The sequence below is a fragment of the Rhinatrema bivittatum genome, chromosome 15 (genome assembly GCF_901001135.1).
Source record: "Rhinatrema bivittatum chromosome 15, aRhiBiv1.1, whole genome shotgun sequence".
Taxonomy (NCBI): Eukaryota; Metazoa; Chordata; class Amphibia; order Gymnophiona; family Rhinatrematidae; genus Rhinatrema; species Rhinatrema bivittatum.
This window is the reverse complement of record NC_042629.1, coordinates 43868705-44105083: the sequence shown is the minus strand read 5'-3', so window position 1 is coordinate 44105083 and position 236379 is coordinate 43868705. Positions and strand designations below refer to the sequence as shown.

Sequence of the window (236379 nt, the reverse complement as noted above, 5' to 3'; positions counted from 1 at the left end):
CAGTAAAATGGGTTGCGCGGGCCTAACGCTTCACGGACGCTTCTTAGACGCAGCTTGCATTTGCAAGCTATTTAAATACAGTATTGAGCGGTAGGTGAGCCGGACTGTGCATGCGGCAACCGCGGGTGCGCCCGGCACTAACGCAGCTCTTCCTACCGCTCCTTACTGTATCGGCCTGTTATTTTGTTATATCTGCCTACGGCAGTGATGGCTAACCTATGACACACGTGTCAGAGGTGACACGCCGAGACATTTTGCTGACACGCGCAGCGTTTTGTGGACTATTGGGAATTTTTTTTTTTTAATCGGCTGCGCAGAGCCTTTTTTTTTAATTGGCTGCGCCGACCCTTTAAAACTAGTTTTTTTATTATCCCCCCCAATGCCCCCGGGCGCAGCGACAGGCAGATCAGCAAGGCCAAGAAAAAGATCGCGTTTAAACGCGCTGATGCTCCTCCTCCTTCCTGCCTGTGCGTCCCCGGAAGTAAACGTTGCCGGAGTCGCGTGGGCAGGAAGGAGGAGAAGCATCAGCGCGTGCAGAAGTGGAGCAGCACTTGCGTTTATGGGCCGCCGCGAATCTCAAGTCGCAACGGCCCGAGAAGAAGAAGAGGCCCGGTAGCAGGGCCACCGCAGAGCCCATCCTGCGGCGACCCGCGAAGAGGAGGCCCAGAGGTGAGAGAGAGGCTGAGGGTCTGTAGAGGGTGTGTGTGTGTGTGTGTGTGTGTGTGCGTGTATGAGATGAGTTGAGAGATTGTGTGTGAGAGTGAGGACCTGAATGTTTGCAGAGACAGCATGTGCTTGAACAAGACAGCATGTGGGAGTGAGAGCCTGTGCTTGAGCAAGACAACATGTGGGAGTGAGAGAGAGCCTGTGTGTGTAAGATTCAGACAGCATGTGCCAGTGAGAGACTGTGTGTATGAATGATTGTATGAGACAGCATGTGACAGTGAGAGCCTGTGTGTGTGTGTGTGTGTGTGTGTGTGTGTGTGTGTGTGAGAGAGAAATGCATGTGAGAATGAGAACCTGTGTGTTTGAGGGAAGAAGATGGAGAGAAAAGAAACAGAAAAAAAGACAATATAAAAGGAATTGGCAAAAAAAAATAAGAAAGGGAAGGTGGGAAAAAAAGCCTGTGACCAACCAATTAGAAAACGAAGATCAGACAGCAAAGGTAAAAAACAAAATAAATTACTTTTTAGTGATTGGCACATGTAATCTTTGGGAATGTGCAAGAATAGCACTTTCTCTATGCGGATCTCACAATGTACGAGATCAGCATGGAGAAAGTGGAAGCCCACGGGGCCTGCACAGAGAAGGCAGCAGAATGGGCTTCAGTGTCAGTATCAGCAATCGGCACCTCCCCAATAGCCATGCGGCAGCAGTGACAGTGGCAGCAGAGGAATGAGAGAGGCTCTGAGGTTGCTGGCAAAAGAGAGGGGAATCTGCCTTTAGTGTGTGCATGTGAATGAATGGGACTCTGCATGGGGGTGTATGTGTGTGAATGCATAGGTGCCTGCCTGGGGGTGTGTGAGAATGAATTGGTGCCTGCCTGGAGGATGGAGCGGGAGTGGTGTGAGCCTGCCTGGGTGTGTGTGTTTGTGTGTATGTGAGGGAGCCAGTGAGTGTGAGAGCATGAGTGTGTATGAGAAAATCCAGGGGAGTAAGAGTTGGGGGGGGGGGGGGGAGTGTTTTAATTGAAGATTTAGCCAATGAAATTCAGCAACAAAAAAGTCACTAAGCAGGTAAGGTAAAAAATTATTTGTTTTTGCTTTATTAATAAATACAGAACATATATTAAAATTATAACTTTTTGTTATTAATATTAGAGCCACAAATATCACAAAATTATGGATTTTTCTAGAAGTGACACACCACCCGAGTTATGCTCGGGTTTTTTTTATGAATTTTGACACACTGAGCGCAAAAGGTTGGCCATCACTGGCCTACGGCCTTCTTTAGACATAACCCGACTCAAAGCGGTTCACAAAACCCGAAAATAATACAATAAATAGCAATATATCATGAACATAATACATCAGAAATACAATAAATATCAGTCAGAGGTTTTCAGGTGAAGCTTTTCTGATATTTACACAGCTTTTGAATTCTATACTGGTCTTCCTCCCATTAAACTGGATGGGTACTAGGTACATGAAGAGCGCCCATATCCCACATGCATAAACACATCTGCCCTGAGGCCAGTGATACTGAAGAAACCACGCCAGCGGTGGTTTAAACTCCCCACAAAGAGTTCGTCAGCTCACCCACCCAACTTCCGGATTCCACTCCCTTGTTCCCGAAACGGAACATGCTGAAAACAACGTCACACAAACCGGAAATAACATCACAGAATAGCGATTGACGAGTTAAAGTGCCGGGCTTGACGCCTGAGAACTGGAAGTGGCTCGTTGGTCTAGGGGTATGATTCTCGCTTCGGGTGCGAGAGGTCCCGGGTTCAAATCCCGGACGAGCCCTCTTTTTATTTTTAGATCTATTTTTTTTAATGTCAAAACCTAAAATTGCAAGCTATAAACCGCATATATACATAGTTTGCTATGCAGAGAATGTGAAACTTTTCTTTTCAGTCAGCAAAAATACGTATATATACGAAAAATAATGTAAATACATTGATAATAAAACATGTAATTAAAAAAAAATAAAAGCAGCAACGTGCAAGACGTTTATACGAGCTTCATGTTTTACGCGGTCTTTTACAGTATGTATAATTAATTTTTCAGTTTTAGAAAATTGCATCCAATCCACCACTGATGCTCTTTTTGAGATACTACGTCGGTTATGGAAAAGAGCAGAGGTTGATTTAACTACCGCCACGGATTAATTGCCATGCAGCTGAATAAAAGGATGCGCAATTTGCAAAAACTAAAAATACAGTGATTCAAACCATGCATATAGTGGTATTGCTTTGATATTACATGTATTTCCTAATAATGATTCCTGAAATATTTGAAACGGCTGGATGGTTACGATACTGGAAGAGAAAAAATATATTCTTAAATAAAAAAATACGGGCTCGTCCGGGATTTGAACCCGGGACCTCTCGCACCCTAAGCGAGAATCATACCCCTAGACCAACGAGCCGCGATATACTTACTTTTCCAACAGCCTCAGAAGAAATCACCATCATCATGCCCAGGTATGTTGAACAAAAATTTATACTGCGACAGGCCAGCCACAGTCTTTCCCTTCCTTCCCGGTCAACTTGTCTACATCTTGGTTTCAACCAAATTCTGAAGAAGAGACGTTGACAGCAAACCAAAACGTTATTTTTGTCCGAATGTATTCCGTATCCCCCTCCTACATTTTCTATTTTCGACCCGCCCATGTCCTGCAGCCTTATTTGAGGGAGGGCGGGCAAAATGTTTGCCTGCTGCTAAATGATTGACAGTCACTATCTACCAACGGCCAAACATTTCCGCCTGCCGATATCCAACCAGACTACCTTCGCAGGGGCGCTTGGATGGGGTGGAATCCGTCTAGGCAACGAGGGCGCGGAGAAAAGTCAGGGGCGGGAAAAGTGTCGCTTAGAAACGGTGGTCGAGACTCATGATGAATTAGTTTCTTCCCACCCCTCTCGCCTTACGTTGGCCAATGAGATGCAAGCAAGGGGGAAAGCAGGGGGGAGAGAGGAGAGGCCGAGCTGAGCTGATGCGTACGTGAGGGGCCGTGCTTGGTGGCGGCGGCGGTGGCGGTGGCGGTAGCGGAGGATTACGATGCGGGGAGTCGGCTGGCCGAGGTCCTGGGCCGTGTCCTGCCTGCTGGTGCTGGGTTTCGGTAAGAGTAAAGCTGCTCCCTGACCGCATTAGCCAGAGGGGGCGGGGGCTGCGTCCTGGGTGGTGCCCGGGGGAAGAGGTTACCTCAATCGCGGGCCTTGGCCACCGCCGCCCGCTCTCCGGGGTAGGAGCGAGGGCCGCCGCGCCCAGTCTTACCGGGGCGGAGGGTGGGACATGGCATAAACTGTAGTACTGGAGGATGAAAAAAAACTTTAGCAGGCAAACAGCAGATAAAGACGGACAGTTTTTGGCCCAGCTAAAAGGGCAAACCGTGGAGCAGGGCGAGGTGGAGCTGCAGCAGCAGCTGGAGTAGCCTGATCTCCGCCCGGGGCTGTGTGGTGAAACCGTCTTGGCACTGGGTTGAGAGAGTTCTTTCCAAATCTCTTTATCTAATCCCAGCTGGTTAGGTTTTCAAGACAGCCCCAGCGAATATACTTGAGAGATTTCTTTTTGCGCGTGTTGGAAGCAGGGCTTGCAGATACATCATTGATAGTAATTCAGGCCAGGTTTGGGATCCACAGTCTAGGAAAAAGGTTTTGGTGAAAATAGAGTTTTCAAGTGTCCAAACAACTTTCTTTGTGGTTAGCTTAATGCCCCACTTTTCTATTGACTTTAGTGTTTGTGAAAGTTGCTGGATTGACAGTACTAGAAAGCAACATCCCCCTTCTATCCACAGAGCAGGAATAGTATAGGCAGCAGGGTAAGCATCACTGTATTCTGTCCTGACAGTGTGTCCTGATCCGGAAGATTGCTTAAATAGAAATGCACCATTGGAGAAACGAGAGGCTGCCACCACCACTGTCTCATTACCATTGTTGGATAGTTTACCATATTCCTCTTTTTTTGTATGGACAGGCCAGATATTCTAAAAGGCTTTTCTCATTGTGTCTCTAAGGTAAACAATTTAGTACGTCTAGTCCTATATTATACTTTTGGTAAATTCCCTGAAGTGACTCAACACTTGTTTAAACCAGAAACACATAATAGGTTAGGGGAAAAGCAGACCCTTATGAGGTTATTTCTTTTGTGAACAGTGAATTTCTCTTTCCAAGTAGGATAAATTCTTCCCTTTCTCTCTCTCTCCCTTTGGAAATAGTCTGTATTTGCTTGTGTTTACCTTTTAATAGCATATAGAAGAAGGAGCGGAGATATTGAATGTCTAACTTATTTATTTAGTTGTTTAAAATTCTTCTTTCTGCTGCCTCCATACAAAGTTTGGTGTGGATTACAAAATTATTAAAAAATATATACAAATAAAACAACATGAAAACATTAATAAATTTATTTATTTAAAGAGTCTTCTATACCGATGTTAGTCGAAACATCACTCTGTTTACATGGACCAAAAGCAACGGAAATTACAAGTAACAGGGGAAGGGTAGGGGGTACAAAAAACCAATAGGAGAGCAGAGAAGCATAGGAACAATTAACAAGTGAACTATAATGTTATAAGAACAAGTTCATAGTCAAATTCAGGTCATGATTAACATATAATTAAAAAAACAAACCTGCAAGTTTAACTTCTGGGCTAAGCATGACTTCTCTGATACAGCTCCATGTTTTATTCTCTCTACCTGATCCAGTTTTTCTATTTATACCAATGGAAATGCTTTTGATGCAAACATCCTTCCCTTTAAGGAGAGAGACTCATGGGCTGGAGATCTGAAAGAAGGAGGATGTTTTCCTTTTACATTAAAAACATGCAATTTCAGAACAATGGTACCTACATCTGGTGTGTCAGAAATCCTCCTGACTTCTCCACATATACTGGAGAAATCAAAGTGAGACCAGACCCACTAAAAGAATTCTGATGAGTCTGTTTGAATCCCGTTTAGTGATAATGCAAACAGTTTTTAGTCTCCTTTGAAATATGCTTCTTACCTATCAGTAAAATGGAGCTCTTGCATGGAACATCTACATCTGTGACTTTTTGTTTAACATTTGATCTAAGAAAGCATTCCAGAAATTTTTTAGCTTTCGGCATAACAAAACATGCACCATTAAGTCCTGCTCGATGCCACATTTAGTGCATTGATCTGACTGCAATAGACTCATTCTTTTGACTTGAACTATGACGGCTATGCTTGATTATAAGGCTAGAAAGTTTGGGAGACAAAATAATGCTCTTATCATGGAATAAACTTTGACAGAGTAGAACACGCAAAGCAATATTAGAACCTTTAAGAAAGCAGTGACAGAGATTAGAAGATATTTGCTAGAGGATGAGAGAGTTTTTTCAAACACAGAGCATATCAACTGAAGTTAACCGTCAAGAAATTCAATTTGATTTTTATATTTTCCTTTTTATAGAGAGCTAAGAAGTTATTCATCAATGAGACTTCAAAGTTCCTTACTTGTAGGTATGCATTCAAATACTGCTTTGGAATATCACATTTTTCTCTAAACAGAAAAACGTTATCAAAATCTAATGTTTCCACAATCACATTAATTTCTTTTTGCTTCCACAAGGAAAGGACAGTTTCCTATACTTGTCAAAGGTGTCTCCCCCCCCCCCCCCCCCACTTGGAGGCAAAAGAGAGGAGGCATCAAGCCTCTAGCCCCACCATATGCTATGATAACCAGCTTACATGAATGGTGTTTCTAATATGGATGAGGATTTTATGCTGTGGTGGATGGCATGCACATTTTTAAGAAATATGGTTTCACTATTTTTCTTTAAACATTCCAGAGCACTACATTTATATTCCCTGAACAACCATTCCCATCTAGATTTGAAGCTGGCATGCAACATTATATTCAGAGATAGGTTAAAGCCAAATCGCCCACTTTTTTCCCATTGATAGCAGGGCTGAATTAGCCATGCTGTCATGGGACCTGTCCTTCAGGGCCCAGGAGGCAGAGCTTCAGAAGTAGAATACAGAGCTTTGCTCTGTGCGGCTGCGCCTGCTTTCCCGCACAGCAGTAGAGATTCTCCTCAGTCTCTTCTTTCCGCGCGGGGGATCGCACGCGGGGCTTCGTGGTTCTCCTCAGCCAAAAGAGAATGACTCCTCCCACACCTTCCAGGTTCAAGAAATGTACCTGCGAAAAGATTATGTCCATCACCGAGGCCGACGTCAGTAGCGTCTAAGAAGATGCCCTCACTGCCCTGATCAAAAATTGCGCCGGAATTGACTCCGCTAGTGTCGACATTGCATGCATCGGGAGCGACGCATCCTTCATCGGGAGCATCGGGACCGAAGCACTCCCAAAGTGAAGCATCGAGATTGGTGCATAAAGTGTCGGGAGTGACGCAATTGACGCCGGCAACTGCGCATAAGGCGTCGAGAGAAGCACACAGAGCACCAGCCAGGCCATCTGGACCGCTCCCGATGCAACCGGGTCAAAATTGCTGCATCGGGATCGCAGCCTATGATACCATCGACTCATCCACGTCCCCGAGCACGGAAGGCTGCTTCCAGGAGTAGTCATTCTTCCAGGGACCTCCTACCATCGGGTGAGGAATGAGGTCAGACCACATCCCATTCCTCTTCATGGTGGTCCTGCTCATTGGTCAGGATCTGCTCTAATGCATCGTCCAGGCATGGCATGGCATGACTGACGAATTCCCACAGGGACCACACCGGAAAAGAAGGAAAGCTGAGTCTCCTCATGGGTTACACCCTCCACCGCCTCAACCAGCCAGACTCGGCACCAAACCAAAAATGCTGTCTCAGACAAAAGAGAAATTTATGCAGCTTTTGCTAGCCCCCTCTGACTTTCGGAGTCATGCAAGCGTCGTTTGACATGCTGACTTCACCAGCGGGCAGTGAAGCACCACATTCGTCCCCATTGTCCTCCCAGGTGGAGGCGCCGACGCCACCGGTAAAAGAACGAACACCACCTCCAGCGGTGCTGGCACCCGTTCACCAGGAACCGGGGTATGCTACGGATCCGAACTCCCCTCCAACATCACCGTCCTCTTCCACGGGATTCATCTGATCCCACGGAACCATACTCTTCTCCGGAGGATCTATCCTATCCAAAGTTCCTGGAAAAAGTTGGATTGCTGCTGAATCTAGAAATACAGAAGCTGCATGATCTTCGGGCGGACACCTTAGATTTACTCAAGATCTTTGACGTACCGGCGGAACAGACATCCTTGCCATCGCATAAGATCTTAAATTCAGTCCCTTGACAAGTCGTGGGAAACACCATTTTCCATTCCAGCCGTGTCAAGAAAAACGGACTTAAAGTTTAGAATGAAGAATGATCCTTGCTATTCGGTCCAGCAACTTCCACACTCCTCACTGGTGGTGGAATCGGCGATGTAGAGGGCCAAAAGATCCAAACTGCATGCCTCGGTCCCACCAGGTAAGGATCAAAAGCTCCTTGATGAGTTTGCCCGCAAGTCTTTTCAGGGAGCAATGTTGTCTGCACACATTCAACAACATCAGTTTTACATTGTCCAGTCTCCCTTGTAAGGGGGATAATCTCCTTGGGGATAAATTCCAAGAGACAGTAGCAAACTTAAAGGAGCAGGCAGTAGCAGTCCAGTCCCTGACTCAGCCATCCAGATTTTCATCACAAAGAAAATACTACACTCCAGGGCGTAGACAGACCTATCCGACTAGGCCGATGCGACAGTACTCGTCCTATCGACCTCAACCTTATCTTCCACCGCAGCGGGCTCAACAACAACCACAAAATCAAGCATAGCAGCATAGGGGCTGCCCATGAGGGCAATGCCCACAGAATCAACAAGCTACGTCTTCCGCCAAGCCACAGTCCTCTTTTTAAGAGAGACTGCCACCATTAACCCATTTATATCTGCCGGGCAGAATCACGACTCGGTTAGTCGAATGGAAGAAGATAACATCAGACCAGTGGGTTCTGGAAGTAGTGGAAAGGGGATACCAACTACAGTTTGTGACAAAACTTTAACTCCCTCATCCTGTCTGCAAAGTACAACATTCACATCAATCACTGTAGCGTATGGAGGCAAAGAAGACACTTGAGGCAGCTCTCATGGCAGGCAGGTCAAAAGGGCTTGAGCACAGTGTAGCACTCTCTTTTATTGTACATTCATACAAAGGCAGATGATGTGTCATTACATGATTGGCTACTTTCCCATAGCAACAGACGAGTCCTTACACTATTGGTTTTGGCTCAGGGGGTGTGCACGGATCATATCATTGGCTGCTGAAATCTATACCTCCTGACTTTGTCCTGCCTCTGACTAGGGAACACCCAGCCCTACTTTCAGGCTAACAGGATTAATTATAAGCCAGAGAAATACATGAAGTCAGGTATCCTTTCCTAGGCAGAGAGGCTTAAGCACAAGTGATGCTTTTATTCAGGCAAATGTCAGGGAGAAGGGAAGTTAGTGTTTAAACCTGATGAAATGGCTTGCTGGCAAGCGCGTATTTCCCACAATCACTACTACGGGAAGAGATACTATCCCTTCAGAAACAACGAGCAATCCATCTGATTCTACCTTATGCTCGACACAAGGGTTTTTTTAAATTTTATTTTTATAAGTTTAACAATTATTCAAGAATGCCTTCTTGTTTGAAAAAAGAGACATCCAACTTCTTTAACAGAAATATTAGATCATTAATAAGGAAAATTATACATTTTGAACTCAAATCAAAGTCCACAATTACCAGATTTCAAGACACACAATCTAAGGAAAAATAAACAAATTGTGCTTTACAATTTAGAATTAAATGGGGAAAAGGAAGCTAAAAGATGGTTCTGGATACTTAATTACTCATTAGCGGACTTTATATTCATTCTATGGGAGAAGAGGTTCTTGAAAATATATTTTTCCCCACCAAAAAAACAGTTGATTAGGTTGATAAAAAACATATGACATCCCTTGATATTTTATAAGACACTTACAGGGATATTTTAACAGGAACATAGCCCCAATTTCCAATACTCTAGGTCTCAACAAAAGGAACTGTTTCCTTCTTTTTTGAGTGACTTTTGATAAATCAGGAAATACATTCACTTTGAGACCTAGAAATTTTTCTGTTCTATGTCTGAAAAACATTTTTAATGTCCACTCTTTATCTGACTCAAGCAAAAATGTTACCACCAATGTAGCTGGGGTAACCTGGTCTTTATAAGATGTTTCCAATATTTCAGTCATATTCATTTGTAATGGATCAACACTAAATATTTTATTAGTTTCTTTATCATTAACGGGATTCTTATCTTTAATAGGTGGTATATAATATATCCTCGTTGTTACAGGTATAGCCTGATCAGAAATCTTTAATATTTCTATCATATATTTCTTCCACATCTCCTTTGGGGATATGATTTGACTCTTGGGGAAATTAATAAACCGAAAGTTCCTACCCCTTAATACATTCTCCATATTTTCTAATCTAGAATTCAAAATATTTTCTTTCATTAGGGCATTTTGGAGCCAGACGGTATTTCCCAATTCTACATTAATTTTAGAAATACTCTCTTTCTCTATTATTTCTCTTTCAACCTTCTCAATACATGTTACCATTTTCCCCACATATAAGTGAACTGGAGCCATCTGGTTATAAATATTCAAATTCAATGCCTGTATAGCGTCCCAAATTGATTCAAGAGAAATATTTGTTGGTTTCAACAATTCTAGTTTTATAAGCTGAGGAAGCACTTCTTTCTCCCCATTATTCCTCTCCAATGGAATATCATTTCCACCTCCAGCACCTGATGATAAAGTAGGGAGACAAACATAGGCCTGCGATGTTTCACCCCCTTGAGCACCCAGGATATGGGAATCTCCCAATTCCAGGTGGTCTAACAATGGGGTTTCAGGCCTTGTCTCAGCAGGGTTGCTTTGGGGGGCTCCGCTCTACCGGGGATAGGGTGGTATATAACTCTGGAGAGGAGTCAGTTAAATCTTTCTCCCGTCCCACTCTCAGCGAGCCTTCACCCGGTTTTTCAGTATCACGGTGTATATGTGCGTCCATTGGGCCAATAACGCTTTGTGATCCCGACAGGGCCTCTTTCTCTTTGGCCCTCCGTTTCCTAACTGAATGAGGCATTTAAAGATTTATGCCACCAGGCACTACTTACATATCACCGATAGCTTCTTAAAGTCTTGGATCTGACGCTCGGGTATCACCCGGGCAGGTGGTAATACGCAAGAGAGGATTTAAAGTCCCCAAACTTCTCTTTCTTTAATTCAAAATTTTAGCGTTTCAACTCAAAAGCCGCGTGCCGGCATTGGCTGCGCGCCGCAGATGGGCGGGCTTTATAGTTCCTCAGTCGAGCCGAGATGACGTCAGGAAACAAAGTTCAGATGTGCACTTTACTGACCGTCGGGGCCTGAAAAGAACCCCCGGACAGATCGCTGGAATGGAGCTCAGCTTCAGGTAATTCCTCTCCCCTTTCCCACCGACACAAGGGTTTTTATTCACCCTACTTCCTCATTCCAAAAAAGACAGGAGGTCACCGGCCAATTTTAGATCTGCGGGAGCTCAAAAAACACGTAACCAAAGAAAAATTCAAGATGGTATCCTTAAAGAATATTCTATCACTTCTACAACCCAACGACTGGATGTGTTCCATCGATCTGAAGGATGCTTACACGCACATATCAGTCATCCCCTCTTCGTGGCGATGCCTCTCCTTCCAATTTCAGAACCAACATTATCAATACAAGGTCCTCCCATTTGTTCTCTCGGCGGCCCCCAGAGTTTTCACAAAATGCATGGCAGTAGTGGTGACGCATCTACGGAAGCTAGGCATCTGCATTTTTCCCTATCTGGACGACTGGCTGTTAGTGGCATCGCATCCTGAAACGCTCCACCACCATCTACACCAGACACTTCAGTGCTTGGATCGTCTGGGGATATTGGTCAATTTTCAGAAATCTATTCTCGAGCCAACGCAGATTCTTCAATTCATTGGCGCCCGCTTGGATACCATCAGGACACGAGCATTTCTTCCTCGAGACAGGAGAGTGGAGATGTGTCGGATATTACGATCTCTCCGCCTAACACCACGTCCGGCGCGCCAAGTTCTCACAGCACTGGGACACATGGCAGCAGCCATCTATACAGTTCCCAACACAAGATTACACATGCACCGCTTGCAATGGGGACTGAAAAGGCAGTGGAAACAACATTCGCAACCTCTCGCGAAGCAAATAGCCCTCACTGCAGAAATGATAAAAGATTTGGACTGGTGGTTGAAACCCAGAACACTAACAAAAGGAGCATTGTTTACCCCACCTCGACACAATGCAGTCCTGACCACCGATGCCTCCCACAAAGGATGGGGAGCGCATTTGGATCAATTGCAGACTCAAGGGTTATAGACCCCACAAGAACAGCTCCTACACATCAACTTGCTGGAACTCCCAAGCAATCAAGAATGCAATTGGCACATTCCTCCCTCATCTACAGGGACGACGGATCATGGTATATACCGACAATCAAGTAGTCATGTTTTATATAAACAAACAAGGCGGGTCCGGTTCCTGGATACTGTGCAAGGAGAGAGTTCAGATTCTAGACCAAGCACATCGGCACTGTATACAGGTACAGGCCACATACCTACCAGGTGTGGTGAACACTCGGGCGGACAGGCTCAGTCGGATTTTCTACCCTCACAAATGGGAATTGAATCACCAGGTGGCATTAACCATCTTTCAGAAATGGGTAACACCCTCAATAGATCTGTTCGCTACAGAACACAACACAAAAGTACCTCGCTTCTACTCTGTTTGGAGCAGCAATCGCAGAGTAGCGCAAGAAGCTTTCCTGATTCCTTGGACAGAACCTTTCATGTATGCCTTTCCTCCAATTCCACTTATCACGAAGACTATACAAAAGTGCATATGGGACGCGGCACAGCTGACTTTAGTGGCACCAGCTTGGCCCAGACAACCGTGGTACACTTACCTTCTCGATCTGTCCATCGACGAATCATTCACACTACCACCTCAAGTGTTAGAAGGACGCTCTTGCATCCGATGCAAGCATCCCTCCACTTGACGGCATGGCGGTTGAACGGCTCCTTTTGATTGAGTAGGGTATATCCATAGCGGCTCAGGACATATTGTTACACTCTAGAAAAACCGTCCACAACCCGTAACTACAGTTTCAAGTGGAAATGTTATCCCAAGTGGTGTCTAACTCATGATTTCCAACCCATAGATTGTTCACCGGAGACACTCTTGGACTATCTCCACACCCTATACACAGCTGGTTTCGCCACCTCTTCAATTAGAGTACATCTCAGTGCTATAGCAGCATACCATAGACCGCATGGAAGTCAACCCATTTCGATGCATCCAGTAGTATCCAAATTTTTCAGAGGTCTCATACGTTTGTGACCTCCAGTCACCAAACCACCGATATCCTGGGACCTCAATATTGTCCTGGAACAACTTATGCTACCTCCATTCAAGCCAATTGAATCCACGCACATAAAATATCTCACGTGGAAAGTGGTTTACCTGGTCGCGGTAACGTCAACGCGAAGAGTCAGTGAACTTCAAGCACTGGTGCATTACAGTCCCTATTTGCAATTCCACCATAACAAGGTGATCCTGCAAACTCATCCCTCCTTTTTGCCAAAGGTGGTTTCACAATTCCATTTAAATCAAACCATAGAGTTACCTATCCTTTTACCTAAACCGCATCGTAATGATAGAGAGAAACTTCTACATGCATTGGCTTATTACAAATCTAGAACACATTCTGCTTCCAGAGCATCACATTTGTTTCTCATTTAATCCAAATGCTCCAGTGCTCCCGGTAGCAAAACAAACTATTTCTAGTTGGATTGCTCAATGTATCCAGTTTTGTTACCACAAGCGAAAGGTAGTTCTAACCTGTAATCCGAACGCACATCAAGTACGAGCGATGGCGGCCTTGGTGGCGCACCTCTGTGGAATCCAGCCTATTGACATTTGTAAAGCAGCAACATGGTCATCTTTACACATTTTCACCTCTCACTATTGTGTAGATCAACAGATGGCAGCAGATGCGGCTGTGGGCAAAGCCGTACTACACTCTGTCGTTCATTAATCCTACTCTGCACTATCCACCACTAAGATCACGCTATAAAAAAAAAGAGAGAGTTACCTGGGATACAAGGACTCAGTAAATACCCTTTCAATTGGTGAAGAACATGGTGTGTACTGTGCTATTTAGCGTGATAGGGAGCTTGGGACTCCCATGACAGCATGGCTAATTCAATCTGCTATCTACAGAAACACTGTTTACGGTAAGCAAACTTGCTTTTACCTGAGTCAATTTTGTGAATCTAATCCTAGATTTCTTGGAGCACCAGGTACATTTTAAAAATACAGATTTTGATATCATTTGATTTTTGTCTGTTTAACCAATGAATAGGGCAACATTTTTAAGGGATACATAATTTTGGAAGAAAAATAATTTTAAATAAAGCACATGTGCAATGTAGAGAATGATATCCTCTGCCATTCTTCCATTCTTTCTCTATCTTTTGTAAAATAGTGATGTATCAGATCTTGTGAACATGAATTCTAAACATGGCCTCAATTACACCTAGGATATACAGGATTGATGAGTTAAAGGGGCACTTAGAGAAGATAATGTTTAATGAAGAGGATGTTGGGGCGGTACCCGTACTGGAGAAGGTTTTCATGGGTAATGATTCAGATGGACTGAACCAAATCACTGTGAACCTAGAAGATGTGGTAGACCTGATTGACAAACTGAAGAGTAGTAAATCACCTGGACCGGATGGTATAGACCCCAGAGTTCTGAAGGAACTAAAAAATGAAATTTCAGACCTATTAGTAAAAATTTGTAACCTATCATTAAAATCATCCATTGTACCTGAAGACTGGAGGATAGCAAATGTAACCCCAATATTTAAAAAGGGCTCCAGCGGTGATCTGGGAAACTACAAACCGGTTAGCCTGACTTCAGTGCCAGGAAAAATAGTGGAAAGTGTTCTAAACATCAAAATCACAGAACATATAGAAAGACATGGTTTAATGGAACAAAGTCAGCATGGCTTTACCCAAGGCCAGTCTTGCCTCACAAATCTGCTTCACTTTTTTGAAGGAGTTAATAAACAGGTGGATAAAGGTGAACCGGTAGATGTAGTATACTTAGATTTTCAGAAGGCATTTGACAAAGTTCCTCATGAGAGGCTTCTAGGAAAAGTAAAAAGTCATGGGATAGGTGGCGATGTCCTTTCGTGGATTGCAAACTGGGTAAAAGACAGGAAACAGAGAAGGATAAAATGGACAATTTTCTGAGTGGAAGGGAGGGGGCAGCGGAGTGCCTCAGGGGTCTGTATTGGGACCCTTACTTTTCAAATCATTTATAAATGATCTGGAAAGAAATACGAGTGAGATAATCAAATTTGCAGATACAAAATTGTTCAGAGTGGTTAAATCACAAGCAGATTGTGATAAATTGCAGGAAGACTTTGTGAGACTGGAAAATTGGGCATCAAGATGGCAGATGAAGTTTAATGTGGATAAGTGCAAGGTGATGCATATAGGGTAAAATAACCCATGCTATAGTTACACAATGCTAGGTTCCATATTAAGTGCTACAACCCAAGAAAGAGATCTAGGCGTCATAGTGGATAACACATTGAAATCGTCAGTTCAGTGTGCTGCGGCAGTCAAAAAAGCAAATAGAATGTTTGGAATTATTAGAAAGGGAATGGTGAATAAAATGGAAAATGTCATAATGCCTCTGTATCGCTCCATGGTGAGACTGCACCTTGAATACTGTGTACAATTCTGGTCGCCGCATCTCAAAAAAGATATAATTGCGATGGAGAAGGTACAGAGAAGGGCAACCAAAATAAGGGGAATGGAACAGCTCCCTTATGAGGAAAGACTAAAGAGGTTAGGACTTTTCAGCTTGGAGAAGAGACGGCTGAGGGGGGATATGATAGAGGTGTTTATAATCAAGAGAGGTCTAGATGTGAATCGGTTATTTACGCTTTTGGATAATAGAAAGACTAGGGGGCACTCCATGAAGTTAGCATGGGGCACATTTAAAACTAACTGGAGAAAGTTCTTTTTTACTCAATGCACAATTAAACTCTGGAATTTGTTGCCAGAGGATGTGGTTAGTGCAGTTAGTATAGCTGTGTTTAAAAAAGGATTGGCTAAGTTCTTGGAGGAGAAGTCCATTACCTGCTATTAATTAAGTTGACTTAGAAAATAGCCACTGCTATTACTAGCAACGGTAACATGGAATAGACTTAGTTTTTGGGTACTTGCCAGGTTCTTGTGGCCTGAATTGGCCACTGTTGGAAACAGGCTGCTGGGCTTGATGGACCCTTGGTCTGACCCAGTATGGCATGTTGTTCTTATACAGGGATACAAAAATGCCAGTCTTACAGGCCTCTCACCTTGATTAACCAAAACATTAAGATTTGGCAAGAAGAATTTAAAATGTGATACTAGTTCTAGTTAAGGAAGATCAGGCTGAATGTGTCAGACATGTTGCATTTATGCTAATTAACAAAGATCTGCACATTTTGTAATTAGCATAAATGTAGGAAAAGCCTTTGATAAGGTTAAAAGGAATATATTCTGGGTGCTGGAGGAACTTAGCATGAAAGGAGACACTAAATGGATTAAAATTACTGTATCACTACCCAGTGGCAATGATTTTAGTTAATGGAATCTTCCGAAAAGAGGCATAATAGAGGAGTAGCCTAGTAGTTAGAGCAGTGGCTTCTCCTTGTGATCTTGGGCAAGTCACATCACCCTCCATTGTCTTAAGTACAAATTTAGGTTGTAAGTCCACTGGGGACAGGGAAATACTTACTGTACCTGAATGTAATCCACCTTGAAGTGCTTAAAAGGTAGAATATAAGAATAAATATTTAAAATAAAAATAAAGGCAGGGTTATCCACTTACCTGGTATTCCTATAAACAGTGGAAGCACTAGCTATTAAGATCTCTCAGTAAATAGAGATTCTGGTGGAATCTTCAGAATTCATTGTGTCTTTTTGCAGATGATATGTTTGCAAACCCAGTAGGTCTAGCCAATATCGAGGAATCAATTTGCTTGGAGAACATGTAGATTAGCAAATTAAATTTTAAAAAAAAAATCTGATAATTTGCTGATTCGAACACATGGGCAGATTTCCCACTGAAATGGGCTAATAAGCATATGATGTATATTGGGTCAGTATTCCACCAAATGTTTAATCTATTGACACAGTACAGCAAAGGAAAAAGAAAATGGCATAAGTGGTAAGAGTCAGTCAAAGTTGTTGCAGCTAGAGGTGTAGTCTTGCATTTAAATCCGTGCTGGTTCCTGAGCTCAGAATTGCTTTAAAAAAACAAAACCAAAGGAGACCAATGTATGAACCATCCTGATTCTGCCAGACTGATGATTCACTGGAGGAGAGAGATGGTTCTTATAGTGAAGGGCAAAAATATAAGTACCACATCTTCTGGGCAGAACTTACTACAAGCACAGTTTGACTCATATCTCTTACTCTTAACTGGTACCATGAGATGGATCTCCTGATGCATCCTTTATGATGGAGAATGGCTGAAGATGATTTCTGCTTTTCTGGGTTGTGCTCTGTTGCAGAGAGCACAGTCTGAATTCTTCATACTCTACCATGATGGAAAAGGGCAAGGCTAACACTAGGGAACAGTGTTAGCCCAGAATATGGGACTGAGATGTATCCTAAAGGTGCTGGTTCCATCTGCCTCGAGTGAGAAGGTGATTCTTGAATCTTAGCCTACAGGAATAGGACATCTTGAGGAAGGTTCTTGGTTGGCTACTTGGTAGCCTTAGGCTTGGCCTCTTGGCTTGACTGAATAAAACATTTGGCTGGACCTTGCTTTTACATAGGAACTGCCTTCTTTCCAGGGAAATTCTCTCCCAGCTCTCTCTTTCCTATTATATTTGCAGTTATCCCCATAAACCCTTTGTTCGGTAGCTGGCTATCTTTCAGGCAATGGGGGCTGTCCATCTCTACCTGAAACAGGCTGTGATTAGCCCCAAAGACTATCAGTCCTTTTTGTTGTGCTAAAGAGTTTCTGCATGAGGCTTTTAGATCTTGTGGGTGTCCTTGGAAGTTGCTGGTATAAAATCCTCCCAAAGGAAATCGACTTCCTTTCTGATGTTTGCCTATGTGCACTGCAAGCACAAATATAGGAACCAGCTGATTTGTTTTTTCCTATAGTCTGACTAGGCTTCACTAATCTTGGTTATTCTTGCACTATAACTGACACCAATGGGCACATCAGGAGGGTCAGGTCCTTTCTAGTTGATTGGGGGCCAATGTAGTAAGCCATGCTGACCCTAGCATGGCTTTTTACTCCCATTCTAGCATGTTTTGTGGCGCCTACCTCGTCCTGGTATGCAATAGGTTTTAAGGCTGAAAAAACCTGTGATAAAACAGGAGTAGAAAGCTGTGTCGAGGTTGGCATGCCTCCATGCATTAACTGCAGGGTAAAAAAACATTAGCAAGGAAGCAAGCTAGTGGGGAAGCTCCCTCCTACGTCTCCTTACTATGGGGAAAGTTTAGCTTAGAAACATTAAGTAGTCTAGAAATATTTTAAATAACTGCTGCCTCTGACCAGGAGTTTAAGTTCCCACGGTAAAAGGAAGCTACTGAACCCCACTTGGGTTGGGTTGGCGAGTTCTCCCTAAGCAGGCCAAACTCCCTTTAGGTAAATTAGTGGGGCAAATAGCCCATGGGAGGGGGGGGATTTGCCTTCTTGGCTCAGCCCCACCCAATCTCCCCTCGCTCCTACTGGAGCCACCGAATTTGACCTCCCACCCATCCGCCTAAATAAAAAATTAGCTAGCAGAGCAGAACTCAATCCTTCTACCTTCAGAGGCCCAATTGGGTTGGGCTAGGCCAGTGCGCCTTCCCTCCAACTGGCACCACCAAGCAACAGAATCCCCTTCCACTCACCTAAAAAAAAAAGTGGCTGGGCTGGAAGGGGAACCCCCAAGCCCACTCCCCATCTATTTGCCAGCCTTCACAAAACAATAAGGTAGCCTTGAGCTCTCCAAATCCTGGCCCCCGCCAGGTTACCCCAGCCAAAGAAGGCTCTACCTTTTTTTAGGGCTGTTCCCTTATTGGCAGTTGATTTGTCCCTTCACTGTCACCTGTCAGTGAAAGGACCCAATCCCCTTTCAGAAGGCTGTCCTTTCAGAATTCTGAAGGGGGGATTGGTCCTTTCACTAACAACTGACAGTGGCTCGACCAATTGGCTCTCCGAGAAGGTTGCAACCCTGCTGGAGAGGGTAGGGTACTTTTCTGTCTGGGGTTCCCTGGGTGAGGGAGGGATATGGAGGGCTCAGGGCTATTGTATATTTTAAGGCTGGTAGATAGATTGGTGGGAACGGAAGGGGGTGCTTCTGCTCTGGCCTGGCTAATGTTTTTGAAGGATTCTGCTGCTTGGTGGCTCCAATTGGAGGGAGGGAGTTTGGCCTGCTGAAGGAGGAAGGACCAGTTTGGAGTGGCCCGATCAGTCCCTTTGGAGTTCTCTGTCAACTCATTTTTTTTTTAGGTGGTTGGTTGGAAGGTCAAGGATATGGTTGTTCCATTTGAAGCTTTTGTCTTTTTTTTTAGGATAGATTTTGATTTAATAACAATCAAAATGGCCGGTGAGTTAAGCAGCACACAACTTTTTTTTTTTTTTTTTAACTCCTGGCCTGTTTTCAAGTCGGCAGCTTCCTGCAACCCATTGGGACCCCTGCTTTTAATATGAACGTTAAATAAAATCTGTGCTAAAATTTAACTCTGATTTTAGTGCGGGCTATGAGATCTCATTATCACCATGGGAGATGAGAAGGGCAAGGAAGGGCGAAGACCAGCCCCCCTAGCTGGGAGATATCCTATGACAGGGATAACTGAGTAGACTGGGAGAGCCCAACTGGTCCTTATCAACTGTATTATTACTATGCTACTAGGACTCTTCTAGCTAAACATGTAGCAATGGGAAAATAATTGAGTTGTCCCTATGTTACCAGTCACACTAAATCTATGGGAGAAACAGAGGCATCTTGCATCTGTCTTGAGTCTTTGGTCTGACCATTGCAGACCACCTCCTCTTATTGGCCAAAGTGAGCACAGAAGTGCTGAAAGTATTGCCTGAATGAGTAGCAGATGCTGATTTGTCTGCATCACGGCTACAGCTTTCACCAAGTTTCCTGCAAGTTACAAATATTGGAGGGGGAAGCTTCATAGCTAAACAATAACCCATGCCATTAACGGTTCACGTTCTAGGTACCCTGAATAAACTACAGCCTGACCATTAGCCTTGGCTGACCCTCTGGGCTGAAGTGGTCTGGTACACTGCTCATTTAAAGCTTTGCCTTTGATTTGCTCCTTTTGTTGGAGAGTTTTGAGGAAAATCAGCACATGGCCAGAACTTCTATCCTCTGTCCAAAGCAAAAAAAGAGCAGAGGCACTCAGAAGTATTTTTAATTCATCCATTTCAGTCTCGACTTCTATCTCGCTCTCCTATAGTCTCTGAAAAGACCTTGGACTCATGAGATATATTTCTAGATCTCAAGGATTTTCAATATTTGGATGTTTGACAAGCCTACCCAGCTTTGGTTCTAAGAAGTCATATCTATCTCCTCTGCTGGTAGGCTATTCCCAGGCATATACCATCTTCTTAGTAAAGAATCAGTAAGCTTGAAAGTACTGTCTCCTTTTTTTTTTTTTTTTTCTGACTTATTTAGAGGAGGGTACCCTGTTTTAATTCTTTCGTGTTAAAACATTTTCCCCACATTGTCCAAAGTCTTTGAATCATATGGAGAGATATCATTGTACCTTTTTTTTGTTGTTGTTGTTGTTTTTATAAACAAACACCTAGAAGTTGTACTTAGTCAAAATTGTTTACTGGGCTGAAATAAAAAGGACCCACCAACTTTAAAACTTGAATTTTCAGCTGGATGTCTAAAATAGACTTCATGATTCTTTATGTAAAGAAGTTCTAAAGGTGGCATTCCTTTGAGTGGCAGAGCAGAACTCCGAGCCGGGTCAGGCTGAGCCTCCTTCAGCAGGCCAAAAATGCAGAAGCTTCAGGAGAACAGACTTACAGAGGAGCTAGCTGGAATTCCATTCAAATTACTATGAAGCACTGCAGAATTGATAAATGAGCATTGAAGGGTAATGCCTTTGGAAGAAGGTATTTAAGCAGAACCAAAATAGCAGCGAGTTGAATTTCTGCAGGGTAAAACTGTACAGCATAGGGATAGCGCAAACAGTCCAAGATCCAGTCTGGATCAGTTAAATCTAGTTGTATCAGTCTTCTACGTACCTGACATATTTTTTTTAATGTGATATTCAAACTAACTTCAATAATACAGTTCTATTTGTACGAACAGTTAGGTGGATATGAGCACTCGTTGAGCTGTCCAGGTCCAGTGGCTCAGCTTATCATGGCTGCTAGCATTTCAAGTTGCTGGAGTGCTGTGGTGTTCCCAGCAATCCCATTCTGAACCAATTCAGATTCTCGGGGACGGGACCACAACCAGGGTCATCTGTATTCTGAGCATGAATTTCTGCCAAAGCACTTTTTTGCCTGGATGCCCAAGAAGTGGGAGAAGAAAATAAAACCGAAGAGATGGACGAGCAGATGGTGGCAAAGCAGCAGCTTCGGGTATTATTCACCAGCATCAGTAGCCGGATCTCCTCCATCCCTGTGGCTCAACTGCTTTCATTTCTCTCACAAGTCCCGCAGATCACCTGTCTTAGCTATTCTCCCTTTGTTTGGCCTTGGTATTTCTCCTCTTTTGTTAATGCCATTGCCGGCTGCTTGCATTTAAATCCAAGCCAAGTGGGGAGGCTAGGAAGGGGACATATTTGTTTTTTGTATGGGTTTGGCAGGGAGTGTCAGTCTGTTCCTGAACCCTGGGGGGTGGGTCAGGCTGTAGTATGGATTTATATTGCTGGGAGGGAGTGTTTTGATGCCGTTGTACTTTGTATATGTGTAATGCATCATGTGGGCTTGACTCAGAGAGAGATACAAGTAAACCTCAACTATTAATTTGCATACTAATCTGCACCATCCTTTACCATTTTAACTCCTGTAAACCAGATCTGAGTTGGTAGAATGGACACAAAATTAGAATTGTAACTGAGGAAGGCAAAACTAAAGGCTTCTGTTAGTGTTTTTCAGTTTGGAGGGGCTGTTACAACAGTAACAGATGGCTCGCACTCAGGGTTAGCGTAGATAACATTGGCAGTCTCTGCTTGTGTGAGAATTAATAGAAAAAGAACTGATGCAGTAAGACACAATTCTTTTTGTCCCTTAGCCTGATGGTCTGTGAAATCTATAGAAAGGTCAAAGTTTACTTGAAAAATCTCATCATATGAGATTGCAGTTCTGCAAGCCAAGCCTCCACTGATGGAGGGGCTCGCTGGTTATGCCTTTTGGTTTGCTAATTGCTAACCCCCCCTCCCCCCCCCCCCACAAAATTTAATTTTTTTTTGTTCTTTAATTCTTTGTGTGTTTCTAGTAAGCACAGCTCTGCAGATTCTTTAATTTATATTTCCAGGATATTTAACCTGTATCTAATCACAGTTTGTTTTCAGGAATGCATTATTTGGAACACATTTCTCATATCCTGTGCTGAAAAGTTACTGTTGCATAATGTTGTGCAAACATGTTGTTCATTTGCCCATGTTATGAATTCTGTGGTTTTTATGATTTATGCGGTACAAAGTGTTGTAATAAAGTGCTGAATATATTTTTTTAATGTCTCAATTTGTTCAGTGTTGATTTTCCACTTCTGTTGAAGACCTTGCTGCACTAGAGATTGTTTTGATATAGTTCCTTTTTTATTTTCATTGAATTCATTATGCATACTTTTTCCAAATTAGTTTAGCTGTTTGCATATCTTTTCAGTTGTACATAATATCCCTTATTTGAAGTACTGAGAAAATAAATATTTTGGAATTTTCTCCTGATCCAATTTCTTGTACTACTTTTTTTTTTAATCTATTTTTCACCCTTTGTACTAATTGCTTTTGGTTCTTTCCATGCCAACAGTTTCTTAGCTTTTGGTGCTTTTTTTGGGTTGTTATGGTGGAAAAGTCATAGGGCAGTTGACAACCTCCTAGCTATAGCATATCTTTATCTGTGACCATCTTGAATCACTGGATTACTTTGGTTTGTTTTATTAGGATCCACTTTAGGAGGTTAATTCCTACCAATTTCCATTCTATATTTTTGTTGCAATTATTTCTTTAGCAAATCAATTCCTTGCCTATCGTAGATGACTGAACAAAGTTTAAGTATCTATCTATCTAAAACATTTATACATTTCTGCATGCTGTACAAACAAAACACTGCAAAGCATCATACAATCAAAACTAGTCAGACAATAAAAGAACACACCCAACCCCTGTACTAGCAAAATGTACATGTCACTGTTAAGTGTTGATGCCCAGATGTTAAGACCTGCTTGCAACAGACAGTGCATGCACAACTATAATACAGTCAGATCTCAAGCTGGTGGTAACTTTAACCCTGCTGCTCAAAGGTCTGGTGGAACCAAAAAGCCGCCTTTCTGATGTTTTTTGAAGTTTGGCAAACAGACCTCCGTCCCTACATAATACTACATGTGTGGTCATACCAGATCAATTTCTTTGATTGGATGACCAGAGTTGCATCTTGGGAAAATATTACATGTAGTATTCTTGGATTTCAGTAAAGGCTTTGACAGGGTTCCACATATGCAATTTATAAATAATCTGGAATGCCCTTGGTAGGGGCTCTAAAGTGACTGGATTAAAAACTGATTGAGTGGGAGGTGATAGTGGTAGTGAATGAGGAAAGGAGCATTACTAGGGGTGTGCTGCAGGGATCAGTCCTTAGAAGGGTTCTTTTTGGTACTTTTGTAAGCGATATGCAGAAGGACTATTGGGGAAAAGTTTGCCTTTTTGTGGATGATAACCAAAATCTGTGCCAGGGAGGTGTGGAAAATATGAGGGAGGGATCTAGCGAAGCTTGAAGTGTTCTAGTGTCTGACAGATAAGATTTAATGCTAAAAAATGCAGTCGTGCATTTGGGCTGCAAAAACCCAAGGGAGCAGTGAAATTCTTCTATGGGGTGAAATTCTTCTATGCACAAAATGAGAGCAGGATACCAGGGGTGATCATATCTCATCTCAACGGATAAGGTGATGGTAAAAGCCAGAAAGATGCTTGTCTGCATAAGGGGAGGAATGGTCAGCAGCAGAAAGGAAGTGATATTGCCCCTTATAAAATCTCATGAGATCTCTTTTGGAATATTGTGTACAATTCTGGAGACTGCACCTTCAAAAGGATTTAAACAGGATGGTCCAGAAGGTGACTATTAAAATGGTCAGTGGTATTTATTAAAGCTTATTGGGACAGGCTTAAAGATCTAAACTTGTGAGAGAAGAGAGAGCAATGCACAGGAGGCGGGTTTCTCAACAGAGAGAAGAAAAAAGGACCATGGAATGGAGGTAAAGGGGGGATAGACTGAGGAGAAATCTTAGGAAGCATTTCTTTATAGAAAGGGTGGTGCATACATGGGACAGCTTCCCAGTGAAGGTGGTGGAGACAAGGACAGGATCTGAATTCAAGAAAGCATGAGACAAGCACAGGGTATCTCTGGTGGAGTGGTAGGAATTGTAGAGCTGACCAGTTGTGTGGGTGGGCAGTCTAGATAGGCTGTTATCTTTTTATGCTGTCATGTTTAAAAGTAATTCTGTTCACTGGAGTGGAATGCCTTCTGATTATGAAGTGATGCCTGGAATGCTCTTCCAGAGGAGGTGGTGAAGACTAAATAAGTGAGAGACTTCAAAGGGGCATGGGATATAAACACTATGGATCCCTAAAGGTTAGAGGATGGAAATAAAGGAAAAGAGTGCATGGGGAGGTCACTTGCTGGTGTGGCGGGTTACTGCCCTTAACCAATAAGCCTGATGCAACTCCAACATTGCTCTCTGCTTAATCGGCAAGAGGGAATGGGAAATTGGACTCAGACAGCTACCAACAAGGGCCCTGACTTTGACGATTTGGGAAACTAAATATGGGGTTGACCTGTATGATGCGGCAGATGCTTACATAAGCTTGCTGGGCAGACTAGATGGACTGATTGGTCCTTTTCTGCCGTCATTGTCTGTTTCTATGATCTCATTCTGAAACTGATGCTACATATAATTAAATATTCTTCTCAGATTTGTAGCTGATTAAAGACTTGATTCTTCACTCTGGCTTTTTCTTAAATGTGAAGAGAGTAGGACAAGCTTTAGTTTTCTGTAGATATGTTTGAAGAATTTTGCAATATTTAATTAGCTTAAGTGAATACATTAACTGTGTTTGGATCTTCTCTATTGAATATCAGACTTTTGGTATCTCTACAGTCTGGTTTACTTTAGTAAAAAAACAAACAAAAAAACCCCCTCCAGTCCTCGAGTGCTGCAAGCCAGTCAGGTTTTCATTGTGGATCTCCTGAACATGCATAAGATAAATAGTAAAAGTTCGTGCAAATGCATCTCGTGAATATTCAGTTTTCAATATCTTGAAAATCTAACCGGCATGTGGCACTTGAGGACTGGAGTTGCTTACTCCTGGTTCTATGATGTTAGTGACAGCTTAGTAGATTGCAGTACAGACTGGACTATGTATGTATTGGTTTTGTGTGTTTGTTTATTGTACCATGCATGGAACAGTAATTTGATCAGGTGGAAAACAAACCTTAACTTTTAATGGTGTAAATCCTGATCGATTCTGAGAGCATAGTGAAGCTGATGCTTTTACTGGATGCGTGCTCAAGTTCATTCATGTCTGTCAACATCAAGTAGACCTGTACTCCGCATGTAATATCATGCATGACACAAGCTTATTACTTGTATTCCAAGGTGGTATTTTTCTCTGGGCACTGCCATGACCTGTTTAATGAACAGGTTTGCAGCAATCATAATGTATTTTTGCGTGTTCTCCTGTGTGTTTTTTTTTTGGGGGGTTTTTTTTTGCCTATTCATGATATTTCAGTTGTTAAAGAATGCAAGACATTGCTGCTGCACTAATTCTGCTAAGCATGTTTGGAGACAAGCATTTCCTAATTATTTGAAACTTCCCTTGGGGGGCGGGAGAGGGGCAGATCATTTTGTTGTCAAATCTGATGCTAAACAAGGTATGTATGCATAGGTATACTGATTGGAGCCAAATGGCTGAAATCCATTCTGACTCTGTGGTGGTAATGAGCCAAAAAAAAAAAAAATGCTCTGCACTTCATCTAGATGCCCAAGTTGTTGTGTCTCTCTCTTTTTTGTTTTTTGTTTTTTTCAGCTGAAATTTTTCCTAAACTGAGGCCTGCAATTCATTCAGCTAGTTCTGGCCTCCTAAGATAGGTGCCTACTGCTGAAAAATCAAAGTAGGCTCCTAACTTATTTTCATGTCCCAATTGTGCACCCTTCCCCCGTCAATAACTGCTCAATTTAGATACCTAATGAAAATAGTTTCCTAAATTTACATGCTCAACCTTGGTCAGTTTTCTCAAAGGTACTGATTTAGGATTCTAAGCTCTTTGGAAATTGACCCCATAGGCACTCAGGGCCCCACATCAATCACCGAGATATTTTTGGCAGGATATTGTAGTACGATAGTTTGCCTTTTGCAGCCACAGCACCTGATCTTCTCTGGTCTCCCATCCATGTACTAGTCAGGCCTGACCCTGCTTTAGCTTTCCAGCTCTAAACAGTTTGGCATTCCCAGTGCACTGTTACTAGGGCTTGACTCATGTTGGACTTTATTTGCTGAAAATTAGATTGCTCAGTTCTGGCTTCTCTGGTAATCTGCTGCCAGTACGTAACATCATGTCTGGGCTAAATATCAAACATCTAATTCTTTAAAAAGAAAAAAAAAAATTATAAAATGTAAGTATTGTTGATGAAGCATTTCATCTATAAATGAAAGTGGACAAATCATAAATTCACTATTTTTTTTTTCTTTAGAAAAGAACAAACCAAAAGAATCGCAGAAAATCTTTATATAACAACTTTGCAGCAAAGTCTATAAACTGAATATTCAGATGTTCCCAGCAGGGATCTGGCTGCAGATGAATAAATTAGAGAAATCAGTAAGCCTCTACCAACCCTCTTCATCTAACAGTAGACAGATGGTTAGTACTCCGCATCTTGAGTTCAGGGGTTGAAAGCAGGCCCGAGGATAACCTCCTCTTTCTGGCAGCTCATTTAGGGGATCATCGTCTTCATAGCAGTGAGGTGACTTGCAACACAAAGAAGCAGATTTCTTCATTTTTTTTAAAGTAGTTTTTTATGAAATGTAAACTGTTAAGAATTGTCCAAAAGTCTGACTGTATATCTGAAGTCCCGTGGTCAGACAGGATGTTTTCCCAACCCTCTCCTAGAGGCACAACTACCCAGTCAGGTTTAATGAATATGCATGAGAGTTGAATACACTGGGGCTCAATATATGCAAATCTGTTTCATGCATATTCGTTGTGGCAATCCTGAAAACCTGACTAGATAGGTGTGCCTCCAGGAAAGGGTTGGGAAACGCTCTTGTAATCAGATCCCCAGCTTTTCTAGTTCTCTCTACCCTGAAGCATGTGGGTAGGCAGTTTCAGGACATGTAGACTCCTTTCTTTTCTTCCTTCTAAGCTCACATTGTGTCTTTTGTCTTCGCAGTGTGTGCAGTGAAGGCAATTGAGGTATACACACCGCAGGAGCTCCTGGTGGAGAACGGGACACAAGCAAGGCTGCCCTGTACTTTCAAGTCAACACAGGTGGTGAGCAGTTCTACAGCGGTCAGCTGGATCTTCAAACCTGAGGCTGGAGGGCGCCCTGTCTCGGTAAGAAGGCCTGCATTCATTTTTTCCTCAGGAAGGTCTATATGATGTCAGATTACATTTACATGATTAATATGACATCAGGTTAGGGGTTTTTTTCCATTAAATAGCTGGAGGTTAATACCTAACTAGTTATGCCAGTGTAACTAGCTATTGGGTTTTCAGAATATCCACAATGAGTATGTGTAGGTTTCTAGTGTGTGCAAATTTCTCATGCAGATTTATTGGAAATTCAAATAGTGAGTCAAATAGAACAGATTTGGGAAGCCCCAACATGGGTTTTGTATAGTTTATTTCTATATTGTGAATCTTCTTGTAGTCTATTTGTGACGTTATCTTGGATACAAATGAAAAAAGTGCTAAGAAAAGTCTGTGTAGCCCTTGCTCCATTTGGTTGTTTGGAGAGCTAAGGAGCCATCATGTGTTCTCTAGGCAACTTGGTAGAGATGGAAAAATTAGAGGGAAGGGGATTCTTCCCCCCCCCCCACCCCCAATAAGGCTCAAAGTGAGAAAAATTAGAAAGTTCCCCCAAGCTTTTACATTTTTACTTCCAGGCAGTTTCCTGACATGGAAGGGAAAATTCTCAAGACCCCTTAGGCTTGGCTGACTTGGGTACCTCCTAGTATAACTCACATAGCCACACAAATGAGGCATGATCCACAGATGTGTTTACTGGGGTACTTGGTAAAGGCGGATGTCATGGCAGATAGCACCACTTGCTTCTAGTGCAATCTAGACAGAAACAAAATCCAAACATGCAGTCCAACTTCTAACAGTCAGAGAATCTGCAGTCTGTTTTCTCCCCTCCTGTATTGGTACCTGCGCAAGGCTGCCAGTTCTCTTCACCAGCAGGAACTTTACTTCTGGCTGACCAGGGGAATCTTCTTTTTCATTGCTGAGCTCTCGAGACCACTCTCTAATATAGGAACTCTTGAAATGGTTTCTCACATCTGGCAGTCTTCCAGACTGAAAATCCACTGCTGATGGGGGGGTGTGGAACTTATTCGCATCTCACGAAATCTCCACTTGGGTTCTCACTTGCTTCATATCCTCCTCAGGCCCCAAACTCTCTCCCTCTTTAAAGGCCTGGGAGCTCCAGTCTTGAGCCCCCAGCCACTTTTCCTAGAAGGAGAGCCCTTTGGGCTCATCTATCTAGAAATCTCTCTCTGATAAACCACGACCCCCTTCAGCACTAGTGTTTGTGGAGATACCAAGGCAATTTAGTAAGGGAGAAGACGCTCCTTTAAGCCCCTGACATGTGCATACAGGAATGGAAATGAATAGTACGAACTGTAAATTCAAAGGCTAGAGGACTCCGTGCTGAGACCTTGTACATATGAAAGAAGCAGAAGAAATTAACAAACTGAGCTATCCTACTGCCTCCTATCTGATGGGAGAAAGGGGGTTGCATTGGCTTTCATAGAGCTAGAGAGGTTGGGATTTAGTCAAAACGTTTTTTTTTGTTTCTGCACTCTAATACACAAGCAAGCAAGCAAGCATGGTCTTGCTTCTGAAAGGTTATTTCTTCCCCTCCCTTTTTTTTTTTTTTTTTCCCTTTTCCAGTCTCTCTACTTTTTAAAGAGTTGTGATAACGTGTGCCAGTAACTGAGAACTGTTCCCAGCTTGGTACAGCATTCCTGTACTTGGGTTCTTGAATACAGTTGTTGACTTTGAAACTTTTGGAATAGTAAACTTAATCTGTACATGGAAAGATGACAGCGTAGAGATGGTATTCGAGCCTGGTTATGTCAGGGAACAGTAGTTGGGGATTAGAATATGGACAATCTGTAGTAAATTCCCTTAGGGAGTAATTTTGTAACTTGCATTAAAAAAAAAAACCCCTAAAAGGTTGGTAAATAGGCAGATTAGGCCACTTTGAAAATGATCCCACAAAATCTATGCGCACAAGTTACACCTGCTAAAACGTCTGCACAACATTTTCGTGTGAACTTGGTGCATGCGCTTTTTAAAATTGAAAGGGGTGTGCCTAAACCCCTCTCCAGCTGCAGACCCAAGAATGCCTCCACTCCATAAGGGGGCACCTATATGTTTACCCGCAGGTCAGGCGGACAATTTTGTAAATGGCAGTGGGGTACCCATCAAAGTTCCTTTTGAAAGTCACCCTGAGAAGCAAGCGTGTGTTAGTGATAGTTACAATATTCTACAATCTAAAATATTTAGAAAAGTCCCCCTCCTTAATTGCTCTGGCAGCTGTGAATCTAAGATGCCCGGATGTCTGTGTATGTGTGTGTTAAAATTATTTCTATATTCCTGGTAAAAACACCTGCAGTACCAACCGGTGATTTTGGTATTAGAAATCCATAAGAAGCATTGCTAAGACTGCACCTAGAGCACAGCTTCACTTCTAAAGCTAGGGAGTGCGGTACCAACTTTTTGTTCCTCTCATCGCAGTACAATGTAAACAGCAAGTCCAGAAGGAGAAGGGAAGTTGATGCCATATTAAGGAAAACAAAAATCACCTCATCTGACTGAAAACATGAGCTATATAATTTTCCTTATCCCTCACCTCACTTTCCCCTTCCCAGTTAAAAGAAAAAAAATATAAAAATACCCCTTTGCCTCATAATCACAGCAGGTCTGAAATTTGGTGTCACAGTAGCACAGCCAATGCCAACGCTTATTCTGCTGCATTGCTGCAGTATGCTGATAAAGCATTGGGCACTTGGTTTTCAATACTGGTTTAACATAAGGCTTGTGGTACCCATCAAGGTACTGGTTTAACATAAGGCTTGCCATAATGGGGTCAGACCAAAGGGTCCATCAAGCCCAGTATCCTGTTTCCAACAGTGGCCAAGCCAGGTTATAAGTACCTGGCAGGATCCTATGGGGTAGATAGATTCTATGCTGCTTATCCCAGGGGTTTCTGCAGCTCCACCTTAACGGTTTATGGACTTTTCCTCCAGGAGCTTGCCCATATCTTTTAAATGCAGCTACACTATGCTTTCCTCACATCCTCTGGCAACGAATTTAGAACTTAATTATGCATTGAGTAAAAAAAAAATATTTTCTCGTATTAGTTTTAAGTGTATTACATAGTAACTTCATTGTGTGTCCCCTGGTCTAACAGGGGAATCGTTCCATCCCCTTTATCATTTTGGTCACCCTTCTCTGTACCTTTTTTGTAATTCTGCTATATCTTTTTTGAGATGTGGTGACCAGAACTGGACACACTACCTCAAGAAGAGGTTGCACCATGGAGCAATACAGAGGCATTGTGATATTCTCTGTTTTATTCTTTCCTAATAATTCCTAGCATTCTATTTGCTTTCTTGGCTGTTGTTGTACACTGAGATACACAGATCCTTTTCCTGAATGGTGACTCCTAATATGCAACCTTGCATTGTGTGGCTGTAATTTGGGTTACTCTTCCCTAAGTGCATCACTTTGCGCTTGTCCACATTTAAATTTAATTTGTCATTTGCATGTTTAGTCTTCCAGTTTTGCAAGGTCGTCTTGCAATTTCTCACAATCCTCTTGTGATTTAACAACTTTTTGAATAATTTGTTGTCATTGGCAAATTTAGTCACCTCACTTGTTCCCATTTCCAGGTCATTTATAAATATTTTAAAAAGCAGTGGTCCCAGAACAGTTCCCTGAGGCACTCCACTATTCACCTTTCTCCATTGGGAAAATTTACCATTTAGCCCTACTCTTTTTTCTATCTTCTAACCAGTTGGCAGTCCACAATAGGACACTGCCCCCATCCCATGACTTTCTAATTTCCTAAGAAGTCTCTCATGAGGAACTTTGTCAAATGCTTTCTAGAAATCCAGATAAACGATATCAGCTGGCTCACCTTTATCTACATGTTTGCTACTTTTTTTGAGGGCATAACAATTTTGTGAGGCAAGGCTTCCCTTGGCTAAATCCATGTTGGCTTTGTCCCATTAAACTATGCCTATCTATATATTTCTGATTAATATTTCCAGGTGGATCTCAGCAAGAGGAGCATGGGGAAGAAAATCTGGTGAAGCTGAAAGAAGCAGGGACAGGTAGTCAGGAGAGTAAAGGCATGAGTGGAAGAAAGGATAGCTAAGATGATAAAGCAAGGTGATGACTTTTTTTCAGGTATGATGGTGAAAGGAGTAAGGGCACAGGTGGGATTGCAAGACTGAGAAGAGAAAAGGACTGTGCGGAAGGTGATAGGAAATGTGTGAAGGGGCTAGAAGAGAGAGTGTTTGCTTTTTGTAGAGGACATGAAAATCTGCAACAGAAAAATATTTCTTTACAGAAAGGGTGGTGGGTGCATGGAATTGCCTCTCAGTGAAGGTGGTAGAGGCAAAAACAGTACAGCACTGAAGAAGGCCTGGGATTAGCACAAAGGATCCCTAGTTGCAAAGAAGTGAGATCAGCTGGGGTCTATGGCATTGCACCAGGAATCAAACTAGGGAGACTAGATGATCTATAAGGTCCTTATCTGCCATTATTTTCTTTACCTAAACCCAGCCTTAGGGCTGGATTTTCAAAAGGCCCGGCAATGTGCATAAAGCCCCGGGACGCGCGTAAGCCCCAGGGCTTTACTAAAGGGGAGGGGCCAGAGGTCTCTGACCACAGCGGCCATTGCCGCCGTGTCGGAGGATCGCATGCCGGCAGGCTAGTTTAAGTTCTGCATGCCTTTTATACTGGTTAGGCAGAGGTGCACTATGAAGAGAAGAGATTATGCCTCCACTGGATGATACCGTTTCTCTACTCTGTTTTCCTTTTGGGCAAACTCCCTAAAGTAGCTGAACACTCACTTCAGTTAGGCTAGCAGGTTTTCCCAAGCCTGTCCTGTGGACTTCACCGCCAGTTGTATTTTCAGGATATCTACAAGGAATATGAATGAGGTACATTTGCATATAGTGTAGATGCAGTATATGCAAATATATCTATGCATATTCTGTATGGTTATCCTGAAAACCCGACTGGCTTTGTGGTCCTCAGAAAGGTTCGGGATGTCATGGATTAGGGGAAAAGGTGACTCTGAAAAGTTACTTGCAAATTTTTCATGCAGAGAAAAATGTCTACCTGCTTTCTTTGATCCATGCTAAACATTTTACAGCACGTGGAAGACCGAGGAAATCTTGAAGGTTCTAGCAGCCAGACTGGACGTGACCTCTGTAGTGCAGTTCAACTTGTTGTTCTCTTTCTCTGCCTTATCTAGTTCTTCTATTATGCTGGTGGGAAAAATTTCAATGTGTACGTCCCGCCCTTTAATGACAGAGTCTCCTGGGCTGGAGACCTCAACAAAAAGGATGCTTCCATCTACATCAAAAACATGCAGTTCCAGGAAAACGGTACCTACGTCTGTGATGTCAAGAACCCACCGGACATTGATGCTACGGTTACCGGAGAGATCCAGCTCAGAGTTGTAGAGAGAGGTGGCTCTTTTACTTTTTTTTTATGTGCTTTTGGAGATGGGAATGTTTTGTTCTTAAAGGAACACTTAAAGCTTCTAGAAGTCATACTAGGTTTCAGTTATTCCCTCTGTGCTATATTTAGGGACTTTTATTCTCTTTTTTTTAAATTTTTATTTTTACTGGGAGTTTCAATATAACAAAATAGCCAGAAAAAAAGTCCAAAAAGGGAGTAAAAATATAATTTCAAAACCAAAAACTCGTGTTATAATGCCAAGATTTTTTTATCAAACATAAAACGTAAAAATTACACCATGATACCTTCGACCTCACACCAATGTCAAAAAATATTTGTAATTATTATGGGACCCTCATGGGAACGGGCTAGTCACATTGCCACAAAATAGTTACAAGCCCTCTTGTTTAATATTGGTCATATTATGGTGAACACCCTTCTACTGTCCCAATTTTTATTTCTCTTTTTTGTGCTATGCAATTTAAAAAAAAAAAAAAGTCTATAATTTTTTTTTGGACTCCCGTGCTGAATCTATATATGTGCCCTAAAGTCGCTGGAATTGTCCATTGACACACAACCACACTGGTAACAGTCAACTGCATTAGAATGAATCTAGAGTCACTTATCTTAATTCCAGTACACGGCTCATTATCCCAGGACAAGCAGGATGCTAGTCCTCACATATGGGTGACGTCACTGACGGAACCCTATTGCGGGAAAACTTTCTATCAAAGTTTCTAGAAACTTTTGACTGGCCCTGTGAGGCCACTGAGCATGCCATGATATTCTCTGCCACAGGGGTCTCTCTTCAGTCTTCGTGTTTCCACGCTGCTGTGAGCATCGCGGAGCAAGGAGCGTTGTGAGTTTTCTCACAGAGTTTGCTGACTGAAAAGTCACTTATTTTCTCATTCTTTTTCTCCCATAAGGAATCGCTCTGATTTCCACCGGCTGGTGAGTAATCATAGTCTCATTTTTACTCCCTGAGTAAAAACTTTTTTCTCATAATTTTTTCCCTCATTTCATCGAAGGCCGTCGATAGAAAATGGCTATCGGATTTAAAAAATGTCCTGTCTATAATCGGACAATGTCCATTACAGACCCAAACCTCGAGTGTGTCCTTTGTTTGGGGGATAAACATGTCTCAACCTGCTCAAAATGTGCAGAGATGACTCCCAAAGGAAGAAAACTTCGCCAAGAGAAGATGGAACATCTTTTTCACTTGAGGCTTCTTCCTTTATTTTATTTTTATTTATTTAAGAGTTTTTTTTATACAGAGGTATAGCTAGTAGCCTTCACTCCGGTTTACAAGTACAACAACCTATTACAATTAACAGTAAAAACTGGAAAAATAGAGAAACTAACTTATTACAGGCAACTTCAACGTTTATAACAGTGTATTCCTTCTTCCTCAACATCAACAAAACCGTCTTCGGCCAGAGTTTCAAAAAGAATAATAATGAAAAACCGTCATCCGGAGGGGTCCGGGGATCATCCATCACCATTGACATGGCATCGGCATCGACAAGATCAGTAATCGAGCACTGGCCGAAACACTGTCACAGACATCGGCATACATCGACTCCAGCGGCGCTTCTCTCCCCGGAGGAACCGACCACTAAGCGGCTTAAACTACAGGAAATATTGCTACCCTCGACGCCGGGGCCTTCACCTTCTGAAGAAATAATAGTCGAACCTCCACAGGGCTCTGTGGAAGGGGTATCGACACCACAACCGCGTTCATCTGCTCTGCCTGCATCAGCTGTTCCGCAGGAATTGTCGGATTTTATCCGGCAAGCGGTGCTCCAGGACCTTAAGGAACAGATACCTACTTCGGCGCCTTTGCCGGTTCCCGAACCGATGCCGGTGATTACACTGATGCCGATGACTGACTCAAACGATGCCGGTACCTATATAGATGCCGACGATTCCATCGATGCCGGTGCCTACACCGATACCAGCCAAGGTGCCACCAGCACGGCCATCGATGACACCGACGCCATCTTCGATTCAGGCCCTGAGACCATCGATGCCAAGCTTACCTAAAGACCCAGGACATCCAGAACTGGCACACTATCAGCTTTTAATGAAAAGATTTGATGAGGTAGTCGGTGCTTTTCCTCCCATGCCTCGCAAAGAACAGCCGGAAGACATACCCTTCGATGACCAGCAACCAGATCCTTCAGGGCTTCCTTGTCCACCTAGACCTTCTCCACAATCTCCACCTAGAGAAGATCTATGTGATACTTGGGACGATGGTCAAACAGACACCTCATCTGAAGATTTCATGTTAGATCCTTCACCTCCAGACCCAAGAAAGAAATCCTCCGTTGGAGATTTATCTTTCACCAATTTCATCCAGGAAATGGCTGACACCATACCTTTCACCTTTGTGACAGAACAAGATTCAAGACAACAGACATTGGAGGTTCTCCAATTTGTAGACCCTCCAAAGCAAGTAGTAGCCATACTGGTCCATGATGTCCTTCTGGACCTACAACATCGGCTTTGGGAGCATCCATGCTCAGTGCCTGCTGTAAATAAAAGGATGGACACAATATATTTGGTGCAGTCTGCTCCTGGCTACCAAAAGTCACAGCTTCCACACCAATCAGTGATAGTGGAATCTGCACAAAAGAAATCACAGAGGATAAGACCACATTCCTCAACTCCCCCGGGAAAAGATCACAGATTCTTGGATTCCCTGGGAAGGAAGGTCTATCAAGGAGCCATTTTAAATTCTAAAATATCTTCTTACCAATTACATATGACTCAATACCAAAGAAATCTGTGGAAACAGATGCAGGAGTTTATACCATCCTTACCACAACAACATCAAGAAGCAGCAGAGGCAATTACCCACAAAGGGCTGGAAGTGGGCAAGCACAAGTCTGTGCTGCCTATGATGGCTTTGAAACAGCATCCAGAGTGGCTGCATCAGGTATAAGTGCAAGACGTTGGGCTTGGCTTAAAGCCTCGGACCTCAGGCCTGAAGTCCAGAAAAATTGGTTGACCTCCCATGTCTTGGTGATAACCTTTTTGGTTCCAAAGTACAAGATGCGGTTGCTCAATTGAAAGAGCATACAGAGGCCTTAAGACAACTTTCATTAATTTCACAGGATCCGGCTACACAGTCATCTCGTAGGCCTCAAAGGAAAGAGCCTAGAAGACCCTTCTACTGACACAGACTGTATTACCCTCCAACATCTAGGAGCAGATCTTCTGGGCCGCAACAAAGACCTCAGCTCAGACAGCCTAGGGCAGCTAGGCCTCAACCTCCGCCACAGAAGGGACCGGCTGCTGGCTTTTGAGATTTTTCCCAGAGACCGAAACCATCTCTCCAATCCTCATCCACAGCTTCCGGTAGGAGGTTTGAGTATCCTACTTTTACAACCATTGGGTGCAAATAACAGACCAATGGGTACTTGCAATAATATCTCGAGGTTACCAACTCAATTTCCTCTCAATACCAAAAGATTCTTCTCGGAGACCTTTTTCTCTAAGCGAAAATCACATAATTCAACTGCAAGTAGAATTATCCACCCTTCTGAGAACCAGAGCAGTAGAGCTCGTGCCCCAGACTCAGCAGGGCAGAGGATTCTATTCCCGTTATTTCCTCATTCCAAAGAAAATCTGAGGCCTACGTCCCATCCTAGACCTCAGAAATCTCAACAAATTTCTGAAGAAAGAAAAGTTCAGGATGGTCTCTCTAGGTACCATGCTTCCACTTCTTCAAACAGTAGATTGGCTTTGTTCTCTGGATCTTCAAGATGCTTACGCTCACATTCCAATATTCCCCCCTCATCGCAAGTACCTGCGCTTCATGATGGGTCATCAGGATTTCCAATACAGAGTGCTTCCATTCAGACTCTCCTCCGCTCCCAGAGTATTCACCAAATGTCTAGCAGTAATAGCAGCACACTTGCACAAGGAAAGTGTCTATGTCTTTCCATATTTAGACATCTGGCTCATCAGAAGTCAATCTCAACAAGGAGCTCTGGCTTCTCTCAGTCGAACAATTACTCTACTTCACTCCATGGGTTTTCTAATCTGTTATCAAAAGTCCCATCTCATTCCATCTCATCTGCTTCAATTCATAGGAGCAGAATTGAACACTATCCTCTCAAAGGTCTTTCTACCCGAGGATCGAGCAGAGACACTTGCCCTTCTGGCACACTCAATTCACTCGAAGAAACAAGCAACAGCTCATCAGTTTCTAACCTTACTAGGCCACATGGCCTCCACAGTGCATGTTACTCCTATGGCACAGTTAGCCATGAGGGTAACCCAATGGACTTTAAGATCCCAATGGATCCAAGCCATTCAACCACTCTCCTCTCCAAGTAACCCACCAGCTACGTTCATCTCTACTTTGGTGGGCGAACATGGACAATTTGCGCAAGGGCCTACCCTTCCAACAACCAGTCCCACAGATAACTTTAACTACGGATGCATCCACCTTGGGTTGGGGAGCTCACATAAACAATCTCCAAACCAAGGGTACTTGGACAAAACTCAAAGCAATATTTCAAATCAATTTCCTGGAACTTCGAGCTATACGTTATGCTCTGCATGCGTTCAAGGACTGCCTTTCACACAAAACTGTTCTGATCCAAACGGACAACACAGTAGCCATGTGGTACATCAACAAACAGGGAGGTACGGGCTCGTATCTCCTTTGTCAAGAAGCTGCACAGATTTGGGACTGGGCCCTAACACATTCCATGTTTCTCCGGGCCACTTATCTAGCGGGCATCCACAACGTAGTTGCAGATCCCCTAAGTTGTCAGTTCCAACCACACGAGTGGTCCCTGGATCCCTCAGTAGCGACCAGGATATTCAAACGTTGGGGACAACCAACAATGGACCTCTTTGCATCACAACTGAATCACAAAGTGAACAGATTCTGTTCTCTACACAAACAGAAAAACCAGCCAGCCAAGGACGCCTTTGCTCACCCTTGGAACTCAGGCCTTCTATACATGTATCCTCCGATACCACTCATAACCAAAACTCTAGTGAAGCTACAACAGGACAAAGGGTCCATGATCCTCATAGACCCATATTGGCTTCGACAAGTATGGTTTCCCACACTTCTAGACCTCTCGATCAGAGAACCAATTCGCCTGGGTGTAGCTCCCAATCTCATAACTCAGGATCAGGGTCGGTTGCGCCATCCCAACCTTCAATCCCTATCCCTGACAGCATGGATGTTGAAAGCTTGATTTTACAACCACTCAATCTTTCAACAAATGTATCTCAAGTGCTTATAGCTTCACGTAAACCTTCAACACGAATTATTCTTTGAAATGGAAAAGGTTTACTTTGTGGTGCACGCAAAAGAACATAGACCCTTTCTCCTGCCCCACACCTCTACTAGACTATTTATGCCATCTTTCAGATTCTGGTCTCCAGACTTCATCTGTAAGAGTACATTTAAGTGCAATCTCAGCTTACCATAACAAGATGGGAGATGCACCAATATCCATACAACGTCTTGTCAGTAAGTTTGAGAGGTTTATCTCAACTTAAACCACCAATTTGGCCACCAGTCACAGAATGGGTCCTGAATCTGGTCTTAAGACTCATGCGTTCTCCTTTCGAACCCATGAATCCCTGTGATGATAAATTTCTCGCATGGAAAACTATCTTCCTCATAGCCATTACATCGGCTAGAAGGGTTAGTGAGTTACAAGCACTTGTCACATACTCACCCTATACAAAATTCCTACATGACAGAGTGGTTCTCCGAACACATCCAAAATTCCTCCCCAAGGTAGTTACGGAATTCCTCTTAAACCAATCCATAGTTTTACCCACATTCTTTCCAAGGCCTCATTCTCATCAAGGAGAACGGGCCTTACATACCTTAGACTGTAAGCGTGTGCTAGCATTTTACTTAGACCGTGCTGCAGTCCACAGGAAATCACTCAACTCTTTGTATCTTATGATCCAAACAAACCGGGCAAAGCAGTGGGTAAACATACTCTATCCAATTGGCTAGCAGATTGCATACAGTTTTGCTATGAAAAATCAGGCCTTCCTCTCCAAGGGCGAGTAAAGGCACATTCAGTAAGAGCAATGTCAACCTCAGTAGCACACTATCGTTCTGTGCCAATTCTTGATATATGTAAAGCAGCAACATGGAGTTCGCTTCACACCTTTGCAGCTCATTACTGTTTGGACAAAGAAGGATGGACAATCTGTTTTAAAGAAATTGTTTCCAGTTTAATCCCAACTCCTTCTACATCTAATCTGTTGTGATCTATGGCTGCCTCATTTTCAACAACAATACTTCACTGTTGCTTCACTACAAAATGACTCGGCCTCTAGCTTGCTAATCACCCATATATGAGGACTAGCATCCTGCTTGTCCTGGGATAAAACAAAATTGCTTACCTTGTAATAGGTGTTATCCCAGGACAGCAGGATGTAGTCCTCACAAAACCCACCCGCCACCCCGCGGAGTTAGGTCCGTTACGTTTTCTTATTTTATTTTTGGCTAACGCTGATTGCTACATACGAGACTGAAGAGAGACCCCTGTGGCAGAGAATATCATGGCATGCTGGGCATGCTCAGTGTCCTCACAGGGCCAGTCAAAAGTTTCTAGAAACTTTGACAGAACGTTTTCCCGCAATAGGGCTCAGTCAGTGACGTCTCCCATATGTGAGGACTACATCCTGCTGTCCTGGGATAACACTTATTATAAGGTAAGCAATTTTGCTTTATGGTCCTTCATGTCTCTGCCCCCAACACGAGCCATGTTTTGGAAAAACCACCTGCTTCAGGGATGAATCCTCTGATGGCCCCAAAGAGCACAATTGCACATAATGGCATGGACAAAGACAGCATTTCAAACAACTAGTTGGCAGTGTGGGCATGTCAAAAGCATTGACATTCCCAGGAAAAAAATGAAGTCATAACTGAAAACAAAGGTCCCTAGCTGTATTTAAAAAAAAAAGTTCCATATAATAAAATCTTGAAATAATATAACATGGTTCCCTACTTCTACAGGTAAACACTGAACACTTATCCAAGCTAACTCGGATTAAGCTTTTAATGTTTCTTAGAAACAGGACAGATCAGACCTAGAATCCAATTACTCAGTACTGTATAGTCAAGACACAAAAGGCTGTTGTCTTTGAGAGAGTATAGTATTTTCAACTTATTGTTAAATTTAAATAATTGTCAAGTGAACAATGCTTGCAGCTATTAAGTGACTCTTAGATCCATTTATTCCAAGCTTGGCTCTGAAAATGTCTAGAATGTATTAAAGATGTTGCATTTTTACAGCAACATCCCATTAAAAGGTCAAAGCTAAAGATAATGGTAGTTATTAGGAAAATTAATCAAATAGTTTAATCTGTTTGTGAAAATCATAATATATTAAGGGTCTCTGTTTCCTTAAACTGCCTTTAGTATAACTGTTTAATCCAGGGCTTCCCAAACTTTTAGCCAATGGGCCCTCATTTTTCCACTTAAATTCACAGAGGGGGACCAAACCAAATTACTGGGGGTGTGGTTCACCTGCAACAATCACTCCACTCTCACAATCCCCCCCACCTCTCTTAACCTTCATTCTCTCTCACCTTCCACCACTCCAGCTCAACCCCTCTAATATCCCTCAGCTCCTCTCACCACCTTAGCCCATCCTCTCTCACCCGTTCCAGCCTTTTTCACAGCCTCCCAGCTGAACCTCTTACCTCCAAGCCATTTGTCTTTTTTTTCTCTTTCTCTCTCATTCTCTATCCCATTCCTTCTTCGCTCTTATTCCCCCCCCCCCCTCCCCAGTTGATACCCTTTCACCCCTGGGTCCTCTCTTGCATCCCTCAGTATCTTCTGTCGTTGCCCCCTCTCACTTTTCTGATCCAACCCTTCTTGCATCTGATCCCTCCCTCTAAACAGCTTCTTCTCCAGACATCCCTTTGGCCAGGGTCAGCAGCAATATTTTCCTTTGGGCCCTGGGCCGAAGTGGATGACAGACAATGGCAAGAGAGAACAGACTGATGACAGGGGCAACATTTTTCTCTTGGATGAGGAGAGAGAAGCAGTGGCAGTCTTCACTGGCCTTTGCACACTCAGCCCATCTCTTCTTTTCTTGGCTGGGCCAAAGCCTGATCTGCAAGTGGCAGCAGAATTAGTAATGAAAGTCCGTACAGATTCTGAGCCCCAGTGCAAGCTTACAGGATCTGCAGCGGCCCCAATCCATTCTCACGCAGGGCTTCCTGTTACTACGTAATCACATGCACTAGCGGGATTACTGCAGGACCTTTGGGTGCCTGCTGGCTTCCATTACTACCGCTGCTGGTAGTGTCTGAAGAGTGCTGTCCTTTGAGGCACTTGAGACCCCAACTGGAGGTTTAAGAAGCCCTGGTTTAATCCATGTGACCATCATTAGGAATATCCATAGCAATCTCAAGAAGCCAGAAGTCCTTTGTAAATGGTGGTTTTCTGCATGGTTTTTAGCCTAGTTTCAGATAGTGAAAATGCTTTCTAAAATATGTCTGTTCCTGGACTCCCCCTCCAATTAACTTTTTGATTTGAATAAATTTGTGCCAAGTGAGCTTTGGTTAACAATTTCATATAGGGAAAAGGGCCAGTTCAGTTGAAATCTTATAGAGGTCAGAGCACATTGACGTCAAGTATTCTGAAAGCTGCTTTGCCATTGCCTACTTTTCTCTATAGGGAGTGAAACGGTCTCTAATGATGCAAGTATTACACACACATTCACATAATAAATAGTGTCATAACCATGTGCAAAATTCTGAACCAAAGAAGAAAATATGAAATGCTCACGTATCTCCTTATTTACACTATAATTTGGGCTTTAGTTCTTTGGTGTTTGCAAATTGTAAACTTGGGTGTTTATTTTCCAGGTAATTTGAGGGTATAAAAAAAAAAAATCCATGACTATCGATTTTTCCGTAGAGCAGGTACTATTGTGGGGTATTCTTTCCCAGTCAAGGTAAATACATATATTTGTGCAGCTGAAATGGCGTCAGTGTGAAACAGGCCCAAAGTCAGAGTGGAGAATCCATGGCAGTAAAGGGGAGGGATCCATACCAAGCGTGGTTTTCCAGTAAAAATCTATCATTTATTTTCTATCGGGGTGTTCTATCTGAGGCTATTGGCTAAAACCCAAAAAAGACACAAGCCATAATTTTATAATTAAGCAACCAGAATCCAAAATATTTAATTGTCTGTTTGTCCTTTCATGTTATTCTGTTGCCAAGACATCCCAACTATTTCTTTAACCAGAAAATTTATATTTATTCCACTTTTCAGCACTTCAAAGTGGAGTACGGTACATCCAGGTACTGTAGATATTTCCCTATCCCCAGAGGGCTTATAAGGTGGGGATAGTTATTGAGGTTATTATAGGAGGGGTTATGGTGGCTGTGGAACATCTTACTCCAAACATTTATAATGAGGCATTATACAGTTTGTCCCGTTAGGCTGAGGAGAGGTATTAGTTGTTGTGCATTCATGGGTAGACGACATCCACATTTTGGACAGGCTAGAAAAGTACTTTTGAATGGAGTCTTATGTTTTGGTCAGCATGCTGTCTGCATGTTAGAAATGTTTATTCAGATAAATGAAATAATTCTGTTTTGCACCTCTAACTTGTCCTTCAGGAAACTTACCTCCTTCTAAAGTGGGGATGGTAGCAGGAATCGTAATCGGAACAATTTTGGTGGTTCTACTAATTATTGCTGCTGTTGTATATGTCATCTACAAAAAGAAACCTCTTGACTCTGGGTAAGAAACCTCTTGACTGTCTTTTTCTAGCCCGGTCTTTTCTACCTTTTTGTCCTGTCTTGTTCCTCTGCCTTAACCCTCTCCTCTCTTCCTTGTTTTTATCTCTCCTTCCCCATTTAACTGCCTTCCTGGCTTTTTTTTTCCCTATCTTCATTAGTTTAAAGGAAGAGAGCCATTAAAAGTCCAAGTAGGCAAAGCTATTCTTGGCTATCATCTCATTTCTCAGCTCTTCAATGTGTCTTTCTATTTCAAATACTCTGCCCACTTTAGTGAGGGTAAATGGAAATTGTGTGCCCCTGGACCAAGGTTTCTCAGCAACGGTTCTTATAGATTACAGTACAGTACAACTTTGCCCATCTTTCCAAATAAAAGTTCAAGGGGAGAATCTAACATGGCCCATGAACAGTTCTGGTTTTCAGCAATACCAAAATATGCAAATTAACCTGATTTTTGGCTGAAATGTATCGCCTCTCATGTAGATTCATTTTGCTTATCCTATCGGCCAAATCTATTTGAGGCCATGGGGGGCTGCAGTTGAGAATCTGTGCCTTGCACATATGCTGACATGCCTTGGGATTTCTTTGGTAGACTTTGGTGTTTTCTGCAGGGTTTTGGGGCCCAAGTGGAGCTGCCTTATTTTTCTTATTTCCTAAGAGGATACAGGCACAGAGTGAGCAGATCGTCTGCCTTGTGGACAATCATTCTGGGGCCCCACACTTCTGTAACCTTAACGGTGAAGCCTTTTCTACCAATGTCCCTTAAAAGCCAAAATATCTTTGCGCAGACCTATATTGCATTATAATCCAAAGGAGATGACCCTGCACCTTGTCAGCCAAGAAGAATGACCATTTAGCAGCTTTTGCTTTATTTCATTAAATTTATAGCACTAAGCTTTTACATCAGAAGACCAGCTTAATATGTAGAAAACCACTGCCTCATTTACTAACTGCTTTCCCCATAGATACAGAAGGGGAGAAAAGCCTTGATAATCAGGCCCAAAATAACTAAAGTATTAAAATGTGTGTGTGCTCCCAGGCCACTCCAAACATGCTTTAGATATATAACATAATAAAGATGGCAGATGAAGACCAAATGGTCTGCCAGCCAACAAGCTGCTCATGGTAGTCACTGCCACTTCATACAGGTTAGCCCCATGCTCCCCTTTTTTCATTTCTAACATCTAATTTTTAGCAATCTGCAGTATCTGTCCCATGCCATTTTTTAAGTAATTTACCAATTTCATTGCAACAGCATAAAACAAGCAAATAATGATCAGAATTCCTCTTCTCTGAACACAGTACCACTAATAAAAAGGAAAACCAAGCAGACATCATCTCTCCCTTCTCTCTTAGCTCGTTCTTCCTCTGTCCTCTTTAATGCCTTTGAGCTTTATCCAGGTCTTCCTGGGCCCAAGTACCTTTCTATCCTGAAGAAAATGATCAAATCTGTGTGCTGTGTGGAAGGAGAGTGCGGGTGTTGTGACTAAACTGGAACTTTTCCCCCCACTCAGCTGAAGAGCTAGTGTGAAGGTGGAGCTCTTTTAATCCAGGATGGTAAGAGGATGTGCACCAAACGCTGCATTTTAAGGAGGATTCGGTTAGAGTGTTGCTCCCATTTTTTGCATGTGTCCCCTTCACTAACTGCTAAAGAAATCAGATGTTGCAGACTGTTTTCCATGAGAGTATCGCTGGTTGAACAGCACTCATACAATCATAGTACTTGGTTTGCAAACACCTATATCCTGCCTGTCCGTACAATATAACATGTGCACTGCATGTTCTGCTCATTAATCACCTTACTGAAGCAACTTTTCATTCGTTTATTAAACAAAATTACTGTTCCAGCCACATAGCTAATTGGCTAGTGTTTCTGGTTTTGTGACTATCTAAATCCTGCTTTTTGAGGTGATTAAGAAGAAAACCAGTGATTTTAGATACATGCAGATGGATAGATACAGATATTTATCTCTGATTTATATTGTATATAATGTGGTTATGGTGAAAATAATCTTTTTGTGACCAATTCAAAATTCCAGAAATGATTAACCATTGCTAAACTCATTTTGTGGGTTTGAGATGCCTTGCAGGTGTTGCGAGGGACTTAACACAGACAATTGATGCATGCAGCATGTTTAACAGGTTTAAGTTGGTGGCGGTGATGAGATCTTTTAATCCTGACTCCTGGGGCATCGCATCTGGATTGCTTTTGAAATGTGATCAGCTGTTTGTAGGGATGTGAGCTGCCTCTCTCCCTCTTCTTGCAAACATGATGAAATAGATGGTGGATTGAATTTGGTGTAGGTTTATGCATACTCTGTGCTGCACGCTCCATGGGAACCCAGGAGGTTGGTTGTTTCTATTAATGTGTCTGCAATTTTTGCACAACTTGCTTGCTTAAATCTGTACTAACTGGCAGCCCTGCGCTAACCTAACATCAACATATCTAAAGTGTGGATAAATGTTATGTAAGTCTAAATAGGGATTGGTAGCAAAAACAAAGGAACATTGGTTCTTACCTGCTAATTTTTGTTACTGTAGTACCACAGATCAGTCCAAACTCCTGGGTTTTTCCTCCCTGCCAGCAGATGGAGACAGACACTGTATGTAGCAGTGTGCCACCTGCAGTCCTTCAGTATTGATCTGTACCCAAGCCAAGATGAAGGCAACAGCCATAAATTTATAAACAAACTCCCTCCCCTCCAATGAGCAGAAAGAAGGTGAAGTTGCCCAAAAAGACAATGGAAAACTTGTTTCCCAAATTTTAACATAAACTGTCAGCATTGAAAACCTCCAACAACTCCACACTATGTACAAAGCAACAGTACAAGTGGTTGACTCTTCCACCCAGTAAATGGGCGGGTCTCTGGACTGATCTGTGGTACTACAGGAATGAAAATTAGCAGGTAAGAACCAATCTTCCTTTCCTTGTATGTACCCAGATCAGTCCAGATTCCTGGGATGTACCTAAGCTCCCCTTAACTTGGGTGGGACCTGGAGAGTTCCACTCATAGACACTCTCACCAAAGCACATGGAAGCCAGAGCTCCAACATCCAAATGATAATGCCTCGCTAAAGTGTGCAATGACTTCCCATTAGCCGCCCAGCAAATTTCATGCGGAGCCATCTGTTGCTACTTGGTCCAGGAAGTCACCTGAGAACACGAGTGCACCCCTAAATCCCTGGCAATGGGCGCCCTTTAGAAATGTAAGTCGACTTGATTGCTTCCTTCAGTCACCACACAATTGTAGCTTTAGATGCCTTACTTCCCTTCTTTGGATCACTCCACAGTATAAAGAGGCGATCCGATTTACAAAAATCACAAGTGACCTTTAGATACCTCAATGATGCATGCCTCCTATCTAAGAGCCTAAGCTCCCCCACATGAGGCATTGAGGAATCCAAATCCAGAAAAGCTGGAAGCTCCACTGTCTAAGATGGAAAGCCGAGACTACCTCAGGCAGAAAAGAAGGTACCATGCATAAAGATACCCCTGAATCGGACATCTGTAGGAAGGAATCATGGCATGTCAGTGCCTGGAGCTTCAAAATCCTCCTGGCTGAATAAATAGCCACCAAAAAAAACCAAAACACTTTTAAGAGTCAAGTCCTTAACTGTAGCTCTCTTTAGTGGAGTCTCGCACAATTCTCTAAGGACTAGATTCAAATTCCAAGCTGGACAAATGTTGTGTACCTGAGGACACAAGTTCTTAGCTCCCCAAAGGAACCGTATAACATCTGTATATGCATACAGGGAGTACACTTTCACCTTTCCCCAGAGACAACCCAGTGTCGCTACCTGGACTCTCAGAGTTAGGTTCTGGTCAAGGGACTGGACTTTTTCTGCAGAAAAGCCAAAATATATGATGACACAGCCTGAAAAGGCTGAGGCTGCACTCTGTCAACAGCAGACCAGAACTCAAAAGATCCTCCAGATTCACACGTCAAGGAATGTAGCCTGTAATAAGGTGGAATTAACTGCTTTGAAATATCCCCTTCATCTGTCGTCTCCTCTTAGAAATGAAGCCACGAGACAGAAGTGAGCAACCTGATCCCGTAAATATTGGGCCCTGGTAGAAAAGAGTTGACCGATGTCCAAACCTCAGGGGCCCATCTATGGCCATGTTGATCAGATCTGGGAAGCATGGTTCATGTGGCCACTCTGGAGCTACCAAGATCACGTTACCTGGATGTTTCTCTATCCGCCGTGATCCTTTGTCCACCAGAGGCCATGGAGGGAAGACGAGAATCCCTTGAGCCCAAGGCAGCATCAGAGCTCCAATTCCTTCCGTACTGTGTTCTGTTCATTGGCTGTAAATCTATGATGCCTTGATGTTCTCTTTGATTGGGATACCTCCATCTTCCATGAATGAGACACTTTACTGCCTCAGACACCTTACATTCCCCAGAGTCTAACTTTTTCTCCAACTGAGAAAATCCACCTGAACGTTATTTGCTCCAGCAGTGAGAGACGCTGCTCAAAGTGCTGTTCTGCCCAGAGAATCAACTCCTGGGCCTCTCAAGCCACTGCCTGATTCTTGGTTCCGTCTTGAGGGTTGATATAGGAACCGTACTGGATGGCTGCATAACCTTGGCAGACAGGCAAGCAACGTGAAAATGCACCCGCTCTTGTCTCTAACCAATTGATAGACCACGAGGCCTTCTGTTTCGACCACTTTCCCTATGCCAATTGATCTTGCCATGCTGCCCTCCATATGGAAAGGCTTGCATCAGTGGTGACTATTACCTAGTTCGGAACCTCCAATTCCGCACCATACTCAAGATTGGTGCAAGTAAGCCACCATGAGAGACTATCCCTGGCTTCCCCCTCTAACAGAAGAGGAAGATGAAACTCTTCCAATAATGGATTCCAGTGGAAGAGAAGAGCCCCCTAAAGAGGCCGCATATGTGCAAAGGTCCAATGCATTAATTCCAATATCTATGCCATAGAACCCATGACCTCTAAATAGTCCCAGACCCAGGGACTGAAAGCTCTAGCAGAAGCCTAATCTGACTCTGCAGTTTCAGCAGCCTCTCTCCGCCAGTGTGTTGAACCGAGCTCCCAGATACTCCAGCATTTGAAAGAGGGCTAAATGGCTCATTGCTTTAATCACCACCCATCCTAGAGACTTCAAGCGCATCGGTACCTTTTGTATTGATTGTTGACAAAGGTCCTCTGATTTCACACAAATGAGCCAGTCATCCAGATACAGATGCACCTTTTGCAATGCGGCCGCTCCCACTACCATCACCTTTGTGAAGGTAGGTGGAGCCGTCGCCAGCTGAAGAGAGAGGCTCAAAACCAAAAATGTTCCCTTAGGTCCATGAACCTCAGGAATCTCTGGTGCTCCGGCCCGATAGTTATGTGCAGATACGCCTCTGCCAAGGTGAGAGATGCCAAGACCTCTCCCTTGTGTATTGCCACTGTGACAGACCTCAGAGTTTCCATGGGGAACCTTGACAGTCGCATTTACCTTCTTTAAATTCAATATCTCTTGGATACAGGGGGGAAAGAAACAGGACACTTAACTTAAAATTGACTCTGGCCACACTAAGCATGTTCAGGGTTTGAGCCAACAAACTCAGCAAGACATCCCTATGAAAAAAGAAGAAATCTGAGCAGATTCCAAATCAGCTCTCAATCATATGCAAGTTCTCTCTCTTCTAGAGGTGAGAGCCAATTCCCCATCAGAATCCTTCAATGTCTCATGATCCACATCCCCTTGAACATTTACCAAGGGACAACCTCCTTGTGACATTTGCCCACTGTGACTGACAAATGGGGAGGCCTGAGTGCATGATCCCTACATAATAGGTTGCTTCTCCTTCGCTGGGCACTCCTACAGAAAGGTCTGCAGGCCCTGGAAAACATTCCACCCAGGAGTGGAGGATGGATCTATAGTGGAGCCCATAGGCCCAAACCAACCTCTCTCAGGGAAGCTTCTGCCCTCGGGAACAAGGGAGGAGGAGAAAGGTCCATTGCCTCTCCTCCCTTTCCACTCCCCTCCAGAAACATCATAGGCCGAGAGGATGTCCCAACATGGGCAAAGCTGTAATAGTCAAATTGCTTTGAGCATTTAAACAGTACTAACACAAACTGAGAGTGAGGACTGAATTGCTATCAGACAGCAAGCCTGATAGCTTGGACTTATTCATCCCTGGCACCTAGCTCTCCTGAACTTCAGCTCTAGGTGAGCCTGCTGGGCAAATATGCCCACCCCATAGGATGCGTGCAAATATGTGCTCAAGACTAGGTTGCGCCTATATGCTCGTACAAATATATGCACTCGTAAAGGCCGTGGTCGTATGTGCACAAGTACCTGTGCAAATGCTCGCTCAAGTCCCAGGCCGTGGTCTTAAATGCATAGGTCCCTGCGCATGCAGCTGCCATACGGTGAGAATGTGTGCATACACTTACACCCTCATGGAAAAAAAAACCACGCTGCCATGGCCTCTCACACATCTAAGCAAAGCCTGACTGCACCTTCAGCTCGTTTAGGCCCAGATTCATTCAGCATCCAACACCAAAATTCATCGAAGGCCTGAAGAGCTTCTCAACAACTCAGGCCTCTTTGACTGAGAATCCATGGAGACTGGGGCTGAAAGCCAGAATCTCCCGTTGCTTGTTCCGTTAAACAAGCTTTGCGCATAAGCAAATTAAAATCTGCAGAAGGCTTACCGAAACCAGAATCCTCCTCTGTGCAAGTGCCTCTCTGCACCTCCGTGGGACAGGGAACAGCTGGTGATAGAGGGGATTCCCCTGCCACTCCTGCTTGACACTGCTAGGGAATCGAAAATGGCCGCTCTTTCCGCACTGACAGGGAAAGTCTCAGCGCTAGACCCAGACACCCACAAGGCTTGTTCTACCAGTGCAGTCATGATTGGCGCAGACACACCCCCCCCCCCCCCCCCCCGAACGCCATGCTGTTTTTGCTGCATGTACACGCTGTTCCTCCCCGCACATGCGGCACCACCAGCACCTCAATGGCAAGCAGGGGAACGGTTCCTTAGCACCATGGAGCCAACACCCACTCTCCTCCGCAGACAGAGAAGCTGCTGAAAAACCCCATCGCTGAGCTCCCCAAGCTGCTAAGGTAGCTCCCCCACCCCGGGAACCCCGTTGCTGCACAGATTCCTCTAACTCCTTGTTTGTTTTTTTACTCTCTGAGAACAAATAAAGATACATAGAAACCAATTCTTTCCTTTGGTGCAAAGGTTCCAGTTCCAGGAGCACAGGCCACATGGCAGATTAGAAAAGAGCCAGACCACTGGCTATATCAGTCTCCTTTCTCCAAACTTTGGCGACCCAGCCCAGGACAAACAGATAATTCCCTGCTCCACAGGGCTTGCAATGCAGAACTGCCAGCAGGGTCCATTGCTGTCTTGTGAGGGATGAGGAATCTGGACCACCAGATGTACATCCCACGGACCTCCGGATCGAGCTATCAGAAGCGGCACCAACCCTCTGCTTGTCTGCCTCAAATCGGGGGGATGGCCCCACCAGGATCTCACAACCCCCTGTGAGGATCAGGAAATTCTATCTTAATCTTCCATTTTTTTTTTTTCCTTTATCTCCGGACTGCAGGTTGTACACCCTCTACCATCTGCTGGAGACAGAGAAATACTGAGGGACTACAGGTACAGTGTCAGTGAAACTTTCTCTGTCTCCATCTACTGGCAGGGAGGTAAAACCCAGGAGTCTGGATTGATCTGGCGGTACGTACAGGGAAGGAGAATATTAAAGGGTGATGTGGAATGGAAGGGATATTTTTTTTCCGGGTGCATTCTTTGCAGAAAGTTCCTTGATTTTTTCCATTACTGATTATACAGCAGTTTACTGAAGCAGGAAACTGGACCTAGAAACCAAAGAACTATTTTTCTTCCTGTAGCAGCGTAGCCTGCACTTAATTCCTGTTATGGAATGGAAGATGGAAGTCTGGCAGCTAATGTTTTCTCACAGGACAAGCAGGATGGTTGTCCTCACAAAATGGGTGACATCGAGGATGGAGCCCACCACGGAAAACTTCTGTCAAAGTTTAAACAGAACTTTGACTGGCCCCTACTGGGCATGCCCAGCAAGGCACTGACCCTGCAGCCAGCAGGGGTCCTCCCTTCAGTCTTCTTTTTTCCACGCAGCAGTTGCCACGCGGTGAAAGGAGCTCCCTTACCACGTTCCTGACAGGAATTCGGTACTTTTCTTTCCGAAGAAAATTTGCCCCTCAGGGGTCTCCCTTCGACAAATTTTTTGTCACCTTCGCGGAAACCGGTAAGTTTTTTTGCCTTTTTCCTCGACTACCGTCGAATTTGGCCCTCGAGGCCTGTTGGCACTTACCGAGCCCGCGACTAAATTTGGCCTTAAGCCATGGCAACGGGGTTCCGTCGATGTCCGGATTGTACCCAGACTATGTCAATCACAGACCCCCCATAGGGTTTGTGTTTTGTGTTTGGGTAGTGAGCATGATGTCCTGACTTGCACAAATGTGCCCTAATGACACCTAAGGGTCGCAAGGCCAGGATGGAGAAGATGGGGCTCCTCTTCCATGCACCCACCCCAACGCCATCGATAGCATCGACGTCATCGGAACCGGCACCGTCGAAATTGCACCACCATCGTCAACCCTCCGGTGACCGTCCACCATCGATGACTTCTCGGCCGTCGACTCCTGTCCCCTCCCCGGATGGGCGAGGAGACCGGAAGGACAAGCATCGCCATCGACGGCACAAGTCTCGGCCTGTCGAGGATCCACAGTCATCGACCTCTGAACAGGCCGAACCACCGACTAAGAGGCCTCGATCAGACTTGGCACCGTCCACGTCTCGTTCGCAGGCATCGAGGAAACCCTCACCCTCTCGGGGTGTGGGAGCCGTGATCCCACCGGTTACGGTGGTCCCTCCGGCTCTGCCTCAGCCTCCTTCTCCCGTCGAGCCGGGTATTGTTACCCCTGGTCTCCGGGCTGAACTGGACCGGCTGGTCCAGGAGGCCATCGAGAAAGCGATGCAAAGATTCCAACCTCCATTGGCACCGTCTCTGGCACCGATTCCGGCACCACCGGCATCGACCCCGGCACCGACTCCGGCACCGAGGAAGGAACCGACCACCGAACCTTTGGTGGAAGCGCTGGCACCGCTACTACAACGTATGGAGGCACTTGTACATGCCCTTCCATCGATGATTCCAGTAGCACCGACAGCGCCATCGTCTCCGACTGGATTTCATCGGCGGGAGAAAACACCGTTCCTGATTCCCCCTTCCGGGGGTGGTCCCATCGGTGCCTTCTCGTATATCTCCACCGATTTATCCTTTGGCTCCATCGGTTCCAAGACAGGCACAGACTCCATCGGCAGCACCGAAATCCTCGATGCCGTTCCCAGTACCGATTGTACCACCGGTTCCTCCAAGGTTTCCTTCGATGCCTTCGGATCCTCAACCAGGTCCATCGGGGCTTCAGCCCCCAAGTGATCCCTATGATACCTGGGGTGATGATACATCTTCTGACACAGATTTACCATCACCGCCTTCTCCTACAGAGAGTAGAAAAAGATCTCCTCCAGAGGATCTCTCCTTTATTAATTTTGTAAAGGAGATGTCCGAAATTGTACCTTTTCAGCTGCAATCTGAGACCGATGACAGACACCAGATGATGGAACTGCTTCAATTTTTGGATGCTCCAAAAATCATCGCTTCCATCCCCATTCACCAGGTGTTTCTCGATCTCTTAAAGAAAAACTGGGAATCTCCTTCATCTGTATCACCAGTTAACAAGAAGGCTGACTCCACATATCTCGTCCAGTCAGCACCAGGCTTTCAAAAGCCTCAACTGGATCATCGCTCTGTTGTGGTTGAGTCCGCACAAAGAAAGGCCAAGCGTCTAAAGCCACACTCCTCCACTCCGCCGGTCAAGGACAATAAATTCCTGGACAGTGTGGGACGGAAAGTGTACCATGGAGCTATGCTGATTTCTCGCATAGCCTCATATCAACTCTACATGACGCAATATAACAGAGCCATCCTTAAACAGATGCAAGATTTTGCTGACACATTACCTGACCAATACCAGCCACAGCTTCAGACCCTTCTTAACAAAGGGTTTGAAGCAGGGAAGCACGAGATCAGAACGGCTTATGACATCTTTGATGCCTCCACAAAGGTTTCAGCTACTGCCATTTCGGCCAGACGTTGGGCTTGGTTAAAATCATCCAACCTTCGCCCAGAGGTCCAGGATCGTTTAGCGGATTTACCCTGCTTAGGGGACAATTTGTTTGGAGAACAAATTCAGCAAATTGTAGCTGAATTAAAAGATCACCACGAGACGTTAAAACAACTTTCTTCTGTTCTGTCTGAGGTTTTCTCCAAACAACCACTTAAGAAGGACTCTAAGAAGTTGTTCTTTCAGCCACGCCGTTACTACCCTCCATCGGCCAGGCCTCGTCCAGCTCGATCCTCTACTAGGCCTCAGCCGCGTCAGCCTAGGAAACAAAGGCCTACTGTAGCCCCTCCTCCTGGGCCTGCGGCTGGCCTTTGACTCCCCTGTAGGGAACACATGCCAAACCCCTCTTCCAGACATTCCTGTAGGAGGTCGACTGTACCATTTTCTACAACCTTGGTTGCAGATCACCTCAGATCAGTGGGTGCTAACAATTATCACACAGGGTTACCACCTCAACTTCATAACTCTTCCGGCAGACTCCCCGCCTCTTCAAGCGTGGAGTCTATCCACCCATTTGGCTCAATTACAACAGGAAGTATCTCTTCTTCTGCAATCAAATGCTATAGAACCCGTTCCTCCCTCTCAACGAGGCAAGGGATTCTATTCCAGATACTTCCTAATACCAAAGAAATCAGGGGGACTACGTCCCATTTTGGACCTTCGAGCCCTCAACAAATACCTTCAAAAAGAGAAGTTCAAAATGGTAACCCTAGGCGCGCTGCTCCCTCTGCTACAAAGAGGGGATTGGCTGTGCTCTCTCGACCTCAAGGACGCTTATACCCACATTGCGATCACACAATCCCATCGCAAATATCTGCGGTTTCTAGTAGGCCACGACCATTATCAATACCGTGTCCTACCTTTCGGTCTGGCTTCTGCCCCACGAGTCTTTACCAAATGTCTCGTAGTGGTAGCAGCATTCCTAAGGAAGAAAGGTGTCCACGTCTACCCCTACCTGGACGATTGGCTAATCAGGGCCTCCACCCAACAGATAGCTCAATCCTCCCTAAAATTGACAATTCAAACACTCCTTTCCTTAGGGTTTCTTGTCAATTACGACAAATCTTGCTTAGTCCCATCTCAAACCTTATCCTTCATTGGGGCAGACTTGGACACCTTACAGGCAAAGGCTTACCTTCCTCTTCAGAGGGTCCACACCCTAATATCCCTGGCTCGCCAGCTCCAGTCTCAGAACACTGCCACGGCTCGCCAGTTCCTCATTCTCCTAGGACACATGGCATCCTCGGTTCAAGTCACTCCCATGACCCGACTAGCCATGAGAGTAACACAATGGACTCTACGACACCAATGGATTCAAGCTTTTCAGCCTCTGTCCTCCATAGTCACAGTCACACAAGCGCTGCGCCTATCCTTAACCTGGTGGACGACTCAGGTCAATCTCCTTCAGGGCTTACCTTTTCTTCCACCGGATCCGCAAGTAATCCTAACCACCGACGCTTCTCACATCGGTTGGGGAGCCCATGTGGACGACTTTCAAACCCAAGGGTTATGGTCCAAAGAGGAAGCCGAACACCAGATCAATTTCCTGGAACTTCGAGCAATCCGCTATGCGCTCCGAACTTTCAAAGATCATCTATTTCATCAGATAATCTTAATCCAGACGGACAACCAAGTGGCCATGTGGTACATAAACAAGCAGGGAGGCACAGGCTCCTTCCTTCTGTGTCAGGAAGCTGCGCAGATCTGGGCGGAAGCCCTCTCCCACTCCATGTACCTCAGGGCCACTTACCTGCCGGGAGTAGACAATGTATTGGCAGACCAGCTGAGCCGTGTCTTCCAACCACACGAGTGGTCACTCGATCCTCTAGTAGCGACCTCTCTGTTTCACAAGTGGGGTTCTCCCCGCATAGACCTCTTTGCGTCCCCTCAGAACCACAAAGTGGACGATTACTGCTCTCTCATTCGGAGCCAGCACTCTCGGCCGAGAGATGCATTCTCCCTCAAGTGGACAACCGGTCTGCTCTATGCATTCCCTCCACTCCCTCTTGTGTCAAAGACTCTCGTGAAGCTACGCCAGGACGGAGGAACCATGATCCTGATAGCACCTTACTGGCCACGCCAAGTATGGTTTCCAATACTCCAGGATCTCTCCATCCGCAGGCACGTTCCTCTGGGAAAGGACCCGCATCTGCTCACTCAAAACGACGGATGCCTCCTCCATCCCAACCTCCAAGCCTTGTCCCTGACGGCATGGATGTTGAAAGGTTAATCCTTCAACCATTTGACCTTTCAGATTCCGTTTCTCGGGTCCTGATAGCTTCACGAAAGCCTTCCACAAGAAAGTCTTACTCATACAAATGGAAAAGGTACACATCATGGTGCACTTCTCAGTCCCTTGATCCCCTTTCCTGTCCAATCTCCAAATTCTTGGACTATTTATGGCATCTCTCTGAATCAGGTCTTAAAACCTCTTCTATCAGAATGCATGTCAGTGCGGTAGCCGCCTTCCATAAGGGTATTGGGGGTAATCCTATTTCAGTACATCCCCTAGTAACACGCTTTCTTAAGGGCTTACTCCATCTAAAGCCACCCTTGCATCCTCCGGCCCCATCCTGGGACCTTAACCTGGTTCTTGGTCGTCTAATGAAACCTCCTTTCGAACCTCTGCACTCCTGTGACTTGAAATATCTCACTTGGAAAGTGTTATTCCTTTTGGCTGTTACTTCAGCTCGCAGGGTTAGTGAATTGCAGGCCCTAGTTACCTATCCGCCTTACACTAAGCTCCTGCAGGACCGGGCGGTACTCCGCACTCACCCTAAATTTTTACCTAAGGTAGTTTCGGAGTTTCATATCAATCAATCTATCGTACTACCTATCTTTTTTCCCAGGCCCCACTCCAACTCTGGAGAGCAGACCCTGCATACCCTAGACTGTAAACAGGCTCTAGCTTTTTACCTAGACCGTACAGTTTCCCATAGGAAGAGCACTCAATTATTCGTCTCTTTCCATCCTAATAAGTTGGGACAACCTGTGGGTAAGCAGGCTCTTTCCTCCTGGTTGGTGGACTGCATTTCTTTTTGCTATGAGCAAGCTGGCATTCCTTTTCAAGACCGTGTTAAAGCACACTCTGTGAGGGCCATGGCGACGTCAGTGGCACACCTTCGATCGGTGCCGCTTCCTGACATCTGCAAAGCTGCAACCTGGAGTTCTCTCCATACCTTTGCAGCCCACTATTGTTTGGACAAGGCTGGAAGACAGGACTCCATCTTCGGCCAGTCTGTCTTGCGTAACCTTTTTCCAACCTGATGTACCAACACCCTTCCACCTACCCGGTAGGGTGCGGATGCCCTTTCCCAAATTTCTCCTCAGTTGTTGTGCCTGCTGCACACCGTTGGGTACATTTGGTGCAAGTCGGGACATCCTCAGCTCGGTACTCACCCATTTGTGAGGACAACCATCCTGCTTGTCCTGTGAGAAAGCAAATGTTGCTTACCTGATGTAACAGGTGTTCTCACAGGACAGCAGGATGTTAGTCCTCACGAAACCCGCCCGCCTCCCCGCGGTGTTGGGTTCGTTTTATTTTTCCTTTCTAGGCACTGCCTGTAGCTTGATAATCAGACTGAAGGGAGACCCCTGCTGGCTGCAGGGTCAGTGCCTTGCTGGGCATGCCCAGTAGGGGCCAGTCAAAGTTCTGTTTAAACTTTGACAGAAGTTTTCCGTGGTGGGCTCCATCCTCGATGTCACCCATTTGTGAGGACTAACATCCTGCTGTCCTGTGAGAACACCTGTTACATCAGGTAAGCAACATTTGCTATATGGAATTCCAATGCTAAACTCTTCGTGTGGACTTTAAAAGTATCCCTTCTCTATGCAGGAGGGCCTAGCTCCATAGGGTCTCTGACATCCCATCTCCCAACATTTCTGCCCCTGTGTGGCCTGCATCTCATCCAGTAGCGATCTAGATTGCATTATGTATGTCTGCCACCGAACACACTCATGAAGTTTTATTTTATTTCCATTTGTGTGCATGGAATGAAGTTGAAGTGGTGGCTGTCCAATCTGAACAGCCAGCCAGGCTTTTATAAGCATGCAGGATGATTGTATTGGGGCCAGGTTCCCCTTTTAAATGAGCATCTGATGCTGCATCTATTCTTGAGTCCTGTGGACTTTCTGTATTAGATGGCTGTCTACTGCTGAAAGATTGGAAGGAGAAAAGGCAGACTTAGGGAGGGGTTATCTTGAATTGCCGGCTTAAGGGTTATCCATGCCAAACCAAGTGAGGAAGCTCACCTCACCACTGTCCTGAGGATTAGTGTTTCCAGTACTTTCATTATGGTATCCTTTACCAACACAAACTTAATTTCCAAAATAACTATCTTGAAGGCCAGTATAGAATAGCTTTTCAAATAAAGGGTTGACTGGTTTCAGAGATCTGGTCTTATTTAACTTGGGAAAGAAAGGTTGACTAGTTGGTGAACCCAACCTTTAAGGTCCTTGACCTTTAGGGACCAGGTTGCAGAATTCTAGAAAGAATACATTTGCAAAGAAATGGTTATTTCATTGTTTTGCTCGTTCAGATTGCTTGTGTTGCGATAGGCACAGCAGCACGTTATTGAATGGTTTTGCTGTGCGTCATGCTTTCAATGTTCTTGTAATGAAATCCACTCATTGCCACTGTGAAATGGTTGCAAACTGTCTCTGTAAAATTACTTGCAAAGTACCTTGTGCTGGTTCCTGGCAGGGGAGCCTCTGTTGCTCTCTCAGTGAGTTGTGTGTGTGTGTGTGTGTATGTGTGTTGTGTATTTCATTATTGTGTTTTGTTTTGTTTTTTAATTTTTTGCTTTACTTCCATGGTCATATTTCACATCTACTTTTATTTGCATCTTTTGGAAAAAAAAAATGTCCTGTACGCCCTTCTTCTCTGACCAAACTGGCAGTTGCAGCACTGCTGAAAGCTTGATGTCGCCAGTTAAGCAGGCTCCAAGGAAACTGCCCTCTGATGCTGTGGGTTTGGTAAACAGTGTGCCCGCTGGATCTCGTCAGGTAATCCTCGCTGTAACAGTGTGCTTCATTTAGGACAGGGATGTAATGGAGGGAATAGAGGGTTAATGAGAAGGAATGCAAAATGCATCCTGTGAACTGAGTTGTTTGGTGCCAGATTTACCTGTTAAGGTGCGGCGCGAGATTGGGGAGGGGGGGTCCCCCTTTTAAGGATGTGGGAGGGGCAGATGCAGAAGATATGCCAGGTGGAAAAGGTCACCACCTCCTCGTGATGGAACTTTCCTGAGTGGTAGTGGCCCATCATGCCCGTCCGCTTAAAAGAACAGTGGTGGACCAGCAGTGATTCTGTTTTACAGTCCTAATACTGCTGTCTCATAAACCCCATGCCCCCTACGGGGTTAGCACGAGGAGGAGGAAGCAGTACCCCTTCTAGCCCAGCACTCCTACTCCTGCCTAGTGGCAAATCTGGGCCTGGCTATGTCTGTTTCATGGTTAATGTATCCCATTCCTCAAAAAGGTAGGAAACTATACCTTGCAGAACACTTCTGTTTCTGGACACCTATTCCATGGGAGATTACTATTTAGATTATAAAGCTTTATATAGCAGGCAAAACAATACAATTATTATAGTGGATCTTGAAGGTGAATTTGTTTTGGCATTTCTATTATATTCACATACCATATGCAGCAATGTGTGCCACAGCACAAACTAATAAGCCAGGGCAGAGGTGAAGAGGAAGCTGTGTCCCTAAAGTCGTCGTCCCCGACCAGTGTTTGTTTCATTGTGTTCTGCTCAGCACTTCCTCTACCCTTCAGTGACACCAGCCCCTGCTCTGCCAAACACAGACGCCTCTGAGTTATCTCACGTGTTTTTCTTGTGGTGAGACTGAGAAGAGAGGAGTTCTGGGTGTGATCAAAATGTGCCCATACTTGAGCATTCATTCAAGATGATGGGGCTACAGATGAAGACAAGAACTGTCCTAGATTAGGACAAGCAGTACCTCCCTCATATGGCTGGCAAATTGGGTGGTCCTATTTGGCTTTTTTATGCTGTTCTCTACTACGTTACTATGTACCATTTGTAATTCTGCTGTTCTGGGCTTGGGCTATATCTTGATGATGATGATGGCCTTTTTTTTTTGGGTGACAGTGGGGCAGCAGGGACAAATGCCATTGTGAGATTCTTTGTTTGTGAGCCTTTCGGAGTATCGTAGACACCTCGTTCTTCTATGTGGTGAAGTGTTGGCTCTGCTTTGCTGGATGTTTAGTGTTTGAGGGGAACACTGCTATTCTGTGATTGTCTGGTAATTATCCTTAGGATAGCAGAGGCTTCTGTGTTTGGCAGAGCAGGGGCTGGTGTCACTGAAGGGTAGAGGAAGTGCTGAGCAGAACACAATGAAATAAACACTGGTCGGGGGGGATGACTTTAGGGACACAGCTTCCTCTTCACCTCTGCCCTGGCTTATTAGTTTGTGCTGTGGCACACGTTGCTGCATATGGTATGTGAATATAATAGAAATGCCAAAACAAATTTACCTTAAAGATCCACTATAATAATTGTATTGTTTTGCATGCTATATAAGAAAACTGTGGGATGACTCTCATATCACATGAGATGCTGACTGCACTCAGTGGTGGAGCGGCTGGAATCTTGTAATTAAATGCATCTAATTATTATAATCATAGGTCATCCATATTTTTTAAACTTTTTTTTTTTTTTTTTTAGAAATTTTGCAAGTAAAAACTTATCTCAAAAAGAACAGAGAGCATTCAACTCTTCAATGCTGGCCTGACACTGTACCAGTGTTTTGTAATTCAGAATTCACTCAGAGCACACATCAGCGTCTCTGTATTGCATTTCATAGTACAGTATGTGAAAGACATCCCAGAATTTCCTGTAATTATTTGGCCCCTAGAGGGTGGAGCCCAGAGGGTTGGGGCAGAACAGATATCCTAAAGGGCTGCCAACATGCTCTGGTATTCCAAAACACACATCCAGAACATAAGAAATTGCCATGCTGGGTCATACTAAGGGTCCATCAAGCCCAGCATCCTATTTCCAACAGTGCCCAATCCCAGGCTACAAGTACCCGGCAAGTACCCAAAAACTAGTATATCTCATGCTACTGATGCCAGTAATAGCAGTGGCTATTTTCTAAGTCAACTTGATCAATAGTAGGTAATGGACTTCTCCTCCAAGAACTTATCCAATCCTTTTTTAAACACAGCTATACTAACTGCACTAACCACATCCTCTGGCAACAAATTCCAGAGCTTTATTGTGTGTTGAGTTAAAAAGAATTTTCTGTGATTAGTCTTAAATGTGCTACTTGCTAACTTCATGGAATGTCCCCTAGTCCTTCTATTATTCGAAAGTGTAAATAACCGATTCACATCTACTTGTTCAAGACCTCTCATGATCTTAAAGACCTCTATCATATCCCCCCTCAGCCGTCTCTTCTCCAAGCTGAACAGCCCTAACCTCTTCAGCCTTTCCTCATAGGGGAACATAAGAAAATGCCATACTGGGTCAGACCAAGGGTCCATCAAGCCCAGCATCCTGTTTCCAACAGTGGCCAATCCAGGCCATAAGAACCTGGCATGTTCCATCCCCTTTATCATTTTGGTTGCCCTTCTCTGTACCTTCTCTATCGCAACTATATCTTTTTTGAGATGTGGCGACCAGAATTGTACACAGTATTCAAGGTGTGGTCTCACCATGGAGTGATATAGAGGCATTATGACATTTTTCCATTTTATTAACCATTCCCTTCCTAATAATTCCTAACATTCTGTTTGCTTTTTTGACTGCTGCAGCACACTGTGCTGACGATTTTAAAGTATTATCCACTATGATGCCTAGATCTTTTTCCTGGGTGGTAGCTCTTAATATAGAACCTAACATCGTGTAACTACAGCAAGGGTTATTTTTCCCTTTATGCAACACCTTGCACTTGTCCACATTAAATTTCATCTGCCATTTGGATGCCCAATCTTCCAGTCTTGCAAGAGCCTCCTGTAATGTATCACAGTCCGCTTATGATTTAACTATTCTGAATAATTTTGTATCATCCACAAATTTGATAACCTCACTCGTACTCCTTTCCAGATCATTTTATATATATATATATATATATATTAAAAAAAGCACTGGTCTAAGTACAGATCCCTGAGGCACTCCACTGTTTACCCTTTTCCACTGAGAAAATTGACCATTAATCCAACTCTGTTTCCTGTTTTTTAACCAGTTTGTAATCCATGAAAGGACATCGCCTCCTATCCCATGACATTTTAGTTTTCGTAGAAGCCTCTCATGAGGGACTTTGTCAAATGCCTTCTGAAAATCCAAATACACTATATCTACTGGTTCACCTTTATCCACATGTTTATTAACCCCTTTAAAAAAATGAAGCAGATTTGTTAGGCAAGACTTCCCTTGGGTAAATCAGTGTTGACTGTGTTCCATTAAATCATGTCTTTCTATATGCTCTACGATTTTGATCTTGAGAATAGTTTCCACTATTTTTCCCGGCACTGAAGTTAGGCTCACTGGTCTATAGTTACCCGGATTGCCCCTGGAGCCTTTTTTTAAATATTGGGGTTAATGGGCCAGTTCCCAAATGAGAGGGAGCACCCGTCCACTTTCTAGGCCTAAAAATTCCAAGATAGCAAGACTTATGCTTTCTAGATCCCAGCCATTTGTGGATTCTCGGGGCTGATATTCATCCTCACAGGAGACAGAAGGCAGAAGTTTCAAGCCTGAATGAATGGAGCTTACTGAGGGAAAACAAGTTTTGGTTTTTTTTGTTTGTTTTTTATTTAATAAAATCAGTATGTACTTAAAAATCCCATATCTGATTCCTAACACTAAAATGCAGAATAACACCAAGCATTTTTTCCTTTCTGTAGGAAGCACTGTGTTGACTCTTCAAAATTAAAATTTGTTAATATCAACAAAATAATTGGATAGCAACTATCTGGCTTTTACATAAGGCTAAAGATTCAAGCCTGGGTCATTCCTTAAGGATTCTGTAAAGCTCTCTGTAGCATACCTTATGTTCTGGTTTCAGCAGCTCCTCGGAGGAAGATATAAGCTCCTGAGTATTCTAGGGAGCAAAATTGTTCAGAAAACTGAGATATGGTGCAAGTCCCAATAAAATGTAGATAGTTGGGTGCAGATCTTAGCCTGGTAAATCTCCCTGGTATGCAATGGGCAGGACCTCCTGCTTTGTAACCAGCTGACCTCTGACAGGTGTTTGTGCTGCCCCATCTGTGGAGTGTTGGTTGATCTGCTCCCTGGCACTTTGTAAAAATATTTTAAAATAGTGCAGCCTCTTTCTCCATGCTGCTTCATCACATACCTGTGCATGCTGGTCCTTTGCTTTACTGTCTTTTAAAAAAAATTTTTTTTTTTTTTTTAAAGAGTTTGCCTTTGCAGCAGCATAAAAGTTAACATAATTATATTCCTACCCCACAGAGGGCAAATGACTTGCTCAGTTGTGCAGTGAGTAGTGGATAAGGTGAACTGAACTAGGGTTTTAGGTGTGCAGCTTTCTATCTGATCACTCTAATACCTAGGTAATTTGCTACTAATTTAGATCCATATAGCGACTTTTATCCAAATGGAATCAGACTTTAAATTTCTAGCTATTTAGATACGGGTGCTCCCACCTCTTGGGGGTAAGGCTTTGAAAATACATCTTTCTAGCCCCTAAACTGCAAAGTGGTGTCCAGAGAAGAGAACAAACAGGCTGTGTACACAGAAGGCTCTGCCTTGGCTTTTCTCCAGTGTGAGCTCTTGAGATTCTGGTGATGGCTTTTTTTTTTTTTTTGTGTGTACATATTGAAGGTCGCACACATTTTACTTATGCATTACCTTTCTTTTTCAGAGTCTTGTTTTATAATGCATGTAGTATGCAAACTGGTGCTTTGTCTGCCTTTCTCTGATGGTTGTAGTCGGAGGTTTTTATCTATTGGGGTAATCTCATACAGAGTGTCCGTATCTGTTTTGCCAAGTACGGACCCAAAAAGCAAAGCGGTAGCCGATCCAGTGAGCTGTATAGCAGTGACGACAATAGGAATCGGTTGAAAACAAGCCCTTTATTAAAATGCCCGACTCTGGCCGAGTTTCGCTCCCTTGCACAGAGCTGCCTCAGGGGCAATTTATTTTACCAGGACTTGATTTGATCAATGCAGGAAATATCATATAAAATGTGCCTTCGGTGCTGATATGTTCTCACTCAAATAGACTTGCTCTAATTTGAATTGACGAGCCGTAACTAAGCTAGCCCTTGACTAGCTTAGTTACGGCTCGTCAATTCAAATTTGTTATATCCAGAACGTTTGACTTCAAAGCAGCTATTATGCAGCAATACTATGCTGATTAGAGCAAGTCTATTTGAGTGAGAACATATCAGCACCGAAGGCACATTTTATATGATATTTCCTGCATTGATCAAATCAAGTCCTGGTAAAATAAATTGCCCCTGAGGCAGCTCTGTGCAAGGGAGCGAAACTCGGCCAGAGTCGGGCATTTTAATAAAGGGCTTGTTTTCAACCGATTCCTATTGTCGTCTCTGTTTTGCCAAGGACCATGGTAGCATAGTACCAGAGCTATTACAAATGCTAATTCTGGCCTCTTATTGCTTTTGACCTCAGGGCCCAATAATATATGCACAGTTAGATCATTCTGGAGGAAAACAGAGCAACCAGATCAACAAGTCAGAATCGGTCGTCTATGCTGACCTCCGAAAGAGCTAAGGAGCCCACATCTTGCCAATAACCAGAAACCAAAAATGAGAAGAAAAAAACCACCAAAACTGGAAGCAGGTGCCATGAATGTCATCCAGAACTCATATGTGGCCTTGAAGCCTTGGACCAATGCATATGAATATGGAGAGAGATTTCTATTATTACACTGTCTTGTCTGTAAATATTCTATTTAATCTTACCACAACTAAAGACAAATGGTGCATGTTTAAAAGGTGGTAAGAATGCCATTTCCTACCAGCTCTTATGGTTTTTTTTTTTAACACTTCACTTGGTGGAGATTGGGTTGGAGAGAGAACAGTTGCCTTTTTTTTTTTTCTTTACATCCATTCTCTTGTATTTGAAAATTAAACTGGAATTGATTTGTATAATGTGTGGGCAGGGAGATGGTTATACAGATGAGAATCTGAAAGACTTGGAGCTTCTCACATGCTGGCATTAATTGGATATGAGTTTCAGAAGGGGTGGGGCATGTCCTCCTTTACACTAGGGTACCATGAATTTTTTTTCCCTCCCCACCCAGGAGGAGGTGGATGAGAGGCCTCAAGTTTATGGGAGTGCATGCTGAATTAAACCAGACAAGGACCTTGGGAAGATTTAGAAATTGTAAGGCTGCCTTCCTTGACCAAGTCCCTTATCTGAGCAATAGGCGTTAACATCTCAGTGTGACTTAAGGAAACAAACAATCTTATTGTTACACCCCCCCCCCCCATTTTTTTTTTTTTGTTCCCTAGCTCAATTGTGATTGACCTCTTTTGGCATGGTGGTGCCATGGTCCTTTATTTGCAAATACCCAGCTGTTAACTTGTCTTCAGTGTAGCCACACTATATTGTAACAGCAGCCCTCGGCGAGTGGCTCCCTCCCAAATCCAGTGTGCGCACACATAGCCCAAGTCAGGCCCCTAGATGTCATCGCCATGTAATAGCTAAGAATCTGACCTTGAGACTGTGGCTTATTTATTGGGAAATATTGACCTGATCACCAATCTCCACCTGGAGCTGACTGGGCAGAGCCTGTGCTGGGAATGAGCCAGCAGTGGATAAATAGTGGGTGTACACTGGTGAGACAGGTATGTGGCTCCAGGCTTTTCCCATGACAACATCATCCAGTACAGCAGGGGTGCAGGAAAACATCCCAGACAAGTCCATGTCTGGTGCCTGCTGAGAGAGGGTGTGACACCGGACTGGAAAAAGTAGAAGTGATGGTGGCCTTGAACTGGCCAGGAAAAAGTGGGATGGGGCAGAACAAAAGCAAAAAAAGCTATTGAAATATTTGTATTGCAAAAGTACTTTCAGAGGCTGATTTACAAGTTATTAATGGTTTCTTCTCTGCAAACAGTTCATATGTGGTCACACATGTGAACTGCACTCTATGCTGAATTGTCAGGCACTTTGGAAAAGTAAGACTTTCACTACTCACACGCAGTAGTTCCTGCACTGCAGTGGTCCCACGGTTTCCATTTAAGAGATTTTCTTTTCAGCCCTTTTCGGACTTTCTGCCCTCTCTTCTCCTCCTAATCTTCTTTGCTGTGGCCACTACCCACCAGCTGCCTCACCACTGCTTTTTATCTCTTCAGATCTGCTTTCTGAAGAGGAAAATGTCTTCATTTTTGCCTTGTTGATTTAATTTAATAGGCCAGCTGCTTTAAGTTCTGTCCCAATACACATGGAAGCTGTAGCAAACCTTGTGATGGACAAATATCCAGGACCAAGCCCCATGCCCTCTGTTGTGCCATCTTGTGAGATGTCACTGGGAGCAGCTCTGGTCTTCAAACTGAGCCTTCCTTGATGGTCAGCCAGTCAAGCTCCTTGAAGTGCGTATTAAAGGCTTGACCCAAGGACTGCACAGACTGCTGGTGGCAAGGCTGTGCTGAAAAGGCCCTCATCCTTGGTCAGTGGTTAGGCCCAGGAATAAACCCCCACTTCAGCCCAGATCAGGGCTCTAAGCACTCCTGCAAGGAGCTAAGTCAATGGGCATTGAGTATCAAAGGGGAGGCTTCAAAGCATTGATGTCTCTTCAGCACTCTGCCGAAAGAGCAGGGAACTGCAGGTGGTTCCATCTGGTCCAAAGCAGCCTCCCAAGCACAAACACCACACCTGAGGCCTTCGCTGACCTTCTGCAAGCCTTGGGGAGCATCCAATCCCCTTTGAGGCCAACACAGGAGGTGTTAGCATTCTTTTAAGAGAAGTTGAGCAGGAGAATCCCTGAACTGTTTCTGCAACACTTCAGGTCTGTTGAAGTCCTAGGGTTGAGCACCTCAATTTGCTTTAGTTCATTGGGTATTTGTAAGAAAATCAGTTTAAGCAGCCCTTTACTTAATAAACTGATTTTATTACAAAAGGTCAAAACAGTCTACAATAAAACAATATGAAGTTAAAAAGCAGCAATAAACATACAGTTAAAGCAAAGACCAATAAAATAAAAACAGTATAAACAAAGGAGAACTTAGTTTGTATGCTGCTAACAGACAAAAATAAAAACAGCTCCGTTCTCTAAAAACCTAGTCATTAAATCCCTGCGTACATAACCAGGCTTCAACCAATTTCCTAAATTTGAAATTCTTCTCCAATTTAAATCTAAGGGAAGAGCATTGCAGACAGTTAGGGGCTGCTGCTGAAAGGAAGGCATGCTGGTGCTCTTTAATCGTGTGTCAAGGTGAAAGCAGTGGTATCGCTCAACTGTGTGCACCAAAAATGAATTCAAATGGGTCCAGTGCAAGAAGAAACCCCTCCCAAAGCCCCAGGAGCTGTGTTTGAGGCTGCATATCATTTATTCAGAAGGTTGTATAAGCTACCCTGCCCCTTCTGTACCAGCCTCCAGATCTTAGCAAACTGCCAGTTCCAAATCAGCAACTTTGCTTAATGGGAAAAGGAAACAGTTCATTTTGTTTGTCTGAAAACTACAACTATCTTATACTGCCAGCTAATGGATGTGATGGTTTATTGTAAGAAAATGAGTTAACAGCATCCTTGGGGAGAGTGTGACGTCCTGGGCACTGATGCAGCAGCCCCTGGCTACTGAGAGTGGAAGCAGAGTTGCCACAGCCCCATTCTCTTCTTCCTGCTTGCTGGAGCAGTCTAACCTTTTTTCCTTTCTTTTCAAATGAATTTAAGTAAATCCACACTAAATGAATTCAGCCTTACAGGTTTTAATTTTTCATAAATAAAACATTTGGACTACATAATAGCTCCTGGCAAGTTAAAATATTGGGGATCCAGCTCAGCAAGCTGGGTTCACTGGGAGGATGGAGACTCTGCCGCCTGTTTCCTACCGCTGGTCTGAGCAGGCCTCTTCTCAAGGGGTATCAAGTCTGGCACTGTGCTAGGGCTGGAAATGAAAGGCATCTCAAATGACAAGCCAGGTAGAATTCATAAAAATGACATTTCATAGATGTAAAATGCATTTCTGCTGTCCCCTGTCTTAATATGTACCATTTAAATGTCACAGGCATGTAGGAATGCTCACCGCTGGTATTGGGGCCTGGAAGTTTGGGCTTCTCTGATCACAAATTTAGTTTTAATCTGAGTGCCCATATGGTGCTGTAAATTGGATAATGAAAAAAACTAAAACTGGAAGTAGATTTAAATGTTTTGAAGTCCAATTTCAACAGCCTGGTGAGCAGCAAAGTTACCCACACCTTTAGTCGGATATTTGGCGGTTACTTATTTGGATAAAATTATCTGGATAACAAACATTTGGAAAACCCAAACTTACTTGACTAAGGTTAGCCTGACAGCCCCATGGGGATGCCTCAAACGCTGCCTCAAGTTAGCCAAATTACTTTTGTGGAGGCAAGTTTGCCCACATACAAACTTACCCCATTCAATAGGGGGATTATTTTAACCCCACAGACTTGTCCACCTGACTTGTAAAGTTAGCCAGATGAAAGTTTTAACCTCCTCAAAAACAAAGCTGAGAGCATGAGGCAATAGTCTGCACAATCTCCTACCTCCACTTGATGCAGTGGGACTTTCAATAGATTTTAGCAGGTTGGGCTAGCGCAGCTCCTTCTGCTCTGGTCTTAGTCCTTAGTTTGGCGCCAGCTCTCAGGAGGAAGAGTGGCTTTAGTGCTCCTGGAGCACTGTAACAAGCATGGCACCCTCACACAACACAAGAGTGAGGTTTAAAGCCTTCCAATGTGGAATATTTGGACTCACTTCTATATCTATTTTTTTTTTTTACCTTCTTATTGGTTCATTAGTCTTAAATTTTTTTTATTAAATTAAATCCAGTCTGGTTTAGAGGGCTGTTCTTATGACTTGCTCTGTAATGATTCCCCCATGTCCTTATGAGCTGCTCCTGATATACTTCATTTTGGCACTTGAATCTTCTTTGTAAGAAGGGGGGGGGGGGGGGGGGTTTACACATCTATAGGAGAGGCTGGAAAATCCAAGCTCACCTTGCAGACTTTGTACATAAAGAGGTTCCAACTAATTATCTATGCACATGCAAACCAGAAAACTGTCTTAACTGTTCCTGTGGCCCAGAGTGCACAAAAAGCTAGTGCTGGAGTGCATATGAAATATGTATTAAAGCCCCATAAATTTCAAAATGGGAAAAAAAATGCACAAAAATATGAGCAAGAGTGAAGCAATTTTCAAATATCCTGCATAACTTCGTCATCAATCCTCACAGAACGCGTGCACGCGGAGGTTAACTCTGAAAATCATCCCACTCCATCTAGCCTGCTTACGTTACGTGCTGTTCGGTGCATGCACAGATGGTCAAATTTTACAAAGCGTGTATCTTACGTCTAAACCCTTCCCCACCTCTCCTCAATAAAAGCATGTCCTACCCACACACAACCTCACCTGCACATTGGGCAGGCAAGACCAATTCTGCACATAAAATACTTTTTATGGCTGGAGGTCTCTTAAAAGAAAGTGAGGGATTGCTGACCTCTATCAAGCCATCTGCTACACAAACAAACTGCCAGTTCTAAAAGGATAGCATCTGTGAGAGCTGCTGGGAGTTGGGACCAGAGAAGACGACGTTGTACCCAGCGGAAGGTAATACCCGTACTTGATGATGATAAACTGTATAAACATTCCAGAGGCATTCGTTCTAGAAACCCTAAAATTCTGCTGCTGCTGCTTTGTGAATAATGCTATACTACATAGCGTCTCTAGAATTACTGCGGAGAGATGGGAGGGGGGGGGGGGAAGACCCCACCCTAAAATGAGCATGTGCTGTGTTCATCTTATTTGGGGAGGCAAGAAGAGAGAGGGGCTTGAGGAATTGGGTGCATTACAGTTTATAATGAGGGAAAGAGCAGGATCTGTTTTCTTTTGTATTTCAGCCATTTTTGTGCTCTTGCTTGAGCCACTCACATGCTGGAAAGTACAGATGGATTGTCTTTATTTCTGAATGACTTTGTAGTATTTTTATTGCAATCTTGTGAATATTTTAATACATTTTGATTTTTATTTTCCTTCACGTGTCTATTTTTATTGCACAAATCATGGATCACTTAGAGGGTACCTTTCAAAGGGACTTTTCCAAATAAAACTGCTTTACCTGCAATGGCCCCTTTTTTTTAAATTGCCCAGTTAATCTGTGTGTAAAATTACACACATATACTGTTTCAATACAGAATTCAACAACAAGATGCTAATTTCAAAAACATTTCAGGAATCCCAACTTCATGGCACTTTAAAGTAATGGTTGTGTGTAGGTGGGTGTGTATTGATTTGAAATGGGTCTTGGATGACATGGAGTCTTAAATTAAACTGCTTAGGCTTGGGGTGGGTTCTCTCTATTGATTGATGCACAAGGATGTACCTGTCTTGGACCAGAGGAGTTTAAATTTGGTGACATGAGAGCTTGCAGTGCAACTAAGTTTAGCCCTTTAAAAAAATAAATACATTTTTTTTTTTAATTTTCTTTATTCATTTTCATCTACATTTAAGTAATAACTCTTACTTTCAGAAAAAATCAGAGATACATAAGTATATGTCTTAATACCTAATTCTCAAAAACAATTTGTCAACAATAGTAATCATTAAGGAAATACTCCAAATATTTTAACATAAGCCTTTAAATTAATCATTTATTGATACCCCCCCACAATAAAGGTAATAGAAGTATAGGGGGATCGAAACATCGGGAGTTAAACAATGAAACTTAATATAAGAAACAGGCTTTACGTATCCGACCCTTATTTTAACTATGTACCTTCAGAGATTAGATTGTAACTAAGGCTTGGGTAGTTATGTTCCTAGCATTCATAAAAGACTAATTGCTCTGGTATGAAAAAAATGAAGGATTCATCATGCACTCTAAGCATTTGCATAGATATCTCAATGAAAAATTATAACCAAGAGATATTACTTGAGGCTTCAAAACTAGAAATTCATGCCGTCTTTCCTGTGTAGCACGGGTAAAGTCAGGATATATCCTGACTTGCTGAGATATTTTTGAAATCTCGCTACATTATCTGACTCAAATCAGCCTCATTGAAAAAAAGTTGCTAGCAAGGTTCCTAGTTCATAAACTTCTTCCACAGAGCTTTCTAAAAACTGAGTTAAATTCTCAAGAACCTCTGGCTGATTTTGAGCATTTCTCACATTAGATACTAAAGGCAAAAATATCAACTTATTCACAACAGGAGCTTTTTGATCTTCCAACTTAAGAATTTGTCTTTTTTTCAAGTTATGAGCGAATCTTATCCTAAGACTTTGGGGAAATTTAACAAGCGTAAGTTTAATCTCCTGTTATAATTTTCTAGATGTTCTAACCTCTTATTGGTGTAATTATAGTCCTTTAAGTTTTGTTGCACAGTCAGAATTTTTAGACCTTAATTTCAATTTTTCCAATTTTTGTTCCTTAAATTCAGAGGATTGCTTCTCCACCTTTTCTTCCAGTACTTCAATTTTGTTCTTTAAACGCTTCAGTTCAGTCCCTTGTGGCACTGGCCTAAACAGACCATTAAGTCCCATAACACTTCAAGCGTTACAACCTCAGGTCGAGGTGGAATATGAAAGGACTTCACCCATATCTTCCAAATGGGCTGAATCTCCTTCCACCGTTGCTGTCCCGGGCGTTCTCGCCACTCCAGCCGGCATTCCAGATTCACCCTCCGGCGTCGAGGTCAAGAAGCAAGCCCCAGCTCAGACGCTGGTCAGATCGTCCGACTGCGGAATCGTGGTTCCTTGACCAGGCAAAACCTCTCTCGAGCCCCCACCATCCGGAGTCGCACAACCGACGTGATCCATCGGCGCCCCGGGAAAGGGAGAGGAACCAGACAATCTCGGGACCTGAGGAGGTTGAAGGTAAGGAGGGTTTAAGGTTAACTCGCCTGGTGGCTCCCTCGAGTTTAACCACAGCGGGGATTTCGCCCTCTATGTCCAAAGTCAGAGTAGATTGGTAGGATGTAATCAGTCTCTGCGAAGAGGGCATAGCAGCTTCGGTAGGGTAGGAGCGCACTTTACCCTTTCTTTTTGCAGGCATCTTAAAGGAAATCAGTAAGTGCAGAGAGAGCGGTCCTCCGATCTAACTTACGCCACCACCATCTTGTCCCCCAAATAAATTTCAATCCAAAACAAAAACCATCTGCAACTAATCAAGCCTTCTTCCTCACATGGGTATCTCAGAACTGGTTAGCCAAAAATTCAGCTAGCAGTGTTTTAACAGTGCCCACGTACTGGCGGCAGCTGTCCACCTTACTTGGACCGGTGCTTTTTAATATATTTATAAAAGATCTGGAAAGGGGTATAGTGAGTGAGGTGATCAGATTTGCAGATGACACAAAATTTATGCAGAGGAGTTAAAGCTCAAACGGGTTGTGATAAATTGCAGGAGGACCTTGCGAGCCTGGAAGATTGGGTTGCCAAATTGCAGATGAAATTTAATGTGGACAAGTGCAACATGCATATAAGGAAAAATAACCTTTGCTGTATTTACACAATGTTAGGTTCTATCTTAGGAGTTACCACCCAGGAATGAAATCTAGGTGTCATAGTGCATCTTGAATACTATGTGCAGTTCTGGTCGCCACATCTCAAAAAGGATAGTTGCACTGGAGAAAGCGCAGAGAAGGGTGACCAAAATAAGTGGCATGGAATGGCTACCCAATGAGGTAAGGCTAAGGAAGTTAGGGCTGTTCACTTTAGAGAAGAGACAACTGGGGGGGGGGATATGATAGAGATCTACAAAATCATGAAAGGAACAAGTTAATGTAAATTGGTTATTTACTCTCAGATAGTAGGACTAGGGGGCACTCCATGAAGTTAACAAGTAGCTCATTTAAAACAATCACATTTTTCACTCAGTGCATAGTTAAGCTCTGAAATTCACTGCAGAGGATGTGGTTATAGCATTAGCGTAACTGGGTTAAAAAAGGTTTGGATAAGTTTCTAAAGGAGAAATCCATAAACTGCTATTAATAAGCAATAGTAGCTTGAGATTTATTTAATGTTTGGGTACTTGCCAGGTCCTTGTGACTTGGATTGGCCACTGTCGGAAACAGGATACGGGGCTTGTTGGACCCTTGGTCTGACCCAGTATGGCATATCATGTTCTTAGCTCAGAAGGGGAAGTCAAATGCACAGTCTAGGCAGGAACCAGATGACAGTGATTCCTGCCCGAAAATCAGACACCTTCCAGTCACAAAAACAGTGTTTAAAAGGAAAGTGTGGTTATGGATTTAGGAATTTGAGCTACTAAAGTATAATTGCACCAATGTGATTTTGATACAGCTTTACAGAACCACCTCAATAACTCAACAAGATAGCTCACACACTTAGCATGTTAATAGAATTTAAAAAAATATTTTATTTTGGATTTAGCTCATTTCTTTTCAGTAGTAGGTCAAGGCAAGCTCCATGCAGGTACCATAGTATTTTTTTCCCTGCCCCAGATGACTTACAAGATAATGTTCCATTTACTAAGCATTTTTCTCATGGAGATAGAATGGAGAAAAGCCTTAGTAAATCAGGCCCTAAGTTTGTACCTGAGGCAGTGGAGGGTGAAGTGACTTGGGCAAGACCAAACTGCCCTATGCTGAAAAATAAATAAATAAATTAGTGTGCTATGTTCTCACTTCTGCAAAAAGGAAAAACAATTGCTTTTACACAAAACATAACTGAGAAAAATCAGTTACATATTTCATATTTAGAAAAAAGTAACTGGCAATGTTATATAACATCCAAACTGACAAAATTGCATGTTTTTATTCTTAAGCTCCTAACCCTCTCCCTAAAATAGAAAAGTAAACCCTATACCCCTCACTACAGAGAAAATGACAGCAAAACAGATTACCAAAGCTAGTAGCATCTTCACTCCTGCTCCCATCTTCATTTGAACTGAAGAATATGTATACACCCCTGCAAGTAGAGGAATCTTAAGCTCATGTGCCCCATGGCTGCAGGATCAGCAACTACAAAATTTAGGAAGAGAAGAGAAGTAGTGGTTAGGGACTCTCTTCTGACAGGCACAAAGGCAATGAGTAGACCAGATAGATATATAGATAAATAAATATTTAATGTTTGATTCTATATTTCACCTTTTTGTGAATGGTTAGCTACTTCCAAGTGAAAGACATTCAGGTTCTGTAGGTATTTTCCTGGCCCCAGCTAGCTTACAATTTTAAGTGTGTACCTGAGGCAATGAAGGTGATGTGACTTGCCCAAGCTCACATGGGTGTGAGTGGGCTTTGATCCCTGGTTCTACCTGTTGCTCTAACCATTAGGTTTTACATGTTTGCCTAGGTGGTGTGCTGTCTGCCAGGTGCCAAAATCTGAGACATCATGGAAAGATTGCCAAGAATCTTCAAGCCTACTATTAGGCGATGCTACTAATCTGTTACCACAACTGTTATTGGTAGGTCTCTCCTAGATCGTTTCAAAAGTGCCTTCATGGTTCTGGGAGAGGTTTGCAGGTGCTTTTCTCCTCCATTCTCCAGGTGGAGGATAAAGGCTGAGCCAGAGAAGCTCACATTTTGGAGGTGAATGAATGGTTGCATAGATAGTGTTTGGGTTTCCTGGACTACATGATGGCATTCCCAGGACTGCTGTGTGGCTATAGTGTCCATCTATCAAAGAAAGGGGGTCAACCTGCAATCATAATTCTTAATATGAGCCATGTAACTACAGCATGGGTTACTTTTACCTATGTGCATCATTTGGCCCTTGTCTTCATTATGTTTCATCTGGTAGTTGGTGGTCCAGTCTCGCAAGATCTTCCTAAAATTTATCATAAGCTGCTTGTGCTTTAACAACTCTGCATACCAGAACAGTTACACTCTCTTTGGAGTAGTTAGAATCCCTCTGAGTTTTAAGAACATAACATAAATTGCCATACTGGGTCAGACCAAAGGTCCATCAAGCCCAGCATCCTGTTTCCAACAGTGGCCAAACCAGGCTACAGCTACCTGGCAAGAACCCAAACACTAAGTAGATCCCATGCTACTGATGCCAGTAATAGCAGTGGCTATTCAATAATCAGCTTGATTAATAGCAGTTAATGGATTTCTCTCCAAGAACGTATCCAAACCTTTTTTAAACCCAGCTACACTAACTGCACTAACCACATCCTCTGGCAACAAATTCCAGAACTTAGTTGTGCAATTAAGTGAAAAAGAATTTTCTCTGATTAGTTTTAAATGTGCTACTTGCTAACTCCATTGTTATCCAAAAGTAAATAACCGATTCACATTTACCCATTCCAGACCTCTAATTGTAAAGAACTCTATCATCCTCCCCCAGCCATCTCTTCTCCAAGCTCAACAGCCCTAACCTCTTCAGCCTTTCCTCATAGGGGAGCTGTTCTATCCCCTTTATCATTTTCGTCACCCTTCTCTGTACCTTCTCCATCACAACTATATCTTTTTGAGATGTGGCAACCAGACTTGTACACTGTATTCAAGGTGTGGGCTCACCATAGAGCGATAGAGAGGCATTATGACATTTTCTGTTTTATTCACTATTCCTTTCCTAAGAATTCCTAACAGTTGTTTGCTTTTTTGACTGCTGCAGCACATTGAGCCGATGATTTCAATGTATTACCCACTGATGCCTAGATCTTTCTCTTGGGTGGTAGCTCTTATGGAACTTATCACAGGGTTGATTTCCCTATATGCATCACCTTGCACTTGTCCACATTAAATTCATCTGCCATTTGGATGCCCAATCTTCCAGCCTTGCAAGCTCCTCCTGCAATTTCATAATCCCTTGTGATTTAACTATTCTGAGTAATTTTGTATCATCTGTAAATTTGATTACCTCACTTGTCTTATTCCTTTCCAGAGAGGCACCGGTCCAATTACAGATCCCTGAGCCACTCCAGCATTTATACTTTTCCCCTGAGAAAATTGACCATCTAATCCTACTCTGTTTCCTTTCTTTTAACCGGTTTGTAATCCATGAATTTCCTATCCCATGACTTTTTAGTTCTTTTAAAAGCCTCTCATGAAAATCCAAATACCCTACTACATCTACCAGAACCCTTTATCCATGTTTATTAATCTCTTCCAAAAAAAACCCCCCACCATCCATGGCTTTAACTTAGTGTAGGTACAGCCAGCTGCTAGTCAGTCCTACAAGTCCAGCAGCTGCGAGGTCATTTCAGCTGCATACTTTATCAAAGATGCCCATCTGGCAACCACAAGAGAAAGAGTCTTTTCAATTGCCTCACCTAAACTTTGGAACACCCTACCTAAATTCCTGAGAACCCAACATGACCTAAAAACACTAATGTTCCGCAAATTCCTCACCGACTTTCAGACGTCTAATCATCCCAACTCTCAAATGAACTCTCAATTGTAAACCTCTTAATTCACTCTCTTCTGTCTGAATCTGCATACTCTCCCCATCTAACCTAATAATGCTCTCTGGACTTGATATGCTTATTTCTGACAAGCCGTTAAGCCCGTAACGGGCTACATTAAAATTTTTTTTCAGTCCATTTTCGAACACAGCACCTTTCTACACATTTTCTCCCTCACTCCCCCTTCCCCACGTTCAATCACCCCCTTCCCTCCACTCAGTCTTACTCACCCTCTGTCTCCCACTGCCTCCTACCCCTCACTCTCACCTCCCTCCCCTTCCCTCAGTCACTCCAACCTCTCTCCCCTTCCTTCAGTCACTCCCCACCCTCTCTCAATCCCATCTCCTCTCCCTCAGCCCTCCTCCACGCCCGTTGTGCCCTCCTTTTCGGCTCCACAACTGCGGAACCCTTCCCGGACGAGAGGCCCGCGGGCGCTGCCACCTGCACCCGCAGGCGCGCGCTCCCCGCCACTCTGTCACACCACCCCCTACCTCCCTCCCACCCCACACTCAAACCATCTTCCTCCCCACCCTCCCACACCACTCTCTCCGCTCACTCAGTCCCCACTCACTCCCTCCCTCCCTCCCTCCCCTTCCCTCACTCACTCCTCGTCTTCGCCGCTGCCGCTTGACGCCACCGTTTCCTCGTCGCACCATACCCGCCGCCATGTTTGATAATTCAGCTGACGCTCGGCTTGAGACCGACGTGCTTGCACACACATGCGCAGTAGAGCTGCTCTCTACTGCGCATTTCGGCACCTTGGTCAAGCTTCGTGTATTAGGTTGAACAAGCCGGTAAGCCCGTTAAAACGGGCTACATTAACATTGTTTTGTTTGGATCATTTCCTTCCCCCTCATGCTCCCTCCCACCTCCCCCACTCTCTCCCCTCAGATCAACTCCCTCTCGTCTCTCCCCCCCTCAGTCACTCCCCCCTCCCCTCAGTCACTCCTCCCCTGAGTCACTCCTCTCTCCCTCCCTCCCTGAGTCACTCCTCTCTCCCCCCTCCTCCCCTCAGTCACTCCTCTCTCCCCCCTCCTCCCCTCAGTCACTCCTCTCTCCCTCCTTCCCTCCCCCCGGGGAGCGGCAGGAGTGGTGGCCAGAAGACCGGGAGCGGCGGCATGTGCGTGAGGGAGGGACAGACTTCCTTCCATCCGTCCCTCCCCTGTGCGCATGCCGCCGCTGCTCCTACAGCGCCATTTTTATTTTTAAGAAGCACACTGTGACCGACGTGCTCTCATGCGCGGTAGAGCTGCTCTCTACTGCGCATTTACGGCACGTCGGTCAAGCTTCGTTTATTAGGTTGATATTGTTCAAATAGCAGTTGAGCAACAGTAAAAACTAAGAATGTTTAACGTTCATATTGCTTTTCTGTTACACAACTGATAAGAAAAATGTATACTTTTGTAAACCGTTATGATGGCTCAACCGACTAACGATATGTAAAACTCAACAAATAAAATAAATACTTTACGACAGTTACTGCTAGACGGTTTGGACACCGACCAGTTTCTGAAGAACTGGCGGGGTTCCCCTTCTTGCCCGCATCTCTTCCTGAGAGGCCGTGCGGAAGGAGCGCTCTTGCGGATCCCTGTCCCTACGGAGTGCAACTTTAGCCTCGGGAGAAGCACTCGCGTAAACCGGTGCACGATGCATGCAAGGAAGGGCTTACGGACATGAAGGGCTTCCCTGCCCCTGGCCACAGAGGCAGCTCCTCGGTGCCCCCAGTCCACAACAGTAGCCGCTGCTGCAGCCGTCAGCGGCCGGGGCGTGGGCGTGGTTTGTTTAAATAGATCTTTCGGCTCTTCTGGACGTAAGGCGGCGGTCTCCTCCTCTGCGCCTGCGCCTTGAAGCGCTCGCTCTTTGCGGTCGGCGGCGGAGGGGGGCGTGTCTTGCTTTGGTCCGCCCCTCCCAGTGACCGCTGAGTGTCCGCGCACTGGGTCGCCATGGAGCCCGGCGGGGCCGCTGTGGTGCTGCTCTCCGCGGCGGTGGCCGCCGCCTTGCTGGTCCTCTACCTGGGTTTCGTGCACCGTGTCACCGGTCGCCCCACCGCTGCCTGCTGGAGGAAGAAGACGGAGCGGGAGCGGGCAGCCGAGCGCCGCGTCAGAGAGGTGGTGAGTGTTTCTCACTGCTTTCATCTCGAGGTGGGCGGGAAGCGAGGCCTCGGAATCTCCGCCCAGGCACAACTGATGGGCGTGCTCCTGTGGGGCGGGCCCGTTTGTGGGGGGGCCCAATAGTTTCCTCCTACTTACTCTGGTTCTTGCGGCAGAAATAGAAGCACTACGAGGCTTCACTCGCCGTAGCATGGGGGATTGTCCTCCTTTATCTCCCCCCCTTCTCCTCTCAGTCCAGTTCCTGCAGATACAACCCTGAGGTTGGGTGCCAGGACTTTCTCAGTCATGGGCCCTAAAATCTGTTTTAACCACGATGATCTCCATTATGTAATGCCAGGGTCTCTCTTATTTATTTATTTAATATATATTTCTATACCGGACTTCACGAATAGAAATTCACATCAGGCCGGTTTACATGGAACTTATTTTATTTATTATTTTTAATTTTTATATACCGGAATTCCTGTATACAATACAAATCAGTCCGGTTTACAGTAAACGAAGAAATTGCCCCAGTCTGGGAGGTCAGACCTGGGTTGATTACATCGAACATTGAAAAATAACAATGAAAAATAAAAATAACAATTAACAATTAAACATTAAACATTGAATGTTTTCGTGACCTAAATTAAATTAAAATAATTAAAAAGTTAAATATTGCATATATATATATGTTGAATATTGAATATTGTTAACTTGGGGGAAAAACAAGTGTAACCAAGAACAAGAAGGCTGAATCAAGCAAAGTTACATAAAACAGGGGCATTGAACTTGGGGGCTAGAGTAGCCAGGAAGAAAGGTAGGGCGGAAATAAGCAACAAATAAATAATAAATAACTGGTTATGAGATTGGTGATTATCTCATTCCTTAGGCTGAGTTGGAAGTGGCATTTTGACTAGGGGAAGGCTTGGAGGAAAAGCCACGTCTTCAGTTGTCTTCGAAAGGTATGAAGGCAAGGTTCCAGTCTTAGGTCGGTCTGAAGTCTGTTCCAGAGGACCGGGCCTGCTGTGGAAAAGGAACGTTCTTTGGTGGTTTTTAGACGGGTGTTATTTTGAAGGTGGGACTTGAAGGGTCCCTTTATAAGCTTCTCTGATGGGTCTTTCGGACGATGGTGTTTGAGAGAGGGTTCTGAAGGTCTAGTGTGAGCTGTTGGTGAATAGATTTGTGGATTATCGTGAGAGCTTTATATAGAATTCTATATTTTATTGGCAGCCAATGCAGGTTTCGAAGGATGGGGGTAATGTGAGCACGGCGGCTGGTGTTTGGTTAGGATTCTCGCTGCTGCATTCTGGAGCATTTGTATAGGTTTTGTGGCTGAAATGGGGAGCCCCAGGAGTAAGGCATTGCCAGTAGTCTGTTTTGAAAATAACGTTGCTTGAAGGATGGTTCTGAAGTCCTGAAAGTGGAAAAGGGGTTTGATTCTTTTTAAAACTTGAAGCTTATAGAAACAGTCCTTGGTGATATTATTAATTGATTTCTTTAGATTTAGATGATTGTCTAGTATAATTCCTAAATCTCTGGTTTGAGAGATATGTGGGTCCAGAGCTGTAATGTCGGTGTTGGTCGAGTGTTCAGGGGAGATAAGAAGGATTTCCGTCTTGGATGCGTTTAGAACCAGGTTAAGGCTAGAGAGGAGGCTTTTTATGGACTTCAGGCAATTTTCCCAGTAGTCGAGCGTTTTTGGCAGAGAATAGCATTCCTAGCCCTGCCGGCATTTCTGGTACCTGAAGACCAGAAGCAGGAACTTTAACACCCCCCCCCCCCCCCCCGTGCAGTACTGTCTGGATTGATCAATGCTAAGGTCAGACCGAGGTGGCTGGTTCCGTTGGCAAGTACAAAGAAACAACGGCATAAAAAGACCAATGGTCCATCTATTCTGCCCAGTAAGCTTCCCATGGCAGTATCTGCTGCCCTGTGCAGGTTACCCCAACGTATCAGTCAGTTTTACTTGAGTTGCTTTGCTTATGGACTTGGCAATAGAAGTTCTGTGTTTTTTCCTTAATGTCCTTTCCAGAAAAGCACCTGTCCAATTACAGATCCCTGAGTTCCACCCCGTGCTACAAATGGTCCCGGCCAAGCCACCATGAAAGACTGACCTGGTGGACTCTGTAAACAGCGGTAGTGGAAGATGGAACTGCTCTGCCATTGGATCTCTCTGGGATAGCAACGCTTTCTGTAGAGGTCTCATATGAGCAAACGCCCATGGGACCAGCTCCAAGGTCGAGGCCATGGAACCGAGGACCTGCAAGTAATCCCCAGGCACTCTGGCCTCCAACTTGAGCCTGTAGCTTAGCAATTCGCTCCTTCTTGAGAAAGAAAGACCTTTCTCACTTGGGTATCGAAATGCGTGTCCAAAAATTCCAGAACCTGTGAAGGAGAAAGTTGACTCTTGGACAAATTCACTATCCAGCCCAACAAGCTCAGGCGATGCAGCACTACATCCACTGCCTGCCTGCAAAGATCTTCTGACTTTGTCCGGATAAGCCAGCCATCCAGATATGGGTAGACCAGCAATCCCTGCTTTCTGCCGCTAAAACCATCATCACCTTGGTGAAGGTCCTCAGGGCTCTTGCTAGACGGAATGGGAGGGCGCAAAACTGAAAATGCCTCCCCAGGATCATAAACTGGATGTACGTCTGATGATCTGGATGAATCCCTATGTGCAGATATGCCTTCATTAGATCCAAGGAAGTCAAAAACTCACCACTTCGTAATGCTGCTATGACGGACTGCGAAGTCTCCATTCGGATACGGGAAACCCTGAGAGCCTCGTTCACCTTCTTTAAATCCAGAATTGGTCAAAAGGTTCCTTCCTTCTTTGGCACCACAAAATAAATGGAATAATGTCCTGTCCCCTGCTCGTCCTGAGGAATGGGGACAATGGCTCCCAGCAGTCGCTGTATGGTTTACTGCACGATTAGCTTCTTCTCCGCCAAGGCACAAGGAGATCTCATAAACAGATGCAGGCTTGGCCCCGCCACTACCCTGGCTGGGGCAGTCTCGGCTCACTCTGTGCCCACAAATGGCAGGTTCCAGGACTGTGACCTCCCAAAGGTCTGCCTTTGGCTACCACTCGGAGCTCTGCTCTGGCAGAAACTCTTTTTGCCCCCGAAAACGAGAACGGACAGGGAGAAATCCTTTGGATCCTTTAGGCTTGTCCCCGGAAGCTTGTGCACCTTATCTCCCAGATGCTTTATCAATTGCGCCAAGTCTTCTCCAAACTAAAGTTTGCCCTTAAAAGGCAATGCTCCTAGTTGAGCTTTTGATGAGACATCTGCTGACCAGTTTCGCAACCACAGAAGCCTACTAGCTGAGACCGAAGACGACATAGTCCTAGAAGAGGTGCATATGAGGTCATACAAAGCATCCACCCCATAAGCGACTGCAGCCTCCAACCACTCTACCTGTTTAGACTCCTGGAGTGACAGATTCCTGTTACCATGTAACTGTTGCACCCTTCTTAAACTGGCCTGGACCATAAAGCTGCTGCAGACAGCTGCCCGGATGCCAAGAGTAGACACCTCAAAAATCTTCTTAAGATGCACCTCAAGCTTCCTGTCCTGCAAATCCTTCAGGGCCGCTGTGCCAGCTACCGGAATGGTAGGCCTCTTCATAACCATTGAGACTGAGGCATCCACCTTTGGCGTCTGCAAGAGCTCCAGAGTGTCTTCGGGCAAAGGATAAACCTTATCCATGCCTTTGTTAACCTTAAGGCCAGTCTCTGGAGTATCCCACTACCTGACCACCAGCTTAACAGACATGTGAAAAAGAAAAGTCTTGGCTGGACCCCTCAAGCCGGTCATGACCGGATCCACCACCTCCAAGTCAGGCTGCTCTTGCGGAACGGATATGCCTAATTCTGCCAAGCCCGGTGGTATCAGGGGCCCGAGCTCCTCCCTTTGAAACAGGCGGACCACCTTGAGATTGTCTCCTTCCACCGCCTAGATCTTTCCCGCATCATCGTCTGGATCCTGCGGAAAGTGAGAAGGGTCAGCATCGGGAGAACCATCCCTGGTTGGCAGGCCCCGATCAGTCTCCTCTGAGGAACCCTCCTCAGTGGCCCCAGGACCAAGGACCCTCCGAACCCTAGTGGCCCCTGAGGCCCCCAACAATCTGGGCTTCTTTCTGGGGGGGGGGGGGGTTTCTATCGTCCTCCACCTAGAACTAAGACCGTTCCTGGCCTGATGAGCCAAAACAGCAACACAAATTCTGGCTAAAAAGGAGAAGAACCTTTCAAATCTTGCTCCATAGGATCCTGATCCTCTTTCAATTGGCTCCCATAGGCCCCTGTTCCTCCTCCATGGAGAAAGCAGCTTGAGACAGAACAGGCGGGAGATTCCCTCCCTCTGCTGCATTCTGTGCCTTAGCTGAAAAAGATTCCAAAATGGCCACTGTTCCGCACTGAGTAGCAATGGATCAACGGCCTCTCGCATGGCAGCTCCAGGCCCGCCGGACCCCCACTGCGAAGATGCTGCTGCAGACTCCCCCGCCCCCCCCCCTGAAGTGCCCTCCCCATTGGAGAGGCATCGGTGACAGCGGCCGGCATGAGAGAGGTGCGTGGCACTCTCTCTACACGCAGCACATCTGTCGGCACCCAGAATGGCTCAAAGCGGCTGCAAACATGCGGCACACGCAGGAACAGGAGCATACTTGGGAGACGCACCCGGAGATCATACCTCCCCGGAACCCTTCTGCCACCGTCGGGGAATGGCCACGATAACATCACAGTAAAACAAAAACAGCCTGCTTCAGCTAACCAAAAGAAAGAAAGCTTCTTTGCACTTGTTTAAAAATAAAAAAAACTTTACAAACCAGAAACAAAAAGCAAGGCTATCTGAAAAGCTTATGTGAAGGATGGCAGAGGCTTCTCTTCAGGCTCCTGAGGGTGAGGGAACTGGACCTCCAGTTGTTACCCCTGGCGTGGATCAGTGTGTATCAGCGAGCATTTAAGGGTCCCCAACCCCTGCTCGTACTCCTCCAAAACTAGGAGGGATAGTCCTGGGAGCGAATTACTCCAAAACCTTTTTTCCTTTCTTTGTTTCTTTTTTTTTTTTACTAGGTACAGAACTGCAGGTTTTGCACCTCCTCCATCTGCTGGAGACAGAGAAATACTGAGGTGCTGCAGGTGGCACACCAGGTTAAGAAGCAATGTCTGCAAACCTTTCTCTGTTTCCATTTCCTGGAAGGGAGGCAAAACCCAGGAGTCTGGACTGATCCAGGTATGTACAGGAAATGTTTTTTTTTGGCGGAGGTTAGCTGTGGAGGAAGGAGGGTATAGTTTCAGGGTCAGGCCTGGTGAATGCATAACTAGGTCATCCTGGGACTGCCTTTAGAAACAATGTCTTTCCCATTATGGTCTTAAGCCTCCTTCCTTTTGGTGCTTCTCTGCCAAGTTGCAAGTTCACCCCTTAGTGCCCATGGCTGTGATTTTTGGTGCTAATGAGATGTCTCTAAATAATTTAAGTATCTGGTGTAGACACCTACAGTTACTGAATGTAATCTGCGTTGAAGTGTCTGAAAAGTGGAATATAAAAACTAAAATAAAACATATTATGCTTTATAGACATTTGGCTTAGAAGACCCAAGACTACTGTCCTATTTGCGGTATATAAAAAACTTTTAAATAAATAAAGACAGTAAAATTAAGAGGGAATCTATCTGCAGCAAACTTGGGCAAGATGATAACACTTAAAAGCAATACCCATCAACTTAATTTAAAGGAGGCACTTACAAATTTCACATTCAGTGGCGAGCTGTAACTTATTAAAACTAAAAGCCTCCCTCCACCTGTAGTAGTCTGGTCTATAGCTTTTCTCTTGCAGAATTTCACACTAGTTCAGGGCTTCCCAGAATGGGAATTGAGACCCCCAAATGGGGTCATAAAACCTTTAGGTGGAGTTACAAGTGTCTCAAAGGACAGAAGCTCTTTAGGCACCAGAATCAGCATGGGGCCTCTGAGCCAGCACACACTCACTGGCCCTGCTCTTGCATGAGTTTCTGTGATAACAGGAAGCCCTGCCTGAGGAGAGATCAGGACCACTGCAAGGTTTGTGAGCTTGCACTGGCTCACAGGCCATATGCTGACTTTCACTCCTAATGCTGCTGCCACTTGCAGATCACAGTTGGGTTTGGGACCAGCCATGAGGGGAAGGATGGGCTGAGTATGCACAGAGATTTTGCCACTGCTCCTTGCTCTTCACCCTCTACCGAATCTACGTAAGATAAAAATATTGCCTCTGTCAGCAGCCTGCCCTCTCTTCTTACCAGTTGTCACCCACTTTTGGCCCAGGGATAAAAGGAAAATGTTGCTGCTGACCCTGACCAGGGGGGTGTTTAGGGGTGGGGCTGTTTGAAGGGAGGGATCAGATACAGGAGGGGATTGAGGGTTGGATCAGCTGGAGAGGGATTAGCTGTAGAGAGTGAGGGGGTATGTAAGAGATGAGCCAGGGGATCAATCGAAAGGGATATGAGAGAAGGGTTGGAGGGGATGAGGAGAGGTGGGAAGATGAGAGAGAGGAGATGGGTGAGAGGGAGGGCATGATAGAGGATCAACTTGGGGCTATAGAAGTGAGCGGGAAGTGTTGACAGAGGATCGATTGAGGGTTATAAAAATGGCTGAGAGGTGATCAGCTAGGATGATATGAAAAGGTTGGATGAGGTAAGAGACGAGATGAGAAAGTGAGAAAAGTTGGGGATGTAAAAGGAGCTCAGTTAGGGGGAAGAAATTGTCCTCTGGACGGGTATAAGATTGATAAGGTGGAGAGGACTGCAACCCTGCTAATTTTGTTTTCATCATCCTTTGGGAGTCATGTGATTTTTTTTTTTTTTCAAGTTCTAAAGTGGAGTCATATTGGCTAAAAGTTTGGGAAGCCCTGCTGTAGATGCTATAGGAGAACAGCAATGTTCAGCAAATGTGGAGGTGTTGCTTTCTTGTGAAAGTTAAGCCTCTCTGTACCTTGTTGTCCAGTGTAGTCTGAGTGACTAACAATGATACTTCAGTTCCCGCCAGAACCGTATTTGTTTTACAAGCGGTGCGTTCTTCTTCCAGATGTGCCTTTGCCTCCTCCTAGGATGTGCCCATGTTCTTCTGAGCAGTCTGTTGTGGGCAGTTGCACAGTCTTGTGGCATCATAGTCTATGTGTGGGAGTTATTTGGCCTCCATGCTGACTCTGGACTGGACAAACATTGTGCCTTTTTCTTTACAGTGGAGTCCGAGGCTCTCTGGATATTCCCTGCAGATTTTCTCTCACCTGGCTAACACTGTAAGTACAAAGACCTCTTTCATTATTTCCTGATTGCTCTTTAAACAGGATTCCCTTTGCCTTGGATGATAGGAGAGCCACAGCTGTAGCAGCTGTTCAAGAATAATGCAATTTCATTTTCTTTATTGTGAATCATGGATAACTTCATATGTAATAAATTGGTCTCTTTTCCCTGCATTGCTTTCTGCTGCTGGGGGGCTTTGAGCTCCTGGCAGTCAGTTGCTTACCCCTCCTCCTTGCTCTCTAGTGACATGGCTGAGAGAAATGGGGGTAATAAGGGCTGCAAGCTCCCCCTGATATCCTGCCTTTTTATTTTACTGTAGTGGCTGGGTCACTTCCCTACAATCTGTTTTCTACAGTGAATCCTGCTGGGAAGGGGATAGGCTGCATGGCATGATTTCTGATTACATTTTGTTCTTTTCCAGGTGTTTGGACAGTTTTGTTTAATGCCACTATTAATTAGGTAGGTTTTCTACTACAAATAATTTGCAGAACGCTGCCTTTTCCAGTTCTTAATGGTCTGTGGCTCCCAGGATCTGTGGCTAGCCTCAAAGGCTGAGAGGTGACTGCAGTTCCCTGTACGTACCAGGATCAGTCCAGACGGTGGGTTATGTCCCCCGTCCAGCAGATGGAGTCAGAACAAAACTCGAGGAGGGGGAGGTCCTATATAACCTCACCACTTTTACCTCAGTATCTTCTGACTCCAGCAGATGTGAGCAGGGGACTGATTGTCCCCAGCGCCTGAGATTAGGCTTTCTAGGCTCATTCTGAGGGATAAAAAAAAAAAATAATAAAAGTGTAGAAGGAAGAAGCTACCTGCCTTAAGGGAGCGGGGTCTTGCTGACAGGTCTGCTTCTCAGCTTGTCTCGTTTCTTCCTTCCCTCTCGCTTCCTCTCTCTCTCGGTTTTCTGCCGGTTTTGGGGTAAGTGTTTTTTTGTTTTTCCTCTACAGCTTGTTTTAGTTCCAGCTGGATTCGGACCGCGCCAGATCCCTGGGGTGCATGCTAGTGGGGCTAGCCACTCCCCCTCTTGCTCCTCTTCGCTCCCGACCAGCGGCCCCGTGACGTTCCATTCCCCGGGGCCGCCAGCCGCTGGGAGGTCTGTTTTCCCTGGCGGCTCCTTCCGATCGGGGGAGGGGGGGGGGTTGATCCGCGAGGGCCGGCCTTATCGGACGCGAGGCTTTGAGCCGAGTCAGCCTGCTGCATACCTTCTCTCCCCCCTCCCCCCCCCCCCCCCCCCCCCCCCCCCCCCCCCCCCGGCGACTGGCGATGCCGAGAGCTGCGCCCTGCTCTGCCTGCGGTTGGCAGGGGAGCCGGCTCTCGCGAGAGGGACTCTGCACTAGCTGTCTGCCGGCCGACGATGGCAGCTCGCTCCAGGGGGATGGTGCAGACGCCCACGGGGAGGACCATGTGGCACGAAAAAGGCAGGCCCCGTTCCCGCTGAGCGCGGGAACGGCGGCCATCTTGCTTTCGGAAGATGAGGCCGGCGTTTCAGAGGAGGAATCTGGGGACCCAATCTCGGCGGCGCCTCCATCTTTAGGGCCGCTCATGGAGCAGGAGGCAAGCCCTCATGGGGGGGGACGGGACTCCGTGTGGCACCACCTCGGGGCTGCCCTCGTTTTCGCCCAAGTTTATGGTGTTGATGCATCGGGCCTTCCTGCAGAGCAGGAACCTCTCACCGGATTTGCCTATGGGACCCCTTCCCCCCCAAGCTGACGCGCACGGGACCCTCCCTCGGGGAGCTGCAGCCGCAGGGCAATGCCCAGCCATCCACGCTGATGCCGTGCCCCCCACAGGGACCTCCCTGGGGCTTCAGGTGGTCCCCTTGCCCCTCAGGGGGGAGACTCTTCCCCGGATCTGGCCGGGGATGATCCCACCCTGGCATCCCAGGTGGAGGGTGACGATCCGAGGGTTCTTCGCATTTTTCAGGCGGCCAAGTTGGATGACCTTATCCCCTACATACTACAGGAGATGGACATCGATCCCCCTCCAGAGCCCATCGAATCGGATCCCAGGGTGAAGAAGGGGTACCCGCTCTTGGCAGGCCTCAAACCTTTGTCCAAAGCTTTTCCGACACATCCCACCTTTTTGCAGTTAATCTCCCGGGAGTGGGATACGCCAGAGGCCACGCTCCGGGTCGGTAGGGCTATGGAGAAGCTATATCCTGCACAAAAAGAGAATTTTACTCCAAAAAGATACACCACTTCTCATTCGATTCAAGAGCACTCTTCTCTTATGTCTCAGCCCTCACTAATCCTCCTGGACCAAGCATCCCAGATGACCAAGCTCTAAAAAAAGCCAGTGAACTTGCCAATTTTTTCGACAACAAAATCACAGCCCTCGTAGCCCCCCTCAAAGGGCCAACGCCACACGCTAGCCGCACAAGCAACCACAGCCAGCAATCAGATACAACAACCGCTTCTCAACCCAACACTCACACAGCAGTGCTTGAATCTCTCGAACCCACTTCCACCTTAGAAATAGCAAATATCCTTAAGAAGATAAAACCGTCCTCTCACCCCTTAGACCATATACCATCAAACCTGCTGAGTTCAATCCATGACACCATTGCCAAGCCAGTGGCTGATATCATTAACTGCTCCCTCGCCCAAGGCCAAGTTCCTGAACAACTCAAGTTAGCGCTTCTCAAACCTCTACTCAAAAAACCCAACCTTCCCACTACAGATCTGGCTAACTACAGACCTATAGCGAACCTCCCTATGCTAGCTAAAATTATGGAGAAAATCGTCAACAGACAACTTTCTGAATTCCTTGACGACAACAATATCCTCACCAACAACCAATATGGATTCCGAAAGAAAAAGAGCACCGAATCCTTATTAGCCACACTAACAGACACCATTATCTTCAATCTCGAAAAAGGCCAACCTTGTCTTCTCGTGCTTCTGGATCTTTCCTCAGCTTTCGACACCGTGAACCACCCTAGCCTACTACAACAACTAACAGTCATCGGCATCACTGGAACAGCTCTCAACTGGTTTAAGTCCTTCCTAGAGAACAGAACATACAAAGTTAAGATAAACAACAAGGAATCTCACCCCATCCAAGTCAAGATGGGGGTACCACAAGGATCATCACTCTCACCCACCCTTTTCAACATTTACCTGCTCCCTCTCTGTCATCTACTTACTAACCTCAAGCTCACCCATTTCTTATACGCGGATGACATTCAAATTCTCATCCCTATCACGGAGACCATACATAAAACCATATCCTACTGGAAAAAATGCCTCTCATCCATCAACGATCTGCTAACCAGCCTCAACCTAGTGCTAAACACCAAAAAAACGGAAATTCTCATCATAGCACCAGATCAATCTGCCCCGCCAACATCCAACAACTCTCCAGACGCCTCAGGATATTCCACCACACCTCAAGTCAGAGATCTGGGTGTACTACTTGACAACAAACTCAGCCTCAATAAATTCATAAATAACACCACAAAAGAATGCTTCTTTAAATTACAAGTGCTAAAGAAACTAAAGCCCCTTCTACTATATAGGGATTTCCGCACAGTACTCCAGGCCATCATTCTAACTAAATTAGACTACTGTAATTCACTCCTGCAGGGCCTTCCAGCATACACTACCAAGCCACTCCAGATGGTTCTGAATGCCACTGCAAGGATCCTTACCAATGCCAAAAAAAGGGACCATATCACCCCAATCCTACAGCATCTCCACTGGCTCCCCATCAAATATAGGATCCAGTTCAAGACCTGCATGATGGTTCACAAGGCACTACATAACATCTCCCCCCTCAACCTAACTTTCCAGCTTCAACTACACTCTTCTAACAAACCAACCAGAAGGGCATACCAGAACAGAATGATCACCCAACCTGCAAAATCTACCCTGAGGAAATGCGCTCTATCCACAGCGGGCCCGTCACTCTGGAACTCACTACCACCGGACCTCCGCCTAGAACCGTGCCATACTACGTTCAAGGTGAAACTCAAGACTTGGCTCTTCCTTCAAGCTTTCCCAGAGAGCTAAAGCAGGAAGAACAAACATCCAGCCTTGTCTTACCACAATAATGTAATGCTCACATTGAGTCAGTTTTGTTCCAAGTTGTTATCTAAGTTGATCTTAGTTGTTTCTTAATATAATATATTATACTGTATTATAGTTCTTCTGTTCATTATATTATATTTGATATGTAAACCATGTTCCATGTAAACCGCCTACCCGGCGATAGTTATCTCTGTTAAATGTGAACCGGAGTGATATGTATTGTATACAGGAACTTCCGGTATATAAAAACCAATAAATAAATAAATAAATAAAAATAAATATCCCCTCCCGGAGGACTTCCTCGAGCTGCTCAAGGTCCCGGCCATGAATTCCGCCGTTTCGGCAGTCACAAAGAGTACCACGATCCCGGTTACGGGCGGCACGGCGCTAAGGGACCTTCAGGGCAGAAAGCTGGAGGTATATCTTAAGAGAGTTTTCGAGGTCTCAGCGCTGGGGATGCGAGCGGCCATCTGTAGTTCCTTAGCGCAGAGAGCGGGCCTTCGTTGGGTACAGCAGCTCCTCACCTCCCAGAGCCTGCCGGCTGCGGAGGCTCAGCAGGCGGATAGATTGGAGGCCGTGGTGGCCTATGGGGCGGACGCCCTATATGACCTTCTCCGAGTTTTGTCATGCTCTATGGTGGCAGCGGTTTCGGCCCGTCGTCTCTTGTGGCTCCGAAATTGGTCGGCGGATGCCTCATCTAAGGCTCGCCTGGGGTCGCTGCCTTTTAAGGGCAAGTTCCTCTTCGGAGAAGACCTGGACCAAATCATCAAGTCCCTCAACGAGAATGTGGTCCATAAACTCCCGGAGAATAGGCCTAGGTCCTTCGGTCCCTCCGCAAGGAGCAGGTACCGGAACCAGCGTCGGATGCGCACTGCAAGGCAGCAGCAGCCTCCCTGGGCTCCATCGTCTCGCTCGCATAACTGGAACCGGTCCTTTCGAGGGCGCAGGCCCGGCAAGGAGAGCCGGGGTCCGGGTTCCTCCTCGAAGACGACTCAATGACGCCAGGCAGGCCCACGATCCGACCCCACGGATAGGGGGCCGGATTGCTCTATTCTACGAAGAGTGGCTCCGTATCACGACTGATCAGTGGGTCCTGGATATTCTAAGACACGGCTACGTATTGGATTTTGCCCGAGTGCCCAGGGACAGGTTCCTGTTTTCTCCTTGAGGCTCCCCTCTCAAAAGAAGGGCTGTCTGCCAGACACTCGAGCGCCTTCTGGCGCTGGGGGCGATAATGCCGGTTCCCGCCTCCGAACTGGGCCGAGGACATTACTCCATCTATTTCGTGGTGCCGAAGAAGGAGGGCACTTTCCAGCCCATCCTGGATCTCAAGACTATAAACAAGTCCCTCTGGGTCCTGCGTTTTCGCATGGAGACCCTCCGCTCTGTGCTGGCTGCGGTCCACCCAGGGGAATTCCTCGCTTCGTTGGACCTCACGGAAGCGTACCTTCATATTCCGATTCATCAGGATTGCCAGCGTTACCTTCGCTTCAAGATCCTGGGGCAGCATTTTCAGTTCGAGCCCTTTCCCTTCGGTTTGGCGACAGCCCCACGTGTGTTTACAAAGATCATGTGGTGGTGGCAGCGGAACTTCGCAGGGAAGGGATCCTGGTCCACCCGTACCTGGACGACTGGCTCATTCGGGCGAAATCCCTGGACCAGGGTTTCCAGGCGGTGGGACGTGTAGTGCAACGCTTTGTGGTCCCTGGGGTGGATAATCAACTTCGGCAAGAGCAACCTTACACCATCCCAATCGCTGGATTTTCTGGGCGCGCACTTCGACACAAAGGCGGGCAAGGTGTTCCTTCGGCCGGAGCGAGCCCAGGCGCTGTGGGGGCAGATTCTTCGCTTCGCATCGCTCCCGGGCCCTACGGCGTGGGATTACCTGCAAGTTCTGGGAACCATGGCTTCCACGAGCGACTTGGTCCCGTGGGCTTTTGCGCACCTCCGTCCCCTCCAGAGGGCCCTGCTGTCCCGGTGGAAACCAGTCTCTCGGGACTTCCAGGCAGTGCTCCCGATCCCAGCACCGGCTTGCCTCAGACTCAGCTGGTGGTTGAATCCTCACCACTTGGCACAGGGAGTTTCGCTGGAGGTTCCGGAGTGGATAGTTGTCACCACGGACGGCAGGCTGGGGGGCGGTCTGTGGATCCAGCTCCATACAAGGCCATTGGACGGCGGTTCAAGCACAGTGGCCCATCAACCGCTTGGAGACCAGAGCGGTTCGTTTAGCCCTGAAGGGTTTCCTTCATCTGGTTCATCATCGAGCGGTCAGGATACTCTCAGACAGCGCAACCACTGTGTCCTACATCAATCGCCAGGGCGGTACGAGGAGCTGACACGTCGCATGGGAAGCGGACAAGCTGATGCAGTGGGCAGAGATCCGTTTGCTCCGCCTGGCGGCTTCTCACATTGCAGGCGGGGACAACGTACAGGCGGACTTCCTCAGCCGTCAGCGCCTCGACCCGGGCGAGTGGGAGCTCTCGAAGAAGCCATGAGTCTGATCGTGAATCATTGGGGGACACCTCACATGGATCTCATGGCCACGGCGGAAAATGCAAAGGCGCATCGCTTCTTCAGCCGAAGAAGGGAGCACGGCGCGGAAGGGGTCGATGCTCTGGTTCTTCCGTGGCCCAGTCAGGTCCTCTTGTACGTTTTCCCTCCGTGGCCCCTAGTGGGAAAGGTGGTTCGGAAGATAGAGTCTCATCAGGGTCCGGTAATTCTGGTGGCGCCGGAGTGGCCCCAGGCGTCTGTGGTTCGGGGACCTTCTCAACCTGGTGGTGGAGGGCCCGGTACCTCTCGGGCATCTTCCACGTCTCCTCCGACAAGGTCCCATATTTTTCGAGGAGGCAGGTCGCTTCTGTCTTGCAGCTTGGCTTTTGAGAGGTGTAAGTTGAGACGTCGAGGTTACCCAGAGCCGGTGATTTTGACCCTCTTGCGGGCTCGCAAGACGTCCACCTCCATTACGTATGTGAGGGTTTGGAAAGTTTTCGAGAATTGGTGCGATTCTCGGTCCATTCAACCGTCACGCGCCTCGGTGAGGGGGTACGGCACTTGAAGCCACCGTCTAGACCACCTTGTCCTTCTTGGAGTCTCAACCTGGTCCTCTGAGCCTTCAGTGGCCCGCCTTTTGAGCCTCTCCAAGCGGCCACCCTCAAAGATCTCACCTTCAAGACTATTTTTCTGGTAGCGATCAGCTCGGCGCGCCGCATCTCTGAGCTTCAAGCGTTGTCCTGCCGGGGAGCCATACTTACGCTTCACGGAGGAGGGGGTTTCCTTACGTACGGTGCCCTCCTTCTTACCTAAGGTAGTCTCGTCTTTTCATCTCAACCAGTCGATCGAGCTACCTTCATTTTCCTCTTCGGACTCCAGAGATCTTCACAAGCTCGATGTCCGGCGCTGTCTGATGCAATATTCGGCAATCACCAATGACTTTCGGCTCTCGGATCATCTGTTCGTACTTTGGTCGGGTCCTAGGAAGGGTCGCATGGCCTCCAAGGCTACCATCGCACGTTGGCTGAAAGGGGCGATCGTTTCGGCTTATATTGGAGCTGGTCGTCTTCCACCGTTGGGAGTCAAGGCGCACTCCCTTCGTTCGCAATCTACATCCTGGGCGGGAGAGTACGCCTGTTTCTTTGCAGGAAATCTGCAGGGCGGCTACATGGAAGTCGCTCCACACGTTCTCGAAGCACTACCGCCTGGATGTTCGGGCGCCAATTTTTGGTTCCTTCGGGGATAGTGTCATTCGAGCAGGGCTGTCTTCGGCCCACCCATAGTAGGGAAGCTTTGGTACATCCCACCGTCTGGACTGATCCTGGTACGTACAGGGAAAAAGAAAATTATTCCTTACCTGCTAATTTTCGTTCCTGTAGTACCATGGATCAGTCCAGATGACCCTCCCTGTTCGCCGGTGGGGGGTTGTTCTGGGGTTCGCCTCTGCTCGACTGTACTTTCTGATACGCCTATGATCTCCCTCGGGATTCAGGGGCTGTCCTGTGTTTCCCAGTTCTGTTTTGCAAGTCCCCTAGGGGGGGTTTTGTTTTGGGACACTTATATAGTGTGTCCTTCTTTTGCATTGAGAATGATTGGATACTTGATCCCTCCGCCTCTTCTCCCCTTGGCTTTGCTAGGCTAGTTACTGAGGTCTGAGGTAAGGGTGGTGAGGTTATATAGGACCTCCCCCTCCTCGAGTTTTATTCTGACTCCATCTGCTGGACGGGGGACATAACCCACCGTCTGGACTGATCCATGGTACTACAGGAACGAAAATTAGCAGGTAAGGAATAATTTTCTTTTTTGAAGCAACTTGCTGTGAGGAAAATGGTAACATTCTGTCCAGTTTTTATGACAGAGCAGGATGCGGCTCCTTTATTAGCTACTTTTCTGGGGTTGTATTTTGGCTGGCATCAGGGTTTATCTCCATGCGTATGCTAGTTCAGTATCAACCAGCCCCAGCTGGTCTCAGGAGTCTGAGTGAGCTTGAGCAGTTCAGAGCACTTGTCACAGAGTTATGAGGTTGGCATCTCCCACTTTTCTTTTTTTGTTTGCTAATAAAAAGAGATGACTTTGTTTCTCCCCAGGTAGTTTTGCAGCCGAGGTTAGAACCTGTACTTCAAGTTCTATGCATGAATACAGGAAATGCTATGCAGGGGCAGGGCCAGACCAAGATCCATCGAGCCCAACATCTTGTCTCTGACTGTGGCCAGTCTGGGTTGCAAATATCTGACAGATCCCATAAAATAATCTATTTCCTGTTAATCAATCCCAGGGATAGCAATAGTGTTCTTTAGTCGACTAGGCTGGATGCAGTGCTTAGAGTACTGAATGGAGAAACCAGGCAGATCCTCTGTGAGACTCCGGGCAAGCCACTGTTTTCTCTCTGCCTCCACTTACCCAGCAGTAGCCCTTCTGAAACTGGCATGCAGTTCAGGCACCAGTAGATTGATCAGTAAGAGTATGGACCATGTGCACAGTCTTGCACACCTATAGTGGTTTGTGCAAATAGGCACTGATGGTGGGGCACAGATCTTCTAGAACTCAATCATATACTTTTAGTACAGTGTTTCCCAACCCTTTCCTGGAGCATACTTAACCAGTCAGGTTTTCAGGATATCTGTAATGAATATGCATGAGATAGATGTGCATACACTGGGTCTCCAATGCATGCCCATCTTTCTCCTGCATATTCATTGTGGCAATCCTGAAAACCCGACTGGTTAGGTGTGCTCCTGGTGAGGGATGGGAAACCCTGCTTTAGTGCAAAGAAAAATCAGTAATATGTATAAACAATCCAGCCTCCTGAGATAGGTGTTCTGTTTCAAGGGAAAATGCGATAAAGGTGCATTTAACTACTTCCAAAATCACATTCCACAAAACCAGTGACTGAATGTATTAGTAAGAAATGAGGCTTCCAAATGTACCAGCCTGGGAATGCTTTAAAAAAAACCCCTAGATATCTTTTTAATCTTCATACAAAATGTTCCTGAATTTCAGTTCCTAACAGCCAGTTAACGGAGCTCTCATTTACCACTCAGAGTTAATTTAATTGGTTAATCGTTAACAATCCTCCTGTTACTCCTCTGAAGGCGTGATATAGCATCCATCACTCAAAACACAGCTGCAGTGCACTTTAGCTTTAATAACTATAATGCAACCATCTCCGGGATGGAGAGTATGGCATCTGTCTACAAGTCCAACAAAAAAAGACAGTAAATATTTCCAAGAACACCAACAAAGAGAATAAAATCAGTAAGCAAGTTTAGGCACATGCCTAAATGACTTATAATCTACACGGCCTTTTCCTCAGCTAGTTCTTTTTTTCTTCGATTCTTAAATTCCTTTTGATCTATTTCATTTTGTTTCTAGTCGATAAATGTATGTTAGTTCTAAAATGTAGAAACTTATGTTCTGAATTCATATTTGAATGCTTCTTATGTACTTAAACGTAAGTGCTGGTCATTTGCAGGTACTGTTTCCTCTATAATGAACGTTTTTTTTTTCTTGAGGACATGCATCGTCCCATTAGTTTTAGTAGGGACAGAATTCCATTCTTGGTACATTTTATATTTCTTGAGAGTTCTTAGGGCTGGAAGTAGCAATGTTTGTTCCCTGTACATACCCGGATCAGTCCAGACTCCTGGGTTCTTTCCCCCCTGCCAGCAGATGGAGACAGAGAAAAGCTTTGCTGACACTGCATCATAAACCCCAGTGCCCCCTGCATTTCCTCAGTATTTCTCTGTCTCCAGCAGATGGCAGAGGTTGTGAATCTTGCAGTTCTGCAGCTTGCTATTTTTTTTTTTTTTACAGCTATTTCTTCCTTTTGAGTCTTCCGGGGGTTTCTTCTGGTTTTTTGAGAATCCTAGTGGGTTCTGCCCTGTCCGGTTAAGGCGGCCGAGCTGGGGGTTGGTGCCCTTGTGTGTGCTCGGTCTGTGCGCCCGTGGGGTTGTAAATCTGGTTGTCCAGATCCCTCCCCTTCTCGAGGCCTCTGAGGGGGCTGCAGGCTCTATTTCATTATTTTTTGGTCCTTTTTGAGACTTTGTCTGTTTCTTTAAGGGCAATTTGTCTCTTTGGGATAAAGTTGGGGGGGGGGGGGGCAGAGTTTGCACGGGAGCACATCTTGGCTATGCGGGCGGCTTCCTCTCCTTAGGTAGGAGTTATTTAGGTGTCCTAGGAGTGTATGGGCGGGGGGGGGGGTCCTCCTTCAGATTTTTGGAGATGAGTGTGTTTTTTCTTTTTTTTTTTCTTGGGCTTCTCCTTTTTCAATGGCTCGCGGAAGGGCATGCCGTTCGTGCGGCTCTGTTTTCTCCCGCTTATATAGATCGGGGCTGTGTGCGGGATGTGTTGATGGTGGAGAGGGCTCCTCAGTCAGCCCCCCACCAGCTAAACAGCGCTGTGTTTCAGGCGTTTTCGGGCCGGCAGCGAGCAGTTTCTGGTGTGGCTGCTTTCCATCACCCGGTCAACGCGGGAACGACGGCCATTTTGGATTTCTCCGCGGCAGTTCCCATGTTGCCGGAGGGGATGGGGGAGGGTCCCCCCATGTTTGTCTCTGGCCCGTTCTGAGGTGGGCAACGGATAGGGAGGGCTGGAGGGGGAGGATTAGTCCAGAACCCTCCCAATTAGGGAAGGGGAATATTTAGGGGAGAGTCGTCCGCTCAGCTGGAAGATTGTTCTCTGATGCATTCAGTGTTATTGGATTTCGTTTACTTGTTCAAAGTTTTTTGCTATTTTCTGCTTTGATATAGATATATACTGCGGAACTGCAGGGGGCACTGGGGTTTATGATGCAGTGTCAGCGAAGCTTTTCTCTGTCTCCATCTGCTGGCAGGGGGGAACGAATCCAGGAGTCTGGACTGATCCGTGGTACTACAGGAATGAAAATTAGCAGGTAAGAACCAATTTTTCTTTAGCAAATGTATGGAATTGCTCTCTCCTCGCCTCTCTCTGCTACAGACTGAATCGCTTCGACATCCTACGCATGCTCTTCATTCCTGAGGACCCTATCTTTATCCCGGTGGTCCCTCCTGAGGCGGGGAAGGGGGACTCCCATAGAAAGCCCGTGTTGGAGATTCTGCATGAGCTGATGGAGCTCAGGTTAGTGTGGGGGTGCTTGGTACTATAGCTGATTTTAGGAAAACTGTGAGAAAATGAGGCAGTGGATCATTGAGTGTGTGCATGCAGCTGGTGGTTTGGGTGCATATTGGTACAAGAGTGTCTGGGTGTCTTACTTTCTTTGTTTTGCTGCTGTCGAGACTCTGATGTTACATAGCTGCGTAAGGACATCTTGGGTTTTTCTGGCTTTCCACATTGTAGAATACACAGTGATTTGTGATCTTTTCCCACACATTAGTCTGTGTGTGTGCCAAGCACTGGCAACGAGCCATGCATTATGTTTTGTTTAATGCTTTTCATCTAAGAGGATCTGAACCCTGTTTTCTAATTACAGCACTGCAGAGACAGATGCAGGCATCTTTTGGGGTGACCTTGAAGCACTTCCAACAATTCACTGTCTATTTTTATTTAAAAACTTTTCTATACCGTGGTTTAGTAGTATTCCATCACAACGGTTTACAGTTAGGCACATAAATAAGTCTGGTTAGGATTATAAATTAGCTGGTAGGTGCCAATAAAATTTCGGTTACATGAATCAAATAATATACGCTATTTGGATTGTGGATTGGAAATTCCATTTATATGAATAATAGGATATCCGTAAGAGAATACTGACCAGCTGATTTAGGCAATGCGCCGTATGCCCCATGTCCTGATCCGACTCTTTTATATACAGTGTATGGTATCTAAGAGGTAACATTTATCCCGTTCCCACCTGCAGCTGGGGTAATAGAGAGCAAGGCCCTCATCTTCTCCATGAAGTTTATGTTTTTGGCTGCCTACCATCAGTAAATAGATGGATCTGTGAGATAAATTCTAAATGATGTAAAGGGGAGGGTTTTCAGGCTTCTGCCCCCTTAGGCTGGGGCTGCTATAAAGATGATGCTCGCAGCTCCTGGGGTCGAGGGCATCTCAGCCATCATGCAACTTTACTCTCAGCTAGAAGATTGTCAATGCAGTGACTGGGCTTGATGAGGGGAGAGGAAGGGGTAGAGGGAGTAAATATGGAGGAGAGAGGAACATGGGTAAGAAAAAAATGAAGGCTCGTTGTACCATAACCCCCAGCAGAGGTCGGTTTCATTGGAATGAGAAGCCCAAAGGAGGGGTCGGAAAGTGCTGAGCCCAAAAAAAAAAAAATAACCCAAGGCCTAGAAGCGGAGTAGGCACCTCCAGTCCTCAAGAGCCGCAAACAGGTCACGTTTTCAGTATATCCACAATGAACATGCATGAGATAGAATTGCATGCAGTGCCTCTATTACATGCAGATTTATCTCATGCATGCTCAGTGTGGATATCCTGAAAATGAGATCTGTTTGCGGCATTTGAGAACCAGAGTTGCCTACCTACCCCTGGCTTAGAAGCAGCCCATGATAAGGGTGTCAGTTGCCCTAGCTTGGCACACCCTCCAAAGCCTGCTATGGTTTCTGCTCTGACACTGCTGCTACCTGAGAGGGAGTGATGAGCAGGCCAGACCTTCAGCCTATCATACCTCCCTCTTTGTCTCTCTGTCACTGCAGGGTCAGTCCACCTCATGCTGGTTTCCGCTTCAGAGGGATCCGTGATTACGTGGATTTGTACCGGTAAGCAGGAATACAGACATGTTTGTCACTTCGGCCGCTACGGTATAAGACCAGGAGAGAGAGAGATTGTATATATGTGTGTGTAGTTAGGAGAGGAAGTTTGACCAGGTGCATTGAAGTGACATGCCCTTAACATTGCTGAGATTGGCACTCCCATCTCATTCCAGAGAACAGCTGTACTAAAGCTTCCTTTTCCCCTCCAAACAGGAAAAGCTTGGACATTCCTAATATCCATTTATTTATTTACTCGCTTGTGAAGCTGGCCTGGATATCAGCTTCTGGATATTATTATTACTATTTCCGTAAGGAGTACCTGGAATGTGGCTGTTGAATGTCACCTCTGGCATTTGAAACCATTTTGACTCCATTAAACTGGAGCAGCTCACTGGTTCATGCACTGGCTCCATGATAGCCAATCAGTGAGCATCTTTCCCCCTTGCTCTAGTATGTAGCTGACCTTGAAGCCCTGATGTATAGGTGGACAGTCTGTGGAGGAAATGGTGAGTATAGCAAGTTCTGTACAGGGTCTCATGGAGCACCTAACTCTTCTCTTTACTGTACTATAGGTTGGGCACGTTGACCCCGTCCCAGGTTGCCCAGAACATTATCCATGCTCTGGAAGATAGTGAGAAGTCCAGCCCTCCTCTCCGAGCTATTGTACAGTGGGACAAAGAGCACATACTAAGGGTATGATTCACAAAGCCTGATGGTCTCTGGAGCCCTAAGCCAGAACAAGGTGGGAAGCCACAGTCCTATCCTGTGCTGAGATTCTCTGATTTGTCATCTGAATGGCTTCACCATGCAATGAAGGTGCATATTTTAAGAATGAGAAAATGAAAGGTTTTGCTCTATTGTGTTAGCTCGCCCAGAAAGAAATGGAGAAACATGACATCAGAAAAAGACCATATGGCCTATCTAGTTTGCCCATCCACACCAACCACTCAGTTCCACAATCCCTATCTGTGCAGGGGGGATTACCTGTGACGTAGGCACGTGGGGCTTCCTTTGTGGCAGTTTTCAGTCTGTGCACATCTTACTTGGATAGACAGTAACCTTCTTTCTCCTCTTTGTTTTCTCAGATGGCTGAGGCTTCAACGGCTCGTTACAGGGATAAAACACCCCTCTCTGTGCTGGATGGGATTCCTGTCTGTGTGAAGGAGGAGATAAAAGTGGTATGCTTTTCACAGGCTTGCTGCAGCAAATGTTATGTGGTTATGATTGTGTGAAATCTCTTAGAGATGTAAAAAAAAAAATAAAAAAAATCTGAGCAGAGCCAGATGCTGATCTGTAACGAATTGGTTGGGAGAGAGAACATAAGAAATGCCATACTGGGTCAGACCAAGGGTCCATCAAGCCCAGTATCCTGTTTCCAACAGCGGTCAGTCCAAGTCACATGTACCTGGCAAGTACCCAAACATTAGATATATCACAAGTTACTATTGCTTATTAATTACTGAAATAGCAGTTTATGAATTTAACCTCTAGGAACTTATCCAGAAACACTGTTTAGGTCTTTTTTTTTTCCTGGCCGTGCACGCCAAGGTGTCCACATGCCCATGGGGGAACACATAGATGTACCCAGAGTGGTATGCAAATGCTGCATGTGCACAATATATTTAAATCTGTTGAATTTTCATTAGGATAATGTAGCATACCAGTGTACTATTTCAGTCCAAACAAAATGGAGTAAACTGGATAGCTGTACCACAGTGTCGGCTGCACAAGGTGAACAGATGTGCTAAGTGATGAGAATGCCCCCAGCAGCTATGGGAACTGCAGGCAGATGTTGATCTCTTTGGCATATACCAGCCAGAAGTGGTGGGGTCCATGGGTGCTGCACTAGTGTCACTGTCCATATTCAAGACTAGGGTGTGTGCTGGAGGTGCTCTGACTTAGAGCAAATTCCATAACTCCCAGCCTGGTTTTGCCACCCAGGTGCCATACTATCACCGGGCTGGGACAGTACACCTTGGCACGGAGCCAGAGACTGAAGATGCCACAGTGACCAGGAGACTGCGGGAAGCTGGAGCTGTAATTATTGGGGTATCCAACATGCACGAACTGGGCACGGGAACCACTGGTTGCAACCCCAACAGGTAACCTGAGTTCTACTTATCATTCCACCCTCCTATATACAGGGTGGGCCATAAAAAAGTAGCCCGCCTCCAATACCAGGCTACTTTTCCATGGGCCGCCCTGTATTATAGAGTCATTCACTGCAAATACAGGCCAAATAAATCTAAGGTGCAGACTGTCACGGTGCAGAGATAAGAGACACATTCAAAGATTAGACCAAGTGCGTGGGGTAAGCACCCTACTGCCTAGAGGAGAGGAATGTGCTAGTGCCTCGTTAAGCCATTCCATGCCCAGAACCTGAGAGTGTAAGTTACTGCACTATTGAGTTGTGCAGTGATTACACTTAATCAGAACTAGAAATGTGAGTTCAGGCACTCGTGTGCCATTGTTTTAGGTTTCCAGTCTCCTGCATGAACTCTTGTTTGCAACTAGGGCTCCTCTTCTGAGCTGATCCCAAGCCTTCATGAACTCTCATCACTGTTTCTGCCTCTACGCTCTTCCATGTATTTGCCATCTTTTTTTGTAAAGAAATATTTCCTAATGTTATTCCTGTGGCTCTCATGTAAGCCTCATATAATGGCCTCTTGTTCTATAACTTCCTTTCCAATGAAAATGGATCAAAATCCCCACAAGATTGGACCTGCTTGAGCCTTGAGTACGTTCACTAGATGGTTTTTACATTTTGCTATTTTAGTATTAGACTGTGGTGAAATTTTAAAATGTTTTGACCTATTTTTCTCCCCTTTTTGCTCTGCTGGTTTCAGGTTTCATGGTATTGCCAGGAATCCATGCAATCCCCAGTACTACACTGGTGGCAGTTCCAGTGGTTCTGCTGCTGCCGTGGCTGCAGGTGAGGGCAGACCATAGTTACCCAGAAGTTGAATCGGAGATTCCTGTTCATACCCAGATCAGTCCAGCAAGTGGGTTTTGCATCCCTACAAGCAGACAGAGGCAAAGAATAAAAACTTTTCAAGCACTGCTACATAACCAAGAGTGCCACCTGCAGTCCCTGAGTATTGTCCGGTTTTTCTCTGTCTCCAGTAGACGGTAAAGGTCGAAAACCTGCAGTCTGAGAGAGATTAAAAAAAAGAAAAAAATAGTCCAGGGGCGAGTGAGTGGTGAGTGTTCTTGGACAGTTCAACAATGGTAGCCTATATCAATTGTCAGGCGGGACAAAGAGCTACAGGAGCTCTTTGGCTGGACGGAGTGGTATCTGGAGTGGATAGCAGCTTTGCATGTAGCTGCAGTGGACAATGTACAGGCAGATTTTCTCAACAGACAAAAGTTGGACCCAGCGGAATGGGAGTTATCAGTAGCATCTTTCAACCTTATTCGGGCCAGGTGGAGCAATCCAGAGTTCCCTGTATGTACCCGGATCAGTCCAGACAGCTGGGTTTTGCCTCTTCCAAGGCGCCACTAGGGGCTCTTCCTTTCAAAGGCAAGATTCTCTTTGGAGAGGACCTGGAACAGTTGATCAAGTAGCGTGGAGATAACAAGATGCACAAGTTACTGGAGGACAGGCCCAAGACCTCTAGGGATTTCAACCTGTCTGCTCGTGTTTTCGGAACCAAAGATGTTTCCGCCAGAGCAGAGCTTCACGTGCTGGCCAATAACAGATTTCGGGGAGGTCTCAGCCCTGGTCCCAGTCGTTCCATAACTGCAGGGCCAGCTGAGATGGACCTGGCCAAGGAATAAGGGGAAAAAAAAAATCCTCGCTAAGGAATGGCTGGTCCACTCCTCTGCTCCTCCCGTCGGGGGTCGGCTGGCTTCCTCCTATGGGGAGTGGACAAAAACACGACTATGCTTTAGAATTTGCTCGCCCTTTAAGACACCGGTTCATGGTCTCCCCCTATACGTCTGCGGCAAAGAAGATCATCGTCCGCCAGACCATCCAAAGACCGATGATGTTAGGGGCCATCATCCCCGTCCCTTCGGAAGAGCGGGGGCGGGTATGTTACTCCATTTATTTCGTTGCTCCAAAGAAGGAGGGGACTTTTCGGTCCATCCTGGACCTGCAGAAGGTGAACGGAGCACTCAAGGTGCCCTGTTTCCAGACGGAAACCTTGAAGTCAGTCATAGCAGTGGAAAATTCCTGACCTCGCTAGATCTCACGGGGGCGCATCTGCACATTGGGATATGCCACGATTACCAGAGGACCTCAAGTTCAAGATCCTCTGAAACATTTCTGGTTTTGTGCTCTTCCCTTCGGACACACTACAGCTCCAAGGACTTTCATCAAAGCCATGGTGGTGGTTGTGGTGGCGGCAGCGCTACAGAAGCAGGGGATTCTGGTCCACCCGTACTTAGACAACTGGCTCATCCGAGTGAAGCCCCAAGATCTTTATCGCCTTGCTGTGGAAGCCATAGTGACCCTCCTAGAAGTTCTTTGGCTGGATGGAGTGGTATCTGGAGCAGATAGCAGCTTTGCATGTAGCTGCAGTGGACAATGTACAGGCAGATTATCTCAGCAGACATAAGTTGGACCCAGGGGAATGGAAGTTGTCAGTAGTAGCTTTCAACCTTATTTGGGCCAGGTGGAGCAACCCAGAGTTGGACCTAACGGCATCATGGAATAATGTCAAGCTGGTTTGGTTCTTCATTCGCCAGAGAGAGGTTGGAGCTGAGGGAATAGATGCTCTGGTTCTTCCCTGGCCAATTGGGATTCTGCTATAAGTAAGCTTCATGTTGCAGTGCATAGAGAGACATCCAGGAAGAGTAGTGTTGGTAGCGCCAGAATGGCTACATTGCCCATGGTTTGCAGATATGATTCGACTCGCAGTAGACAGTCCTGTCAGGCTGGCTGATCTGCCATATTTGCTGCGGTAATGGCCTATCTTCTCATTGGGCGGATCACTTTTGTCTTGCGGCTTGGCTTTTGAGAGGCAGTGTTTACGATTGAAGGGATACTCTGAGTCTGTTATTATCATTTTGTTTCAGGCCAGAAGAACATCTACCTCTGTGGCGTATGTCAGGGTGTGGAGAGTGTTTTAGTCCTGATGTGTAGAGGAAGGACTGGATCCTTTGCGAGTGGATATTCCCACATCTTGGCCTTTTTGCAGCAGGGCTTGACAAAAGGGTTGGCTTACAGTTTGCTTCACGTTCAAGTAGTGGCCTTGGGTTGTCTCAGAGGTAAGCTGCAAGGGAGACCCTTGGCAGCTCACCAGAATGTGGTGCGTTTTTTGAAGGGGGTCAAACATTTGAGACCTCCAGTGCGCAGGATGTGTCTGGCATGAAGTTTGAACTTGGTTCTGCGAGTACTCTGTGAAGCTCCTTTTGAGCCAATGCGGAGAGTGTCCCTGAAGGATCTTGCCTTGAAGACTGTGTTTCTGGTGGTAATTTGTTCAGCCAGGTGGATTTCGGAGTTGCAGGCATTATCCTGTCAGGAGCCCTTCCTGCGGATTACGAAGGATGGGGTATTGTTGCGTACAGTACCCTCATTTTTGCCCAAGGTCATTTCCTCATTCCATCTTAACCAGATGGTGGAGCTTCCAGCGATTTTGAACTGGGCTTTGGAAACGCCACCGTCTAGGAAGTTTCACTTATTGGATGTACGACAGAGGTCACTAATAGGTTTCAGTGTTTAGATCATCTGTTTGTCTTGTTTGGTGGAGTGAAGAAAAGAAATAAGTTGTCTAAAGCCTCGATTGTTCATTGTTTGAAGGAAGCTATTTTCTCAGCCTATCTTTGCAAGGGCTGGAAGATCCCAGAGGGGTTGCGGGTGCATTAGACTAGGGCGCAGGCAGCCTCCTGGTCTGAGTGTCAGTTGGTGTCACCTCAGGAGATCTGCAGGGCGGCAATGTGGTCTTCACACTTTCACCCGGCATTGCCGGTTGGATGTTCGGGTGCTGGACGAAGCTATGTTTGGAATGTGTTGAGCGTGGGTCTTTTTGGGTGCCCGCCCAGAGTAGGGGAGCTTGGGTACATTCCACTTGTCTGGACTGATCTGGATATGAACAGGAAAGGAAAATTGGCTCTTACCTACTAATTTTTGTTCTTGTAATAACACAGATCATTCCAGGCGCCTGTCCCCATGTTTTCAAAAGACTGTTGTGGAGTCAGACTGAAATGGTTGGGTGTATATATTCAGAATGGGTAAGGGTACAAGGTTTTTGGTTCCTTGTGTAGGAAGGGGTGGGGGAGGGGCTCCAGTTTCGGGAGGCTCCAACCCTGTGTTCTCTGTTCGCCCTGGATAGGGGAAGTTTGTGTTTGTACTCTAGTTTGCCTTGGGTACAGGTCAATACCGAGGGACTGCAGGTGGCACTTTATGTAGCAGTGCCTCAAAGATTTTGTTCTCTGCCTCCATCTGCTGGTAGGGATGCAAAATCCACTTGTCTGGACTGATCTGAGGTATTACAGGAACGAAAATTAGCAGGTAAGAACCACTTTTCCTATGGAGGCCAGTGCATTGAGTTGAAAATGAGGAAGAATGGAGACTGATCTATGTGCCTAGCCCTGCGCTTGGTACATGTTCAGATCAGCCTCCCTGGGGATGACTTATTCTAGTTCTTGGGGTGGGATGTATGTTTTAGGTGCTGCCATTGCTCGATCCATTAGAAGGGTCAAATAGAGACGCTGTGCCCCTATGTGATTGGCTGCTTTGTGTTTTAGGTCTTTGCCCATTGGCTCTTGGCACAGATGGAGGTGGATCAGTCAGAATTCCAGCGTCTTTCTGTGGAGTGGTGGGATTGAAAGGTATTGACCTGCTCTGAATCCCAAGTGCACACAAGGTCAGCGACCAAGGCCTTGACAGGATTCCAGCTTCTCAGCCTGCATCCACCACTTAGCTAAAGTTTGCTGTTTCCTTTTTCAGGCAAAAGGAGCATAATTAGTCATGGGTTGTTCTGGCAGCAGTGGCACTGCTGCACACTGTCAGGCCAAGGGACCTGGGCTTCATTCTCAGGTCTTCTGCTTCCTGAGTCGGCTGGGAATTTTATGGGGATAGCGTTCACAGCTCCTGGAAGGAAGGGAGGGAGTCAGTCATTGTGCAATGGTGACACCTAGTGGCCAAATTTAAGGCCCATGATTATGGGTCCTGGAAGGCTCCCTCTGGTCCAGGACCATCACTGCAATGACTATTCTAAAGGAAGTTTGAGGTGGGGGGGGGAACTCCCAGGCATTTGTGAATGAAGGTTCAGGAAGCTGGATACCAGCAGCCCTGTTTCTGATTGAGCTGGAAACCCAAAGAAGCAGGGAGAAAATTGCCAACCCCCCCAAAAAAGGGAAAACCATGCCAAACAGATCTATGCATTTCCTGCTGAAAGTTTATTTTTTTATTGCAAGAAAACCAATTTGAAAAATTCAGGCATCTCAGTACTTGGCACGTTCTTGTCATGTGTATAGTTTATTTTACTGTACCTGTGTCCGATTTGATAGTAAAGTGTTTTGAGATCCATTTCTGTGAAAGATGTTACATAAAATATAATTGTATTGAGTGTTTTGCAGTGTCTAGAACATGAGCATTGAAATACATCTTCAGCGAATGTGACCTGTCTCCGGGTTTCCGAGATGTCATCAAAGTCCGTAGGGCTGTCTGTTCATCTCTTGTATTTTTATTTTTCGTCAGGGACGTTCGGTCGTATCAGTGTTCATGGCTGTCTTCCGCTCTCCTATTCCACTGTCAGCCTTGGTAAGAGGGTAGCATTTCAGGGATTTTTAGAAAGAATGGAAATAATTTTATTAATGATTTCCTGCCAGCTCAAGGATCACTTTAAAAACATTTACAGATGCAACAATGTCTGAAAAACCTAGATTAGATTATTATTAATAACTTAGGACAAAAAGGAAGGTTAAATGAGTGCCAACCGATCATGGAGGTGCCACTGTCTCCTGGTGTAAGAAGGCAATTTGAATGCTGCTGATCTTTGTGGTGCTTCCTGGTAAAATGGAAGTCTGCCTGTTTAACATGCTTGTTGATCTGTCATGAGCTGTCTTTGGACCTCTTCTTTTCTTGATAGGTCCGATCAGTACCTGTGTGTTGGATGCAGCTGTTGCTTATATCTTGCTGGCAGGCCCAGATCCGCTATACCCATATGGTGAGTCAGGCATTGTTTAGCTATTACAGTTTAAAAAAAAAGGTGGGAATCTGTAGTTTTCCTGTATGTACCTGGATCAGTCCAGACAGCTGGGTTTTGCCTCCCTTCCAGCAGATGGAGACAGAGAAAAACTTGTAAAGCACTCTCTCTTAACCTGGTGTGCTGTCTGCATCTCCCCAATATTTCTTTGTCTCCAGAACCCAAATGATAATCTAAGCCCCTGAGGCAGCCGTTGTGAGAACGGCGAAACTCGGCCTGAGTCAGGCTGTTCATTTATAACGTCTCCACCACAATAAAGCATTGGAAAAAACTTCTGGCATCTATTCCTTTTTTTGTTTACCTAATGGCTTTTTTAGATCGCCTATTTTCTTGTTTCCTGGGTTCGCTCTTGTAAGAGACAGGTTATTTCTAGCAGCCGAGCCAATCCGTTCCCGCTGAGCGTGGGAATGGCAGCCATTTTGAATACTTTCGCTGAAGCACAGGAGAGAGCCTTGGGGGGGAAGGGTTCTCCCTCCCAATCTCTCTCCCGTCCCCGGCAGCCCTGAGAACCGGCAGGAGCGATCCAGGGAGGGCTCGGATGGAGATCACGATCCCCTGCCATCAGTGGCGTAGCCAGAATTGATTTTTTGGGTGGGCACAAGGTTAACATGGGTGGGCTGTAGGCATGCAGGTCTACTAGTTGTTTTTTTTACTGATAAATAATGCCTAATTATGCAGCATAGCATTCACATCTACGCCTAAGTATGAGGTTTACTTAATGATACAAACATAATTCACGGTGATTTGTGGTACTTTAGCCTTCTTATTATTACGATTTTATACACGGCTCCTACCTGTCCATAAATTTTGAGAGAGCAGTTGTGTTGCTTATATTTAAATTACTAACATCTCAAAATATAGATATATATTTTTACCTTTGTTGTCTGATCTTTGTATTTTTCTAATCAGTTGGTCCTGGTCTCTTTTTCCCATTTTTTCCCTTATAGCTCTTTCCTAATTCCTTTTCAGTGTCTTTCTTCTATTACTGTCTTCTTCCCTTCCACACACACACACACACACACACACACACACATACACGCTTTCTCTCACAGACTCCCTCTCACACACTCAAGTTGTCACTCTCATATGCTCTCCCCCCCCCCCCCCCCCACAAGCTCACATTCAAGTTCTCACTTTCTCACCCCTCCCCAGGCTTATATTCTTATGCACACACAGACGCACATCCAGGCACCCATTCTCACCCACACACATAAACCCAGACTCCCATTCTCACCCACAAACCCATGCTCCCAGTCTCACCCACACATATTCAAGCTCCCATTCTCATCCATACATATACACATTTAAGGTACTATTCTCACCCACACATACACACATTCAAGCACCCATTCTTATCCACATATTCAAGCTTCCATTCTCACCCACCCACACAAACCCAGGCTCTCATTCTCACCCATATATACACACATTCAAGCTCCCATTCTCACCCACCCACAAACCCAGGCTCCCATTCTCAACCACACATACACACATTCGAGCTCCCATTCACCCACATATTCAAGCTTCCATTCTCACCCACATACACACCCAGGCTCCAGTTTTCACCCACACACACTCCCATTCTCATCCACACATACACATTCAAGCACGTGCACAGCTTCCGCTTTCTCCCCCAGAGCAGGAAGATCAGCTGCCTCTCCTGCTGCCACCGGCCTCCTGCTATCTTCGGGCGTCGGGCCCTACTGCCCGCCGAACTTTCTGTCGGCGGGGGGGGGAGCGGAAACGCAGCGCACAACGTCCGCTTCCTCCCTCCCCCCCCCCCCCCCCAGCAGGAAGATCGGCGGGCTGTACGGCCCGACGCCCGAAGATAGCAGGAGGCCGGTGGCAGCAGGAGAGGCAGCTGATCTTCCTGCTCTGGGGGAGAAAGCGGAAGCTGTGCGCAGCGCTTCCGCTCCCCCAAACAGGAAGTTCGGCGGGCCGTTTGGTCCGAAGATAGCAGGAGAACGGGTGACAGCAGGAGAGGCAGCTGATCTTCCTGCATTGGGGGGAGGAAGCGGAAGCTGCGCGCGGCGTTTCCGCTCCCCCCCCCCCCCGAACAGGAAGACCGGTTGGCCATACGGCCGCAGCAGCGCTTCCCCACGTGTGCCGTGATGGCGCGCGAGGCGTGGGTTCTCTTGTTCGCTGTCGCGGGGATGGGATCCCGCGACAGCCTTGCAGTTCCGGTGCTAGTTGGGTGGGCCTGGGTCTAAGTTGGGTGGGCACCTGCCCACCCAGGCCCACCCGTGGCTACGCCACTGCCTGCCATCGAGGGCTGAAGCCTTTTCGCTGGACATTGTGCTTTTAATGCACAAAGCTTTTCTGGCCACCAGGCTCATCAAATGGGGGCTTCGGTGCAGGGGCGACCTGAGGGGCCCCCAAGCAAAGTCCCAAGGAGTCAAGAGGCCCAGGGCTCTTTGCGTGTTAAAAAGTTGCACAACTCTTCCTTTCAGGAGGTGGGCACCCCGATACCCTAGGCTGAGGGTGCTGGTCCAGCCGACACCTTGATAACTCCTACACCCCTCTGGCGGCGATCTGGAGGATGACTCCAACAAGGCGTCTCCCTTGGAGGGTGGTGATCCGAGAGTGGTTCGCCTTTTTCACAAAGAGGAATTGGACCCTCTTATCCTGTGGGTCCTGGCGGAGCTCGGGGTGGACCTTCCTCAGGAAATGCTGCCTCAGGGTTCGGTAGATCCGGTCCTTGCGGGGCTGAGGGGTCCATCTAGGACTTTTTCTCTTCACCCCATGCTCCAGCAGTTAATGACATGGGAGTGGGACGTCCCTGAGGCAGGCCTCAGAGTGGGGCGAGCGATGGAAAAATTGTATCTGTTGCCTGAAGAGGTCTTAGAACTCCTGCAGTTTCCCAAGGTGGATGCTTCGGTATCAGCGGTCACTAAGAGGACTACGATACCAGTGGCTGGAGCAGCAGCACTAAAAGACCTTCAGGATAGAAAGCTTGAAGTGCTGCTGAAGAGGGTTTTTGAGGTTTCCGCCCTGGGAATTTGGGCAGCTGTATGCAGTAGTTTTATGCTCCGAGCGAGCTTACGCTGGGTCCAGTAGTTAACTTCTCAAGAGCTCCCGCCTTAAGAGGCGGTGCAGGCAGAGCGTCTGGAGGCTGCAGTGGCATATGGCGCGGACGCCTTATATGACCTCCTACGGACTTCCTCTAGGACAATGGCGTCCGCAGTCTCGGCCAGGAGACTCCTCTGGTAACGCAATTGGGCTGCTGATGCTTCTTCTAAGGCCCAGTTGAGCTCTTTGCCTTTCAAAGGAAAATTCCTATTTGGAGAGGATTTGGAGCAACTGATCAAATTACTGGGTGAAAACAAGGTGCACCAGCTCCCAGAGGACAGGCCCAGACCCTCTCAGGGGTCTACTGCTTCTCGAGCCCGGTTTCGGGGCCAAAGGAGTTTCCGTCAGAGTAGGGCACTGGTGGCGCCCCAGCATCAGCCCCAGGGCAGGGCTCAACCATGGTCTCATTCCTTTCGCGGCCGCTGGCCCACCAGAGAGGGGGTTGGGTCCATGCAGCAGGGATACAAGTCCACTCAATGAGTTACGGTCGGCCCATTCCTCAGTTCCCCAGGTGGGAGGATGGCTGTCCAGCTTTTATGAGGAATGGGTCAAGATAACCTCCGACCAGTGAGTTCTAGAGGTGATAAGACATGGCTACGCATTGGAATGTGCTCAGCCCATCCAAGACCTCTTTCTAGTCTCCCCTTGCGGATCCCGCACAAAGGGGCGCTCAGTACAACAAACTCTCAACTGGCTGTTGGCCCTGAGGGCCATAGTACCAGTCCCTCCGGTGGAGTGCGCAAAGGGACGCTATTCCATTTATTTCATCGTCCCCAATAAGGAGAGGTCTTTTCAGCCGATTCTCAACTTAAAGGTGAACAAAGCCCTCAAGATCCCACGATTCCAGATGGAGACCTTGCGCTGCGTCATAGCGGCGGTCCACATGGGCGAGTTTTTGGCTACCCTGGATTTGACCGAGGCATATCTGCACATAGCCATTCACAGGGATCATCAGAGGTTCCTTCGATTCAAGATCATCGGCAACCATTTACAGTTTTGTGCCCTGCCTTTCGGTTTGGCGACGGCACCTCGCACTTTCACCAAGGTCACAGTAGTAGTTGCAGCAGCTCTTCGGAAAGAGGGAGTGCTAGTCCATCCATATTTGGACGACTAGCTCATCCGGGCGAAGTCGAAGGTACTGCGAGGCAGCGATCAGCAGGGTTGTGGGTCTCCTAGAGTCTCTGGGATAGGTGGTCAATCAGGCGAAGAGCAATCTTCATCCGTCCCAGGTTCTGGACATCTTGGGAGCCCGCTTCAATACCCGGGTGGGGAAGGTATTTCTCCGAGCGGATCGGATCTCCAAGTTGATACAGCAAATCCACCGGTTGTTGTCTCTTCCTCTGCCCAATAAATGGGATTACTTGCAGGTCCTGGGTTCCATAGCCTCGTCCCTGGAGTTGGTCCCTTGGGCATTTGCTCATATGAGACCATTACAGAGAGCGTTGCTTTCGCGTTGTGATCCGAAGTCGAAGGAGTTCCAAATCCCGTTACCGCTCACAGAGTCCACCAGATCCAGTCTTGGCTGGTAGCTAATTCAAGAGCATCTGAGTTGCGGAGTGGATCTCGAGGTTCCTCAGTGGGTGATAGTCACCACGGATGCCAGCCTCTCCGGTTGGGGGGCTGTTTGCCAATCCTGGGCAGTCCAAGGTCTCTGGATGCCGGAGGAAAGCCAATGGTTCATCAATCACATAGAGAAGAGAGCAGTTTAGCGCTGCAGCTCTTCCTCCCGATGGTGCACAATCGGGTGGTTTGGGTCCTGTCTGACAATGCAACCAGTGGCTTGCTTATTTATTTATTTATTTAAAATCTTTTCTATACCGTCGTTTAGTAGTGCACCATCACAACGGTTGAGTTCCGTGTCAATTATTACTCCTAAGTTCCGAGCCTTCTCGGTTAGTACTATTTCTTGATTGTTTTTAAGTTTGATTGGGTTTTTGATTACCTCAGAGCTTTTACGCTCTAGGTGTATAAATTCAGTTTTTTCAATGTTAATTACTAGTTCTGTTTGGTTTAGTAATTGCTTAATTATGTCTAGGTACATCAATGCTAGGTTTAATGTCTTATCAATTGTGTCCTCTACTGGTAGTATTAATTGGATGTCGTCTGCATATATGTAGTGTATGATACCTAGTCCAGCCAGTAGGTGGCATAGAGGCAGTAAATAGATGTTAAAAAGTGTCGTCGATAGTGCGGATCCCTGAGGTACTCCATTTTTTAGCGCAATTCTGTCTGATATTGTGTTTTTAATCTGAACTTGGAAAAATCTGTTGCTTAGGTAGATCTGAACCATTCAATTGTTTTGTTTTTTAGGCCTATTTCTTCTAGTCTTTTTAGAAGTGTGTTATGGTTTACTGTGTCGAATGCTGCTGATAAGTCTAGTAGTATCATGATGTAGTGCTTCCCATTATCAAATCCTCGTAGTACGTTGTCAGTTAGGGAGATTAGTAATGTTTCGGTGCTATAGTGTTTTCTGAAGCCGTGCTGTGAGGGGTAAAGTATGTTATTGTTGTCTAAATGCTCAGCTAGTTGTTTTTGTACTGTTTTTTCAATCAGTTTAGCAAGTAGGGGTAGGTTTGAGACAGGTCTGTAGTTACTTAGTATATTTGGATCACTGTTTTTTTTCTTTAATATGGGTTTGATTATTGCACCTTTAAGAATATCTGGGATTGATCCTTCGTTCAGTGCCGCCAGGGCAGCACCAAAAGCCAGCCGGTGGCCGCAGAAGCAGAGCAACTCATGGATTGGGCGGAAAAGCATCTCGCCATTCTGGCAGCATCGCACATTGCGGGCACAGACAACGTGCAAGCCGATTACTCGAGTTGACAACGCATCGATCCCGGAGAGTAGGAACTCTCCGTAGAGGCAATGGACATCATTATTCACAGGTGAGGGGTTCCTCATCTGGATTTGATGGCAACTCGAAGGAATGCCAAGGCGCCTCGCTTCTTCAGTCGCAGAAGGGAACACGGAGCGGAAGGGGTACATGTGTTGGTTCTTCCGTGGCCGGACACGGTGCTCCTCTATGTTTTCCCGCCGTGGCCTCTTGTTGGGAAAATTCTCAGTTGCATAGTTGTTCACCCAGGCAGAGAAATCCTGGTGGCTCTGGAATGGCCGCGGTGCCCGTGGTTCGTGGATTTAGTCAATCTCGCAGTGGACGGTCCCCTGAGGTTGGGTCATCTTCCTCATCTTCTTTGTCAAGGTCCTATATTTTTCGATCAGGTGGATCGCTTTTGTCTAGCGGCTTGGCTTTTGAAAGGAGGCGACTGAGAAAGAAGGGTTTATTTATTTATTTAAGATTTTTATATACCGACGTTCATCAGGGATATCACATCGGTTTACAGTGTAACTGAAATTGGCGCCTGGGAAGGCGTTTTACATCGAACAGATATAACGAAGTAACATGAAAACAATTGAGGATGCGATTAACATCAAACAGAAATAACGAGTTAACATGAGAACAAAAGAGGGGGGGGAATAAGGGCGGGAGATAATCAAACAAACGTTATGAACAAAATTTACAGAAATTTACAAATATATATAGAGTATCAATATATACAAAATATTCATAAAAATAGCAATGTCCTAGAAGGACAATTGTGTAGAGTTGGAAGAGGGAGGGGAGGGGATGGGAAGGGGAGGGGGTGGAGGTGGATAAGAGGGAAGGAGGGGTGGAGGGGGGTTAAAGGAGTAAGCGAGCTAAGAGATAAGGGGCATGTAGGACGGCTGAACGGAGGGGGGGCGAGGATGTACCTAAAGGTGGGGGTGAGGAAAGGGGAGGAGGGTAGGTGGGGATGAGAGGGGAAAGAGAGGAAGTTAGGTGTATGCCTTGGTGAAGAGCCAGGTCTTCAGCTTCCGTTTGAATGTTTTTGTGCATTCTTCTTGTCGTAGTTCGACAGGCATAGTGTTATTATAGTGTTATTATAGTGTTATTATAGTGTTATTATAGTGTTCGACAGGCATAGGGTTATTAGGAGGATGTTATTACTATCCTTCTACAAGCGCGCAAACCTTCTACCTCATTGACATATGTTCGAGTGTGGAAGGTGTTCGAGGTATGGTGTAAGGAGCAGGGAGTCCTTCTTCGCCGCTCTTTGGTGCCACAGATTCTTGCGTTTTTGCAGAAAGGCTTGGCTAAAAGCTTGTCCTTTAATTCCCTTCAGGTTCAAGTGGCAGCCTTGGGATGTCTTTTGGGAAAGCTGGATGGTACTTCTCTCGCGTCCCATATGGATGTCATCCGTTTTTTGCATGGGGCGAAATATTTGAATCCTCCGATCCGTCCGGTCTGTCGGTCTTGGAACCTGAATTTGGTACTTAAGGCCTTCTGTGACGCTCCTTTTGAGCCTCTTAAACGGACTACCTTAAAGGACCTCACTCTTAAGACTGTTTTTGGTGGCCATTTGCTCGGCTCGCAGGGTATATGAACTTCAAGCCCTTTCTTGTAGGGAACCCTTTTTACGTATTTCGGATTCTGTGGTCTCTCTCAGAACCGTTCCCTCTCTTGCCGAAGATGGTTGCGTTGTTCCATTTGAATCAGTCTGTGGAACTTCCTGCCTTTTCTCACATCGATCTGGAGGCTCTGCATGCTAAGGAATTGAAGGGTTTGGATGTCAGGAGGGCTCTCCTGCACTATTTGGAGATCATAAATTCTTTCCGGGTTTCGGATCTTTTGTTTGTATTGTGGAATGGAGCTCGGAAAGGTCAACATGCGTCCGACTATAGCCCGATGGTTAAAAGAAGCTATCTCGTCGGCTTACTTATGTCGGGGCCGGCCTATTCCTGAGGGATTTGAAAGCCCATTTGCTATGCTCTCAGGCCGCTTCTTGGGCTGAATGTCAGTTGGTGTCGCCGCAAGAGATTTGCAGGTTGGCAACCTGGAAAACATTGCATACTTTTGCTTGTCACTACCGTTTGGATGTTCAGACTCCCAAGGGATGTTAGTTTCGGCAGTGGTGTTCTTCAGGCGGGGCTCTCTACGTCCCACCCAGTATAGGGAAGCTTTGGTACATCCCAGCTGTCTGGATTGATCTGGGTACGAACAGGGAAAGGAAAATTAGTTCTTACCTGATAATTTTCGTTCCTGTAGTACTACGGATCAGTCCAGACGTTCTCCCTTGTGAGAGAGTCCGCTTTGATGTTGAAGTTTTTGCTGAAGAAACCAAAAAAAGGCTACAGGGTTATTCCGTGTTATTGTTCAATTTGACAGTTCTTTGGTTGTTTTTTTCTTGATCTGCAATTTTTTTGATGCAATTTTTTTGCCACTTTCTTACTGATTATTTTCTTTGATAGTGATTATACTGAGGAGATGCAGGCAGCACACCAGGTTAAAAGGGGGTGCTTTACAGGTTTTTCTCTGTCTCCATCTGCTGGAAGGGAGGCAAAACCCAGCTGTCTGGACTGATCTGTAGTACTACAGGATCGAAAATTATCAGGTAAGAACTAATTTTCCTTTACCATCAACTAGCTGGATAATGCCCAGCTGAGTGATCACTAACAATGCATCAGAGATGACGTATTCATCTGGACCTGGCCAGGGTAGTGATCTGTTCAGCATAGGAGAGAGACGGGAAAACTTCTGTCATCAGCTTCTGCTGCAGTGGAGAAGAAACGCCTGTCGACTGGCTACCATTGAGCACCTTTGACTGTTTGCAGTTATCACCTCTAACAGGCACTGCTTGGTGACATGAGCCGCTGCTGGTCATGTGGGTTTATTTCTCATGTCCTTAGGCTGCTTGTGCTTGTCTCCCACAGGTTTACACCAACCAGCACCGTCTCTGGATGGAATCTTCTCTCCAGACCTGCAGGGCCTTGCATTGGGCGTTGACTGGATCTTTTTTAAGGTGCTTCCAGCAGTTCACAATTTGCTGCTATGCTGTGTTGAATCTTCTGGCATTCCCCCCCCCCCCCCCTCCACCTAATACATGCATATTCCTCTATGTTTCTCACCCAGCCCCATCCACTTGCCAACATTTTCAGTCATTTCCACACTGTCCTGCCATTAGTTGGTTACCGTGGTATGATCCTTTGACACCCACCACATTTGCTATTGCTCACTTTTCTCTGTGGCCAAAGACAGTTACTGTGGCGCAGAAGATAGTCTGAAGCTTGGTATGAGGGGAACCACCATTAGGGTGACTGACTTGCTCTCCCTTCTCACAGTGACACTGCCCTTCATGTCTCTCCCCAACCCAAGAAGCGTTTTTAAGGGCCACTCTGAGCTTGGTCAGCAGACAATATCCTCCAGCCCTTCCTCCTTCCCTTCCCAGGTACCATGAGCACAGCCTTTCCAGCCTCAAACAGCTGCAGATTTGGGTTCAAGAATTCAGCCAGTCTCTCCTAGACCAAAGCACTGCTGTTAGGCTGCTCTTTATTCTGATGACTGAGGGAGAGAGGAACCCTCCATATACCATATTTTCGTGTATAGCCCCTATATATATCGTGTAGGCCTAGTGGATGTAAATTGATGTATAACCCACACCCATGTAAATCCTGCACTTATACCACATACTAACAAAGCTACATGTGCTTTATTTATATATATGTCAATAAAAATAGCTAGGGCTGTTCAATAGTTTCTTCCGTTTTGGTGAAAAAAACAATGCATGTATTTATTTTTTTTATATGCGCATATTATCCGGTATTTCCACGTGTACTATAGTGGACTTCTTCAGGATTGGTGCTCTGAGAGCAGGTAGAGTCATGGCTTTTATCAGCAATCTGGAAGCCAAAAGCAGGTATGCAGTTTTTCCCTACAGCCTGTTGTAGATGAGAGGATCTGGTAGGTTGTGAAGGCAGCTAACCTTTTCTGTGATTCAGTTGCAAGGACTTCTCCCTAGGTAATTCACTTATTTCTTATTTGTGCGGAAGTCTGTGTTGACAAATCTCAGGGTGACTTTCCAAATCTTGTTTTCTACTGTAGTACCATAAAAAGACCTGAAGTTAAAATGGTGGTCAAATAATAATATATATTATTTATTATTAAAGCTGGGGGGGGGGGGGGGGGGTTTCAGAGAATGTACTAATCCAAGCAGGTACTGGAGCATTGACCCTCATCCTTTCTAGATTGCCTGGCAGGCAGCAGCCTATATTGAACAGTGCTGTTCCTGTTCATACCCCAGATCAGTCCAGACGCCTGGGTTTTGCATCTATACTAGCAGATGGAGGCAGCAAATAAAAACTTTTCTGACACTGCTATATAACCTCGAATGTCACCTGTAGTCCCTCAGTATTTCTCTGTCTCCAGCAGATGGTATGATGTGTGGTCTGGAGTAGTTTAAAAAGTTTTATACCACGAATGCCTTAGCTTTTCTTCCCCTCCCCCAGAAATTAAAATTGGAAGTCGGAAGGAGTGAAGGACACAAAGAGGCAGACCGCTGGACTGCCGGGTTAAGCATAAGTCGTTAGAATGTATACGTAAACCCCAAGCAAATTATCACTGCTGATTCCAGTAGGGAATAACCCACTGAGATAGAGGCCGCAGCCTGCTTGGAACAGTTGAAATTGAGAGCGAATTCCCCAGGGAAGAAATTCAGAAACACTCCACTAAGAGACAGGAAGCTGGGGTACCGCAAGTGCAAACCCCTGTCAAACAGGATTTCTTCACTGGCCTGGAAACTCTAAGGGTACCTGGCCAGGGCGATCTCGGAACAGACTGCCCTGAACTGGCTTAGGTATTAATACCTCAGGCATGATAGCATATACTTCTCCCAGGGAAGCGTATGGTCCAGTAAATGGAACAATAGTTCATGCACCAATCTACAATCCGGTGGGTTACTGAACCCGAGGCAGCATGGATTCACTAGGGGAAGGTCCTGTCAGAAAAACCTGATTGATTTTTTTGATTGGGTGACTAGAGAATTGGATCAGGGAAGAGCCATCGATGTGATTTACTTGAATTTTAGTAATGCTTTTGATACGATCCCACATCGGAGACTCGTGAACAAAATGAGAAGCTTGGGAGTGGGTGCCAAGGTAGTAGCATTGATTGCAAACTGATTGACTGACAGGCGATAGCGTGTAATGGTAAATGGAACCTACTCTGAAGAAAGAACGGTGCTAAGTGGAGTGCCAAAGGGATCGGTTTTGAGACTGGTTCTTTTCAATATCTTCGTGAGCGACCTGGCGGAAGAGACAGAAAGTAAAGTTTGTCTATATGGATGATACTAAGATCTGCAACAGAGTGGACAGGCCTGAAGGAGTATGAAAAGTGATTTAACAAAGCTTGAAGACTGGTTGAAGATTTGGCAGTTGAGATTCAATGCCAAGAAGTGCAGAGTCATGCATCTCACATGTGGCAATTCAAAAGAGCTTTAATGTAATGGGCAGTGAAAGACTAATGTGCACAGACTGGGAGAGGGAAGTTGGTGTGATAGTGTCTTATGATATGAAGGCAGCGAAGCAATGTGATAGCTAAAGGGAGAAGAATTCTGGGCTGCATAGAGAGAGGAATAACCAGTAAGAAAAAAAGAGGCGATAATGGCCTTGTACAGGGTGACCAAAATGATAAAGGGGATGATACAACTCCCCTATGAGGAAAGGCTGAAGAGGTTAGGGCTATTCAGCTTGGAGAAGAGATGGGGGGGGGGGGGGGGGTTTATGATCGAGGTCTTTAAAATCGTGAGAGGTCTTGAACGAGTAGATGTGAATCTGTTATTTACACTTTTGAATAATAGGACTAGGCGGCACTCCATGAAGTTACCAAGTAGCACATTTAAGACTAATTGGAGAAAATTCTTTTTCACTCAATGTACAATTAAGCTCTGGAATTTGTTGCCAGAGGATGTGGTTAGTGCAGTTAGTGTAGCTGGGTTCAAAAAAGGTTTGGATAAGTTCTTGGAGGAGTCCATTAACTGCTATTAATCAAGTTTACTTAGGGAATAGCCACTGCTATTAATTGCGTCAGTAGCATGGTATCTTCTTAGTGTTTGGGTACTTGCCAGGTTCTTGTAGCCTGGTTTGGTCTCTGTTGGACACGCAAAAAATGGAGCGTGACTGCACTCAACAGCAGTAATATGAAAAATAGAAGTGCAGAAGAAACATTTTGGTCTAATTCATATGTAGTCTTTATTTTCTTTTCAAACAACGGCTGCTCCTTTTACTACAACGAAAGCTTCCCAACGAAAGTCCTCTCTATCTGGGTCTCCCCTTCACTGGATGCTGACCAGCTACAGGGAAGGTTTTTTTTAATTCTCTTTGGGGTGAACTGCCACTTAAAAAAAAAATAGAAAGCAGTTAAGAGAGGCGTTGCAAGGAAAGACAGTGATCCTACAAGCAACGGAATTTGAAGCCACAGGAAGGGAGAGAGGAGTGGCCAAGGCACTTTTCCGGCCTGGGGATCTGAAGAAGTGACGGGGAGGAAAGTTGTTTGGTGCATCAGCAGTGCCTGCATATGGCTGCAACCTCGGGGTGTGTGAAATGCTGCAGGGCCTGCAGGGAAAGAAAATCGTGGCTTGGGGCAGCAGTGCTATGTTCTTGGTGTGCCTCCTGGGGAAAAGGAAGCTCGGGGTTGGCCACAGCAGCAGGGGACTGCAGGTGAGCCACCCCATTGTCTGGAGGGGAGCAGCAGGCAGCTTCAGGGGAGGGAAGGGATTCCTCACTTCAGTTATGGTTGGTGGTTCAGGACTCTGTGAGAGATCGGGAGAGCAACCAAGAGGATGGGAATGAGTTTGTGGAGGACGACTCCACAGATCTTTTTTCCTCTGATTTTGTACTGCTCATACACAAAGCATATTTGGCTAAGAGGTGCAGAAGACAAGTATTTCTAGGACCGTAGTGTCCGGCGTCCGGCTAAACTGCAGAAAGTAGTCCCTGTAGGGGGTTCTGGGGAGATCCTCCGGCTGCTGGGGCTCAAAGGGAAATCCGGCAAAGATATGGAGGATTCGAAGGGGCAGGAGAGACTCTGGTGGATGATTGTGGTAGAGATCTCTTGGATCCAGAAGACATCCCAGTGACCAAAGGAGATGACCCTAGGGTGATCAGATTGTTCAGAAGAGTGGAGTTATGCCCACTCATCCCGTACGTGCTGAGGAATTAGAGATCAAGTTTCCTCAAGAGGATTGTGACCAGGAAGGGGTGGATTCTGTTCTGGAAGGTTTGTGCAGTTTGCCAAAAGCTTTTACTTTCCACAGAAAGATGAAGAAGCTTGTTATCTGTGAGTTGGATACTCCAGAGGCAGGCCTGAAGGGTGGGTAGGGCGATGGCGAGGATGCCTTGGAGTTGCTGATGCTCCCCAAGGTTGATGTGTCATATCAGCAGTAACAAAGAAAACCATCCCAGCGGTGGGGTCAGCCATGTTGAAGAATTGTCAAGCTTGGAAGTTGGAGATCCATTTGAAGAGGATGTTTGAAGTCTCAGCCTTAAGCATGAGGGCTGCTATCTGTAGTAGCTTTATGCAGCATACATGTTTGCGCTGGGTGCAAAAGTCTCAGGAGCAGGGCATGATCTCCTTCGCTGCTACAAAGCAAGGGTGACCTATGTGGTAGACGCATTGTATGATTTGGTTCAAACATCCACCAGAAATATGGTTTCAGCTGTATCAGTGAGGAGACTCATGAAATTGTGAAATAGGTCAGCAGATATCTGACCTATATCACATGAAATTGTGATATAGGTCAGCAGATATAAGTCACAACTGGGCAACCTCCTGTTTAAAGTGAAGCTGTTGTTCGGAGAAGATCTAGAGCAGCTTGTGAAACACTAAGGGGCATAAATTGCCCAAGGATAAGTCAAAGGGAAGCAAGAAGAATTTCCTACCTCTGCTTGTTTTTGGGACACAAGGAGGTATAGATCCAATAGGGGCTCTTCCTCTTCTCAGAGACCAGGTTCGCAGCGGTGCGTTTAGGGACTACGCCAACCAGCTCGGGACAGTTCCAGTGAGGGGACCAGAGGACGTAAAGCCACTCAATGAAATGAATGAATCTGCTGGTAGGGATGCAAAACCCAGGCGTCTGGACTGATTTGTGGTATTCCGGGAACAAAAATTAGTGAACCAATTTTCCTTTCCAGATGCTGCCTGTTCTTGGCTTTAGGGCTCTGCAGGAGTGGAGGGTAAATGTGAGTTCAGCCTTTCTCATTGGAAGAGGAAGTACCACAGAAGGTCTTTGGTACTCGCCAGCAAACAATTCAACAGGATTGGCAGAGAAATGTTTATTAGTTTTTCTCTTTCCTCTCTCAGGCTTGTGATGCTGAAATCTTGGAGACCTGTGAGAAAGGTACAAACTTTGACGTCATGGAATTTAAGTTGTGGGTTCTCTGGTTTGGTCCAAGGATGCAGAAGTGTGGGAGGGAAGGAGGACTTCCTGCCCTGAGAGGGCTCCCCTGTCTCTGGGGCTTCCTGCAACATGTCAGGGTTGCTGTCAAAGTAGGGAGGATAAGGAGAGCAGGAGGATTTAGAGGGGTGGGATTACATTTTTTTTTGTTTTTTTTGTTAACATTCCTTATACTTTGTGTGTTCAAAGTCAGATCTATTCTCCTAGTTTTGGAAGTGAGAAAAATAAGTCCCTGGTGTTTAAAGAGCAAGAACAATCTTTACTCAGATATTTTCATGCCCTTCAGGGGATCCCATTCAGCATGAGTGCACACTCACTTTATGGCAATCCCTCCAGTATATCTCCAGAACATTATTCCTCTCCTTGCTTTGATTGTGAGCAGTGTTGGGAGTTTGTCTCTTCATACACGATATGGACTGTCAGCTCCTACCTCTCCAGAGATGCTGAGTCCCAGCCATGGTCACCCCTATCTATACCTCTCACACCATTGTGTGTTCTGCCTGTCTGATTTGGACTGACCATGTATAAACATTTTGTTTTTGTCATTCTCTGCACCCTTCCTTGAGCAGCTGTGGATTACCTGAGGGGTTTAGGTGCTTCTATTGTGGATATTTCCATCCCAGATTTGGAGGCAATAAGTGTGGCTCACGTGATCTGTATAATGAGTGAGATGAGAGACTTTCTGCACCCAGACTTCAATAACCACTTCCAGGAATTGGTGAGAAATTGCTAGGTGTCTTCCCCCAGATTTGTATCCTGCATTCATTGACTTCACTCCATGCACCCTATCCTCCTGTCCTGAGAACGCTTTTTCCTTCTTTCCCAGGTGCTGCCCTCTCTCCCCTGAACTCTCCTTGTCTAGATGACTCATTGGACACCTTCCCACCTATCCTGGCCTCTTTTCCCCATGTCTGCGACAGAAATAATTCTTCATCTGGAAACGTAGACAAAATCTTGAACATGATAGATCTGACCAAGTCTCTCTTTCAGAATCTGGAGACTCGGATCAGCCTTGCCCTAGCTTCCCAGTTCAGTGCTCTGGATTACATTCATGTGAGTAGAGCATCCAACCCTCATTCACACCCATGCCCTCAAAATTGGACTAAAATATGCACCCTGGCTTAAGAAGGCTTTTGTTAATCCGAGCTTGACTGTTATTTACTATGTGTTTTTTGTAATAATAATTTTAAATCGTTCTCACCTTTTCTATAATCTCTTACAAGTTAGCCCTGTTATTTGCCCTGTTATTTGTAACCTCTTGTTCGATGTAATTTCCAACTTTGGTTCTATGTAAACCGACGTGATATGTACCAGTACATGAACATCGGTATATAAAAGCCTTTAAATAAATAAATCAAAAAGGGAGGAGGAGTGTAGTAGTAGGTGGGCTATGCAGATCCAGGACTGGATTAGCCTTCTTTTTGACCCAATTTGGGTTAGTTGGCAGCTCTAAAACTTCTTTCCCATACGATGTGAAGGAATATTGTGAAAGAAGGAAAAGATAGCATGAGCTATCAGAGAGGTGGCATATCATTTGGAAATGTGTGACCTCGTAGATGTTGGCAGAGCTCCAGGCTGTGACTTTGCTGTGGGGAGAGGGTTAGCTCATTCTGCTTGGAATATCTAATAGAATCAGTGGTACATAACCCAAACACTGAGCAGGATACGATACAATGCTGGGATATGTTTATATTCAAAACAGTACAAAGGTCCCTTGCCTGTGGGTGGCCAGTGGGGTTAACGAAGGGTATATGTAGCAGGGCATGGGTGAAGTGCTATATAGTGAGGTCTCCTCAAATCCCACCCCCAATCTTAATTGTTTTTCTAATTTTATTTATTCTGCCTAGGCAAATCGTCAGAGAAATTGCACCATGGCCTGCCTGAAAGAAATCTTCTCTAAAGTGAGCTGTATCCTTACTCCAGGTATAGACCCTGCACAGTAGAACTCTACTCCTGCTGATCATTTCTGTAGCACCAGAAAACCTATGCAGCACTGTACAGTTACACACAAGCTCCATTGAAGTTACAATCTATTTAAGACAGACAAACAAACACGAGAGTTTATCACTGGCGATGCAGTGGGGTCCATTCTGAGCCTTAGAATGAGTTTGCTGGGAATTCCATTTGTAATCTACTGCACTGTGATGAGAAACTCCAGCTTATAATACACAGAGGCTGCAGAATGAACAGTGGCACTGGGATCACCCTGAAATGAGGGCAGGGCCCATTGTCATTCTTTTCTGTTTGTGTTTCTGTACTGCAGAACCTGTTTGGTCTCTGGCTGTAGCTGTGTATCATTGGAGCTAAGTCTGCTCTGTTCTTTTCCCAGGCTTTTTTTTTTTTAACTTTTCCTATTTTTTGTATTGATGGGGAGGCTGTTCAGTAATGTGCATACAGCTTAGGGATGCAAATCCTTGTCCTAGTTTGAAACTATTAGATCAGGTGATAGAGGGTTTTTATTGAGGACTCTGATCTGGGCCAGGTCCCCTTCGTCCCTGGTGCTTCAGATCTGCATGGGTATCTTACAATGGTTTTGTTTTTTTTTATTATAGCGACTGCCTGCACAGTCCCGCATATCCAGGACACTGATCTTCTGAAAGGATGCAGTGATGTTCAGATAATGACACAGTCGATAAGGTATGAGACACTATTCTGGCATGGACTCTGGTTTCAATGGAGAACTTGAGCACTCTTAGCCTCTGGTTATGCTTTTAGAATGATTTTCCCTTCAGGATGCGTGGAAAAACTGGCAAAGAATTATGAATCCTGCTGAACAAATATTTTATAGCATTACTCCACTATCATAGTTTCCCTGATCATACCCCAGATCAATCCAGACAAGTGCGTTTTGCAGCCCTACCAGCAGACACTGCTGCATAACCGAGAGTGCTACCTGCAGTCCTCAGTATTTCTGTGACTCCAGCAGATGGTAGATGTGCAAAAGCTGCAGGCTGGAGTTTAAAAAAAAAAAGGATTAGAAGAGTAGCAGCTTCCCAAGGTGTTAGGTGACTTCATGAGCCATCCCTGGGGTAGACCTGGGCGAGCAGAAGGTTGGTTAGCACTGGTGCTCTCGACTCAAAGCATCCAGAGGGTTGTAAACCAGGGTTTTTGGTTCCCTCACCTCTTATGTGGTCTCCTCGCTGGTGCCTGCCTGTGGACACAGGGAAGTACCCTTTTTTTCTTTTCCTTGTGGGCTGTATCGTTTAAAAAAAAAAAAAAAAGTGCAGCTGAGAGCCAGGCAAGAAGCAATGTGGGTGACAGAGCTTAGCACTGATGACCAGCCCATGAGAGCCAAAGCAGCAGAGTAGATTGGGAAGTACACACGATTGCCTGTCTGGGGCCAGAAAGGTTGCGTGTTTAAGGGCTAATTCCCTGTACATACCAGGATCAGTCCAGACCGTGGGTTATGTCCCCCTTCCAGCAGATGGAGTCAGAGCAAAAACAGAGGGCGTTTGCTCATATGAAACCTCTACAGTCTGCTTTTCTATGTTGCTGGGACCGTTGTCAGAGCATTTTCAGCTACTCTTCCAGAGTTTGCGCATTCAAGTTTTCTGGTGGCGCCTCCCAGACAAGTTGAGTCAAGGCATAGACCTGGACATTCCAATCTGGTCGATCGTCACCACCAATGCCAGTCTCTCTGGTTGGGGAGCAGTATGTCAGAACCAGTCTGTATGGTGGTCGACAGAGGAAGCCTCATCCATTAATCAGCTAAAGACGAGAGCTGTGCGTTTGGCCCTGCAGGTGTTTCTACCCTTGGTAAGGGGAAGGCCGGTGAGGGTCTTGTCAGACAATGCGACAATAGTGGCTTACATCAATCGACAGGGGGGTACCAAGAGTGGAGCGGTGGCTCTGGAGGCCCGGCTGGGCTGAACAACATTTTGAGCACTTGGCAGCCTCCCATGTTGCGGGTTCAGACAATGTGCAAGTGGATTTTCTAAGCCAGCAGCAACTTGACCTTGGAGAGTGGGAGCTGTCAGAAGAAGCAATGTGCCTCATCAGTCACAGATGGGGCATACCATGGGGAGATTTGATGGCGACCTCCTCATTACCAAGGCCCCGTGTTTCTTCAGCCAGCGAAGAGAAAGCGGAACAGAGGGGGCAGATGCCCTGGTCCTATCTTGGCCGACGGACGTCCTCCTGTATGTGTTTCCTTCTTAGCCATTAGTAGGCAAGATCTTGCGGTGCATAGAGATTCATCTGAGCAACGTGATTCTCGTCACACCAGAGTGACCGAGGTGTTTGTGGACTTAGTCAACCTAGCATGTGACTTGCTCACCTGCCAAATCTTCTGCATCAAGGTCCCATTTGTTTACATCAGACAGATTGATTGTATAGTGGCTTGGCTTTTGAGAGGCAGTGTTTGAGAGAGAAAGGTTATTCAGACACAGTCATCACTATCCTCTTGCAGTCTAGGAAGACTTCCACCTCCCTCATCTATGCAAAGGTATGGAGAGTTTTTGAGGCCTGGTGTTGCGATCAGTGAGTGAATCCTGGGCGAGCCTTGGTAGTGCATATTTTGGCTTTGCTGCAGGACTGTTTGGTCAAAGGTTTATCCTTTAATTCCCTCAGGGTTCATGTAGCGGCATTAGGATGTCTATGAGGTAAGGTTCGAGGAGTTTCGCTGGCGGCTCATCTGGCCATTGTGCGTTTTCTTCGGGGAGTGAAACATTTGTGCACCCCACTGCGGCAGCCGTGCCCTTCCTGGAGCCTTAATGGAGTCTTAAAGAGCACCCCACCCCCCTTCGAACCTGTGAGATACCAGACTATGAAGGATTTCACCTTGAAAGTGGATTTCCTGGTTGCAATCTGTTCGGCTTGTCGAATTTCCAAGCTTCAAGCCTTATCATGCTGGGAACCATTGTTGAGAACTTGACAAGGGAGTGTCCTTGAACCGTTCCCTCTTTTCTACCCAAGATAGTGTCCTCATTCCACTTAAATCAGTCAGTGGACCTTCTATAATATATTGGCGTTCTTCTATAATAAATCTATTAACCATGGAAACTCTGGCCAATACCACTCTGCCAATCAGAACCAGAAGAGCAATAAATGCAATTTGGCTACCCTTTATACTAACATTACCACATGACTCAAAAAGTCTTTTTCTTAATCAAATAGATATCTAACAGATTATCTTTAATGTACTTTAATAAGGACTGGATAAGATCTTTAATGTACTTCAATAAAGACTGAATAAATTTAAGAACCCCATTGGTGCAGGGAGGGAGGAATGGAATGGAGGGATGGTTTGGGAGGGAGGATAAGAGTTAAATGAACATAAGAGTTTTACAAAAAATATGCTATATGTAATCAGATATATACTTTGTAATGTTCATTATTTTATGCTTTTTAATACCATAAATCAGTCAGTGGAACTCCCGTCCTTCTCAAATTTGGATCCTTTGGCACCACACACTAAAGATTTACGGCAGTTTGACGTAAAGCACGCTTTGATGTGGTACCTGGAAGTCACGAATAATTTCCGCATGTCAGATCACCTTTTTGTGCCAAAAAGGGTCATAAGGCATCAAAGGCCACAACTGTGCGATGGCTGAAAGAGGCTATTAGTTCTGCGAATATATCTGTCAGGGTCGCCCTATTCCGGAGGGGCTACAGGCACATTCTACTCGCTCTCAGGCAGCCTCCTGGGCCGAGTGTCAGCTAGTTTTACCACAGGAGATCTGTAGAGCGGCTACTTGGAAGTCATTGCACACTTTCTCCAGGCATTATCATTTGGATGTCCAGGATTCAGAGGGCAGGGGTTTTGTTGAAAGTGTGCTTCAAGTGGGACTCTCTCAGTCCCACCCTGTTTAGGGAAGCTTTGGTACATCCCAGCAGTCTGGACTGTTCTGGGTACGTACAGGGAAAGGAAAATTGGTTCTTACCTGCTAATTTTCGTTGCTGTAGTACCACAGATCAGTCCAGAGTCCCACCCTCTGGAGGAAAGGGAGAATTGGAGAGTCTGCTCGATCTGTCTTTTGTGTCTGTGATTACTCTGAATAATGGCAAAGGTTTTGTTAGTCTTTCACAGGGGTTTCTGTGGGCGTGGTTTTCACTCTGAAGGTTTTCCTCTTCCCACTGCTTGTGCAGAGGAGACTAGTTGGTTATTCAAGTAGTTGGTTTTGTTTCTTTCATTTCTGGCTTGGGTACAGTTCAATTCCGAGAGGACTGCAGGTGGCACTTCATGTTAAGTGGCACTGTCAGTAAAACTTTCTCTGTCTCCATCTGCTGGAGGGGAGGCAAAACCCTGGAGTCTGGCCTGATCTGTGGTACTATAGGAACAAAAATTAGCAGGTAAGAACCACTTTTCCTATGATTTTTGCTTTTGTATTTTTATTCTGGCAGGTACATGCAGCTTGCAAACTTTACTGGAATTCCAGGCCTTGTAGTGCCTATCGGGTACAGCTCATCAGGGCTACCAATCGGCCTTCAGGTAAGTAGTCACGCTTTCTTCTGTCCAGGGAAAGTGAGCTGAAGCCCAGTACAGTCTCCTATGGACTTGCTCCCCTGTAATCTGTGCCCGACACAGTGCTAACCCTAACCAACATTATCGTCTTCAGTAAAGTGAGAAACAGGGACTTCCAAAAGCTTCAAATGGGAGTGTTACTGCAGCACAAATGTAAAATAAAACAAAAAACAAATGTTAGAATGGAGTTGGTACAAGACTGGAGATGAAAAGGAATTTGCCATGCTGTATAGATCTAGCTATGGCTTAGTTGGAGCAGACTCCCGCCATTCCTAGGTTTGCACCCGGCCCATCTTTTCCATGGCTCTTGCACTAGGTTGTACCAGGCTTTTACTGTGCTATCCTTAGCAAGTTCTCTGGGGAACGAATGTTATACTAAGTCACTTTCTTAGCATTCAGACAGGTTAAGCCACAACGAGTGGGGTTATGCACCTCTACCAGCAGATGGAGACGGAGTAAAGCTGACATCACAATATATATACCCCTGTACTGACATCAGCCCGCCAGTATTCTCTGGCTCTAGCAGATGGTGGACATGCATCTCCCTACTGGGAATTGCTTAAAAAAAAAATTTAGGAGAAAAGAAGGAAATTAATTCATCCCAGTTTTCTGTAATGATACTTTATGGTCCCTCCCTCAGTTGAGTTTTCCTGAGGTGATATTTGCGAATCCCTCCCTCAGTAGAGTGCCTCGATTCAGTAGCTAGTTTTCCAGTGTAGACTTAGCTGAGAGGCTAGTGGGTGCAGGAAATTGAGGATGGTGGTGAAGGCCTTTGCCCTCTCCCCCCACAACCAGAGTCAGACTGTATACTCGGCCTGGATGGGCTAAGCTCCGGTAAAGAGTAAATATATATTTAAAAAAAAAAAAAAAAAGGGGGGGGGGAGGGGATAATGTTAGGGATTCCATTCCCCTTTTGGTCTCCAAGCTTGGATGTGCCAATCAGACATCTGGGGGAGCTTGGGGAGTCATGGCAGCTTGGCGGGTTCAGCAGCCTTTGGGTTAGACCCCGCTCGCAGGCTTTGCTCAGATGCCACGTGGTAGGTTGTGGTGGCATTCACGTGCTTTTCTATGCACAAGTGTGCTGCGAAATAGTGTCTGACATCAGTTCGCGCTTGTGCACCCATGTGGGCACTCAGATGGGCACCTCCCTGGATCGCATATTGGGTGTATAAATTTTGAGCATTCGTAGTGTGCACTTATTGGACAGAGCTTGATTTTTGGGCATCCTGTCCAGGCTCTCAGTTGAGCACACAATTGTCAGACGCCTTTGGGAGCGTGCTGCTAGTAGAAAGAAACCTAAGCACCTTCCCCTTTGTGCTGCTTGCCATATTTGGGCATTTCAGCCTAGCGTCCCCTCTAACTTGTTTCAGCACTGCTTAGAGGCTCAGGAGAGTTGTCTCCAGCTGATTTTGCTGAGCCCAGCCCTTCCCAGCATGATGCGGGAATGGGACCGGAGGAGCACTTGTCAGAGGTTGCACCTGGGTTTTGGGGCTCCCATCAGTGGGGAAGGCAACTCAGTGGGTGCAGGACAGGCTCCCCCTGGGTGGAATTTTTTCAAGGGCTGCAGTCCTTTCTTCAGGCACACGCAGCGGAGCTGGCCATACCTAAGAGTTCAGGATCGCAGACTGTGGATCCCCACACACCTGGTGCCACAGGTAGCGTCAGAGTACATCTAGACCTGCCACAGGTCACGCTCATAGGGACCCAGATGGCAAGGATGATGAAGGTGAGCCTTACTCCTGGGAGGATGGGTAAATTCCTCCAGGATTGGAGCCCTGTAGAATAACGTTGTTTCTTTCATAGAGATGAGTTGCTGGCTCTGATCTCTCAGAAAGTGAAGATGCTGGGGGTGCGGGTGCTGATTCGATGTCTGAGCCAAAGAAGAGAATCCCATTTTAGTTTCTTTGCATAAAGAATCATATTTCTTCCCCATTATGGATGCTATTCATGAATTGATTGATTGTGAATGGGGCACCTTGATAGTGCTATCCGCCCTGAATCCAACGTTGAGAGAGCAGTTGCGCTTTCCGACGCACCACCACCAAGCGGACTACTATCCTTGGAGAAGGGGGAGCAGTGTTGAAGGATGTGCAGGATAGAATTGAGGCTATCCTTAAGCAGGCCTTTTGAGGTGGTGTTAATGAATTTGCAGATAGCCTCTTGCTGCTCCCTGGTGGTTCGCTTGGATTGAATTCCAGGGTATTGATGAAACCAGCAGCCGCCTTTTTGGCAGTTGCAGGCTGCAGCCTGGTCTGCACTTCTGCCAGAAGGGTGGCTTTGGTGATAGCGGCCAGGTGCCAGCTATGGCTGAGGAATTGGTTGGCCAATACCATTTCAAAGTCTAAAAGGCAAGTTTGTAAGATTAAAGGATCACTCTTGTTTGGGAGTTGAAAAAAATGGCCAATAAGTGGGGTGAGTCCCAGGTTCCTGATACCAGAGGATAAAAAGCAGGCACACCTCACTTGTGCAGTGCGAGAGTTCCCTAGGGGTTTCAAATGCTTGAGACCCTACAGCGGAGTGGCTTCTCAGAGAGCTTGCCCTTTGGGTAGATCTTGGCCCTTTGTCCCAGTTAGATAGGGCACAGGTTTGAGCAGCAGTACCCCCCAACCCCCTCCGTGAGGGTGTGCCGACCCATCCCCAGAAACAGGAGATAGGAGGGCGCCGATCTTTTTTTTTTTTAATCAGGCGGGTCAAGATCATGTCTGATGAGTGGATTCTGGAGGTGATAATAGATGGCTATGCGCTGGAGTTTCTCAGCATGTTTTCTTGGTGTCTCCCTGCAGCTCTCTGCAGAAGAGACAGGCAATGGAGTGTACATTGTCAAAGCTCTTCAGTCTGTGGGCCATGATCTTGCCCATGTCACAAGAAAATACGGGCCAATATTTCATTTAACCCAAGAAGGAGGGATCCTTTCGCCCCATTCTGGATCTCAAGGGAGTCTGTCATTTGCAAGTGACTCATTTCCTTATGCTCTGTGATAAATGGCAGTAGAGTCAGGAGAGTTTCTTACATCTCTGGATTCGTTAGATATGTATCTGCATTTTCACATCCAGCTGGAGCTTCAACGGTTTTCTGCATCTTGCTGATTTGGGGCAACATTATCAGTTACAAGCACTACCTTTCGGTTTGGCCACCTCGCCCAGAATCTTCTCCAAAGTCATGGTGGTGGTAGCGGCAGTGTTTAGAAAGGATGGCATTAGATGATTGGCTAATTTGGGCCAAGAGTGTGAAAGAGTTTTCAGGCTTTGCGCAAGGTGATCTCCTTGCTATAGGAACGAGGTTGGGTGGTGAACTTGGCCAAGAGCAATCTGCAGCCATCCTAGACACTGAAGTATCTCTGTGTTTTTTTCAACATGAAGGAAGGCAGGTTGTTCCTGCCAGAGGTCCACATTCAGAAACTGATGGCACAGGTGCAACTATTGACAGAAACAATACACCCAATGGTGTGGTCTTATCTATAGGTGCTCAAGTTGATGGCAGCCACCCTAGAGGGGTTTCCATGGGCAAGGGCACATATGCATCCTCTTCAGTACACACTGTTTGCATGTTGGAGTCCACAATCTCAGGACTGCTTGATACAGCTTCAGTTACCAGTGGAGATCAGCATCCAACTGCAGTGGTGGTTGCAAGCGGATCATCGAAGGAAGGGCATTCCCCCTACAAACACAAGACTGACTAGCACTAAAGACTGATGTGAGCCTCCAGGGTTGGGGGGGGATCACTGTCAGGAGTTGATAGCACAGGGGTACTGGAGTACAGAGGAGACTCTCTGGCGCATCAATCAGCTGGAAGCCCGTGCAGTTCAGTTGGCATGCTTACAACTTGTTGACCACTTACAGGTTGAGGAGTCCGAATGTCATTGGACAATGCGACTGTGGCTTACATCAATCACCAGGGAGGAACCAAGAGCCAACAAATGTCGCAGGAAATGTACTTCTGCTCATTCCATGAGTTGAACTATCTTTAAGAGATCTCAGCGTCGCACACTGCAGGAAGAGACAATGATTGAGCCAACTTTCTCAGCAAATACTCTAATTCCCATGCTCCTGGATCCAAAGTGTTCCAGCTCATAGTGGGCCACTGGGGCCTCCCATTTCTAGACTTACTAGCGACACCAGGAGAGATCTGAAGTCTTTGGGCATTGATGCCTTCATGCAGGCATGGCCAGAAGGACAACTTCTCTATGCCTTTTTCCTGTGGCCCATGTTGGGCAGAGTAATTCGGAGGACCGAGAGACACACAGGGTTGGTGCTTCTGGTGGTGCCAGATTGGCCCAGGAGGCCATGTGGTATGCAGATCTGCAGAGGCTCCTGGTGAACTCTCCTCTCTGATTACTGGTCCACAGGGATCTGCTATGGCAGGAGCCTATTTTTCATGAAGACAGACTCTATTTTGTCTTATGGTTACTCGGTTACTGAAACGTGGATATTCCACTGCTGTGATTCCACCTTGCTTAGAGCGTAAATGTTCTCCACTTCCTTAGCCTATGGTCGGGTTTGAGGCTAAGAAAGGAGACCTGATAATTTCCTTTTCTTTAATGAAGATATGTTAATGCACCTTCCCGCCCTTGGATGCCAGATAGTGGTGCTATTGTCCTCCTGAGTGGCTGCATTTCTGGAGATTATTGGTGTCAGATCCAGTCCCTAGATAAGTGATATTACATTTGTCTGAGCTCAATGTTTTCCTGTTAAGAGTGCTTGAAAGGTTGTCTGCTAATAGTTATGATCATGTATTGTTTAGTTGGCCACAGTTGGCTTTTACGGGCTGTCAGTGCAAGGGTAAATATACTGTGACGTCAGCTTTGCTCCGTCTCCATCTGGTGGTAGAGGTGCATAACCCATTGGTCATGGATTAATCTGTCTTCATTAAAGAAAATGAAATTATCAGGTAAGTAGTAATTTCTCATTTTATATCTTAAAACCCTAATGTTCACATTATTTATCTTAAAATCAGGTAGCAACCCTCCTTCATATCAGTTTAAGTATTAATGCTAACATAGCTCTCCCTTCTTGCAGATTATGGCTAAATGGTGGGATGAAGCAGTTCTCTTCCAGGTTGGATTGAAGATAGAACAGTTCCGGGCAGGCACCAGAAAGCCCCAGGTCTTCTATGATATTCTGTCTTGAGCAGAGCAAGTCACAGCACGGCTTTACTAGATCACCCCTACCTGCTATTTGCCACTGACTGTAGGTCACAATTTTTCAAATATGTCAAAAGAGAAAACAGATTAACAGGTAGTTTGTGGACATAGTATTAATTTATGGGGGCAGTTGTTGTGCCTTAGCAACCATAATTATTTAAAAAATACTCTGTGATACAAAAACACTTTTTAAAATGTGTACTGTAAAACAGCCCCTCTTCAAAGTAGGTATTCGCAGGGTAGATTGGTTTTCAGGATATCCACAATGAATATGTATGAGGTATTTCTGCATGCACTGCCTCCACTGTATGCAAATATCTCATGCATATTCATTGTGGATATCCAAAAACACAAATTAGTTTGTGGTATTCTAGTACTGGCGTTGCCTGCCCCGTCCTAGAATGTAACGAAACTTGTCCTCAGAACACTGTCTTGTATATTTCCATGCAAAATGTAGTCTTAAATTCAGAAAAATAACTTGGTGGTGTTATGCCTGGCCTTTCTATAAGATGAATAAAAGAGTGTCTTGCATTAAGGACATGAGCTGTATTCATTTTAGACTTAAATAAATTCATCACTGCTCACAGAAACTTAATTCAGGTCTTGGACTCCCACCAGTACAAAAATCCAAGGCCCCTGCTGATGCCAGATGTCTGGTCATTAACCCCTTCTTACAATGAGTTTGTTTTTGGAAGCAGATTGTTATAAAGTAACCTTTTTTAATGCAGAAAGTGACAAGCTACTTTCAAGCAAGTCCATGTACCTACTTCACACAACTGCTCACAAGACAGCAAGTCTTTTTCTATCAGAAATTGATGCGTGCCTTAAGAGATTGGTGGGGCTTTTGTTGGTTAGTTCTACCCTGCACCTACTGGCATGAGGCAAAGTCTAGTAACACCTATATGAGAGGAAGCCAATAATAAAGTGTTTGCTTACCTGTAAATGGGGCTTGCTGTAGACAGTAGGATGAATTAACCATGACACCTGACGGTACCAAACTGCCCCAGCTCTCAGCGCTCTGTAAAGCTTTATTGAGCATGTGTGGGAGCTCCTCAGCATACTGCCCCTCGAGGTGGGCAGATTAGCATAGCTAACTTATACTCCTGTCTACAGAGACCAATGTGTTCTGGTAAGCAAACTTTTGCCTTTGACAGGCAGGGCTGAATTAGCCATGACATATGGGAAGTCTCGAGCTGAGAGTTGCATAGCAGATGAATTCCTGAAAAAATCACCACCCCTTAGAAGCTCCCATGCTGCCCTCAGCCTGCCAGTATTCTATCTCCAACAGAGATGGTAGGCAAGCAGATTCCATTCACCGAGCTGAGGCCTGGTTAGGCTGATGGTAAAGGTTTTAGAATTAGGGCTGTTCCTGCGGTGAAAGTCTGGTTCTTTCTTCCCCAGTGGAGCATAGACCCGGGCCAGGGGCTACAACTAAGGTCTGTGACTAGCCTTTTCTTCCCACAACTCTTTTCCCTTTCTTGTTCCCCTTTTTGAGATCTATCCTCCAAAAGTGTTTGATTTTTTTTTTAATTTTCCCTTGCCTGCTGCTCTTTGGTCTAGCTCCAGGGAATATAGTTTAAAAAACCAAAACAAGGGCACTTAAGGAGCATAGGTTAGGAGGTTGCAGCAGAGGAAAGACTGCAATGCTCTAGTTTGGGGTTTTTTTTTCTGTCGATTAAGGATCCCCTCCGCATCTGATAACTCAGAATCAGGTTACCCTGCGCCATCTGAACCTCCGGACTTGGATGTTGAGCGCCTAGTCCTTCAGCCCTTGGCTCGCTCGGACAGTGTCGCCCAGGTACTGGTAACTTCCAGGAAGCCTTACAAGTTAAAGTGGAAGAGATTCTCAGTGTGGTGTGCGGGTCATGGATTAGATCCATTTACTTGCCCACTTTCTGAGGCCGCATTTAAAGCCACCTCGGTCAGAGTCCATCTGTGCTTACCATATCGGTTTAGCCTATCGTGAGTCGCATCATGCGGAGTTGGCTACTCTTATTTTACTGTTTTGCTCGTTTTTTGCTATGTTACAAGACTGAAGGGGGACCTCACGTGGACTTGCGGATAGTGGCAGGCTCAATGTGCCTTTTAAAGCTTTAGAAACTTTGACAAAAGTTTTCCATGCCGGGCTCCATCTGAGGATGTCACCCACATGAGAGGACTAACATCTTGCTGTCCTAGGAGGACACCTGTTACAGGTGAGCAACTGCGCTTTCTTCAAACGGTTCTGAAAGTGGGGAATTGGATAAAATGTAACACAGGTGCAGGGGCCAGTTAAGTACAATTTTTGCCATTTTTAAAGAAATTATAATATTTTTGTATAATCATTAAATAACTATCTTCTTGAAGTAGGTGGGAACTGGAAAATATGTTAAGTGCTTTCACACAATGCGGGAGAGATTGTGAATTATGATATGAGCATAGCCATTTATTTATTTTTAAAAGTTTGTAGTTATGGATGTGGCACCTTTTGGGCATAATTTTGTCTTCCTTCCTTTTTGAAATGTTTTGTTTTTTTTAATAGTATAATCCTACCATGCCATACAATCCCTAAATTACCAAGAGGCAGGGCACAGCCGATGCATGAAAGATACTGCCAAGAGCTAGTGACTGACCCTGGAAAGGAACATTGCTGTTAAATAATTTGCTGAGGGTGAGGTTTATAACTCCCTACAGCTAGTGAAGTTACTGACAACTTATGCCCTGCCTTTCACAGCTGCAGCTCCTTGACAATGGCAAGAGCTTTGAAGCCAGGGAGAGCATTAACAAAGTAAATACCTCACCTAAGCCAGCAGGGACCATTGCCATAAACCATCCAAACAGTCACTTGGGATTAACACCTTCTACACCACCCAGAATCTGCCATGTTACTTAGATTGTAAATCATGGGGGAAGGCAATTTCGAAAAGATTTTAACCAGGCAGCTAAGCAGTTAGCCAGGGTAACGTCAAGAGCTGTAAACTGACCGCCTTCACCCTGCTATAAAACACCATCGGTACTTTTACCAGTGCTGCAACAGGGTGGGAGCATGGGGTAGGCAGAGCCAGCAGACAGGGATTTCATTCTGAAGCCTCCACCTGTGTGATCCACAGCATCTGCCAGCTGGGCCTGAATTTTCAAACAAACTCCATAAGGGAGTTTTTCTTTAAAAATCACCTTGCAGGTCTGCAGTCATTCTTAAAAGAGAGACCCCCTCTACTCCCCCCAAAAATCATTTGCATTAAAACAGTCAAGGGAGGAGGTGGTAGCTTGTTCTCTCTACTTCAGGATGTCCTTATCCAGGAGAAGATGAATGTGAACAGTTGACAAGTTACGCAGACCACTCCCCAATGGATTGGACAGCAGGAGAAGGAATGAATCTTACTGATCAGCCAAACACAAGCGTCTGTACGAAATTCTCATTGTTTTTATTGTTGCCCTTTTCTCAGTGCTATTAAACACGGGCAGATGGCACAGAAACTCCATGAGAATGAGCGGAGTGGCCACAGAGACCAAGTGCACAGTCCCCATGGCTTCACTTTCATGATATAAATATATGTGTGCGTACAAGTGTATACACACATACATAGATATACGCACACATTTATATGTATATAAAATAACACCTGGTTTTATAAACGGAAAGACACTTAGAGCCTCCCCCGCCCCACAAAAAATGGTATACAAAATATATCTTAAATATTTATAAACATTGCAAGAAAAAAATAGAACTGTATGAAAATATTTTTTCTGACTTCTGTTTTTCACCCATACCTTCCCTCTCATTGGGCCTATTGGCTTTAATGGGGCTTGAGTCCATAGCTGTTGAGTGAGTAGGAGTAGGCCCTACCCAGTACTATCCTGTCCCGGAGAAGCTTGAATAAGACATAGTAGTTGCAGAAAAGGATGAGAGCCATGGAAAGCGTGTGGTTCCATTTCTCCGAGCGCAGCAACGAGTAGAGCTGGTAGAAGACCAGGCTGCCCTCCATCAGGATGAGTAGGTTCAGCAGCCGTAATGGTCGGTGGAACAGGAACTGCAAGGGATGGAGCGAGAGAAAACTTTTACTTGCAATTAGTGTTCTCTGTGAACAGCAGGATGAACAGTGCTTACACGTAGGGTGATGTCATTGCATGGCAGCATATAGGAAGAGAATAGACTTGTTGGCTAGAAAGCTTTGTACACATGCAGTAGTCACTGCACTAAGCAGCCCATGTCAAAGCTAACAGCATAGAGTAAAGAGTTGATTAAACCAGCGCTTCTCAACCGCTGTGTCACGTCTCCCAGTATCCCACTGCCTGTAGCACTTCCCTTTTCCCAGCCCCCACGGGCCAATTGGAAGCCTCCTTTCTTCCTACCCCCATTGCCCAATGGGAAACCTTCATTCTGCCTGCCCCCGCGCAGGCCAATCTGAAACCTTCGCCCTTCTACCTACCAGTGGGAGTAGGAAGAAGGGAGGAAGCCTTTGATTGGCCGGTGAGGCAGGCATCGCCTAGCCCAGGGGTGGGATGGGAGAAATAGCAGTTTCGAACTCCGACCAAGCAAGGCCACCACAGCCCGTGGCGGCCAAGAGGAAACCTCACCCCGACCGAGGCCACCACGGGAGCCCATTCCCGTGGAGGCACAAAAAGAAGGCCCACTGGAGTAAAGCCGCGGTGGAACTGGAGCCCATCCCTGCAGTGAAGAATACATTTTTGGTGAGAGCGGGTGTGTGTGTGTGTGAATGGGTGCCTGGGTGAGAGCTTGTGCGTGTGGGCGTGAATGGGTGCCTGGGTGAGAGCTGGTGCGTGTGGGTGCTTGGGTGAGAGCTGGTGTGAATGGGTGCCTAAGTAAGAGCTTGTGTCTGTGGGTGTGAATGAATGCATGGGTGAGAGCTTGTGGGTGTGGATGGGTGCTTGGGTGAGTTCTTATGTGTGGGTATGAATGGAAGCCTGGGTGAGAGCTTGTGTCTGCTGGTGTGAATGGGTGCTTGGGTGAGAGCTTGTGTGTTTGGGTGTGAATGGATGCATGGGTGAGAGCGTGTGTGTGTGTGTCAGGGTGAGAGCTGGTGTGAATGGGTGATTGGGCGAGAGCTTGGGTGTGTGGGCATGAATGGAAGCCTGGGTGAGAACTTGTGTGTGTGGGCGTGAATGGGTGAGAGCTTGTGTGTGTGGGTGTGAATGGAAGCCTGGGTGAGAGCTGGTGTGAATGGGTGCTTGGGTGAGAGCTTGTGTGTGTAGATGTGAATGGAAGCCTGGGTAAGAGCTGGTGTGAATGGGTGCGAGAACATTTGTGTGTGATCGAGAGCTTGTATATAAGAGACCATGAGTGTGATTGAGAGAGAGACTGGTCAGGAAGATGACTGGTGTGAGAGAGACAGAGACTGATCGTGGGGTCTAATTGAAGGTGTATGTATGAGTGACTGGTTGTGAGCGCTAAGGAAGAGAACTGTGAGGACAGAGCTTCGGCAGCCCTTGCTGCTTCTGGTGAGTGCAATTGGCCTGGAAGGGAAAGGAGTAGGAGAGTTGCTGGAGAGGGTAAGTAAAGGTGGCTTTTTAAAATTTATTTTTCTTGATTGACTGCCATTTTAATTATTGGGTATTATTCAATGTCTGCTGTTTTTGAAATATTTTATTGATATTTGGACATGTTTTAATAATTTTTTATGAGTTTTTAATTGTTGGATATTATTCTGTTCAGCAGCTGTTTTGTAACATTTTTGGTATAGCTTTACAATTATTTCTTTGTGGGGCTCTATAGCAGCTTGGCTTATTCTGTTTTCCCAATAGGCAATGTATTAGTGTTTAGGGCCTGGTTTAATAGTTGTATTTCTTAGATAGGATTGTTACTTTATTTATTTAAAGGTTTTTTTTTTACCGACATTTGTAGGTACATCTGTTTTAGTGTGTTCCATAATACAGGTGTAACTTTGTGCGGGTTAGTTTGTGTGCATTATTGCAAATCCTGAGAGTCTGTTAGGTGCTATATTTCTCTTTCCATTTCTCCAGGTTCACACTGCATTCAGAGTGGCTTTTTTTGTTTTCCATTCCAGTGTCTGTCTCCATATTTATAATTTGAGGTTTTTCTGTACTTGGTGAAGGGTGTGTGACAGAGGTGAGGTATCTTACTAGCATGTAGGCATTTGTATCAATCTTATTTGTTGTGTTTTCTCAATAGGATATGCATTAGTGGTAAATTACTGTCTTTTCATAAGGAAGGCTAATTTGCCTGGTAGTAAAAGGAGTTTGTTTTGCTTTTACTGGGATGTCATCAGAACCAGAATATCTTTTTTTGTATGGCGAGTTGTACAGGGTAATGCCCTAGATCTGCTCTGCACTCATTGCTGGGGGTTGAGGGGATTCCTGTGGATGCAGAGTGCATGTTTACATTTAGCCCCGTAATGATCACATGTTCAGTGTGTCACGCTTGTGAGAACCATCTGTCAGGTGTGTCCCGGCCAAAGAAAGGTTGAGAACCACTGGATTAAACTCTAACAGTCCCTCCCACCTCCCCATAATCTTGCTGTCTACAAAGAACACTAGTTGCAACTCTGTTACCTCCATGGACAAGCAGGCTGAACAGTCCCACATTTGAAGAGTCCCAAGCTAAGGGTTGTCTTGATGTTCCCTTCAATCAACCCTCCCCAAGACAACAGTTAGTCTTTAGGCAATAGTGTACAGTGAATTCCGCATGACTGCCGTACAAATTTCTTGAAGAGCGACTGACCCAATGTACGCTATGAGAATGTGATCATTTTTAACTGTTCCCTGTATGAGAATTTGTTCAGGGCTCTGAGGTCTAGAATGGGATGTAAATTTCAGGATTATGTACCACCTGGAGTAGAACCCTGGCCCTCTTTCCCCAGATAAAGTAGTGCAGTTGCCACGTTAGTCCACTTGCATGCACAATAGGGTGGCCCCAACTGGGACCTTCATGCTGATTAAAGCAGAGATTTCGGCTATTAAGACTTCATAGTCCTGTTGGATCCACCTCTTTGGAGGTCCATTTGGTGGGACTTCTTTGAATTTTAGTCTGTACCACTGCATTACCAGGGGAAGGACTCAGGAGTCTGGCATTGCCTGGGAACACAAATGGGCGAAATGTGTCAGTCTGCCATCCACTCCCTTCCGTTCAACCCAGGCCACAGTCACTGTAGGATGTCAAAAATGGTTTTGGCCGCATATTCAAGTCTGGTGATTTTGGCTTGTGATCACATGGCACTTGGTTTTGTTGCTGGTTTGCTCTCAATTGAAAAGGCACTGTACAGTGCTTATGATAGTAATACTGTCCCTTCTGAAAAAAGGAGCCGAAACTATTTTGCAGGAATCTACGCTATTTGCAGCACAGTACAATGGTCCTTTATAAGGTTCTTTATCTCCTTACCCTCAAAATAGACTTCACCCAAGCAGGGTACATTAGCAAACCTGTCATGCATATTCATCTTCACAGAGCTATCCAACACACTGCAATGGATAGTGCTGATCCCTTAGTAATTGTGTCAAAGTTGTCAAATTCTGTACCTTGAGAGATTAGAGTAAGGATATTGTGACATTTTGTACCTTAAGCTCAAAACCTCGTGAAGTTTCTCCCCTCTCTTCTCCAGAATACTGCATCTTTAGCAGCTGTTCCCAGAACGTACCAGGATCAATCCAGAGAAGTGGGTTGTGCATCCCTACCAGCAGATGAAGTCAGAGAACAAAGCTTTGAGCACTGCCATATATACTAGTGCCACCTGCAGTCCCTCAGTATTTCTCTAACTCCAGCAGATGGCAGAGATGCACTCCTGCAGTTTTTTTTATTTGATTTTACATTTTTCAGTACTTAGCGGAATTTTTTGTCCTTTTCTAACGATCGCTTCCTGAGGTGTTAGGCACTGTCGTGGGCCATCCCTCAGTGGAAGCCGGGCATCCTGGGGATTGGATATCCCTGCCAGGGGTTTCGCCCGCTCCGGGTCCGTGTGTGCAGGCCAGGGGTTCCTGGTTACGCTACACTTGACACTGCTGCAGCTGCTCCCTTTATCCCGGCCAGAGCTTCTTCTGTTAGTAAAGTTTTAAAAAAAAGAAAGAAAGTTCAACAAGAGGAAAGTGTTTCTTTGGGGCTCCAGTCTGAGAGAACGGCTCTGAGGTAAGGAGTCTGTATGGGAGGCTTTCAGCTTCATTTCCCTTCGGCTCCCGGAGTTCCGGGTTGCCGCGGAAGGGAAAGGGTGAGTGTAATTTTTAATACTCCGGTCTGTTTTTGTGTGGCGTGGCGGCATTTTCTGACGGGGAGTGGCTTGGTTGGCTGCGGCCTGACTGCACGAGCGTTTTTTTTTTTTTTTTTACTTAGACCATGCTTGATTTTTGACATTTTTTTCCGGCTCAGAGGTTCCATAAGTGGTGTGGCCATTGCGGCCTTTCTTCCTCCCCCTTCAGCCACATGGCGGCGCGATTGCAGGGATGCGACTGTGCTCTAAATTGATGGCCTGCTGTGTGTGTGGCACGGCTCTGGATACGGCCCTGTTATGCCCCGAATGTGCTGAGAAGGCAGGGAAATTATCGGAACCGGAAAGCCCCGCCTCCGGGGACTTCCCGGTCCTCCCGGACCTGGAATCGCAGGAGGAGGATCCCCCTCCCATTTTGGCTCCTATAGGGGAGGATCTCCCGGGAGGAGCGAGCGCTGCGCCTCCAGTAGTTTCTCTGGAAGGGGAGGGGGCTCCAGAGGGGTTTTCCACGGAGTTTATTTTACTCATGCACGAGGCCTTTTTGGCCCTCAAACGCACAGCGGCGAAGAGACCCGGGATCATGGGGGACCTTGATCATCCTCCGGAGAATAAGGCCACTGATCCTGGGCATTGCCCTATGGATCAGGGACAACCAGGTAAGGTGAGCATTCAGAGGCCACTAGTGGGTGCCGGATCAGCTCCGCCTGCGGGAACAGGTGCAGGTAAGGACCCGGATCAGGCGGATGTGGATACTGATGACTCAGATATTCCCGATACCCCGCCAACAGAGGGTGACAATCCCAGTGTGATCCATTTATTCAAGAGAGATGAACTATGTCCCCTTATTCCTCAGGTCCTAGAGGTCCTGGGCATTAAGGTGTCTCAGGAGGAGTCAGACAATGAAGGGGTTAATTCCGACCTTGACTGTATCCGGGGGCCCACGACGTCTTTTCCGCTACCAAAGAAAGTCCGCAAACTGGAAACCCGGGAGTGGGAAACTCTGGATGCCGGTCTGAAGGTAGGCAGAGCAATGGCTAAGATATATCCCCTGTTGTCGGACATCTTAGACCTTTTGAAGATCCCTAAGGTGGATGCTGCGGTCTCAGCGGTCACTAAGAAGACTATCATCTCGGTCGCTGAGGCAGCCGCCCTTAAGGACATGCAGGACCGAAAGCTGGAGATCTAGTTGAAACGGGCATGTGAGGTGGCAGCGCTGAGTCTTCGAGCCAGTTTAATGCAGAGAGCATGGCTGTATTGGATCCAGGAAGCGGCGACCGGTTCCGGAACTAGCGGTGGAGGCGCGTTACAGTCCACTCGGTTGGAAGCAGGTATTGCCTTCGTGGTGGGTGCCCTGAATGATCTGGTGAGGACCTCGGCGAGAGGTATGGTCACCATGGTGTCAGCGAGGCATCTCCTCTGGCTGAGGAACTGGGTGGCGGATTTGTCATCTAAGTCCCAGTTATGCAACCTGCCCTTTAAGGGCAAGCTTCTGTTTGGAGAGGAACTGGATCAGTTGGTAAAATTGCTGGCAGAATCCAAGGGCAATCAGTTACCAGAAGATAATCGTCCAAAAAGGCCTTTCCTCCCAGACCTCATTTCTGGGACACGCGTTGATACAGGCCTAGCAGATACTCGGCGACGTCCGTGTCGAAAGCCAGCTACGGGACCCCAGCAGTCCTTTCGTGGGGGTCGCCATCCTGGCAGGGACCCGGGACACCTAGGTGCAGGAAGCACCAAATCCTCCCAATGAAGCCATGAGCACCCATTCCGTCGTCAAAGTTGTCTGCGGCAGATTGTCCAACTTTTACACGTAATGGGCAAGGATTACCTCAGACCAGTGCGTGTTAGAGGTCATCAGAGAGGGGTATGCCTTGGAATTCTCACGGCCGGTCCCAGAGGTGTTTGTGGAATCTCGCGTGACCTCGCGCTGCAAACACGAGGTGATCCAGGGGACCTTGCAACGACTTCTCGACCTCAAAGCTATTGTTCAGGTTCCAGAGACGCAGCAAGGCAGGGGCTGTTACTCGATTTACTTTGTGGTGCCAAAAAAAGGAGGGCACGTTTCGTCCCATTCTCGATCTGCAGAAAGTGAACCGTTGTCTCTGAATCCCTCGTTTTCGGATGGAAAACACTACGGATGACCTCAAGGTTGGCAAATCTCCAGGGTTAGACGGGTATACCGCGAAATTTTACAAGACGTTTGTGAATGAACTCATGCCACCCTTAACTAAGATGTTTAATTCTTTGAGGGACGGTGGGGTTATATCTCAGTCGGCTAATACAGCGGGCATTACCATATTGGCCAAGGCAGGACGTGATCCGTCCTTGTGCGGGTCGTACCGCCCAATCTCCCTTATTAATTTGGATTTAAAACTATTGGCCAAAATCTTAGCGGAGAGACTGAAGGGAGTAGTGTCTGATCTTATAAGCCCGGATCAGGCCGGGTTCATCCCGGGCCGGATGGCTTCGGATAACGTGCGGAAAGCAATAGATTTCATCTGGTGGGCTCGCATGGAGAAGGTGCCAGCTTTATTATTAACAATCGATGCTGAAAAAGCATTCGACTTAGTGCACTGGCCTTATCTCTTCCATCTCTTAAAGTCGATGCATTTTGGTCCTAATTTTATTCAATGGATTTCCAAATTATACGACTCCCCACTGGCATGTCTCAAGGTGAATGGTGGATACTCGGCTCCATTTCAAGTACAAAGGGGTACTCGTCAAGGGTGTCCTCTATCACCACTCCTCTTTGCACTCTTCTTAGAGCCATTTGCCATTAGTATACGAAATAATCCACGGATACAAGGCATGCACATAGATAATCTTTCATCTAAAATGGCCCTTTTCGCCGACGATATTCTATTTTCTGTAACTAACCCTGATAAATCCTTGCCGGAGATAGTATTGGAAATCTCTAAATTTAGCTCTGTGTCCGGCTTTAAAATAAATTGGGATAAGTCGGAGATACTAAATTTATCAGTTTTACCAGTCCAAGTGGAGGTTTTAAAGTCGACTTATGCGTTCAAATGGGCCTCTAAAAAGATAAAGTACTTGGGAATATACCTTGGCAGTCTTGAGGATCTTTTTCATCTTAATTATACCCCATTATTGACAAAAATCTTTCAAGAATTAGAAGAATGGGATAGATATCACATATCGTGGCTCGGCAGAATAGCCGTTCTGAAAATGAATATTCTCCCACGCTTGCTATATTTGTTTCAGACTCTCCCCATACAGGTTCCTAACCGAGACTTGTTAAGATGGCAGCGTAGATTTCTGAAATATATATGGAAAGGTAAAAAACCCAGGGTCTCTAGGAAAATTTTATACCTATCTAAAGGTCAAGGGGGCCTAGGTGTACCGAACTTACTGTGGTATCATGCTGCTGCTCATCTTCGCGCCATTGTTGACTGGCATAAAAAGCCTGTGGATAAAGCTTGGGTAAAAATGGAACAAGCTATGTTGGGACGAATGCCTCTTTCAGCTCTCATCTGGCAGCCCAAAGTTTCCTGGCTGGCACTATCCAGGACTCCTTTGCCCACGCAGACTACACTTGGGATCTGGGATAGGTGGAGACGGAGATTCCTGGGTTCCAGGATTTATACTACCCAGACTTATTTATTTCACAATAAGTTTTTTTCACCTGGGATCCCAAACCAGGCTTTTTCCCATTGGAAGGCCAGGCAAATAGTTACTATTTCCCAGGTGTGGGGCTCTCAAGGGATGTCTACTTTCGAGGATTTACGGGCTAAATATGACCTTCCACCCCAAGAATTGTACCATTATCTACAACTAAAGCACTTTCTGCTGTCCTACCCAATGCGTGATAGCTTGTTGCAAGGGATCACCTTTTTTGAGGGGTTGTGCATGGGGGCTAATAAGATATCAAAAATTCTATCCAAGTTATACAGGTTTCTGAATGCGGATATGTCTGATCCACCTCACTTTATTGAATCTTGGGAACAGGACCTTGGTCTAAAGGGTGATGTGGAAAGTTGGCAAGAAGTATTTAAGACTGTTGGCAAAGGCTTGATAGCAGCTTCACTGATTGAGAACTGTTATAAAATGGTTTACCGATGGCATTATAGTCCCCTACAATTAAATAGCTTTTATCCTGGCTTGTCTAGGAAATGTTGGAAACAATGTACTCAAGAGGGTTCGTATATGCATATGTGGTGGACCTGTCCCTATATCCAACAGCTATGGCAGCAGATATTTGCATGGCTTTCGGAGATAGGCTTTTCTAATGTCTCTTTCTCTGCTAGTCAAGTTCTGCTCAATGTATCCGAATCCTTAATGGTTTTTTCCAGGACAAGTATTGAATATTATATTTTTGTGGCCACCCGTTGCATCATAGCTAAATATTGGGGATCCCCCACTGTCCCTACGTTGTCTGAGGTGCAAGCCAAAGTTTCCTTAATCTATAGACTGAGCAAAATTACTGCATGTAAAAATAAGAAGGTTCGTGCTTTTTATACAGTCTGGGAACCATATGACATCTGGAAGACACGGGGGGGACTGGGAGTATCCGTGTCGGGTTAGTTCCTTGTCATTTTCTGGCAAGTGTTTACACAGACTGTGCAGAGAGTACGGATTGCATATGAAGCCTTGTTGTCCCTGCATTTTTAAACCATTTTTATACTGTGATCTTTGCTTATATGAGCTAGGGAAGGGGGTTGGGGAGGTCATGGGGTTCTATTACTGAAAAGTGATGCATTTCCATACAGGTACTAGATGATTATAGTGTATTCAGTCATGATTGGTTTTCCTAGAATTCTAGGCTTGTCTTAAACATTAGTGGTCCTTAGTTTCGCTGTTCAATCTATGTACTTCTTATTTTATAATGATGGAACCACTCAATTGTTGTTTTCTTTGTACTGTTTTATTGCATCACAATAAACACATTTAATTGGGAAAAAAAAAAGGAAAACACTACGGATGGTGATGGCAGCGGTGCGGACAGGGGAATTTCTAGCATCCCTGGATCTCACTGAAGCATATCTTCATATCCCCATAAGGCCCAGTCACCAGAAGTTTCTGCGTTTCAAGGTGTTGGGACAACACTTCCAATTTCGAACCCTTCCTTTTGGCCTCGCAACGGCTCGAACGTTCACAAAGGTAATGGTGGTAGGGGCAGCATTCCTGCGCAAGGAGGGGATATTGGTTCACCCGTACCTGGATGCCTGGTTGCTTTGCGCAAAATCATGGGAGGACTGCGAGAGATCGTTGCGCATGGTGATGTTCACATTGATGACCCGGCCCAGGGACTGCAATGTCCAGAAGAGTCACTTGGAACCCACAAAGGTGTTGACTTACCTCGGAGCCCGATTCGATACCATATCGCCCAGTTGGACCTCATGGCAAAGCGGATGAATGCCAAACCGGAACATTTCTTCAGTCGGCGAAAAGAGCAGGGCTCGGTGGGCATAGATGCCCTCGTGTGTCCCTGGCCCACGGGAATTCTGTTGTATGCCTTTCCCCCCTGGCCTCTCATAGGTCTGCTTCTCCATCGCACAGAACTTCAGCCGGGCCAAGTGGTTCTCGTGGCTCCGGAGTGGCCATGTCGTCCGTGGTTCACGGATCTAGTGCGGCTAGCGCTCGATGGCCCCTTGCAGCTGGCTCATCTGCCGTGTCTGCTTCGACAGGGGCCCATATTTTCGGATCAGAAGGATCACTTCTCTCTCGCGGCTTGGCTTTTGAGAGGAGACGTTTACGCTTGAGGGGCTATTCCGAGCAGGTCATCTCCACCCTTCTTCAGGCGGGACACCCGGCTACCTCTATGGCTTATGTGCGCGTCTGGAGACTTTTTGAGGCGTGGTGCAGTCAATGGACTTGCGACCCTCTTTCAGTTGGGGTTCCTCAAATTCTCTATTTTCTTCAGCAGGGGCTTTCTAAGGGACTGGCGTTCAATTCCCTTCGGGTACAGGTGGCGGCTCTGGGTGCCTTGCGGGGACGGTTCAATGGTTGTTCCTTGGCAGCTCACCCAGACATTGCTCGTTTTCTTAAAGGAGTTAAGCATCTGCAGCCTCCCGTCCGCCCAGTATGCCTGGATTGGAGTCTACATTTAGTTCTCTGGGTCCTTTGTGGTGCCCCTTTCGAACCTCTTAGCGGATCTTCTCTGAAAGATCTGACCTTAAAGACTGTGTTTCTGGTGTCTATTTGCTCGGCTTGCCGAATTTCTGAGCTGCAGGTGCTGTCGTGTCGGGATCCATTTCTACGTATCTCTGCGGATAGGGTGTCTTTGCGGACAGTCCCGTCCTTCGTCCCTAAGGTGGTTTCCTCATTTCACGTAAATCAGACGGTGGAACTTCCTGGGTTTCCACATTGGTCTAGAGACTCTCCTCAGGACAGTGACCTTCATCTCTTGGACGTGCGCCGGGCCTTAATGCACTAACTGGAGGTTACCAATGACTTCGCCGATCTGACCATTTGTTCATCCTGTTCGGGGGAGGGGTCCGAAGAAAGGAGACAAAGCGTCTAAAGCGACCCTTGCTAGGTGGATTAAAGAGGCCATTTGTTCGGCGTACATTGCCCGTGGATGGCAGGTTCCTTTGGGTTTAAGGGCTCACTCCACTAGAGTCCAGGCTACTTCCTGGGCAGAGTGTCAGCTTTTGTCGCCTCAGGAGATCTGTAGGGTGGCGGTGTGGTCTTTTATTCACACTTTCACGAGGCATTATCGATTGGATGTCAAGGCGTCTGACGAGTCGTCCTTCAGGGAGAGTGTGCTGATTACGGGTCTTTCGGGGGCCCGCCCAGTATAAGGTGGCTTGGGTACATCCCACTTCTCTGGACTGATCCTGGTACGTACTGGGAAAAGAAAATTGGTTCTTACCTGCTAATTTTCGTTCCTGTAGTACCAAGGATCAGTCCAGAGGCCCACCCCTTATTTCAGATTCCGAAAGACTGTGTTGGCTACCGTTGGCCGATATTGTTGCCTGAAGCATTTCTTGAAGCTCCTTTTTGGCAGAACGGTTTGATGGAGCAGTTATGCACGGTTGAGTTAGTTATTTTTTGTCTAGAGCAGAGGGGTAGTAGGGTTTTTGATGTTTGCTATCTCTTGCTCCTTAGTTCTGTTAGCCTGAGCTTGGGTACAGGACAATACTGAGGGACTGCAGGTGGCACTCTAGTATATATGGCAGTACCCAAAGCTTTGTTCTCTGACTTTATCTGCTGGTAGGGATGCACAACCCACTTCTCTGGCCTGATCCTTGGTACTACAGGAACGAAAATCAGTAGGTAAGAACCAATTTTCTTATAGGAAGATATATGCCTGCTGATGGCACAGCCAAATGGAATAGTTTCTGGGCAAAGAAACCCAGCAGCCGCTAGTCCTTGCCTGGTTAAGTTGAGACATGGTTTCTCCCACCACACGAAGTGGTGAAGCAGTTGAGTATTGTTAAACCTCAGTATAGATTTATAATAGTCATTTGATATTCCACATTTTTCCCCACAAGTGGCCTCAAGGATTACAAAACAAGTTTTCACCATAAATTACAGTACATTGGTTGCAGCTCATTTATAATCACGCTTGAATCAAATTTACAATGGCTAGCATTGAGAGGCCAGTGTGTATAACTTATTTCTTGACAGGTAGAAAAGTCGGAAGGACTAGCACTCTTAAGGGAAGATGGGGCCAAAGAACCATGCTTTAGCTTTTTCCTAAAAGTGAAATAAAATGGCTGGAGGCATAGGAGTGGCAGTAACTTGTTAAACTGAGAGTGTGAAGTCTTGTACAGGATACTCTAGCTGAAGCTAGAGGAGGGAAGGAGAGAGCCATTTGGGAGGATAGGAGTTCTCCAATGGGAGTGTAGGGGAAAAGCAGTTGAGAGAGATATTCAAGGGCTCGCTTAGTACTTTCAACTGGAAGCTAGCGAGGCTGGTGTAGTATTGGATTTATGTAGTTGGTTGCTTTGGCCCCTACCAAGATTCTAGTGGCCATATTCTGTAGAAGCTGGAGGCGCTTCAGATTGGATTGTGAGATGCCGTTAGAGAGAGTTATAGTAGCCTTCAGCTGGTGATTGATTCATGTATCATGGTAACAAGATCGCATTTATGAAAATAGCTGTGCAGATGCATATAGGAAGGCCTTACCACCCTTAGAGATAAGAGTTTCCTTTGTGAGATTCTGATCCAAGTTCAGGTCCTAGGCTTCGTACTGATGTCTTAGGCTGCAAGAGGGTGCCAGTCACTGAAGGTAAGGATTGAAAGGGATGACTTGAGCCAAATCTTATACTTTGCATCCACCCTGTTTACTATAAGTTGGGAAGCAATTAGCACCTCCCAATTTTTCAATTGTAGGACCTTAAGAATTTGGTGAACTGGCATGGCCACAAGCTCCAGAGGATGTTACAATATTGGAAGATGCCTAGCATTAAAGCTATAGGCGCTGCTTCCTCTTCAATGTCATAAGAAAAAGCCAGTGACATATGATAAAGAGCAGAATAGTTGTGTACAAAGTTCCCTCAAATATTTGAAAGATACTATGCGCAAAAATATAATTTTTCTGCAACTTTTTATAAGCCAAGTTCAAATTAAGAACATAAGACATTGGCATACTGGGTCAGACCAAGGGCTCATCAAGCCCAGTATCTTGTTTCCAACAGTGGCCAATCCAGGCTACAAGTACCTTGCAAGTACTAAAACATTAAATAGAGCCCATGCTACTAATGCCAGTAATAAGTAGTGGCTGTTCCCTAAGTCAATTTGGTTAATAGCAATTTATGGACTTCTCATCCAGAAACTTATCCAAACATTTTTTATCCCAGCTATGCTAAAAGTGGCTTAACCACATCCTCTGGCAATGAATGCCAGAGCTTAATTGTGCGTTTAGTGAAAAATAATTTGCACTGATTTGTTTTAAATGTGCTACTTGCTAACGTCAGGGCATGCCCCCTAGTTCTTGTACTATATAAAAGAATAAGTAACCAATCCCCATTTACCCATTCTAGTCATATCTAGAATAACGCAAATCATATCAGGATTTCTTGTGCATGCTATGTTTTACTGTGTGCACAGGGTTCATGCACTCATGAGCAACAAGGAATGAGTCTTTCTAAAAAAGGAGTTCACCACAGACCTGAATGAAGACTAGAGCTATAGCAGGGTGGTAGAAACTTAGATACTTAAGCCAAAAAGTCCTGAAATCTAAGTCTTTTTCATAGACTATTCTTGCTAACTGATGTGGAACAGATTCACGGGATAACGCGTCTTCCTTTGTCACTAATGTGACAGGTTCAGAGAAGACCCCAGCTGGATTACACATGCCAGGTGCACAGCAGCCCATCCTTCTGTCTTGGCCTTCTTAAAGAGGTTAGCTTTCCAGGATGTCAGCCTCTGGCCTCCATGTGCTCCAGATGAGCCTCTTTTTTTTGTGGAGGATGAAGCGCTGCAGTAAACCCTTATCCTCCGAGTAAGGAGCTTTGCTCAGAGTCTGCCCCCTCATTCTCTCACTATTATTTGCTTTCTGAGGTAAGGAAGTGGTTAGCAAATAGGGGTCCGGCTTTATTTGACTCAAACCCTTGCACATCCGTGTGCTTATAATTCAACAAGGCAGGTGAAAACAGTTTGTGTGCAGGAGGACCTTCACTATGTAACAGTTCAGAGAGATCAGCCTGAGCACACGGAATAACTTGCACGGCCCACACCCAGGCAGCGAATTCAGTGCTTCGGCTTGTGAGGGACTTTTACAGGCTAAGCACCTCTAGAAACCTGAAGCCTTTTTCTCAGCCATGGTTAGAAAAAAACAGAGCCATTAAAAATAACTTGGAATTTTTTAAGAGAAAGTTAAAAGGGAGAAGAGGAACATTAGGAAGAAAGCTAAAGTGGAAAAGGAAAAAGGCAAAACCCCAGGGAAACTTGTGTGAAACGAGACGCTGCTGTTATCCGTTCCACGGATGAAAAAGGGACTGAGGGGGGGGCTTCGCTGAGGGCTGCTTGGTGCAGCGTCTACTGCACGTCTACAAAGCCGAGCCAGTGAGCTGCCGCTGCCTGTACATGGTGCCGTGCGATGACATCGGCCCACATGTGGGACTGCAATCTGCTTGTCCAGGGAGACAAAGCTTACTTCCCCCCCCCACCACCACCACCACCCTTCCCCTCAATCTTTGTCATGGAGAGCAAGAACACTCTGTGAAGCATTAAGACATTCCACCATTCCCCTTGGATTTCTACAGGGCAGAAGGGATTAAGCGCTACACCAGTTCCCATGACTTACACTTCTGGTCTGTCCCTGCTCCCGCCCCCCCCCCCCCCCCCCCCCCCAGACAGTGGAATTTCCTAAAAGCTCACTGTACTAGGGAGGATGCCTCCCACCACCATTTGATCTCACCACAAATGTTGCTTTACTGATTCAGTCAAACACATCCTGTAACCCCCTTCTCTGCATTCAAGCTCTTTGGGCTGCGCATGCAGAAATCAAACACTACTGCTCCAGCAGCAACATTCATGGTCTGGTCAAGCAGTAGTCAGGAAAGCAGCTCAGGCTGCTGCACCCTACTCTCTAACAAAGACTTTTACTGGCATAATCAGCTGAGACGTGGAAGATAAAATAGGCAGAAGCTGGGATCAGCAGAGGGTGGCAGCCTCTTGAAAGCCAGAGCGGGAAGCATGAAGGCTTTGCTGGGCATGATGTGTAAAAGTCTAAGCAGCTGAAAGCAGATTAAACACAATCGGATAACGTATATACTACAAAGTTCATCGCAAAGATATTTTTACACACCCTAGAAAATAAGCTTTACGCTACAATAATTTACTGGCGTGCACAACCAAAGTAGCCCACTTCCCCATCCACCAACATCATACTTACATAAAATCTAGCATGCGAGACATCTGAAGGCACTGCTACATTGTAAGGCCCTACAGCCTTATATAAACATCGACTGTGTCGTACCAAAACTCCCTGTGGCCAGATTGTATTCTCTGACCAGCTGCAGAAAAAGAAAAAAAAAAAAAAGATGAGGCAAGGACGAAAGGAGAACCATGCAGCCGTTACGCCAGTGCAACTGAAAAGGCAGAACATTGTCTGGGCCAAAATGTATACTGCAGCTAGACTGCTAACATATTAAAAACAAACAGGGGGAGGGAGGCAGCTAATCCTCACTTCTTAAAGAGCAGGGGTTTAAATATACAAGACCAAGGGCATAAAGGTACAGGAGGGTGGACGTTGCCACAGTCGGCAGCAAAGCAGGGCGCCAGTAGCCCGTGTGCCACTATAAATTACAATCACTGCCACCAGACAGTGATAAAGAAGCTCTCGCTACAGCAGCGAGTCCATTCTGGGAATGACAGAAAGGGCTTTTTCCGTACTGGCACTGCTGTGCTGAATCTGAAGCATCAGCCTGTGCCAATGAAAAACCCAAGCCAGAGCCCACCCCTCCCGTAGCAAGCTCAGGGGTAGATTCTGCAACAGAAAAGTATGCAGCAAAGTTTCTGAAACTGTACAGCTATTCTACAAACCTGCACAAATTTGAATCATTTTTCATAGTAAGTAATGTACATTTATTTTGCATAACAAAAATAAAGGAAGGTATCCAAAACACACACATACAAGCTCCCCCCATCTCATCTTTCACACACGATTTCCCAGCCTTTCACAACTCATCCCCTAGCCCCCAGATCCTCTTTTGTCCAGTGATCCCACCACCCCATCCTTCTCCCGTCCTGCGCCACTTGGGCTAGCAGGAGAAGGAAGAGAACAGCAGGAACTGGTTGATTCCATGGCCTCAGAATCACAGGGGCCCTGCATAAAGAACCAAGAAAAGAGCACAGAGTGCACACTTACTGGGTCTGTGCCACTGCAAAACTACTAGTATCAGTTGTACAACTTCTCTGCCCCTTTTTTCTGCATTCTCTCTAGATATTATGACAGCATTCCCTGGAGGCATATACTCACATGTGCTGCGGTGCGTTGCTGTAAGACCCGTGTTCCAGCCTCTGCCATTTGCCCAGGTGGGCAGCAGATTTGTGCAGCTGATCGCAGTATTTGGGTGGCAGCAGCTGCGTAGTCAGCATGACAAAAGCATTGATCCACACCATGATGAGGTGCTCACACGACCAGCGCATGTCATAGTACTGAGTGCTCTGCAAGAGACACGGTGAGGCAGTCAGTAAGATGGGGTTGATTAGAGGGGAAGGGAGGACAATAGCAACCAGCAGCTCTACAGATGGATCACAAACAAGTCGACCCCAGGATCCCCCCCACACACACCTTATTATATCCTTAGTAGAGGTAAAGGAGACCAGCAGTGCAATGGATTTTGAACACGCTGGTGACAAATGGAGGGCAGTGGTAGGAAAAGGATTTAGCAGACAGGTAAAAGACATGGGGGCTGGAGGGAGCTGGTGTTGCTTTGCTTTTGGGAATCCATAGGCGCATCTATCCAGAATGGTAGAAACCCAGGGGAAGAATCTCCACTGAGCAGGCTGGATGAGACAATTCACCGAGAAACAAAGACTATGGCAGATAAAGACCATACAGCCCATCCACACCTCCTGCTCCTTTTTGCAATCTCTTCCTCCCCTTCAGAGATCCTTTGTGCTTGTCCCTTGCTTTACTGAATTCTGATAGTGTCTGTGTGTTAACAGGCCAAGGTACAAAAACCAAGGCGTGTTATAACCTCTTTGCATAAAGACCAATACTATACCCCCAATAACAGAGGTAATCAATAGTTAATCCAATCTATATAAATAAAAATGTTAAATAGTTTGGACAAAATCGCTAATCTCAGAAACCACTGAACCAATTGCTTTCAAATTTGGACACAACCTTCATTTCGCATACAGGAAGGTTCTTCTGCACTTACATTACAGATATGTCACACCTGTGACAGGTAAAATAGGTTTAAAAATTTTTTTGAGAAAACGACATCTGCTGGACGTAAGCGCCATCTGTTACACCTTACACTAACACACGCTACACTAATCATTTCGCCAGTCCAGGTCCACGTTTCACTTCCCTTTTAACACATTCGCGTACTTTTTTCGCCGGAAGATAACTATTTCCTTTACAGATAAAATACACCCACCACCCTCCTCATACCCCCCCACACACATGCCAAATTGATTTACTTCCCACAGCCTCCCAACACACACAAAACCACCCTCCTCACACCCCCCACACACATGCCAAATTTATTTACTTCCCAGGCCCTCACAACACACACAAAACCTGACAGAAGTCCGGGAGGCTCCAGCGGGGGGCCAGGACCGGTCTGGGACACATCTCCTGCACTACGGCCGTCGGCTGCCAGCACTCAACATGGCGCCGACGGCCCTTTCCCTTACTATGCCACTCGGGGACACCAATGGCGGCAGTAACCCATGTGACATAGTAAGGGCGAGGGCCTCTCGGTGCCATTTTCAGGACTGGCAGCCGGCGGACCTTTGCCCTTACTATGTCAGAGGACCTACCGCTGCCATTGCTCTACCCCACTGACATAGTAAGGGCAAAGGGCCTTCGGAACCCGTTTCAGTGCCCGCAGCCAACGGACCAACGCCAATACATCGCTCCCGGACCGCTCCTGAATGCCTGCTCCACCGACTGACATTTTTATCAGATCTCGGGGGGTCTGGAGGGTGGGGGGTGGTGATGAATTTATTGCGAACATCTTGGGGAGGGGTCACGAGGGGGGGGCAGATTTCATTCATTCAGCAACTCTGGGGGGGGGGCAGGGGGGGCTACAGTTTTTTGCAGGGCTGGGGGAGGGGGGACAGGAGAGTGTGGGGTGGTTAGTTTAAGAGAACTTTTCTCATAGGGTTGTTTTTTGGGGGAAGGGGGAGGTTCACACACAAATACATACACTAAACTTGCACGATCTCGGGAACGCACCAAAATAGCCCTCCCCAGACCACAAAACAAATTTGGAAGTGCAAATTTGGTTAGGCACTACCCTATTTGGCTACATAACACGCACAGACGCCCAGGGACAGACCACATGTAGCACCAACAATTTAAATTTCCCAGGTCTTGGGAGGGGGCAGGAGGGTGGGGGGTTATTATTTGATTTAAAGGGTTGGGATTGGGGGGGGGTTTCCCCACAGAAATAGAAAGACAAAGGTTTTCTGATCTGAAGGGTAGGCAGTAGGCGGGGGGAGGTGACAGTGAGGGGAGGGAGAATGAGGGGGGGAGGTGCTTGTCAGGGGAGGGAGAATGAGGGGAGAGGTGAGTGTGAGGGGAGAGAGTTGGAGTGGGGACAGGGGAGGGAAGGGGGGGGTGAGTGACCAAGGGGGAGGAGGATGAGTGACTGAGGTAAATGAGCAAGGGGAAGGAGGAGGGAGGGTAAAGAACCTGACTCTGCCACTGCAACGCGTGGCTGGGTACTGCTAGTAATATTCATAAAATATGTATTACAATGTACTCCTACATATAAAGATTAACAAAAAATCCTTCAATTTTCAATATACACTATCACAAAAAAATCAGCGTGAAAGTATCAGATGTACATTGTTACCCCATCAACAAAACAAAACACCTAACCCTCATACAACTTTATGAAAAATATTACATCACTTCACACACATCCACACAATTTACATTCTAAAATACTTGCATAAATGCAACCTCCCAATTAACTAACTACTCCCCCACAATTAACATGTTAAAAATAGTTACATATAAAGACCACATTTTCCCCAACTACATGCAACTATATTGACTATTCTCAGCAAGGACCATCATTTCACCCATAAGGGCATTTTAAAAAAAAAAAAAAAAATGAAAGGTAACAACATACTTCACCAAACTGGTACAAAAGTCCACACTGCAAACACTTGAGCAATGAAAAATGATGATAAATTATTGAGAGTCAAATAAATGATTATACAATACGCTCAAGCTGACTCAATTTCCAACACCGCTTGTACTTCGACCTTAAACAAAAATAACTTGCTTGCATTCACATAAGGGTTCAACTTCAAATATACAACTTCGATCTTCTTAAATATCCAATCCGGACTTCTCTAAACATTTCCAAACTCAGTGTCTTTATTAAACAATTTCAACAGATGAAGTCTTTAGCTCTTCCAGTGTACGCTCATATATATTCTGCACACGCTAATTGCCGGTGTTTAAAGCGAACCTTATAGCACTGTAATACCCATGGACCGAGATACACTCCAATGATGGTGAGGACAATCTGGAACTCCGAGCCCCAGAAGGGCATCCCTTGCTCCAGACTGGATAGGGTTTCCCACCACACAAGGGATTGCCGGAAGGGAGTGGTGACCAGGACAGGAGCCTGAGATCTCAGGTGGCTTGACACCACTGGGAACATAATGTCCACTGATCCCTGTGCATGTGAAGCCAAGCAAATTTTTTACCCACCGGTGAGAAGTTGTACATGTGCATGCGATGCAAAGAGCTCCTGGCTCTCAGAGAACGAGTCCGATCTCTGGAGGCTAGAGTGGCAGACCTGGAGGAGCTGAGGGAGACAGAGAGGTATATAGATGAGACCTTCAGGGACATAGTAGTCCAGTCCCAACTTCAGACTGGCAGCCCTGGTGCTGCCTTGGAGGAAGAAGGTCTCATAATGGGAGAGCACCAACCAGATGTAGCAGGAAAGGATCCTGTAGCAAGGACCTGCTCTCTAGGTGATGCATTGTCCTTTCGCACTGAGGATATCTCCCCAAGGCCTACTGCCCAGGAGGGAAGGGTTAGGTCGGCCGTCATAGTTGGTGATTCGATTATTAGGAATGTAGATAGCTGGGTGGCGGGTGGGCGTGAGGATCGCCTGGTAACATGCCTACCTGGTGCGAAGGTGGCGGACCTCACGCGTCACCTAGATAGGATTTTAGACAGTGCTGGGGAGGAGCCGGCTGTCGTGGTACACGTGGGCACCAACGACATAGGAAAATGTGGGAGGGAGGTTCTGGAAGCCAAATTTAGGCTCTTAGGTAGAAAGATTAAATCCAGAACCTCCAGGGTAGCATTCTCTGAAATGCTCCCTGTTCCACGCGCAGGTCACCAGAGGCAGGCAGAGCTCCGGAGTCTCAATGCGTGGATGAGACGATGGTGCAAGGAAGAGGGATTCAGTTTTGTTAGGAACTGGGGAACCTTTTGGGGAAGGGGGAGTCTCTTCCGAAGGGATGGGCTCCACCTTAACCAGGGTGGAACCAGACTGCTGGCGCAAACCTTTAAAAAGGAGATAGAGCAGCTTTTAAACTAGAACAAAGGAGAAAGCCGACAGTCGCTCAGCAGTGCATGGTTCGGAGAGATGTATCTTTAAAGGATACTAATGATGCATTAGAATTAGGGCATCCCGACAGTGAGGTTCCAATAATTAGAAAAGTAGTCCAAGTGCCTGTAACTAAAAACTCACCTGAGCTAAAAAATTGTAACTTATCCCTATCAATTAAAAAGCAGAATAAAAATACAATCAAAAAACAAACTTTGAAATGTTTGTATGCTAATGCCAGAAGTCTAAGAAGTAAGATGGGAGAACTAGAATGTATAGCAGTAAATGATGACATAGACTTAATTGGCATCTCAGAGACATGGTGGAAAGAGGATAACCAATGGGACAGTGCTATACCGGGGTACAAATTATATCGCAATGACAGAGAGGAGCAGTCGGGAGGAGGTGTGGCGCTTTATGTCCGGGATGGCATAGAGTCCAACAGGATAAACATCCTGCATGAGACTAAATACAAAATTGAATCTTTATGGGTAGAAATCCCTTGTGTATCAGGGAAGACTACAGTGATAGGGGTATACTACCGTCCACCTGGTCAAGATGGTGAGATGGACAGTGAAATGCTAAGAGAAATTAGGGAAGCTAACCAAATTGGTAGTGCAGTAATAATGGGAGACTTCAATTACCCCAATATAGACTGGGTAAATGTATCATCGGGTCACGCTAGAGAGATAACGTTCCTGGATGGAATAAATGATAGCTTTATGGAGCAATTGGTTCAGGAACCAACGAGAGAGGGAGCAATTTTAGATCTAATTCTCAGTGGAGCACAGGACTTGGTGAGAGAGGTAACGGTGGTGGGGCCACTTGGCAATAGTGATCATAATATGATCAAATTTGATTTAATGACTGGAAAAGGAACAGTGTGCAAATCCAAGGCTCTCGTGCTAAACTTTCAAAAGGGAAACTTTGATAAAATGAGAAAAATTGTTAGAAAAAAACTGAAAGGAGCAGCTACAAAAGTAAAAAATGTCCAAGAGGCGTGGTCATTGTTAAAAAATACCATTCTAGAAGCACAGTCCAGATGTATTCCACACATTAAGAAAGGTGGAAAGAAGGCAAAACGATTACCGGCATGGTTAAAAGGGGAGGTGAAAGAAGCTATTTTAGCCAAAAGATCTTCATTCAAAAATTGGAAGAAGGATCCAACAGAAGAAAATAGGATAAAGCATAAACATTGGCAAGTTAAATGTAAGACATTGATAAGACAGGCTAAGAGAGAATTTGAAAAGAAGTTGGCTGTAAAGGCAAAAACTCACAGTAAAAACTTTTTAAATATATCCGAAGCAGAAAGCCTGTGAGGGAGTCAGTTGGACCGTTAGATGATCGAGGGGTTAAAGGGGCACTTAGAGAAGATAAGGCCATCGCGGAAAGATTAAATGATTTCTTTGCTTCGGTGTTTACTGAAGAGGATGTTGGGGAGGTACCCGTAATGGAGAAGGTTTTCATGGGTAATGATTCAGATGGACTGAATCAAATCACGGTGAACCTAGAAGATGTGGTAGGCCTGATTGACAAACTGAAGAGTAGTAATTCACCTGGACCGGATGGTATACACCCCAGAGTTCTGAAGGAACTAAAAAATGAAATTTCAGACCTATTAGTAAAAATTTGTAACTTATCATTAAAATCATCCATTGTACCTGAAGACTGGAGGATAGCAAATGTAACCCCAATATTTAAAAAGGGCTCCAGGGGCGATCTGGGAAACTACAGACCGGTTAGCCTGACTTCAGTGCCAGGAAAAATAGTGGAAAGTGTTATAAACATCAAAATCACAGAACATATAGAAAGACATGGTTTAATGGAACAAAGTCAGCATGGCTTTACCCAGGGCAAGTCTTGCCTCACAAATCTGCTTCACTTTTTTGAAGGAGTTAATAAACATGTGGATAAAGGTGAACCGGTAGATATAGTATACTTGGATTTTCAGAAGGCGTTTGACAAAGTTCCTCATGAGAGGCTTCTAGGAAAAGTAAAAAGTCATGGGATAGGTGGCGATGTCCTTTCGTGGATTGCAAACTGGCTAAAAGACAGGAAACAGAGAGTAGGATTAAATGGGCAATTTTCTCAGTGGAAGGGAGTGGACAGTGGAGTACCTCAGGGTTCTGTGTTGGGACCCTTACTGTTCAATATATTTATAAATGATCTGGAAAGAAATACGACGAGTGAGATAATCAAATTTGCAGATGACACAAAATTGTGCAGAGTAGTTAAATCACAAGCAGATTGTGATAAATTGCAGGAAGACCTTGTGAGACTGGAAAATTGGGCATCCAAATGGCAGATGAAATTTAATGTGGATAAGTGCAAGGTGATGCATATAGGGAAAAATAACCCATGCTATAATTACACGATGTTGGGTTCCATATTAGGTGCTACAACCCAAGAAAGAGATCTAGGTGTCATAGTGGATAACACATTGAAATCGTCGGTTCAGTGTGCTGCGGCAGTCAAAAAAGCAAACAGAATGTTGGGAATTATTAGAAAAGGAATGATGAATAAAACGGAAAATGTCATAATGCCTCTGTATCACTCCATGGTGAGACCGCACCTTGAATACTGTGTACAATTCTGGTCGCCGCATCTCAAAAAAGATATAATTGCGATGGAGAAGGTACAGAGAAGGGCTACCAAAATGATAAGGGGAATGGAACAACTCCCCTATGAGGAAAGACTAAAGAGGTTAGGACTTTTCAGCTTGGAGAAGAGACGACTGAGGGGGGATATGATAGAGGTGTTTAAAATCATGAGAGGTCTAGAACGGGTAGATGTGAATCGGTTATTTACTCTTTCGGATAGTAGAAGGACTAGGGGACACTCCATGAAGTTAGCATGGGGCACATTTAAAACTAATCGGAGAAAGTTCTTTTTTACTCAACGCACAATTAAACTCTGGAATTTGTTGCCAGAGAATGTGGTTCGTGCAGTTAGTATAGCTGTGTTTAAAAAAGGATTGGATAAGTTCTTGGAGGAGAAGTCCATTACCTGCTATTAAGTTCACTTAGAGAATAGCCACTGCCATTAGCAATGGTTACATGGAATAGACTTAGTTTTTGGGTACTTGCCAGGTTCTTATGGCCTGGATTGGCCACTGTTGGAAACAGGATGCTGGGCTTGATGGACCCTTGGTCTGACCCAGTATGGCATTTTCTTATGTTCTTATGTTCTTAAACTGAGTAACATGCACCGTTGCCACCATATGTCCCAGAAGTCGTAGAAACTGGTGTGATGAGACATAGGAGCAACTGGAAACTACCCGAGCGAGGGCATCAAGGCTGTCTGCCCTGACTCGAGGCAGAAAGGCTTTTTCCTGGATGGTGTCCAGCCTGGCCCTGATGAAGTCCAGTTGCAGCGATGGCTGGAGATGAAATTTTGGAAAGTTGATCAGAAATCCCAGATTTTCCAAGGCGCGTATGGTGGCTTTTAAGGAATGCAGTGTCCCCTGTCTGGAATCGCTCTTGATAAGCCAATCATCCGAGGTAAGGGAAGACATGAACCCCTTTGCCTTTGGTGAAGACATGGGGTGCCGATGCTAGGCCGAAGGGCAGTACGTGGTATTGGTAGTGTTCCTCCTCTACCAGGAATCCTAGCTACCTCCGATCTGGAAAAATGGGGATATGGGCATATGCGTCTTTGAGATCGATGGAGCAGAGTCAGTCCCCAGCCCTGAGAAGGGGAATCAAAATACCCAAGACCATTCTGAACTTCTCTCTGACAAGAAACCGGTTCAACGCTCTCGGATCTAGAATGGGGCAAAGGCCACCAGTTTTCTTGGGAATCAGGAAATACCTGGAGTAGAACCTGTCTCCCTGTTGGCCAGGCAGGACTGATTCAACTGCTCTAGCCATTAAGAGGGCGGAGAACTCTACTTGGAAGTATCTGCTGGTTCTCTACACCTCGCCACCAGGGACACGGAGGAGAACGGGGTGGAATTTATTGGAATTGCAATTTGTACCCTACCTTATGATGGATAGGACCCAGTGGTCTGAGGTGACTAATGTCCATCGATGTGCAAATAGCTGCAGATGACACCCCCCCCCCGGGGCAGGGTTGGCTGGCTCAAACGCCCTGGCCGCCAGTCAAAAATTCCGTGACAGGGTTTTGCGGTGGGGCAGGAGCCAGGCTGGGCGTATGAGGTTGCCGTGCCCTCGGTCTTAGTGGAGTCTGCTAAGGCATGACCTAGAGGCCGGCAGGTAGTACTTGCGTGGCCGGTAAAAAGGCTGACTTGGATATTGCCTGGGAGGCTTTTTGCTAGAAGGCTGGGTATCTGAAGTGCTGGCTGACAACTATTGAAGGGTTTCGTGACAGTCCTTTAGTTGAGCCACCACCTCTTTTATCTTGTCCCCGAAAAGATTCTCACCCGTACAGGGCAGATGTGCCAGATGGTCCTGGACCTCAGGGCGTGGGTCGGAGGCATACAGCGAGTCCCAATACCTGTGGCGGCAACTCTCATTGCTGTCTCAAACACATCATACTCAGAACGGACCTCGTGTTTATCATAGACCAGGCCTCCTGAAATTGCTGCAGGAGGCATTCTCCAAACTCTTGGGCTTGTTTTCAGAGGTTCCTGGAGTACTGTCCCATATAAAGCTGATAACAAGCAATCCTAGCTGCTAACATCGAGCCCTGGAATACCCAGCGTCCAAGAGCAGCCAGAGCTCTGTGCTCATGGCCCGGGGGTGCCAAGGCATGAGTCCGAAGTCTCTTCACCTTCTTTAGGGCCTATTCCACCACCACTGACTGGTGAAAAAACTGATGGCACTCAAACCCCATGGTGGGTTGGACCAGATAGACTGCGTCCATCTGCTGGTTCACAGGAGGAACAGAGATGGGGTGTTCTCAAGTTGGGCGACTAGCTCCTTAAAGATGTCATGGACTGAAACAGCCACCACCTCCTTAGGAGCATCAAGAAACCGTAGGATCTCCAATGTGACGAGAATCCTGTTCTGTTAATAGCTGGAAAGGCACAGACTCCGCCATGGCCTTAACAAATCCAGTGGAAAAAAAGATCATCTGGAGGGGATTTCCACCTCTCTTCCGGTGGAGAGGGTTCCGAGGATAAATCTGATTCCTTTGTGGAGGAAAAAAATGCCTCACTCTCCCAGGAATCATAGGGGCTTCCCCTTCACTGTGAATGTCCGGAGAAGCGGGGGGTGGAGCATATACCTGGGCCTTAAACCTCGAGCCAGAGGGCTGCGGGGGCACCAGTGGAACCGAACGTGGAACTGAGGGCATGGGTGGGATCCAGGGCCACAAGGGCACCGACGGATCCCCTGGCTTCGTGAACGCTGGTGGCATCAATGGCACTGGCCCAGTGATCCTAGGAGAGCTAGAGGTTGTCGGGGTGCAACTGAAGTACCATTGACCCTAATGGACCTTCCTTGTCCGAGGAGTCGCTCACCGGAATGGGACCCAGTGGCGGCAGCAACGATGCTCCCCTTTACTGCGAAGGGGCTTGGGACATCGGAGCTGGCTGCATCAGTAAGACACCAAGCAGCAGGTCCAGTCACTCCAGCAGAAGAGCAAGCATCAGTGGAGTCTGCTCTTGTGGCAGTCCCGCTGGAACCAGAGGCTCGATGCTCTGCAGGGCCCGGCCAACCAGAGGTGCCTCTCTAACTCCTCTTCAAAAGTTGCCGAGGATAGAACAGCTGGAGGAGGAGGAGGCAGCGGAATCGGATTGACCCTGGAGTCAAGGGGTGGAACCAAACCCTGGAGTCACGGGGTGGAACCAAACCTTCCACCAGCACCAGTGAGAACCACCGAGAGAAGTCAGGAGGACTGGAGGGAATCTCCTCCTCCGCACGAGGCCGCTTTGGGGGAGGCACAGACATGGTTGACACCTTTCCATGGTCTGACTTCAAAGAGGTCGAGCGGTGTCTGTGTTTCCTTGTCTTCTCTCAGTGCTCACCTCGGTTCTTCCCCGGGACCGACGGCGACGTTGAGGAACCTGACCTAGACTGAGAGTATATGGATCTCACGTGCTTTCCCGCCCCCACCTCAGGATTGAGGAGCAGTAGCGAAGGGGCTACCGAGAGAGTTGAAGAAGAGACACCTTCCCTTGAGGAGTAGAAGTCCCGGACGCCGACGACAGATCCAATTTCTTAGAGCCGAACAGCTTTTCCATTTTGTCTAACCACGCCCGACAGCCCTTAGGAGGTCATCTGGGCACAAAGATCGCAACCACGGATGTCGTGCGATGCCTCCAGGCAAAGAACACAAACCTTGTGGGGGTCTGTGATGGGCATGGTCCGGGGGCACCAGCAAAAGCTTGTTGAAGCCATATCAAAAAAAGAGGTGGCATGCGGTGAATGGCCGGCAGCCACCAGGGGGCAACACTGTCAGTAATCGACCGCGAGTATCAGAAAAAAACAACTTACTGAAAGTGATGAGGAAAAAAAACCCACAAAACTCAGAGGGTCTCGACAATGCTGGAAAGAAAGGGGTCACAAAAACTGGCAAGTTCAATGGTTGATGAGAAGTAAAAGAGCATCAACAAGTTTATTAGACAAACTAAGGGAAACCTCAACAGTCCTAAGAAAATCAAGACGTTGTCCCAGTGATACTACCTCAGTGTCTTATTAGAGAAAGCTATGCAGAGAGAAAAGTTTCAGAAGGCTTCTTCAGGGAGATTCACCCCGTATTCTGTTCTTAATATCCTTAATTCTGAATTAAGGATATTAAGAACAGAATATGGGGGTGATTTGTGAAAAAAAAGATGGTTGGTTTATTGAATCTCCCTGAAGAAGCCTTGTGGTACAAGGTGAAACGAGGCTCTCATTGGAGGAAATAAGATCGTATGTAAAGTGAGAGGAGGAAATAAGATCGCATGTAAAGTGAAAGAAAATTTACCTGTATTTGAGGATAAAAGGAGGAAATAATATCATATGCAAAGTGAAAGAAAATTTACCTATGTTTAAGGATAAAATTGTGTGTAAAAAAGAAACAAAATTATATGCAAAGTGAAGGAAAAGTTACATATGTTTGAATGATATAAAATATATGTTTAAGAGATGTACAATATTTGGCATTTTGAGATCAGGAATTTTTTAATATATGTTTTAAACGTGGGGATGGTAATATGGTGGGTGATGCATGTATGAGGCGTGGACGAGGGTTTCGTATGAATGAGGTTATTGGGAATTACATTCTTAAAACATTAACTCCAACATTTAGGAATGTATCAATAAAGTGTATGTAAATTGATAGCACAAGGTTGGGTCGCTATGAATAAAAAATTGTAAGTTGTAAAACAGGTTGCGAATAAATGATTATCAGGACACTTTCTTCCTAATTGTCTCTGTTTTGTGGGATATTATCTTATGGATGTTCAGAGGATATGCATGTTACATATATCTTAGTAGGTTACCAGTGTATGCATTTCTCTAATAAGAGACATCTAAGGTTATCACTGGCAGTCAGCACGATCACGAGGTCATGCCTGGAACAATCACACGAGCTTGCATCAGGCAGTACCTACTTTTACAAAGCAGAGAGGCAGAAATGCTACATAGTAGGCACTGAAGAGGGAGTTGAAGAGAACTTCCTTGATCCTGCGGTTGAAGTCGGCTTTTAGGCACTCCACCTCATTGCGGATGAGGTCTGGTGACAGCGGACAGCTGTGGGTGGGGATGGATGCGGCATTATTGAATTGTTCTTTCAGACACTCCCGAAGAAGGGAGAGAAAGTCTTTGGGTTTCACCAGGCTGCCAACATCGGTAGCACCGTCTTCCACTAGCTGGTCTTGTACCAAGTAGCCACAGTCTGTCGGAAGAGGTTGAGCCCTGGTATCTTGGTGGAAGCAGCAGAGGGGAACATATACACCAAATCTGGGGAGGGGGGGGAAAAAAAAAAAAGACATTTAGTACCGAGAAGGACATCAAATGACACTGCATACAAATTTTTAAAATAAATAAATTATAGGCCCAGACGTCCTAAGGGTTTCTCCCATTGTATGTTAAGGGAAAAATGCCAAGTACAGCTGGGAAGGAGACAGCTAGGGTGGGAATAAGAAACCAAGAATGTGCATGCATGTAAGGTACCTGAGGAGATAAGGAAGAAAAGTGCACACAAATGTGATAAATATATGAAAAGACTAAGAAGAGAATAGGGTGGGGAGGTGAGGTGAGGAATAGAAGTCTAGAATCTTGAGGGCCAGAAGAGAAAAAAAATGTGAGGAGAGGCATAACAGGTAGCAAAGACAGAACGTGCAGTGAAAGGAGTTTGGGGGCAGTAAACAGAACTGCCATGGAGGAGCAAACGGACACTCACGGGTAGCCAAGGAAGAGTAAGTTGAGGACCGAATGGTTCCTGAAGAGGTTGACCAGGGTCCAGCAGAGCACCCAGCCGCAGAGCGTCAGCAGCACTAGGCGTGCTGTGATCAGGGCTGTGTAGTGAACAACGGACGTTGTCCCCACCTGAGAGGCCTGAAGGGGAGAAAGGAAAACAAAAAAAAAAAAAATTTTAAACTGCAGGTACAGGAACCAGGATCACATTTTTGCTTTAGCTGTGGCAACAAACTCCGGAAGATGCAATTAACTGTGTCCAAAGCATGACAGCTTCAAGCATCCTTCTCCTTGCAGGAGTGTTTTGGGGACAATGATCCATTAGAAGACAGCCCATCCAGATTCAGACATCCAGTTCATGGATAAAAAATAGCCATCAGTGCATTTCTATACAAATTTAGTAGGAAAGCAACTATTAAAATAAAATGATTACGTTTCAGCCTACAGATAAGTGGGGGTATGTAAATTCATTAGAGAAATCTACATCCAGCTACCTAACTGCATGAAACCTGAAGCACAAAATGACTTTTTTTTTTTTTTTGCGTGAATGTTAAATCAGACAGATAGAAAAGATATGGATCAAGAGACAGCTGGTTGGCAATTTTTTAAAAATATATTCTATTAAAATATGTTCACATCCTTGACTTACTAAGTGCATGTGCACACTTTACAGCGTTACTGAAGACATCTTTAGGGAGAGTTACACCAAGTGAAACAGGAAAACATGACGGACCACAAGAAAGTAGACAGGACTTTGGGAGAAGAATCATACCGAGACCTCAAGCTAACTTCTGAGAATCTGATCACTAAAGTTGATTAACCCTTTCCGTGCATGTTAAGAGGTCAGGAACATTTTTTTCTAATTACATCATCTTTAAAATATCAATATGTCTGGAACTACTTATCCCTAAAATTAAATCCATACATATTTGACAGCCGGCAAACAAAATTTAGTTATGAGAATCAACAACATAGTTGGGCAGGGATGTTCTCTTTATAGGTTTAACAAATGTTTAAACATACAAGCCACTCAGACTGCTTGTGGTCTTTTCTCAGGTATTTTTCTCTTTCTAATGGTGAATACATTTAAAAAAAAAAAAAAAAAAAAAGATTCATACACCACAGAGAGAAACATGGGGAAGTGGGTCAGACAAGCAGAGACAAATAATAAAAGTTTTTTGTTCTGTGTCTCGGAATCCATTCGTTTCCAGCTTGGAGTACGAAGGCTTAGCAACCCCTCTGGCCATTGCTAACTGCGTTGACCACAGACCAAAAATTATTATGCTATAAAAAAAAGCATTCGTGGTGGAGTGAACGATGACTGGCCATGTTACTCCAAGCAAGATACACACAGACTTTGTAATGCAGATTCTCACAACCAATAACAACATGTCCTTACTTCCAAAACAGATTCGGCTTTAAGCCGTTCTGCTAAGGCTTACATTGCTGAGGGTGGGTTCTGGGAGGAGTATGTTAATTACATTTTAAAAACATATACTCCACTTTTCCAACAAAATGCCAATCAGAGGATTACAAGCATTTTTGCACCTCAAACTGAACTAAAACCACTTTCAGTTACTGGCAGCATGAAAATGTATTTATGTATTTATCTGAAAGGCTTCTAACCCACTCTTATCACAACTCCTATATGGATGACAATTTGACATTCATAAAATCAAACATAAAACAAGAAATGGTCATCTTGTGGTATAAAGCAACTTGGCTCCTGTTTAACTTTCTAAATGAGATGGAGTGTTAGCAGATCCTGGATTTCAAAGAAAGGTGTATTTTGGCTGGTCATGTCCTGCTTTCCAAAGACCTTCACCAACCCCAGATTCCTCTGTAACAATATCCTGATCACGGTTACATTTATGGTTACAGCAACAGATTACATATATTATGGGCCATTATATATTAGATATATTGCTCGCTCTAAGTAGACTGCTCTTTCCAATTAGATTCATGATCAAGTTTGCAATTAATGGGTCTACAGGGAGAAAAGCTGCTGAATGCTATAGTCTCTGTCCAGTTCTTGCTCAGGCACCGATGACAATAAAGCAAACACCAGGGAAAGATGGAGTCCTCCTTGTGTCTAGCCAAGGGCTTTGGCGCACTGACAGGGAAATGTAAGAGACGAGCTTGCACTGCTGCCTCCCTTGTGCAGGGAATAAACTGAGGGCCCACCCACTGTCTCTCACAGGCACAAAATTCACTCTGGAAGATATTTAAAGACAGCAAAGCAAAAGCATTTTACCCACAGATTTTGCATTAATATGCAAAGAGAAAAGTAGGCACATACTTTCCCCTCTGAAAATCATTCCAGGGAAAAAAAAAAAAACTACCCGCACACATTGACACCTGCTAATTTGTGCAGGTAGTTGTATCAAGAAAAATTATGTGCCTGCTTTGAAACTTCAAAAGTCTGCGCGTAAGGTACAAAATCCTCCCCAGCGCCTCCACTCACCGTGGGTAAAAGTGCATGCAGAGGCCCTCCCTACATGCACGCTTTTGCTCTCCCACAGGGCTGGCAATTTTTTTTTTAGAGGCACATTTCCACGGATAATGCACGGTTTTGCCCATGGAAATGGCTTTTAGAATTCCCCCTCCAAATGGCCAAACAAGTAGCAGGGGGACAGAAGACGACTTTACCTCTGAAATGAGGGCCCACACCAGCCTCCGTGCCAGCATGACCGTGATGAACGCAGCCAGGTGGTAGTCGATTAAATGAAAATTCTGCAGAGAGAAAGAAGGTTACAGAGTGCAAGCCACATCAGCCCCGGACAGACTAAAAGCATTTGAGTGGTTAGTCACTTGTGGCATATCTTCAGAAGGCAAAATGTCCACCCTCCAAAATCCACCCCCACCGCACAAGTAAAAAGCAAAGTCCATCCTGAACATTAACCTCCATCAGCTTACCCAAATGTATTTTGAAAAAAAGCATCTAGGCAAATCTTTTCTATTGCAGAGGGTGCTGGCAATGATATAGGTAACAGTGCAAGCCAGTATAGTGCCCTGGGAGGGGAAATAGAGGTGGCGGCAGTAGTGATGACAGGTAAGGGAGATCCGAGGATCTCTGCTAAATCAAAACATGGTACTGCTGATACAGCACAGTGCCACGACGCGCTGGCACGTTCATCAGGTGCATCTGAACCACAGCAACAAGGAAAGCAATTAACGAGAACTGCACGTTGCTTTATTAACTCCTGAGCAGTCAGAGGAATCTGCAGCTCTTGCCTATCTTACCCCTCAGTCCCTAACACGACTTCAGAACACTTCTAAATTATAGCACCACGCCTAGGGCCAGAGTGAAAATTCTCTCTCCAATCTCCTTTGATGCACCTTCGTGAGGGATAAGAAAGAGAAATGAACTTACAGTATCGCCAAAAAGGGAAACTCATCCTAACCCAGCACACAGAGAGGCATGGGAGGACTCACCAGGGAGGTACAGGAGGCGGGGTGATTATATGGATACCACCACACGGTCTTGTAGATATTGATATACTGAATGAACAGGGCCACCAGCAAGTAGACGAAGAAGAGGAACTCGAAGAGAAGGCTTCCGTCCAGTGGCAGGTCAGGGATACGGCAGTGGCGCACGGGCTCCGGAGTGATTAGAGCAGTGATGGGAGGGGCCGAGAGGCCAAGAGCACTACCATTCCTGTAATACAAGGTGTCGTACAATCAGAATGCACACACAAAGTGCATGCACACAGGACTAGAGTATAACTTCAAATTATCACTAGTTATTGAATGCTGTGATTCTGTTTTATTGGCCCAAGTATTTTCCTCCTGCTCCTTGGGGGCTTCTGGCCCAATCATAACCAGCCTCTGACGGATTTCAGTACCATGAACCTTCAATCTGCATCTACCTAGGAATTTCTTCCCTCTGTTTTATTTTCCCCTCCCCACTATAGCAACAAACCTCAGCCAAACTTGTAATCATGGGCTCTAAATCAGGCCAGCAGGGACATCACCATCTCACTCCACCCCGCCCCATTGAGTATGCCAATGCTGTCTCTGCAGCATTCCCAGCCAGCCCGGGGGAGCCAGTTAAAATGGTTTTATAAATTAGTCTTTTTAATATTTTTTTTCCGGTAGTAATGAACTTGTAGAAACTCTGCTTCTCTTGCTAGAGTATTCCTGCAGTTACCCCGGCACAATACCATATATGGAAGTGCATTCCTGCAGGAAGCCCGGTGCTATGCTATACATAAAAGAGCAGTCCTGCAAAAAAGATACGGGAAACCAGGCTGTGAAGGAATGAAATATTCCAAAACTGGCTTTGGATACACAGTGCTGACCCCTTAAAAAGGTCAACAAATCTGCAAATTATCTGCAGCAAGCAAACACCAGATTTTGCCATCAAAGACTGTGGTGTGCCAGAGCCTCTGCAGCATGCTGGCACTGCATGGAAAGACTATACTGTTACTCAGTCATACAGTAGGACTTCTTCTGAATCAGTGACCATGCCTCCTCTCCCCTGGGATCCTAAAGTAAGGAAAATTGGTTCTTACCTGCTAATTTTCGTTCCTGTAATACCACAGATCAGTCCAGACTCCTGGAGTTTGTTCTCGTGCCAGAAGATGGAGACAGATACATTTTACTCACACTACTATATAACCCAGTGTGCCACCTGCAGTCCCTCAGTATTGACCTGTACCCAAGCCAAGATGTCAAAAGCTAAAAAATTCAACAGCTCGCTCCCTCCCTCACGAACAGGAGGTTGGTGATACTGTAACACCCTGGAAACAAAAACCTCTGTCCCAGAGTAACAGTAAGACAGCATAGAGAACTGCTAACAACTCTGCATTAAATACAACAGACAAAATGAGCTGTCGACTCTCCTCCTTTTCATGGGCAGGTCTCTGGCATGCTCTGTGGTTCTAGAGAAGCGGAAATTAGCAGGTAAGAACCAATTTTCCTTTCCAGTATGTACCCAGATCAGTCCAGACTCCTGGGATGTATCTAAACCCACTAAACTGGGTGGGACCAAAACACGCCGCAGTCGGAGCTCTGACATCCAAGTGATAGTGTCTGGTGAAGGTATGCAGAGACTTCCAAGTCGCTGCCCTGCAAATCTCCCATGGCAACACCTGCTGAGCTCGGACCAGGAGGCAGGCTGCGCATGTGTTGAATGAGCCCGCAAACCTTCAGGTACCGGCCCTCCCATTAGAGATGCATGCTAAACCAATCGCCTGTTTAAGCCAACGTGCAATCGTAGCCATGGAAGCTTGATGCCCCTTCTCTGGATCATTCTAGAGAACAAAAAGGTGATCTGAAGTACGAAAATCATTAGTGACTTTCAAATATTGTAACAATGCACACCGGACATCCAAAAATCTCAGTTCTCTTGCAGGAGAAGCAGAGGAATCCAAGCCCGGAAAGGCCAGTAGTTCTACAGTTTGATTAACTTGGAACCCCGACATCAACTTCGACAAAAAGGAGTGCACCATGCATAAAGATACCCCTGCCTCTGAAATCTGTACAAACAGATCCAGCATTACAAAGCGTAGAGCTCTGAAGAAAGACTAAATAAATTCTTTGCTTCTGTGTTTACTAATGAGGATGTTGGGGAGATACCAGTTTCGGAAATGGTTTTCAGGGGTGATGAGTCAGACGAACTGAAAGAAATCACTGTAAACCTGGAAGATGTAGTAGGCCAGATTGACAAACTAAAGAGTAGCAAATCACCTGGACCGGGTGGTATGCATCCTAGGGTACTGAAGGAACTAAAAAATGAATTTCTGATCTATTAGTTAAAATTTGTAACCTATCATTAAAATCATCCATTGTACCTAAAGACTGGCAGGGGGCCAATGTAACCCCAATATTTAAAAAGGGCTCCAGGGGCGATCCAAGAAACTATAGACCAGTGAGCCTGACTTCAGTGCCAGGAAAAATAGTGGAAACTATTCTGAAGATCAAAATCGTAGAGCATATAGAAAGACATGGTTTAATGGAACACAGTCAACATGGATTTACCCAAGGGAAGTCTTGCCTAACAAATCTCCTTCATTTTTTTGAAGGGGTTAATAAACATGTGGATAAAGGTGAACCAGTAGATGTAGCGTATTTGGATTTTCACAAGGCGTGTGACAAAGTCCCTCATGAGAGGCTTCTAAGAAAAGTAGAGAGTCATGGGATAGGAGGCGATGTCCTTTCGTGGATTACAAACTGGTTAAAAGACAGGAAACACAGAGTAGGATTAAATGGTCAATTTTCTCAGTGGAAAAGGGTAAACAGTGGAGTGCCTCAGGGATCTGTACTTGGACCGGTGCTTTTCAATATATATATATATATATATATATATATATATATATATATATATATATATATATAAATGATCTGGAAAGGAATACGATGAGTGAGGTTATCAAATTTGCGCATGATACAAAATTATTCAGAGTAGTTAAATCACAAGCGAATTGTGATAATTACAGGAGGACCTTGCAAGACTGGAAGATTGGGCATCCAAATCGCAGATGAAATTTAATGTGGACAAGTGCAAGGTGTTGCATATAGGGAAAATAACCCTTGTTGTAGTTACACGATGTTAGGTTCCATATTAGGAGCTACCTCCCAGGAAAAAGATCTAGGCATCATAGTGGATAATACTTTAAAATCATCAGCTCAGTGTGCTACAGCAGTCAAAAAAGCAAACAGAAAGTTAGGAATTATTAGGAAGGGAATGGTTAATAAAACGGAAAATGTCATAATGCCTCTATATCGCTCCATGGTGAGACCGCACCTTGAATACAGAGTACAATTCTGGTCGCCGCATTTCAAAAAAGATATAGTTGCGATGGAGAAGGTACAGAGAAGGGCAACCAAAATGATAAAGGGAATGGAACAGCTCCCCTATGAGGAAATACTAAAGAGGTTAGGGCTGTTCAGCTTGGAGAAGAGACGGCTGAGGGGGGATATGATAGAGGTCTTTAAGATCATGAGAGGTCTTGAACAAGTAGATGTGACTCTGTTATTTACACTTTCGAATAATAGGACTAATCGGAGAAAATTCTTTTTCACTTAATGTACAATAAAGCTCTGGAATTTGTTGCCAGAGGATATGGGTAGTGCAGTTAGTGTAGCTGGGTTCAAAAAAGGTTTGGATAAGTTCTTGGAGGAGAAGCCCTTTAACATGTGGTAAATCAAATTTACTTAGGGAATAGCCACTGCTATTAATTGCATCAGTGGCATGGGATCTTCTTAGTGTTTGGGTAATTGCCAGATTCTTGTGGTCTGGTTTGGCCTCTGTTGGAAGCAGGATGCTGAGCTTGATGGACCCTTGGTCTGACCCAGCATGGCAATTTCTTATGTTCTTATGAAATTCTCCTTGCTGAACAAATAGCTACCAGGAAACCACCTTAAGCGTTAAATCCTTCAAAGTTGCTCTCCTCAGTCATTTAAACGGCACTGCACACAAACCAGTAAGCACCAGATTAAGATTCCAAGCTGAATGTGTCTTCCGCACCCACAGATGCAAATTCTTCACTCTTCGAAGAAAACATATGACATTTGGATGCACCAACAGGGAATAGCCCCGTATTTTACCATGAAGACAACTCAGAGCCACTACCTGAACCCTCAGAGAGTTAAAAACCAGACCTTTGACCAAACCCGCCTGAAGAAAAGTCAAAATATGCGACACTGTAGCTTGCAATGCCTGCACACTCCTGATCATACACGAGGACTCAGACTTTCCAAGTCGCACATAAGATAAAGACGTGGAAATTCGTCTGGCCTGCAGCAAGGTGGTGATAACTGCTTCCGGATAACCCCTCCACTTAGCCATCTCCTCTCCAAAGCCAGGCCAAGAGACAAAAGTAAGCTGCCTAGTCCAAAAATATGGGGCTCTGGTGGAGAAGATTCTCCAGATGTCTAAACTTCAGGGGCCCATTTATGGCCATATTGACGAAACCCACGAACCAAGGATGGTGCAGCCACTTTGAGGCCATCAGAATGACGTCTCCTGAATGCCTCTCTATCTGCAGTATCACCTTGCTCACCAGAGGCCATTGGGGGGAAGACATACAGAAGCAAGTTAAGAGGCCGTGGCAGAACCAGAGCGTCGATGCCCTCCGCACCATGCACTCTTCGTCGGCTGAAGAACAGAGGCACTTTTGCGTTCTGGTTGCTATTAGGTTCATATTAAGCGAGCCCCATCTCCTGTGAATGAGAGACATTGCTACATCTGACAGCTCCCACTCTCTGGGGTCCAACGCCTTGTGACTCAAGAAGTCTGCCTGCACATTGTCTAGCCCAGCAATGTGCAATGCCGCTATTCTCTCCAAGTGCTGTTCTGCCCAGAGAATCAACACCTGCACTTCTTGGGCCACTGCCCGACTCCTGGTTCCACCTTGTCAGTAGACATAAGTCACTTTTGTCGCATTGTCCGAATGAACTCTCACTGGACAACCTCACAATCATAGCAGAAAGGCAAGCAAAGCAAATTGCACCGCTTTTGTCTCTAACTAATTGGTAGACCAAGAATCCGCTTTCCTCGACCACTGGCTCTGTGCTGCCTGATCCTGACACACTGCTCGCCAGCACAAAAGGCTGGCATCGGTAGTGACAACTGGAACGCCCAACAGTACCCCATGTTTCCAGATTGGCCTGGTGGCTGCTTTGGGCAAGACTGTCCTTGCCTTCCCCTTTGAGTGGAAGAGGAATATGAAACTTCCCCAACGGAGTCCACCAGGAGAGAAAAGCCCTCTGAAGAGGCCACGAATGTGTGCGAATACCCAAGGAACTAATTCCAAGGTCAACGCCATGGACCCCAGGACCCACAAATAGTCCTACGCCCTGGGCACCGGAAGCATGAACAGGTGACGAACATGTCCCTGAAGTTTAAGAATCCTCTCTTCCATGAGGAACACTCTTCTCCTGTTGTGTGTTGAACGTGCCCCCAGATACTCCAGCGAATGAGGGGGAACGAAATGGCTCTTCGAAAAATTCACCACCCAGTCTAAAAACTATAATAGACACAGCACCTTTTGCACAGACTGTTGACAGAGGTCTTCTGACTTTTCCCTTATGAGCCAGTCGTCCAGGTACAGATGCACCAGCACCCCTTCCCTTCTTAACTTCACTGCCACCACCAATATCTCCTTGGTGAACATATGTGGCACCATCGCTAGACCAAAGGGAAGGGCTCAAATGTTGCCCCAGTATCATGAACCACAGCAACCTCTGGTGTTCCTGTCTGATAACTATGTGCAAATAAGCCTGCTTCTGCTTAGGAAGACTGGATTTTTTCTACAATTTGGGTCCCCCCCCCCACCATGGATCGAGTCCATGCTCTCCTGATGCTTTCCTGGTCAAGAAGGCCTGCTGCATCAGGAGAACAAACTCCAAAGAAAAGACCTGGGAGTCATCCAAATCCTGGCCCTGAGAAACTCCAACATCTGTGACACCATCATCTAGAGGGAAATCATCTCCTTCAAAATCCCCTCGATCTATCCCAGCACCTGCCCCAGACAGGGACAGGAGTGGTGGGGAAACATCAGGTTCTCCCAAGGCCGCAGAGGACTGTGGGCAAAATCCAAGATGGCCGCTGTTGCTCCCATGCTGCAAGAGGGAGGCCCTGAAGATACCAAGCAATCATGAGTGGAGGGATCTGTCAACACGCCCTCTCCACCAGCACACCCAGCGCCAAGATTTTGTTGGTTCAGGCGCAAACGCAACCCCCTGCAGATCCAACAGACTATGCTGTGCAGCATTGCTCTGATAGCGTGGCTTAGCGGTGCGAGCTTTCCTCTGCTCCTGGAGACCGCACAGTTTAGTGCCGTGAGCTTCACTTCCTCCGGAGACCTGCCTGCGCCCTGCAACAACCACCGGTCACCAGCCCTGGATTCCAAGCACTACAGCAATTGCCCAGCACCAAAAAATACAGATCTTTCTTAACTTTTTCTTTTTTTTTGGTGGGGGGGGGGGGGGGGGGGGGGGGAGAGCAACTGTACAAGTACAACAAACTCAGGGAAGAAGACATAATAATCAAAAAATACTTCCCTGTTTCTTCTGGGCTCGAGCACACTGGATTGCCAGCAGGGCAGCCTGCTGCCTTGTGAGGGCCGAGGGATCTGGACAACCAGACATCCGCTCTATGGAATTCTGGACAGAGCTAAAGAGAGTCACCAACCTCCTGCTCGTCTGCCTCAACCAGGACCTTACAAATCCCTGGGAGGAATCCACTGCAAATCGTCTGCTCCTATCTCTTTCCTTTTACTCCCCACCCCCCCCCCCAAGACTGCAGGTTTTGCACCATCTGCTAGAGACAGAAAACTACTGAGGGACTGTAGGTGGCAAACTAGATTATATAGCAGTGTCAGTAAAACTTATCTGTCTCCATCTGCCGGCAGGGGTACAAAACCCAGGAGTCTGGACTGACCTGGGTACATACTGAACTAAGCAATATTGCATATAATTGCAGTTCAAGTGTTCACCAGATCTACCCTATTAACAACATACGCCATCAAGATCAGGTCACCATTTAGAATGACTTCCTGTAACTGCTCGGCGACCATGGATTCTGCCCATGACTTCAGATAGTAACCATACCAATACCCAACAATGGCATCATGTGCACGAAAGCTAAAGCACGAGGTGTCAAGTCCCTTGTCGCTGATCAGAAATGCTTAATGAGATGAGGGGAGCAGTGATGCATAACAGCGCCGAAAGACTTTAAAGAAATAAAACTTCCTGGCAACATGCGAGTAAATATGTGAAAGTCCATCTATGATGAATTCAGAAGGGTGCTCTTCACAAAAGTACTAGATGTAAAAGTGAAGGCTAGGGAGTCTGCGATTACTTCTTTCACAGCGCTCTACGGCTGTTTTCCAGCACTGTAAGAAGACAGAGTGAGCTCAACTTCTTCCTCACCTGTTCCTCAGCCCTGTGCCATTTCCGCAGGTCCCACCAACCAAAGTCTGCAGGGAAGGCAAAGCTGAACGGCTTAGCTGCTGCCGGCTTGGACCCCTTCTTCCACCGGGCATGACCAGGAACCAATCCCCTTTCAGCGCTGCTGGCAGGTTCCGCCCCAGGACAGAGAAGACAACCTCCAAACTTTTCTAGCTCTGCAAAGAGAAAACATGTTATTGTGTATATTTTTACATGAAGCGGGTAGCAGCCTGCAGCACCATGGCTATCCGATGGAGCAATCTGCATTCTTATGCAGTGCACTGACTGGTGGAAAGCAGCCTGTATGTACCATTGGACAAGTGTCTTGCTGGGTTCTGTAACCAAAATAATTTTAGAAATGAATGAGTAACTAAAAGGAGAAAGGTATGACCTAGAGGAGCGAATCTCACGCTCCCATAGGCTGGAAGGAAGTTGATCAGTAGATGGCCTGATGGAGTTATGTAAGGATCACTGAAATGTAAAATGTGTCTACAAGACAGGCACAACTCTTGCTCAGTTCATGGTGAATGGAGCTTCCCTTGTAAAGATCTGTGTCCAGCAGCTTATGGCCTTCTGCACCTAAAGCAAGAGAAAGCTTTTCATTTTGATATGGAGATTCATCTCAGGTCTCCTTTTTGGCTGCTCACACAGGTGACACACAGCTGGGTAACTCAACACGGATTCTTGAACCCTCTAATGTTGCCTGTGGGAGGCACTGGCACATCACCAATTCAGCTACTTTCCTCCCTAGGATCTGAGTGCACACACTTCAGACTGAAACCAGGTCTTGCTGAAGGCATATGGCAGGGGCAGCCAAATCCAGTCCCCAAGAGCCAAAAACAGGCCAGGTTTTCAGGATATCCAAAATGAAAATGCATAAAAAATGTTCATGCACTGCCTCCACCGAATGCAAATATTTTATTTAATAAAAAAAAAAAAATAAAAAAGTTCTATGCCGCATTATTTGCGGATCTAAGCAGCTCACATCAAAACATTCACAGACACAACAAATACATACAGCTTAATTTTATATTCAAGCATGTATGTATGATATCATGCCTGAAAAATAAATCCCATGATCTTTCTGCCAATATACCTTACAAAATTTAGATTTAAAAAAATTATAGCTTCACTGTGCATTCATTATGGGTATCCTGAAAACCAGGCCTGTTTGTGGTTCTTGAGGACTGGAGTTGGCCACTTAGAAGTATGGGGAAGCAAATGCTCTTATAATGCAGCCCCTCTGTGACAAAGAGGCTGGGAGTTAACAGTTGTTGAAAGGAGGGTACATTACTGCACGGTGACACATGTATGGCAAATACAGACTTTCAACTGGAAGGTGGCTCTCTACATTCATAAACAAAGAAAATGAGCACCAAAGATGCCAGTCATTTCTGTCGTTGCTATTATCACTCCTGGGGGAATTCTGCACAAAAAAAAAAATTAAAAAAATTCTGGCACACACTTTCTAAATTCTGCACATTTGTCAAAATATATATATTTTTTTGCATTCTGCATTTCAAGTGCAATCCAGTATTTTTCATTTAAATAATGTACAGAACAAAGAGCCTTCACATTTTTCTCACTTCTGGCAGAAAGTATCACACTGACAGAGATTGTTTACCTTCTTCATTTGAGAATCAGTCTTCTTCGTGACTCTGACTTTCAAAGTCAATAGAAATGGGACCACCAGACAGTTTCTTTCAGGTATATGCTTAACTGGGGGCAGGGAGGGTGGCTTGGAGTTTAAATCGTTCAACAAGCTGCAACAAGAATCTGACTTGCCATCTGCACCTGACTAAGGAGGATTTTCACCTCGGCCTTAGTCGGCCAAGAAGAGGTGCAGGGGCAACAGGGGCCTGCCAGAGAAGAATAGAGCAGTATTTTTTGGATGAGTGTGCTGGTTGTTTTGGAATTCTTTTGCCACCAGTTCTTTACCACCATGTAAACTTTTGTTTACCATCAGAGAGAGAGGGAGGGAAGGAGATCCAAGTCCCTAACTTCTGGAGGGTTTGATCATGCCATTGCTTTGCACAGGGCCGGTGCAAGGGTCTGTAGTGCCCTAGGGCAGTAGTCCCCAACCCTGTCTTGGGGGCCCACCAGCCAGTCGGGTTTTCAGGATATCCACAATGAATATGGATATCCTGAAAACCCGACTGGCTGGTGGGCCCCCAGGCATTGTGGATATCCTGAAAACCCGACTGGCTGGTGGGCCCCCAGGACAGGGTTGGGGACCACTGCCCTAGGCAGTCCAGTGTTACACTGCCCAACCCACCCCGAGTTGAAAGTGCCCTTCTTATAGTGGTAGATATGTAGATATAGAGAGAGTCATGTTCTCCCTCATGCAGTACTCTCTCTCATCGTGCTCCACGACGGCTGCCCGGGGAGAGGCTGTAAGCACAGCTGTGCGCGAACCTGACCTGTGTTGTCCTTCTGGGGATCAGGGAGCCACTGATTATTGCCACTATCCTGCCTGTGACAGCGTTCAGAGCGGCGGTGTGGCCAGGATTCTGCAAGGTGAAGGGGGAATTCTGCGCACATTTGCATTAGCACAGAATTCCCCCAGGGCTAAATTATGAAATTAATGATATCAAGTCCCCTATATTCACAGACAGTCTGATTAAATAGGGTTTACGATGTCAGTGTGGGGAGCGGAAATGCAAATTCTAACCTGCTTCCTGGGCACTAATAGGGAAACTTTGAAGCAAACAGAAGACACCACCATGAGCTTTACTTAAACTACCCAGAACGTCCAAAGTCAATGCAGGAGACACTCTGCCACATTATAAGCAGGGAGTAAAGCTTTCCCCCCCGCCCCCCCCCCCCCCGGTTCCTCTATACTGTCCTATCTTCTCCAGTTTCTGCTTCTTACTTCTGGAACTCCGTCACCCTCTGTGTTCTCCCCCTATCTCCTACCAAAATCTCTTTAAACTTTCAAATGCTACTTAACAAAGGCTCCTAGCAGAATCCCATCCCCTAATCCATGACCTCATCACTTTGCACCCTTCTGCACAGAGGTGTGGTCAGTGATTGATACTTATCTGGACTTCCATTAGAGGCCGTGCCACACAGAAGGTTGCCAAGGGAGCAGGACAGAACATTATTAACTAGGTGAAGAGTTGTGTTAACCAACAGAACACAAAGTGGCACAGTCCATGCTGGTGAATGTAAAGTAATCAGTTGGGTGCCTCAGAGCTCGGGTCCTGGAACCAGTCATTTCCCACAGTTTTATTAGCAACACAGTTAAAGAACTTAAAGGAAAAGTATATCTGCTTGCAGATGATACAAGCATCTGGAACAGGGTAGGCATATTGGGGCAGTGAAGAAAATCAAAAGACTTGGAAACCCCGAAGAACAGTCAAAGGCTTGTAAATCCATACATTTGGGGCACAAAAACTCTTTACATATCAGAAGGACTGGTAACTACTAAAACTGGTAACTACTAAAACGTAAAGAAGCCTAGGAGTAGTCGTTTCAGGTGACCTGAAGGCTGCCAGTCAAGCTTGTGCCGAGTTTGTTTCTGGCAGTCACAATTCTGTAAGGGCATTGAGGGAATGGAAGCCCTTCAAAGGAGAGCTACCGAAATGTTATGGGACCCACGATGCTAAAGAACTCAAAATATACTCCCTCCAGAAGCCTTTTTACTGGACTAACTTAATACGCCTGCGAGTAGCTTTCCATGAAAGGCGTTCAGCTCTTGAAAGCTAGCACAGATGTACTATGTTAGTCCAATAAAAAGGTCGCGTGTACTACTTGTTCACTAACCTCAATACCACATGTTCAAGTGGACTAACACGGCAACTGATGCCGCTCTAGAAGAAAAAAAAAATCAAACGGGGAATAAGATACTTTTAGGACAAAACTGTTCTCAGACCAGTTTCCAGTTTTACACCTTAGGTCTAACTCTTGTTTTCACAATAATCAAGATAACACTGGCTGACTAAATAACCTTCAAGCACCTGCATGAATGTGCACAATGACATCAGAGCAAAGCAAAGCAAAACCCTCTCTCTCTTCCTAACTAGTAGAAATGGAAAGTGACAGGACAACAAAATCCCAGGTTTTAATGGCAGTAACTTTAGATGAGGCCGGTGCAGCGTAAACCCTGTTCTGGAGGCTTTCATTTCCTGGGTGCTCCACTGGAAGTTAACAACTCAGCCGCCGCTTGCAGACACTCTGGGAGCAAGAATGAGGACAACTTTTCACAGTCACTACCAAGCGGGGTATTAGATGCTTACATCTTTCAGACAAATGTTCTCATCCTTCATATGCTGCATCTGTCAATCTTTTACTATTATTTACCAAGGCACAAAGGCACTCAACCCAGAGCACAGGTGGGTTACTCTGCGACACACCACCAGGATTCCTTAGGCTGCAAAGTCTCCTAGAAAAAAAAACCAAACTGGTTCTGCATCGCAGCTTTTCAACTGTAGACGCCCTGAGGTTTTCCCCGATTGACCTGCAGCAGAATCAAAACCCTTATTTGTCCAAGCAGCTCTGCACAGTGTATCTTGCACAAGGAGGTGCCAAAGGCAAATACCCTTTACGTTTTCACACATTCTTCAGGAAGGCTGGAGCAAAAAGGACAAGCTAAACAAAAACAAACATTCGCTGTATAATGGGCCTAAATAAATCGGGCAGCGAAACTGCTTCACAGATGTACTAGGGTGCTCGTAGCCAACAGCAAGTTGGGATGGGATGCAGCTACAATCCTGTTAAATCCCATTACAGTACAAACTCTGTACTGAGGTAGAAATCTTGGGCTTTGATCTCGTGCATTTTTTTCAATTCTGCCATCTCAATGCACTTTGGTGCATATCATGTTATTTTCTATTCTTTAGCCTTGACCTAAACAATCCTCGTGGAAGAGCGTTGTTAAAGCTTACAAAATCAGCATTGACGGCTGAATGACTGCATTATGAATGTACATAAAAGATGCACAAATGGACCATAGCCAGGGTTGAAGTCCTGATGAGTGGTGCTCCTGTTCACAAGTTTCAAACTTGTGCTAAGCCAACTCTTTTTTGTGTCTAAAATCTATGTAAGAAATATTCTCTGATGAGCTTCACATGATAGGGTTTACAGAGCTACATGTGGAGGAAAATCTCTTAAAATCCAGCTCTGCTGCAGGTTGTTTTGCCTCCCTCTGCTTCAGAGTACCCACTGCTAGTAATAATGTAGCCCTGCAACCAGGAATATTACTTGCAAACTGAAATATACACCTGTGCAGTTGTGAAAGCTCATACACTATTATAGCTTTTTAGCTGGTACTTAAAATGGTATTACAACCTACTAAGACCCCAGTTTTCTGTAGGATCAATACAGTAACCAGAACACAACTGTGAGTGTATGCAAATATGCCAAGTAGGGTGCCAATATATTTTAAAGAGACAATGCATATTTCCCTCTGGATTTTTAAAGGACCTAACACTTTAGTCTATAATATTCCTTTAATTTTCAGGGAGTATCCTCCATCAATTTACAAATTAGCTTTAAGTCATCAATTCAGACTGCAATCAGGGATATGCAAGAGGCAGCAGAACGATGCAATCCAACTAAATTATTGAAGTATTTAGCACATCCCACTGAAATAGGCAACTTCTTAATCCGCATTCTTGAGGCCGTTGCTTCCTTTGAATTGTAAATGTTCAGGCATCCTCCAAAATAAAGTGAAATGCTTACTAAGAAACAAAAGTATACATCACTCTCAAAAGATAACTAAATCAGAATCCCTTTTCGCTCACCAGACGTTCGAGTAACCTCTCAAACTTTTACAAGGGTTAATTTTCTGTGCGCTAAACATGAATTCAAGGAGCCTGTTTCCCACATCCTTCCCACCACACCTTTCAAAAGTATCCCTTTATTAAAATACCAAAACTTGACTTTTAGCTAAGCAATCAACCAAACCCTAGAACTACAAATTGGTAAATGTAAAGACATTTGCCCAGCTTCTATTCAACATTTCTCTAGCATCATTTTCTTTCTTAATACAGATTCATAGGAAGCCGTAAATGAAACCAGTACACCTCGCTCTAAAAAACGTTTTCCAATGTCCAAAATAATTGCTTGAAACAATAACAGGCGCATTTGTTAGGACCTCACCAAATATATCAATGCTGAAAGGGGTATAGTTTTAAAGGATATTAAACTAGAGTTACTATCCCTGACATAACTTCTACACCAATTCAGTTTCTTGCCACTGTTCTGTCACATGTGAACTACAAACCTTTCTCCTCAGTTTCTCTTCAGTTTATCAAGGAGGCAGCAGCAGTGGATGCATGAAAACTCATTAAATTATATCTGTTTAGAACCTCATACAATAAATCCTCACACCAGTGAAATCAGCGTACAAGGCTGGATCTGGGGTGGGAAGCATCCCCACCCCCTTTAACTGATGGCATCGCCCCCTCCCCGTCCTCTCTTAGGCCATGGTGGGATGGGATCTGCCGTGGCCATGCTGAGAAAACTCTGCTGTTGCAGAGGGCGGCAGCGAGATGCAGGCCGATAGTCGGCGAGAGTGTGCCCAACCGTTCGCTCCAGCTGTGGGAGAACGAGCGAACTGCCCGCGTCGAATCCCCGGCGCCGGCAGGTAAGAGGAGGATCCTGGACTGGAGCTGGGGCAGGTGTAAGCGGAGCCAGAAGAGAAGGAGCCACATTAAACGTACAGATGGTCAAACAAGGCCCGCTGCCATCGGCCTTTTAGCACGTTGTCGCCACGGACTCTAATGAATTCATGAAACTGCATCGCCGAGAGTGGTTCCCAGGCATGGCATCCCTGGTGACCGCCTAGCTCTCCCACCCCAAAGACCACCTCTGCCAGCTTACAAAAACACACAGAGCAAAGGGGAAAGGGGGACGATCCATAGCAAATTCTGAATGACTAACAAGGATGCTTTTGAAGGACTGGGACTTTTCCCCAGACAGGAAGATCCGGGTTGGCTTTGCACAATTCTGCAAGCACATGGCACTGATCTCTCAGCAACTGGCCAGACAAGAGGGGGTCAAGGGTGCTCAGAGTAAGAAGGAAATGACAGACCAGAGCAGTTGCATTTATTCTTCCTGCAGAACTTGGTTCCAGCACTTTGTTTTCATAGAAATTGATAATCACAAAATGAGATTTAAAAAAGCATAAAAAGAAATCGGTTATTTAATATTATTTATTTGACTTATATTCCGCTTTTTCAGGCACTTCAAAGCAGATTGCATTCAGGTACAGACCAGCAGAGACTAAGGGGAAGGGGACGGGGGTCAGCTAGGGAAATAAATATAAATAGCCATATATATAGTGAGAGGCTTTAATACAATTTTGTGCCCAAAGAAAAATCCCTTGGACCTGATTCAAGCAAGGATTCTGGGCCATGCAAGGTGGGTTCACACAAACCTTCTAAAAACTTAAATATCTGCTCCTTTCTATATTTTGCTATAAAAGATGACTTCCAAAAGAGGGATCACAGCCAAGTGTGGAAGAATTCAAACATGCACGAGACTAGAGATGTAAAGAGGGGGATAAAAAGCTAAAGTTTAGGAGGGAAATGGGAATTTTGATGCACCTGTGTTTGGAACTGTTAGTACTTAAATAACAAAATACTCGATACAGTAAAATCTCTATTATAGGCAGTACGGATTAATCAAACATGCCGGGTATACACAAGCTTTTCACTCAGGTCATTTTTAAATGCAGGATAAACGTGATGGTACTGAGGTACCCTCGGGGGCTCTTTTTCAGGCGGCAATGCCGGTACTGTGTACTGGAAGCTTTTCTTCCACCTGCTTGATTCCCAGAAAGAAAGCACTGGGTATCCTGTATACCTCTCCCCCCCCCCCCCCCCCCAGTTGCTCCCACCCTGCTCATCTTGTTATACAGCAGTCCCGGCGATCCCCCTTCACCCAGCCCTCAGCTTGGTTGCTGCAGGGTTGGAGAGGAGCACGTATATGCGTCCTTCATGCAGTCAAAAAACAAAAAACCCAACCTAAAAAATCTGTGCCAGAGATGCCGGTTAACTGAGCATACGTGGACAGTGAAGTGCCAGAGAATAACAAATTATTTACATTACATCCCACCTATGCCAAAGCCTCAGGCGGCGTGCGATAAAAACACACACAGCATATTTTGAAATAAACAGAAAGGAAAAATAACTGCCTCCAAAGTACACCGTCCCAGTTATAGGACCACACATCCACTCATGGGAATGCCCGTCAGAAAAGCAGAACGTTTTCAGCACATTCTTGAATGCCCTTGTACAGTCCAATATCTGTAGGTCTATGGGCAAAGGCCGCACCGAAGGGACATCCAACAGATCTCTCTGTGTGGAACGGCTTCCAAACCCGGAGCAATGCGTTAATCCAAGGGAAGGCGTCCTAAGGACAACAGTTTTGTGCGCCAACAATGCTATTTTTATATTTAATTCTCCAGTGAATGGAGAGCCAGTTGCAATCAGCCTAGCCAGGAGTTACATGGTCTTTCATGCTCAAAAAAAAGGATGGGCTGCAGCATATTTTGCAGCAACTGTAAAGCTCTTAACTGTAGACATAGGTAAACCTAGGTAAAGAGAACTGCAGTGCTCCAACACAGGGAAGAGGATCGTTTGAACCACTAAACAAAAATGTACTGGCTGTAGCAATGGTTTATGGAGACAAGGCACCTGCAGCTCATAGAAGCCATATTTAACAAGTGAAAGTTTTGCATCAATCAGCACCCCAAGGTTTCTAGCATGAGCAACAATTTTCAAGTCAATGTTATCAATTTTGAGACCGAGGGGGACTGAGATTCTGGATAACTACAGTTTCCGTTTCTGACACTTGTGTAAAATGGGTCATATTGTCATAACTGTTAAACACTGGGCAGCCATATGTTCGATATGGTTAAAGCTGTTGCTAACGAGCACAAAGCAGTTAAGAAGGGTCAGGCAACTTTGCTTATCTCCGGGTAAAGGTGTAGCCAGACCACAGTTCTCCTATTGATGCCAGAAACATACATATCTTTCCAGAATATATTCACAACTACAGTAGCAGTGCTCTCAACTTTTACTACTGATTTTAACTGGAAAAATAAAGTACAATTAAAACAGGCATTGGGCTTCTGCTGGCCTCTATAATTGCACAACACTAGCTCCCTCTGCCTCTTTTCAGGGCCAGAATGGCTACAGGGGTTTTCCAGATAGAAGTGTGATTTCTGCTCATATCTGCTTTCCCTGGGACTTTCCTCCACCTCTCTTACACCAGCAGTTAGAGGAGTGGTTAGGGTGGAGCCCAAGGACTATGGGTCACTAGGGAACTTGAAAGAGGGTCCTCACTTGCCACACAGTAACATCTAATTGTGCTTAACAAGAAATGTAAAAGGCTTGTCAGCTCTTTTCACCTACAGTATCCAAAACGCAGTACATACAAAGGACAGAGAGGTAAAATACTGCAAACTTACAAGGAAGGGCTAGCACACTTCTGGCTAACTCCTGCAAGCATTAAAATGCAAACTAAATGCAGCAAGAGCCATGACAAATTAACTTGGGGAGCTCCACCAACATCCTCCTCCCAGCAATGAAAGGGACTGGCGAGATCTCTGGGTTCATGGATCTTCTGACCTGGGCTGTGAGGGCCGGCAGTAGCAGAGAGGCATGCAAGCAGCCCACATAGCACGGTCAAGAGTTCACACTTGGAAAGCAGAATTGCCTACCTGTAACAAGTGCTCTCCCAAGACAGCAGGATGTTAGTCCTTACACGGGGGTGACATCATCAGATGGAGCCTTGACGTAGAAGACTTGTGTCAAAGTTTCTAGAACTTTGACTTGGCACACTGAGCAAGTCCAGCTTGCCCTATACCACAGATCCACACAGGGTCCCTCTCCAGTCTTGTAACATAGAATTATATTTAAAACAAAAAATTAGGAGAAACTCAAATCTGCGGGGTGGTGGGCGGGTTTCATGAGGACTAACATTCTGCTGTCCTCAGAGAACACCTGTTAAAGATAAGCAACTCTGCTTTCTCCGAGGACAACAGGATGGTAGTCCTCACACATAGGTGAATCCCTGGCTACAGGCTGCTCCCCAACACAAAAAGGGACCAAAAGACACCCAAACCAGGTGCCAATGGGCTCAACAATGGTGATGTTGGTAACAGAGGGGGAGACAGCCTGAACCCAAATGGGTCCTAGACGGGGGGACAGTTGGGTTCACACCTCAAAAAGGTACTGAATGATAGACTGTCTCGTTGGCAGTCCTTATCCAGACAATAGTGCAATGTGAATGGGTGGAGAGAACTCCATGTCACAGCCTTGCAGATCTCCCCGGGAACTGCTCACAAGTGGGTTACCAATGCTGCCATGACTCTGACAGAATGAGCCTTGACATGACCCCCCAAGATGCAGTCCCACCTGAGCATAACTGAAAGAAATGCAATCTGCCATCCAACTGGATAGTATCTGTTTGGTAATGGCAACGCCCAACCTATTCCTATCAAAACAAATAAAATGTTGGGTGGACTGTCTATGGGTTTCTGTTCACTACAGGTAGGTGGCTAAGGCTCACTTGCAGTTCAAACTGTGCAGTGCTCATTCGCCTTGGTGCAAATGAGGCTTGGGAAAGAATATTGGCAGGACGATGGACTGTTTAAGATGGAAGTCCAACACCACCTTAGGCAGGAACGTAGGGTGTGTATGCAAGACCATCCTATCATGATAAAACAGTGTAAGGTGGATAAGTCACTAAATCTAGAGCTTACTGACCCTGCACACTGAGGTGACCGGCACCAAAAATATGACCTTCCAGGTCAGGTACTTCAGGTCACCAGCACACAGCAGCTCGAAAGGAGCTTTCATCAGCTGAGCTAACACCACTTTGGGGTCCCAAGATGCAGTTGGGAGACCTTAGGGAAGGTTTCAATTGAAGCAGGCCCTGCATGAATCATACAACTACAGGCGTACCATCTACACCATGGTAGTATGCGCCAATTGCACCGAGATAAATTCTAACGGAGTTGGTTTTTAAGCCAGCTTCCGATAAGATATAGAAGGTAATCAAGCAGTTTGTGTGGGGCAGGAGAACGGATTTAGGGCCTTCTGCTCACACCACACGGAAAATCTCCTCCACTTCAGTCTATAGGACTTTCTAGTGGAAGGCTTTCTAGAAGCCATCAAGAACCAAAACACATCCTCCGAGATCAAGTAGTTGCAGAATTAACCTCTCAACATCCAGACTGTGAGCGACAGGGTCTGGAGGTTGGGATGCCGCAACCTGCCTCAATCTTGCATGATGAGATCTGGGGAAGTCCTCTGACTGATCAGTCTCTGGATAAACAACTCCTACAGGAGTGGAAACCAGACCTGTCTCAGCCAATGAGGGGCTATGAGAGTCATAGTCCACTTGTCCTCACAAAACTTCAAGAGAGTCTTTGTCACTAAGAGAAATCGGAGGATATGCATACAGAAGATCCTTGCCCCAATGACGACCAAGGGCATCCAAGGCTGGTTTGCAGTCTGACCTGTACAGGGAGCAGAACTGAGGCACCTTCCTGTTGTGAGGGACCGCAAACAAATCTAAGTCCGAGCTCCCCAGAGGCGGAATATCCAATTCGCTGCCCCCTTGTCCAGGAACCACTCGTGGGATCTGAAGGATCGTCTCAGCCTGTCTGCTACCACATTCTCCATCCTGGCCAGGTTCATTACCCTGAGAACCATCCCATGGGACAGGGCCCACAATCAAATCTGGACCGCTTCCTGACATAGGAGGTATGATCCCATGCCTCCCTGCTCCTGTATCTGATTGCCTGAAGCTCCAGGAAGTTGATTTGACAAGAGCATTCCTGAGTGGATCAGAGACTCTGGGTGCTGATCCCATCTACATGAGCTCCCCGCCCCAAGGTGAACACATCTGTGGTTAAGACAATTTGGTTAGGGAGACTTTGAAAAGAGATCCCCCGTTCCAGATTTGAAAGTATCCGCCACCAGGAAAATGAGTCCCAGAGAGACGGGGTAACTCTGATGTAATCCTAGAGGCTCTGAGTGGCCTGGCATTACTGTGACCTCAGGGTCCATTAGGCTCTGCACATGTGTAAACATGCCAAGGGAATGAGAAACAGTTGCAACTATATTGCCCAACAGCCTCAACATGTGCCAGACTGACACCTTCTGATTCTGTTTAATCTTTGCTGCGATGGTCATCAAAGTGACGCCCTCTGTTGAGGCAGGAAGTCCTTGGCCTGAGCCATGTCCAGCAGGGCTCCTATGAAGTCCAATTGAAGTGACAGGCTGAGATGGGACTTCAGGTAGTTGAGACCGAACCCTAGTGACTCCAACACTCGGATGATAAAGCACATGGACCTGGCAGCCCCTGCCTAAGATGTGCTCTTGACCAGCCAATTGTTCAGATAGGGAAAACATGCATTCCCAGTCTGCAGAGGTGCACTGACACCACAGCCAGGCATTTTGTGAAGACTCAGGGGGCTGACGCTAGCCCAAAAGGCAACACCCTGTACTGGAAGTGCTGTTTCCCCAACAGAAATCACCTATCCTTCCTGTGACCAAGGAAGATCTCGATATGAGTGTATGCATCCTTTAGATTGAGGGAGCATAGCCAGTCCCCATTTTGTAAAAGGGAGATTGAGGTGCCCAGGGAAACTATCTTGAAATTATCTTTTTTTTAGAATCTTGTTCAAGGTCCTTAGGTCTAGGCTGGGACAGAGTCTTCCTGTTCTCTTTGGAATCAGGAAGTACTCGGAATAGAATCCTCACCCTCTCTACCCTGGCGGTAGGGGCTCAATTGCCCTGGCCATTAAGAGGGAGGAGAGCTATTCTAGTAACTCCTCCTGATGTGCTACCAGGCCCCAAAACGGGCACAGAGGGCAATTTGGCAGGATACCCAATAGGTTCAATTGGTACCTTTGACAGACGATGGAAAGAACCCACTGGTCCGAGGTTATACTGGGCCACAGGTTTGCAAAGACCCACAGCCTACCCCAGACCGGAGGGTCCACATTCCTTGGAGTTGACTGAGGCGCCAGCTGGAGCTTGGGGACTCTCTGCTGCTTGGGACAACCGCAGGAGCCCTGATGGAGCGAGGAGGCAGAGGATTGTACTTCCCTTGACAAAAGACTTCCTCTGCCACTGTCTCGCCAGCCTCCTAGAAAAGGACGACAGGTCAGGAGTGCTGGCGGAGAGTTGTTGGAGGGTTTCATGGTGGCCCCGAAGTTGGGCCACGGAGTTCTTCACCCTACCTCCGAAGAAATTCTCCCCAGCATATGGCAAGTGGCGAATCATTCCTGTACCTCTGGTCAGAGATCCAAGGCCTGCAGCGATGGTATTCTGCGGGCGCTGATTCACATTGCAGAGACACTCAATGCCATCTCAAAATCATCACAGGTCGCTCAGACCTCGTGTTTTCCACACTCCAGGATCTTATACACCAGCGACATTAGGGTATTCTGCTGCTGTTGAGGCAGCTGCTCGGCCACCTCTTCCACCTGCTTCCAGATGACCTGCGACTACTGGCTCATTGTAGAACTGGTAAGCAGCAATGCAGGGCAATGAGCATGGTGCCTTGAAAAACCTTCATCCCAAGAGCGTCCATCGCCCTGTTGTCCTTCCCCGGGGGCACCAACAAATGGGTCCAAGAATGCTTGGCCCTCTTGAGGGCGGATTTGACCACTACTGATTGGTGGGGCGGCTGACGCTTATCAAATCCAGCAGCCTTCTGGACAAGGTAGATACAATCCACCTTCTTAACAATGGGAAGCACTGTAAGAGGGTGTTCCCATATCTTCAGTAACAGCTCCTTAAAGATCTCGTGCACTGGGACCACCGCGATTTCCTCAGGAGGCGCCATGAACTGGAGTATTTCAAACATTTCGTGCCTGGCATCCTCCTCCCTTAACAACTGAAATAGGACAGCTTCCGCCATCACCCTCACGAACCCTGCTACGGTCAAGTCCTCAGGCAGAGATTCCTTCGGTTCTGTGGAGGAGAATGGTCTCATGGGAGATCCTCTGAGCCTTCAGAGGAAGACTCTGAAGCATCATCCTCCCAGGGGTCATAGAGGTCCTCAACCTCACTGAAAGCTACAGGGGATGGGTCACTGGGTGCTCGGCCATCATCCAGAAGTGCAGACACCGTTAAAATTGGATGAGGGACTACCGGCCTCGGCATCTTGCCAGCCCCAGTGGAGCTTCCTCCTCAGAGGAACTCGCAATGACCACCCTATCAGTAAGGGGAGGCCTCACCAATGCTGTCCCTAGAACCAAAGCCATGCTCTTATCAGCATGCAGTATTAGCAGTCTTACAGGTCGATACTGTAAGGCCGCGTTAGAAAGAGTGCGGCAGTGCCGGGCGCACCCTCGTTCCCCGCACGCACAGTTCTCTTTACATACCGCTCGATACTCTATGTAAATTGCTTGCAAATGCAAGCCGCATCTGCGAAGCATTAGGGAAGCGTTAGGCCCGTGCAACCAATTTTACTGTATAGGCGCTTAATACAGCGCCTATACAGTATCCTGGGTGCGCTGGTACCTGTCATTTCAACTGACATTTGAAATGACAGGTACCAGGAAGTGGATGGTTCCCCCCCTCCCGAAGCAAGGCGCAGGGCGAAAATTAAAACAAAAGGGAATAAAGTGTAAAAAAAAAGTAAACTTACTGGCGGGAACCGGCGGGTGCGCGTTTGATCCAGGCGGCGGTGAGAGCTGGCAGGCGGGTGGGCTCGCGTTCGATCCAGGCGGCGGCGGGCGGGTGGGCGCCCGTTCATCCAGGCAGCGGCGGCGGGAGCTGGCGGGCGGGTGGGCGCGTGTTCGATCCAGGCCGCAGCAGGAGCCGGCGGGCGGGTAGGCGTGCATTCATCCACGCGGAGGGAGCCGGCGGCAAAAGCGGCCTCCGGCAGCCCCCGCTGGCAGTGAATGAATGCACACCTGTGTACGCCCGTGCGATTTCGGCGCTCAAGGCGTGACGTCACAACGCTTGACGTCACGGCATGTGACTGCCTTGAGAGCCGAAATCGCACGGGCGTACACAGGTGTGCATTCATTCACTGCCAGTGGGGGCTGCCAGAGGCCGCTTTCGTCGCCAGCTCCCTCCACCTGAATGAATGCACGCCCGCCCGCCGGCTCCCACCGCGGCCTGGATCGAACGGGCGCCCACCCGCCCGCCGGCTCCCGCCACCGCCTGGATCGAACGCGTGCCCACCGGCCCCCGCCACCGCCTGGATCAAACGCGCGCCCACCCGCCCAGCAAAATAGCGGGTTACAAAGGAGATAATCGGAGCGCGCGTCACAGTATCGGAGGGGAATAGCTAATTCGTTCATTAAATAGCTAATTCATTCATTTACATATCATATACATGCTGAGTGCGGAAAGGGTTACGGGTCGGTTTCAAGAAGCGCTAAGGAGACTGTATCGCAGGATCGCCTTGCGCGTCCGAATTGTGCGCCCACAGTGGGTTACAGACGGGGAATCTCCAACCGCACCTTACAGTATCGAGCTGTTAGTGTGAAAGAAAAATACACCTTGCAGTACCGTATTCTTTATTTTTTTTGGAAGACTGCAACTTGAGATTTCTCTCCCTGTTATATTTTTTCATATGAGGGCAACTCTCATAACAAGCATGCATATATACACACACAGTCTTAAAAAAAAATGACCTTGATGATGGCTTTAACTTACGGTAGCAAATATTTTGCTGTGCATCTGTATCATTATCAGTGTCAAGATAAGTTGCATGGCTACAAGGTCCCTGCCTCCAAGATGTGACTGCCTTCTGTTTGAGCACTGTTTGCTTTAGAGAGTTGTTCAGGGCAACACAGAGAGGTGGTAGAGGTGGGACTGAAAACTGAATCTCTGTGCAGTGATGACTGAGTTGCCCTGCCCTGTAATTCGACTGCCCACTGTCAGCATATTCCACAAGTATTTTAACCAAATGTGGATATTTTCTACTGTTTGCAAACTACAGATACCCCAGCCTGCTGAGTACCAATAATGAGAATTTTTTGACTTTCTGGTAGTTCAGAGAGTGATGCTATCTGTGGAGGTCAGTGATGTGGGATGAAAGAGCAGCTAATATCATTAAAGTTTACAAAGTTATAAAGGAGAAAACCTGATTATATACAGACGCTATAACCTTGAAGGTGGCCATAAAATAAGGGCAAAAAAAAAGATACAATTTTTCTTTACAAAGCAGATATCTTTCATAGTGCACTCAGAGGAATTTTGCATTTTTCAAATGTCTGCGGATAGTTGGAAAGTCTGCAGGTACTTTTCCACCAATTCTCAAAGGGAAAAGGTTCCTTCAGAGATCTGCACCTGCTTTTTCTAAAGGTACTTTCCCCCCTTCAAAACAATGTGTATAGTTTTGGAAATGCAAAGCTACGCCCATTATTGCCTCTCCCAACCTAACATTACCTGCAGGAAAATCTCCATTCAATGTGGGAAAATGTTCAACACCAACCCTGCAGGGATGCTGGGCAGTTTTCATGGCTTTTGAAAATTACTCTTGGGTTTCATTTGTTTTTATATCTTTCACGGCAGTCAACTACAGGGTCATGACTGGACTGCTATTTGCCAACACCAGCTCATCCTCTTATGTTCACCTCTGCAGAAGGGATCTACCTGACACCAAGGATTATTTAAACATCATCTTTGGGTAATTCACATCCCAATGCAAAGACCCCAGTTTTCTCCTGGATCAATCCTCCATGATTAAAAAAAAACAACAAAAAACAAAACACCTTTGATACAGGTGTTGCCAATGGCTGCAGGCCAGTTAGGAGTCCATTGTCAACAGTGTAAAACAAACACATAATTCTGACACAAGATAAATGTATGTTGTAACCAAGACAGAATGCCATTATGTACTAGGCTAATACTCAATTCTAAAAGCCCAGAGGATCCACAGGCCTAAAAGCTGGAGGTGACACACACTTCCAAATGTCTCCCCCTGATCCGACACTTCAGGACAGGCTGTGGACCAGGCGGCGAGGGGTTTCCTCCATGTTGCCAGCATTACCACGTGCATCCGGTCATTTACTGAACTCAGGGCAAAGACCCACCACCAGGAATCAGATTAAAATCGCAAGACAGCAGGGTTGCAAAAACCCGAGGGAGCAGTGCAATAAAGAGGTGGAAGTTCTTAATATATAAAAGAAAAGCTGTATCTTGGGGTGATCATCTCTTATGATCGTAACATAAGCCAAACAAACAGATAGATAAACCAAAGGCAACAGTAAAAGCCAGAAGGATGCTGTGCACAGTTTGAGACCGCACCTTCAAAAGGATATCAACCCAGTGGAATCAGTCCAGAAGGCAGCTAAAAAAATACAGTCTTCATCATAAAGCATATGGGGGTCAGACTTAAAGATGTAAACATGTATACCATAGAGGAATAAAAAAAAAAAAATTACATAAATCAGTATGGCAGACATGCCATTACATACCACATATGAGAGAAGAAAGTCACAAAAAATATTTCTATAAACATTTTTACTGTCATGCATTTTTATACAAAACACCAAACTATATAACAGTATCATAATTATTTTTCAACATGGCAAATGTATAGATACACAGCTTCAAAAAATTATAATCAAAATGTGTCACACAAAACCACATACACACTAATAAAACCTCTCATTCATCTACACACATTCAACAATTGCACTGCATGAAAAAAAAATGTATTTCTTAAAGTCACTTCAAATATCTTTCTGCACTTTATATAGTTGAAATGAACCCCCTTCTTTCCAAAAGTTTTCAAATGTCTTCTTTTCCCACTGAACGTGTGTTCAGCGACCACCCCAGTACTCCAAGCGTCTTCAAGTATCTTCTCTTTCCACTACAGTATATTCTCAGAATGACCACTTCAACAAGGTCCCTCATTTTACCCCAAAACAGGCTTCTTCAGGGGGAATTGCTCCACACCATCTCATATCCAAACCACATACAAACAACATCAAAATATTCAAACTTCTACATATTTATAACACTATCTTATCACAAAACACTTATAAATGCTCTACTGTTTGTTGAATACCATGGGTAATAATAATATGGTGACATACTTTTGGTAATGTTTCATTTGTCACAAGTAAAATCCATCTCATTAAGTGACTTTACATCATATTCGACTTAAGCACTAACTATTCAATGTAGTTGAAAGATACAAACCACACAAAACTTAATACTGTCACATCAATTCTAACAGCATCATCTTTTGCAAACCTCAAACAGCATACCATAAAACATACACCGTGAGGGATCAAGTTATGCTGTGAAAGGGAACGGATGTAGCCTTCCCTTCTCGGATCCTGGTTTGGCCATCAGCCCCATCCGCCACAGCCAATGCTACTTTGGGAGTGGGTCCCTGACTATAGTTTGACAGCTTCTGCACGGCGATATCCTTCACAAATGGCCATGTCGACCCGTACCGCTAAAAAGGACAGAGAAAGAGACAAGGATAGGCCGCGGCCTACCGACACACCGTCTGATGACGACACCGGAGCTACAGAGCCGCCTGTATCCGCGAATTGGGCTAATATTAAAGCCGTCGTAGTGGAAGCCCTGGAACCGGAATTTAAAAAAAATCTCCAGTCAACTCACGGATCTTACCACCTCCATTGTAGGCTATGAGAGGTGCTTTACAGAACTTGAACAGCGGGTATCCGATGTTCAAGATGGCCTCCACACCTCGCAATCTGAGCTGGTGGCCCTGAAAACAGCCATTGCCCTGCACACAGACCGGCTAGAGGACCTCGAGAACCGGTCCCGGAGGTCAAACCTCCAATTCGTGGGCCTGCCAGAAACGCTGGATGAAAAGGAGCTCCCCATGATGCTCAAAGCGTGGCTTACTCAGGAACTCAATATCTCCCAGGCGCGAGAACCCTGGCAGGTTAAGTGAGCAAACAAGTTAGGCCCGAAACGGAGTCAGCAGGATCGCCCATGAGTGATAATCGCAAAAATTTTAAATTTCGCACATAAATCTAAAATACTGCAGGCAGTACATTCGGGGAAGTCCCTCACGTACGACAACAAGAAAATTCTTGTATTTCAAGATTTTTCCACGACCCTCTCAGCGCAGCGACGCGAGCTCTCCCCATATTGTGCTAAATTGCGTCTGCTGGGCCTCCGTGCCATGATTGTCTACCTGGCTTGGGTACGAGTGTCGACCCCTGGAGGCCCGCGCAGGTTCACGGATGTGGGGGAGATCCAGAACCTTAACACCACACTGGATGTGCCTTTGGCCAGCCCTCGGGAAGCAACTGGTGCCCGTGACAGATGAGCGGGGCCCGGAGGCCCTAGGTTAAATTCAGTTATGCCGCAGCGGGGAGGAGATTGTGACCCCCACGGCTTTCCTTTTTGTTCCTTACTAATTGGGTTTTCTGTCTCTCCGAGCCCCAGCACTGATTAGGAGTGTCAGCAATGGACTTTGCTACGTTCTTGGATACATATGCCTAATATGGGAAGCCCTAAGTTACGATATTCTCTCTTTTGTGACTGTGTGGTTTGCCCTGGAACTGGCTCGGGGGGACAGTTTTGTGTGTTGTTGGTAGGTTCGAGACTGCATTGACAACTTGTATTTCTCTCAGGTACTTGTTTCATGTTGGGCGGGTGGAGCGGGAGCCAGTAGAGTCTTAGTGATCTCTGTTAATGGGGTTGAGCAGGGAGGGGGAGATAGGGGGAGTGGGGGATTTGCTGTGATCACGCTGTGTATGTACTTAAGTGTCACACTATTGGCTGATGTCGAATGGTTTGGCCCTGGAGGGGTGGGTCGATGCTGGGAGGACCCATCCTTCTTTGTTATGCATATGAAACAACATTTATTGCAACCCTTGGCTATACTGGACGGCTAGCCGAGGAACCCGTATTTTTTCCTGGAACGTTTGTAGTATCAATTCCCCTATCAAAAGGTCCAAGATACTTCATACTTTAAAAAAGAAAGTCAGTGGATCTAGCCTTTCTACAAGAAACTCACCTGACAGATCTAGAACATGCCAAGTTAAGTCGAGATTGGGTGGGATCAGTGCATTATGGATCAGCCAATACTAGGTCAGTTGCGGTGGCCATTTTAATCCGGAAACACCTATCAATTATGGTTCAGACTGAAATCAAAAGACCCCCAAGCCGCTATCTGATTTTGATGGTAGAATTCAACCATGCTACTCTAATTCTGTGCATCATCTATGCACCGAATACTTACAGTGCAAACTTTTTCCAGACCATCCACAGATTGCTTCTTCCTTATATAAATCAGGATGTAATAGTTGGAGGAGATTTCAATGCGGTCCGAGACCCACAGTGGGATAGGTCCTCTGCTACCCAGAGGGAGGGTACTTACAGTAAAGGGATCCAGTTATTGGAAAACTTGTTGCATCTAGTGGATGCCTGGGAAAGTTGCATCCCTTAGAGATTATACTCACCTCTCCATAGCACATGCCACACATTCTAGACTGGACTATCTTTTGGTGAGTGCCCACTATTTTTCCAAAATCTCTGAGGCTGGGATTGGGGACATAATCATTTCAGACCATGCCTCGATCTGGAAAGAGCTCTCACGGTCGCCCCTGGAGTCTGCAAACTTTCACTGGCACTATCCCTATTTTCTAGCGGATGATGTCCCATTTCAGGATTACCTCTGGGAGAAGTGGGTGGATTTCTCCAAACTGAATGCCCAACATAGTGGGGACCCAATACTATTCTGGAACACGGTTAAGGCAGTGCTACAAAGCAATATTATCTCCTTTTTGGTGAACCTAAGAAAACCCTTGATAAACATTTACTATCTCTTAGCACCCAGCTCCAACGAGAGAAGCATGCTCTGATCAGCCTCAATTCTCGGGAGCATAGAGAATCTTACCTCTCTTTGCAAACAGCAATTAATTTCCTTCTGCACTAGCGTGCTAAGAAGAGCCTTTTATACTATCAGCTTAAACTCTACCGGTTTGGGAATAAAGCAGGGAAGCTGATAGCCAACTCGATCAAAGCCTCTCGGGCGTCCCATTACATACCAGCTATCCGGACGCCTGGGGGCCAGATTGTCAATGATACTCCCTCTATTCTGAAATCTTTCCATAAATAATATGGGGCCTGGGGCCAGATTGTCAATGATACTCCCTCTATTCTGAAATCTTTCCATAAATAATACTCTGACCTATACACCTCAGAAGGCTGGAGTCAAGGGAATTGGGACCGTTTTTGCGAGCGCCTTCATCTCCCTCATGTTACATCTGACCAGGGTGGGCGCTTAAATAAGCTGATTTCGGAGGATGAGGTGCAGTGGGCCATCCGCCCCACAACACCACACCACAGACTTAAGACCCTGGCCCAGCCAGTTACAGTTCAGAGTTTTATAAATGCCTCAGAGACCCCCCCTCACACAGCTCCTCCCACGAGTATTTAATGCCTTGATCCATACAGGCACTTATCCAAAACATGGAAATGTGCCTCATGTAACTCGTATCCACAAGCCTGGGAAAGAGCCCCTACATCCTGCATCTTATTGCCCAATATCTTTGTTAAATGTGGATCACAAACTTTTGGCTAAGATATTGGCGGAATGGCTAGCGGGAATTCTGCCATCCTTGATCAAACCAGGGCAAGTAGGCTTTGTTAGGAAATGTTATGCTCTCACTAATTCTTGACTGGTGGCTTCTGCCGGTCAGTGTCGGGCAGGCATGAGTCTCAATGAGGATAATTTCGATAACAATGACAGCAAGCAAGATAAATTCTATGAAATCTTGAAATATTGCCTTCATACAACTTGAGCAGATTCACATCAGGTGAGTTGTCAAATTTGCACAAGTACCTAATAAGGCACTAAAAAATTATTTAATGACATTTTATTTGCATAAGAAAATAAAAATATTCAACAAATTGGTTGCTACATACAGAGCAAAAATGGTACTTGTCTTCTATTTGAGTTTTAACTGAAGAAGCAATTAGTACCCATGTAGAGATAGCGGACATCAGAGTTCGGTGGGAAAATATTGAATCTCAGTTGTTTATTTGTTTAATTATGTCTAACCCTCTCTCAGACAACCTCCTGCTTCTCCAAATCTTTCAAAATCAAGTCTCAAAAGCTTTGATCAAGGGATTAGGAAGCTCTCTATAAGGCCATTAACTCCAGTATAAGCCCTTTCCCCTACTTCCATATACACTTCTCTCTCAGTATTACTCTGTTGCTTTCAGCTGTCTATCATGTTATTCTGCTCTTTGACTTCTTTTGACCTGGTAATACAGGCTAATCATGTCTGTCCAAGCACTGCACGTTCCCAGATGCTTACGGAATGCAAACCCATTCCTTCCAGGAGCTGCTGGGAGTCATGGCGAAGGAAACGATGCACCAGAGCAAGGAGGAAGGCAGAATAGCACTCTAGACACTGCAAACTGACTACAGAGTTGTCTTATTTGTTTTTATTCTGGAGATGGACCATTTATGGCAGGGGTAGCCAACTCTGGTCCTTGAGAACCACAGACAGGCCAGATTTTCAGGATATCCGCAATGAATATGCATGAGATAGATTTGCCGACAACGGAGGCAGTGCATGCAAATCTCTCTCATGCATATTCATTGCGGATATCCTGAAAACCAGGCCAGTTTGTGGCTTGCAAGAACCAGAATTGGCTACCCCCGATTTATAGTATCTGCCTTTAACATGTGTAGATCTATCACTTATACGTTTGAAGTCCATACTACTTCACCTTTCACCCTTCCAAGATAAAACACAATTATCTAGGTACAATTTGTTAATATTTATCCGTAAGATGTTTCAAGAGGCACTAGAAAAAATACAGACCATGATATATGGTTGTAATATTACATAAGTTAATAAAGGTGCTGCTGCACTGACCTTCATCAGAGCGCTCCCATGTAGGCAACGTATGCTGATGTACACCATATCTAAACGTAGCATAAACTAGTAAAGAATGGACTCGAGGAAGGAGATTTTTAAAAACCTAGAGGTTTTGCCAGAGGAAAAGATGCATACATTTTATTCCAAAAGAGATGTAAAAGTGGATGAATTACAACTAGGCAAAATGGATGGGCCACTCTGGTCTTTTTAATGCCATCAGCATCTGCCCTGAATCCGGTCTCATTACTGCACAAGGCAAAGAAAACTACATTAGATGCAACAAAACGGATACAGCAGAGAGAGAAGGAAAACAAACCTGAACACAGAATATCCTGCACATGAAAGATAGAATCTTCTTTTATTCTGTAAGGGCAAGGGGAAGAGATTCACTGAAGGAACGGGAGTTTGTAACACTAATTTTCAAAGCCAAGTTATACACACATGCTTGCTTTGAAAATTATCACACCCCAACTGCCCAGACACAAGGACGCCTGCTAATAGGAATGTAGACATTTTTAGGGAAAACTTGCGAGCATATTTTTTGAAAATCCAAAAGTATGAGCTTAAATCCAAACTCCTCAACTCGGCCCGTGTAAATTTCTGCACATATTGGGCGAGTAATTTTATGACAAGCCATGCCTTAGTCAGATTTATTTTCACCTGGGAAGCAGGAATACAGCATTGCACTTAAGCCTTGGGTACATCTTCCATTTCTTCCTTCCTGGCAGCTTATTAAAAAGGGCACTGAAATTCTGGAAAATAGAAGAAAGTAGAACATGGAGCCAGGCAGAAGCAAGTTCTAATTGTGCCAGAATGATAAGACATCTGGGATCCTTTGCAAACAAGCAGGCTTGTCCTCCATGGACAACTACAGTAAAGACAGGATTTGTGAATGCAGAGGTGACTAAAAGCAGAACCACACATATAAATTCACAATAATTGGAATTTATGTAGCATTTTTCAAGGAAACTGGATACCAATGAGCTTTACAATTTCACACTGCAGAAATACATATACAACCATCTCTTAAGTAGAAACTGTGGTTTCCCAATTTTGGCACCCAATCTGTACAACAGCTTTCAAATGGGAGAGGAGAATTAGTTAAACTTAACAGTATAACTCATCCAAGGAAGGCCTATTCTCTGAGACCAATCACCCAGAGTCAGAGTCTGCAATACAGCCCGATGCATCTGGACCATGCGCTAGGTGCTGCGCAGGACACATTTCATTACGGCTGGAGCTTGGGAGAGACTGCTAAGGTAGCCCTCACAGACTACATTCAGAACACCCTAGCTTGCTCTTAACTGCAACCCAGCAAGGATACCAAAAAGCCCAGCTCGGAGCTTTCATTTTCAATGCCTTAATACCTTGGGACACATCATCCACTACGCCAGGGTAAAACGCAGGACAACAGATCCCAGAATGCTTGGGTCTGGTATCCAGAAATACAGTACTGGCTCAGAAGCCCTGATGGGTTAGAGTTAGGAGAGACATAACAAGAGTTGCAAGTTCTGAAAAAACTGAAACCTCTTTTTCACTTCCATGACTTCCGCCTCGTGTTGCAATCCCATTATCCTATCCAAAATTGATTATTGCAACTCCCTCCTTATCGGTCTCCCTGCGATCAACATCAAACCACTGCAGATGGTTCAGAATGCCGCAAGGATTCTCACCAACTCAAACAAAAGAGATCATATCACTCCCATCCTTTACTCACTTCATTGGTTACCCATCAAATTCAAGATCTCTTTCAAAGTTCTCATGATGATCCACAAGGACATCCACATCTCCCCCCTCAAGCTAAGCACCCATCTTCGCCCACACTCTTCAGAAAGACCTGTCAGAAGAGCATACAAAGGCTCACTTTATGCTCCTCCTGCTAAAACTTCCTTAAGAAAGCGAGCCTTATCCACAGCAGGTCCCACCCCTCTGGAAACACGCTTCCCCCAGATCTCCGGCAAGAACTCTGCCCTCAGACTTTCAAGAAAAAACTTAAAACTTGGCTCTTCAGTCAAGTTTTTCCTCCCAATTCTCTTATCAGTTTCATTGTAAAGCCCTGTTGGCCAGTTTTATGTTACATGGAAACCGATGTGATGTTTGCTAAACGAACGTCGGTATACAAAAACTTTAAATAAATAAATAAAAATAAATAGGACAGTGACTCCCCAGACAAGAGTCCACCGCACTCGCAACTCCCCACTTACTCGTATAATGCAACTGGTAATCTCTTCACTTTCTGAGCAAGAGCCATAATTTCCCCAACCAGCGCCCTCTGGCACGTGTCCTCTGCCCAGTTACTCCCCAGCCCCTGAGCAGTTCCCATTACTGGAATGTATCCCTACCCTAATTTACTTCCATTCTGTGCTGTAGTCCTATACTCTGTCGGTTTTGTAATTTTTTGTACTTGCTCTGTATCGAAGTTACTTATTCTCCTGGTTGTTAATGTTACTTGTACTTGTTTTTAATAATGTGTTTAATAAGTTGCTAACGTCTCAAATGATCCTTGTATCGCTCCCACGTGACTGTTCTGTTGCACTGTAAACCGGTGTGATCTGTAAGCCATACAGGAATGTCGGTATATAAGAATTTTAAATAAATAAATAAATAAATAAATAAATAAATAAAGAGCCCTGAACAAGCTCCAGGCCGATACAAAAAAAAGTGCGCAAGATTTTAGTATCAGCCGCATGCAAATGAGGGCCCACGGTAAAAAGAGGCGTCCCTAGCGTGTCCTTTTTGACAGGAACGGCGGCTGTCAGCGAGTTTGACAGCCGACGCTCAATTTTGCCAGCATCGGTTCTCAAGCCCACTGACACCGGCATAATTAAGCGCCCGTCTTCCGACCTGCAGGCTGCCGGACGATTTAATTTCTTTTTTTTTTTTTTAATTTTGGGGCCTCCGACTTAATATCGCTCTGATATTAAGTCGGAGGGTGTACAGAAAAGCAGTTTTTTCTGCTTTTCTGTACACTTTCCCGGTGCCGGCAGGCGTTAATTTCTGAAAGTAAAATGTGCGGCTTGGCTGCACATTTTACTTTCTGTATCACGTGGGAATAGCGTGTCGAAAACGCGTGTCCAATCCCCCCTAAACTAATAGCACCCGCAACATGCAAATGCATGTTGATGGCCCTATTAGTTATTCCTGCGCGATACAGAAAGTAAAATGTGCAGAAATTAACGCGTTTGGACGCACGTTTTCGATGCGCTATTATCCCTTAAGGGGTAAAGCTAGCGCGTCGAAAACGAGCGTCCAAACGCGGGCTAACGGTGCGCTCTCATGGCCACAGCTGCTGACAAGTGCAAGAGAAAGCACCAACATGTACTGCTCACTCATGGTTCTTCTCTGCTTTCTCAATCCACTGGAGCGCACTGTACTATATTGGCCCATTGGTGACCAGTAAGAGCCAGCAGGAGAGTGGCACAAGAGTAGAAGTCCTGAAGTGGCACAAGAGTAGCAGTCCTGAAGGGACATTGGAAGAAATATGTGAAGGGACGTTGGAAGAAAATAGGGAAAAGAGCAGAAGCCAGGCACAAGACGACATGAAGGGCCTTACAAGACTAAGCACACATTCAAAACTGCTGTACAGCTAAAATAAAAAAAAAAAAATAAGAAGAAAAGCAAAAAAGTCCAGTATAAATCTTATCTAGAATCTCACCCTCTTACTTCTCCTGACTTGTGTTCAGATCGTGTGGACTATTTCACTAATACTCCAATCGCAAGCTTCCAGCAGAAGCCAACATTAATGCTAAACAGATTCTTACCAATTGTGCACTGGCAAAAAGAGAATTCGGTAACTAAGATAAAATCAATTTCTTCAGAGGGGAAATAAAGAAGGAACTGTGTTCATTTAAAAAAAAAAAAAAGAGAAGTATGTATTTATCTTTAACAGGGTAGCATTTATACAGCAAGAGAAAAAGTGAGACCTGCAGGAGGGGTGCTGAGGATATCACAGCAGTCCACGAGCTGTCAGTCTCCCAAAGGTTAGTCTTCTCACGGCCACAGCTGCTGACAAGCGCAAGAGAAGGCGTCAACACTTGCTGCTCGCTCGTGGTTCTTCTCTGCTCTCTCAAGCCATGTTCCTTCTCCCCAGACATGGCTCCTTCCATGCCTCATTTCTTGCTCCGGCCTGAAGGCATGGCAGCACCTACATGGTGCACCCTGCTTCAGCACAGGGGTTTCTGAACTCCGGTCCTCACGGGGCTGGTTTTCAGGGTAAACCAAGCTTTGCAAATCAGCCTGGCTTTTAGGCCACATGCATACAAATATCTAAGCTGAATATTTATTGTTCCTGTCCTGAAAACCAGATGTTTGCTCGCTGGCTAAGTGGTGCGCCGGAGTTAGCTGCTCCCCAACCCTTGGCTTTGGAGCCTGACACAGCAGGGAGCTATGGCATAGGGTCACAGATGTGAGCGGTAGGCCCCTGTGGATCAAGCACCCTAAGCTGCAGCCAACTCATCCACATCCAGCAGAAAAAGACCCAGTGTGCACATCTTCCCCATAGCCTAACTGGCACAGTAGGTGCAAGTTATGCTCTAAGGATGGCAGGGCCATATCCCTTGAGGGATGCATCCTTTCAACAGCAAATACCTCAAAAGTGAGCCACATGGAGGTCAACACTCATTAATTCAGAAGAACTTGTCACTTTATAGTCTTATCTGAATTCAAAAAGGGCTTCCTCCACCACTCAAAAGATGCACAAACAAAACTATCAAAAACAATGCTCTCTGAAAATAAACAGAAGATCTTCTTATGAATTTGACTTCCAAAAAATAATGAGACTACAATACTTCTTAGCTATCTGTGTTCACTGCCAGTGGTAATGCAAACCATGAAGGTATTACTGGAATGAACGATCAGACAGGTCTCATGCACTCCCTGAATTCAGATACAATTCAAACAGGCAAGGCTGGCCTGATGACCTAGTGGCTACAGACTGATGTGTACGAGTCCCAGGCTCAAGCTCCAAGCTCGGCTCCTGCTCCCCTGGCTGGCGGGAGCTGGAGACAATCGCATCCCCTGGGAAGGTGTCCCAGCCATCAGGCAACAGCACCAACAACGGACCAGATGGAGGGCTCCAAAAGGGATGCACGGCTCGGGCTTCTTAGTCCGAGGACGACTGATACAGCGACTGAGCTAGAAAGGGACAGGATTAAAGCACGGAGCAAAACCTCTGAGCAGGCACAAGAGACTACAGTGCCTAACCCCGTTCCCCATGTCCATCATTAATGGCAGTGAAGAAGGCTGGGACTGAATCTGGAAGCAATCTGAGCAGGAGAAAAGCTATCTGGTCAAGAAAATAGTCAGTTAGGAGAGGATTACAGTCCTAGACACCAGTGCTTGAGCATTTCAACAAAGCTGACTCCAGACTATTGAAAGGCTGTTTTAAAGAGGTTCCTGGGTATGTCAGAAAAGCCTCTGTCACATGCGCTGCTCCTCTTTCTCTAATCTAGATGGTTCTTCTGTTGCCACACTCGGCACTTGCTTGTCTTGCGTTAAAAAAAAACCCCAACTCATTTCTATAGACAGGTTGCTGTGTTTAAGGCAAACCTAAAACGTTGCATAAAAACGCTTTATTCAAAATCATTATTGTAAAAACGCACCATACAGCGTATCAAATGATGGGACACTTCCAGTTAATTATATATGGGGGAAAGAGCGTTCTCTAACGGCATCAGTGCTATCAGCGTTAATGTGGGACGGATAAAATGTCCCAGTCCCCAGCACCACCACCCCCCTCCCCTCATCACCTTCACAACTGACACAGCAAATAAACTCCAAAAACATGCTCAGCCGAGGTTCTCGCTCTCTTGTTGTTACTACCCAGGGTTAGACATGGATTTAGAAAATGAAAGCACCAAACATTTGTAGGAGCTGGGAAAAAAACTCTCCCACTTTTTTCAATCTTATTTGGTGTTGCTATTTTGTTTGGCTATTTTCCTCTTTTGTAGTTTATTTTTCTGCATTATTTTTGCTTCCTTATCTTTAATTTTCAGGAACCAGGTGACTTGGCTTCTGGGATTTTTCCAGCCCTGTTATTACCCTAACTTCATCTAGCCAGAAAGCAACCTGAAAACAAAAGGGATAGTACCTGGATTCATGAAAAAACATTTGTGTGTGTAAGAACATAAGACATACCACGAGCCCAGCACCCAAAAGCATCCAGTCCAGGTCACTTGAAAAGAACCCTACAGACCCTACTCGATATAGGTTACTGGCGCTCAATGATCTCAAATTGCAAAGTCACATTTAATTGTAGAGCAAATTGCATCTATTTCTCCCACCTACATTTTGTCATCAACTTCCTCCCGGGATGGCAGGAACCCTCCCTCCAAGGCACACCTACAATGTGCAGGTAGGGGCTGCTAACCTTAGCAGCAGTCATCCACCCTCTCTTCCCAAGCCACCTTTATGGTGCGCACCCAGGCCAACCAGCAGGGGATCTGAATCCTGATCCTCTCCTCTGCTCTGAGGGGCTGTGGCCTAGGTCAAATTATACTTGGTTTATCCAGGGTTCATATTAAAATGTAAGGAAGTAATAATGGTATTTAGGTGTCTCAACATTTTTTCCAGTACATGCTTTAAGTAATAGTACAATAAATAAATATGACAACCCACCAGTTACTTTAATGAAATTGGATCTTTGCGTGGTCATGGGAACAGGATTATAATCATTTGATCTGGAAGGCTCTTAAGAGAGATGAGCACAGAACTAATTCTCAAAGTGTTTGGTGGAAAATAAGGTCATCATGATATGACTGAGGTTGGAGGGTGATGCACTCAGGAGAAACCTAAATGGAATAATTTCTTCAAAGTACAGGTAGCTCAGGGATAGGTAACGCCAGTCTTCAGGCCAGTTGGTTTTCAGGACATCCATACTCAATATGGATGAGATGCATTTGCGTGCACTACCTCCGCTGCAAGCAAACAGAGCTCATGCATATTCATTATGGATATCCTAAAAATCTGGCTGGCACGAAGTACTCAAAGACCAGCGTTACTTATCCCAAGGGTAGCTGATACATGGAACAGCAACTCACTCCACGCGACAGGAGGAATTCAAGAAAGCAAGGGTCAAGCACGTCCTCCGAGGTAGGGACACGAGGATAAAGTTGAAGATCAAGCAAGGTCTGTTGTACTGGAGCAAGTTGGGAAAATGAAGACTGGATGGGCCCAGTGGTCTTCTTCAGTTGCCAGTTTCTAACTTATGCTACCCTTACCGAAACCAATGCTGCCCGCTCTAAGATTACAAAGCAGAATGCCCTCACACTTTCCACCACCCTGCTAACATCCCTGGCCTTGATCAGAGGAATGCTTGCTTTCACTGCTCCCTTATGCTAGCAGAGGGTTAATTTCTTTACAGATTGACGCACCTACATTTTAAGCAGCCAAGGCTCTCCATGTAATCACCTATTTGCTTGCTTTTATGGGAAATCCATAAATATTCTGTGGCTCAATTCCAGTCAATGAGAAAATTTGGTGATTTCCCCATGACACTAAAATCCAGCTCATTTGAAATAAATTTCCTGCAGCATGCTAGTTTGGCTTTCTACTATTAGCCTCCCAGTGAGAACCCTGAAGCACCAAAGAGCCCTCCTGCTTCCTCTATCAGGCACAACACAAGGACCCATATTTAGCAGTGCCTCGACCTGCTTTAGGGCTTCTATCTTCAGATGCGAGGGGCTTGAAACACTTAGATGCCAAAGTTTGGTGCCTGAACAATAGTTGACTTGGGAGGGACCACATATGGAGCTTTTTAGGAACTGGACATCAAGGGGGCAATACTTTTATTTATTTAACATTGCACATAAAAAAAAGTCAACAAATACGTGCACAAGTTACACCAAGTTTTCCCAATCGGGCTTATGGGTGTAAGTTTGCTTTGAAAATTATCCTATCAAATCAACCCACACAACTTCCACCTGCTAAACAGTCCACACCAATTTTTCATGATAATTTACATGCATACTTGTTAAAATCCTGAAGCCTGCCCGCGAGTCCAAATTCCTCCTGGGAAGGTCTCCACTCAGCACAGGTAAATCTGCGTGCGAACATAACATCTGTGCCTAAAGTTTATCCACATATCGGGGGAGCAATTTTGTAACACACCATTTTATCCACAGAACGTCCTAGGAAAGCTACCCTCCTATCACCAACGTGCCTGATGCTTCCAGAAAACTCACTGCTGCTGTGCTGCCAACCTTTTAAACCTAGAATGTTTAAAGGATAACTTATACGACAAATACATGCGTAGGGACCTTTCGTTTTCAGTTATTTTTTTCAATGACAAAAAATAAAAGTCTGTGAAAATATGCCTTTGTTATAACAAATAGGAGAAAAATCAATGCAAAAGTCTTTTCCCCACTGATTTTTTTTTTGTTTTAGCATTGAAATTCCCATGAAAAATAAATAGAAATTGAAAACGAAGGTCCCTATACATGCATAAGTTACACAAATTTTCAAAGGGAACACGCGAGTGCACACATTCACTTTAGAGTTACGTCACTGAAAGTACCTGCACAAGTGACGCGAGCTATCTGGAGTGAAAATTTCCTGGGTAAACTTACAAAGCATGTGCCTCATAAGAACATAAAACCGAGAGTCCATCAAATCCAGTTTCCTATTCCAAAAATGGCCTATCCAAGTCACAAGTACCTGGCAAGTACTCAACATTAACAGATCCCATGCTACTAAAGATAGCAACAAGCAGTGGCTATTCCCTATTGATTAATAGCAGTTTATGGACTTCTCCAGGAACTTATCCAAACCTTTTTTAAATCCAGCTACACTAACTGCCTTAACCACATCCTCTGGCAATGAATTCCAGAGCTTAGGTGTGCACTGAGAGAAAAAAAAACTTTCACTGATTTGTTTTAAGTGTGCTACTTGCTAACTCATGGAGTGCACCTAGTCCTTGTATTATCCAAAATGTAAATAACCAATTCATATTTACTCTTTTAAGTCCTTTCATGATTTTGTAGACCTCTTATCTCCCCACTCAGCCATCTTTTCTTCAAGCTAAACAGCCCTAACCTCTTTAGCCTTTTGTCATAGAGGAACCCTTCTCTGTACTTTCTCCAGTGCAATTATCTTTTTTGAGTTGAGACAACCAGAATTGCACAAAGTATTCAAGGTGCGATCTCACCATGGAGCGATACAGAGGCATTACAGCAACCTCCGTTTTATTTGCCATTCCCTTCCTAATAATTCTGTTTGCTTTTTTGATCGCCACAGCACACTGAACAGACGATTTCATTATCAACTATGACGCCCAGATCTTTTTCCTGGGTGGTGACTCCTAATATAGAACCTAACATCATGTAAATACAGCATGGGTTATTTTCCCTATATGCATCACCTTGCACTTGTCATCTGCCATATGAATGCCCAATCTTCCAGTCTTGCAGGGTCCTCCTGCAATTTAACCCAATCCGCTTGTGATTTAAATACTCTGAATAATTTTTTGTCATCTGCAAACTTGATCACCTCACTCGTACTCCTTTCCAGATCATTTATAAATATTTTATAAAACACCGGTCCAAGCACAGATCCCTGAGGATCAGTGAACACCTCTCTCCTCAGAGTCCAGGTAAGCTTGCAAACAAGACGTATGCATGCACGTTTCTGGGCACTCTGGGCAGGCAATTTTATAAAATCCCACTTCTGCATGCACAGGAAAATGTGTGTGAAAAATGACTGCATGACGCACTGAATATATTTAATACCATTCAATGCACAGCTCTGGCACCTTGAATACAAATAACAGCTATCTTATGTTGACACAGCACTGTTAATGTTTGCACCATTGTTCAAGCTCTGTTGGTAAAATACAATAAACACTTAGCACAAGTCAGAGTTATAACAGATAAAGGCAATGAAGAGCTTACACATGAAGCAGACATCCTAAAACTACTATTTGATCTCACACTCCATTCCTGTCCTCCCTCAGCCCCCTTCAATTGCAGTTTATGAAAGACACTAGTGGAAGGGCAAAAAAAGCAGTTATGCATGAGGACTCACTGCCCCAGCCTTCCCCCGCCCCTGGGGGGCTGCATCCATGTCATTTTCCCCCATCAGCAGAGAGTGCATGTGCCGTTACAGACCACGCATGTTTCTACCCGCTGAGAGAGACTGGGCTATGTTCTGAAGCGTGGTCTAAGCACATTCTCATGTTCACATCTGCAGGAAATGCATGAAAAGCGAAACTAATATGAATTACACGTGTCCTGCTTGCCTGACTTACTAAGACTTTTTCCCCCCATGCTGATTCTGTGAAAATAAACATTTAGAAAATAAGACCTGTAATTACGCTTCCTCAGGGACAATTTTGGATGTGGCACGAGGGGAAAGCCCAAGGAAGCAGAATCAAGCATGAAATGACCTGTAAAAGCAGTGAGATGGAGAAATGTAAACAATCTGAACCGGATGACCATTCGGCAAGTGACCGGAGTTGATGGCTTTCCTAGGTTTTCAGCATCTATACAAACAGCAGTATAGCATCTTGGAGACCACCAATGTCCGCTGCCTGTTGCCAAGCACTACTGAAAGTCACATGCACCATCCCTGGTCTCATCTCTCCTTGCCTCCCCCCAGCTCATCATCTCAGACTGCGTAGTGATCAGCGTTCACTAGCAATTTATGAACACTTACTTTTCTTTACCATCCCAGCAGGCTCCCTGTTCAACAACTGTAATTTGCCCAACAGCTGACTGGATTGGCAGAGATTTACAGATATGTTTACATCACTTTCTGACCGGCAGTAACCAATATCTGTTAGCTAGCTGTAAGCTTTTTGGTGGTTTCAATCTAGGACCGAGTGTCCACTTCCCAAAAAAAAAAAAAAAAAATCCCACACTATCACAATCTAAGGCTAACTGGTACCAGTCTTAACAAGCCAAAGACTAGAGGAAGCAGGCCCTGCCATTGCTCGTGCTGTACCTGCTCTGTAGGTAAATGCAGGACTTCAGCTCCAGACAATCCAGCACCTACCTAGTACACTACATTCAGCAGAAAACAATCAAAAAACAGGAACTCAACACACGAAAATGTTTATTGATTTTACTTATGCAGTAAGAAATTAAGCCATAGCTATTCCAACCTCACAGGGGAGTCATCCCCACTCCATCTATTCAAGAAGATTACTTACAACAGACTGGATATTGCACTCTGGCATTTTGTTGCAATTATCATTATTCTATAGCTGATTGTCCCAAGTTGCTTGTAAAAGCTAAAAATATTAGAAAATGACAAAATTAAGGATGCAAAAATTGTTTTCATAATGCTTTTAGTCTCTCTCACTCTGTACTACAGGTGTACAGAGTCAAACCCATATAAACCAAGAGGAAAATATTTGTACAACGAAAGTTACGGACACCAGGGCAATACCGAATATCCAGTGTTGTTTGCAAGGAACCCGTGCACTTTTAGCCCAGGTAAATTACAGCCAATTTGGAAAGGGAAACCATGTGCGTTGTTTTCCCTTTGGAAATCAGCAGCCACATACTTTGCAACAACGGTGTATGCAGACTGCTGGAGGTGCAGAACAGCATGCATGCATTTGAAAAGTCAGAAGTACGCATACCACTTCACTTCCCGAGCTACAAAAACATCCTTGGGAATGTATCTAGTTAACCCAGAAAAATGCATGTGTGCAACGCTAGCCCATGCAATATTTCTAGCCAGGCAGTGGAGTGCACTTTCCAGCCCAGTCGATTTTTCCCCAGAAAATAAATCACTTTGGAAACTGACCTCCCATGACAAGACTAAGCTATCTCGCATCAGAGGAACCTTGAAATCTCAGTTTAGATGGTTTACTTTCTATCCACAGCCTTCCCATGCCATGTGGCACAAAACTCCAGTACTACTCAGATTCAAGAAACTGTATTGTATGATAATAGGTACACACATTACCAAAGTAATACACAGAATTTTATAACATCATGCATAAGTTAACCAGCAAATATGTGCACAACTGTTTTCAAGGGAAGCCTACACACACGAATCTTCTTTGAAAATTATTCTGGCAAAACTATACACTTACACCTATTTGATGTGCATGGCCTTGACAAAAGAATTTATGCACATACTTTTCAAAATCAAAAAGTATGTGCCTAAATCCCAGCCCCACCCAGTCTCCATCCCCTGGAAAGCCTCTCTCCTATGCGCATACAGTGTGTATGCATGCAATATTATGTGCGTAACAGTCACGCAATTTTCTAAAGGACCATGTCTGTCCTCAGCAGCACCTTTCAAAATTACCCTCAAAGACAAACATTTTCAAAGGAATCTAGTGGGCTAACCTAAGGAAATAGCCAGCTAGATCCCCCTTGGGTTAAAACTGTTCTGCACAGAACACATATCTGGATATAGTCACTCTAAGGACCTGATTTACTATGACTTTTTCCCCCATTCTGCCCCAAGTGTTAGGTATTCTTAGAGGTGTAACTTGGTTGGGGAGAAAATAACACATGGCTACTGAATATTTTAATACATACACAGTTACTGCTGGGCCATCTGCAGAAATAGCAGGGAAAAAAATATACAGGCACTTTTCCAGTAAGTGGCTTAGGGTAAAATATGCCCCCCCCCCACCCCCACCGGCTAACCATACATGCCCTGCAAAATGGCTACACCGCAACTTTGTGTCTCAGTTTCACAATCAGAACATGAAAGCTGTGTAAGGCCGAATATATATCAAATAAATAAACCTACTGTCCTTTACTTTCCAGTCTAACTCTTAGCCTTGAGGCTCATCAATATAAGAAAAAGAATCTCTGCCTTATGGCTTTGTTCATTACCTAATTGTGTTGGGGGGTGTAGGCAAGTGTATTGGAAGCTGGACCATTCGGAGGGCAAGGCTACTACCCTCAGGACTGCAAATCTATTCTCAAAAGGAAAATGCCTTGCGGAGTTTCCCTTCAAAAATGGGGCTGGCCTGCACAACGCCGGTATAAAAGCATCCCCCTATTTTTCACTCGCCTGGGAGCAGGTGCAAAGTACATCCTGCAAAGTGCATTTTGTAATCTCCACGTGCTTTCACTTTTCTGACTTATTCCTGTCCCTTTGCACACACCTTTACCCACAGTGAGGGAGAAATATTCAGACGTATTTTCATTTGGGTAAACATGCTTGACTACGGCCCCCTGGAGAAGGAAATTGACTTATATGGTCCATCCTATCTGACCCCATAATCATTACAAGTTCTTATTCCACTAAATACAAATTTCAACTTACCTGACTGTATCTGTCATGCAGTACTAGGATATTTATGTAAATTAGTTATCATCAACTGGCCTAAACTGGGTTATGGCTGTCCATCATGTGGTTCAACCTGTAAACATGCTCAAATACAACAAGATCAATGTGGGGAGGTAAATGTTTCTCAGCACAGCTGCCAAACACATTTTAGGATATGTTGTTTACCGTATTTAGTTTCTGCGTATTACATCTGTACAGCAGCTTTTATGATAGTGCAAGAAACATTATTGGACAGTGAAGTATTGTAATTACAAAAAAAAAATCTTTCCAGATTCTTCAATATGCCAGAGAAAAGATTTTTAAGTTTCCATACAGAAGAAAAGAGCAAAAATAGATTTAAGTATTGTTCTGCAGTTTGTAGCCTGTCATGTTTCTCAACTCAGCTTGAGCATGCTGGTACATGTGAGACTGGAATGCAGAAATATCCTACAACTGCTTCACTGCTTTCATACTTTGTCTTTTTGCAGCTCTGACTCACTACATGCAGGTTTTCAATGATATCCTTAACCTTACAAAATAAACTAAATTCTTAACTCCAGCACAGATTAAAAAAAATAACAACATATATATATACACATACATACATACATACATACACAGACACACACACACAGAGTGCAGAAGCAGCACCAGCAAAATCCATCCTGGACTACTACTAGAATTTCTCAATTAATTGGTGACCCTCAGGGCATGAATTTAATGGAGAAATCTATATACACAGCATGGCTAATTCCACAGGATTATCCACATGCTTGTTCTGTTTGCAAAGTTAAAATACTGACAGCAATGCTTTCTAAAAAGTTTTGGTATAAAATACATGTGGCCTGCTAGTTCGTTTCAAACTTTATGGGACCCATGAACAAAGTACCAGAGACTGCCTCCTGTCAGTTATTGTGCCTTTTTCTCCTCTTGAAGACATTTTTGGACACTATGTGCGGATACAATAAAACTGCTGAATGAATGAATAAGAGATCTGCAATTTCTTTCGCCGGAGGGTGTAGTATCCACCCAAAAATTTCCAAGGCTACAATGTTCAGGTAACCACCAGACTCCAAGTGGGTTCTTAGCACAGCAAGACTTCTTTCGCCACCAGATTCATGTCTTAGAAAGCCTCTCGGGTGCTGAATATGCATCCCCTTCCCCCTCCTCGCAAAAAAGGCACCATGCGTGAAGCAGCAAGTGCTAAAGACTTGCAGGGCTGAAGAACAGAAGTAAATGTCACCCCCCTCTTCGGACCAATTCAGAGAAATGAATTAGAAGCGATGCTGGGAAGGCAGGGGGAGAGAGAGCATGGAAGGCTGAGGAATACTCACACATGAAAGGGAGGCGGCTGCAGCTCAGTCATCAGACGGCGAGTCCCCTCGGGGCACGGCCACAAAACGGAAGAGGAACGGGGCCCTCCCCCACCACGAGCGGAAGGGCCACAGCTCCTCAGCAGTAAAAAGTTGCAGCTGGCTGCATGTCCGTCCCGCCGCGGGCAAAGGTGAGAGGGGCGGGCGGGCGCCCGCTTCCCGCAGACCAGGTCCCGGGAAAGGGCTTCTGAGCGGCCGAAGAGGGACGGAGGCCCTCCCTCCCCCACACGCACATCCACGGCAGCGCCGCGCCGCCAGCTTCCCCCTTTCCTCGCCGCCACCACCGCCGCCGCAGCCCAGGAGAGACGTGGCAGTGAGAGGCCCTCACGTCACCGCGGCGCGACGCCGCACGTACGCGCAGCCGGCAAGACAGACGCTGCGACCCGCGCGGGCAGACATGTTTGTGGTGGCGGCGGCGGTGAAGGATTCTCAGCCGTCTGTATGTCTAGGAACCGATTCAGATAACTTTATTGGCATGACAATTTTACACGTGTTGCCAAAGCGTAGGAACTAAAAGAAGAAGGGGGTGGGGGGGGGATGACAAAATGAAATGGTAGAAGTCAGGTAAAGGTACAGGTTACAGAAAGTACAGCATCAAGAATGTGTCACGTTTCGGAGCTGCAGGAAGGAGGAAGACAAAAAGTTGGGACTGGAAAAGAGAGAAGGGATGGGAGGAGCAGAAAAGGAAGCTCAGAGGAGGGGAGTGGCAGGATGGGAGGAGCAAAGAGGAAAGGGAGGGAAAGAGAGGAGGGGAGATTGATGATTGGAAGTGGGGACAGGGACGCTTGAAGAAAAGATAGAGAATTGCAGGAGGAAATATTGAGGGATGGAGGAAGAAATATATATGGGCGAGGATGTCTACAGGAAGTTCACCGAGATTTCACATTTTGAGCCCTATGAGCTGGTTGCTGTGCCTTGGGCAATGAATCCCTGGTAGTGGGTGAGGCCTATAAAAGATAGGGCTGCAACACAGCGTAGCTAAAGGTGATTCCCTTTAAGCTCAGGTGCCAGAGGTATTAATTTTTTGTTAATATTCTTTATTTTTATTTTATGTAGAAGTTGATGCCTCTAACCGCTAATGTTTTCTGCATCAAAAATTGTTGCAAGATAAAAGAGAGACAGCCGTATCCAAAGAAACTGAAGCAGGACGAGATCAAAAGAACTCGCCATCCATTCTATGCTTGCTCTTTTATTCCTAGAATTGTTTTATCCTTAATGTATATTATCTAGGCTTACAATGTTATAATGTTTTTTGCTTTCTTACCTCCTTTCCAGCTCTACTATGTTATATTGCTTTATGTTTTCGTTTTATGTACTGCACAGTTACAATTTTGATATATTGTTTCTCCACCTGTTACATGTAAATCGATGTGATGCCCTGGAAAGTCGGTATAAAAAAGCTTTAAATAATTTATTTAAATTTATTTATCTTTCCTTATGAAGCAAAGCAGATCATATGTTACTGTGGATTCTGTACCTTGGCTTCCTATATGCTGTATGTGGATTTCTACAATTTTAATATGATCACTCAATAAAACAATTGATATCCATCTCCCATTGTGTCTGTCTGAGGTTTTGTATGTCCTAATTCCTTTCTTGTCTTCTCTGAACACACCCAAAACATAGCTAAAATGTATTTCCTTCTCCATAACCACCAAAATCCATCCCTTCTTTTCTAAACATACTATGAAAACCCTTTTCCATTCTCTCTTCACTTCCTGCTTAGACCACAGCAATCTACTCCTCACAAGGTTCCCACTAAACCATCTATCCTCACTACAGTCTACTTAATATTCAGGCCACTAAAACTGGAAGCAATAAGAATGGGAGATTTCAATATCTCATCAGAGCATCTGTAATGCTTTATTTATAGGGCTGCCTAAGAATGCGTTACGCACCCTACAAGTTTTGCAGAATTCAGCTGCTAGACTGATATCTGTCTTAAATCGAAGAGCTCATGTCTCTCCTATTGTAGAATGGATTCAGTTCAAAGTCGCATTACTTATCCATAAGATGTTGAAAACTGACTCTCTGCCCTGGATTAATCCTACTCATGCCCTTCAATCAGTGCAAAGACCATATCACACCCATATCGCGCCCATCCTCAAGAACTTGCACTGGCTTCCCATCAAGTTCAGAATGCTGCATAAGTACCTTACCATTATACACAAGACCATCCACAATCAGTCCTCACCCGAGCTAAAAATCCCGCTTCAAATACACTCCTCCACAAGACCAATCAGAACTGCCTACAAAAGAACCCTCCATGCTCCCGCCTCCAAAGCCACGCACCACCCCTCATTCGGAAACGCATTCTCAACAGCCGGACCATCTCAGTGGATCGCATTACCTAAAGAGCTACGCCAGGAACAATGCCCGATCACCTTTAGGAAAAAAATTGAAGACCTGCCTGTTCAAACAAGCCTTTCCCTAATCCATAAAGCTGCAAATACTGACTATTGATGCGTCCTCCTTCTCCCTCCTTCAGCCCCTGCCTCTCTCTCGCTAAGTCTTCACTAGTCTTCCTGCACCTAATACGCCTTTTCCACCGCCTCCTTTGCCTATTATTCCTTTTCTCTCCCCTGCCCTCCCTCGCCTCCCCCCCCAGCCCAGCCACTCTCCGCCTCACACCCCCCCCCCCCCCGACAGGCCCCTTACCCTTCTAGACTTCTGGATTTTTAAGTTAAGTTCTGATTTAAAATCCATGCCATCTCTATGTTATCTGCATACTAAGTCATCCTGTACTACTAAGTTATCCTGTATTCTTCTCCCTGTTATATGTAAATTTCTCATGTTTCGCATTTTCCCGTGTTCGATGTAAACCGGTGTGATATGACTATTTGTCCTGAACATCAGTATAGTAAAAAGAAGTAAGTAAGTAAATAAATAAATGAAGAGGCATTTTGGATGCACCTTCCTTTTAGCAGGTCTGGGTAGCTGAACTGAGAGAGATTGTCTTTTGTTGCTGGTCTCATACTATGGAATTCACCCTTGACTTTGAGGATGACTGATTGAATACAATCTTTTTAAAAAACTGCTCAACATTTAGTCTGTCATTTTTTAAAATTTAATATGCATATAAATCTCAAAAAATAAATACCTAGCTGCTTCATAGACAGCTGATTCTGAAACTATTTTAGACCTAGTTCTCAGTAGAACACAGCACGTGGTGCAAGGGGGTAATGGTGGAGCTACTTGGCAATAGTGATCATAACACAATAAACTTTTACACTATCATGGGAGAGAGAATAATGCATAAAACTACTAATGTGGCATTTAACTTTAAAATGAGAAACGATAGTAAAATGAGTAAGTTGGGGGGAATCAGTGACGGTGCAGGCAGGTAGCCACCATTTACTTAATCTCTTCTTCCTGCTAGGAGTCACTTTTATTTTTTTTTTACCTCCAATCTGTATTTCTGCTATGGTTAAGTGTAAGGGGGTCTTAGCCTCCAAAGTCCTCAGTGCTCCACAAAACTGCAATTGTGAACATTGCAGGCTTAGATGCATCTGCAAGCAGTTTGGGCTCAGGAGCAGTCCCCAGCAAGAACTGGATGGGTCACTTAGCAATGGCAATTGAGCTCTTTTCCCAGGCCCGCTTCAGAATCACTGGTTGTGGCTGCAGGCTCTAGTGGGGACAAGCATGAAGGTAGGTTTTGCATAAAAAAAAAAGAAGAGAAGAGCCCCACTGAGAATGAAGTTAAATCTGGAGGTTTGGGTCGACCAATAGTATTAATGCGTGGCTTCAACCCTGGCAAATCAGGGGAGTTGAAGTGCTATGGTGGGAACTTGTCCTTCAGTGGCATTTATCTACAACAGAAGTTGCTATAGGGTGGAGAATGGTTCTGGAGAAACCAAAGGTCATTACCCTAGAGGTGATTGAGTGCACCATCATAGCTTAAAGATCTGTAGACTTAAACTGTGAGATGATTTAGAAGCCTTTACAACTAGTTTTGCAAAATCAGACCCACTCTAGGAGAGCAATGTACTAAAGTGCAATTAACATCACCAGAGTATGCACATACTAATGGGGGATGTTAATGACATGCATATGATCCCAGACTTTGAAATACAAGTGCACGTCATTACAACATTAAATAACACTTCCCAAGCTGTAGTTAATTTTCTCGTGATAAAGCATTAGCAAATCAGTTTGTGTATGTACTTTATCGCTGTGCTAATACGTAATTAGGTGTTTTACATCATTTTGAATCTCATTACCTCAGCATGGTTTTTATGCATAAACTCACAAAAACTAAAGTGCATGCATTAAAAATACTGTTAGTGTGAGGACACATTTATTTTTTTGTTTATTTACACACGTAGTTGCATTTACAAGTTTAAGCACACTAGTATATTGGGCTCTAGGTCTGTAGATATTTTGAAGCCCTCTGGAAAATTGAGACTTTAATATAGGTGCAATCCAACATGCTTTGGACCATAGCAAACTGGAAGCCCTGGAGAAATTGGTCAGGGATTTGAATCTGAGGTCTATGAATTTCTCTAAATCTACTGACATCATTCATGGATATGTTTAAAAAATATCTGCTGGAAGTGCTCCCCCATTACCAAGGTCTTCTATCTTCCATTTAGGAGGTGAAGTGGATCACTGGGGTGTAGGGAGATATCTCATGTTTACCAATGAAAATGTTGCATTTGTGTCTGTTCTCGCCCTCGCTCCACCCTCTCTACCTTTGTGGCGACTCCCTTCGGGTCTGATGGACAGATGCTGCCGCAGCTTCTCCTCACCTCTTTGCTCCGGAATCCCCGGGCTGGCCTGACGCTACGGATCCGCCATGTTCCTGATGACATAAGGGCGCACGTGTGCGCTCCAGACTTTGTACCAGCTAGGGCGTGAACCTCGGGGGCATCCCCCCCTAGTGACGTCATCCGCTTCCAACATAAAAGGTCTTTGCTTGCAACTACGAATCGAGTTAGCAAGGGGAATTCTTTCTCCGCTGCTCTGCCTCTACAACCTTACTTAGGGGTACCTGCTCCTCGAGGGCCCCGCTCTCTCTCTTCTTGATTTCAGATTACAGGACGGGATCTGGTACTCGCTCCTCGAGGGCCTACGTCCCTGAAGACTCAGAAGACTCCTATTGCCTGGAAGCGATCGCAGACATGAACACTGTGAGTTCTATTTCAGATAGGAACCGGTACTCGCTCCACGAGGGCCCATGTTCCTAATCTCTAAGAGTCCCTTCTGCCTAAGACGTTATTGCAGGTACGGAGATCATGAGTTATTGCAGATTGCAGATAGGAACCGGTACTCACTCCACGAGGGCCTATGTTCCTAAAGCTCTCCTAAACTCTCTTCTATTCCAGAAGCCATCGCATACACAGTTATTGTGAGTTATTATTTCAGACTGCCTACAGGAACCAGTACTCACCTGCGGCTCCTGTTCCTGAATACTGAAGACTCTCTGTTGCATAAGAGGACATTACAGATACCTACAATTGTGAGTGTATCATCTGCTACTGGTTGTATCCAGCATACCCTGTCTACTCACTACCTATAGTCTCTCTCTACAGCTCAGCAACCCAGAGATCACAGTTCCAGTATCTGAGGGATTTCAGCCCTGCCGGGCACATCTGCTCACTACTGCCACCTCTGGTGGTTCTACTTCCAGTCTAATAAAGAACTATCTGTGTTTGTCTCCATATTCCAGCCTAGCCGGTGGTCCCTCTCAGGATCTCCTCTTGGGGGCGCTGTCATCTGCCATCAGCCCAGGGATTCACCATTTCTACTAAGTGTTCATTCCTTACACTAATAGAGTGGTTTTATATCAACTGCCACTCTGTGGGAGCCAACCCACATCAGATCACTAACTCCGCCTTTGGAGTATCACAAATTGCTAGCTCCTCCCCTTGGGGGAGCATCATTGAACAGATTGCTAACTCCCTAGCGGATCTGAACAGATTGCTAACTCCTCCCCTCGGAGGAGCTGGTCAATAACCGATTGTTAACTAGCTAGCGGATCTGTAACAGAAACACCAAATATGAATTATATTAGCCATGTGCAGGCCAAATTCTGACGGGCCCAGCAAGAAAGAAGAAGGAACTTTGCCCAGGTGAACTTTAAAACCTTGACTCTGTGGAAAATGAAGAGGCCTTGTTCTGATACACTGAAGGATACCTTATCAGATGTGCCTGTTTGTAGGGATCTGTTTAAATAAAGAAATTAGACAGAAGAATAATCTGACTGAAGCATAACCAGGAGTCATAGTTTGGCCAAAGCAGGGTGCAGAAGTCATAAATACCCCCACCCTTGGAAGAAAGGGGGGGCAGCTTGAGACTGAGAAAAACACTCTGACACACAGCTTGGCATACAGACATGGCACCAAAGGAATGGGAAGGGGTAGAGGACCTTGCAACGTTGCAGGGCCTCTCCTGAAGTAATGGGGAGGGGAAAAAAAGACCTGCAATATGGCAAAAGACCCTCCCCCCACCACGAGGTTATGCATGAGCTTATGCATATTTATCAGCTGGTCAGGGGGCGAGGAAGAGGGAAAAAACTGCTGAAGCAACGGACCCCCTAGGAGAGCAACCCTGAAACCAAAAGGAGGAGAAAGGCAAGCGAAGGACCCCCCCCTGAAAAAGAAAGGGAGAGAAAAAAAGAGGAAGGCACACACCCTGAACGCAAACCCTGGGAGAAAACCCAGAAATCGGATCATGAGAGCGACCCTGAAACCTGTGCCAAAGCATCCTTGAAAGCAAAACGGGGGATGGAAGCAGACCAGCACGCCCTGCTATCGAGAAGGGAGAAGAATAGGTGTGGCTAAGTGATCAGAGAGAGGAGATCCTGGCTCAGGTGCAGAGAGTGACATGGAGTCATAGATGGTGAAGGGTGACCGCTGGCAAGCACCAAGAACCAGAAGCTAATCTCCTTCCTGGACAGCCTGCCCGCTCTGCCAGTACCAAGCCCAGGAAACAAGCCTCTCCCCTGTCCATATTCTCCAGCTCTCTTGATGGAGCCTGGTTCACAGGTGAACAGAGATATTGCCTGAAGTCTGGACGCAGGGTGAGTAAGTTAGCCCTAAGTATTAACATATTAAGCAGGCTAAGGTTTGTGGCATGTTTTGTTACCACCCATGATACAGAACTTTCTTTAGGGAAAACTGGTGCTTAGTGGACAGGATGTTAGAGATAAGAATTGTAGTTATTTTCTAAATGCTTTATCCTGCCAAATCTGATAAATAAAAGCCTATTTCTGAGGAGAATACACATTGTCTGTTCCCTGACTTAGGATCGCAAGGAAGGTGGGAGGGCAGCTGGCAGTGTCTTGTAGCAGACAGATCCCTGCACCCCTAAACCTGCTTACAGGGGGATGTTGCCACAAAAGATCAGTTATCTTTAGATCTTCTAATATTACTCAAATCCTTGAAACCCTATTGGAGGACACAATTTCTGGTTTGACTCATTTGGTAACTTTGGTTCTGGAACTAGACAGAACTTGGATACTGGAATTACTTTTCCTGGCATAAAGATCATTTTGTTTTATTTTGGTTGTAAGTTTACTATGATGAAGCAGACTGCTGCAAATTATTTTCACGAAAAGGTGTTTTTACGGAAACGTTTTGCACAAAATACCACACACTTAAGCGTTTTATAGAAACATAGAAACGGCGGCAGAAGAAGACCAACCAGCCCATCCAGTCTGCCCAGCAAGCTTTCACACTCTTTTTTTTTTTATTTGTTTTTACTTTTTTTATTTTCATACTTATCTGTTACTCTTGGCCCTTAGTAACCTTTTGGTTCTATTTCCCTTCCACCCCCACCATTAATGTAGAGAGCAGTGTTGGAACTGCATCTAAGTGAAATATCTAGCTTAATTAGTTAGGGGTAGTAACCGCCGCAATAAGCAAGTTACACCCATGCTTATTTGTTTATCCAGACTATGTAATTCAGTCCTTGTTGGTGGTTGTCTGTATATAGATCCACTTTTCTTCTTCCCCCCTGCCATTGAAGCAGAGAGCTTTGCTGGATATGCATTGAAAGTGAAGTATCAGACTTGCTCCCCTGCCGTTGAAGCAGAGAGCTATGCTGGATATGCATTGAAAGTGAAGTATCAGTCTTTCTGCCCTGCCGTTGAAGTAGAGAGCTATGCTGGATATGCATTGAAAGTGATGTATCAGGCTTATTTGGTTTGGGGTAGTAACCGCCGTAAAAAGCAAGCTACTCCCCGCTTTTTTTGTGAATGGAAATCCTTTTTTCCACATTACTTCTTGCCGTTGAAGCTTAGAGCAATGTTGGAATCGCATTAACAGTGTGTATGTTTATTGAATAAGGGTATTATCTCCAGGTAGTAGCCGTCATTCCCACGAGCTACCCACTCTTCATTCACATCCTCTAGACTTTATGGATCCACAGTGTCTATCCCACGCCCCTTTGAAGTCCTTCACAGTTCTGGTCTTCACCACTTCCTCCGGAAGGGCATTCCAGGCATCCACCACCCTCTCCGTGAAGAAATACTTCCTGACATTGGCTTTAGCTATCGCCTTGTCACATTGTTTCGCCGACTTCAGATCATTAGACACTATCACCCCTAGGTCTCTCTCCTGCTCCGTGCACATCAGCCCTTCACCCCCCATCGAATACAGTTCTTTTGGATTTCCACACCCCATGTGCATGACTCTGCACTTCTTGGCATTGAATCTCAGCTGCCATATCTTCGACCACTCTTCCAGCTTCCTTAAATCCCTTCTCATTCTCTCCACTCCTTCCGGCGTGTCCACTCTGTTGCAGATCTTAGTGTCATCCGCAAACAGACAAACCTTACCTTCTAACTCATCCGCTATGTCGCTCACATAGATATTGAACAGGACTGATCCCAACACCGATCCTTGCGGCACTCTGCTTAACACCACTCTCTCTTCAGAGCAAGTTCCATTTATTATCACACATTGTCGTCTGTCCGTCAACCAGTTTGCAATCCAGGCCACCACCTCGGCACTCACTCCTAAGCTTCTCATTTTATTCACCAGTCTCCTGTGCGGGACCGTATCAAAAGCTTTGCTGAAATCCAAGTAGATGACATCGAGTGCTCTTCCTTGATCCAATTCCCTAGTCACCCAGTCGAAAAAGTCAATCAGATTTGTCTGACAGGATCTTCCCCTGGTGAATCCATGCTGCCTTTGGTCCAGCAAGTCTTCAAACTGTAGATAGTTCACTATTCTTTCTTTCAACAGTGATTCCATCACTTTTCCCACCACCGAGGTGAGGCTAACCGGCCTGTAGTTTCCAGCCTCCTCTCTGCTCCCACTCTTGTGAAGCAGGACCACCACCACTCTTCTCCAATCACTCGGCACCACTCCCATTTCTAGGGATCTATTGAACAGGTCATGCAGCGGATCCGCCAGCACATCTCTGAGCTCCCTCAGTATCCTGGGATGAACCTCATCAGGCCCCATGGCTTTGTCCACTTTCAGTTTTCCCAGCTCTTTCCACACATTCTCCACTGTAAATGGAGTTACATCTACTCCACTCCCCTCTAGTTTCTTGGTAATTAGCGATGGTCCTTCTCCTGGGTCCTCTTTAGTGAACACCGAAGTGAAGTATTTGTTTAGTATTTCTGCCATTTCTTCATCTCTCTCTACACATTGATCCTTTTCACCTTTCAATTTCACTATACCACTTTGAACTTTTCTCCTTTCTCTGATGTATCTGAAAAATGTTTTGTCACCTCTCTTTATCTCTTTGGCAATCCTTTCTTCCACTTGACTTTTTTGCCGTCTTGATTACTTTCTTCGTCTCCCTCAGTTGTACCGGATATTCTTCTTTATGCTCCTCCCTTTGGGATCCTTTATATTTCTTGAATGCTGTTCTTTTAGCTTTTATTTTGTCAGCCACCTCCTTTGAGAACCATATAGGTTTCATTTTTCTTTTGCTTTTCTTTACTTTTCTAACATATAGATTAGTTGCCTTGATAATTGCTCCTTTTAGTTTGGTCCATTGTTGATCCACATTTCTCTTGTTCTCCCAACCTTTTAGTTCTTCCTCCAGGTACTTCCCCATTTCATCAAAGTCCGTGTTTTTGAACTGCAAAACTCGGGTCTTCGTGCTTCTTCTCCGTATCCTTTGTGTGATATGAAACCATACCGTTTGATGATCACTGGTGCTGAGGTGGGCGCCCACCTGGACATCAGAGACATTATCTCCATTAGTGAGCACTAAATCAAGTACAACTCCCTCTCTCGTAGGTTCCATTACCATTTGTTTGAACAAAGCCCCTTGCAGGGCATCCACTATTTCTCTACTATTGTTAGATTCAGCAGAAGGGATTCTGCAGTCTACATCCAGCAGATTAAAGTCTCCAATGATCATCACTTCTCCCTTCTTTCCCATCTTTTGGATGTCTTCAACCAGATCTCTGTCATGCTCTTCCTTTTGATTTGGAGGCCTGTAAACCACTCCAATATAAATGGATGCCCCATCATCTTTTTTTAGGTCAGCCCATAGTGTTTCTTCATTGCCTCATCTTCCTTGCAGATGTTTTGCATTTGTTTTTATGTGTTTGTGGATGTTTTGCAACATTTTTCACACACACAAAAAGCATTTTTGCAAAAATTTTTGCAGCTTGGTATATTAGCCTCTCATTTAAAATTATATTCATAAACAAGCTTAGCCAGTAGTTTCTCCCTTGGATTTTTCCTTTGTTTGTTATGAAGGCTGAGTTACTGTATCTGGATAATTTTCTCATCTCTTCAGTCTCCTGGTACATTCTGAGTAAGGCAAGTGCCAGGTTTTCTCTGAAACACATCAGAGAAATCCACCCTCCACACAGGCAGCTTCCCAAATGACATTGTTTTAAATTGCACGAGGAATTTCTTCTCTGGTTATTCATTTTTCATAGGGAGTGTTGCATTCACCGGATGCGGAGGGCCACGACCAGAGGCGCGACTCAGGCAGGCCCCAGGACACTGATGATGGTGGGTGACAGGGGGGAGCTGCTGCCAATGCAGCTCCTCCTCGCTGGCTCCCCACCGGACTGATGCAGCCGCCACAGTCTCCTCGCTCCTCCCGGGTGCCCTAGATGCTTGCGCCTCCTTTTGAGATTTAAAGGGACCACGACGGGAGAATATCCTGATGTCGGCGGCCCATCCTATTTAAGGCAAGGTCTGGCCTGTAGACCTTGCCTTGGCTACTTGGTTCCTTGCTCCTGGTTGTCTCAGGAGTGCGTTCCTGAGTTCCTGACCCATCCTGTTCCTCGGACTGTCTTTTGACCTTGACCTTTGCCTGGATTACTGACCATGAGATTTGCCGCCTGCCTCGACCCTTGACTGGATAACCAACCCCAAGATTTGCCACCCGCCTCAACCTTTGCCTGGATAACTGACCACGAGATTTGCCGCCCGCCTCTGTTGCGACCATCGCTGCTCGACATCCTCACTCCGCCCACTTTACCTCTGTGGCGACTCCCTCCGGGTCTGATGAACGGCTGGCTGCCGCGGCGTCTCCATGCCATCTCCCTCCGGTGTTCCTGGACCGGCTCGACGCAGATCCGCCATGTTGCCTGAAGACCTAGGGCGCGTGCACGCTCTGATTGAAGTACCAGCAAGAGCGCGAACCTCAGGGCGTCCCCCTGAGATGACTTCATCCGCTTCCAATATTTAAAGGTCTCTATTTTGCTATCTAATTGAGTTAGCAAGGGGTTGGGTATGGGAATGTGTCTCGCTACCTTCGGACTACTCCCCCCAAGCTACTCTGCCTCCTCGGACTCACCAGAGGTACCCGCTCCTCGGGGGCCTCGCTCTTTTTCTTTTCTTTCAAATTACAGATAGGAACCGGTACTCGCTCCTCGAGGGCCAATGTTCTTGGACACTCTGAAGATTCTCTACTGCTTGGAAGCTATCGCTGTTACAAACAATTGTGAGTTACCATCGCTCTCTCAGAGCTTTCCCTGGAACCAGGTACTCGCTCCTCAAGGGCCTAAACCTTTCCAGCTCCTGAGCTTCCTTGAGACCTTATGTGAGTTTTGTCATCTAGTTCTGTTCATGAACTCTGCCTACTCACTTTCTACAGTTTCTCAACAGCTCAGCCATCCTGGATCGCTGTTCCAGTAGCTGAGGGACTACAGCCCTGCCGGGCATTCCAGCTCACTACTGCCACCTCTGGTGGTTTCAAAAACCTGTTTAATAAAAGAACTAATGTGTGTCTGTCTCCATACTCAAGCCTAGCCAGTGGTCCCTCTTGGGATATCCTCCCGGGGGCGTGGTCATCTGCCACCGGCTCAGGGATCCACCCACCACTATATCAGATTCATTACAGATTGCTACTCCTTGCTGACTCCTCCTCCTTTAGGAGCCATTACATCAGATTGCTAACTCCCAGCTCTAACACAGAGCTTTCCTAACAGATTACTAACTCCTATCTGATTGCTCCTCCCATCGGATAGTGTAACATAACAGCCTCGACCTTTGCCTGGATAACCAACCACAAGATTCGCCACCCACCTCAACCTTTGTCTGGATAACTGACCACAAGATTCACCACCCACCTCGACTCTTACCTGGATAACCGACCACAAGATTCTCCGCCTGCCACAACCCTCATCGGTACCTGGATCCCGCATCTGGCTCCAGCCAGCATCACCACAACACTGGGATTCCCGAGACCCCTCGTAAGTTCAGCCGGCCCTGGCAAGCAAAGGCTCAACCTGAGGGGAACGTGGGTTGGTAGTGGTGAAGCTCCAGTGGGGTCTCTGCCAGGGGCAGATTGGCCTATCGGGGGATCGGGCATCCCCCGGTGGGCCAATTGCTCCAGTCACATGGTCTGCCGTGCGTGGCCATGACAGAGCCGCGCTCGGCAGACCACGTGATGCATCGTGGGCCGGCCTGGGCAGCGAATACCCGGGCCAGTCCGACATCGTCAATCCGCCGCTGGTCTCTGCTCCTCTCTGGCCTCGCCAGCTGACGGTGGGGGCCGTGGGGCTCCTCCTGACAGGTGGTGCCAACTCCCCCTCAGTCCAGGGGTCCACGACCAGAACAGGGGGTGTCATTTTCAAATGTATTTCCATCAATAAAGTGGTGCTTTTTTACCTGTGTAAATGGCTTGTTATTAAATTGCCTGCCCAATATGCAGGTAAACTTTGCATGTGTGTCCTGTATGTGCGTAGGTTTACCTGGATTGAGCGTAAGTGTTCTCAGGTGCAAAATTAGGGAGGAGTTTGGATTTAGGCACATATTTTTGGATTTTCAAATTTATGTGCATAAAATTTTCCTCAAATTTCCTTTACACTGATCTTCAAAGCAAATACGGGGGTAAGTTCACTTTGAAAATTAGTGCAACATGTGGGCATATTTGCCAACTTCCCTGTGCGGGCTGTTACAAAATTACCACCTTATGGTGCCTACAGAAGGAACCTTCCCTTTCCTACTTTTTTCCAGAGAAGGGTTTCCCTGCTCCAAATTTGGGATCAAAGAGCACCAGTGCTAAGCATCTACATCGGTCTCCATTGCTGCTGCTATCCACTCTCCTAAGTGCCTGCATCTGAGCTCCACTTCCTAAAAAAGAACTATCCTGAAATAATCTCCAGGGATTTAGTCTAAGGCCATTAATACATCCCCTCTGGTTATCCAGCAGGTCCTCTCCTCGCCTACCTAGGCCTTCTCCAGTTCCAGCCTCCGCAATATTCTCCATCGCCAAATTATCAATTCGGACATGCAACTTATTAAGGTGACTCTGCTACTGTCTGTAATTTATTCTATATAGATATCCGCCTGTCATCTTGCGTACTCATTTCATATTGAAATTATTGTCAGCTGGACTTTTTAAATTTTTTAAATTGTTTCTTCCTCCTGAAGTACTCTTTTGCTCAGTTTGCTACCCCTGATCCAAGTTCTTGTATCCCTGTTCAATGTAATTGCATTCGTTTTAATGCTGTTTCTCGTTTATTGTAAACCGATCTGATATGTTCTTTTGCACATGAATGTCGGTATAGAAAAGTTTAAAATAAATAAATAAATAAATAAATAAAATATTTGAGGAGAATTTGGACAGGAGCACCCTCAAGGTCCTCTCTCAACATCTGAGTCATGTCAAGTTGCCAACACTGAACATCCTGGCATCACTGACTTGGCAGCGAGTAGTATGGTACCAATGTTGGTGCCTTGAGACAGAGCACAGAGATCCATTTTAGATTTCCATTGTAGCATGTTGTATATTTACCTTTTAATTTCTAGATTTTACAGTGTGTAGTATTTTTGCTATTTTATTTTTGAAGAATGTTGGATTTTATTTACTTGTTGCAATATTACTTTTATGTTTTTATTATTGTATTGCTTTGAGCAATTTAGGAAAAGGGAACTATAAGGGGCTAATTTTTAGAACAGCTTACATAAAATTGAAGTCAATTATTCACATTCTTTACACCAGTTTTTAAAGGGAAAGTACGCAAGTAAGTTCACTTTGAAAATTCTCTCACCAAATCTTCCCACATCATTTTTAGTAAAATATATGTTCATATTTATGAAACCCTGGGAATGTATTGGCTCAGTCTGGGTAAACTTGCATTCATATAGGACATACACATATATGTCCACCTGCTCTCTGGTGCTTTACCCATGGAAATTACTTCTTATAAAATTGCCCATCCGATAAACAGGTAAACTTATGAGTGTATGCCTTATATGAGCATAAGTGTACCTGGAGCAGCCCCACCCTCTATCCCACTCCCTCCTGGAACGCCTACCATAAATGCATGTTAGTTTGAGCGTAAATTGGTGCACATTTTTCCATGCACACTTGCCAGGGATGTTTTGAAAGACCCACTAGTGCCAGAAGGGATTTAAGCATAGGCAAACATAAGCAACTGCCTAGGAAGTCACATTTTGATGGCACCAAATATCCAGAATAGCCAGCTTCTGCTGGCTTCAGGACCCTGTGCTGGCACAGATTCAAAGAGGCATTCTTCCTACAGGAACCACAGTTTTATATCTGTCCCTGCTTATGTACATAAAACTGGATTTCATACATGTAAGCAGCTTTAAAATTTACCTCCAGTATGTGTTAAATAAGTAAATAAAGTATCAAATCAGTTTTGCATTCATTCTATAGACGGTAGCCTTTCGTTTGTGTTAACTTGAAGATTTTGCTGGATTTTTATTTGTTTGTTCTATAAAAAAATTAATAAAGAGGTCTTAATGTGTCTTAGAGGGGACTAGCTCAGAAGTGACATCAGGAAATATTTCTTTGTAAAAAGAATGATGGATGTACGGAACAACTTTAAGTGATGGAGGTAAAAAAAAATGGTAACAAAATTCAGGAAGGCCTGAAATAAGGACAGAAGATCCTTAACAAGGTAGAAGCGAAGGAAAACTGAGACATCAAATAAACTTTGCAGTACTGCAACAGGAACGGAGACGGACAGTCTGACTGGGCATGATAATCTTTATCTGCCGTCAACGTCCTGGTTCTCAACCCTGTGTTTGGAAGTACACCTAACTGGTTTTCGGGATAGTTACATCAATGAATAGCCAAGAGACACTTGCAAACATTGTAGACCCCGGTATATGAAGATCTGTCTCCTTGTCATTGTAACTATCCCAAAAACCAGTTAGGTGGTCCTCCAGGTCAGAGTTGAGAATCAGTGCTCTAGTATGTCATGCTCTTGCAGGAGGAGATCCTGCACTCAGACCAAGTTCAATATCAAGTGCACATTCTTTAAAGCAAATTCAATATCTATTTTCGTATAGCAGATCTAAGATGGCCCTCTGGTGGTAAGATCCAGAATTGCACAGTGACTTCCCAGTCTTACCGGCTTGGTGCAATCAGTTTTATATCATTTGCTACAAAGTCAGTGATTGCACAGTGGTAGAGTACATAAAGGCCAATTATGTTCTGTATTTCCTCTAACACGATAGTTCTCAACCCAGAGCTCAGCAAAACCCTGGCCTGTCTGGTTTTCAAACTCAACACTGTGACCACAGATTTTAAATTGATATTCGATTTTGAGTAGGACCGATGGTAACTAATATTCAAAATCACAGGGAATACCAAGGTGTCCAAAAAATTGTTTCCTTCACCAAGAAACCCGAAGAGAAAATGTGTATACTAGGCTTCATTGACCTTCATAATAGGTTTCATCGTATAGCATGGCATCACTTTCATACTCCACCTTATATTTAATCATTGGTCAATATTAATATCTTATTTTTGTTATATATATATATATTTTATTTTTTTTTGCTTGCAAAAAGTTCTCATGTGAATATCACCTATAATGTGCACTTTTTAAAATTGTAATACCGAATCTTATCATGCTAACACTTAACTTCATGTATAGTCGCCACTTTGCTCACAAAGCCCGGTAAAGTCGCCACTTTGCTCACAAAGCCCGGTAAAGCTGCCCGACACGGAGCCGTGTTTCGGATTTAGAAACAATCCTATTTCAAGGGCTCATTCACTGAAACAATCACTGAAACAATCCTATTTCTTGTTTGATGTAATTTCCAACTTTGTTTGATGTAATTTCCTCCTTGTTTGATGTAATTTCCTCTTGTTTGATGTAATTTCCAACTTTGGTTCTATGTAAACCGATGTGATATGTACTAGTACAGGAACAGCGGTATATAAAAGCCTCAAATAAACAAACAAATAAATAAATAAATACATACATAAATTTCAAGGGCCTGACACCCCTTACACCTACCTCCCCCGCCCTTGCCCCATATCTTCTACCTCTACCCCCATAACCAAAGCATTGCCCGGCTCTAATACCCCTGCTATGCGTCACTGCCTCCTTCATGGAGGCATAAGATAAACCGCACTCACCGCATGGCGTTCTCTCATCCCCTGCCGTCTGCTCCTGACTCCATTGTTCGTGTCTCATCACTCTGCTCTCTCCTCCGCTGTGACCTCAACTTGATAATCCTCTTCGCTGCTCTTCCGTGGCTCCCAGGCTCCATCCTCTTCTCCGCTTGCTCACTGACGCTGCCCTTGGTGTCGTCCCGCCTCGTGCTGCTCTGCCCTTTTGCCTTCCTGCTGCCATTTTGTGGGCCGTTGTTGCTCGACCCTCCTCCTGCACGCTTACAGGCAATTTGCTGCCTCCCCCGGGCCTCGTCTGACCCCGATTCACCACCCTCTGCCTCTGCTTCGCTCAGTACTATCGTGGGGGAACTGTGGGTGCCGCCCCCCACCGCCACGACCATCTGCTCTCAGCGGCCTATCGCGCTGCTGGGGCCTGTGGTCGGCTCCTGTCGAAACTCCTGCGCGCCTTCCTGCACCACCTCCAGGTAATCCTGCGATTCAGCCTCCGGCCCACTTTCCCCTGAACTAACGTCCGCACGCAGTGGGGAGCTGGGCCTGTGCACGTCCGTGCTACCCGAGCCGGGCAACGGCTCCGGAGGCCTAGGTGTATCGGCGCTTCGTCTCCCTTTTTTAAGCATGGTTGTCTGGGTAACGGCTCTGACCCCTTTCTCTTTGCTTTTGGGCATGTCAGCCTTTAATTGGCTTACGTTGCTGTTAATCTCTCTCTGCTCCCCGACAACAATTCTGACTCCCTGCTGGCTAGCTGCTCCCCGGCTAACTGCCTGTCCTCCTTAGCTTGGGAATTTGAATGCTGGGATATGAGCGTGTAACGCTCCCATTGGCTAGCCTTTCCCGCCTCAACTCGACCCTAGCTTCCCACCCCCTCCCCCAGTGAAACCTTAAGTTGCCATGCAGATTCCCCCTTGTTATTATCGCAGCACCAGACAAGCTAGCGCTGCTATCTTTTTATATTTATATTGTTTCTTAGACCCATGATTTGGTTGATCACTCTTCTCTAACTGGAGCCCATATGCACCCTTTAGAACCCGGGTACAGCATCAGCCTGGGTCTTTGTGGCATTCATTGCCTGGCATTGGAAACATGAAATTTTATTTTGAAAAAGCACCCAAAGACTATCCATGTGAGTCAAATCATCCACTGCTTGTAACTGAGTGTGCCTGGGTCATGGAATACACAATATCCTTTCCTAATATACACAATTGTTTTCAAGACATCACCAATATCTGGAATTAGCTAGAAAAAGCATATTGAGCATGTCGTCATCTCCTACTAAGGAAAAAAAAAAAGCCATGAGTGATTGCTCATACTGAAATCATTATGCAAAAGTTTAGGCACCTCTGGTCAAATTGTATGTTTCAATTAATCTCTAAGAGAACAAAAGCTAACAGCCTCATGATTCAAAGTTAATCACAACTTCCTTCTGCAATTTAATATGTAAAGTTACTATTTATTTGCTGATTTTAAATAACTAAAAATAATAAAACAATTAATATGGCATTTGCAAAAGTTTTCATAGCCTTCAAGTTGAGTTATTACTTATTTTAAAAAGTCGATCGACTCATTAGGCCTTCTATTAGTCAGGTAAAGACAGTTCCATGGTTGAACAAATACTCTGACCCTTCTAACCTCTCAGGTTGTGATTGTTGTTCTATCTACTTTCAACAAACATGGGTTCCTCTAGGTAGCAGCTATCTGAGCATTTGAAAATGAAGGTAATTTATTCTTACAAAGTAGGGAAAGGTTATAAAAAAAATAGAAATCTCTAAATGCTTCCAGCTAGCAATTTCAAGTGTCAGAAACATTGTTAAGAAATGGAAGTTATATCAAGTTATTGAAGTCAAGACAAGATCTGGAAAACCAAATAACATTTTTGATAGAACTGCCTGAAAACCAGTTATGTCTCAAAAAAGAACCCACAGATCATTGCGAGTGATCTGCTGAAAAGTAGAGCTGACACTGGCGTAATTATCCACAGATATACAGTACAGTGTTGCTTATACAATACTGCTTTGCATAGGAGAGCTGTGAAAAAGAAACTTTTTAAGAACCGGCCTCTAACATATTGGACAAAAACTTTATTGCACAATTCCACACCTCCCATCCTCAGAAGCCTAAACCTCCTGGAAGGGGGCCTAGAAGGGGGGGGGGGGTACTGTTACGCTCGCTGGCCGCAGGGCCCCGCAGCTGGCTTCACTCACCCCTCGCCACCCATTCGTGGCAGCCCTTGATTTCCTGGCTGCGGTATGGAGCCACTGCTGACGAACATCGCCCCAGCCCGGGCAATGCTCCGAAGCTCCCGCTCGCATGGCAGCCAAGACACCGCCGACCTCCTCTCATGACTGGGCCTTCCCTAGGCACCTGCGTGCGTGCTGCTCCACCCCATTTAAAGGGCCAATGGTGGGAAAAGGGTGCTCAGCCCCCATCGATGACGTTGGTCCCTCCGGCCTATTTAAAGGCCGCCTCTGGCTCCAGCAAACCAGCTTGGCAACGTTTCCCACATTCCTGTCTCAGCGTTCCTGACTCAGCGGTCCTGTTGCAGCCTTCCTGCTCCAGCACTCTGGTTCCGGCTCTCCAGTCCCCGTGCCTCTGCTCTGGTTCTGATCCTCACCCCATTCGGGCCCATCTCTGGCTTCAGAATTCAGACCGCACCTGACCACCATCTACTGCGGTCCACCCTTGACCTTGGACCAGACCCGACCCATGCCTACTGCTGCCTGCCTCTGACCTCAGACCGGACCAGACCCATGCCTACTGCTGTCTGCCTCTGACCTTGGATCAGACCTGACCACTGCCTCCTGCTGCCTGCCTCTGACCGGACCTGACCATGCCTCCTTCTGCCTACCTCCAGCCTCACCTGACCCGTGCTGGCCCAGCCTCTGGTCCCATCTCCAGTCCCTATGGACCAGGCTTGGCCTGCCTCTTGCCTACCTCAGGCTCAAGATCCCGATAGATCTGTCTCTTCTGGCCACTCTTCCGGGACCAGCTGTGCAGAGGCCCACCTAAGGCCAGCTAGTCCTGGCACCCAAGGGTTCAACCTGCGGGGAACAAGGGCTGATAGTGGTGAAGCTCCTGTTGGCCTTTGCTTCCCGTTCGGCCTCACCTCCCGACGGTGGGGACCTGTGGGGTCTGTTCCCACAGGTAGTGTCAACACCACCTCGGGCCAAGGGTCCACAATCCCTAACAGTTCTACTAAGGATTATGTCTAAAATAGCTCCCCCTCTTGTTGGTTTTTGTACCAGTTGCTCCATGAAGTAGTCATTTATTTCATATAGAAACTTTACCTGCTTAGCATGTTCTGATGTGACAAAATCACCCATTATTACTGTGTTGCTAATTTTGTTAGCTTCCCTAATTTCTGTTAGCATTTCATTGGCTATCTACTCTGGCCAGGAGGATGGTAGTACACCCCCACTGTTATTGTATTCTCCTTCTCACATGGAATTTCTATTCATAAAGATTCTACAGTGCATTTTGTTCCTGCAGATCTTTTATCTTGTTTGACTCTATTTTCTCTTTAACATATAGCACCACCTCACCACCAGTTTGATCCACCCTATTATTGCGATAGATATTTTTACTCTGGTATGATAGTGTCCCATTGATTATCCTCCTTTCACCATGTCTCTGAGATGTCAATTATATCTACCTCTTCATTCAGTGCTATACATTTTATTTTTTTAGACATTTAGCATTTGTACACAGACATTTCGAATTATGTTTGGTTTTTTTGTTTGTATTAAAAACCTGCTTATTAGTTGACGGGGTAATTTGGAATTTTTCTGCTCTATCTGCTCTTTACTTTAAAGGCACCTGGGCTTCTCTAGCATTTATTGCAACCTCTCTGTCGGGATGCCCTAACTTCCTTGTTTTGTTAGTATACTTCAAAGAAATATCATTCTGAACCATGCGCTTCTGAATGACTGCTGGCTTTCCTCCATCATTTAGTTTCAAAGTTGCTCTATCTACTGGCTCTAAAGGTTAGTGCCAGTAGCCTGGCTCCACTCTGGCTAAGAAGAGCCCATTCCAATGGAATAAGCTCCCTGATCTCTAGAAAACCTCTTCCCCGCACCAGCATCTTTTCTTATGACCTCCTCACAGCTCAGGGCAGTTGCTGCTTAGAGGCACCCGTGGTTGTTTAAAGTAACAGAACAACAATTATAACCTGAGAGGTTAGAAGGGTTAGAATATTTGTTAAACTGTAAGAGTCTTTTATGACAGCTCATGGTATCAATTAAAAGAATCAGCAAACAAAATGACTCAGTTTATTGCCACATGTTGCAAGAAGAGAATCAAAGTTGCCAAATACTTATATATTTGTGTAAACAATTTACAGTCCAACATTTACATGTCCCTTTATCTTTTTCTATATGCCGCTTATCTTTGGATTTGCCCTTCTTAATGTGCAAACATACATTAGCTGGTAAATAGCTGCATACAATCCTGTCTTTTCCAAGTACAGCTGCTTTCTTGATAATGGTTAACCCGTGGCTTCAGCTATCTGCTAAGCACAATTAGTTTATATGGTTAATCGGGCTTTAAATGTACAATTAATATTATTTATTTATTTAAGGAATTAATCCACTGCAACACTCCAAAGTTCATGGTGACTTACAATAAAAACTTATAATAAAAAAACTTATAATAAAAAATATAAAAAAAGCATGCAGCCAACAGAGTCTGAGACCACCGGAAATTCACCTGCTATGAAATGGATCTAATGGTATTTCATCTATGTGACCTCAAAACCTCCAGCACAGCATTCCTCTGGACAATTTTTTTTTTAGCCCAGCAAAACGTATCCCAGTTTTCTCCAGGAACAACAGGAATACCAGAACTCTGCCCACTGGCCCCTCACCAAAACCGGAATGGGAAGATTCTTTGCATTTTCCATTGCAAGGGAATGAAAAGGATCCTGGCCACTGGGCCTCTTTGACTTTCTGACTCTCGGGCTCAGTTGATGCTGCTTTTCTGCAGGCAGGTGTGGAGGCAGCACCACACTCTGTACTTTGTCATTACAGTGACAGGACTGCAATGCCTTTTGCTCTCGCACCTGGATATTGTCACTGTGCTGAGCAAAAAAAAAAAAAACAGGAAAAAAATCAGATCAAAATGATCTCCTTAGGAATCAATAAATATTAAATGTATGGGGCGATTTTTAAAATGCTTGCAGAATTTGAAGGCTTAAGGGAGTTTCCCATTAAAAACAGGCTGGTGAGGAAATGCAGTTGCTTTGTACACATAAATTTCACACCTGCCTGGAAGCAGTGGAAACACTGAAAGGAGAGGATCACCTTGCTGGTGGCTGAAAGGAATCAGTAAGTTTTTGCTTGGGACATTGTCTTTTTTAAAAGTATTGGGGCAAAGTTAACTATTTGGGAATATTATTTAGTGTGTTTGTGTGTTTGTGCCTTTAATAGTCAGAAAGGCAGTGAATAAACAAGTTAGACTGTTTGTATTTTTAGTCAGTCAATAAGGTAGCAGTAGGTAGGCAGTGAATAAACAAGTTAGACTGTTTGTATTTTTAGTCAGTCAATAAGGTAGCAGTAGGTAGTGTGTTTATTTTTAAAAGTCTGCAGAACTGAGTGTTCTCCAGACTTTTAAAGAACCGAGTGTTTGTATTTAATACTAACTGAGTGCTTGTATTGAAAAAAAACAACAACCCCCCCCAAAAAAACAAAAACCCAACCCAAAAAGTAGCCAGAAGCTAAAAATAAGCTAGGAGCAGTGTATACCTAAGTAAAAAAGTTGAATAGTTCAGCTCAGTTACTCACCTTGGAAAGGTGTTGAGGTAGTGTGATTGGGTTTGAATAGGGACCAACATTTGTTAATCAAGGGAGCAGTGAGTCACTCAGGCTGACTAACTGAAGTTAGACTGTTTGTATTTTCCAACCTTCCCACCCCTTGCCCACCCACCTCTAGCTCATCCCTAATTTATAGGCAGGTGCCACTTTCACAAAAAAAAAAAAATCAACAAAAACTTTATTGAGAATTCGATCAGACCCCGGTAGGCCACTACCAGATACATAGTGAATTCACTAATACATTTAAAGGACGTTAGACACATTCCTACTCCCATAGCAACCTAAAACTTAACTAGGAACTGATCAAAACTGAGATGAAGGCAGCAGTCCAGCAGCAAGAGGGGGGCTTCCCAGTCTTTTGCATAGTGTCACATGTATGATTTTTTACCCGCCGGTGAGAAGTTGTACATGTGCATGTGATGCAAAGAGCTCCTGGCTCTCAGAGAACGAGTCTGATCTCTGGAGGCTAGAGTGGCAGACCTGAAGGAGCTGAGGCAGACAGAGAGGTATATAGATGAGACCTTCAGAGACATAGTAGTCAAGTCCCAACTTCAGATTGGCAGCCCTGGTGCTACCTTGGAGGAAGAAGGTCTCATGATGGGAGAGCACCAACCAGGTGCAGCAGGAAAGGATCCTGTAGCAAGGACCTGCTCTCCAGGTGATGCATTGTACTTTCGCACTGAGGATATCTCCCCAAGGCCTACTGCCCAGGAGGGAAGGGTTAGGTCGGCCGTCATAGTTGGTGATTCAATTATTAGGAATGTAGATAGCTGGGTGGCTGGTGGGCGTGAGGATTGCCTGGTAACATGCCTACCTGGTGCGAAGTTGG

The 236379-nt window shown here is 45.5% G+C and overlaps 4 protein-coding genes, 1 long non-coding RNA gene and 2 other non-coding genes across 16 annotated transcripts; 4 read left to right on the top strand and 3 right to left on the bottom strand.

Annotated features, from left to right (window-relative positions):
* Window positions 1–2396: 2396 nt before the first annotated feature.
* On the top strand, window positions 2397–2468 carry TRNAP-CGG. Its single transcript has one exon. It is a non-coding gene; the product is annotated as a tRNA-Pro (tRNA).
* A 553-nt stretch (window positions 2469–3021) lies between these two features.
* Window positions 3022–3093, bottom strand: TRNAP-AGG. The gene has a single exon. It is a non-coding gene; the product is annotated as a tRNA-Pro (tRNA).
* Window positions 3094–3583: 490 nt separating this feature from the next.
* MPZL1 (myelin protein zero like 1) lies at window positions 3584–69034 on the top strand. 5 transcript variants are annotated; one of them, XM_029578270.1, is made up of 7 exons: window positions 3658–3786; window positions 26682–26806; window positions 27378–27541; window positions 32703–32919; window positions 42545–42668; window positions 57770–57875; window positions 63492–69034. In XM_029578270.1, coding segments are annotated over exons 2-7 (714 nt in total). In that variant the 5' UTR covers window positions 3658–3786; window positions 26682–26805; the 3' UTR covers window positions 63594–69034. The 5 variants fall into 5 exon arrangements, 3 of the variants coding, with proteins under 3 accessions (XP_029434131.1, XP_029434129.1, XP_029434130.1); XR_003852812.1 differs by lacking the exons at window positions 26682–26806; window positions 57770–57875; window positions 63492–69034 and adding exons at window positions 42195–42223; window positions 44179–44206 and having other exon boundaries at window positions 3584–3786; XR_003852811.1 differs by lacking the exons at window positions 26682–26806; window positions 63492–69034 and adding an exon at window positions 42195–42223 and having other exon boundaries at window positions 3587–3786.
* Window positions 69035–69491: 457 nt separating this feature from the next.
* LOC115076621 lies at window positions 69492–77171 on the bottom strand. Of its 4 annotated transcripts, none has more exons than XR_003852816.1 (3): window positions 76870–77171; window positions 72554–72979; window positions 69492–70859 (listed from the first exon to the last, which is right to left on the bottom strand). It is a non-coding gene; the product is annotated as an uncharacterized LOC115076621 (long non-coding RNA). The 4 variants fall into 4 exon arrangements; XR_003852815.1 differs by having other exon boundaries at window positions 72862–72979; XR_003852814.1 differs by lacking the exon at window positions 69492–70859 and adding an exon at window positions 72013–72200.
* Window positions 77172–77236: 65 nt separating this feature from the next.
* On the top strand, window positions 77237–132577 carry LOC115076619 (fatty acid amide hydrolase-like). Of its 3 annotated transcripts, XM_029578265.1 has the most exons (20): window positions 77246–77477; window positions 84683–84739; window positions 85165–85202; window positions 96218–96358; window positions 97894–97956; window positions 98523–98643; window positions 99036–99128; window positions 99892–100052; window positions 100797–100882; window positions 104641–104724; window positions 105596–105658; window positions 105987–106064; window positions 114921–115009; window positions 120343–120379; window positions 121006–121154; window positions 121427–121489; window positions 122284–122359; window positions 122989–123073; window positions 126779–126866; window positions 131915–132577. In XM_029578265.1, the coding sequence occupies exons 1-20, from the start codon at window positions 77310–77312 to the stop codon at window positions 132023–132025; spliced, it is 1851 nt and encodes a 616-aa protein (XP_029434125.1). In that variant the 5' UTR covers window positions 77246–77309; the 3' UTR covers window positions 132026–132577. The 3 variants fall into 3 exon arrangements, with proteins under 3 accessions (XP_029434128.1, XP_029434126.1, XP_029434125.1); XM_029578266.1 differs by lacking the exon at window positions 126779–126866 and having other exon boundaries at window positions 77242–77477; XM_029578268.1 differs by lacking the exons at window positions 121427–121489; window positions 122284–122359; window positions 122989–123073; window positions 126779–126866; window positions 131915–132577 and adding an exon at window positions 121263–121420 and having other exon boundaries at window positions 77237–77477.
* Window positions 132578–135422: 2845 nt separating this feature from the next.
* TMEM39A (transmembrane protein 39A) lies at window positions 135423–213074 on the bottom strand. Its single transcript, XM_029578653.1, has 9 exons — window positions 212944–213074; window positions 175543–175736; window positions 168100–168322; window positions 167314–167397; window positions 164651–164805; window positions 163860–164208; window positions 152083–152270; window positions 150997–151117; window positions 135423–136049 (listed from the first exon to the last, which is right to left on the bottom strand). Exons 2-9 carry the CDS (start codon window positions 175653–175655, stop codon window positions 135816–135818), a joined length of 1467 nt encoding a protein of 488 aa, XP_029434513.1. The 5' UTR covers window positions 175656–175736; window positions 212944–213074; the 3' UTR covers window positions 135423–135815.
* On the top strand, window positions 182450–214537 carry LOC115076492. Its single transcript, XM_029578035.1, has 5 exons — window positions 182450–182576; window positions 194150–194420; window positions 209684–209805; window positions 212934–213421; window positions 214039–214537. Exons 1-5 carry the CDS (start codon window positions 182450–182452, stop codon window positions 214210–214212), a joined length of 1182 nt encoding a protein of 393 aa, XP_029433895.1. The 3' UTR covers window positions 214213–214537.
* Window positions 214538–236379: the final 21842 nt, after the last annotated feature.

Coding starts and splice junctions, on each gene's coding strand:
- TMEM39A (XM_029578653.1), bottom strand. CDS start 175,655: ATGCCCGGTGGAAGAAGGGGTCCAAGCCGGCAGCAGCTAAGCCGTTCA. Junction 152,271..163,859: donor TGCCTCTCTGCTTTGTAAAA/GTAGGTACTGCC, acceptor TGTCTCTTGCAG/AGCACTCAGTACTATGACAT. Junction 151,118..152,082: donor AGCAACGCACCGCAGCACAT/GTGAGTATATGC, acceptor CTTTTTCTGCAG/CTGGTCAGAGAATACAATCT.
- LOC115076619 (XM_029578265.1), top strand. CDS start 77,310: ATGGAGCCCGGCGGGGCCGCTGTGGTGCTGCTCTCCGCGGCGGTGGCC. Junction 85,203..96,217: donor TTAATGCCACTATTAATTAG/GTAGGTTTTCTA, acceptor TCTCTGCTACAG/ACTGAATCGCTTCGACATCC. Junction 105,659..105,986: donor CTATTCCACTGTCAGCCTTG/GTAAGAGGGTAG, acceptor TTTTCTTGATAG/GTCCGATCAGTACCTGTGTG.
- LOC115076492 (XM_029578035.1), top strand. CDS start 182,450: ATGCTTTTGAAGGACTGGGACTTTTCCCCAGACAGGAAGATCCGGGTT. Junction 182,577..194,149: donor GGGGGTCAAGGGTGCTCAGA/GTAAGAAGGAAA, acceptor CCTCCATTGTAG/GCTATGAGAGGTGCTTTACA. Junction 209,806..212,933: donor CCCGTGCACTTTTAGCCCAG/GTAAATTACAGC, acceptor TGGAAGGCTGAG/GAATACTCACACATGAAAGG.
- MPZL1 (XM_029578269.1), top strand. CDS start 3,726: ATGCGGGGAGTCGGCTGGCCGAGGTCCTGGGCCGTGTCCTGCCTGCTG. Junction 32,920..42,544: donor GCTCAGAGTTGTAGAGAGAG/GTGGCTCTTTTA, acceptor CTTGTCCTTCAG/GAAACTTACCTCCTTCTAAA. Junction 57,876..63,491: donor TGCCCGCTGGATCTCGTCAG/GTAATCCTCGCT, acceptor TTTTGACCTCAG/GGCCCAATAATATATGCACA.